The 288,358-nt window shown below is 39.8% G+C and overlaps 4 protein-coding genes and 3 pseudogenes across 11 annotated transcripts; 4 read left to right on the top strand and 3 right to left on the bottom strand.

Moving 5' to 3' along the window:
- Positions 1 to 34,918: 34,918 nt before the first annotated feature.
- Positions 34,919 to 35,799, bottom strand: LOC119523448 (annotated as a pseudogene).
- A 5-nt stretch (positions 35,800 to 35,804) lies between these two features.
- LOC119522302 lies at positions 35,805 to 38,378 on the bottom strand (annotated as a pseudogene).
- Positions 38,379 to 53,952: 15,574 nt separating this feature from the next.
- On the top strand, positions 53,953 to 55,328 carry LOC119523461 (protein AF-10-like). The gene has a single exon (XM_037822248.1). It carries the CDS (start codon positions 54,119 to 54,121, stop codon positions 54,539 to 54,541), a length of 423 nt encoding a protein of 140 aa, XP_037678176.1. The 5' UTR covers positions 53,953 to 54,118; the 3' UTR covers positions 54,542 to 55,328.
- Positions 55,329 to 69,755: 14,427 nt separating this feature from the next.
- On the top strand, positions 69,756 to 156,836 carry SYTL4 (synaptotagmin like 4). Of its 6 annotated transcripts, XM_037821965.1 has the most exons (19): positions 69,756 to 69,876; positions 70,396 to 70,485; positions 70,848 to 70,920; positions 130,448 to 130,627; positions 130,888 to 131,103; positions 131,239 to 131,348; positions 131,605 to 131,707; positions 137,934 to 138,035; positions 138,458 to 138,533; positions 138,878 to 138,968; positions 139,088 to 139,191; positions 140,187 to 140,279; positions 141,388 to 141,566; positions 141,862 to 141,964; positions 142,500 to 142,661; positions 147,449 to 147,557; positions 151,857 to 151,956; positions 152,698 to 152,906; positions 155,220 to 156,836. In XM_037821965.1, exons 4-19 carry the CDS (start codon positions 130,518 to 130,520, stop codon positions 155,366 to 155,368), a joined length of 2,016 nt encoding a protein of 671 aa, XP_037677893.1. In that variant the 5' UTR covers positions 69,756 to 69,876; positions 70,396 to 70,485; positions 70,848 to 70,920; positions 130,448 to 130,517; the 3' UTR covers positions 155,369 to 156,836. The 6 variants fall into 6 exon arrangements, with proteins under 6 accessions (XP_037677893.1, XP_037677895.1, XP_037677896.1 ...); XM_037821967.1 differs by lacking the exon at positions 70,848 to 70,920; XM_037821966.1 differs by lacking the exon at positions 69,756 to 69,876 and having other exon boundaries at positions 70,197 to 70,485.
- Positions 156,837 to 159,661: 2,825 nt separating this feature from the next.
- Positions 159,662 to 190,852, bottom strand: SRPX2 (sushi repeat containing protein X-linked 2). Of its 2 annotated transcripts, XM_037821535.1 has the most exons (11): positions 190,632 to 190,852; positions 188,739 to 188,950; positions 184,003 to 184,083; positions 168,097 to 168,288; positions 165,737 to 165,913; positions 165,308 to 165,434; positions 165,023 to 165,144; positions 163,736 to 163,915; positions 163,257 to 163,390; positions 161,314 to 161,435; positions 159,662 to 160,186 (listed from the first exon to the last, which is right to left on the bottom strand). In XM_037821535.1, exons 2-11 carry the CDS (start codon positions 188,818 to 188,820, stop codon positions 160,006 to 160,008), a joined length of 1,398 nt encoding a protein of 465 aa, XP_037677463.1. In that variant the 5' UTR covers positions 188,821 to 188,950; positions 190,632 to 190,852; the 3' UTR covers positions 159,662 to 160,005. The 2 variants fall into 2 exon arrangements, with proteins under 2 accessions (XP_037677463.1, XP_037677464.1); XM_037821536.1 differs by lacking the exon at positions 165,737 to 165,913.
- Positions 190,853 to 203,116: 12,264 nt separating this feature from the next.
- On the top strand, positions 203,117 to 217,361 carry LOC119523477 (annotated as a pseudogene).
- Positions 217,362 to 217,490: 129 nt separating this feature from the next.
- Positions 217,491 to 223,827, top strand: TSPAN6 (tetraspanin 6). Of its 2 annotated transcripts, none has more exons than XM_037822258.1 (8): positions 217,491 to 217,722; positions 218,623 to 218,811; positions 219,117 to 219,191; positions 220,086 to 220,184; positions 220,787 to 220,921; positions 221,353 to 221,436; positions 222,243 to 222,348; positions 223,009 to 223,827. In XM_037822258.1, the coding sequence occupies exons 1-7, from the start codon at positions 217,636 to 217,638 to the stop codon at positions 222,309 to 222,311; spliced, it is 738 nt and encodes a 245-aa protein (XP_037678186.1). In that variant the 5' UTR covers positions 217,491 to 217,635; the 3' UTR covers positions 222,312 to 222,348; positions 223,009 to 223,827. The 2 variants fall into 2 exon arrangements, with proteins under 2 accessions (XP_037678186.1, XP_037678187.1); XM_037822259.1 differs by lacking the exon at positions 217,491 to 217,722 and adding an exon at positions 217,849 to 218,009.
- Positions 223,828 to 288,358: the final 64,531 nt, after the last annotated feature.

The raw sequence follows: 288,358 nt of genomic DNA, 5'->3' as shown, positions 1-288,358 counted from the left end.
TCTCATCCACTGTTTGGGCTGCTGAAATACCCCAAATAATCAAGCTCAAAACATGTGAAAACATCAAGGAGTTTTATATGTCTTGTAAGTGCTGTCTTTACCCACTTTTGAGGCAATGGCTAAACACTCAGTTCTCCTTCATGGGCAGTTTGCTAAGTCCACACCCCAAACACTTCCTGTATCAGGCTGTAATACTCCTGGGTTACAACACAGATCCAAATGCCAGGGGCCCCAGATGCCAGGCATATAGGGATTATCCCTTCTTCCTCAGACCCGCAAAGTTATTAAAAATATTGAATCCACAGGAAGGCCACAAAAACCTAGCTAACCCCACCACACTGGCCATACATAAACTGCCTTCTTGAGTTCCAGCTTGCTTTCACTCTCTCCCCAGGTGCAGCTCCCTATGTGGCCCTGCATGGCAGCTTTCTCTCGTTTGGAACTATAAGTAATAATGACTTTGGCCTTTCATCTATCCAAGTAATTTTTTATTATATCCTGCCATCCAAAGAACTTATAATCATATTGTTCTAGTTCGCTAATGCTGCCAGAATGCAAAACACCAGAAATGGATCGGCTTTTATAAGGGAGGTTTATTTGGTTACACAGTTACAGTCTTAAGGCCATAAAGTTTCCAAGGTAAAGCATCAACAATTGGGTACCTTCACTGGAAGATGGCCAATGGCATCAGGAAAACCTCTGTTAGCTGGGAAGGCACATGGCTGGTGTCTACTCCAAAGTTCTGGTTTCAAAATGGCTTTCTCCCAGGATGTTCCTCTCTAGGCTTCAGCTCTCAAAAATGTCACTCTTAGTTGCTCTTGGGGCATTTGTCCTCTCTTAGCTTCTCCGAAGCAAAAGGCTGCTTTCAAAGGCCATCTCCAAAATGTCTCTGTAAGCTGAAGCTCCTCTCTCAGTTCCAGTGCATTCTTCAAAGTGTCCCTTTTGGCTGTAGCTCCTCTTCAAAATGTCACTCTCAGCTGCACTGAGTTCCCTCTGTTTGCCAGCTCATTTAAATGGCTCCAGTGATTTAATTTAGACCCACCCTAAATGGGTGGGTAACAGCTCCATGGAAATTATCCAATCAGAGTCATCACCCACAGTTGGGTGGGGCACATCTCCATGGAAACACTTAAAGAATTACAATCTAATCAACACTGATAGGTCTGCCCACACAAGATTACATCAAAGATAATGGCATTTGGGGGGACATAATACATTCAAACCGGCACACATACCTAATGTTTTATAATTATAAACACATGTGTGGGCACTGAAGCATCAGCTGGGTTTCTCAATGGTAAGCTAGTGATTGAAAAGAGATTTCCTTAAACACCTAGAATCAATAAATCTCCCAGACTTTGCCAAGAGGCTATGCATGTGTGTTGGGACACACCTTCAAAATTCAGCCGGGCAGTTGAGATCTTTGCCTTATGCTTCAATTCCTGCTTGTGCAGGGACTCAAAGCTAGCCAGAGGTAAGAAATTGTGGCCCTCTCAAGGCTTCCCTGATCATGTCAATATTGGCCTTCTATATTCCTAGGAATATGTTAAAGATTTTCAGAGCCATTATTTCCCAAGTTATCTCCTTCTCCACTCTTTCCTTCCAGCCTTTTTAGTTAGTCTGTTTATTGCCCCAACTGTTATCGCCTCAGGCATTGGTGACTAAATCATTTGCTTGTAGGACTTCCAGGGAAGATGGCAGAGTAGGGAGCTCCAAGACTCAGTCCTTCTATGAAAACAACTATTAAACAGGCAGAAACTGTCTGAAACAACTATTTTGAAACTCCAGAGGCCAGAAGAACACTGTACAGTATCCAGGGAAGAGTGGGAGTAAGAGGCTGATAAATTATGGTGAAGAACTTTAAATTCCTCTCTCCATGCACCCATCTCCCACTCACAGGGTCCAGTCCCTGGTAAGCTGCTAGTGACAGAAAGGGATGTAAAAATCCTCTTCCCCAAGAACAGGGGTGGGCATGACCAGTCACTGATCATGTCTTTTGATTAGCAAATTTGTATCACAGGATCCCAGCTTGGAGGGCAATTTTTCTTTCAACTACCCTAGACAAGGGTGGGGGCAGCCATTGTTTCAACTCTTTCCTGGACAAAGGTGATGACAGCCATTGTTTCAACCCTCCCTGGACAGGGGCAGAGGCAATGAAGATTTAAAGATGCAGCACTTCCATAGGCTTGTGGGGGAGTTAGCTGAAGGGCCACATTTGCTGGGCAGGCCAGGATGGCTCAGCTTTGGGGAACTGTTGGAGAAGCTTTTGGCACCCTCCCTGATCACCTCCCCAGGGCACTCTGGAGACAGACTGCACTCCTTTCATGGGTCCCTGGCCCTGTTTTGGCTGGGAAAGACTGACTTGGGAAAGTCCTCTCTGTGGTGACCCTTCTTCTGGAATTTGCTCTCTAGGAAAGAGCAATGTGATACAATGAAATGAGTGTAAAAAACTATAGAAGCAGCCAGTCTAGGACAAAGGCTTACCAACTTCAAATACCTGGGAGAGGGAGTTCTATCCCTGCAAAACAGAGGGGACAACCAAACTCCTATAAACAGGGGAACTCCAACACAACTAACAAGCAAAAGCCCAGGACAGGACAGATGCCTAAAAAGACAAGCAAAATCCTGCACAATGCATTCATCTTGGGCAAACCTTCATAATAGGAGGGTTGAAGCTCAATAAAATCTCTGTTTTATCACCAGATGGTTACAAAACCAAGAAACAGACATCCCAGGGAGTAAATTCCTGAGTTAATATTTTAAAATATTAAAATGTACAGTGTGCAAAAAGAGAGTGCAAGACAAAGAAATAGGAAATGATGGCCAATCCAAAGGAATAGGGAAAAAATACAGACAATATCAATGAAGAAGATGAGAAAGTGTACACACTGAGCAAAACCTTTTTAAAAATGACCTTAGATCACAGAAATGTTGCTATATTAGGTTACTTTCTTGGGGTAGAGTAAGAACATGTTGGAAGTAAAGTAGTTGTCTTAGGTTAGTTGTCTTTTTCTTACTCCCTTGTTATGGTCTCTTTGAAATGTTCTTTTATTGTATGTTTTTTTTATTTTTTATTTTTAATTTTTTTATTTTTCATACAGTTGATTTAGGAAAAAAAAGTTAAAAAAAATAAATAAGGAAAAAAATATGCAGAGCCCCCTTGAGGAGCTGGTGGAGAATGCAGGGGTATTGGCCTGCCCTACCTCGATGGTTGTTAACATGCCCACAGACATAGGGGACTGGTGGTTTGATGGACTGAGCTCTCTACCACGGGATTTGCCCTTGGGAAGACTGTTGCTGCAAAGGAGTGGCTAGGCCTCCCTATAATTGTGCCTAAGAGCCTCCTCCCAAATGCCTCTTTGTTGCTCAGATGTGGCCCTCTCTCTCTAGCTAAGCCAACTTGGCAGGTGAAATCACTGCCCTCCCCCCTACATGGGATCAGACACCCAGGGGAGTGAATCTCCCTGGCAAAGTGGAATATGACTCCTGGGGAGGAATGTAGACCCAGCATCATGGGATGGAGAACACCTTCTTGACCAAAAGGGGGATGTGAAAGGAAATGAAATAAGCTTCAGTGGCAGAGAGATTCCAAAAGGAGCCGAGAGGTCACTCTGGTGGGCACTCTTATGCACAATATAGATAACCCTTTTTAGGTTCTAATGAATTGGGGCAGCTGGTGGTAGATACCAGAAACTATCAAACTACAACCCAGAACCCGTGAATCTTGAAGAAAATTGTATAAAAATATGGCTTATGAGGGGGGACAGTGGGATTGGGGGGGCCATGGGGATCACACTCCCCTTTGTCTAGTTTGTGGATGGATGACTGGAAAGGTGGGGGAAGGAAACAAACAAACAGACAAGGGCGCCCAGTGTTCTTTTTTACTTTAGTTGCTCTTTTTCACTTTAATTATTATTCTGGTTATTTTTGTGTCTGTGGTGATGAGGGTGTTGGGGATTGATTTTGGTGATGAATGTACAACTATGTAATGGTACTGTGAACAATCGAATCTACGATTTGTTTTGTATGACTGTGTGGTATGTGAATATATCTCAATAAAATGGATATTAAAAAAATGACCTTAGAAATGCTCAAGATGAAGGAAAGTACAGAGAAAGAACTAAAGGATATTAGGAAAACAACAAATGAACAACATGAGAGTCTAAGTAAAGAGATAGAAAATTTAAAAGGGAATCAAACAGAATTACTGGAGTTGAAGGCCACAATAACTGAAATGAAAATACCCAGGAAGGTTTCAAGAGAAGAATGGAGATGGCAGAAAAAGGAATCTGTGACCTTGAAAACAAGACATTTGAATTGAGTCAGGCTGAGGAGCAGAAAGAGGAAAGAAATACTAAAAGCAAATTAGCCTAAGACAGCTAGGAGACACCATTAAGCTCACCAATATATGCATTATGGGAGTTCCAGAAGGAGAAGAAAGAGAAAAGGGAGCACAAGGAATGGTCACAGAAGTAGTGACAGAGAATTTCCCAAACTTAGCAAAAGACATGAATATGCACATCCAAGAAGCTCAGAGAACATGAAGCAGGATAAACATGAAAAAAAAATACACCCCATCATATACTGATTGCACTTATCAAATGCAAAAGATAAGGAGAAAGTTCTGAAAGCTGCAAGAGAAAAGCAATGTGTTATGTACAGGGGAGTTCTGATTAGATTGAGTGCCAATTTCTCATCAGAAACTATGGGAGGCAAGAAGGTAGTGGGTTGAAATACATAAAGTGCTGAAGGAAAAAAATTGCCAGCCAAGAATTTTATATCTTGCAAAACTCTCTTTCGAAAATGAGGGCCAAATTAAGACATTTTCAGATAAACAAAAGCTAGGGAGTTGATCACAACTAGATCTGGACTACAAACAATGTTAAAGGGAATTCTTAAGACTGAAAGGAAAGGACACTAGTCAGTGGTTCAAAGCAGCATAAAGAAATAAAGACCTGAGGTAAAGGTAATCATTTGGGTAATTATAAATGCCAGTATTGTTAAATTGTAATTGTTTGGTGTGTAACTCCCCTTCATACTTCCTATGGGTGTTAAAATGCAAATGCATAAAAAAGTAATGATAAATCTATATTTTTAGACATACAATGTGTAAAGGTAAAAGTGGTAACAAATACAAAAAATGGTGGGGGGCCAGAGGGGTATAGGAAAAGTATATGAGCATGCTATTGAAGTTAAGTTGGTATCATACCAAATATGATTGTTATATATTTAGGATGTTAAATTTTAACCCTGTGGTAACCACAAGGAAACTAGATGAAAAATATATCCAGATAGAAATGAGAATGCACTCAATATGGTACAACACAAAAAATCAAATAAATATAAATGTGGGCATTAATGGAAGTGAGGGACAAAAAATGTATACGGCCTACAAAGGCTAAATAGCAAAATGATTGAAAAAAGTCCTGTATTATCAGTAGTGATAGTAAGTGTAAATGGATTAAACTTTCCAGTCAAAAGGCAGAGATTGGCAGAATGTTCAATTCAATCCCAATCAAAATTCCAACTACCTTCTTTGCAGAAATGGAAAATCTCATCAAATTTCTATTAAAGGGTTAGGGTCCCTGAATAGCTAAAGCCATCTTGAAAAAGGAGAAATTGGATGAATCACAGTTCCCAATTTAAAAATGTATTACAAAGCCACAGTAATCAAAAGAGCATGGTACTGGCACACAGAAAGACGTATAGACCAATGGAATAGAATTCAGAGCTCAGAAATCAACCCTCACAATTATAGCCAACTGATTTTTGAGAATGAGGCAAAGATGACTCGGAAAAGAGTAGTCTTTTCAACAAATGGTGCTGGGAAAACTGGATCTCCTTTTAAAAAAGAAAAAATAAATAAATAAATAAATAAAGAATGAGGACCCTTACCTCATACCATATACAAAAATCAACTCAAGATGTATCAAAGGCCTTAATATAAGAGCTGGAAATACCAAACTCCTAGAGGAAAATGTAGGGAAAGATTTTCAGGATCTTGTGTTAGGCAATGGTTTCTTAGACTTTACAACCAAAGCACAGGCAACAAGAGAAAAAATAGTTAAATGGGACCTCATCAAAATTAAAAACTTTTGTTCCTCAAAGGATTTTATAATGAAAATAAAATGACAACCTACACAATGGGGAAAATATTTGAAAACCACATAACTGATAAAGGATTTATCTCCAGAATATATTAAGAAATTCTTCAACATAACAACAAAATGACAAACAATCCAATTAACAAATGGACAAACAGAAATCTCTCCAATGAAGATATACAAATGATCAGAAAGCACATGAAAAGATGCTCAACATCATTAGTCATTAGGGAAATGCACATCAAAACCACAATGGGAATCCACTTCATGCCCATTTGAATGTCTTCTATTAAGAAAATGGAAAATAACAAGTGTTGGATAGTATTTGGAAAAATAGGAACACTCATTCATTGCTGGTGGCAATGTGAAATGGCGCAGCCACTCTGGAATACAATTTGATGGTTCCTCAGAAAGCTAATAATCCAACTACCATATGACCCAGCAATACCACTACCAGGTATATACCCCCAAAATTGAAAGGAGGGACTCAAACAGATATTTGTTCACTGATGTCCATAGCAGCATTATTCACAATTTCCAAAAGATGGGAGCAACTCAAGTGTCCATCAACTGATGTATGGATAAATGAAATGTGGTATACACATACAGTGGAATATTATTCAGCCATAAAAAGGAATGAAGTCCTGATGCATGTGACAACATGGATGAACCTTGAGGATATTATGCTGAGTGAAATAAGGCAGATTCAAAAGGACAAATATTGTATGATTTCACTGATAGGGACTAAATATAATAAGCAAATTCATAGAGTTTGAATCTAGAATATAGGTTACCAGGGGATAGACTGGGGTTAGAGAATGGGGAGTTGATATTTAATTTGTACAGGATATCTACTTAAGTTGATTGTAAAGTTTTGAAAATGGATGGTAGCATATTATTGGGAGTGTAATTAATAACACTGAATTATTAGGTGAAAGGTTTTAAAAGGGAAATGTCAGGTCCTGTATGTTACTAATATAAAAATAAAAAAATAAACCATAGGACCATATAATACAGTAAACCCTATTGTAGATGATGGAGTATAGTAATAGTACAAATATAAGAATGTTCTTTCATGAATAATAGCAAATGTATGGCACTAATACAAGGTATTAGTAATAGGGTGGTGTGCTGGTTTGAATGTATTATGTCCCCCCAAAATGCCATTATCTTTGATGTAATCTTGTGTGCACAGATGTATCAGTGTTGATTAGACTGTAATTCTTTGAGTGTTTCCATGGAGATGTGCCCCACCCAACTGTGGGTGATGACTCTGATTAGATAATTTCCATGGAGGTGTGGCCCTGCCCATTCAACATGAGCCTTGATTAGTTTACTAGAGCACTATATAAGCTCAGACAGAAGGAGCCAGCTTACTACAGCCAAGACAGACACTTTGAAGAATGCACAGGAGCTGAGAGAGTAGCTGCAGATGAGAGAAACTTTGAAGATGGCTGTTGAAAGCAGACTCCTGCTCTGAAGTTGCTAAGAGAGAACAAACACCCCAAGAGCAACTGAGAGTGACATTTTTGAGGAACTGCAGCCTAGAGAGGAATGTCTTGGGAGAAAGCTATTTTGAAACCAGAACTTTGGAGCAGACACCAGCCACATGCCTTCCCAGTTAACAGAGGTTTTCCGGACGCCATTGGCCATCCTCCAGTGAAGATACCCGATTGCTGATGCATTACCTTGGACACTTTATGGCCTTAAGACTATAACTGTGTAAACAAATAAACCCCCTTTATAAAAGCCAATCCATTTCTGGTATTTTTGCATCCCAGAAGCATTAGCAAACTAGAACAGGTGGTATATGAGGAAAATACATCTAATGTAAACTATGGACAATAGTTAATGGTACTATTTTAATAATCTTTCATCAATTACAACAAAGGTAACTACTGTTAAAAATAGTACAGTTACAAAAAAGTGCTACCATCAATTGTAACAAATGTTCCACACCAATGCAAGGTGTTTCTGGTGGGGTGGTGAATGGGAGTCCTGTATTTTAAGCATGATTGTTCTGTAAACCCACAACTTCTCTAATAAATATATATATATATATTAAAAACATATTTGTACCTTTTATTACAATCATTGAGCACCCTAGATTTCACTGAGTTATGCAGTCCCAGTCTTTATCTTTCATCTTTCGTTCTGGTGCCCCACATGCTCCTAACCATCCTCTTTCAACCATACTCACAGTCATCTTTGTTCAGTGTACTTATGTGCTACTATCTCCCAAAATTGTTTTCCAAACCTCTCACTCCTGTCTTTTCCTTTCTGTCTGCAGTGCTTCCTTTAGTGTTTCCTGTAGAGCAGGTATCTTGTTCACAAACTCTGTCATTGTCTGTTTGTCAGAGAATATTTTAAGCTCTTCCTCATATTTGAAGGACAGTTTTGCCAGATATAGGATTCTTGGTTGGTGGTTTTTCTCTTTCAGTATCTTAAATATATCACCCCACTTCCTTCTTGCCTCCATGGTTTCTATTGAGAAATCCGCGCAGTCTTATCAAGCTTCCTTTGTATGTGATGGATTGCTTTTCTCTTGCTGCTTTCAGGATTCTCTCTTTATCTTTGACATTTGATAGTCTAATTAGTAAGTGTCTTGGCATAGGCCTATACAGATCTATTCTGTTTGGGGTATGCTGTGCTTCTTGGATCTGTGATTTTATGTCTTTCATAAGAGATGGGAAATTTTCATTGATTATTTCCTCTATTACTTCTTCTGCCGCTTTTCCCTTCTCTTCTCTTTCTGGCACACCGATGACACATACATTCCTGCATTTCATTTTGTCCTTAAGTTCCCAGAGATGTTGCTCATATTTTTCCATTCTTTTCTCTATCTGTTCCTTTGTGTGTAGGCTTTCAGGTACATTGTTCTCCAGTTCCTGAGTGTTTTCTTCTGCCTCTTCAGATCTGCTGTTGTATGTTTCCATTGTGTATTTCATCTCTTTTGTTGTGCCTTTCATTTCCATATATTCTGCCAGTTGTTTTTTTGAACTTTTGATTTCTACCTTATATTTGCCCAGTGTTTTAATCATACACTTCATCTCTTTTGCCATATCTTCCCTAAATTTTTTGAATTGATTTAGTATTGTTTAAATTCCTGTATCTCAGTTGAAGTGTAAGTTTGTTCCTTTGACTGGGCCATAACTTTGTTTTTCTTAGTGTAGGTTGTAGTTTTCTGTTGTCTAGGCATACGGTTTCCTTGGTTACCCCAATCAGGTTTTCCCAGACCAGAATGGGCTCAGGTCTCAGAAGGAGGCAATAGTATCATGTCTTCCTGAGGGTGTATTTTAGAAGATTGGTACACCCTGTGAGGCCTCAAGTCACTGTGCTTTTCCACCCAGCAGGTGGTGCCTGTCAGCCTGTAGTTCCAGACTGGTGTAAGGAGGTGTGACCCATGGCTGTTTTTCCCCAGGCTCTGGGTCTGGTTCTCAATGGATGGTGGGCAGTAGAGCTTGGCACCACCTTCTTCTTCTTAGGGAAAATACACCCCCTAGGGAGAGGTCATTTACATTTGAATGGACTGTCTGCCTGTGCTATCTCCACCCTTGTCTGGGTCAGAGCACTGGGAACTGAAAATGGCTGAGGCTTTCTCCACTGAGCCAAAAAAGGCACAGAAAGCCCCCTTCTGGGCTAGTCCACAGGTACCCTCTGTCTCTCCAAGGTCAGTTGTCACCAAAAGCCTCTGTCTGCTTGTTGGGGATTCACAGCTTGTATTGAGCAATCCACACTTGTTAATTAAAACCCCAGTTGGAGCTGAGCTGAGCTATATTTGCTTGCTGAGAGAGTGCTGCTCTCTAGCACCATGAGGCTTTGCAATTCAAGTAATGTGGAGAGGGGGCTCCCAGCTTGGATCCACAGTTTTTACTTACAGATTTTATGCTGTGATCTCAGGCATTCCTCCCAATTCAATTCAGGTTGGTGTATGATGAGTGGACAGTCACATTTGTCCCCCTGCAGTTATTCCAGATTATATACTAGTTGTTCCTGGTTGTTTATTAGTTGTTCCAGGGGGACTAACTAGATTCCACTCCTCTCTATGCTGCCATCTTCTTCCATCTCTCAAAATATTTTTAAAGAAAGAGGCAGGTTCAGAAAAGATGTAGAGCATCCTAAAATTCACATTTATCTTCTTGATAGGAGGGCTAAACTCTGATGAAGAGCACCAGTCAACATAGCCAATTTGCAAAGACTGTAAAATGTGATTTTTGAATTGGTTGGTTTGTTTTTGTTAACTCCTGCCACTCAAGAAAATCTGCATCATTTCATTAGGTGGATACAAACTTGAGGAACAGACAGCTCATGGACTGAATCCCAGAGTTAATACTTCAAAATAATGAAATGTACAGTGTTCAACAAAAGATTATAAGACAAACAAAAAGGAAATGGCCCATCCAAAGGAACAAGATAGAAATCCAGAAACTATCAATTAAGAAGACCAGAGTTTGGACATACCAGATATGGAGAAACAGGACAGTCATTTATTGTTGGTGTGAAAGTAAAATGATGCAGGCACTGTAGAAGACAGTTTGGCAGTTCCTCAGAAAGTTAATTATAAATTTTTCATATGACCCAGAAATCCCATTTCCAGGTATGAACCCAAAAGATTTGAAACCAGGGACTCACATGTAATTTGCACACTGATGTTCATAGTGGCATTCTTCACAATTGCCAAAAATTTCAACCAACCCAAGTGTCCATCAGCTGATGAATGGATAAATAAAATGTGGTCTATACATACAATGGAATATTATTCAGCCATAAAAAGGAATGAAGTTCTGAAAGATTTGTCAACCAGCTTGAGCCTTGAATACATCATGTTGAGTGAGATTATCCAGACACTAAAGGAAAATATTGTATGATTTCACTGATATGAAATAATTAGACTAAGAAAATCTGTAGAGTCAAAAACTAGAATACACATTACCAAGGGCAAGGGTGGGGTTAAGGATTTGGGAAGTTAATGCTTAATTGGTGTAGAGTTTCCATTTGGAGTGATGGAAAAGTTTTGGTAATTGATGTTGATCATGGTAGCAAAACATTGTGAATTTAATTGTATATTTGAATGTTGTTAAAAGGGTAAGGTTTAGGTGTATATGTTATTAGAATAAAATTTTACAAAAACAATTGGACCATACAACACAAACAGCAATCCCCAATGTAAACTATGTACTATTCTTAATAGTATAATTATAATAATATTTTTCAATGAAATAACAAAGTTACCAACCTAATGCTAAGTGTTAATAATAGGGAATACTGTGTTTGGGGGGTATGGTGACTCTATTTTCTCAATGATTTATTTGTAAACCTGCAACTTCTCTATTAAATAAAAAACACAAAAAAGATAACAGAGTATTATAAGAGGATATTATGAACAACTATACACCAGCAAATTAAAAACCCTAGATGAAATGGACAAATTCCTAGTAACAAACTACCTACACAGACTCAAGAATTAATAGAGGATCTCAACAGACCTATAACAAGTAAAGAGACTAGATCACTGAAACAACCTCCCAACAAAGAAAAGCCATGAAGCAGGTGGCTTCACTGGTGAATTTTACCTAACATTCAAGGAAGAATCAAGACTTGTCAAACTCTTCCAAGAAATCAAATAGGGGGAGGACTTCCAAATTCATTTCATAAAGCCAGCATCACCATAGCACCAAACCATATAGAGACCACAAGAAAAGACAATGTCAGATCAATATCCCTTATGAATATAGTTGCCAAAATCTTCAAGAAAATATTATTAAAATGAATCCAACAGCACATCAAAAGGATTATATACCATGATCAAGTGGGATTTATCCCAGGAATGCAAGGATGGTTCAACATAAGAAAATCAATCATTGTAATACAGCACATTAATAGAATGAAAAGAAGAACCACACAGTCATCTCAATTAATACAGAAAAGGCATTTGCCAAAATCTAGTAATATTTCTTGATTTAAAAAACACAGAATAATATGAATAAGAGGGAACTTCCTCAAATGATAAAGGGCATATATGAAAAACTCATAGCTAACATCATGCTCAATAGTGAAAGACTAAAACCTTTCCCCCTAAGATCATGAACAAGACAAGGATGTCTTCTATTACTACTGCTATTCAGTATTGTACTGGAAATGCAACCAAGAGCAATTAGGCAAGTAAAAGAAATAAAATGCACCCAATCTGGATAGGAAGTAGTACAACTATCCCTATTCACAGATGATAGGAGCCTATATAAAGAAAATTCAGAAGAAACTATAAGAAAACCACTAGAGCTAAGATATGAATTCAGCAGAGTGGCAGAGTACAAGATCAATGCACAAAAATCAGTGGTGGTTTATAGGTCAGCAATGAACAATCTAAAAATAAGATCAAGTGCCCAACCCTGTCCCTGAGGCTGGCTGCTGTGGGTGCCTGGATTTGAGGGGGATGGGAAGCCCTCTCCTTGGGAGGAGAGGGAGACAATGAGCAGTGCTGATCTGACAGTTGGTGGGTGAGGGAAACCCTCTGTGGTTCTGCAACCTTGATCTTTTCTGCATAGAGGACCAGGGCATTCATGTTGTGGCTGCTTACATGAGTGGAGAGGCAGGGTGAGGGAGGGAGCTGTATTGAAACACCAAGTCCCCTTTCCCCACCCCCAAGGCTTATGGCTGTGCACCAGCCTGGGTCTTACCAGCCAGCAAAATGCAGCAAGCTCCTGGGCTGGTTGATGGCCAGTGAAGGTAGCCCTCTAAGTCGCACAGCTTGGGATCTTTTCACACAGAAGTCTGGGAACCACCAGCTCCATTGTACCCACAAGTGAGTCTTCACTGTGGTGCAAAGTGCCCATCTCCCACCACTGGGGCCAGTGGTATCCAGCACACCCAGACCTGGGAGAGACAGGGAGGCCCTCACCTTGGGAAAAGAGAGAGAAGCAGATCAGTCCTGAGCTAACAGTTGGCTGGAGAGGGCAATGCTCTGGGGCCTGCAGCAGGCCAAAGAGCACCATCTGCTGAGAAGACTGGGAAAGTGCAGTCTGGCAAGCTGCTTTTCTGTCCAGCCTCTAAGAGCCTTCTAAAAGGGGTTGCACCCCCTGTATGAGACCCTGGCCCTGGTTTGGCTCAAAATTACTGGCAAACCAAGTGCCAAAGGAGACCTTCAATGCAAACCCAAGCAACATCAAAATCTTAGACAAGAGAGGAAGTGTAACTTTCAAAATAATCTTATCAAGATAATCAGATGCCAAGAAACCAGCAAAAAATCACAAGACACATGAAGAAGCAAGAAGATATGGCCAAGCCAATTGATCAAATTAAAAAGTCAGAGGAGACACAGAATTTGGAACAACTAATCAAAAATGTTCAAACAAATCTCCTAAATGACTTCAATGAGATGGTTAAAGAGATAAATGATATTAAGAATACACTAGAAGAGCATAAATAAGAGTTTGAAAGCCTATATAGAAAAATAGCAGATCTCACAGAAATGAAAGATACTGTAGATGAAATTAAAAATAGAGATATACAATGACATATTTGAAGAAGCAGAAGAAACAATACACAAACTAGAAGACAGAGCAACCAAATTTGAATGCAAAAAAGAACAAATGATGAAAAAATGGAAAAATTTGAAATGAATCTGAGGGAAATGATTCACAACACAAAGTGTAGAAATAAAAGAATCATAGGTGTTCCAGAAGGAGACAAGAAGAGTAAAGGGCCAGGAAGGTTATTTAAGGAGATAATTGCAGAAAATTTCCTAGCCCTTATAAAAGACATAAATATGCAAACCAAAAAAAGCCCAAAATACTCCAAATAGAATAAATCCAAATAAACCCAGTCCAGGACACATACTAATCAGATTGTCAAATGCTAAAGAGGAGAGAATCCTGAAAGCCACAAGAGAAAAATGATTAACCACATACAAGGAAGCCACATAAGGCTAAGTGCTGACTACTCATCAGGAACCAAGGAGGTGAGAAGGCAGTGGTAAGATATATTTAATATTCTGAAGGAGAAAAATTGCCAATCAATAATTCTTTATTCAGCAAAGCTGTCTTTCAAAAGTAGAGTTTAAAATTTTCACAGATAAACAAATGCTTAAAGAATTTGTTAATAAAGACCTGCCCTGCCAGAAATACTAAAGGGAGTTCTGCTGGATGAAAACAAAACAAAACAAAACAAAACAAGAGAGGCTTGGAGGGGAGTATAGAAATTATGATTATCCATAAGGGTAACTAAAAGGATAAAAAGAGAGAAAATACTAGATTGGACAAATAAAAGCCAAGGGATAAAATGGTTGAAGTAAAGATGGCTTTTACAGTAACAACATTGAATGTTAATGGATTAAACTCCCACTCAAAACATGCAGATTGGCAGAATGGATAAAAATATATGATTCATCTATATGCTGTTTACAACAGACTCATTTTAGAACCAAAGATAATAAGGTTGAAAGTGAACAGGTGGAAAAAGATATTCCATGCAAGCAGTAACCAAAAAATAAGTTGGGGTAGCTCTATTAATATCAGATAAAATAGACTTTAAATGCAAAAATGTTAGAAGAGACAATGAAGGACACTAAATATTAATAAAATGTGCAATTCACCAAGAAGAAAATACAATCATAAATATTTATGCACCTAATCTAGGTGCTCCAAAGTACATGAGGCAAACATTGGTAAAACTGAAGGGAGTAATAGATGTTTCTACAATAATAGTGGGAGACTTCAACACACCATTGTCTTCAATGGATAGGACATCTAGACAGAGGATCAATAAAGAAATAGAGAACCTAAATAATATGATAAATGAATTAGACCTAACAGACATATATAGATCATTGAACCCCAAAACAGCAGGATATACATACATCGCAAGTGCTCATGGAACATTCTCCAGGATAGACCAGATGCTGGGGGCACAAAACAAGTCTTAATAAATTTTAAAAAGATTGAAATTATTCAAAGTAGCTTCTCTGATCATAATGGGATGAAGCTGGAAATCAATAACCACTGGAGATCTAGAACTTTAACAAAAATATGGAAGTTAAACAACACACTCTTAAACAATCAGTGGGTCAAAGAAGAAATTGCCATGGAAATCAATAAATATCTTGAGACGAATGAAAATAAGAATACAACATATCAAAACTTACAGGATGCAGCTAAGGTGGGGCTGAGAGGGAAATTTATAGCCCCAAATGCCTACATTAAAAAGGAAGCAAGAGCTAAAACCTAAGATATAATTGAACAACTGAAGAAAATTAAAGAAAGAATAGCAAACAAATCCAAAAGCAAGCAGAAGAAAAGAAATAACAAAGATCAAAGGGGAAATAAATGAAATGGAGCAAAAAGCCCAATAGAATCAATAACATAGAAAAATTGGTTCTTTGAGAAGATCAATAAAACTGACAAACCCTTAGCTAGACTGACAAAGTCAAAATAGAGAAGATGCAAATAAATAAAATCAGAAATGAGAGGGGGGTCATTACCATGGACTCCAAAGAAATAAAAATGGTCATAAGAAGATACTGTGAACAACTGTATGCCAACAAACTAGATAACTTAGGTGAAATGGACAACTTCCTAGAAACACTCACAATCTACACTGACCAAAGAAGAAATAGAAGACCTCAATAAACCAACCACACATAAAGAGATTGAATCAGTTATCAAAAGCCTCCCTAAAAGAAAAGCTCAGGAGTAAATGTCTTCACAGAAGAATTTTACCAAACATTCCAAGAAGAATTAACACCATTCATGCTCAAACTCTTCCAAAAAAATTGAAGAAAAGGGAACACTACCTAACTCATTCTATTAAGCCAACATCATCCTAATACCAAAGCCTGATAATGATACCACAAGAAAGGAAAACTACAGACAAATCTCTCTAATGAATATAGACACAAAATTTCTCAACAAAATACTTGCAAATTATTTTGGTTTGCTAAAGCTGCTGGAATGCAAAATACCAGAAATGGATTGGCTTTTTACAATGGGGATTTATTAGGTTGCAATTTTACAGTTCTAAGGCCAGGAACATGTCCAAATTAAGATATCAAGAGGTAGATGCCTTCTCTGAGGAAAAGCCAATGGCATCTTGGGTTCCTCTGGGTTCCTTTGTCACATGGGAAGGCACATGGCTGGCTCTGCTGAACCTTCTGTCTTGGGTTTAGCTTCTGGTTTCAGTGGCTTTCTCCAACATGTCTCTGGCTTCTGTCTTAACTTCTCTCTTATTTTCTCCCAGGGGCAAACTCTAGATTACATATCTTAACTTCTCTGAACTCTCTCCAAAATGTCTCTGCCTTTTTATCCTCTTATAGAGGACTCCAGCAAGGGGATTAAGACCCACCTTGAATGGGCAGTGTCACATCTCCATGGAAACAACCTAACCAAAAGGTCCCACCCACAATAGGTCTGCCCCCACAAGATTGAATTAAAAGAACATACTCTTTCTGGGGTACATAACAGATCCAAACCAGCATACAAATCAAATCCAATGGCACATTAAAAGAAGTATACACCATGACCAAGTGGGTTTTATTCCAGGTATGCAAGCATGGTTCAGTACAAGAAAATCAATTAATATAATACAACATATTAACAAATTTAAAGGTAAAAATCACATGATCATCTCGATTGACTCAGAAAAGGCATTTGATAAAATTCATCATCCTTTCTTGATAAAAACACTTTGAAATGTTGTCATTGAAGGAAACTTCTTCAACATGATAAAGGGCATATATGAAAAATCCACAACTTAACTTTGTACTCAATGGTGAGAGACTGAAAGCCTTCCCTCTAAAATTGGGAATGAGACAAGGATGCCCAATGTCACCACTGTAATTCAACATTGTGATAGAAGTTCTAGCTAGAGCAACTAGGTAAGAAAGAGAAATAAAAGGCATCCAAATCAGATAGGAAGTAGTAAAACTCTCACAATTTGCAGATGACATGATCCTATATTTGGAAAATCCTGAAAAAAAGTACAACAAAGCTACTTGAGCTAATAAATGAATTCAGCAAAGTGGCAGGATACAAGATCATCACTGACAAATCAATAGTATTTATCTACACTAGTAATGAGCTATCCTAGGAGGTAATTAAGAAAAAAATTCCAGTCATAATGCCAACTAAAAGAATCAAGTATCTAGTAATAAATTTAACCAAGGATGTAAATGACCTATACATAGAAAACTACAAAAAATGGCTAAAAGAAATCAAGGAAGACCTAAATAGGTGGGAAGACATTCTGTGTTCACAGATAGGAAGTCTAAATATTGTTAAGATGTCAGTTCTACCCAAATTGATCTACTGATTCAATGTAACACCAATCAAAATTTCAACAACTATTTTTGCAGAATTTGAAAAGTTAGTTATCAAATTTATTTGGAAGGGAAATGGGCCATGAATAGCCAAAAACATCCTGAAAAAGAAGAATAAAGTGGGAGGACTCACACTTCTTCATTTTAAAGCTTATTATAAGGCCACAGTAGTCCAAACAGTATGGGTAGGCAGTGCTAGCTTGGGAGGGGTCCAACGTGTGGAGGTGAGGGGGCCAGGAAGGAGGAATTAGGTGGGATGACTCATCCCTTGCCCACTTCCTTCTGACCTTTGGTGCAGTTACCCAAGAACAGGGTGTGTGAGAAACCCTTCCCCATACCAGAGTTATCATCTGGTCCTGGCCCTTAACTGCAGAACTGTTGATTTGATGGTGGTGAACCAACTGACCAAACAAACAAAAATCCAACAACAAAAACTTTGAGTCATGTGACATTCTGAGGCAGTGACTTATTTGACATAAATGTAATACATGGCTGCCTTACCAATGAAATGGAATAACTAGATATCCAGAGGGTTCAAATCATAATTTTTAGAGTGTCTGCTTTTCAACAAAATAATTACAAAACATAAAAGGAGACAGAAAGTATGGCTTAGTCACAGGAAAAAAGAAGTTGACGGAAAACATTCCAGAGGAAACACAGTCTCTGGATTTATTAAGCAAAGATCTGAGAACAACTCTCATAAATAGGATTATTGAACTAAAGGAAAACTTGGACAAGGAGCTAAAGGAAATCAGGAAAAAATATATACAAGATGAGAATTTCAATAATGAGATAGAAATTATAAAGAAGAACCAAATGGAAATTCTGGAACTCAAAATTCAATAACTGAAGTGAAAAATTAACTTGAGGGGCTGAAGAGCAGACTGGAGGAGAAAGAAGAAAGGATCAGCAAATTTGAAGATAAAACAATTGGTTTTGTCCAGGTTAAGGAGGATAAAGAGAAAAGAATTTAAAAAAATGAACAGAGTCTGAGAAACCTGTGGGACACCATCCATTGTACCAATATATGCATCATAGGAGCCCAGAAGGAAGAGAGAAAAAGGGCCAGGAAAAATATTTCAAGTAATAATGGCAGAAAACTCCCCAAATCTGAAGAAAGATATTAATATACAAATCCAAGAGCAAAATGAATGCCAAGCAGGATGAACCCAAACAGATCTACACTGAGATACATAATGATAAAACTGCCCAATGTCAAGAACAAAGAGAGAATCTCTCACATTTATGGTCAGCTGATTTTTGACAAGGGGCAAAGACCATTCTTTTGGGAAAGAATAGTCTCTTCAACAAATGGTGCTGGTAAAACTGGATCTCCATATGCAAAAAAAAAAGGAGGACCCCCTACCTCACATCTTATACAAAAATCAATTCAAAATAGACCAAAGACCTAAATATAAGAGCTAAAACTATAAAACTCTTAGAAGATAATATAGGGGCAAATATTCATGAGCTAGGATTCAACAATGGACACCAAAAGCAAGAGCAACAAAAGAAACAGTAGATAAATTTGATTTCATCAAAATTAAAAACTTTTGTGTATTGAATGAAATTATCGAAAAAGTGAAAAGAAAACCTACAGAATGGAAAAAAATAGTATCAAACCATATAACAGATAAGGGGTTAATAACAAGAATATATAAAGAACTCCTACAATTCAACAACAAAAAGACAACACAATTAAAAAATGGACAAAGGACTTGAATAGACATTTCTCCAAAAAAGTATGCAAATGGCCAATAAATACATACAAGGGTGCTCAACAGCATTAGGCATTAAGGAAATACAAATTAAAACCACAATGAGATACCATTCACACTCACAAGGATGGCTGTTGTTAAAAAATGGAAAAAATGGAAAATAACAAGAGTTGGGGAGGATGCAGAGAAACTGGAGCTCTAGTTCATTGTTGATGGGAATTTGAAATGTGGAAAAGCAATATGGCAGTTCCTCTAAAAGTTAAACATAGAATTACCATTTGATCTTGCAATCCCACTTCTAGGTATATACCCAAAGAGAGAGAAAACAGGATCACAGACAGATGTGTACTTGTACATCTGTGTTTATGACATCATTATTCACAATAGCCAAAAGCTGGAAACAACTCAAATGTCCATAAACAAATGAATAGATAAACAATATATGGTATATACAGACAATGGAATGTTATTCAGCCGTAAGAAAAAATGAAGTTATGAGACATGCTACAACATGGAAGAACCTTGAAAACATTATGCACAGTGAAATAATAAGACACATAAGAACAAAAATTGTATGATATCACTTATAAGAGATAATTAGAAATAGCAAATTCACAGAGATAAAAATAGCTTAGAGGTTACTGGGGGAGTGGGAAATGAAGGGGGGAAGTATTTATGAAAATAAAATATATAAAATAATAAAAATTTAAAAATAAACAGCATGTTACTGGCATAGAGATAGATATATTGATCAATGGAATCAACTTGAGATTAAAAAAATAGACCCTCAGACCTATGGTCAATTTATTTTTGACAAGGCCCCTAAATCCACTGAACTGGGACAGAATTGTCTCTTCAATAAATGGTGTTGGGAGAACTGGTTATCCATATCCAAAGGAATGATTGAGGACCCCTACCTCACACCCTATACAAAAATTAACTCAAAGTCTATCAAAGACCTAAGTATAAGAGCCCGTACCATAAAACTCCTAGAAGAAAATATAGGACAACATCTTCAAGACATAGAGATAGGAGGTCGCTTTTTAGATCTTACACCCAAAGCACAAGCCATGAAAGAAAAAAATACATAAATGGAAACTCCTCAAGATCAAATACTTCTGTGCTTAAAGGACTTTGTCAAAAGGGTGAATAGGCAGGCAACTCAATGGGAGAAAATATTTGGTAACCACATATATGATAAGGGTTTAATGTACAGTAGGTATAAAGAAATCCTACAACTCAATAATAAAATGACAACCCAATTATAAAATGAGCAAAAGACATGAATAGACATTTCTCCAAAGAGGAAATGTAAATGGCTAAAAAGCACATAAAAGGATGTTCATATTCATTAGCTATTGGGGAAATGCAAATCAAAACTACAGTGAGATATCTCACACCTATTAGAATGGCCACTATTATTTACAAACAGAAAACTACAAGTGTTGGAGAGTGTTCCAGTTTGCTAATGCTACTGTTATGCAAAATACCAGAAATGGATTGGCTTATATAAAGGGGATTTTATTGTACAAATTTACAGTCTGAAGGTCATGAAAATGTCCAAATTAAGGCATCAACATGAGTATGCCTTCACCAAAGGAAGGCCAATGGCACCCAGAAAACCTCTGTTAGCTGGGAAGGCATGTGGCTGGCATCTGCTGATCCCAGGTTGTGTTCTACTCCTCTCTCAGCTCCTGTGCTTTCTTTAAAATGTTGCTCTTGGGGCATTTTGTCCTCTCTTAGCTTCTCTGGAGCAAACACTGAGCTAGCATCTCCAACGTGCCAGCAGAAGTCTGCTTTCAGAGGCCGTCTCCAAAATGTCTCTCTGAGCTGCTCTCCAAAATGTCACTCAGCTGCTCTTAGTTTCTCCTGTCTGTGAACTCTTCTATAGGACTCCAGCAGTTTAATTAAGACCAACCCTGAATGGGTGGGGTAACACCTCCATGGAAATTATCTAATAAAAGATCTTGCCCACAGCTGATTGAGTCACATCTCCATGGAAACAATCAATAGGTTCCAACCTAATCAACACTAATGCGTCTGACCCCACAAGACTACATTAAGGAATATGGCTTTTGGTGGGACATAATATATCCAAACTAGCACAGAGAGGATGTGAAGAAATAGGAACATTTATTCCTGCTGGTGGGAATGTAAAAGGGTACAGCTGCTGTGGAAGACAGTTTGATGGTTCCCCAAAAAACTAAATATTCAGTTGCTCTATGACCTGGCAATTCCACTACTCAGTGTATACCCAGCAGATCTGAAAGCAGGGACATGAACAGATATTTGCATGCTGATGTTCATAGCAGCATTATTCACAATTGCCAAGAGGTGAAGCAATCCAAGTGTCCATCAACAGATGAGTGGATAAATAAAATGGGTATATACATATGATAGAATATTACTCAGCAGTAAAAAGGAATGAAGTCCTGAAGCATGCAACAAAATGGATGAACTTTGAGAACATAATGCTGAATGAAATAAGTCAGACACAAAAGGACAAATATATCATGTCACTAATATGAACTAACTAGAATACGTAAACTCACAGTCATAAAACTTAGAATATAGGTTAACAAGAGATAGAATGAGGCTAGAGAATGGGGAGTGGTTGCCTAATAGGTATAGAATTTTTAACAAATTTGAACTTAAATATTTGGAAATGGATAGAGGCAAGGCAGCTCATATTGGGATTATAAATAATAGTGCTTAATTGTAGGTGAATTTGGTTGAAAGGGGTTGTTTAGAGTTATGTATGTCACCAGAGGTTAGAATATGGGATTGTATAATACAGTGACTCTTTTGGTGGATGTTGTTTATGATTAACACCACAAATATAAATAAGTGCTTTCATGAACTAGTACAAATGTATGACACTTGTACAAAGAGTTAATAATAGAGTGGTATATGGGGGAAAAGTACCTATTGCAAGCTGTGCACTATAGTTAATAGTAATATCTTACTATTCTTTCATCAACAGTAACAAATGTACCACACCAATACTAGGGGTCAATAATTGGGGGGACAATGAGTATGGGGTATTTGGGGTTTTCTTTTTTATTTCTATTTGTTACTTTTCTTCTTGGAGTAATGAAAATGGTATAAAATTGTCATGATGATTGCACAACTAGGTGATGATTCTGTGAGACATTGATTGTATATTTTAGAAGGATTAAATGGTATGTGAACATATCTCAATAAAATTTGTAGTTGAAAAAATTTCAACAGCCTTCTTTGCAGAAATGGAAAAGCTGATCACCAAATTCATATGGAGGGGCAAGAAACCTTGAATATCCAAAACCATCCTGAAAAAAGAAGAACAAAGTTGGAGGACTCATACTTCATGATTTCAATGCTTATTAAAAATCTACAGTAATCAAAACAGTGTGTACTGGTACAAGGACAGACATATAGAAAAATAGAATAGAATTGTGAGTACAGAAATAAAACCAACCACACAGCTATGGCCAATTGATTTTTGATAAACAAGTCAAAACCACTGAATGGGAAAGGAACAATCTCTTCGACAAATGTGATTGGAAAACTGGATATCCACAGGCCAAAGAATCAAAGCAGACTCCTACATCATACCATAAACCAAAATAGAATAAAATTGGATCAAAGACATATTAAAGCTAAAACTATAAAAACCTTAGAGGAAAATCTGGAAAAATATCTTCAGAACCTTGTATTAGCCAATAATTTCTTAGACTTTACACTGAAAGCACAAGATACCAAAGAAAAAACAGATAAAATGGACTTCACCAAAATTAAAACCTTTTTGCATCAATTAAAACATTTGAGTTGCTTTCATCTTTTGGCTGTTGTGAATATACTGCTATAAAAATGTGTGTATAGACATCTGTTTGAGTCCCTGCTTTCAATTCTTTACTGTATATATCAAGCAAGAAATTTTCAAGACAGTGAAAATATGATCAAGAGGGAAAAATATTTGGAAATCATATGTCTGATAAGAGTTTAATATCCAGAATATATAAAGACTGTCTACAATTCAAAAATAAAAGATAATCCAATCAATTCCAAGACTTGAGACAGTTTACAGACCCATATGCCAATTTCAAAGATTATCTAATTAGCTGTTGTGCAATTCCTCATAGTTTTCTCTTGTAGTCCTTTTTATTTCTGTAGGGTTGTTAGTAATGTTCACACTTTCACTTCAGATTTTAGTTGTGTCATCTCTTTTTATCCTTGTCTTTCTAGCTAAAGGTTTGCAAATTATATCACTGTTCTCATTGATTTGCTATTGTTTTTCTATACTCTGTTTCATTTATCTCTGTTCCAATCTTTATTATTTCCTTCCTTCTGCTAACTTTGGTTTTAGGTTGCTCTTCTTGTTTTAGTACTTCAAGGTGGGATGTAAGGTTATTGGTTTGAGATTTTTTTTTAGTAACAAAAAAAACCTTTTATTGTATAGTAACATCTGTACATCTCAAAATGTTGTATTTTAACCACTTTCAAATGTACCCTTCATTAGTATTAATTACATTCACAATATTTTGCTTCCATCACAAATATCCATTACCCCCAATTTTTCATCACCTCAAATAGAACCTCTCCACACATTAAGCAATAACTCCCACTTCACCACATCTCCTGGCCCCTGGTAATTTATAATCTACTATCTGGCTCTATGAAATTTGTTTATTCTTGTGTCCAGCTTATTTTACTTCACATGATGTCTTTAAAGTTCATCCATGTGTTGCTTCATCAGAACTTCATTCCTTTTTACAGCTGAATAATATTCCATTATGTATATATACCACATTTTGTTTATTCATTCATTGGTTAATGGACACTTGTGCTGCTTCCACCTTTTGGCTGTTGTGAATAGTACTGCTATAAAAATGGGTGTACACAGCCTAGAGGCAGGGGTGCCACATGGAAGTGCCAGGAGCCCTCCACCAATCCCATGGACTTGTCGGCCCACAGCAGAGAGAGACTGGGAGGAATCTGAGCTGAAGGGTTAGACGCATTCCACAGCCCAGGGTATTCCACCTGCAGCCCCAGGAACAGCTGGAAGTACTGTGTCTTAGAGCTGTCTCCCTGCCAAACTGCACAGGGCACCCCCCCCACAGGGCTGGTGGTCCCCCATTGCACATGAAAAATTGGTGCACTGATTGAACCTCCCCATGGTTTGGGCCACTACTTAGTGCATAGACAAATTAGGGGGAGAACTGGTTTGAGGGTAAGAGGTTGTTTGGGAATGCCTTCAGCTGGTAGGTCAGGGGAATTACACTCAACCAAGCTGTAGCTCTAACAAATTATAGATAATTGTTTAAATATGCCTGCATATCCTAAAAGGACCCTATCAAGATAAGCAAATGCCAAGAGGCCAAAAACAACAGAAAATTATAAAGCATATGAAGAAACCAGAAGATATGGATAAACCAAATGCCCAAATTTAAAAATCAGAGGACACACAGAACTTGGAGCAATTAATCAAAGAAGTAATCACAAACACCAGTATCATGGCTCAGGATATAAAGGACATCAAGAAGACCCTAGAAGAGCATAAAGAAGAATTTGCAAGAGTAAATTAAAAAATGGTGAATCTTATGGAAATAAAAGATACTGTTGATCAAATTAAAAAGATTCTTGAGACACATAATACCAGATTTGAAGAAGTAGAGGAACAAATAAGTGAACTCGAAGATAGTGCGTTGGAAAGTGAAAGCACAAAAGAACAAATGGTGAAAAAATAAAAAAATTGGAAATGGATCACAGGGATAAGATGGACAAAATAAAGCACACAAATATAAGAATCATTGGTGTTCCAGAAGGGGAAAAGAAGGGTAAAGGACTAGGAAGAGTATTCAAAGAAATTGTTGGGGAAAATGTCCCAACCCTGCTAAATGATATAGATATGCAAATCAAAGATGCCTAATGAATTTCAAATAGAATGATTCCAAATAAACACACTCTGAGATATATTCTGACCAGACTGTCAAATACTGAAGAGAAGGAGCAAGTTCTGAAAGCAGCAAGAGAAAAGCAATTCACCACATACAAAGGAAACAGCATAAGACTAAGTAGTGACTACTCAGCGGCCACCATGGAGGCGAGAAGGCAGTGGCGTGACATATTTAATACTCTGAGAGAGAAAAATTGGCAGCCAAGGATTCTTTATCCAGCAAAGCTCTCCTTCAAATCTGAGAGAGAGCTAAAAATTTTCACAGACAAACAAATGCTGAGAGAATTTGCTAACAAGAGACCAGCCGAGACTGAAATGGGAAGATGGCAGACTGGTGAGCTGTATGTTTTAGTTACTCCTCCAGGAAAGTAGGTAGAAAGCCAGGAACTGCATGGACTGGACACCACAGAGCAATCTGACTTTGGGCATACTTCATACAACACTCATGAAAACGTGGAACTGCTGAGATCAGCGAAATCTGTAAGTTTTTGCGGCCAGGGGACCTGCGCCCCTCCCTGCCAGGCTCAGTCCCGGGGGAGGAGGGGCTGTCAGCTCCGGGAAGGAGAAGGCAGAACTGCAGTGGCAGCCCTTATCGGAAACTCCAACCATAGATAGACTGAGACCAGACACCAGAGAATCTGAGAGCAGCCAGCCCAGCAGAGAGGAGACAGGCATAGAAAAAAAACAACACGAAAAACTCCAAAATAAAAGCGGAGGATTTTTGGAGTTCTGGTGAACATAGAAAGGGGAAGGGCCCTGAGGCGCATATGCAAATCCCGAAGAAAAGCTGATCTCTCTGCCCTGTGGACCTTTCCTTAATGGCCCTGGTTGCTTTGTCTCTTAGCATTTCAATAACCCATTAGATCTCTGAGGAGGGCCCGCTTTTTTTGTGTTTGTTTTTTTTTTTTTTAATCCTTTTTTCTTTTTCTAAAACAATTACTCTAAGAAGCCCAATACAGAAAGCTTCAAAGACTTGCAATTTGGGCAGGTCAAGTCAAGAGCAGAACTAGGAGAGCTCTGAGACAAAACGCAATAATCCAGTGGCTGAGAAAATTCACTAAACACCACAACTTCCCAAGCAAAGGGGGGTGTCCGCTCACAGCCATCATCCTGGTGGACAGGAAACACTCCTGCCCATCGCCAGCCCCATAGCCCAGAACTGCCCCAGACAACCCAGTGTGACGGAAGTGCTTCAAATAACAGGCACACACCACAAAACTGGGCGTGGACATTAGCCTTCCCTGCAACCTCAGCTGATTGTCCCAGAGTTGGGAAGGTAGAGCAGTGTGAATTAACAAAGCCCCATTCAGCCATCATTTCAGCAGACTGGGAGCCTCCCTACACAGCCCAGCAGCCCAGAACTGCCCTGGGGGGACGGCACTCACCTGTGACATAGCACAGTCATCCCTCAACAGAGGACCCGGGGTGCACGGCCTGGAAGAGGGGCCCACTTGCAAGTCTCAGGAGCCATACGCCAATACCAAGGACTTGTGGGTCAGTGGCAGAGACAAACTGTGGCAGGACTGAACTGAAGGATTAGACTATTGCAGCAGCTTTAAAACTCTAGGATCACCAGGGAGATTTGATTGTTAGAGCCACCCCCCCCCCTCCCTGACTGCCCAGAAACACGCCCCATATACAGGGCAGGCAACACCAACTACACACGCAAGCTTGGTACACCAATTGGACCCCACAAGACTCACTCCCCCACTCACCAAAAAGGCTAAGCAGGGGAGAACTGGCTTGTGGAGAACAGGTGGCTCGTGGACGCCACCTGCTGGTTAGTTAGAGAAAGTGTACTCCACGAAGCTGTAGATCTGATAAATTAGAGATAAGGACTTCAATAGGTCTCCAAACCCTAAAAGAACCCTATCAAGTTAAGCAAATGCCACGAGGCCAAAAACAACAGAAAATTATAAAGCATATGAAAAAACCAGACGATATGGATAACCCAAGCCCAAGCACCCAAATCAAAAGACCAGAAGAGACACAGCACCTAGAGCAGCTACTCAAAGAACTAAAGATGAACAATGAGACCATAGTACGGGAGATAAAGGAAATCGAGAAGACCCTAGAAGAGCATAAAGAAGACATTGCAAGACTAAATAAAAAAATGGATGATCTTATGGAAATTAAAGAAACTGTTGACCAAATTAAAAAGATTCTGGACACTCATAGTACAAGACTAGAGGAAGTTGAACAACGAATCAGTGACCGGGAAGATGACAGAATGGAAAATGAAAGCATAAAAGAAAGAATGGGGAAAAAAATTGAAAAAATCGAAATGGACCTCAGGGATATGATAGATAATATGAAACGTCCAAATATAAGACTCATTGGTGTCCCAGAAGGGGAAGAAAAGGGTAAAGGTCTAGGAAGAGTATTCAAAGAAATTGTTGGGGAAAACTTCCCAAATCTTCTAAACAACATAAATACACAAATCATAAATGCTCAGCGAACTCCAAATAGAATAAATCCAAATAAACCCACTCCGAGACATATACCGATCACACTATCAAACACAGAAGAGAAGGAGCAAGTTCTGAAAGCAGCAAGAGAAAAGCAATTCACCACATACAAAGGAAACAGCATAAGACTAAGTAGTGACTACTCAGCAGCCACCATGGAGGCAAGAAAACAGTGGCACGATATATTTAAAATTCTGAGTGAGAAAAATTTCCAGCCAATAATACTTTATCCAGCAAAGCTCTCCTTCAAATTTGAGGGAGAGCTTAAATTTTTCACAGACAAACAAATGCTGAGAGAATTTGCTAACAAGAGACCTGCCCTACTGGAGATACTCAAGGGAGCCCTACAGACAGAGAAACAAAGAAAGGACAGAGAGACTTGGAGAAAGGTTCAGTACTAAAGAGATTCGGTATGGGTACAATAAAGGATATTAATAGACAGAGGAGAAAAATATGACAAACATAAACCAAAGGATAAGATGGCTGATTCAAGAAATGCCTTCACGGTTATAACGTTGAATGTAAATGGATTAAACTCCCCAATTAAAAGATATAGATTCGCAGAATGGATCAAAAAAAATGAACCATCAATATGTTGCATACAAGAGACTCATCTTAGACACAGGGACACAAAGAAACTGAAAGTGAAAGGATGGAAAAAAATATTTCATGCAAGCTACAGCCAAAAGAAAGCAGGTGTAGCAATATTAATCTCAGATAAAATAGACTTCAAATGCAGGGATGTTTTGAGAGACAAAGAAGGCCACTACGTACTAATAAAAGGGGCAATTCAGCAAGAAGAAATAACAATCGTAAATGTCTATGCACCCAACCAAGGTGCCACAAAATACATGAGAGAAACACTGGCAAAACTAAAGGAAGCAATTGATGTTTCCACAATAATTGTGGGAGACTTCAACACATCACTCTCTCCTATAGATAGATCAACCAGACAGAATACCAATAAGGAAATTGAAAACCTAAACAATCTGATAAATGAATTAGATTTAACAGACATATACAGGACATTACATCCCAAATCACCAGGATACACATACTTTTCTAGTGCTCATGGAACTTTCTCCAGAATAGATCATATGCTGGGACATAAAACAAGCCTCAATAAATTTAAAAAGATTGAAATTATTCAAAGCACATTCTCTGACCACAATGGAATACAATTAGAAGTCAATAACCATCAGAGACTTAGAAAATTCACAAATACCTGGAGGTTAAACAACACACTCCTAAACAATCAGTGGGTTAAAGAAGAAATAGCAAGAGAAATTGCTAAATATATAGAGACGAATGAAAATGAGAACACAACATACCAAAACCTATGGGATGCAGCAAAAGCAGTGCTAAGGGGGAAATTTATAGCACTAAACGCATATATTAAAAAGGAAGAAAGAGCCAAAATCAAAGAACTAATGGATCAACTGAAGAAGCTAGAAAATGAACAGCAAACCAATCCTAAACCAAGTACAAGAAAAGAAATAACAAGGATTAAAGCAGAAATAAATGACATAGAGAACAAAAAAACAATAGAGAGGATAAATATCACCAAAAGTTGGTTCTTTGAGAAGATCAACAAGATTGACAAGCCCCTAGCTAGACTGACAAAATCTAAAAGAGGGAAGACCAATATAAACAAAATAATGAACGAAAAAGGTGACATAACTGCAGATCCTGAAGAAATTAAAAAAATTATAAGAGGATACTATGAACAACTGTATGGCAACAAACTGGATAATGTAGAGGAAATGGACAATTTCCTGGAAACATATGAACAACCTAGACTGACCAGAGAAGAAATAGAAGACCTCAACCAACCCATCACAAGCAAAGAGATCCAATCAGTCATCAAAAATCTTCCCACAAATAAATGCCCAGGGCCAGATGGCTTCACAGGGGAATTCTACCAAACTTTCCAGAAAGAACTGACACCAATCTTACTCAAACTCTTTCAAAACATTGAAGAAAATGGAACACTACCTAACTCATTTTATGAAGCTAACATCAATCTAATACCAAAACCAGGCAAAGATGCTACAAAAAAGGAAAACTACCGGCCAATCTCCCTAATGAATATAGATGCAAAAATCCTCAACAAAATACTTGCAAATCGAATCCAAAGACACATTAAAAAAATCATACACCATGACCAAGTGGGGTTTATTCCAGGCATGCAAGGATGGTTCAACATAAGAAAATCAATCAATGTATTACAACACATTAACAAGTCAAAAGGGAAAAATCAATTGATCATCTCAATAGATGCTGAAAAAGCATTTGACAAAATCCAACATCCCTTTTTGATAAAAACACTTCAAAAGGTAGGAATTGAAGGAAACTTCCTCAACATGATAAAGAGCATATATGAAAAACCCACAGCCAGCATAGTACTCAATGGTGAGAGACTGAAAGCCTTCCCTCTAAGATCAGGAACAAGACAAGGATGCCCGCTATCACCACTGTTATTCAACATTGTGCTGGAAGTGCTATCCAGGGCAATCCGGCAAGACAAAGAAATAAAAGGCATCTAAATTGGAAAAGAAGAAGTAAAACTGTCATTGTTTGCAGATGATATGATCTTATATGTAGAAAACCCTGAGAAATCGACGATACAGCTACTAGAGCTAATAAACAAATTTAGCAAAGTAGCGGGATACAAGGTTAATGCACATAAGTCAGTAATGTTTCTATATCCTAGAAATGAACAAACTGAAGAGACACTCAAGAAAAAGATACCATTTTCAATAGCAACTAAAAAAATCAAGTACCTAGGAATAAACTTAACCAAAGATGTAAAAGACCTATACAAAGAAAACTACTTAACTCTACTAAAAGAAATAGAAGGGGACCTTAAAAGATGGAAAAATATTCCATGTTCATGGATAGGAAGACTAAATGTCATTAAGATGTCAATTCTACCCAAACTCATCTACAGATTCAGTGCAATCCCAATCAAAATTCCAACAACCTACTTTGCAGACTTGGAAAAGCTAGTTATCAAATTTATTTGGAAAGGGAAGATGCCTCGAATTGCTAAAGACACTCTAAAAAAGAAAAACGAAGTGGGAGGACTTACACTCCCTGACTTTGAAGCTTATTATAAAGCCACAGTTGCCAAAACAGCATGGTACTGGCACAAAGATAGACATATAGATCAATGGAATCGAGTTGAGAATTCGGAGATAGACCCTCAGATCTATGGCCGACTGATCTTTGATAAGGCCCCCAAAGTCACTGAACTGAGTCATAATGGTCTTTTCAACAAATGGGGCTGGGAGAGTTGGATATCCATATCCAAAAGAATGAAAGAGGACCCCTACCTCACCCCCTACACAAAAATTAACTCAAAATGGACCAAAGATCTCAATATAAAAGAAAGTACCATAAAACTCCTAGAAGATAATGTAGGAAAACATCTTCAAGACCTTGTATTAGGCGGCCACTTCCTAGACTTTACACCCAAAGCACAAGCAACAAAAGAGAAAATAGATAAATGGGAACTCCTCAAGCTTAGAAGTTTCTGCACCTCAAAGGAATTTCTCAAAAAGGTAAAGAGGCAGCCAACTCAATGGGAAAAATTTTTGGAAACCATGTATCTGACAAAAGACTGATATCTTGCATATATAAAGAAATCCTACAACTCAATGACAATAGTACAGTCGGCCCCAATTATAAAATGGGCAAAAGATATGAAAAGACAGTTCTCTGAAGAGGAAATACAAATGGCCAAGAAACACATGAAAAAATGTTCAGCTTCACTAGCTATTAGAGAGATGCAAATTAAGACCACAGTGAGATACCATCTAACACCGGTTAGAATGGCTGCCATTAAACAAACAGGAAACTACAAATGCTGGAGGGGATGTGGAGAAATTGGAACTCTTATTCACTGTTGGTGGGACTGTATAATGGTTCAGCCACTCTGGAAGTCAGTCTGGCAGTTCCTTAGAAAACTAGATATAGAGTTACCATTCGATCCAGCGATTGCACTTCTCGGTATATACCCGGAAGGTCGGAAAGCAGTGACATGAACAGATATCTGCACGCCAATGTTCATAGCAGCATTATTCACAATTGCCAAAAGATGGAAACAACCCAAATGTCCTTCAACAGATGAGTGGATAAATAAAATGTGGTATATACACACGATGGAATACTACGCGGCAGTAAGAAGGAACGATCTCATGAAACATATGACAACATGGATGAACCTTGAAGACATAATGCTGAGCGAAATAAGCCAGGCACAAAAAGAGAAATATTATATGCTACCACTAATGTGAACTTTGAAAAATGTAAAACAAATGGCTTATAATGTAGAATGTAGGGGAACTAGCAATAGAGAGCAATTAAGGAAGGGGGAACAATAATCCAAGAAGAACAGATAAGCTATTTAACGTTCTGGGGATGCCCAGGAATGACTATGGTCTGTTACTTTCTGATGGATATAGTAGGAGCAAGTTCACAGAAATGTTGCTATATTAGGTAACTTTCTTGGGGTAAAGTAGGAACATGTTGGAAGTTAAGCAGTTATCTTAGGTTAGTTGTCTTTTTCTTACTCCCTTGTTATGGTCTCTTTGAAATGTTCTTTTATTGTATGTTTGTTTTCTTTTTAACTTTTTTTTCATACAGTTGATTTAAAAAAGAAGGGAAAGTTAAAAAAAAAAAAAAAACAAGGAAAAAAAAAAGATGCAGTGCCCCCTTGAGGAGCCTGTGGAGAATGCAGGGGTATTCGCCTACCCCACCTCCCTGGTTGCTAACATGACCACAGACATAGGGGACTGGTGGTTTGATGGGTTGAGCCCTCTACCACAGGTTTTACCCTTGGGAAGACGGTTGCTGCAAAGGAGAGGCTAGGCCTCCCTATGGTTGTGCCTAAGAGCCTCCTCCCGAATGCCTCTTTGTTGCTCAGATGTGGCCCTGTCTCTCTAGCTAAGCCAACTTGAAAGGTGAAATCACTGCCCTCCCCCCTACGTGGGATCAGACACCCAGGGGAGTGAATCTCCCTGGCAACGTGGAATATGACTCCCGGGGAGGAGTGTAGACCTGGCATCGTGGGACGGAGAACATCTTCTTGACCAAAAGGGGGATGTGAAAGGAAATGAAATAAGCTTCAGTGGCAGAGAGAATCGAAAAGGAGCCGAGAGGTCACTCTGGTGGGCACTCTTACGCACACTTTAGACAACCCTTTTTAGGTTCTAAAGAATTGGGGTAGCTGGTGGTGGATACCTGAAACTATCAAGCTACAACCCAGAACCCATGAATCTCGAAGACAGTTGTATAAAAATGTAGCTTATGAGGGGTGACAAGGCGATTGGGAAAGCCATAAGGACCACACTCCACTTTGTCTAGTTTATGGATGGATGAGTAGAAAAATAGGGGAAGGAAACAAACAGACAAAGGTACCCAGTGTTCTTTTTTACTTCAATTGCTCTTTTTCACTCTAATTATTATTCTTGTTATTCTTGTGTGTGTGCTAATGAAGGTGTCAGGGATTGATTTGGGTGATGAATGTACAACTATGTAATGGTACTGTGAACAATCGAAAGTACGATTTGTTTTGTATGACTGCGTGGTATATGAATATATCTCAATAAAATGAAGATTAAAAAAAAAAAAAAAAAAAAGACATAATGCTGAGCAAAATAAGCCAGGCACAAAAAGAGAGATATTGTATGTTACCACTAATGTGAATTCTGTGAAAAATGTACAATGTTTTATACTGTAGAATGTAGGGGACCTAGAGATACCAATTAGTGGAGGGGGAATGATAATCTAATAAGAACAGATAAACTATGGAGGGTAATCTCAATGTTATGGGAATGCTCAGGGATGATTATGGTTTGTAAACTTTATTGGATATAGTAAGATCATGTTGGAAGCAATAGAGTTATTTTAGGTTTTTTTTTCTCTTATTCCTTTGTTTTCTTAGGGGTTGTTAATTTTCTTGGGGTATGGTAGGAACATGTTGGAAGCAATGTAGTTATTTTAGATTATTTGTTTTTCTTACTCCTCTGTTTGGACATGGTTTACTAATTTTCTTGGGGTATGGTAGGAACATATTGGAAGCAAAGTAGTTATTTTAGGTTATTTGTTTTCCTTAATCCATTGCTTTGTTTGAAATGTTGTGGGGTTTTTTGGTTGTTGTTTGCCTGTTTGTTTTTAATTTTTTGATAAACAAAGTTAAAAAATTGAAAAAAAATCAGTAGGAAAATGGGAGTAAAAACTAAATGACAAATAGGGTGGGATGGGGGGATGGTTTGGGTATTCTCTTTTCACTTTTATTTTTTATTCTTATTCTGATTCTTTCTGATGTAAGGAAAATGTTCAGAAATAGATTGTGGTGATGAACGCATAACTATATGATCATACTGTGAACAGTTGATTGTATACCATGGATGACTGTATGGTTTGTGAATATATTTCAATAAAACTGAATTAAAAAAAAAAAAAAAAAAAAAAAAAACAAGAGACCAGCCCTACAGGAAATATTAAAGGGAGCTCTACCAGCTGAAAAAAAGAGAAAGGAGAGAGAGGTCTAGAGAAGGGCACAGAACTGAAGAGCTTTAGTAAGGGTACCTTAAAGGTAATGAAGAGAGAGAGAGGGAGATAAAACATATCTGACAAATAAAACTGAAAGATAAGATGGCTGATTAAAGAACTGCCTTCACAGTAATATCATTGAATCTGAATGGATTAAACTCCCCAATTAAAACATATAGATTGGCAGAATGGATTAAAAAATATGAATCATCAATATGTTGTTTACAAGAGACTCATCTTAGACCCAGAGACACAAAGAAATTGAAAGTGAAAGTATGGGAAAAAAAATTCCATGCAAGCTACAGCCAAAAGAAAGCAGGGGTAGCAATATTTATTTCAGATAAAATGGACTTTAAATGTAAGAATGTCATAAGAGACAAAGAAGGACATTATACGTTATGCCTGAAAAGTACATGTGAAAGTTGGTTTTGGCATACACCTCACAATTTAAAAAGCACACTTAAAATGATTTAGTTTAAGTAGGTTACCAATTTCAGTACCACCTAAATACAATATTGATCCAATATAGAAATTTGGATCAATGTTAGAAATGAAGATTCACAGTTTATCTTCCCAGGCTTGTCATTAGTTTCATACGTATGCTATTAGCTGATTTGTAGGCTTCACAGATCAATTCAAATCTAAACATAATTTCCCTAATGCATATTATTAAGCTGGCAGTTTTCCCAAGTCTGAGAACATCAATGTTAATCTAGTTTTGATGTTTTGAGACTTCACAGCTTAAACTCATTGTAACACTAATGAAGCCATAGCTCACGGTTGTGAAAAAATTCTTCAGAGAAGAGATTATTGCCATAGTAATCCAATTAAGGAAACATTTTAGGAATTGTTGGAATGTTGGTGATTCTGTATTAACTAGGTTTCAGTTGCCATGCCATACACCCAGAAACAACCCATTTGGGGTTCTGAACATTTGGTTTGGAACACTTGTTTGATGAATATTCAGTTAAACACTTGGATATAAGCTCTCAAGAGAAGATCAGATTTCTGCCATTTATCTTGGAAATTATCTGGAGACATTCTACTCCTGTTAATTCTAGACAATTCCATGCTTGGAACTCCAATGCAATGGTAGACAATGCTAACAGAAGGCTTTGCTTTAGAAAATATGATCCTGCAGTGGCATGCCTAAAGTTGAGCTTCTAGTTATTCAAAATTAAGACTTTTTCCTTCCACATGGCATGTTCTCTTGAATGAGTGAATAATAGAGTTGCAGAAATTGAAAGGCAGTAGTAGCTCTGACTTTCCAACACACCTTTTCCAATACAATCTTTTCCATTCTCATCAAGTCTGAAACTGTGAACCTATACTGGCTTATACAGATCAAGCTGGTTGCCAGTGGGACATTTCTTTCCTCTTCAATTGATTTTATGGCCAAATAAAAGCAGCTCAGTCCAACACACTCAAGGTGCTTGGGCTGTACCTTCATTTTAGACAGGAATCTGTCCAGTAAATTCACAGCTAGAAAAAATGTCTCTGTATTGAAGCCAAAGAACTGAGTTAAACTAAGAAGTTCTTTTACTTCAAAGTCCCTTAGCCTTGCAGTCATTCTGAGGCTATTATCATGTGCACACTCAATTAGTCTCAAGCCACAGACCTTTGGGTGACATCTAGACTCTTGTTCCAAAAGGGCATTCAGCTGGTGTAGCAGTTTCTGAGCATCAGTTGTTGTCAGGACCTCTATCATCTTGATCATGATAGCGGCTCCTCAGCAGTAATCACCCTCCCTGGGCCTGCTTGCACCTCACCCCATGATATCAGATCCATCAGATCTGAGAGACCTACAAACAGTGGGGACTCATGAGCAAGAGGGGAGAGGCCTGGGAAGGGGAAGCGTCCTGGGTGGAGGTCTCCACAGCCCTGCTGAGAGAGACCCACCCTCTCCCCGGGTCAGCTTGGAGTCTCCAACTTCATGTTAAGTGACTTCAGATCCAGGGGTATATTCTTCTTCTGAAAATAATGACTGTTGTTTCAGTTGCAGAATCCAGTTTTTCAGTTTCAAGAAAGCATTGAGCTCCCCAGTTTTGTGGCTCCATGGTATATTTGGCTCCAGTCAAACATCAAAGTCTAAACCCTTTTCATTATAGGGCCCAACCCCAGAATCACTAACTATGCCTTTAGAAAAAAACAACAGTGACATCTGTGTGTTTTAGCAGATCATCCAGTATTCTAGTAGTGGATAGGACAGCAGATTTCCACCTTCACCTCGATCACAAAGAGCAGCCATATGCTCCCTCACTTTACAAACCTTTGTAAAGCAGGTGGGATAAAATCAAAGAAACTTTTGGCTACACCAAGGATAAATTCCAGTGCCAACAGTATTCAATGAACTTACCACAGTAGGATAAACCACTGCTTTTGAATGATACTGACAACATGAAAATTCAATACAAAGAAAAGCCTGATAACATCTCTAGCAAGTTAGCCAGTTGACTGTTCCCCGCAAGTGCCAATATACATCTCTCCAAGATTTTAATTCTTCAAAAAGACTATTCAGCCTCTTTGTTGCTCAGATGTGGCCCTCTCTCTCTAGCTAAGCCAACTTGGCAGATGAAATCACTGCCCTCCCCCCATATGGAATATGACTCCCAGGGAGGAATCTAGACCCGGCATTGCGGGATGGAGAACATCTTCTTGACCAAAAGGGGGATGTGAAAGGAAATGAAATAAGCTTCAGTGGCAGAGAGATTCCAAAAGGAGCCGAGAGGTCACTCTGGTGGGCACTCTTACGCACAATATAGACAACCCTTTTTAGGTTCTAATGAATTGGAATAGCTAGCAGTAAATACCTGAAACTATCAAACTACAACCCAGAACCCTTGAATCTTGAAGAGGATTGTATAAAAAGGTAGCTTATGAGGGGTGACAATGCGATTGGGAAAGCCATAAGGACCACACTCCCCTTTGTCCAGTGTATGGATAGTGAGTAGAAAAATGGGGGCAAAAAAGAAAAAAAGGCACCCAGTGTTCTTTTTTACTTTAATTGTTCTTTTTCACTTTAATTTTTATTTTTATTATTTTTGTGTGTTTGGTAATGAAAATGTTCAAAAATTAATTTTGGTGATGAACGCACAACTATATAATGGTACTGTGACCAATTGAATATATGCTTTGTATGACTGCATGGTATGTGAATATATCTCAATAAAATTGAAAAAAAAACAAAAAGACTTCAAATACTCATGAAAATCCCAATTTATGTGAATATAGATAATATTTCCATGTTGATCCACAGTGACTTTTCCAGGAATGCAAGGATTTCTTCTTTCTGTTCCTTTTGTTAAAAGTTTCTTGTGCAAATAGTACCTATATAATGTTGCTGCACTACTCCAAGAATCTGTATTCAAGTACTTGGGATCAAATAGTCTCTTAATATTAAAGAAGAGTTTACTCCTAAATTTACCTTTCTTGTCCTTTAAATCATCAACTTCATTGTGTGTAAACAGATCAGCTATATATTTAAGAAGGTTTGCATTGATCCAGTTCATGTTGCACAGGGTAGCTAATATGACATTCATATTTTTGTGGCAATACTGAAAACATTGTTCAACCAATGAATCTATTTTCAAAAACTTTGAAGAAATGAGAATTGAGATGACATTATCTGGCTCTAAAGTGGGGATTTCACAATCTTTATTCTCCTCAGTGTTCCTTTTAACATATTTTATCAACCAGTTGAAGATGTGAAGTTCACAATGAACTGAAATGTCTACATCTTTCCAGTGCTGGGTATCCATAGATAAATATTCAACAAAGTACTTCATTTCTGAAATCAAAAGACCTCATGGGCAAATAAAATCTTCTTTCAAGTTTTTTGCTTCATCATATACATGGATCATCATATTTGGCCCTTCTGATTCTTCATTCACCATTACAAGTAATACAATTTTCATTTTCAAAAGAACAATTCCTTGTGGAAGCTATACTATGTCTTCCTGTTTTGGGAACTGCATCCTGAACAACCAGAGCCCTGAAATTTCTCCTTGAGTGTCAAAGGTGAGGATTTGATCTACGTGGCTAAAGTTTCAACAGAACACTCTTCAGTAGCCATTATGGGATTATACTTGTTGTCAACAGGTGAGGTTCCACTGTTCTTCAGTTCTTCAAACCTTTTGCACACACTCTTGGTGTTAATCCAGGCATGGGCCTTGCCACAGATTCCCAGTTGCTGGTGTGAGGGATTTTGATAAGTGGATACAGTAACATGTCCAATATCATTTGATCATTATTATTCAGGAAATTGTTTTTTGAATATCTATGACTCATCTTTTGGAGTTCCACAGGGCCATGGTGGCCCTCCTGCACTTCTGTCACCTGCAGCAACTGGCACCGCTCCATGAAATGCCCATGACCAGCCCACAACCATGGCCTTGGTGCCCTTGCAGGCCACCTAACTCCCCCCTACATCAGACCAGCACCAAGGGTCCCTAACATATAAATTTGATGATTGGTTTTTCCATTTCTGCAAAGGAGGGTATTGGAATTTTGATTGGAATTGCATTGAACTGTAAATTGCTTTGAGTGGAATTGACATCTGGACAATATATGGTCTTTAATCCATGATCATGGAATGTCCTTCCATTTATTTAGGTCTTTTTTTAAAAATTTCTTTCAGTAGTATTTTGTAATTTTCTGTTGATAAGTCTTTTATATCCCTGGTTAAATTTATTCCTAGATATGTGATTCTTTTTAGTTGCTATTGTACATGGAATCTTCCTCTTGGTTTCCTCTTCAGGTTGTTCATTACTAGTGTATGGAAACACCGCTGATTTCTGTGTGTTGATCTTGTACCCTGCTCCTTTAGTGAATTAGTTTATTACCTCTAGTAGCTTTGTTGTGGATTTTTCAGGAATTTTTGTATCATGTCATCTGCAAATAAGGAAAGTTTCACTTTTCATTTCCTATTTGGATTCCTTTTATTTCTTTTTATTGCCTAGTTGCTCTGGCTAGAACTTCAAGGACAATGTTGAATAACAGTGGTGACAGTGGGCATCTTTGTCTTATCCCTGATCTTAGGAGTACAGGAGTAGTTTTTGAGTCAAGTGTTTGAAGTTTGTTCTGACCCACAGAGGGCTCTTCTGACTCTCTCCCTGCTTGTCTCTGGTAAATTAGCTGGCCTATAGTTTATACTGTGGATCTCATGGAGTTATCAGTCTTCTCTTAACTGCTTACCACCAAAATATCCATTATTTCAGAGAGCATCTTCAGGCTTGAACTTCCCCACACTGTTTCAAATACATTCAGTTTCTTTGGGGATAGCTTTAGAGCTTTCTGTACTTATGGACTACCTCTACCCGGGAAATATCTGTTAGCCACTCTCTGGGCACTGGGTGGGTGCGGTAGCCTTTGTTCTTCTCACCTTGCCTCTCTGGTGTGGATCCTGCACATTATGAGCACACTGAGGCAAGGGCGATTTGGGCCTTTGTATTCTCAGCCTGCCATGCCTGGTGTAGAGCCTGTGCCCTATGAGTGGGAGCTGGGTGGAGAAAGGGAGTCCAGACTTCTTGGCCACAGTGACCAGGAATTTATCCTCTTCAGCTTGGAGTTGGAGGAGATAGCAAATGCTGGCAGCCTGCCCCTCCCATTGAGATATGGTAACTCTTGATCAGAGTGAAGGGGAAAGGGAAATCTTTCTTCTTGGCCACACTCTTCCAGAATGGAGCTTCTGTTAAACCTAGCAGGGAGGCACAGAGGGAGGGAGTGGGTCCTGGCTGAAGTGCCACAGATTCTTGTTGTTCTTATTGAGTTTTTTAGTGCAATTTTATTGAGATATATTCACAGAACATACAATCCTTCAAAGTGTACAATCAGTTGTTCATAGTATCACCATACAGTTGTGCATTGATCACCACAAACTTTGAACATTTTCATAACTCCAAAAAATAAAATAAAAATTGAAATAAAAAACATTCCACTCCCCACCTCCCCCCATTGTTCATTTACTTTTTTTCACACTCTTTCATTGTTTTTTTAAACTTTATCAAAAAATTAAAAAACAATTTAAAAAAACATTTCAAACAAAACCAAAACAAAGAAATAAGAAAAAACAAATAACCTAAAATAACTACATTGCTTCCAACACGTTCTTATTGAGTTTTATTAAATTTTCCTGAAGAAATATTTCTTCATTTGCTGTGTGCCCTTAGGACAAATTACAGGAAATTTAAATGATTGTTTTTTGGAAAACAATTTTTAACAGTTATGCTTCTTTTGCTGGGAGGGGAGTGGGTGGTGTGCAGCCCATGGAGCTCCTGACACTGCTATCCAGAAGTGGAACTCCTCCACTTCTATTTTTAAAATAATGCTGCTTTGTGTGAACAATTTTATGGTTCGGTGGATCAGATAGCCCTCAGTTCATGAAGACCAGTTTGGCTTGTATAGTGACTTTGTGTCCCATGGTCACATATTCAATCTCTTCCAGGGCCCAGTAGCAAACCAGGAGGTACTTTTTCAAATGGAGAATAATTGTTAATAGAGGAGGGTATGACTTTATTCCCAAATAAGTGGTCTTAACTGTGATTTCCTATTACACTTGCCAGAGGTTTTCTAAAGTATATCTGTATGCCACAGGCATTTTGTATAGCACTGGATCTATTGGGTCATAAGACCCAAGTGGCAGATCAGATTACACCACAACTGGGATCTTCTGCAAAGCCCTTTCTTTTTCTGGGCTTCACTCAAAATTGTAGCCTTACAGGGTGTTTCAGTTTGCTAAAGCTGCCAAAGTGCAATATACCAGAAATAGATTGGCCTTTATAAAGGGGATTTATTATGTTGCAAATTTACAGTTTTAAGGCCATAAAAGCATCCAAACTAAGGCATCAACAAGAGGATACCTTAACTGAAGAAAGGCCGATGACATGTGGAACACCTCTGTCAACTAGGAAGGCACGTGGATGGCGTCTGTTGATCTTTTGCTCCTAGGTTGCATTGCTTTCAGCTTCTGACTCCAGTGGCTTTCTCCTTAAGTGTCTGTGGGTTCTCACTTGGTTTCTCTGGGGCAAACTCTGGGCTTCATCTCTTAGCTTAGCATCTCCAAACGTCTTCCTGTCTGCATATCCAAGCATCTGGGTCTGTGTCGGCTCTGAGCTCATTCTCTCTCCCTGAGCTGTCTTAAGGACTGCAGCAAACTAATTAAGACCCACCTTGAGTGTGCGGGGTCACATCTCCATGGAAATAATCTAATCAAGAGATCCTACCCACAATAGGTCTGCCCCCACAAGATTGGACTAAAAAAACATGGCCTTTTCTGGTGTACATAACAGATCCAAATCAGTACAGAGGGTTTCTGGTAAATGGGTCAGAGCAGCAAAACCTATTGTGGTAAATGTTACCTTCAAACTCTGTACCAGTTTGTATATATTATGTCCCCCAGAAAAAGCCATATTCTTAAAGGCAGTCTTGTGGGGGCAGATGTATTAGTGTTGATAAAGTTGGAGACTTTGGATTAGGTTGTTTCCATGGAGAGGTGACTCGTCCAGCTGTAGGTGATAGCTCTGATTAGACAATTTCCATGGAGGTGTGGCCCCGCCCATTCAGCATGGGCCTTGATTAGTTCACTGGAGCCCTATAAAAGCTCAGACAGAAGGAGCTCATGGCTAGCTGCAGCTGAGAGACACATTTGGAAGATGGCCATTGGAAGCTGATGCTGACATTTTGGAGAACGCCATTTTGAAATGCCACCTGGGCACAAGCAGACACCAGCCACGTGCCTTCCGAGCTAACAGAGGTTTTCCGGACACCAATGGCCATCCTCCAGTGAAGGTACCGATTGTTGATGTGTTACCTTGGACACTTTATGGCCTTAAGACTGTAACTGTGTAACAAATAAACCCCCTTTTATAAAAGCCAATCTATTTCTGGTGTTTTGCAAAAAGGCAGCTTTAGCAAACTGGAACAAACTCCAAAGAGTTCCACCAATTATTGTGCCTCTTTCTTCATGGTGGATAGTGCAAGTTGCTCACTTTCTTGTTTTTCAGAAAGCAGATATGAAGCTTGTATTTGGTGTGGGCATTTCTATGACCATTCTCTGTATAATATATAAAGACGGTGTCATTTGTCTTCACAAAGATACATATTTTATAAGACAGTTTTCCTATCACATACCAAAACATATCAACATTCCATTGACTAGTTAAGGGTGTATTATAAATATCATGAACCACTGATTAAATATAAATACAGAAGTTGAATACATATCCTAGAAAGTTTAAACAATGAAAATTTAAGGCTAAATAGCATGAAAGTTTACATGTATTCTTTACTTTAATTCTAGATATCACATCACAGTGACAACCAATTACAATAAAATCACAACTGTGTTTAAATGATAGTACATTCCGACATCCAATTATTCCCATTTCCACAAAGCAGACCTCCAACTGCAGACCAAATTTCTTGTGTAATAATGAGAATTACTATCTTGATCATGACCACAAGAAACCAAATTTATATGCACTGTACTATATAGAGATGAGATTTACTAAGTATACAATAATACAGAATTCTTCAGTGGTGTTGTTTAAGAGTAATTCAAAGAGTATCTGGAAATGGGTTATAAGCCAGTTTTCCTCACTATATAAGGGATACCTAGACATGCCCCATACCACTTAGAAACTTCACCAATGTGGCAGGTCCCTGCACTTCAACTTCCACTTCCCTTATCCTCTGGGACACATATGTCTTGCTAAGGTATTTAGGGTGCTTGCTATTTCCTGCTCACTTGGTCCACTTAGCATAATGTTATCAATGTAATGGACCAGTGTGATGTTCTTTGGAATATCAAGACAATCAAGTGTCCTCTGGATTATGACAGCAAGCAGATGAATTGACAGTCCTGGGGCAATGGTAAAGTTGTACAGTTATCCTGTTGTTTCTGCCCCTGAAATGTAAATTGTTTCTTATTTTGCTTATTGATTGGAATGTAAAAGAATGCATTTTCCAGTCAATAGCTGCATGCCAATAGAGATACCACATTGGAACCCCAGCTGCAACTGGTATCACTTGATTAAGTTTGTGATCATTTGTTCTAATTTTCCACAACCCATATAGCTTGCAGTTAACAAACAGACAAGTTAAATGGAGATTTGATAGATTTTTATTTTACAGCATCTTTCAATTTTTGGCATGGCATTGATGTTCTGCACCCCTTTAGAGTCACAATATTGCTTTTGGTTTACTATCATGGCAGGGGTGGGGCAGTTTCAGGGGCTTCCACTTGGTGCTTCCTACAATAATAGCCCTCATTCCATGGGTCAGGGAATCAATGTGGGAATTCTTTCAGTTAGTAAGTATATCTATTACTACTATACTTTCTGAATCTTGAGAAATAACCATAGGACAGGTCCTCATTCTACTGTCAGACATTTTCAGGGCAAGACTCTTATCTATAACTTGAACTACATAGTTCCCCTGCTCTCACTAGGGTATCTTGGAGGTATTTCATATGTGTAGGGATCAGCATATTTTTAGAGCCTGTATCTGGCTGGGTCTATCTCTTTTGTCCAGGAAATTACCCTGACAAATTGCCACAAGACCCTTAGGAGAAGATTCATGATAAATGTCTGTGGCTGCATTGCAGGATCCTTCCTCATTCTAGAGGCTGTGTCTGTGACCTGGTTTAGGAATGGAAACTGGGGAAGAGGCCATGAATTTCTTCTCTGGTGACTGTTCTAGTTTGCTAATGCTGCTGGGATGCAAAACACCAGAAATGGATTGGCTTTTATAAAAGGGGGTTTATTTGGTTACACAGTTACAGTCTTAAGGCCATAAAGTGTCCAAGGTAACAATGCATCAACAATCCATACCTTCACTGGAGGGTAGCCAATGGCGCCTGGAAAACCTCTGTTAGCTGGGAAGGCACGTGGCTGGCGTCGGCTCCAAAGTTCTTGTTTCAAAAAGGCTTTCTCCCAGGACATTCCTCTCTAGGCTGCCGTTCCTCAAAAATGTCACTCTTAGTTGCTCTTGGAGTGTTTGTCCTCTCTTAGCTTCTCTGGAACAAGAGTCTACTTTCAACAGCTGTCTTCAAACTGTCTCTCATCTGCAGCTACTCTCTCAGCTTCTGTGCATTCTTCAAAGTGTCCCTGTTGGCTGTAGCAAGCTCACTCCTGTCTGAGCTTATATAGTGCTCCAGTAAACTAATCAAGGCCCAGGCTGAATGGGTGGGGCCACACCTCCATGTAAATTATCCAATCAGAGTTATCACCCCCAGTAGGGTGGAGCGCATTTCCATGGAACAACCTAAACCAAACATTCCAACTTAATCCCTACTAATATGTCTGCCCCACAAGATTGCATCAAAGAATATAGCTTTTTCTGGGGGACATAATACATTCAAACTGGCACAGTGACTGAAGTTAGGTTTCTGCCCAGCGGACCTATAATTTTTCCTCCTATATGTGTTAAAGCACTTTAGTAAATACCATATATTTCATTTCTTAGGACCCTGGGATCAATTAGTCATTGCCACATATCCTTGTGGGTTAAAACACTCAGATTACAATTCTGTCCTTGTGTATTATTGTGGTAATTTTCCTATCTTGTCCTTAATGGTTACATGGTATCACCTGGACTTTACTACTTTATCTATGGCCTTCAGAGTATGAAGGGATGCAGGGGCTCCCTTTACCCATATATTTTTTGTGAATTAAAAAAAATTGAAACCATCACAAACATACAGAAAATTTATAGAAAAGCAGCAAGTGCAAATAACTGTTTTTCCTGAACCATTTAAAAGTAAGTTGCCAATCTGCTGGCCTTTCACCCCCAAACACTTAAGTGTGTTATTTCCTGTAAGCAACAACATTATGCTACATAACCGCAAGTCAACTAACCATATCAAGAAGTTGACATTGATACATTATTACCATCTAATCCTCAGACCTCATTTGAATTTTGCCAGTTGTCTCAATAGTGTCCTTTAGAGCAAAAGGATTCAGGACAGAATTATCCATTGCATTAAGTTGTAATGTCTCTTCAGTCTTGTTTAGTTTGGAATAGTTCTGTAGTCTTTCCTTGACTATCATAATCTTGAAACTTTTGAAGCTTAACAGTTATTTTGTAGACTGCCTCTTGAATTGATTTTTCTGTTTCCTCATGATTAGATTCACATTATGCATCTGTGGTGATTTTGTAATGTGTCAACTGGTAGGCTGAACTACATTTCCCAGAATTCCCTTTCCTGTATTTTTATGGTTAGGGTGAGTAGCAAAAGATGGTGGGAATTTGGAGGATGGAAGTTAAGCAGCAGCCGTTTTGTAGCTCATACACATTGTTGCTTATCTACTGGTTCACCTTGTTGGTATGAGACAATATCTGGGTCTGTAATTGCTCTATCTTCCCCCAGATCCTCCTTCAACTTCTCCAAATTCAGGGCCAGGTATGTGTTCAGCTCCATGATGAAGAGCCAGTTTCTGCAGGATACCCTCACCACTAAGGTCAAGGCAAAAAGAACTTCTTGGACTCATGCTTGTAGGTTCCAGCTTGCCTTTGCTCTCCCCCACTTTACATTTATCTTCCTTTCCCAGCTGCCTGCCCTGTGGACTTCAAGCTCCAGAATCAGACACAAGGACAACTGTCTTGCTTAATCAGCTCCCACAATTGCTTAAAGCCAAATCTCTAACAAATCTATCATCTATCTATCCAACCATCCATCCCCCCAACACACATTCCATATTTTTGAATTCACCTACTTGCCAAAATTTATTTGCAACCCCCAAATGAATACTTTTAAATTCATAAATATTTGCAAAGCAGTGAAAAATTTGAGTCACTTGCTGCACACATTCTCAGCTGAGATTGAATACAGCAAGCTTTATCTTCCTGTTTTAGCTCTCATACTGTTAACAAGTGTTCTTTTCACAGTATAGTTAGTGCCACATTTTCCACATTTTTGTTCTTTTTGTTGGTGATTTTGCTGTTTAAAATTGCCCCCAAGCATAGTGCTGAAGTGATGTCTATTGTTCCTAATGCAAGAAGGCTGTGATGTGCCTTATACTGAACATGTATGTGTTAGATAAGCTTTGTTCAGGCATGCAGTACAGTAGCGTTGATTAAGTTCAGTGTTAATGAATCAATAGCATATATTTAAAAAGATGTATTTAAATAGAAACACACATAAAACAAGGTTATGTATTGATCAGATGGTGAAAATATTATGACCAGAGGTTTGCGAAGGAATATAAGCTGTATTTCTCCTAGTAGCAATGGTTCAGTATTCACTAATTCAGTGTCCACAGCAACTTTATAGAACATAACTACCATGAATAATGATATTATATATATATATATATATATATATATAATGGTTGTGCTTCTTTCATTGAACTCTGGCCTATAGAGCATCTTTGCAGGAGTATCATAGGAGTGATGCTGCATTATTTTCATCTCATCCTATCAGGTGATGAACAATTTCCATTTGTTGCATTACTGATGATGTTCAGTTTGGTCACTTGATAAAGGCAGTGTCTGTCAGGCTTCTCCACTGTGAAGTTACTCTTTGTATCTTTTGTAATTATTAAATATTTTGTGATGATATACTTAGAAACTATGTAAATAAACTAATTCCTCATAAAATTTAAGTTTATTTACTTCTATCAGTATGGACTAATAGTTTTCTAATTTTATTTAATCGTTTTTTACTTTTATTAATTTGATTATCAAATTGTTACTGATTTGGCCAGCAGGAGCCCCTTCAAGCTGGTTTATTTGTCCTTGTGACATGCTCCCATCATTCTTTGAGTACGTCCTTGCTTCCTTGCTTTCTGGCGTAGAAAGATGTTCCAGGCTCATCTTATCCTTTTCCTGGCCCAGCCCTGTAACAGCCATTTCTCCAAGGACCCCTGGTTTCTTTTAGCAGAGAAAGTGATTTAGAAACCAAGATCAGGGCGCTAGGTGTGATTGTTGCTACTGGGATATCATTACTTCAAGGCCCTCTCAGCAGACATAGCTAGGAAATATTCATAGGTATGGGAGTATGTATTTCTTTCTCTGTCTGAATGTGTATATGTATGTATACATATTTACATCCATATTGTTTTTATATTGAAAATCGTGAGTTCTCATTGATACCCCCAATTCCTATCTAATACCACAAGGTTCATTCTAGTTTTTTCCCTTACCATTCTGGTAACTCCCTTTTTGGACATTGCGAAACCTGGCTTCAACTATCCTTAATAATTTGATTAGTCCCCCTGTATGTAACTAATAGGCCATCTCCTCCACCATACTCTCCCTATGGAGATACCTTCCTAAACCCACCCAATGTCATGCCATCCCTCTGTGTGGACAGACTCCTCATTCTATTTAGTCTCTGACATCTCATACCAGGCTACCTTTTTGCGGGGATACCCATTCCACCCATTCCACCCCACTCAGTCTCTGAAGACACAAATGGCCTACCCCCACCCACCCCCACTGTGTGGATGCCCTCTTCACTTCACATGGGCCTGACACTCCATGCCAGGCCACCCCTCTAAAGAGTTGTCCTCCTTACCCTGCCCTGCTCAGGCTCTGACCCCATCACCCCCAATGCCAGGGCCGCCTTTCTTCCCACATGGATTCTTTTCTTATCTGGCTTGGATTTTGACACCCCACTCTAGGCAACCTCTCCCCAGAGACATCCTCTTCACTCTGCTTGGGCACAAACACCCTGCTTTACGGTGCTCCCTCACCTTCTAGGAAGCCTTCCTCATCCCACTTGGGCTCCCATACCCCATACCAGGGAGTCCCACCCCTTCAGGGACACCCCCCCCCCACTCACCCAAGTGCTCTGACACCCCACACTAGGCATTACCCCTGCATGTATGCCTTCCTCACTCTGCTTAGGGTCTGATCCTGTGTGCTAGACCGCCCCCTCACTTCATGGATGCAGTCTTCAACTTTCTAAGGATCTGACACCCTGCTCTACGAGGTGGCTAGTCTTCATGACCACTCTTCTCACTCCATTTGGGCTCTGAAACTCCATCAGACTACCCACTCTGCATGGGTACTCTCCTCTTTCTGCTTAGGCTGTGATCCCCCACACCAGGCAGCCCCCTTCACTCTATGTGGATGCTTTCCTCATCCTCCTCAGGCTCTAACAGCCCATGCCTGGCCACCTCTCCATGACCTTCTCATCCTACTCTGGCTGTGACTTACCATGGTGGTCTGCCCTTTAGTGTGGACACTCTAACCTTTCTTGGTGCCAGTACCCTATGCTAGGCCACCTCTCTGTATGGATTCCCTCCTTTCCCCATTTGGGCTTTGACACTCCATGCCAGCCTGTCCCCCTGTGTGATGCCCTTCATACCTGTGTGAGTGCCCTCCTCACCCTGCTTGTGCTCCATAATCCTGTACCATGCCTTTGTTACTCAGGCTGTAACAAAGAACAGGAATGAAGGAAAAGGACACCTAGGCATTATTTTAATTCCTTAGTGAAGGGAATGTTCTGTGTCTTCCCAGGAGGTATGGTTAGGGGATAGCTTAATAGTTTTGCAAATAGATTTATTACATTATATCCTTTCCTCTGAACCCTTGGACTTCTTCTATAAGATGTCAAAGAAGTTCAGGGATTTTGACTTCAATAAGTGTAAGCTGTCATTGAGTCCAGGCTTTGATGATTATCCAATTTAACAGACGATTACAACACAACCGAGTGCTTGAGCCAACACTAAATTTTAAATTCTGGATAAGTACACCTGTATCAATGAATTCAACCTTATTGAGTCTTGTATGTCTTCCCTCTTGATCTACATCCTTAGAACTCACTTTCACACATGCTTCCTGTGCTCCAGTCGATATGGACTGGTAAGGTCATATAGGCTCTCTCTCCTGCATCAGGCCTTTGTACCTCTTTAATTTGTGCGATTTGGGGATCTAACACTCCTTGAGGACTTAGAGCAGGTGAGAATATACATCCTTAGGAGGTGCCTTTCTTGTCTGGCAGCTGCCCCAGGGGCATTCATTAAAAGGGTTATAAGCAGAGAAAAGCTGTTTCCCTGTGTGGGGGTGGGCGGGTTACTGCCTAGCTTTTCAACAAGTGGGAATTGTAGCAGCTATGCATATTTTATGTTAATCAATTATTTCTTTTTCTCATTCCCCTTTCCTTGCTTCCTTGATGAAGAATACTTGTTGGGAAAGTCAAAGACACACTGAGCAACCATCTACCAGTCCTTGCCTATCCCCTTCCTAGTCCCCTCTTGCTTGTAGGTGTTTGTTATGTTCCACTCTTGCTTGGGTGCAGGTGTTTGTTATGTCCATTTGTGCTTGTTTGCATGCAGGTGTTTGTTATGTTTCTATTTTAGCAGAGACTGCAGGCAGCCAGGAGAGCCATTAAATCTTAATCAGCCTCAGTTGCTTGCCTGAGCACAAATGTTGCTCATTGGCTGAGCCCTGCGTCCCCCCCCCCTCCCCTGGAGTGTATAAAAGCTCAGCATTCAGCCAGTGCAAGGTGTCCTTCAGCTCCAGTGCAGAGAGGTTTGTGGAGCTGCCAAATGGTTGGCCACTTCAGGGGACCAGCCGTAGCCACAGTTGGTCTCTCATCACCGATGTGTGAGAGAAGCGTGCAGAGCTGCCACCCACTGACTCTGACTTGAGGAGGTGGCCTCCCCGGGGGCCAGCCAAGGTTTCCTGTTCTTTTGGACCCTTTGTGCTGTGCAAGCAATAAATCAGTCACTTGCTGGGAGACTCTGTCATACCTGAGCCTGTATTCCCATGACCATATAGCAACTCACTCCACAGTATTAGTGGTGACTAATGTTGTAATTTAGGTAGCAGATAGGAATATAATTGAATCAATATTACCTCTTGATTGATATTGTGGATCATAGAATTTTGCATCTTTTCTGTGTTGGAGATGAGACTTCTATGCAAAAAGAATGGGAATGGCTTTTGAGTGGCAAAGGGGATAAATAGTGCCAGTTATTCTTCTTTGCCTCCTATCTCTATCCATTTCCCACTCTTCCTAGCCCTGCTTTGTGTCTTAGGAGGTTTACCCCTGCAGACTACATATTATTGGCTCCTTTGCCTGCTGGCTTCTAATTAGGTTTGGTCAAGGGGTAGAAATAGTAGGGTATCAGAATGTGGGAGGAGAGAGGAACTAGGATGTTTCTTCCTCACTTTTACTTGCTCTAGCACTGCATCCTTGGCAGTAGCTGCATCCCTGCACAACTATGGTACCCACTAGACAACTCTTCCTCCATAGCCCCAATTTTCTCTGGACTCTGGTAACTCTTCACTCGACCCCTTGGCTCTGAGGGGGTAGGGTGGGAATGATTTCCCACTCTTACCTTACTATCCCTTGTTTGTTTCTGTAACCCTGACACTCCCTGTAAATAGTCTTTGCATAAACTCTCTTCATTTGAACCATCTGGGGTGAATTTTCCTGTGGAAGTCCTGCTGATAAAGCCTGGTCATATCTTCATCCTTTGCCTAATCTCCATGACTTTAAAGAACAATAGTTAGAAGTGGAAAACTCTCCCAGTCGGGTGTTTTTCTGTACACTTTCTGGGCTGTTCTATAGTGCTTGGAGATAGAGCACTAGGGAAATAAAAATGACTCATCTAGGAAGGTTACCTTTTAAAAAAATAGAGAACTTTTAAAAATCTACACAAGTAATACATGGTCATTATAGAAAATACAGGAAACCACAGAGAGGAAAATAAAAATCACCGGTAATCTCACTCCACAGAAATAACCGCTGTTAACATTTTGGTGACTATACTTTTTAATTATGAATCTCTAAATTGTACACTTCTTTAAAAAATCATCTGACACACTGCCAGCTTGAATTCTTGGGTTTTGGAATTTTCACAACTCCCCCCATCTTTGATAGTATGGATGAAGCAAGAGCAATCAAAGAAAAGAGAAACACAGTGAAAGAAGAAGCGAACCTGGGGTTTGGACTGGGGTTTCTGGACTGTCATATTTGATGCACAGGATGGACCCCACCCACACTAAGTCCTGCTGCACTGGGCTGGGCTTGTGTGCTCTTTGGGAGGGGCTGCCTTCTCCTGTTCTTACACTCAGAGGAATCTAAGCCAGAAGCGTGGGTAAATAAGCCACAGTTGCACAGCTGGCTGCCCTGCACAAAGCTCCTTTGAAATGCATGGAAACCTCTAGAGCCTAAGGCAGCCCAGAGAGAGAAGTTAAGAACCAATTAATTCTCCAGCAGCCCTGAAAAGGTTAATCCCAAATTGACTGCAGAACACAAATGTGTTCCCACAGGGCAGAATCTAAGCTTATTGTGGGTAATAACTTCAATCTTGGGAACTGGAGGTTGTTTTCTAGATGCCAAGGTCATTTTGTTTTCCCTCAGAATCTGAAGAGCCAAAAATTCCTGCTATTTGATTCCTGTATCTCCTCAAAAGAAATGACACTATTATGTATTTGTAGAACATCCTGTCCCTATCCCCTGTCTTTGCTTTCCCACTGCCTAGTGTTATGCTGACCCCAAATAATCCACCCTTTTGTCATCAAGTTTATAAATTAGGCTGGGAAAATAGACCCAAGAGAGAGGGAAGATGTACAGAGTAGAGGCTACTCTGATCAAGCTGATTTGTGCCAATATACGGTTTTTCTTTCTGGGGGTCCTTCTACCTGATTATTTGTCTCACTACTTCAAAGCAACTGAAGCATCAACTTTCTAACAATTGCCTTCTCTGGACAGCGATAGAAACAGAAGATGGAATGTTGACATTATCCTTTCTGCATGTCCTTTCTTTCTTGTTCTATTATTCTTCAAGCCCCTACTTTCACCTTAAAAAATTCTGTTTGTGAGTCTACTTTTTTGAAGTTCTAAAGAAGGAAATATCGTGTGAAAAAGTTGCCACAGGCCAAACACAGGACTTAGAGCATAGAGGGGCCCAATCTTCTTATTTTAAAAAGATTCTACTTTCATTTCAATTCTGCCAAGCAAATATCTTTCTTTTGGAAATCTTGTTGGATCTTTTTGGTTCATTCTGAAGTGAGATAGTTGCATTGAGCTTCAAATAAAAAAATATCTGGACCGAGTGGACTTTCAATAAACTTCTTTGCTTAAAATGAGTGCCAGAACTCAATGAATTTGCTGAAGCTTCCTAGTAACTGCCTGTACATCTAATTGCAGTTTATTTTTGTCAAGCATCATTCTCACATACCTTTAGCTATGTAGCAAGACCAGGCTCAAGTAGGAGAGCAAGAAGAATCACAAAGAGAATCTCAGGAGAAGGATGCAAGGATTAAACCTTGGTGATGAGATTTGCCGGTAGCTTCTCCTCATAAGTTGGAAGAGAAAAATTTTGAGCTTATTATCAAAAAGAAATGGCAAAAGTAAGGTAGGTGAAGATGTGGCTTTAAGATCCTGGGAAGAGGAAACTTGTGATATTAAAGTAGGTATAAACAGAGTGGGGGGGAGGAAGGCTAGTAATGCAGGTTGTGGTAAAAAATGATCAGTCCATATACTACAGCATCAGCACAAACTGTCTTCTGTATTGGTGCAACTATTGATGACTAGTAATCGAGTCATTATAAGGCAGTACGTATTACAATGACCACCATTCTAATGAAGTATTATGTATAGTGCCAGAGCAGTTTCCAATGGTGTTCTTAAGAACAATAGAAAAGTTGCACAATCCATATTTTACTCTGATTCTAGTCCTAAACTTATCCTTACCTTAAAAAGAGTCACTATTGCAGAATCAGAGGAAAGATTCTACAATAGTGACTCTTTTTAAGGCAAGGATTAGTTTAGTAGCAGTATAACAGATCATTAACAGAAATCCTGTGATCATTTTCTGGAGGAAGGGGGATAAGAAGAGAATTCCAAGGGAAGAAAGAGGGTGGCAGCATTTCTGGAAACAGGGAAAGGCAGCCTGAATCCTAGGGGATTTTGGCTGGGGAGTAGATATGAGTCTGAGAAGAGACCTTGAAGTGGCACATTAGAAAGTTCTATATATGTGATATCACATCTATCATAGCCTGTGATTATCATAATCAAACCTTGTTTCATGGGTGAGAAACCAAGGAATAGTGAAGTAAATGCAACAGTCATTTATTTGTTCAAGTACACATGATGAATTCAATGGGTTCACATCTCTTGATTCCCACCATGATTTCATTGTACTACAGTGTCACCAAATGTAAATATAGCAAAGAAAGATGGGTCTTACTCAATTGCGAAGAGTCAAACAATGGGTTAATTGGACTTAGAGCTGAAGCAAACTATTTTTTTAACTTTGACAGAAGTAAACAAAATTTTGAAAGTATTAGAAAGTATCTTCTGCCTTGAGAATTTGATTTTAATCTGCTTTGAGCAATGACTCATCCTAATATGTTATAATAGAAAGACATTGGATTCTAGTCCTTATTTCTTCACTTAGCTTTAATGTTTACCAAACTTCTATGAGCCACAGTTTCCTCATCTGTAAAATGGAGATAATAACAGTGCCTAATTTATAGTGCAATTGTGAGGACTAAGAGATAATGCATGTAAAGCACTTTATACAATGTCTGGCATATAGAAATAGCTGAACAAATGGTCTTTCCTTTTCTTCTTGTACAGGAGTTTGTGTCTAGTGTGCTTAGCTTGAGACAAAAATAATGGTTCTATAGAGTTCGCCGAATTTAGTTAGAGCCCTTTGGGGAGAATTTTCCCAAATATGGGTTTTAGCAAACATTCAAATGTATTTTTGCTCATCAGTAAGACCAAGTGAAACACCAGCCCACAAGAATGTTATCTTTATGACCCCTTTTTCCTCCTCACCATTATCTTAGTCCCCAGAAGTCAGGGCTGAATTTCACAGGCACTTCTGTAATTGAGCATGAGAGAAACAGCGCTCAAAATTACACCATAGGAGCCCTCGCCCAGCGCAGCTGCCGGCCTGCGGCCCAGTGCGCCTGTGCGGAGGCCTACTCGGCGATGTGCGCCCTCGCCGGGCTCCGGCGCTAGCGGCCGGGCCGAGGGGGGCGAAGGGCGGGGAGGCGGGGGCGTCGGCAAGGACATGGCTCCTGACTCCTGCGCGGAACGTGAGTGACCGAGCGGCGGAGCCCGAATGGTCTCTAGCGACCGGCCCGTGTCACTGGAGGACGAGGTGTCCCATAGTATGAAGGAGATGATTGGAGGCTGTTGCGTTTGCTCAGACGAGAGAGGCTGGGCCGAGAACCCGCTGGTGTACTGCGACGGGCACGGCTGCAGCGTCGCGATGCATCAAGCTTGCTATGGCATTGTTCAAGTACCCACTGGACCATGGTTTTGCAGGAAATGTGAATCTCAGGAGAGAGCAGCCAGAGTGAGATGTGAGCTGTGTCCCCATAAGGATGGAGCTTTAAAAAGAACCGATAATGGGGGTTGGGCTCATGTGGTTTGTGCCCTGTATATTCCAGAGGTACAGTTTGCCAATGTTTCTACAATGGAACCAATTGTTTTACAGTCTGTTCCACATGATCGTTATAATAAGAAACTGGAGGCCTTATGAAGAGGACCCAGAAGCCAAAGAAGTGACAAAGGAGAGGACGTCATGTGATGAGAGGCAGAGATGCAAGCCAAGGAACCCCAAGGATTGCCGGCAGCCAGTACCAGAATGCCACAGACTCTTGGAAAAAAGCGTAATCTCACAGACACTTTTATTTTGGACTTCTAGCTAATGAAACCATGAGACGATGAATGTTTATTGTTTAAACCACACCAGATGGTTGTATATGTGAGGAATCAGTGCTACAAATCTTGCCATTTAGCTCTTTCTTCATTTTCTTTTGTTCATTCATTCATCCATTCATTGAGTTTCTGCTATTGGGCCAGATGCTGGAGGTACAGAGATTAATAAGATACTATCCCAGCCTTTAAAGAGCTTACTCACTAAGGAGAAGGGGCAGAGAGACATGAAACACTGGGGACATATGAAAGGACTGCTCAGTTCCCCCTGAGAGCAGGAGACTAAAACAAATCAGAAAAGGATTCAGATGTAGTCATGGGTTGGGTCTGAGATATGGGGATAAGAGGTACGTTCCAGACTCAGGAATGCTTCAAAGCTAAAGACAAGAAAGCCACATCAGACACTTGGGAGTCCAGCCTGACATTTGCATTAGAGTGCCGCCTCCCCAGCATGGACAGTTACCTTGCTTGGTGTACCCAGTGCTCATAAGAGCAGACTATTCAAAAAGTTGGGAGGGGAGGTGGTGGGTGGGAGGAAAAATTAATTATTTAGGTATAAATCTCTTATTCACTTCGAATTAATTCTAGAATATGACCAGATATAACGGTTTAATTTTTCTCTCCCACTTGGTTAGTCAGTTTTTTCAATACTATTTTTTTATAAGTCCCACAGTGATTTGAAATACCATTTGAATCATTACTAAATTCTTGAGTATACCTAAGTATGTTTCTGGGCTTTGTTTCTGTTTCATTGATACGCTTGTCTTTTCTTGTCCTAGTACCATATTATTTTAGATTATTTTGGCTTTATACACATTTTAGTACATGGTAGAATATTGTCGTGTATTTATTTTTCCAGATGAACATTAGGACCAACAAAAATGGAATTTATGCAATACAACTAAATCTTATTTGGGGTAGAGTTGATCTTTTTGCAACATTGAGTTTTTTCTTCTAGAAACATGGTCTCTCATTCATCAAGTTTGTTTCTTCTTTCCTTTTTGTCCTTTATTTTTCATAGTTTTTCTTACATATGGTTGCTATATATGTTTCTCGGATTTTGTTATTGTTGATGAATTGTTATGTAGTTAATGTTAGAATGTATCACTTTAAAAAGCTAATAGAAATATTGCTCGTATATATTCATACGGCTAATGCGGGGCATGTAATTCTGAAATGAAATGAATTTTTGAGTTTTTAAAGATAGTCCTTAATGGATGGCAGTAAAGGATACTGTTGGACACATTTATTGATTTATTAATTAACTGGACCTACTTCGTATCATGCATTGTGCTACTTCCCAGGAATTCGGAGATACATCAAATATAGGGTTTGTCTCTGTCAGTACTCTCATTTTAGTAGATAGTCAAGTAAAGAAATAATTGCAATTTATGAAAACAATGCTATAGAATAATAGACTGAATGGAGTGTTGTGGAACATATTGGAAGGAGAGATGACTGGTGCCTAAGGAATTGAATAAAGTGTCAGAAAGAAATGGTCAGTCTTTGTAGAGTAAGTAGGAAGTTGACCTGTTGAGAAAAGGATCAAGTGGTAATTCCAGACAGAGTAAGACAAACTAAGGCAGCAGGTGCAGGTATAAAACGTCATATTCCTACCAAAGCATTGAATATTTTCCTTGTATATGTCTGATAAATCTCTGAATCTCTGGTTTTGCATGACACTTTATATTAATTACTCAGATAAGCATTTAAATGCCTTTTTCTTTTCTGGAGAATAGAATCATTTGGAAAAACCTATTTTATACACACACACACACACACACACACACGAAAGAAAGAAGAAAATATCAGTGATTACTTTCAATAAAAGTTTCATAGAACCTACCAGAACAATTATATTTTAAGATAATGTTGCATTTTATAGTTGGTAGTTTGAAACAAGTCTTGCAGTTATATCTCTTCAAAAATGCTTTTGCCCTTTTTGGTACTCCCCTTATTCTCATTTTGAGCCTCTCTTTTTGACTTCTCTCTCTGCCCCTTTGTGCCCCCCTCCCCCCCCCCACTACCACGTGCACACATTCTGTTGTCCTCTGTATTGTTTCTCTTTTCCTCAGGGAATAGTAAATTCTTTTCATTGTATTTTTTCTTTATGCGTTTTGTGCTTCTGAGTGCAACTTCATTTCTAGTTGCCTTCTTTCTCTTTACAGTTCTGAAGCTTTCTCTTTAGTAAACAGGGTTTACTAAAGGCAATATAATTTCCTTCTCTGTTCCTTTTAGTTCCAAAGGGAACATTCCAATCTAAACTTCTGGAAATGGAAATATGCACTAGTTACTTATAATTGTTCATGGGATTAAAATGCCGTAATCCACCAACATACAAATTGCCAGAATCAGTTTTTTTCGTGTTCATTTGGCTTCTTGGATATTCCTAGATAATAGGTCAGTACATAATATAATCTGCTAAGTGTAACTCTTAGGGGGTAAAATTTCATAAAAACATTTAAAGGGGAGATTAAGTTGCTGGGCAACATGATATCAAAATTAGGCAAGTCAGATTATTGGGACAGGAAAAAATTTGGAATATAGACTGTAAGCTTGTTATCAATGTTAAATTTCTTACTCTTGATAACTGTGCATAAGGTGGTTATGTAGTGAATATCCTCGTTCTTAGGAAATGTACATGGCAGTATAATGTGTTCTAGGAGCATGATGTATACAGCCTGCTGTTAAATGCTTAGAAAAATAGATTGATAGATGGAGGAACAGACAGTAAGATGGAATGACATGTCAAATGTGGCCCAATGTTTAATGGTGATATCTGGGGCAGGAGCTATGTTCTCTTTATGGGGTTTATATTATTTTTGCATTTGTTATAGGAATTTGAAATTATTTCAAAATAAAAAGTAAAAAAAAAAGCAAAAGCAAGGTAAATCAAATTTGACAAGTTTAGTTTTTCTGTAGAAACAGTATTACAACTTGTTTACATTTAAGATCAAAGACTGCTGTAGTTAGAAATTTAAATTGACTAAAACTAGCTAAAGTACAGATGGAGATGGTTAAAAGAAGGAGATGGGCTTCTCACAGCTGCCAAGGAATGGACCTAGAAATAGAGACTTTCCGTCTTTGACGAGTGTCCTCTGGTCCCCTTTCTCTCCTCTGTATAGTCTGTTCCTGCTTATTCGTTTAGTTCCCTGTAAATGCTCATTCTGCTCTCCATTTTAGCCAAATTCCCTACAGGTAACTGACTCGGTGTCTTAGTTCTAAATTTCCAACAGAGCAACCCTGGTCTGGTCATCTGGGCTTCGAAGAAAAACCTGGGTGCCCAGGCACCTTCGTTCCAGCTTTAGAAACTGAGCCTAGAGACAGTTTCTGAGGAAGAGGCTGGGCTGTCCAGATTCTCTGTCCAGATTCTCTGAAGTGTGTCTTCTTTAGCTTTGGGTCCCATAAATGTCATATTTGAACAGCTGTTAAGAGGTCTGCTTTTTGATACACGTATGTACACATATGTACAAATATGTACATATGCTGAGTCTTTAATGATAATACATAATTTTGAATGATTAAAATTCGTCTATTACTGTTTTACAATTTCCTTAACCATTCTATGTTACTGGAAGTTGAGGTTTCATACAGGTATTTTACTATTATAAATAAATGCATGACAAAAAAAAAAAAATTACACCATAGTTGTGGAGCTTTGGATGCCCAGGAAGGGAGTATCTTATGTTTTAGGCTGAATAATTCTTCCTTGTGGGGGCTGTCCTGTACACCATACGATGTTCAGCAGCATCCCTGACCCCTGCCCACCAGATGCCAGTAGCACCTCTCCGGAGATGCGACAACCAAAAATGATTCTAGATGTTGTCAAATGCTGGGGAGGGGAGCGAAATAGTCCCTGGTTAAGAACCACAACCCTGTGAGGAATGAAGGAGCCAGCTGCTTGGCACATGGACACTCTGTAGGGGTAGACTAAATGGAATCTTTAGAAATTATTGGAAATTCTAGAGGACAAGGAAGGAAAGAAGAGTTATACTTGAATTGAAGGATGAGTAAGGATTAGACTGGAGAAGACAAAAGAAGGATAGATGAAGCATTAGAGAACTTCGGGTTTGGAGGGAAATGCAAATCATTTAGGTTGGCTGGGAGAGGAGTGCTCAAGAATAAGGAGTATTGCAAGGCTTATAAGATAGATAGGGAGCAGCTCACATAAAGACTTAATTCTGGGAAAGAATGGAGAGCCATTGATTTTCTCCATGATTTGATTTGGATTTAGGGACGATCACTTTGGCAGCATTGTGGAAAATAGATTGGAAGTAGATTGACCAGTCAGGAGGCCATTGTAGCCTAGGTGAGAGATGATTATGGCCTGACTTAGGGTAGTGACAGTGGAATGGAATTCAAGATCTTTTTAGGTTACAAGAACAACAGGATCTGGGGACTAATTAGGTATTGGGAATTTTTCTGGCATTTACTACTTGGTAGATGGTAGTGCTAGTCACTGTAATGGCAAACTTTGGTAGCAGAAGAGGTTTGGAAAGAAAATGAAATTTAAGTTTGCAAAGTTGAATTTGCGGTGGCTGAGATCATTGATGTGGAGAGATGGCAGGCGTTAAATATGAATTGAAGATCAGAAGAAAATCTATGGTAGAGATAGAGGATTGAGAGTCATCAGGGGAAATTGAAGCCATGGGAATTGTCTCCCAGCTGCTAAAACAAATACCATATAATGGTTGGTTTAACAACAGGAATCTATTGGCACGGTTTCAGAGGCTAGATGGTTTGCTTCCTCACAGGGTTGCTATCTATTGGCTGGCTCGCAATCTTTGGGGTTCCTTGACTTTTCCATCACCTGGCAATGCACACAGAGAAAGGAGAAATGTCATCTTCTTTCTTTTACAGGTTCTGTTGACTTTCAGCTTCTGGCCACTCCCTGCAGCTTCTCTCTCTGTGGCCTTCTCTCTAAGGCCTCCAAGTTATAGGATTAAGGCCCATCCTGATTCAACTGGACCACACCTTAACTGAAGTAGCCTCATTGAAAGTCCTATTTACAAAATTTCCCACCCACAGGACTGTATTAAGTTTAAGAACATATTTTTCTGAGATACATAGTTCCAATCTACCACAAACACCTTTACATCCTCAGTTAAATTTATTCCTATATATTGATTCTTTTAGTTGCTATTGTAAATGGATTTTTTTTCTTGATTTCTGCTTCAGATTGTTCATTACTAGTGTATAGAAACACAACTGATTTCTGCATGTTTATCTTGTATCTCACCACTTTCTTGAATTTGTTTATTAGTTTTAGTAGTTCTGTTGTGGATTCTTCAGAATTTTCTCTATATGGGATCATGTCATCTGCAAATAGGGAAAGTTTTACTTCTTCCTTTCCAATTTGGATGCCTTTTATTATTTCTTTTTCTTGCCCACTTGGCTCTGGTTAAAACTTCCAGTACAGTGTTGAATAACAGTGGTGACAGTGGGCATCTTTGTCTTGTTCCTGATCTTAGAGGGAAAGCTTTCAGTCTCTCACCATTGAGTATGATGTTAACTGTGAGTTTTTCAGATATGCCCTTTATCATGTTGCGGAAGTCTCCTATTCCTAGTTTTTTAAGTGTTTTTATCAAGAAAGGGTGCTGGGTTTTTAAAATGCATTTTCTGCATCAATTGAGATGATCATGTATTTTTTTCCTTCATTCTATTAATTGATTTTCTTATATTGAACCACACATGCATACCTCAGATACATCCCGCTTGATCATGGTATATAGTTCTTTTAATGTGATGTTAGATTCAGTTTGTTGATGATTTTTGCATCTATATTCATAAGAGATATTGATCTGTAATTTTATTTTCTTTTGGTATCTTAATCTGGTTTTGGAATTAGGATAATGTTGGCCTTATAAAGGGAGTAGGTAGTGTTCCCTCCTCTTTGATTTTTTGGGAGTTTGAACAGGATTGGTGCTAATTCTTCTTTCAATGTTTTATACATATCACCAGTTGAGCCATCTGGTCCTAGGCTTTTCTTTTGGGGAGGTTTTTTATTAGTGATTGAATCTCTTTACTTGTTATAGGTCTGTTGTTATCTTCTCTTTCTTTTTGAGTCAGTGTAGGTAGTTTGTGTGTTTCTAGAAAATTTTCCATGTCATCTTCTTTGTTGGCATACAGTGTTCATAGTATCCTCTTAAAATCCTTTTGATTTCTGTGGGGTTGGTAGTGAAGTTTCCCCTTTCATTTCTGATTTTAGTTATTTGCATCCTATTTTGTTCTTTTTCAGTCTAGCTCGAGGTTTGTCAATTTTACTGATCTTTTCAAAGAATCAACTTTTGGTTTTGTTGATTCTCTGTATTGCTTTTTATTCTATATTTCATTTATTTCTCTACTCTAATCTTTATTTCCTTCCTTCTGTTCACTCTGAGTTTAGTTTGCTCTCTTTCTAGACTCTCCAGTTGTGAGGTTAGGTCTCTGATTTGAGAGCTTTTTAAATGTAGTGTCCATAATTATAAATTTCCCTCTGAGTACTGCCTTCACTGCATCCTGTGAGTTTTGGTATATTGTGTTTTTATTTTCATTTGCCTCAAGATATTTCCTAATTTCCCCTGTGATTTCTTCTTTGACTGATTGGACTTTTAAGAGTGCATTGCTTAATTTCCACTATTGGTGAATTTTCCAGTTCTCCCTCTGTTATTGATTTCTAGCTTTGTTCCATTGTGGTTGGAGAAGCTACATTGTGAGTTCAATATTTTTGAATTTGAGGCTTGTTTTGTGACTTATTATATGATCTATGTTCAATAGAGAAGAATGTGTATTCTGCTGCTGTTGGGTGACGTGTTCAATATGTCTGTTAGGTCCAGTTGGTTTAGTCTCATTCAAGTCTTCCCTTATTTATTTTCTGTCTAGATGTATGGATCAATGTTTTGTCCTCTGTGCTTGATGGAATGGCAGCCCCACTCCTTCCAAGTGCTTGCACAGTGGCCATGCTCTCCCCAATTACTGGAGTGAAGGCCCCACCCTGTCCAAGCATCAGGATGGCAGTCAGGCTCTCTGTGAATGACAGGGCACTGGCCCCAGCATCTCAGAGCACTGGGGTGGCAACAATCTCCCTGAACAACAGGGTGTAAGTCCCGCCCTCTCCAAGCACCAGATCAGATGGCTTGCCCTTCCAAGCACAGGGGCAGCCCTGCCCTTTCCATATACATGAGTGGGCATGTTCTGTTGGCCCGAGGAGATCTTTTCAGTCCAGACCTTTGCTTCCATGGTTCTACCCTTGAAGTCATTCTTCATTCAATTTGTCCCTTCTATGTCCCTTTCAGTCAAGGCCAGCAGTGGTTATTTCTGTTCATACAAATTTTGCAAAAACTTTCTTGGCTTTATGTGTGGTTCCAGTGGGTCCAACCATTAGACAAAACTTTCCACAGATCCTTCCCGGATAATGCATTTCTGATCCTAACTTCCACTGAAATGGCTAACTGGATCCATGTTTAGCCAAACCTTCTTTTGCAAAGGTTATTCAATTAAACCCTCACATGGAACCTTGTCCTCAGGGGACTCATCTTCCAAAAGCTCAGGGAGATCCCTGATAGAGCCACTTCTGGCCCTAGTTTCAGAGCACACTATCTGGATAGCCTCAGAATTTTTTAAACCATTACTTTCTGGTTTCTTTGTGCTTAAGAGTAAGTAAGTTCTCAGCTTATCCCTTTCCTCTCACATTTTACTATACTCTACAAGAGGAAAGCAGGCTGCACCTTCCACATTTAGCTTGGAAATTGCCTCAGCTAAATATGCATGTTTATCACTTACAAGTTCCACTTTCAATCTGACATCAATACACAATTTTGTGAAGTTCTCTGCCACTTTATAACAAGGATCACCTTTCTTCAAGTTTTAATAACATTTTCATCATTTCCTTTTAAGGCATCATCAGAGGTACCTTTAGTGTCCATATTTCTATTCAGTCCCTTCAAAGCAATTTAGCCTTTTTGGATCAAGTGCTTCATAATTCTTCCAGCCTCTCTCCATCATCCAATTCCAAAGATGTTTCCACATTTTTAGGTATTTGTCATAGTAACACCACACTTTCCAGTACCAAAACTTGTTTTGCTTTTCTGTGGCTGCTAAATAAATACCATACAATGGGTTGGCTTAACAAGAGGAATTTATTGGCTCATATTTCCAAGGCTAAAAGACTGTCTTCCTTCCAGGGTTGGTATCTTCTGGCTTTCCAGCAGCCTTTGGGGTTACTTGGCTTTTCTGTCACTTGGCAATGCATATTGGTGGTGTCTTCACTCTTTTCCAGGTTCCATTGACTTCTAGCTTCTGGCTACTCCCTGTAGGTTCTCTTTTGGTGGCTTTCTCTATAAGGCTCTAGTAACAGGATTAAGACCCACCCTGATTAAATTGGGCCACACCTTAACTGAAGTAACCTCATCCAAAGGTCCTATTTACAGTGGGTTTGTACCCATAGGAATGGATTAAGATTAAGAACATGTTTTTCTGGGGTACATAACTTCAAGGCACCATAGGAATGGATGAGATCATCCAAGGAGAATCTGAATACTGAATAGAGAAGAGGGCCAAGGATATTCCCATGGCTTGCTTCCTCACTTCATTTTTGTCTCACCCTCCAAGTGGCTTTCCTTGACTAACATATATAAAATATTAACCCTGTCACTCTCTATTCCTTTTTCCATGCTTTCTTTTGTAACACACCACTATCCACGACTATGTTCTATTTGTAACCCATTGGCTTTTTGGTTACTTTCAGATATTTACTATAATATAACTTGTAGGTATTAAAAAGTTCAACCACTCAAAATTAAAATTTCTATCCCACATCCAATTTAAAGCTTCTCCTTCCACCCCCAACCTCCAGAGCAGCCTAACTGGAGATCCCACAGATCTCTAATGAAGAAAAATGACTTGGTCTATTCTTTCACTCTCCTTGTTCTACTTCTTCCCCTATTTGCTGTGCTGTTTCTGTCTCCACCAGGGTTGAGGGGTACAGTGGGTAGGGAGGAGGAGTTTTAAAAGGAAAGAGAGTCTTAATTGACTGGTGGTGTAATCTGGCTCAGTACCCTTTGTGAGGTAGATGCCCAAATACTACCTGTGCCAGTTTGGATGTATTATATCTCCCAAAACACCATGTTCTTTGATGCAATCTTGTGGGGGCAGCCATATTTAGTCTTGACTAGGTTGGAACCTTTGGATTGGGTTGTTTCCATGGAGATGTGACCCACCCAACTGTAGGTGATAACTCTGATTGGATAATTTCCATGGAGGTGTGGCCCCACCCATTCAGCATGGGTCTTAATTAAATCATTAGAGCCCTATAAGAGCTCAGACAGAAGGAGCTCACTGCTACAGCCAAGAGAGACATTTTGAAGATGGCCATTGAAAGCAGGCTTTCGCTGACACTTTGCTCCAGAGAAGCTACGAGAGAACAAAACTCCCCGAGAGGAACATTTTGAAAAACACACAGGAGCTGAAACACAACCCGGGATCAGCAGATGCCAGCCACATGCCTTCCCTGCTAACAGAGGTTTTCCAGATGCCACTGGCCTTCCTTTGGTAAAGGTATACTTGTGTTGATGTCTTAATTTGGACATTTTCATGGCCTCCAGACTGTAACTTTGTAACCAAATAAACCCCCTTTATAAAAGCCAATCCATTGCTGGTATTTTGCACAATGGCAGCATTAGCAAACCAGAACACTGCCTTTTCTTGTCGTGGGCTTCTGTGGTTTCTTTAGAGACCCCCTCACTTCCCATCCCTTCTTCCCTACACCATTCTGATGTGAACACTGCTTGCTCTATCTTCTCCCTTGGCTCTTGCCTATACAACTTTCTTCTCATAGGAACATCATTCTTCTCCTGGAGTTGCCAGCTATACTGTGAGGCAATTACTTGACCCATAGAAAACATGTCCTTTGGAAGTTAGACTTCCGTCTTTGTCCTGCCATGTGGACAAATTCAACTAGCCTTCAGACTTCTTCAGGTACACGTCAAGTACAAGTTTTTATCGTCTCCAAGCTCCATAGGACATATGTAAGGTTCTCCCATAAATTTGTCCTGCTTCAGTGGCAACACAGGGCAGGCCTAAAAATTTCTGTAGTTCAGCAAGCCTCCAGCCTGAGTAAGATGCCAGTCTCTCATAAGTATCTCCAATCTCTCTGAATGGTTTAATTAGGACCTTTTTGATTGACTTGAGCAGGGGATCCATAGTGCCCTCTACTCCCTTTAAAAAATCCATTCCCTTCATTCAATTAATCTCTAGTATTCTCTAATATAGACTGGAGTTGAGTGGTAGGGATTGATAATTGAAGGACCAGTTTGGCTACCTGTTCTAGTTTCAAAATGTCTTTCTCCCAGGATGTTCCTTTCTAGGCCACAGCTCCTCTCCAAAATATCTCTTTCAGTTGCTCTTGGGGTGTTTGTCCTCTCTTAGCTTCTCTGGAGCAAGTCTGCTTTCAACGGCCATCTTCAAATTGTCTTTCATCTGCAGCTACTCTGTCAGCTTCTGTGCATTCTTCAAAGTGTCCCTCTTGGCTGTTGCAAACTTGCTCCTTCTGTCTGAGCTTATACAGTGCTCCAGTAAACTAATTAAGGCCCAGGCTGAATGGGTGGGGCCACACCTCCATGGAAACAACCTAATCCAAATGTTCCAACTTAATCCACACTAATATGTCTGCCCCCAGAAGATTACATCAAAGAACATAGCTTTTTCTGTCAGACATAATATATACAAACCGGTACGCTACCTCTTAGCAAGTCTTATGAGAATGTATCTAGCACCTCTCTTTAGAATGTAAGGTCACCTGTCACCTACTGTCTTCAATCTTGAGGCATCAGTCAAAACTTTGGAAATAACAAAGGCTCATTTATCACCATTTTGCCTATACACACATATGTATATATGTATGTATAAATATATGTATAAATATATGTTTATACAAACATATATATTTATGTGTGTGTATATATGTACATATATATTTGTTTATTAATGAGAGGCAATATAGAGTAGTTAAGGACATGGACTGTGGAGCCATAGTATTTGGCTTCAAATCCTGACTTAGCCATTTGACCTTTCTGTGCCTCAGTTTCCTTATCTGAAAAATGAGGATAATAGTATCTACCTCATAGAATTTTTGTGAGGACTAAATGTGTGTATATATTTTAGAATAGTACCTTAGAACAGCACTTAAAACTGAAGTAGTGTATGTCTTTGCTATTAATGCTATTGTTTTTTTTCCTGACTTAGAATGTAAGCCTCATGAGTAAAGCATCTTTTTTGTTTATTGTTGCATTTCCATCTCCTAAAAACAGTGCATGTAACAGGGATTAGTAAATGTTAGTGTCCTCAGACTTCTTCTGAATAAATTAATGTAATATTTAAGCCTTAAATGTTAACACGTGGGCAGAGAAAATGGGGTCCAAGAAGATTAAGAAAGACAGCCAGAGAGAGGAGAACCAGGAGGCTGTGATGTTCCAGAAGCCATAGGAGAGGAGGCTTAAAAAGGAAAGAGTAGGCAACAGCATCAAACATTGCTAGAGGATCAGAGTAAAATGAAACTAAAAAGCAATCCTTGGATTTTGTAACAAGGAGTCCCTTTCTTTGCTTCTACATCCTGGTAAGTAATGGCTTGGTTTGCTTTCTCCCAAAGAGGCTTTTATAATAATGAATTCCAGCTCAGAAAAAAACTCTGAATAGATCTTAAAAGTTTTCAGCCCTGTATTACTAACCTCCAAAAAACAAACCAGTCCTGAATTTAATTGGTCTTGGCCATAGATACAAAGGACCCAACCTCAGTACAATTAAGCACATTTTCCCCTGACCTGTACTCTCTTCTTGAATCCAGCAACAAAATCTGCTTGTTGACATTTGCATATACAAATTCCATGTTACTTTGCTTCCTTTGAATGTCCTCCCTTTCTACCATACTTTTCAAAAGCACAAGTAGAATATATAAAGAACTCTTACAACTCAATGATAAAAAGACAAGTAAGCCAATTTAACAATAGGCAAAGGATCTGAATAGATATTTCTCCAGAGTTACATACACTAATGGATAATAAGCACATGAGAAGATGCTCAACATCATTTATTAGTCATCGAGGAAATGCAAAGCAAAACCACAATGAGATGCCACTTCATACCCACTAGGATCTATGATAAAAAAGACATATAATAACAAGTGTTGGGGAGGATGTGGAGAAATTAAAACTCCCATACATTCCTGGTGGGAATGCAAAATGGTGCAGCCACTTTAGAAAGCAGTCTGGCAGTTCCTTAAACAGATAAACAGAGCTACCATATGGTCTAGCAATTCATTTCTAGGTATATACCCAAGAGAAATGAAGACATATGTCCATATAAAAACATGTTCACGAATGTTCATGATGGCATTATTTCATAATAGTCCAAAAGTGGAAATAACCCAAATGTCCATCTGTTGATTAATGGATAAATAAAAAGTAATATATCATTATTCAGCAATAAAAAGAAGTACTGATACATGCTACAATGTGCGTGAACCTTGAAAATTTTATGCTAAGTGAAAGAAGCAGTCAAAAAAGGCCATATGTTGTGTGATTCCATTTATATGAAATATCTAGAAATAGGCAAATCTTTATAGCAACAGAAATTAGATTAGTGGTTGTTTAGACGAGGGAGAGGTTGGAAGGAAATGGGGAGTGAATGCTAATGGGTAGGGGGTTTCTATATGGGGTGATGAAAGTGTTCTAAAATTGATCATGGTTATACTTGCTTGCACAACTCTGAATATACTAAAGCCTATTTAAATTATGCACTTTAAATAGGTGAATCATAAGCCATGTGAATTATATCTCAATAAAGTTGTTATTAAAATAAAAGTATAAGTAGAACTCATTTTTTTCTAAGGAGCCATTCGTAGCAACTCCCATTCAGCTTGTGGTCACCACTGGCTTTTCTTTTTTTACCTACATATGCAATTCTGCTCAGCTATATTAGCCTGTACAAGGCCTTTTCTTTGCATGCAGTTTGTGATTATCTATGCATTAGACATTCTAATCCTGGATTAATGCTACAATATGCCTTCTCTACTCCTATGTCTAGAATTTCCAGAGAACATTATACAACCATGTGAATTGTGATGATTACAAGTTGATGGTCTTCAATGTTAGCTGGGCCCTCAGCTCTGTCAGTCCTCTTGTCCTTGTTCAACTTCCTCTTTCATTCCTCCTATTCCTATATTCCAAACTTCAATACTCTTTTCAAGTGCATGATTCAACCCTCACCCTTGATTCTCTTCTATTTTGTTGATAAAATTGAGGCTATAGGTATGTATGACCAATCCCAACTTCTTGCCTTATTAAAACATGTGTACATTCACTTTATTTTACTCTCAGAGGAGGAGGTGTACCTGTCTTTGTTCGTGGCCTCCTCCTCCACATGTACCCTTGGCCAAATCCAGAACTTTAAGTCCTTGATCATCTTCTCTCTTCTTTATGTTCAACATCTTCTTTCTATTGCCTGCTTTTTCTCAGCCTATAAATATGCTTATGTCTCTCCTTAAAATGAAACAAAACAACAACAAAAACCTACTTTGTGTCAAATTACTTCTCCAGGTACGATGCCTTCTACATTCATGGGTTGCCTACGTTCTGTCTCTACCTACTTTCTTTCCTCATCTGCTATAATCTGGCTCATGCACTTGCAACTCTACTAAATCTATTCTCATATTAACAAACCCAATAGACATTGTGGTTCTTATTTTATTGGCATATTAGCAGCATTTGGCACCACCGGTCTCTCCCTCCTTCTTAAAATGCTCGACACTCTTGGCTTCTGTGACATTCTACTTTCTTGGTTTTCTTCTTTCTTCTCTGGCCATTCTTTAAGTCTTTTCTGAACTCCTTGTCCCTTGCTGGCCCCTTAAATGTTGGTGCTTTTCAAGGCTGTCATTGGCTCTGTTCTCTCCTTGTGCTGTTACCATATTTCTAGCCCCATCTATCATCACTTTTCTTTACACTTTATGCTCCAGTAACATCAACCTCCTTGTACTTCCTTTGCATATAACTAGTGCTTCTAGGCTTTTTGCTTTTGTTAATGCTGTTCTTTCTTCATGGAATGCCTTTCCCCTTTTTTGGTCTAGCTAATTCCTTTTTATCCTTTAAGCTTCAGAGAAGCTATTACCTCTTGCAGGGACCCTTCAGACTATGACCCTACCAGGCTGATATAAGTGGCCTTTCTAGATTCTCCTACCTAACCTGTGCTTCTCCCTTGCTTTTCACTTCCCATACTGAAATTTTATGTTTATGTTTTTCTTGCCTGTCCCAATAAACTCTCATGACAGATTCAGAGACACCTGAGCAGGTTTAATGGCTAATGAGAGGGAGGGAGGGAGAGAGGAAAATCTACAGTTGCTGGGTAGATGGGAACATTTTAAAATCGATTAATATATATTGCTCAGGAGCTTTGTAAAAGGGTTTTTACCAGGAGAGCTTGTCTGGTGGCTACTTTGTCATCATTAAGTGTTATAATAATTAGAAAAAAAATCTTTGCTAAACAATCTCAAAGTTCTAATTTGCTTTTTTTTTGATTACTAGTGCGTTGAATATCTTAACCAATTGTGTCCTTGTGTGCGTGCATTTAGTGTGTGTTCTTTACCCACAACGTTTTTATTTGAGACAGAAACTCTTATTTGCCATAAAAGGCCGAAAGCCAAAGGATCAGAATGATATCACAGTTTAGCCTCCCAACTTATGTAGTCCAGAGTCTTCATATTCTTAGAAGTACACGACAACTTGACAACTTTGGGCTCAGCTGAGCGGAAGAGGTAGATTATTTTACCATCTAAGAGAGTGACCAGAGATGGAAGTAAAAGAGGAGCCCCCATCTAGTCTTAGACCCCTGTCTTCAGTCTTCAAGCTCCCTTTCCTAACCCGGGAAGACATTCATTGGTGCCTTAAGGCTCTGGCTTCCAGAACCGGCCTTCTGGGAGCGGCCCCTTACTAAGGAGAGCAGAGTGCTGTGCGGCCCCTTTAAGAGTCCAGCTCCTCCCCGCTCCAGGGAAAGTTGCAGCTTTTTCCGCCTCCCTGGAGGGTGAGAAGGGCCGGTCGCTGGAGCGGGCTTGCGGTCTTGCCGGAGCCGGAGACCCTCCCCTGAATCCGGCACCGGGACGTCTCATCCACTCGCGGCACCTGTTGCAGGTGACAGGTAGGTGCGCGACCAGCGGCCGCCCCTTCGTCCAAGGTCTGGTGTTCCTTCTGGGCCCCCAGCCCCCTTTTCGTTTCCAGAGTGCCCCCTCCCACCCCGTGTCTCAGGGACCTGCGTCCTTCCCCACCCCCTTCCCCCGCTCCCTGTCTTTCCTTCTTCGTCGCTGACCGCCTGCCCCCCTCGCCCCCGTCCGCCTCTCTGGACCGCACCCCCCACGCTTTGCCTCCTGTCTGCTTGGGGCGGTCCCTCTCCGCCGGTTTTCTTTCTCCCGGGCCTCTAGTGGCCTCTTCCCTGGCCCACCCGTCGCTAACGCGGGCCATGCCCCTGTGGGCTCTGCCTCCTCCCGGTCTCCCTCTTGCGGAGTACACCGGCTTTTCCCGCCTGCCAGAGCTGGGGCCCCTCCCGAGAGCTAGCCTTAGGGGCGGGGTGGGGGCGAGCTCCTAGCGGAACTGTGGCGCCCTCCGAGGCGTCGAGTCACCTTTCCGTCGGTTCCTCCCGGTGCGCTCGGCGGTCGTGCAGGGTCTTTGCCGCGCACTGACTCCGGACGTCGGACCTCGGACCTCGGACCTCGCGGCATCGGCTTCCCTGGCCTTAGCGCGTCCGCCACAGGTAAAGGCTGTAGGCCTGTTGGCCCAGAGCCCTGCCTCAGTGGGCACTCGGGCACTCTCTGCGCTTGAGGCTTGGGACCGGGACCGGGCTGTGTGCTCTGGAGCTGAACTGCTTTATCTTGTCATCCTTCAAGCAGGCTGCGTGGGGTTGCTCCTGGAGGAGAGTCCCCAGAGGCCTCAGAAGGGGGGCAAAGAATGCTTCTAGCTTCTGTGATGGTTTGCAAGGGGGCAGAAAAGGTGTCCCTACAGCTCTTAACTTTGAATGAGATGGTTGGGTTTTTTGAAGGTGAAATCTTTTAGTTAGAACCCTAGTGGCTTGAAAAAGTGATTTGTTTCTCATTAACCATCCTTTTCTTCCCCCAGTGCCCTGCTTCTTCGGGACCAGAAGACCTAGCATTCCAGAATACTGCTTTTGGCAGGGTTGGCCCTAGACCTTGTACGTTTGTGGCAGAAATTAGTCTTCAGTACATCCTGGACCTCCAGGTTTTTAATTGGCTTCTTTTCTGCTCTTTCAACTCCCCACCTCTACCCCTCTTAAATTCATTAATATTAAGGCATTAATGACCTAATGTGTTTACCCTGCTGATCTGCAGAGAGAGAACATGTTTAATGCAAAGAGTTGAGGTGCTGATTAAGTTTTTTATTTTTTTAAGCACCTGCTGGATATCCTAGTAGAAAAAGACACCAACTTGGTTTGTGAGGCTTTTCTTGGGCAGGGATGAACATTTCTGATAACCCATTTCAGGTGCCTTACTCCAGGTCAGAGCAGTGGAATGGAGGTTGGAGGCCTGCTTTGGGGTTATTGGTCCATGAGTGTATGTAGCATTCTGGCCTCTCCTTAAAGGGTGCTGCTAATAATGGTTGTTAGAATCCATTGAGCCAGGCATAGTAATAAACTCATTGTGTAGTTATCCTTATGATAACTCTATTTAATAGGTACTACAATTTTGACCATATTATGATGAAAAGGAGGCTCTGAGAGGTTGGGTTATTGGAACAAGTTATTAAGTACCTTGTCCCAATCACCCAACTGATGAGGGGCAGAGCTACCCATCTGACTGCAGAGCTTGTGTTCTTATCTTCTGTCATACCACCTCTACTGTCTTGGATGTTAGGAATGCTAATAGCTCATGGGTGAGGACTATGATTAAAAATATCCCTTCCAAGATGAAGCATAAGTTTTGATCCTTGACTCCACTTTAGATGCACTGCAGAGACTTTGGACAACTTACTTCAGTGGTGTCTTACCCACTTCACTTCTAACATGGGGCTACTCTAAGCACATACCTCTGTGTGTACCCAGATGAATGAAACCTCCCAGGCTCTCAGCTCAGTAGTAATTGTCCCAATGTTAGGAGAGAGTAACCCTGGATTTTAGGGATGTGCACCTTCCTCTTCCTCTTCAGCTTCTTCCTCTTCTTCTGACTAGGGGAGAAATGAAGGTGTGGTGAGTGATAAGGATATATCGACAGCCAAGTCAGAGAGCCTGAGGGCCATTATGTGCTTATTTTGTCATGGCATGCATGGGGCACTTTAGGTAGGGATAATCCAGGATAAATTGTCTCCTTGATCCCATCTCTGGGCCTTTGCTCACACTGCGCCCCCCCCCCCCCCCAAAGCTAACTCACCACCTGCACACACACACACACATACGCACCATTAATTTTTTTTCATCTCTTAAGATTTAGCTCTAAAGTCATCTTCTTTGGGACAAACTCACTAAATACCCACTTCCTTCCCCTAAGCAGAATTACTAGCTCTCCTGTGTCCTAAGGTACTTTGTTCATACCTCAGTAGAGCCCTTAACATCTCTCCTAGTTGTTTTTCCACCCATAAGGTTGTACCCTCTTTAAAGGGCAGGGTCTTGATCTTGGAGTTCCCTTTGTCCTAAGTGCAAGGATTAACAAGTATTTGTGCTATTAACTGGGGGAAATAGTGCCCTCAAAGGCATGAGATCTGGTGATGGTGTGAAGTACAGAAGACACCCACCTAAGGCACTTGAAATCCTGCAGCTCTGTGTTTTTACTTAAATGTCACCTTGTTAATGAGGCCTTCCCCGACCACCCTATTTAAAATTGCAACCCCTTCTCTAAGCATTCTATATGCTCTGACTCTACTTTTTTACTCTAATGTAACATACTGTGTATTTCATTCATTTTTCTTGCCTGTTGTCTGTCTCCCCCCACTATAACATAGGCTCCAGGTGGGCAGGAACTTTATTTTATTCACCAGTAGATTCCAGCACCCAGAACAGAGCCTGGCACGTTGTACATGCTTACTAATATTTGTTAAATGAACTGATGAATGACAGTATCATTCTAGGAACTGGAACTCTTTTTTTTGCTCTTCTGGACCTGAAGATAATCCTACTCAGTTTGTCACCCTATAACTGTAAGGTTGCCCCAGGCCCAATTCTCTCACAGCCTTCCTTCTGCTGAGTTTTACTTTGAGATTACATTCCCGATGACTGCTTCGACCTAGTTGGAAGTGCTTCCTCTCTTATTTTAAAGCATGGATCTCTGCATAGAAACTTCTAAAGTTTAAAAGTGGGAATGTAAAGATGCTCTACTTCTTGTTGGTAGAAAAAGGGGCTGCACTAGGAGGAGGGAGTGTGGATTGTCAGAAATCTTGAGGCCCTCAAGGCATTTGGCAAGCTCAGTAGGAGGTTGGAGAAAGTTACTGTGGGGTCTGGGAAGTGAACAGCTGACGTGTATAAAAGATGCCACAATTCAGGCTGCTGGCCTCTAAGTCAGGTCACCCTTAGCCTTTTAGGCATGAGGTGGTTATTGGGTTATGAACTTTATGGAAAAGTCGTAGTTGAGTGCTATTTACGTAGTACTTGACTAGCTTTTGTACTAGGAGAATTATGTGGTGTGAGGAAGCCACTGTGTAACATAAAAGAGGTACCATTCTGTCAAATGTGTTTTTAAATGTTCAGAAAGAAAAAAGGCCAGAATCTCTTCAAAGACAGCTTAGAAGGAGTTGGGCCTTTGATAAGATGGTAAATATGTGATTCTTCTGTATATGAAGTATGTTATTTTGTGGAAACTCAAATTTGTAAAGAAAACAAAACAAAACAACTGCTCAGCCACCTCTTCAACTAAATTTATCACCCCAACCTCTAAACATTGGAGTGACCTAGGGCTCAGTCTATGAACTTTGCTCTATCTAAAACCTTCCCAGAGGATCTCATCCAACCCCATTACTTTAAATATCATCTGCCTAAACACTGATCCCTCCCAAATTTCTGTCTTTAACCCAGGCCTTTCTTCTGAGCTGCAGACTCATATATCCAATGGCTTATTATTCAACATCTCTACTTGGATCTCAAACAGACATCTCAAACATAACATGGTCAAAACAGAACTCCTGATGCCCCTCACATCCCCAAACCCTTCCCTCAGCTTCTCTTATCTCAGTAAAACAGCTCCATTGTTCATTCAGTTACTCAAACCAAGAACCTGGGAGTCACCCTTGATTCTTCTCTTTCTCTCACTCTCAACATTCAATTCATCAGGAAGTCCTGTTGACCTTATCTTCAAAATATATCATGTATTTTACCATGTCTCCATCCCTTCTGCCTATCACTTTAGTCTAATCCACCACAAGCTGCAATGAACATCCTTGTACAATGCTCGAGGATGTGTGTGTGTGTGTGTGTGTGTGTGTGTGTGTGTGTAAGTATTTCTGTGCAATAGCTCCTAGAAGGAGAATTGTTGGGTGAATATATTTAAAAATTTGAACAGGTACTGCCCATGTGACATCCAGATGGGTTTATACTCTCACTCTTGAGAGTGCATTTTCTTGCTGATGATGGACAATCTTTTAAATTTTTACCAATCTGATAGGTGAACAGTAGTATCTAACCAGTATGACTTGTATTTCCCTGGTCTTTAGTGAGGCTGAGCATCTTTTCACATGCATTGGCTATTTGTTTTTTGCCTGAGACTTGTCCCTTCCTATCCTTTGCACATTTTTCTTTTGAATTATATATTTGATTTATTTGTAAGAACACCAGATTTACTATTTACCCATTGCCTGTTACATAGTGCAAGTTTTTTTCTCTCTATTCTGTCGTATGTCATAACTTTGTTTATGATGTATCCCCCTCTTATAATCAGATGAAACACACTATAAAACATTTAAAAAACATGTTCATTAGATTTGGCAATTAGGAGGTCAATGATGACATCAGTGTAGCAGGAGAGAAGGCAGATTATAGAGGGTTGAGGAGTGAGGAATGAGGAGGACTGATAAATATGGTACATATTTTGAAGAGGCTTGGCTACACTGGGAAGGAGAGAGTGTGTCTTACAGACAGCAGGGTACAGGGGACAAAAAGTGATTGTCTTGTTTTAAATAGAGTAGAGATGAGTCCATTTACGTCTAGATGTCACAGAACTTGATGATGCAAGGTCCCTGAGGAAGCAAGGGGATGGGAGCTCTGGGGTCAAAGAGGTGAAAAGACTTGCCTTGTAGAAAGAGAAATAGTTCTTCTATTGAGCCTGGAGGGAAGTAGGGCAGGATTGGAGAAGGAAGGAGCTGTGGAGGAGTAGGATTTTGAGGGAGGTCCCTCCTGATGAGAATGGTAAAGGGTTGGAATACTATGTGAGAGGAGTAAATAAAAGGAGCTCTTTAGGGACATAGCCAGATTGCCACTTCATATTGAGCCAAGAAAGACCTGGATAACTAGAATTCATCTTGACTCCAAGTCACAGAACCCTGTATCCATTCTCTCCCTCAGCATTCATCAGCCGGTTATAGAAACAGAGTGTCGCCAGTCTAGTTTGTGAGATTTTTCTGTGTGACTGACAGAAATGACAGGGCAGGAGATTGCAGGGTACTGGCAAAGAATAGTTCAAATGGTGGACTACTGTGGCTCTCATATCTGTGACTATCTAAACCTACCTTGAACTTGAATAATTCTCAAGAGATGATGTTTACATGGCAACTATACTGCTTCTTGTTCTTATCTCTATTAATTCAGGTATCAGAATAGCTTTAGTATCAGGGTCTTTAAACTATTGCTTGCAACTTATCAGAAAGCATAGGTTGGTTTACTGACGGTCTACAGTGTGCCAGACTCTGGGCTAGATGCTTGAGATAGAGCAGAGAATAAGGTAGACAATGACCTTTTTTTCATGGAACTTATTTCAGCAGGGGAGACATGTTAAACAATGTATAAAATAATCAGTTATTTAATTGCAATTGTAATAAGTTCTCTGAGGTTCACTTTTTTAGAAATCTAATTGTCACATTGATTTCAAACAGGTTTTGCCAATTTACATTTGCCAACAATGTATATGAGAGTACCATTAACAACACCTCCCTTGTTAATTGAACAGTGCCTCTTTAAATGTTGCTGACTTGATAGGCAAGCAAAAACAAAACAAAACAAAACAAAAACAAAAAACAAAAAACAAGCAAACAAAAAAAATACCACAGCACCTTCATTACCAGTAAGGGTGAAACTTTTTCTTTTTCACATCTATTGGCCATTTGAATTTCCTCCTTCAAGAATTATCTGTTCATTCTCTTTATCTACTGGATGTTTACCTCTTCTTGTTTTTAGTAGATCTCTTTTCTCACACTTGAAACCATTAATCACCTTTTTTTCCCTCCTCCCTGAGCTCTGGGGACACTAAAATATTTTTTCTCTATTCTCTCTGGCCATTCCTTTTTTATCTGATTTGAACTTATTTCTGTACCTACTTTGGAATTGTTGGTGTGCCCAGGGCTCTGACTAGATTTTTATTACTTGACCCCCCCCCAAAAGCAAAATTTACATGTTCTGTTCTTTCCTTATCACCATTCCCCAGAAGTAACAATGTTAAGTTCATGTCTCTTTCCAGACATTTTTGATGCCTATTTAAGACATTTCCTTCCTTCTATCCATCCATCCATCTATCCATCCATCCGTCCATCCATCCAATCTGTCTATACTTATATGTAAAAAATACAAATGGAATCATACCATATAGGTTTTGCATGTGATTTTTTTAACTTACTATGTTATAGCAAGCATTCAGTGTCAGTATATAAAAACTACCTCATTCTTTTTTTAACACAATTTTATTGAGGTATATTCATATACCAGATAATCATCCAAAGTGTACAAACAATGGTTCACAGTATCATCCTATAGTTGTGCATTCATCACCACAGTCAATTTTTGAACATTTTCATTACTCCAAAAAAATAAGAATAAAAATAAAAAGAACACCCAAAACATCCCAAACCCTATATCCCTCCTATTGTTTATTTATTATTTGTCTTTATTTTCTTACTCATTTGTCCATATACTGACTGGATAAAGGGAGTGTCCATCACAAGGTCGTCACAATTATACCGTTACACTGTAAAAGCTATAGTTATACAATCATCTTCAAGAATCAAGGCTATTGGATTACCATTATATATAGGTACCATAATTTATCTAATAAGTTTCTTATTGAATAATATTTAAGTTCTCTAAATTTTTTTTGCTCTTTTAAACATCGAGCAACTTTGTAATGCCTATTTGTACTTTACTTGAATATCAGTAGGAAAAATTTTTTTAAATTTAATTTTTTTGAGATTGTTCACATACCATACAATTATCCAAAGATGCAAAGTGTACAATTGCCCCCAGTGCCATCATACAGCTGTGCATCCATCACCACAATTAATTTTTTTCAATTTTTAGAACATTTTCATTACTCCAGAAAAGAAGTAAAGACAAAAAAAGAAAATTCAAATCCTCCCATACCCATAACCATCCCCCCCTCCATTATTGACTCATAGTATTGGTATAGTACATTTGTTACTGTTGATGAAAGAATGTTAAAATATTATTAACTGTAGTACATAGTTTGCAATAGGTATATTTTTTCCCTATATACCCCTCTATTATCAACTTCTGGTTATAATGTCATACATTTATACTAGTTCATGAAAGAGATTTCTGGTATTTGTATTGTTAATCATGGAGATTGTCTACCACAAGATTCACTGTTTACACATTCCCATCTTTTAACCTCCAACTTCCCTTCTGGTAACATATGTGACTCTAAGCTTCCCCTTCCCACCACATTCACACACCATTCAGCACTGTTAGCTATTCTCACAATAACGTGCTACTGTCACCTCTGTCCATTTCCAAACACTTAAGTTCAACTTAGTTGAACCTTCTGCTAATAATAAGCAACTGCTCACTATTCTTTAGGTCATTCTATATCCTGATAACTTATATTTCATGTCTATGAGTTTACATATTAAAATTAGTTCATATCAGTGAGACCCTGCAATATTTGTCCTTATGTGTCTGACTTATTTCACTCAATATCATGCCCTTAAGGTTTTTTCATCAACCCGTTTTTTTTAGATGGTTTTGTTCACCCACCATACATTCCATCCTAAGTAAACAATCGATGGTTCCCTGTATAGTCATGTATTTATATATTCACCACCCTCACCACTATCTGTATAAGGACATCTCCATTTCTTCCACAAAGAAGGAGGAAGCATCAGAGAAGGTAAAGAGACAAAAGAAAAAGAAAAAGAAAGAAAAAAAAACCATGACAGCTAAAAAGCAACAAAAGAAAAGACAGAATTAGACTAAAGTAGAATAAAAGAATCATACAACATCACCAATGCCAAGAGTCCCATACCCTTCCCTTATGGCCCCCTCTTATAGGCATTTAGCTTTGGTATATTGCCTTTGTTATATTAAAGGATGCATAATACAATGTTTCTGTTAACTATAGTCTCTAGTTTGCATTCATTGTATTTTTTCCCCAATATCACCCTATTTTTAACACATTGCAAGGTTGACATTCATTTGTTCTCCCTCATGTAAAAACATATTTGTACATTTTATCACAATTGTTGAGCACTCTAGGTTTCACTGAGTTATACAGTCCCAGTCTTTATCTTTCCTCTTTCCTTCTGTTGTCACACATGCCCCTAACCTTCCTCTTTCAACCATACAGTCATCTTTGTTCAGTGTACTTACATTGCTGTGCTACTATCTCCCAAAATTGTGTTCCAAACCTCTCACTCTTGTCTTTTCCTATATGTCTGTAGTGCTCCCTTTAGTATTTCCTGTAGTGCAGGTATCTGCGGTCGCAGTTAACTCGTCTGGGGGGGGTGGCGGCCGGTTGCTAAATCCTAGGCTCTCGGGATTGCTCGGAGGGTACCGGCGGCGGGGGCTCTTTCCCGGAGGCGAGGGCGAGGCGGGGGACTGGGCCCGGTCCCCGGCGGAGGCGTGCAAGGTGTGGAGGGCGGCGAGAAGGAACAGGCGGGACACGGTTCTTTTAGGGTGAAGAAGCCAAGAGAGTTTATTAGGGGAGAGTACAAGCTTATATCGGGCAGTATAGAGGGCGGGGTAGCTGTAGAGGTTAAAGGCTTGGATTGGTTCTGAGAGGGCGCGGAGGTTGTTTGAAAAGGGGCGGGAGTTGCTCCGGTAACGAAGAGGGTGGAGGGTGTGGGTAAGGCACGGGGCGGGGGGGGGAGTTTCTCCGGCAAGCCCTCCCCAACGGTTGTACTTTGGGGTGAGGAAATGGGGCCTGCATTCGGCTCCACTTTCTCAGGCCCGGGGGGCCGTGGAGGGTGCTACCACCCGTACCCCACTACCTTTCCTAGGGGCTGATCAGTTCCCCTGGCCCAGGCCCGCCAAGTCAGAACTCGATAACAGTGTCCCGCATTTCCCCCTTCTTTTCTAATTAGAGGAAGAAGCTTACCGGAGAGATCCGCCAAGGGATGAGGGAAAGGGGAGGTGGGGGAAGGGATAGGGGTAGATGGTAGTTAGAGAGGCTGGAGCTCGACGTTGGTGTGGCGCCCGGGCGTTCGAGAGGGGCTTCGCTGCTTGCGGGATGGACGAGGGTGGCGACGCTGCGGAGGGTCAGCTTCTTCAGTGGAGGCAAGTTGTTGATACTGGACTTGCACAAATGATGAAAAGACAGCATTGGCTTGGTTCTTAGCAAGCTGGACAATTCTGCGGATAATGCAGGGCCCTAGGGTGAGAGCTAGAATAATCATTAGTAGGGGGCCGATGAGAGGGAGGAGGTATGGGAGGAGGGGGGTAAAAATGTGGGACCAATAGTTGGTGGTTTCACGGTTTCTTTTGCGTTGTTCTAGTCCCTCTCGGACCTTTTTCAGGCTGTCTTCGGCGAGACCTGTGGAGTTTGCATATACACAGCACTCTTCTCCTAGGGCGGCGCAAAGGCCTCCTTCTTTGAGGAGGAGAAGGTCGAGACCTCGGCGGTTTTGGAGCACGACCTCAGAGAGGGAATTGACAGAATTTTTAAGATGGGCAATAGCGTCTTGTAGGTGACGAATGTCCTCGTCAACAGCCGCCCGGAGGTGAGTTAGGGCGGAGCCTTGACTGGCTAGTGCAGCGATTCCGGTGCCAGCGCCTGCAAGACCTAGGAGGGAGGTAATCGTGAGGGCGGTGATGGGTTCTCGCTTTTGCAGGGGGGCAGAAGCTGCAGTTCTTTCCAGGCGGAGGAAGAAGTCTTCCTCGCTGTGGTATAGGACCCTAGGGATAAGGACAATTAGGAGGCAAGTTTCATGAGTTGTATTGAGGGTCTGCACGTTAAGGCAGGGGGTAAGTCCTGTAGAGGAGCAGAGCCATTGGGAGGAGTTGTGGGGAATAAGAAACTTGGCAGAGCTGCTGGGAGATGAGTAGTTGGCACAGGCTGTGAGGTTGGGAGAGTTACTTGAGCGAGGGCGGATGCACTTTCCTGTAAAGGAGACTGAATGAAAGGTTAGGGGGACGGCAGAGGTATTTCAATTGCATTCCTAGGGGTTGTCTTCTGCATTTTCTGAAAAGGAGAGGTTGGAGGCAACGGGCTCATACAGCGAGGAAGAGGTGGAGAGGCAAAGCCAACAAGAGGAGGTAAGATTGGGGTAGGAGACATTTAGTGAGGTGAAGGTTGCTTGGATAAGGCTGAAGAGGGGAGAGGAGTAATGAGAGGGGGGTAGAAAAGGATGGGGTGGTGGGGTTGGTGATACACTGTTTGTAGCTGAGGTGCGGTTTCCGGATGCGCTGCTTGTACTTGAAGTGCGGCTGGAGGGCTGTGGATTAAGGGGGTTAAGGACTTGGTTGGGACCTATGCCAGAGGGTGTTTTTAATGCAGTATTTTGGCATGGTTGGCTTACAGCCTCCTTTTTTATAAGAATAAGTGATCCTCGGTCGGCTCCTTTCTCATAGATTCTGAAGCCCCAAGTTTGACCGAGTAACCAGGAGGGATCAGTGGGGAGCTGCACTGTAAGATTAAGATGTGTGCAGGATCCCTCGCTTTCTTGGCCGAGCCAGTTAACTGTAGGGAGTTTGCACCCTGTAGGGGCCCACTTTAAGGTAAGGTAATGATTAGGAACAGGAGGCTTCCAATTAGTGGCTAATGTTTCACACCCCCAGTATGCACAGTAGTACTCGTTGGGGGAATTGCAGTACGATTTTCCAGGATTTGAGGACGGGCACATGTAATACTGGGCTTGGGGATCACTTACCTTTCGAGCGCAGGTTTCTTCGACTCTGGAGACAAAGGTGGCAAAAGGCTCACTCGGCTTCTGGAAGAGCTTGGTGAATTTATTAGGCCGACAGGCGGAGCAGTTGGCAAACGCTTGTAAGGCGATTCCCTGAAGGATAGGCCAAAAGGTGGCAGGTGCATTAATATAGGCGGATGCATTTATAAACGCTCCCGTGCCCAAGTAGGCTTCGGGGTGATGATAGACTCCAGTGGCTGCGTCTTGCTCGCTTTGCTTAGCTGCTTCCGCTTGGAAGTGAGCACGCCAATCAACAAACTGGCCGGGGTTGAGAATGGTACGGACAAGCAAGGCCCAGTCTTGGGGGAGGCAAAAGTCCATGGCGATATCCTGTAGTAATTGGGAAGCGTATGGGCTACCTAACCCGTCTTCCTTGACGGCCCTGCGAAGCTGCTTGATAGTATTTGAGTCAATGGGATACCAGTCGTACGGTTTCTGCGGTGTGGGGGTAAGGTTAAGGGGAAAGCAGCGAAAAGCACAAGAGAAAGGAGGACGCGCTTGCAGAGGGCCTGGCACGGGAGTGGGGGTAGGGGCAGCGTTGCCCCAAGGGTTGCCTTGAGGTGTAAAAGGCAGCCAGGGGTTATTTGCCGGCAGGGTGGGAGGGGCGGCGGCAGCTGCCGGCAGTGGCTCCGAGGAGGAGCTCGCGGAAGGGGGAGGCGGAAGTGGGAGGCCCCAAGCGTCGCAAGATGGCGGCGCGGTAGGCGTGGCTAAGACACAAGATGGCGGACTAGCTCCGCCCTGTGAAAGGGCGGGGTCTAAGGCATAAGATGGCGGACTAACTCCGCCCTGTGAAAGGGCGGGGCCTAAGGCATAAGATGGCGGACTAGCTCCGCCCTGTGAAAGGGCGGGGTAAAGCGCATGCGGTTTCCGGCCCGGCTTAGGGCTGATGTCATCACTAGAGCACTTCCTCCCCTCAGTGGAAGAAGAAGGAGGAAGTTCGCCATTTTGGAGAGACTCAGTACCGCCTCGTCCCTGGGGGGCGACCTCGAGCACGCCGCCAATTCGCTCGACCAAGGACCCTGTGCCCGAACCGCGATCCGCATCGGTCCCACCGTCCGAATCTGTCGATTGAGTCGACAGGGCCCCCCCGGATCCAATGGGGCCTCGACCAGGGGGGAGGGAGCCCTGAAGGCAGGAGCGGACGGCCATTAAGGTGGGGAGCAAGCCGGGAGGGAAGCGCCCGCTCCCATGCTCCACGGCGCTGGTGACCCGACCAACAAGGCGATTACAAGTGACGGGGCCCCAAAGATGGCAAGTGGTGAGCCACGGGTCAAAGGGCAGCAGGAGGTCCCAGCACACCCGCAGCTGCCGGACAGACACCCCGCAACGACGTGCGTCCAGAAGACCCGCCAGAGCCCGAACCCGAGGCACCCGGCGCGCAGACAGACGACCACCCACAGTGGAGGGGAAAAGAGGGGGGGGGCCGTCCACCGAGCAAGAATGAGGCAAACCGCGGCCGCGAGGCTGAAGAAGACGATGAGAACAGAAAGCAGGACCCCCCGGCAACGGGAACAGTCCGGGGGGGGCGGCCACGGCGAGGCAGACCGCGCCGAACAGAGAAACGAAGACACAGAGGACCACACCAAGGTAATGAAGGGGTAGAGGGAGAATGTTAGGAGGAATGGGGGTCATAGAAAGAGAAGACGAAAGGTAGTCGGGGGCAATAGCCGGGTTAATTCGGGAAGGGAGGAGCGGCCCGGGCGCGGAGCGGCGAGGGAGAGGCGGCTCCGGACGTGGAGCGGCGAGGGAGAGGCGGCTCCGCGGGGCGGCGAGGGAGAGGCGGCTCCGGACGTGGAGCGGCGAGGGAGAGGCGGCTCTTACCTTGCAGGCGAGGAGAAGGGGAGGTGGAGAGGCGTCCGGGCGAGCGGGTGGTTTTACTGGACCGCTGAGTGGAGAGGACCTGCCCCACGTTGGGCGCCAGTTGCGGTCGCAGTTAACTCGTCTGGGGGGGGGTGGCGGCCGGTTGCTAAATCCTAGGCTCTCGGGATTGCTCGGAGGGTACCGGCGGCGGGGGCTCTTTCCCGGAGGCGAGGGCGAGGCGGGGGACTGGGCCCAGTCCCCGGCGGAGGCGTGCAAGGTGTGGAGGGCGGCGAGAAGGAACAGGCGGGACACGGTTCTTTTAGGGTGAAGAAGCCAAGAGAGTTTATTAGGGGAGAGTACAAGCTTATATCGGGCAGTATAGAGGGCGGGGTAGCTGTAGAGGTTAAAGGCTTGGATTGGTTCTGAGAGGGCGCGGAGGTTGTTTGAAAAGGGGCGGGAGTTGCTCCGGTAACGAAGAGGGTGGAGAGTGTGGGTAAGGCACGGGGCGGGGGGGGGGGGGTTTCTCCGGCAAGCCCTCCCCAACGATTGTACTTTGGGGTGAGGAAATGGGGCCTGCATTCGGCTCCACTTTCTCAGGCCCGGGGGGCCGTGGAGGGCGCTACCACCCGTACCCCACTACCTTTCCTAGGGGCTGATCAGTTCCCCTGGCCCAGGCCCGCCAAGTCAGAACTCGATAACAGTGTCCCGCAGGTATCTTGTTCAGAAACTCTGTCATTGTCTGTTTGTCAGAGAATATTTTAAGTGCTCCCTCATATTTGAAGGATAGTTTTGCCAGATATAGTATTTTTGGTTGGTGATTTTTCTCTTTCAGTATCTTAAATATATGACACCACTGCCTTCTCGCCTCCATGGTTTCTACTGAGAAATCCGCACATAGTCTTATCAATCTTCCTTTGACGTGATGGATTGCTTTTCTCTTGCTGCTTTCAGGATTCTCTCTTTGTCTTTGACATTTGATAATCTGATTATTAAGTGTCTTGGCATAGGCCTATTCAGATCTATTCTGTTTGGGGTATGCTGCGCTTCTTGGATCTGTAATTTCATGTCTTTCATAAGAGATGGGGAATTTTCATTCATTATTTCCTCTATTATTGCTTTTGCCCCTTTTCCCTTCTCTTCTCCTTCTGGGACACCCATGATGAATACATTTATGTGCTTCATATTGTCATTCAATTCCCTGGGACATTGCTCATATTTTTCCATTCTTTTCTCTATCTGTTCTTTTGTCTGTAGGCTTTCAGGTGTTTTGTTCTCCAGTTCCTGAGTGTTTTCTTCTGCCTCTTGAGATCTGCTGTTGTATGTTTCCATTGTGTCTTTCATCTCTTATGTTGTGCCTTTCATTTCCATAGATTCTGCCAGTTGTTTTTTCGAACTTTTGGTTTCTACCTTATGTTCGCCCAGTGTTTTCTTTATAGCCTTCATCTCTTTTTCCATATCTTCCCTGAACTCATTGATTTAGTTTTTGATTTGATTTAGCATATTTCTTTGAAAGTCTTAAATAGATTATTTCATTAAAGTGAAACAGTATCTCAACTTTATCTTAATTGAGGTGTAAGTTTGTTCCTCTAGGCCATATCTTCCTTTTTCCTAGTGTAAATTGTAGTTTTCTATTGTCTAGGCATCTGGTTTCCTTGGTTACCCCAATCAGATTTTCCCAGACCAGAACAGGTTCAGATCTCAGAGTGAGGTTATATTCAGTTTGAAGTACCCCTGCTGGTGTGTCTTAGAGATTGACAGTCTTTCCTGTGAGGTCTCTAGCTGCTGTGCTTTTCCTAACCTGCCCAGCAGGTGGTGCCTGTCAGCCTGTCGCTCCTGACTGATGTAAGGAGGTGTGTGGCACCTTTAGTTTTTGTTTTGGCTGTTTTTCCCCAGGCTCTGGGGTCTGGTTCTGAAGAGAAAGTGAGTAGTAGAGCTGGGCCGCACCTCCTTCATCTTAGGGAAAGTACACCCCCTAGGGAGTTATCAGCTGCATTTAAATAGCTCTTTTGTCTCCCTGACTCTGATATCTCCACCCCTGTCTGGGTCACAGTGGTCTGAATTGAAAATGGTTGTGGCTCTCTCCTCTGAGCCCCTCAGGTTGAGAGACAGAGAAAGGGACAGAAAGCCCCCTTTCAGAGCCAGTCCACGGCCCCCCAATTTCACCTGTTGGCCAAAGGTAATACCTGGTCTTCTGGGCTCCCCCTCCCAGGACAGAGGAGTCTTCTGGATCTTTAAGGTCAGTTTTCACTAAAAGCCTCTGTCTGCTTGTTAGTGGTTTGTAGCTTGTATTCAGCAGTCCACATTTGTTAATTAAAACCCCATTTGGAGCTGGGCTGAGCTATATTCGCTTGCTCAGAGAGTGCTGCTTTCTACCACAGCGAGGTTTTGCAGCTCAGCCTGCCATGGGGAGAGGGGGTTCCTGATGTGGTTCTGCAGTTTTTACTTACAGATTCCATGCTGCAATCTCAGGCATTCCTCCCAGTCCATGTTGGTGTACGATGTGTGGACATTCACAGTTGTCCCCCAGCCATTCTTCCAGATTATTTACTAGTTGTTCCTGGTTGTTTATTAGTTGTTCCAGGGGACTAACTAAGTTCCTCTCCTCTCTATGCCACCGTCTTGGTCCCTCTCCCAGTAGGAAAAAAATTGAGAAATGGAATGACTCCATTGAAAAATTAAGGCCAGTGGTGCTAAAGATTCAGAGAGGTCTAGGATGATAAAGATAGAGAATTGTCCATCAGATTTAGAATTTTTTTTTGCTCTTTTAAACATTGAGCAACTTTATAATACCTATTTGTACTTTACTTGACCTTAATGAGAGCAATTTTGGGGGTGTGGGGAGTGAGAAGCTAGACTATGGTGGGTTGAGAAATGATTGGGGAGATGAGGAAGTGGAGGCGGTGAATATGGACATTTCCTTAGAGAGGCTTGCCTCTGAAGAGCAGAGAGGGTGATAGCAGGGGGAGTGAGATTCTGGGAAGTTTCTTTCTTTCTTTTAATTTTTTTAATTTAGGAGGGACTTAAACATCCTTAAAGGCTGATGGGAAGGAGGGGATAATTGATAGAGCAAAGTCCTTCCAGGACAAAGTCCTCATGCCAGATGGGAGAGGATTCATAACCAGGTGGAGGGAGTATCCTTAAACAAGAGGAGGAACATTACAGTAGGGAAAAACAAAAAGTGAATAGGTACAGATGAAAGTAGGTTTGTGGATTTGATGGTGGGAACTTATCTGAAGGCATTTATATTTCTCTATCATGTAGGAGGTAATTTCATCCTCTCAGAGCAGGGGTTGAGGTGGGGAAAGTTTTGGGTTGGAGATTTGATGTGTTTCAGGAAGGTTTGAAGTAGTAATTGTGGAGAACAGGATAGAAAGCTAGGACCAGGGAAGCATAGTTGGAGTGTCAGGCAGTGTTGAGGTGAGCTTGTGACCAAGAATTCATATTGGTAGTAATCTACCAGATTGTGATTTTTTTTTTTCTGCAGTAGATCTCAGGAGTCCCAGTGCAGGCATAAAGTACAACAGTTTGGTTCTTCCAGGGCTATGGTTTTTTTTTCCAGGTATCTGCAATGAAAGTATGGGTTATTGAGGATAATGGCAAGACTGTAGTTGATACAATAGATGCCAATCTGTCTAGGGAAGGAAGTAAAGACAGGAAGGAGCTGATAGGGTGAAAGTTGAAGAGTCCACAGAAGACCCGGCATCATGAAGTCTGAGAATAGGTGTGAGGGTAGGGGAAAAGTCATTGAATAAAGAGGCTAGAAGGATAGGGGGTTGTAATTAGAGTGGAGTGTTTGAATTAATGATATCAAAGGTGAAGAAGTTCTGAATGATAAGCTCTTGGGTGTGGCAGAATGTGATGTGTGGTATTCTTGATGCCAGCTCATTTATTCAACAAATATTTGTTGAGTGCCTATTATGTGCCAGGCAGCTTTAAAGACACTGAAGGAACAGAGAGGAACAAAACAGAGTCCCTTCTTTCATAGACTTTACAATCTAGTGGGGAAGATAATTCATTGTTGTTTTTTTTTTTTTAGTAAAAGGGCATTCTTACTGATGTGCTGATTCCTGCATGTGTAGTTCTATTTAGAATAATAATAATACTAATACCAAATATTTACATGTATGGAACAAGGAAAGTCCATCTATGTATTTTGAGTGCCTTGCTTTATTGTAACTTGTATTACCTGAATTATGAAAATTCATACCTCCCCTGTCTTTAGAACTTCTTAAGGTTCTTTGTATGTTATATCAATATTGAAGATAAAAATGAACATACACAAATCTAATGTGAACATTTTAGTTGTTTTAATTTTTTATACCTTTTTTTTAATACTAGGGCATTGCTTTTGCTTTTAGCTGTAGACCAGATGTTGATAATACATGTACTAATCTTGCTCTAGGGATTTGATGTAATGTGTAAAGTAATTATGGTTAAGCAATTTAGGAGGGAAAGAGGGCTTGCAGTAAGTTAATATTTTACATTGCTCTGTTTTTTACCTACTATTTTGTATACATATACTCATGTATCTATTTATTAATATTTTATTTGAAAGAAATTAGCATTTATCTTGTTTTATAAGCCTTAATTAAATAACACCTAAAATCATCTACCACATATGCAATTCGATTTAAGTTCAACTATAGGTTATTTGATTGTGTTTAAGGTTTCTGTGGCCATAGCTAGATCACAGCATCCCTAAAATTAAGAGAGACCAAATGCATGAAATCACTGTTATGTGTGAACATGGGCTGGATTAGTCATGAACCATCATGCTTTCTCATTTAAGGGGACTGTGTGGGTGATTTTTAGGTGATGTGGCCTGTAAGAAAATCAGATGGCAGCTAAATTCAGTTTAGAAATGCCCCCCCACCCCCACCCCACCATCTGTGACCCTGGCAGGAGAGGAGGGACTTCCCTGCGGGGTTGCCGGTTTAACAAAGCCTATTGACTAAGGAGAAATAATGGTGTTGTTACACATGGTGATGGGGCCTATTGAAAAATAACAATGTGTTGGCTCTCACTAGACTTTGTAAAAATGTTTTATACATTCAGATGACTTGGATTTTAAAATACTTCGTTCTTTTAGTTGGGGATTTTAGATATTTTTAAACTTTGGGGCTGTTAAGGAAAGGGGTTTTGGTGGAGAAGAAGATGAACTGGCCGTCCTTCTCCCCATCAATCTTTTGGGGCTTATGTGAGAGAAGTTTTAAGTACGGTCTTGAAAGCTGGAAAGCTAAATGTGATTTGTCTTAATATATGCATTTCCCCTGTTGCCAAGTGGGGTGTTGGATGCATGGTCTTGTTTTTATGATGTTGCACTTACTTCTATGTACCATTTTTAAGGAAATCTGCCTTCTGGGATTGGTGGTAGGTTTAAGGTGCCTGGAGTTGCTGAAGAACAGGAAAAAAAAGTGTGAAAGATCATGAAAATAAGACCATATTTCTACATATCCAAACAACTACTTTGTGGGAGAAATGTATATATTAAGATATCCAGCTTCCCTCTGTGACATACGTCAGAGAATTATATATTATTTTAAGCGGGAATGTCTTCAAATCATTTATGAACTGAATTTGGTGGTATTGAAAGGTAACCATGTTGATCCGTCGTGAAGAAAATTTCACCCAGATGTGATTCTAAGAGTTAGAAAAATAAATTATATTTCAGTTATCTCCACCACCCCTGTATGCTTCTACCATCATTTAGAAGGGATGTCCTGGATGGGTCTAATAGATCCCTTCCCATGTGCAGAGTTGCACTGATTCTGTTAGACAGTATTGCCTGGAGAGGTCAGGAGACTGAGAAAAGTAAGCCAGACTGAGGGCCTCTCAAACATTTACCTTGTTATTAACTGAGGATTAAAAAAATGCTTCAAATTTCTTGAGGGTAACATGTCCCCTTTTCCAAATATTACCATGTATGAGAAATATTATTGGAATATGAAGAGACAGTATAGCATAGTGGTTTAAAGCTCAGACTCTGGAACCAGACTTGCCTGGTTTCAAAACCAGTTTGTTCCTTATAGGATGTGTGACTTTGAGCAAGTTATTTGCTCGATTTGTGTCTCACATAGTGTGATTGTGAGGACTCAATGACTCAATGTACCTAAAGCGCTTAGAAAAGTGCTTGGCACATAGTAAGCAGTATTGAAGTGTTGGCTGCTATCATCATCTTCATCAGTTGGTGGATATTTTAAAAGGAACTAAAACTGAAAAATGCCTCAGTACATGCAAAACCCCATATTGAAAAAGATTGTAGGAAGCCAAAAGAACCTTAGTGCAAAACAAAAATCAGAACCTTGTAAAATTGAGAGCAGGTTGTAAATTTCTCATTGTTTGGGGAAAATAAAAGCAACTTTGCTGCCATAAAACTTTTGAGAATGGACTCCAGTCTTAGCTGCCAGTGAGGGTAGGCCCTGGAGCAGAGTTATCTAAGGCATGGATGTGCTCCATGGGTGGGCTTACAGGGGGTTTAGACTCCTGCTGACCACTGGAAACCCTCAATTGCCTTTTGTTTGGGGGCCTTGATTCTGGCTCCTCTACTTTGTCCCCACTCTTGTTGCTCTTCTTTTTTAATCCTATTTTTAATTTACACTGTTCTGTTATGTTTCATGTATCTTTGTAAGCCACTTTAAATCCTGTCTGGAACAGTGTATAAATAAATATCTTTAAACTGATCATATCTAATTACTAACATTTGCTTAATATTTATGCTTATCAGCCTACTTCCATGCAGAGAGGTACAGTGACTTTCCATCTGGGTAAGAATACTGATTAGATTTCTCAAATTTCATAGTAAGATGTCAAAACAGCCATATGCTCATATATTTTCCAGAGCATGTGTTTAATAATGATTAAAACTGAACAGCTGCCAATATTGTGTGCCTGTTCTAGGCGAGGCACCATGCTATGCCTTTTACTCATGATGTATACTTGAATCCTCACAGCCCTAGGTAGGAACTCTTATTATCAATCATCATTTTTACAAATGGGAAAACTTAGGCTAACAGAGGTTAAATACCTTGCCCAAGATCACACAGCTTCAAAGTGATAAAGCTGCGGTTTGAACCCAGGAAGCCTGGTCCCAGATCTGGTATTCTTAGGCACTACGCTGTGTTATACTTTCCTTAGAAACCCAGCACATCAGAATTACAAATCCTAGTAGAAGAGACTGTTTTATGTTATAGAACATTCACAGGTCTGGCATATTATATCTCAGTGTTATAACTTCAATATGCCATTTTTTTCTCCATCTCTCCTACCTCTGCCATCTACTCTTGGCTCTCATCATCTTCCCCCTGGATTTATGCACAGTCTCCTAGTTGGTGGTCTTCATTCAAATCCATATTCTGTGCAGCTATCAGAGTGATCTAGCACGTCCTTGACTTACCTAAAACTCCTTAGTTGCTTCCCGTTGTCAAAGGCTAATTGTCCGTGTTTCTGAGCATAGCATGTTTTCCCCACTTACCTCTTCCACTTTAGAATGCCTTATGGTAGCACAAATCCATATTCATTATACTGTACTCCTTGCATCAGGGCACCTGCATTACAGTCCTGAGAATGATTTACTTTTTTCTTAGTTAACATGCATCATATCTATATGCAAGCAGAATCATAACAACATATGATTTGTAGAATCAGTTTTCTCTTGATTCCCCTTTAAGCAAAGTGTTTCCCAACTCTTTTGGTCACTCACCCTTACCACTAAACATTTTGATAACTCCTAAAATATGTATATTTATATATAAATTATGTATTTTCTACTGTAATAATATTTTATATATATTATAAAATAGTCACAAAATAGAAATAAAAAAGATGAGAGAAATGAACGGTTTAAAATTAATTTTAATATTTATTAATGGTACAATGATCTTTCTTATTTTGATAAGAGTGGTGATATTAAATATCCTTTGTTTAAAAAAATAAATCTTGGTTTATGATACAGCTACTTGAAGGTCTGAACGTAAGTTCTATTTCTATCCTTGATTTTAATGACTGACATAGCTGAAAAATATACGTAAGTCTAAAAATAAAAGAAGTGCGTTGTTTGCACTGACTAAATAGACTAAATAATGCTACTCATATTATAGTCCTAGGCACCAATTATATAAACGTTTTGTTACTATTCCATCTCCCCTGCTCTTAGGCTGTGGTCTTTTTAATATTTTTAACAAATGGTTCAAAAGTCATTGAAATTCTTTATTTGGAAGGACTTAGAACTAAAATCTTTTAGGCAGCAAAAATACTTAGTAATGGAAATATTTTCAAATCTACTCCTGAAAGTAGTATTCTCTATTTTAAAAAGCATCTTTGCTATAAAACAGCATTTTTATAATGTTTCAATTCATTTAAAGCCTCCTTGTGCCTTAAAGGTATTCTGGAATAGTAAAGCTCTGATTAAGAAGAAGGTTTAGTTACATTTCATCTTAAAACATTTTAAAAACAATTTCATTTAGGCATAATTGACATAGAATAAATTGTATATATTTAAAGTATACAATTTGATAAATTTTGACATATGTATGTACCCATGAAACCATCACCAAAATGAACATATCCATCTCTTCCAAAACTTTCCTCATACCCTTTTGTAATCTTCCTTTCCTGTCCCTCCCTGTACCAGGCTACCACTGATCTACTTTCTGTCACTAGAGATTAGTTTGCATTTTTAGTTTTATGTAAATGAGTTCATATGTATTGTTTTGTCTGACTTCTTTCAGTCCACATAATTATTTTGAGATTCACTGTGTAGTATTGTATTCCATTGTACGGCTGTCTGACAATTTGTCCAGTCACCTATTGATGAACATTTAGGTTGTTTTCAATTTTTGGTTATTAGGAATAATGCTGCCAAGGACATACGTGTATTAGTCTTTGTGTGGATATATGTTTTCACTTTTGTTGGCTAAATAGTTAAAAGGGGAAAGGCTGGGTCAAATGGGAGGTGTATGTTTAACTTAAGAAACTACCAAGCTCCCTCCCCCCTACGTGGGATCAGACACCCAGGGGAGTGAATCCCCCTGGCAATGTGGAATATGACTCCCGGGGAGGAATCTAGACCCGGCATCGTGGGATGGAGAACATCTTCTTGACCAAAAGGGGGACGTTGAAAGGAAATGAAATAAGCTTCAGTGGCAGAGAGATTCCAAAACGAGCCGAGAGGTCACTCTGGTGGGCACTCTTATGCACAATATAGGCAACCCTTTTTAGGTTCTAATGAATTGGAATAGCTAGCAGTAAATACCTGAAACTATCAAACTACAACCCAGAACCCATGAATCTCGAAGACAATTGTATAAAAATGTAGCTTATGAGGGGTGACAATGGGATTGGGAAAGCCATAAGGACCACACTCCACTTTGTCTAGTTTATGGATGGATGAGTAGAAAAATAGAGGAAGGAAACAAACAAACAAACAGACAAAGGTACCCAGTGTTCTTTTTTACTTCAATTGCTCTTTTTCACTTTAATTATTATTCTTGTTATTTTTGTGTGTGTGCTAATGAAGGTGTCAGGGATTGATTTAGGTGATGAATGTACAACTATGTAATGGTACTGTGAACAATCGAATGTACGATTTGTTTTGTATGACTGCGTGGTATGTGAATATATCTCAATAAAATGAAGATAAAAAAAAAACTTGGAGGATGGAACACGAGGACGGGGCCTCGGGAACTTGGCAGAGGCTGAGTTTCTGGGAGGAAGACACAGGGTGGAGTCCTCAAAAAAAAAAAAAAAGAAACTATCAAGCTGTTTTCCAATGTCTTCGTACCATTTTACATTCCTACCAACAGTGTGGAAAGTTCCAGTTGCTTCAAATCCTGGCCAACATTTGGTACATTTAAAATTTTAGCCATTCTAATAAGTGTGTAATGGTATCTCACTGTGGTTTTAGTTTGTATTTCTCTAGTGACTGATGATGTTGAGCATCTTCCCATGTGCTTATTTGCTAGTCATATATTTTCTTCGGTGAAGTGTTCGAATCATTTGCCCATTTTAAAAATTGAGTTGTTTTTTAATTATGGAGTTTTGAGAATTTTTTATATATGTTCTGGATACAATTATTTATTGGATATATTATTTGCCAGTATTTTCTCCCAATATTATTTGGCTTGTCTTTTTATTTTCCCATCAGTGTCTCTGAAATTTTAATGGAGTCGAATTTATCAAGCTCTTCTTTTATTGGTCATATTTTAGGTATCATACCTAACAAATCTCTGCCTAATCCAAAGTCACAAAGATTTTTTCTCCTGTGTTTTCTTCTGGAAGTTTTATAGCTTTAGGTTTTCAGCTCTCCCAGATACTCTGTGCTATATACTCTGGCCACCAGGGTCTCCCTGGACTTTTCGATTGTATCACAGCCTGGTTATGGTTCCTCCTCCTTGCACTATGGCCTGGAAAGTCAAGACAATATGCTGGGGAAAATCATAGGGCTCACCTCATTTGTCTCCCGTCTCTCAGGAATCACCATCTTGCCTTGCCTGATATTCGGTGTCTTGAAAACTGTTCTTTCATGTATTTTGTCTGTTATTTTGGTTTTCAGGAAAGGTGGAAATCCATTCTATGTTACTCCATCTTGGCCAGGAGTGAAAGTCCACTGACACTTTATAATTCCAAATTATGACCAGTGATACTCTGTAACCCAGTTTCAATTCTAATCTTTCAAAATCATGGACACCATGCTGTTTATTGTTTGACACAGCTAAACAGTTCTAAACACTTATGTTCGAAAAGTACACAGAATCTGACACACAGCAGTGTTAATCTTCTCATGTCACTAATCAGTTTCCATAAAACATTATCATTTGCTTAATAGTAGCTATTTAATTCAGAGTTTCTTGGTTAAACTTATGTCTTTTGAAAGACTGTTTTGTGTTCACAGAGGTATAAATTTTTCCAAAATTGTCTATTGTTCTTGGTCCAAACAGGAAAACACTTTTATCATGTTACTTTGGTGAGATGTGAGTAATAATCCAATACAATTTGTATGCAAAACCATCATATAAGTAGTGCTTGCAAGTTTAGAGGAATAATTTAATTTGAGTTCAGCTTTTTCACCCTTGAACATGGGTAAATTTTTCTGAAATTCTTTTGTCATCTCTAAAATTGTCAGCATAGTTCCCTACTTAGAAATAAAATGGGTGAAATTTTAAATGATATCTAGACAGTTTATCTTTCAATCATCAGTATTCTTTAAAAGAAAATGAATGTCATTTGACAAAACCCAGTTAAGTCTTAAAGTCCGAAGGTATATATACGAACACGTTCTCTGTTCTCCTTCCCTTAAGTACTTTACATATTTTAACTCATTTAATCCTTCTAACAAGCCCAACAGGGAAGGTACAATTATTATCTTCATTTTACAAATGAGGAAATTAAAGCACTGAGAAGTTCGGTAACTTGCCCAAGGTCACACAGCTAGTCAGTGGTGAAGTTGGGATTTAAATTCAGGCAGCCTGGCTCCAGAGTCCACGCTTTTAACCACAACACCATGCTGCCTCTGGAAAACAAAAACAATTTTCTTTCAGCTCCATAACCGCTCTTCAATCTAAACATAAACAAATAGGACATTTGTCCTATTCTGGGTGAGGACATTTAATAAACATTTATTGAACTTGTATTGCTAAGCTCCTGGGGATACGAGGTCCAGATACAGTGTCTGCCCTCAAGGAGGCCATGTCTGGTAGAAGTTTCTAATTTGAGCACAAGTATTGCCATCTTCATGTTTATATGTGGGCTGCGTGTTTGGGAAACAGAGGGTATCTTAGTTTTCTAGAGCTGCTATAAAAAAGTACCACAAACTGGGTGGCTTAAAACAATAGAAATTTATTGTTTTGCAGTTCTGGAGGCTAGTGGTCTGAAATCAAGGTGTTGGCAGGGCCATGCTTCCTCTGAAGTCTGAAGGCAGAATCTGTTCCATGCCTCTCTCTTGGCTTTTGGCAATGGCTTGCTGTCAAACCTTTGGCTTCAGTCTCTGCTCCGGTTGTCATGGGGCATTCTCCCTTGTACTCTGTCCATTTCTCCCCTTTTTATTGACACCGGTCATATTGGGCTAGGGCCCACCCTAATTCAGTTTGGCTTCATTTTACTAATAAAATCTTCAAAGACCCTATTTACAAATAAGGTCACATTCACAGGAACAGGGGTTAGGACTTGAACATATCTTTTTGGGGGACACAATTCAGCTCATAACAAAGGGGGTACCAATGTGCCCAATAAATGTAACAGCAAAATCTGATTTATTTGCGGTTTCCTCAGGGACTTATATTTGGCGTTTTTCTCATTCACACTAGTTTCCGTTTGAGAACACCAACAATGTTTTTTGATGTTAATTCTATTCTTAAAAGGAATTCTGTATCTTTGATAATCGTTTTTATATTCTAGGCCCTAAAATAGGGCACAGCAGAAGTCTGTGGTTTCCTATTATTTTTTATTTTTTCATCCTAAGGTTTTAAATCTTCAATTACTGAGCTTGTTCATGAAACACAAATGTTATTATACCAACAGATGCATTCCCCACCTTCAAAGTCTTTTTGTTTCAGCAGTTCCTTTGTATTGGAAATTTGAAATATGAAAGGGAAAGGAATGTAGTTATTGAGAACCTACTGTGTGTCTTGTACTGTGCTAGGAGACTTATGGTACTAGGTATTACTGTGTTTAATTCTAATAACCTTTTAATCTTAGTAGTGGTATCTCTGTATTATGGATGAGGAAACTGAGGCTTAGAGAGGTTTAGTAGCTTGTTCAAGGTCATATAACTGATAAATGGAGGGCTAGGATTTGAACTCGAGTCTGTTTTATGCCTCTATTTTCATTTTACCATGTTTCCTGTCAGTTTGGCCCAGTTTTTAATTTTAAAAACTGGTCTTCAGAATTTAAATTAATTTGAGAGAGCCCCCTCCACCTCTTCTTGAAAACTAACCGGTGTTAATCTTCATTTATTGATTATCACAGTATCTCCTAATCTATAATTGCTCAAATAATTTCCTCCTTGTTTTTAAATGAGTTTGCATTAAAATATTATCCTAGATTTTAAGCAATAAGTGTAGATAATTTTCTAACTACTTAAGCCATCTTTTCTAAAATATCTTCTTGTGGACATGAGGTGCCAAAAGGATGCTATATTAAGATAGTTCATCTCAGTCTTGACACCTCAGGACTTAAGGTGGAACAAATTGTCCATCAGAGCTCAGGTTCTGATACTCATGTAATCTGAGTGTGGTCTTCACAGTATATAATCCTCACCCTTTTAACTATATACCTGTGCCTGAATTTCAATGAAAAGCCTTAACAAGTTTTCTTGGGCTTTGGTTTCTACATTAAACCCTAGTATCCATCATTTGGGAGAATATTAAAGGTCAGAGTTTTCTAACTTCAAGTCTGTTTGGTTTTATTATTATAATTATATTTGTGCCTCCATTATTTTTCTGAGTTCTCTTTTTTTAAAATGTGACTTGCCATTTATCATAAAAGATATCAATTAATTGATTGCATTTGAAAGCATTATTTTTATTCCATACTTTCCTGTCTGAATTTCTGGCAAACCTTCTATTGTATGATATGGGGGCAGTGGTGGTGGTGGTGAGGCAGACAGCAGGTCTCTTCTTTAAGTTGTTAATTGTAGATTTAATTCCATTTAGTTTTCTTCCTTGACATATGGGTTCTTTAGAAGTGTCTTTTTAAATTTCAAAGACTATTGGGATTAAAAATTATCTTTTGTTATTGGCTTCTTTAATTGCCTTGAGGTCAGAAAGCATGGTCTGTATGAGAATGATTCTCTTTGAAATTTGCCAAGACTTGCATTATTGCCTAGTACATGGTCATTTTTTGGGTAAATAGTCCATATGTGCTTGAAAAGAATGTGATTCTCCAATTGGATATAGAATTCTACATTTGTCCATTAAATCAAGTTAATTGTGTTGTTCCACTTGTCTACATATTTACTAATTTTTATCTGCTATCAATAAGTGAGAGAGGTATGCTAACCTCCCATTTTGACAGCAGATTTTTCAATTTCTACTTCTATTTAATCTTACATAATATATTTTGAAGGTATTTTATTAATGCATACAGGTTTATTATATCCATATAGTAATCTTTATCCTTTATAATGCTCTTATTGTCTAGAAGTTTTATTTTTCAGATATTAATATAGCTACCTCAACTTCCTTTTTAAAAAACTTTTTTACAGGATAGTTACAAAAAAATGCAAACCCAATACAGAGTACTCTAACATACCTCTAACTCTGCCCCCCCAGATACCCAAAGCCATCAATTTCTAACATTTTGCCACATTTGCTGTATCATTATATATATCCATCTATCTCTATTGTGCTGGTTTCAATGTATTATGTTCCCCAGAAAAAGCCATATTCTTTGATGCAATCTTGTGGGGCAGGCATATTAGTGGGGATTAAGTTGGAGCATTTGGATTAGGTTGTTTGCAAGGAAATCTGCCCCACCCAACTGTAGGTGATAACTCTGATGAGATATTTCCTTGGAGGCATGGCCCCACCCATTCAGGGTGGGCCTTGATCAGTGGAGCCATATAAATGAGCTGGCAAACAGAAGGAGCTCAGTGCAGTTGTGAGTGACATTTTGAAGAGGAGCTACAGCCAAGAGGGACACTTTGAAGAAAGCACAGGAGCTGCAGATGAGAGACAGTTTGAAGACAGCCATTGAAAGCAGACTCTTGCTCTGGAGAAGCTAAGAGAGGGCAAATGCTCCAAGAGCAACTGAGAGTGACATTTTGAAGAGGAGCTGCAGCCTAGAGAGGAATGTCCTGGGAGAAAGCCGTTTTGAAACCAGAACTTGGAGCAGATGCCAGCCATGCACCTTCCCAGCTAAAAGAGGTTTTCTGGACACCATTGGCCATCCTCCAGTGAAGGTACCCAATTGCTGATGTGTTACCTTGGACGCTTTATGACTTTAAGACTGTAACTGTGTAACCAAATAAACCCCCTCTTATAAAAACCAATCCATCTCTGGTGTTTTGCATTTCAGCAGCATTAGCAAACTAGAACATCTGTCAATCCATTTTCTGAACACATGAGTATAGGTTGATTACATCATGCTCTTTGAATACTTAATACTATCATGTACATTTCTTCAGTACATTTTCTAAGAATGAGGATATTCACTTATGTAATCACCTGAAGTGCAGTTATCAAGTTCAAGCTTCAGCTTATAGTCTATATTCCATTTCTTTCATATGTTCCAATAATGTCTCTTTGAGCCTTATCTGCTCCCTTGCTAGATCCCATCTGGGATCATGTATTGCATTTTATTGTCATTGTCTCTTTAGTTGCTCTGTTTTTAAATCACAGGAACATATATACAACATAAACTTTCTCATCTAAACCACTCCCAAGCATATCATTTAACAGGATTAATCACATTCACAGTGTTGTGGTACCTTCATCACCTTCCATTACTAAAACTTTCCCATCTCCCCAAACAGAAACCCTGCACCCATTATGCAGTAGCTCCCCATTCTCCCTACCCCCTGCCCCTGGAAACCTATATTCTAATTTCTATCTCTATGAGCTTGCATATTCTCTGATATTTTCTTTGTAGTTACCACGGGGCTTAAATTTAATGTCCTAAATCTGTAACAGTCTCATTTGCTTTGATTAACTTCAACAGTATACATAAACTATGTTCCTGTACCCTTCTGTCACCCCACCTTTATGTAGTTCTTGTCACACAGTTTATACATTAGGAGTCCAAAACCACTAATTTCTCATTACATTTTATGCATTTGCCTTTTAGATCCTGTAGGAAGAAAAAAGTGGAGTTACAAACCAAAATACAATAGTACTGGCATTTATATTTACCTATGTCTTCACCCCTCACCGGATACCTTTATTTCTTCATGTGACTTCGATCTATTATCTAGTGTCCTCTTCCTTTCAAACTTCAGATCTTTTAGAGCTGGTGTAGTGGTGATGATCTCCCTCAGCTTTTGTTTACCTGGGAATGTCTTAATCTCTCCTTCATATTTGAAAGACACTTTTGCCAGATACAGATTCTTGGTTTGCAATTTTTTTTTTTTTTTGCTTTCAGCATTTTAAATATGTTATCCCACTGCCTTCTTGCCTCCATGGTTTCTGATGCAATATTTGCTCTTAATCTTATTGTGGCTCCCCTTACATGACATGTTGCTTCTCTCTTGTGGCTTTCAAAATTCTCTCATTATCTTTGGCATTAGACAGTTTGATTGTAATATGCCATGACATGGGTCTGTTTGGGTTTATCCTGTTTGGAGTTTGTTGAGAATCTTGGATGTGTGTGTTCATGTCTTTCATTAAATTTAGGAAGTTTTCAGCCATTATTTTTTGGAATATTCTCTTTACTCCTTTCTCCCTTTATCTCCTTCTGGGACTCCTACAAAGTGTATATTGGTATACCTGATGGTATCCCACAGGTTCCTCAGGCTCTGTTTACTTTTCTTTATTCTTTCTGCTTCTCAGAATAAGAGATTTCGATTTATCTTTAAGTTCCCTGATTCTTTTTTTCTGCCAGCTCCAATCTGCTCTTGAAATCCTCATGGAATTTGTAATTTCTGTTACTGTGGTCTTCAGCTCTGTTTGGTTCCTTTGCATAATTTCCATCTCTATATTGATATTTTCTCTGTGTTCATCTGTAGTTTTCCTGATTTCCTTTAGTTCTTTGTCCATGTTTTCTTTTGTAGCTCTTTGAGCATATTTAGGACCATTTTGAAAAAGTCTTTGTCTTGTATGTTCCAGGTCTGGTCTTCCTCATTGATGGTTCTGATGCTTTAATAGTCTCCTTTGCCTGGGCCACAATTCCTGTTTCTTCATATATTTTGTAACTTTTTGTTGAAAAACTGGACATTTTGATTTTTTATTGTATTACCACTGGAATTTAAACTCTGAGGCACCTGTTTCTTAAGCTTGTATCCAGCTAGTGTGTGACAGAGCTTTCCTTGAATGCCAGGCACTAACAAAAAAGAAAAAAAGACAGTACCTTTCCCAGTCTTTGGAGATTGACCTATGCGGATGCTCTCTTTCAGGGCTTATCCATACAATGAGTTTAGAGAATAACTCCAGGCCACAGCATAGGGGCCTCCCTGATCCTTTCTGAACATGTGTCTTGTCTTGGGTATGCAAGTATGGCCCTGGGAATTCCACCATTTACATGGTTCCAAATGTCTCCGCTTCCCTAGGAAACAGGTTTCCTCATGGTCCTGCACACTTTGCTATATATCCTACAGCCAACAATTCCTTGCCCCCAGCAGCATGACTTGACTGCTCTCTCTCTCAACTTTCTGTAGAAGAGCTCTGTGAGCTGCCGTCTACGTGCAGGCCAAGTTCTGGGACAGCAAATTCCTCAGGCCACCACCAGAAAGACTGGGTGAGACATACATGCTCCCAGTATGTGCATGAGAGTTACTCTGCTCCCTGCAGAACTGGAGCCAGAGCTTTGCACTGGGAGCCCTGGACAACTCTGCACCTAGCCAGTGAGGGTTGGGGGGTGGGCAAGCCAGGGGGCTACAAGATCCTACCTCTTTTAACTAGCCTTTTCCTTGACTGTACACTTGCTCTGTTACTGCAGTCATTTAAATGTTTTCTGGAGCTTTGAGAAAGATGTTTCTGCCAGTTCTTGCTGATTGTTGAAAACTTCTGTGGGATCACAGCCCTGAAGCTTCTCACTCTGCCATGTTTGCATGTTTTTATTTACCTACTCAGCTTCCATCCCCCCTCCTGGTAGAATCCCCTTCATTTTCTCTTGGGAACCCTCACTCTTCATTGAGTACATCCTCAGAGAATCTTTTAACTGAGGTGCTCTGTATTCCCTGGCCAAGCATTGGGGAGATGTTGGGTTGGCCCAGCTCTCCTTCATCGAAGCTTCAAAATATATCCAGGATCAGACCATTCCTCATCACCTGCACAGCTACCAGCCTCACAACTTTTTTTGGTTAGTGTTTATCCTGTGTATCTTTTTCCATCTTTTTTACATTCAGTCTTCCCTTGTCCTTTATGTTTTCGATGTGTCTCTTGTAAATGGCACATAGCTGGATTTTTTTATTTTATCCGGTCTCAATCTCTGTGTTTTAACTGATGAGTTTTGCTTAATACATGCCTTGTGTTTATTGATATATTTGAACTTGTTTCGCCGTCTTACATTTGCTTTCCATTTGTCCCTCTTTTTCTATGATTTTCTTTTACTCCTTCCCTTTTTTCCTTTGCCGTTTTTAAAGTAGTTTCATTGAGATGTATTAACGTACCATAAAATCCATACAAAGTGTACAGTCAGTGGCTTTTAGTATAGTCACAGACTTGTGCATTCACCACCACAATCAATTTTAGAACATTTTCATTTTCCAAAAAGTAAAAGCCCATACTTCTTAGCTGTCACTTCTTAATCCCTCTGTTGTTCCAGATCCCTATATAACCTCTAATCTAATCATGTATCTATATATTTATTTAGATTTAAATTTTATATAAATGGAATCATACAATATGTAGTACCTTGCATCTGGTTTCTTTCACTTAGTATAATGTTTTAATTGTTATTTTTTTAAATTAGAGAGTTTGTAGGTTTACATAAAAGTCATATGAAAAATACAGCATTCCCATATACTCCCCTATTGTTGACACTTTGTATTAGTGTAGTGCCTTTTTTACAATTGATGACAATATTAAAATATTACTAACTGTAGTCTATAGTTTGCATTAGGTGAATTTTTCCCATGTACCACCCTATTATTAACACCGTGTAATAGTGTTGTACATTTGTTATAATTCATGAAAAAACATTCTTATATTTGTACTATTAACCACAGACCATCGTCCACATCAAGGTTCACTGTATTATATAGTCCCATGTTTTATCTTCTAACTTTTGTTCTAGTATCATACATGACCCAAAATTTCCCCTTTCAACCACATTCACAAACATAATTCAACGCTGTTAATTACACTCACAATAATGTGCTACTCTCACCACTATCCATTTCCAAATATTTACAATCAGCCTAATTAGAAATTCTTCACAAATTAAGCATCAGCTCCCCTTTCTCTACCCCCATTTTATCCCCTGGTGACCTATGTTCTAGATTCTAACTCTATGAGTTTGCTTATTATAATTAGTTCATATCAGTGAGATCACACAATATTTGTATTTTTGTGTCTAGCTTATTTTACTCAACATGTCCTCATGCATGCATCAGGACTTCATTTCTTTTTACAGCTGAGTAATGTTCCATTATATGTATATGCCACATTTTGTTTATCCATTCATTAGTTGATGGACACTTGGATTACTTCCACCTTTGGCAATTGTGAATAATACCACTAAGAGATCAGTGTGCAAACATCTGTTTGCGTCCCTGCTTTAAGTTCTTCTGAGTATATACCTAATAGTGGTATTGTTGAATCATATGACAATTCTGTACTTAGATTCCTGAGGAACCACCAAACTTTGTTCCACAGCAGCTGTACCATTCCCATGAGTAGTGAATAAGCATTCCTATTTCTCCACATCCTTTACACTTGAAGTTTTCTATTTTTTAAATAGTGGCTATTCTAGTAGGTGTGGAATGATATCTCATTGTGGTTTTGATTTGCATTTCCCTAATAGCTAGTGATGTTGAGCATCTTTTCGTGTGCTTTTTAGCCATTTGTATTTCCTCTTTGGAAAAATGTCTACTCAATTCTTTTGCCCATTTTTTAATTGGGTCATTTGTCTTTTTATTATTGAATTGTGGGCATTCTTCATATATTTTGGATAGTAAAACCTTATTGGATATGTAGTTTCCAAATATTTTCTCCTGTTGAGTAGGTAGGTTGCCTTTTCACTTTCTTGCCAAAGCCTTTGAGGCACAAAATTTTAAAATTTGAGGCAGTTTCATTTATCTACTTCTTCCTTTGTTACTTATGCTTTGGGTGTAAATTCTAAGAAACCATTGCCTACCACAAGATCTTGAAGATGCTTCCCTACATTTTCTTCTAGGAGTTTTAAGGTCCTGGTTCTTATATTTAGGTCTTTGATCCATTTTGAGTTAATTTTTTATAAGGTATGAGACTGGAATCCTCTTGCATTCTTTTGCATAGGTCTATCTAGTTCTCCCAGCACCATTTGTTGAAAGACTATTCTGTCCCAGTTGAGTGGACTTGACAGCCATGTCAATTATCATTTGTCCGAAGATATGAGGGTCTATTTTTGAACTCTCAATTCAATTCCATTGGACAATATATCTATATTTATGCCACTACTATGCTGTTTTGACTACTGTAGCTTTGTAATATGCTTTACAGCTAGGAAGTGTGAGTCTTCCAACTTTGTTCTTTTTAAAGATGTTTCTGACTGTTCAAGGCCTTACCCTTCCAAATAAATTCAATAATTTGCTTTTCCATTTCTGCAAAGTAGGCTGTTGGAATTTTGACTGGAATTGTGTTGAATCTGTAAATCATTTTGGGTAGAATTGACATCTTAACTATGTTTAGTCTTCCAATCCGTGGACATGGAATGTCCTTCCATTTATTTAGGTGTTCTTTGATTTATTTAAGCAATGTTTTTTAGTTTTCTGTGTACAAGTCCTTTGCATCTTTGGTAAAATTTATTCCTAGATATTCGATTCTTTTCGTTGCCCTTGTAAGTGGCATTTTTTCTTCATTTCCTCCTCAGATTGCTCATTACTAGTGTAAAGAAACACTACTGATTTTTGCATGTTGATCTTGTATCCTGCTACTGCGCTGAATTCATTTATTAGCTCTAGTATCTTTGTTGTAGATTTTTTGGGGACTTTTCTGTATTGGGATCCTGTCATCTGCAAATAGTGAAAGTTTTACTGTTCGGTGTTAGGTATGGGTTTTTCATATTTGCCCTTTATCATGTTGAGGAAGTTTACTTCTATTCCTATCTTTCTAAGTATTTTTATCAAGAAAGATGCTGAATTTTGTCAAATGCCTTTTCTGCATCAATGAATATTATCATGTAGTTTTCCCCCTTCAATTTGTTAATGTGGTCTATTACATAAATTGATTTTCTTTTGTTGAACCACCCTTGCATACCTGGGGCAAAACCCCCATGAACATGGTGTATATTTATTTTAATGTGCCATTGGATTCAATTTGCAAGTATTTTGTTGTGTATTTTTGCATCTGTATTTATTAGAGAAATTGGTCTGTAATTTTATTTTCTTGTATCTATCTGGCTCTATTATTAGGGTGATGTTGGCTTCACAGGATGAGTTAGGTAGTGTTCCCTCCTCTTCAATATTTTGGAAGAGTTTGAGAAAGATTCATATTAATTCTTCTTGGAGTGCTTGGTAGAATTCACCTGTGAAGCCATCTGTTCCTGGAATTTTCTTTTTGAGGAGGTTTTTGATGACTGATTCAATTCCTTTATTTGCAATTAGTCTGTTGAAGTCTTCTATTTCTTCCAGAGTCGGTGTAGGCTGTTCATGTGTTTCTGTGAATTTGACCATTTCATCTAGGTTGTTTAATTTGTTGACATACAACTGTTGTTCCTAGTATCCTCTTATGATCCTTTTTTTTTTTATCATTTTATTGAGATATATTCACATACCACGCAGTCATACAAAACAAATCGTACTTTCGATTGTTTACAGTACCATTACATAGTTGTACATTCATCACCTAAATCAATCCCTGACACCTTCATTAGCACACACACAAAAATAACAAGAATAATAATTAGAGTGAAAAAGAGCAATTGAAGTAAAAAAGAACACTGGGTACCTTTGTCTGTTTGTTTCCTTCCCCTATTTTTCTACTCATCCATCCCTAAACTAGACAAAGTGGAGTGTGGTCCTTATGGCTTTCGCAATCCCATTGTCACCCCTCATAAGCTACATTTTTATACATCTGTCTTCGAGATTCATGGGTTCAGGGTTGTAGTTTGATAGTTTCAGGTATCCACCACCAGCTACCCCAATTCTTTAGAACCTAAAAAGGGTTGTCTAAAGTGTGCGTAAGAGTGCCCACCAGAGTGATCTCTCGGCTCGTTTTGGAATCTCTCTGCCACTGAAGCTTATTTCATTTCCTTTCACATCCCCCTTTTGGTCAAGAAGATGTTCTCCGTCCCACGATGCCGGGTCTACATTCCTCCCCGGGAGTCATATTCCACGTTGCCAGGGAGATTCACTCCCCTGGGTGTCTGATCCCACGTAGGGGGGAGGGCAGTGATTTCACCTTTCAAGTTGGCTTAGCCAGAGAGAGAGGGCCACATCTGAGCAACAAAGAGGCATTCAGGAGGAGACTCTTAGGCACAAATATAGGGAGGCCTAGCCTCTCCTTTGCAGCAACCGTCTTCCCAAGGGTAAAACTTATGGTAGAGGGCTCAACCCATCAAACCACCAGTCCCCTATGTCTGTGGTCATGTTAGCAACCATGGAGGTGGGGTAGGCGAATACCCCTGCTTTCTCCACAGGCTCCTCTAGGGGGCACTACATCATTTTTTTTTCCTTGTTTTTCTTTCTTTCTTTTTTTTTTTTTAACTTTCCCTTCTTTTTTAAATCAACTGTATGAAAAAAAAAGTTAAAAAGAAAACAAACATACAATAAAAGAACATTTCAAAGAGACCATAACAAGGGAGTAAGAAAAAGACAACTAACCTAAGATAACTGCTTAACTTCCAACATGTTCCTACTTTACCCCAAGAAAGTTACATAATATAGCAACCTTTCTGTGAACTTGTTCCTACTATATCCATCAGAAATTAACAGACCATAGTCATTTCTGGGCATCCCCAGAACGTTAAAAAGCTTATCTGTTCTTCTTGGATTATTGTTCCCCCTTCCTTAATTACTCTCTACTGATAGTTCCCCTACATTCTACATTATAAACCATTTGTTTTACATTTTTGAAAGTTCACATTAGTGGTAGCATATAATATTTCTCTTTTTGTGCCTGGCTTATTTCGCTCAGCATTATGTCTTCAAGGTTCATCCATGTTGTCATATGTTTCACGAGATCGTTCCTTCTTACTGCCGTGTAGTATTCCATCGTGTGTATATACCACATTTTATTTATCCACTCATCTGTTGAAGGACATTTGGGTTGTTTCCATCTCTTGGCAATTGTGAATAATGCTGCTATGAACATTGGCATGCAGATATCTGTTCGTGTCACTGCTTTCCGATCTTCCGGGTATATACCGAGAAGTGCAATCGCCGGATCGAATGGTAGCTCTATATCTAGTTTTCTAAGGAACTGCCAGACTGACTTCCAGAGTGGCTGAACCATTATATAGTCCCACCAACAGTGAATAAGAGTTCCAATTTCTCCACATCCCCTCCAGCATTTGTAGTTTCCTGTTTGTTTAATGGCAGCCATTCTAACCGGTGTTAGATGGTATCTCATTGTGGTCTTAATTTGCATCTCTCTAATAGCTAGTGAAGCTGAACATTTTTTCATGTGTTTCTTGGCCATTTGTATTTCCTCTTCAGAGAACTGTCTTTTCATATCTTTTGCCCATTTTATAATTGGGGTGTCTGTACTATTGTCATTGAGTTGTAGGATTTCTTTATATATGCAAGATATCAGTCTTTTGTCAGATACATGGTTTCCAAAAATTTTTTCCCATTGAGTTGGCTGCCTCTTTACCTTTTTGAGAAATTCCTTTGAGGTGCAGAAACTTCTAAGCTTGAGGAGTTCCAATTTATCTATTTTCTCTTTTGTTGCTTGTGCTTTGGGTGTAAAGTCTAGGAAGTGGCCGCCTAATACAAGGTCTTGAAGATGTTTTCCTACATTATCTTCTAGGAGTTTTATGGTACTTTCTTTTATATTGAGATCTTTGGTCCATTTTGAGTTAATTTTTGTGTAGGGGGTGAGGTAGGGGTCCTCTTTCATTCTTTTGGATATGGATATCCAACTCTCCCAGCCCCATTTGTTGAAAAGACCATTATGACTCAGTTCAGTGACGTTGGGGGCCTTATCAAAGATCACTCTTCCATAGATCTGGGGGTCTATCTCTGAATTCTCAATTCGATTCCATTGATCTATATGTCTATCTTTGTGCCAGTACCATGCTCTTTTGGCAACTGTGGCTTTATAATAAGCTTCAAAGTCAGGGAGTGTAAGTCCTCCCACTTTGTTTTTCTTTTTTAGAGTGTCTTTAGCAATTCGAGGCATCTTCCCTTTCCAAATAAATTTGATAACTAGCTTTTCCAAGTCTGCAAAGTAGGTTGTTGGAATTTGGATTGGGATTGCATTGAATCTGTAGATGAGTTTGGGTAGAATTGACATCTTAATGACATTTAGCCTTCCTATCCATGAACATGGAATATTTTTCCATCTTTTAAGGTCCCCTTCTATTCCTTTTAGTAGAGTTATGTAGTTTTCTTTGTATAGGTCTTTTACATCTTTGGTTAAGTTTATTCCTAGGTACTTGATTTTTTTAGTTGCTATTGAAAATGGTATCTTTTTCTTGAGTGTCTCTTCAGTTTGTTCATTTCTAGCATATAGAAACATTACTGACTTATGTGCATTAATCTTGTATCCCGCTACTTTGCTAAATTTGTTTATTAGCTCTAGTAGCTGTATCGTCGATTTCTCAGGGTTTTCTAGATATAAGATCATATCGTCTGCAAACAATGACAGTTTTACTTCTTCTTTTCCAATTTGGATGCCTTTTATTTCTTTGTCTTGCCGGATTGCCCTGGCTAGCACTTCCAGCACAATGTTGAATAAGAGTGGTGACAGCGGGCATCCTTGTCTTGTTCCTGATCTTAGAGGGAAGGCTTTCAGTCTCTCACCATTGAGTACTATGCTGGCTGTGGGTTTTTCATATATGCTCTTTATCATGTTGAGGAAGTTTCCTTCAATTCCTACCTTTTGAAGTGTTTTTATCAAAAACGGATGTTGGATTTTGTCAAATGCTTTTTCAGCATCTATTGAGATGATCAATTGATTTTTCCCTTTCGAGTTTTTAATGTGTTGTAATACATTGATTGTTTTTCTTATGTTGAACCATCCTTGCATGCCTGGAATGAACCCCACTTGGTCATGGTGTATGATTTTTTTAATGTGTCTTTGGATTCGAATTGCAAGTATTTTGTTGAGGATTTTTGCGTCTATATTCATTAGGGAGATTGGCTGGTAGTTTTCCTTTTTTGTAGCATCTTTGCCTGGTTTTGGTATTAGATTGATGTTAGCTTCATAGAATGAGTTAGGTAGTGTTCCATTTTCTTCAATGTTTTGAAAGAGTTTGAGTAAGATTGGTGTCAGTTCTTTCTGGAAAGTTTGGTAGAATTCCCCTGTGAAGCCATCTGGCCCTGGGCATTTATTTGTGGGAAGATTTTTGATGACTGATTGGATCTCTTTGCTTGTGATGGGTTGGTTGAGGTCTTCTATTTCTTCTCTGGTCAGTCTAGGTTGTTCATATGTTTCCAGGAAATTGTCCATTTCTTCTACATTGTCCAGTTTATTGCCATACAGTTGTTCATAATATCCTCTTATAATTTTTTTAATTTCTTCAGGATCTGCAGTTATGTCACCTTTTTCATTCATTATTTTGTTTATATGGGTCTTCTCTCTTTTTGATTTTGTCAGTCTAGCTAGGGGCTTGTCAATCTTGTTGATCTTCTCAAAGAACCAACTTTTGGTGATATTTATCCTCTCTATTGTTTTTTTTGTTCTCTATGTCATTTATTTCTGCTTTAATCCTTGTTATTTCTTTTCTTGTACTTGGTTTAGGATTGGTTTGCTGTTCATTTTCTAGCTTCTTCAGTTGATCCATTAGTTCTTTGATTTTGGCTCTTTCTTCCTTTTTAATATATGTGTTTAGTGCTATAAATTTCCCCCTTAGCACTGCTTTTGCTGCATCCCATAGGTTTTGGTATGTTGTGTTCTCATTTTCGTTCGTCTCTATATATTTAGCAATTTCTCTTGCTATTTCTTCTTTAACCCACTGATTGTTTAGGAGTGTGTTGTTTAACCTCCAGGTATTTGTGAATTTTCTAAGTCTCTGATGGTTATTGACTTCTAATTGTATTCCATTGTGGTCAGAGAATGTGCTTTGAATAATTTCAATCTTTTTAAATTTATTGAGGCTTGTTTTATGTCCCAGCATATGATCTATTCTGGAGAAAGTTCCGTGAGCACTAGAAAAGTATGTGTATCCTGGTGTTTTGGGATGTAATGTCCTGTATATGTCTGTTAAATCTAATTCATTTATCAGATTGTTTAGGTTTTCAATTTCCTTATTGGTCTTCTGTCTGGTTGATCTATCTATAGGAGAGAGTGATGTGTTGAAGTCTCCCACAATTATTGTGGAAACATCAATTGCTTCCTTTAGTTTTGCCAGTGTTTCTCTCATGTATTTTGTGGCACCTTGGTTGGGTGCATAGACATTTACGATTGTTATTTCTTCTTGCTGAATTGCCCCTTTTATTAGTATGTAGTGGCCTTCTTTGTCTCTCAAAACATCCCTGCATTTGAAGTCTCTTTTATCTGAGATTAATATTGCTACACCTGCTTTCTTTTGGCTGTAGCTTGCATGAAATATTTTTTTCCATCCTTTCACTTTCAGTTTCTTTGTGTCCCTGTGTCTAAGATGAGTCTCTTGTATGCAACATATTGATGGTTCATTTTTTTTGATCCATTCTGCGAATCTATATCTTTTAATTGGGGAGTTTAATCCATTTACATTCAACGTTATAACCGTGAAGGCATTTCTTGAATCAGCCATCTTATCCTTTGGTTTATGTTTGCCATATTTTTCCCCTCTGTCTATTAATATCCTTTATTGTACCCATACCGAATCTCTTTAGTACTGAACCTTTCTCCAAGTCTCTCTGTCCTTTCTTTGTTTCTCTGTCTGTAGGGCTCCCTTGAGTATCTCCAGTAGGGCAGGTCTCTTGTTAGCAAATTCTCTCAGCATTTGTTTGTCTGTGAAAAATTTAAGCTCTCCCTCAAATTTGAAGGAGAGCTTTGCTGGATAAAGTATTCTTGGCTGGAAATTTTTCTCACTCAGAATTTTAAATATATCGTGCCACTGCCTTCTTGCCTCCATGGTGGCTGCTGAGTAGTCACTACTTAGTCTTATGCTGTTTCCTTTGTATGTGGTGAATTGTTTTTCTCTTGCTGCTTTCAGAACTTGCTCCTTCTCTTCTGTGTTTGACAGTGTGATCAGTATATGTCTTGGAGTGGGTTTATTTGGATTTATTCTATTTGGAGTTCGCTGAGCATTTATGATTTGTGTATTTATGTTGTTTAGAAGATTTGGGAAGTTTTCCCCAACAATTTCTTTGAATACTCTTCCTAGCCCTTTACCCTTTTCTTCCCCTTCTGGGACCCCAATGAGTCTTATATTTGGACGTTTCATATTATCTATCATATCCCTGAGGTCCATTTCGATTTTTTCAATTTTTTTCCCCATTCTTTCTTTTATGCTTTCATTTTCCATTCTGTCATCTTCCAGGTCACTGATTCATTGTTCAACTTCCTCTAGTCTTGTACTATGAGTGTCCAGAATCTTTTTAATTTGGTCAACAGTTTCTTTAATTTCCATAAGATCATCCATTTTTTTATTTAGTCTTGCAATGTCTTCTTTATGCTCTTCTAGGGTCTTCTTGATTTCGTTTATCTCCCGTACTATGGTCTCATTGTTCATCTTTAGTTCTTTGAGTAGCTGCTCTAGGTGCTGTGTCTCTTCTGATCTTTTGATTTGGGTGCTTGGGCTTGGGTTATCCATATCGTCTGGTTTTTTCATATGCTTTATAATTTTCTGTTGTTTTTGGCCTCGTGGCATTTGCTGAACTTGATAGGGTTCTTTTAGGGTTTGTAGACCTATTGAAGTCCTTATCTCTAATTTATCAGATCTACAGCTTCGTGGAGTACACTTTCTCTAACTAACCAGCAGGTGGCGTCCACGAGCCACCTGTTCTCCACAAGCCAGTTCTCCCCTGCTTAGCCTTTTTGGTGTGTCGGGGAGTGAGTCTTGTGGGGCCCAGTTGGTGTAGCAAGCTTGCGTGTGTAGTTGGTGTTGCCTGCCCTGTATGTGGGGCGTGTTTCTGGGCAGTCGGGGAGGGGGGGTGGCCCTAACAATCAAATCTCCCTGGTGATCCTAAAGTTTTAAAGCTGCTGCAATAGTCTAATCCTTCAGTTCAGTCCTGCCACAGTTTGTCTCTGCCACTGACCCACAAGTCCTTGGTATTGGCGTATGGCTCCTGAGACTTGCAAGTGGGCCCCTCTTCCAGGCTGTGCACCCCGGGTCCTCTGTTGAGGGATGACTGTGCTATGTCACAGGTGAGTGCCGTCCCCTCAGGGCAGTTCTGGGCTGCTGGGCTGTGTAGGGAGGCTCCCAGTCTGCTCAAAATCATGATCCTTTTTATTTCTGTTGTTTCAGTAATAGTGTTTCCCCTATCATTTCTGTTTTTATTTATTTACATCTTCTCTCTTTTTTTCTTTGTCACTCTAGCTAAGGTTTTGTCAATTTTATTGATCCTCTGAAAGATCAGCTTCTGGTTTTGTTGATTCTGTCTATTTTTTTTATTATCAATTTCATTTATTTCTGCTCTAATCTTTGTTATTTCTTTCCTGCTGTTTGCTTTGGGGTTAGTTTGCTTTTCCTTTTCCAGTTCCTCTGACTATGCAGTTAGGTCTTTGATTTTAGCTATTTCTTCTTTTTAATATAAGCATTTAGGGATATAAATTTCACTCTCAGCACTGCTTTTGCTGCATCCGATAAGTTTTGATGCATTGTGTTCTCGTTTTCATTCATCTCACAATATTTACTGATTTCTCTTGCAATTTCTTCTTTGACTTACTGATTAAGGGTCGTGTTGTTTAACCTCCAGATATTTGTGAATTTTACAGTTCTTCACCTGTTGTTGATTTCCAGCTCCATTGCATTATGGCAAGAGAAAGTTCCCTGCATCATTTCAATCTTTTAAAAGTTACTGAGACTTGTTCTTTGAGCCAAATGTGGTCTCTCCTGGAGAAAGATCCATGAGCACTTGAGATGAATGTATATACTATTGTTTTGGGGTGCGATATTCTGTATATGTCTGTTGAGTCTAGTTCATTTATCACATTATTCACGATTTCTGTTTCCTTATTGATCCTCTGTCTACATGGTCTATCTGTTGATGAGAGTGGTGTGTTGAAGTCTCCCACTATTATTATGGAGACTTCTATTTCTTCCTTCAGTTTTGCCAGTGTTTGCCTCATGTATTTGGGGGCATCCAGGTTAGGTACATGTATATTATGATTGTTATTTCTTCTTGGTGGACTGACCATTTTATTAATATATAATGTCCTTCTTTGTCTCTTAAAACAGTGTTGCATTTAAAGCCTATTTTGTCCGATATTAGTATAGCTATCCCAGCTCTTTTTTGGTTATTGTTTGCATTGAATACGTTTTTCCAATCTTTCATGTGCAACCTATTTGTGTCCTTGGGCCTAAGGTGAGTCTCCTGTGGTCAGCATATCATAGTTTTTATCCATTTTTATCTATTCTTCCAATCTGTGTCTTTTGATTGTGGAGTTTAATCCATTATCATTCAGTGTTATTACTGCAAAGGCAGTACTTACTTCAACCATTTTATCCTTTGGTTTTTATATGTCATATCTGTTTTTTGTTTCTGTTTTTACACTTTTAGTTACCCTTACTGATAGTCTTCATTTCTACATATTTCTCAACACCTCTGTTTCCTGTCTTTTCCTTTCAACTTGCAGCACACTCTTTAGTATTTCTTGCAGGGCTGGACTCTTGTTAACATACTGTCTCAGTTTTGGTTTATCTGTGAATATTTTCATCTCCCCCTCATTTTTGAAGGACAGTTTTGCCAGAGTTCTTGACTGGCAGTTTTTCTCTTTCAGTGCCTTAAATATATCAGACCACTGCCTTCTAGCTTCCATGTTTTCTGATGAGAAATTGGCACTTAATCTTATTACTGTTCCCTTGTATGTGACAAAATGCTTTTCTCTTACTGTTTTTATGGCTCTCTCTGTATCTTTGGCATTTGACATTCTAATTAGTATGTGTCTCGGAGTAGGGGTCTATTAGGATTTATTCTATTTGCAGTACATTGTGCTTCTTGGCCATGTATATTTATGTCTTTAATAAGAGTTGGGAAATTTTGACCATTGTTTCCTCAAATATTCTTCCCCTTTTCCCTTCTCTTTCTGGGATGCCCATTATGCATATGTTTGTACACTTTGCGCAGTCATTCAATTCCCTGAGACCCTGCACAATTTTCTCCTTTCTTTTCTCTGTTCTTTTGTCTTTGAGGTTTTGATTGTCCTGTCTTCTAATTCGCTGTTTCTTTCTTCTGCCTGATCAAATCTGCTGTTATATGCCTCTAGTGTATTTTAAAAAAATTTTTTTCTAGTGTATTTTTAATCTCTTCTATTGTGCCTTTCATTCCCATAAGTTTTATTTGTCTTTTCATACTTTCAAATTCTTCTTTATGCTCACCCAGAGTTATCTTAATATCCTTTAACTCTTTAGCCATATTTTTCCTTCATCTTCTTGAATTGACTTTAGGAGATTTGTTTGAGCATCTTTGCTTAGTTGTTCCAAATTCTTTGTCTTCTTTGAAGTTTTAATTTGTTCCTTTGACTAGGCCATATCTTCCTGTTTGTTAGCATGTCTTGTAATTTTTTTCCCGATCCCTAGGCATCTGATTATTTTGATGAGTTTACTCTGTAGGTCCTTTTCTGTCTCTTGTCTTGGGTTTCATTGTTGATTGCCTTTGTGTTAAGCTTCTTCTTTGACACTTGGATGAATTTATTCTAGACCTTTATAATTGCTCATGTTTAACTGATCAGAATTTTTCAGTGCTACTTCATCTGGTTCTTGCCCTGGGTATGTGGGACAATTTTTAAGATTGCACTGTTTGTGTGATTGTGATTGTTTCACCCCAGGGGAAAGCTTCCTTTCCTCTGTTCCTTCTCCAGGAATCTTGGTCTCTTCTGTTTGTTTTTGTTTTACTTCTATAGTTTTTTTTTTTTCCCATTGCTTTTAGCTGCTTTTGCCTGGGGGCAAATTCTTCGAGGAGGGTCACCCTGAAGTGGACTTTCCCAAGTCTGTGTTTCCCAGCCAAAACAGGACCATAGATCCACAACGGGGGCAGAGAGCTGTTCCAAAGAGCCTTGGGGAGAAGGTCAGGAAAGACGCCAAAAGCCGTTTTGATGTCTCCCTGAAGCAGTGCTTTCCTTGCCTGCCCAGCAGATGGCACTCTTTAGCAAACTTTTGCCTGCCATCCTAAGGAGGCCCTGCATCTTTGAACTTTCACTGTCTTTGCCCCTGTTAGGGGTCGGTTTGAAACATTGGCTGGACAGTCCCTGTCCAGTGCGTGCTAAAACCACGGCTAAAAACTGGTACCCAGCAATCACAGTTTGCCAATTAAAAGCCGTGATCAGTACTTGGTTAGGTCTCCTCTCTGTTCTTGGGGAAGAGGGCTTCCATGTCCTTCTTCTGCAGTCACTAGCCAGGAACCAGACCAAGGCAGCTAGCCTCCAGAGTGGGGGTTGGGCTCTGGCAGTTGCCATTGAGTGCTTTATTGACAGTTCTTTACCTCAGTTTCTCAACCTTTTCCTCCTGTTCTCCATGGATGCTGTACAATGCTTCCCTGGCTTCTGGAACCCCAGAAAAGTTGTTCCAGGCAGTTTCTGCCTGCCCACTAGCTATTTCTGGAGGAGGATTGAGTACTGCAGCTCCCTACTCATCCATCTTCCTTGGTAGTCTGCTCTAATGAGATTTTATCATTATTTCCCCATCTCCCAGATGTAGATCCTTGTTTCAGCCTTGTGGGAAACCAGTACAGGAATTTTCTCTAGCATTCAGTATCAGAGGAACAGGGATCAATTACTCTTTCCAGTTTTGGGACCAGGTGTGCAGGGTGTGTTGCTGCCTTCTGCCTTCCTCCTTCCTTTCCTTTTACATTTTTTTCTTATACTATTTTCTTCTCCCCACTATTGATTCTCCAAGATACCATCTCAGATGTGCTGGCTAGTAATAGGGTTAGTATTGGAAAGAGCAGCAACCCATGGTCAAAACTGTGGCATGAGTTGGGATATGGCTTTTCTGAAAGAAGTCATATTGGCAAGTGGCAAGGAGGGAGGCTGGGAGCTGATTGAGGTCATGAGTAATGGACTCTAAAATATTTTTTTTTTTGCAATGGTGAGACAAGAATGTCTGATGGAACTAGAGAGAATGGAAATCAGAGTGTGAGATGAATATAGGGTGTAAAATAGTACTTGAAGGGACTAATTATGGGAACTGAACAAGTGTAAGTAAAAGGATTTATGGGTGAGGAGAAACTAAGATGGCAGCTAGGTGAGACAGGGCAAAAAAACACCTCTGTGAAAAACACTAGATAAAAACCAGAAAGTGACCCAGAATACCAGTTACAGCGATGCGCCAGCTGGACGAGGTCTGCTAGTTCCAGAGGGGCCGTATACTTGGTGAAACTGGGAGTCTGCATTCTGAAACGAGTGAGTAAGCTGGCTGGAAGACCCGTAGCTGCGTGGCGGTCTGGGGAAGCCAGGGTCTGGCATTTGGAGACTGACTGGCTCTTTAAAAAAAAAAAAAAGGGAAAAACCCAGGAGCGGCTGCAGTTGTGATAGTGGGAACCACGCAGTAAAACACAGCAAGAGGGGGCTGGGCCAGCCTCTCGGTGTCTGGCCTGGAGGATAGCCTGCTGCAGATACCCTCGGGGCCAGGGGAACGGAGGGGAGAGCCGGAAGCAGAAAGAAACCCCGCGGCTAGCAGCTGGCTCCCCGGAGGGCTGGATAAACTCCTGCCTGGGGCCATGCCCACAGCCCAGAGTCCTGCCAGTTGTCCCAGAGCTGGGAAGGAGGAACTGTGTGAGGAGGCGGGGGTTGAGACGCCCCGTTCGGCCATTTTTGCATCAGGCTGAAAGCTCCCCGGCACGGCCTGGCGGCCCAGGGCTTCCCTTGAGGGATGGCGCGCACTGGTGACGTAGCACGGCATTCCCTCGGCAGAGGTCCTGGAGGATCGCGGCTGGGCGGGGGGACCCGCTCAGAGAACTCAGGGACACTATGCCAAGTCCTGTGGTTTGTGGGACAGCGAGAGAGAGGGTCTGGGGCTGAAATGAAATGAAGGCTTAGACTCTTGCGGTGGCCTTGAATCTCCGGGAACCTGGGGAATTTTAATATTAAAGCTGTCCTTCCTCCCTGGCCACCCATACACACGCCCCACATTCAGGGCGGATGGCTCCAGCAACACACCCAAACTGAGTTCACCAACTGAACTCCACAAGAATCATTTCCCCACACAATGCGGGGACAAGGTGGAGAACTGACTTGAGGGTTATAGGTGACTCACAGACACCGTCTGCTGGTTAGTTAGAGAAAGTGTATGCCACCAAACTGTGTTTCTGAAAAATTAGATAGGTATTTTTTTTTTTACAACTTGAAAGAACCCCATCAAGCAAAGCAAATGCCAAGAGGCCAAAAACAACAGAAAATCATAATGCATATGATAAAACCAGATGATATGGAGACTCCAACTCCAAACACACAAATCAAGACATCTGAAGAGAGACAGTACCTCGCACAATTAATCAAAGAACTACAATCGAGGAATGAAAACATGGCAAAGGATTTAAAGGACATCAAGAAGACCATGGCCCAGGATATAAGCGACATAAAGAAGACCCTAGAAGAGCATAAAGAAGACATTGCAGAGGAGGCGGGGCAAGATGGCAGACTGGTGAGCTGTATGTTTTAGTTACTCCTCCAGGAAAGTAGGTAGAAAGCCAGGAACTGCGTGGACTGGACACCACAGAGCAATCTGACTTTGGGCATACTTCATACAACACTCATGAAAACGTGGAACTGCTGAGATCAGCGAAATCTGTAAGTTTTTGCAGCCAGGGGACCCGCGCCCCTCCCTGCCAGGCTCAGTCCCGTGGTAGGAGGGGCTGTCAGCTCCGGGAAGGAGAAGGGAGAACTGCAGTGGCAGCCCTTATCGGAAACTCATTCTGCTGATCCAAACTCCAACCATAGATAGACGGAGACCAGACACCAGAGAATCTGAGAGCAGCCAGCCCAGCAGAGAGGAGACAGGCATAGAAAAAAAACAACACGAAAAACTCCAAAATAAAAGCGGAGGATTTTTGGAGTTCTGGTGAACATAGAAGGGGGAAGGGCAGAGCCCAAGCCCGAGCTCAGGCCCTGAGGCTCATATGCAAATCCCGAAGAAAAGCTGATCTCTCTGCCCTGTGGACCTTTCCTTAATGGCCCTGGTTGCTTTGTCTCTTAGCAATTCAATAACCCATTAGATCTCTGAGAAGGGCCCTTTTTTTTTTTTTTTTTTTTTAAATCCTTTTTTCTTTTTCTAAAACAATTACTCTAAGAAGCCCAATACAGAAAGCTTCAAAGACCTGCAATTTAGGCAGGTCAAGTCAAGAGCGAAACTAGGAGAGCTCTGAGACAAAAGGCAATAATACAGTGGCTGAGAAAATTCACTAAACACCACAACTTCCCAAGAAAAGGGGGGTGTCCGCTCACAGCCATCATCCTGGTGGACAGGAAACACTCCTGCCCATCGCCAGCCCCATAGCCCAGAACTGCCCCAGACAACCCAGTGTGACGGAAGTGCTTCAAATAACAGGCACACACCACAAAACTGGGCGTGGACATTAGCCTTCCCTGCAACATCAGCTGATTGTCCCAGAGTTGGGAAGGTAGAGCAGTGTGAATTAACAAAGCCCCATTCAGCCATCATTTCAGCAGACTGGGAGCCTCCCTACACAGCCCAGCAGCCCAGAACTGCCCTGGGGGGACGGCACTCACCTGTGACATAGCACAGTCACCCCTCAACGGAGGACCAGGGGGTGCACGGCCTGGAAGAGGGGCCCACTTGCAAGTCTCAGGAGCCATACGCCAATACCAAGGACTTGTGGGTCAGTGGCAGAGACAAACTGTGGCAGGACTGAACTGAAGGATCAGACTATTGCAGCAGCCTTAAAACTCTAGGATCACCAGGGAGATTTGATTGTTAGAGCCACCCCCCCCCGACTGCCCAGAAACACGCCCCATATACAGGGCAGGCAACACCAACTACACACGCAAGCTTGGTACACCAATTGGACCCCACAAGACTCACTCCCCCACTCACCAAAAAGGCTAAGCAGGGGAGAACTGGCTTGTGGAGAACAGGTGGCTCGTGGACGCCACCTGCTGGTTAGTTAGAGAAAGTGTACTCCACGAAGCTGTAGATCTGATAAATTAGAGATAAGGACTTCAATTGGTCTACAAATCCTAAAAGAACCCTATCAAGTTCAGCAAATGCCACGAGGCCAAAAACAACAGAAAATTATAAAGCATATGAAAAAACCAGACGATATGGATAACCCAAGCCCAAGCACCCAAATCAAAAGATCAGAAGAGACACAGCACCTAGAGCAGCTACTCAAAGAACTAAAGATGAACAATGAGACCATAGTACGGGAGACAAAGGAAATCAAGAAGACCCTAGAAGAGCATAAAGAAGACATTGCAAGACTAAATAAAAAAATGGATGATCTTATGGAAATTAAAGAAACTGTTGACCAAATTAAAAAGATTCTGGACACTCATAGTACAAGACTAGAGGAAGTTGAACAACGAATCAGTGACCTCGAAGATGACAGAATGGAAAATGAAAGCATAAAAGAAAGAATGGGGAAAAAAATTGAAAAAATCGAAATGAACCTCAGGGATATGATAGATAATATGAAACGTCCAAATATAAGACTCATTGGTGTCCCAGAAGGGGAAGAAAAGGGTAAAGGTCTAGGAAGAGTATTCAAAGAAATTGTTGGGGAAAACTTCCCAAATCTTCTAAACAACATAAATACACAAATCATAAATGCTCAGCGAACCCCAAATAGAATAAATCCAAATAAACCCACTCCGAGACATACTGATCACACTGTCAAACACAGAAGAGAAGGAGCAAGTTCTGAAAGCAGCAAGAGAAAAGCAATTCACCACATACAAAGGAAACAGCATAAGACTAAGTAGTGACTACTCAGCAGCCACCATGGAGGTGAGAAGGCAGTGGCATGATATATTTAAAATTCTGAGTGAGTAAAATTTCCAGCCAAGAATACTTTATCCAGCAAAGCTCTCCTTCAAATTTGAGGGAGAGCTTAAATTTTTCACAGACAAACAAATGCTGAGAGAATTTGCTAACAAGAGACCTGCCCTACTAGAGATACTCAAGGGAGCCCTACAGACAGAGAAACAAAGAAAGGACAGAGAGACTTGGAGAAAGGTTCAGTACTAAAGAGATTCGGTATGGGTACAATAAAGGATATTAATAGACAGAGGGGAAAAATATGACAAACATAAACCAAAGGATAAGATGGCTGATTCAAGAAATGCCTTCACGGTTATAACGTTGAATGTAAATGGATTAAACTCCCCAATTAAAAGATATAGATTCGCAGAATGGATCAAAAAAAATGAACCCTCAATATGTTGTATACAAGAGACTCATCTTAGACACAGGGACACAAAGAAACTGAAAGTGAAAGGATGGAAAAAAATATTTCATGCAAGCTACAGCCAAAAGAAAGCAGGTGTAGCAATATTAATCTCAGATAAAATAGACTTCAAATGCAGGGATGTTTTGAGAGACAAAGAAGGCCACAACATACTAATAAAAGGGGCAATTCAGCAAGAAGAAATAACAATCGTAAATGTCTATGCACCCAATCAAGGTGCCACAAAATACATGAGAGAAACACTGGCAAAACTAAAGGAAGCAATTGATGTTTCCACAATAATTGTGGGAGACTTCAACACATCACTCTCTCCTATAGATAGATCAACCAGACAGAAGACCAATAAGGAAATTGAAAACCTAAACAATCTGATAAATGAATTAAATTTAACAGACATATACAGGACATTACATCCCAAATCACCAGGATACACATACTTTTCTAGTGCTCATGGAACTTTCTCCAGAATAGATCATATGCTGGGACATAAAACAAGCCTCAATAAATTTAAAAAGATTGAAATTATTCAAAGCACATTCTCTGACCACAATGGAATACAATTAGAAGTCAATAACCATCAGAGACTTAGAAAATTCACAAATACCTGGAGGTTAAACAACACACTCCTAAACAATCAGTGGGTTAAAGAAGAAATAGCAAGAGAAATTGCTAAATATATAGAGACGAATGAAAATGAGAACACAACATACCAAAACCTATGGGATGCAGCAAAAGCAGTGCTAAGGGGGAAATTTATAGCACTAAACGCATATATTAAAAAGGAAGAAAGAGCCAAAATCAAAGAACTAATGGATCAACTGAAGAAGCTAGAAAATGAACAGCAAACCAATCCTAAACCAAGTACAAGAAAAGAAATAACAAGGATTAAAGCAGAAATAAATGACATAGAGAACAAAAAAAACAATAGAGAGGATAAATATCACCAAAAGTTGGTTCTTTGAGAAGATCAACAAGATTGACAAGCCCCTAGCTAGACTGACAAAATCAAAAAGAGAGAAGACCCATATAAACAAAATAATGAATGAAAAAGGTGACATAACTGCAGATCCTGAAGAAATTAAAAAAATTATAAGAGGATACTATGAACAACTGTATGGCAACAAACTGGATAATGTAGAGGAAATGAACAATTTCCTGGAAACTTATGAACAACCTAGACTGACCAGAGAAGAAATAGAAGACCTCAACCAACCCATCAGAAGCAAAGAGATCCAATCAGTCATCAAAAATCTTCCCACAAATAAATGCCCAGGGCCAGATGGCTTCACAGGGGAATTCTACCAAACTTTCCAGAAAGAACTGACACCAATCTTACTCAAACTCTTTCAAAACATTGAAGAAAATGGAACACTACCTAACTCATTTTATGAAGCTAACATCAATCTAATACCAAAACCAGGCAAAGATGCTACAAAAAAGGAAAACTACCAGCCAATCTCCCTAATGAATATAGATGCAAAAATCCTCAACAAAATACTTGCAAATCGAATCCAAAGACACATTAAAAAAATCATACACCATGACCAAGTGGGGTTTATTCCAGGCATGCAAGGATGGTTCAACATAAGAAAATCAATCAATGTATTACAACACATTAACAAGTCAAAAGGGAAAAATCAATTGATCATCTCAATAGATGCTGAAAAAGCATTTGACAAAATCCAACATCCGTTTTTGATAAAAACACTTCAAAAGGTAGGAATTGAAGGAAACTTCCTCAACATGATAAAGAGCATATATGAAAAACCCACAGCCAGCATAGTACTCAATGGTGAGAGACTGAAAGCCTTCCCTCTAAGATCAGGAACAAGACAAGGATGCCCGCTGTCACCACTCTTATTCAACATTGTGCTGGAAGTGCTAGCCAGGGCAATCCGGCAAGACAGAGAAATAAAAGGCATCCAAATTGGAAAAGAAGAAGTAAAACTGTCATTGTTTGCAGATGATATGATCTTATATCTAGAAAACCCTGAGAAATCGACGATACAGCTACTAGAGCTAATAAACAAATTTAGCAAAGTAGCGGGATACAAGATTAATGCACATAAGTCAGTAATGTTTCTATATGCTAGAAATGAACAAACTGAAGAGACACTCAAGAAAAGGATACCATTTTCAATAGCACCTAAACAAATCAAGTACCTAGGAATAAGCTTAACCAAAGATGTAAAAGACCTATACAAAGAAAACTACATAACTCTACTAAAAGAAATAGAAGGGGACCTTAAAAGATGGAAAAATATTCCATGTTCATGGATAGGAAGACTAAATGTCATTAAGATGTCAATTCTACCCAAACTCATCTACAGATTCAATGCAATCCCAATCAAAATTCCAACAACCTACTTTGCAGACTTGGAAAAGCTAGTTATCAAATTTATTTGGAAAGGGAAGATGCCTCGAATTGCTAAAGACACTCTAAAAAAGAAAAACGAAGTGGGAGGACTTATACTCCCTGACTTTGAAGCTTATTATAAAGCCACAGTTGCCAAAAGAGCATGGTACTGGCACAAAGATAGACATATAGATCAATGGAATCGAATTGAGAATTCAGAGATAAACCCTCAGATCTATGGCTGACTGATCTTTGATAAGGCCCCCAAAGTCACTGAACTGAGTCATAATGGTCTTTTCAACAAATGGGGCTGGGAGAGTTGGATATCCATATCCAAAAGAATGAAACAGGACCCCTACCTCACACCCTGCACAAAAATTAACTCAAAATGGACCAAAAATCTCAATATAAAAGAAAGTACCATAAAACTCCTAGAAGATAATGTAGGAAAACATCTTCAAGACCTTGTATTAGGCGGCCACTTCCTAGACTTTACACCCAAAGCACAAGCAACAAAAGAGAAAATAGATAAATGGGAACTCCTCAAGCTTAGAAGTTTCTGCACCTCAAAGGAATTTCTCAAAAAGGTAAAGAGGCAGCCAACTCAATGGGAAAAAATTTTTGGAAACCATGTGTCTGACAAAAGACTGATATCTTGCATATATAAAGAAATCCTACAACTCAATGACAGTAGTACAGTCGGCCCAATTATAAAATGGGCAAAAGATATGAAAAGACAGTTCTCTGAAGAGGAAATACAAATGGCCAAGAAACACATGAAAAAATGTTCAGCTTCACTAGCTATTAGAGAGATGCAAATTAAGACCACAATGAGATACCATTTAACACCGGTTAGAATGGCTGCCATTAAACAAACAGGAAACTACAAATGCTGGAGGGGATGTGGAGAAATTGGAACTCTTATTCATTGTTGGTGGGACTGTATAATTGTTCAGCCACTCTGGAAGTCAGTCTGGCAGTTCCTTAGAAAACTAGATATAGAGTTACCATTCGTCCCAGCGATTGCACTTCTCGGTATATACCCGGAAGATCGGAAAGCAGTGACACGAACAGATATCTGCACGCCAATGTTCATAGCAGCATTATTCACAATTGCCAAGAGATGGAAACAACCCAAATGTCCTTCAACAGATGAGTGGATAAATAAAATGTGGTATATACACACGATGGAATACTACACGGCAGTAAGAAGGAACGATCTCGTGAAACACATGACAACATGGATGAACCTTGAAGACATAATGCTGAGCGAAATAAGCCAGGCACAAAAAGAGAAATATTATATGCTACCACTAATGTGAACTTTGAAAAATGTAAAACAAATGGTTTATAATGTAGAATGTAGGGGAACTAGCAATGGAGAGCAATTAAGGAAAGGGGAACAATAATCCAAGAAGAACAGATAAGCTATTTAACGTTCTGGGGATGCCCAGGAATGACTATGGTCTGTTAATTTCTGATGGATATAGTAGGAGCAAGTTCACAGAAATGTTGCTATATTAGGTAACTTTCTTGGGGTAAAGTAGGAACATGTTGGAAGTTAAGCAGTTATCTTAGGTTAGTTGTTTTTTTCTTACTCCCTTGTTATGGTCTCTTTGAAATGTTCTTTTATTGTATGTTTGTTTTCTTTTTAACTTTTTTTTTCATACAGTTGATTTAAAAAAGAAGGGAAAGTTAAAAAAAAAAAAGAAAAAAGAAAAACAAGGAAAAAAAAAAGATGTAGTGCCCCCTTGAGGAGCCTGTGGAGAATGCAGGGGTATTCGCCTACCCCACCTCCATGGTTGCTAACATGACCACAGACATAGGGGACTGGTGGTTTGATGGGTTGAGCCCTCTACCACAGGTTTTACCCTTGGGAAGACGGTTGCTGCAAAGGAGAGGCTAGGCCTCCCTATGGTTGTGCCTAAGAGCCTCCTCCCGAATGCCTCTTTGTTGCTCAGATGTGGCCCTGTCTCTCTAGCTAAGCCAACTTGAAAGGTGAAATCACTGCCCTCCCCCCTATGTGGGATCAGACACCCAGGGGAGTGAATCTCCCTGGCAACGTGGAATACGACTCCCGGGGAGGAATGTAGACTTGGCATCGTGGGACGGAGAACATCTTCTTGACCAAAAGGGGGATGTGAAAGGAAATGAAATAAGCTTCAGTGGCAGAGAGATTCCAAAAGGAGCCGAGAGGTCACTCTGGTGGGCACTCTTATGCACACTTTAGACAACCCTTTTTAGGTTCTAAAGAATTGGGGTAGCTGGTGGTGGATACCTGAAACTATCAAACTACAACCCAGAACCCATGAATCTCGAAGACAGTTGTATAAAAATGTAGCTTATGAGGGGTGACAATGGGATTGGGAAAGCCATAAGGACCACACTCCACTTTGTCTAGTTTATGAATGGATGAGTAGAAAAACAGGGGAAGGAAACAAACAGACAAAGGTACCCAGTGTTCTTTTTTACTTCAATTGCTCTTTTTCACTCTAATTATTATTCTTGTTATTTTCGTGTGTGTGCTAATGAAGGTGCCAAGGATTGATTTGGGTGATGAATGTACCACTATGTAATGGTACTGTAAACAATCGAAAGTACGATTTGTTTTGTATGACTGCGTGGTATGTGAATATATCTCAATAAAATGAAGATAAAAAAAAAAAAAGAAGACATTGCAAGAGTAAATAAAAAAAATAGAAGATCTTATGGAAAGAAAAGAAACTATTGGCCACATTAAAAAGACTCTGGATATTCACAATACAAGACTAGAGGAAGCTGAACAACGTCTCAGTGTCCTAGAAGTCCACAGAACAGAAAATGAAAGAACAAAAGAAAGAATGGAGAAAAAAATAAAAAAAATCAAAATGGATCTCAGGGATATGATAGATAAAATAAAACGTCCAAAGTTAAGACTCATTGGTGTCCCAGAAGGGGAAGAGAAGGGTAAAGGTCTAGAAAGAGTATTCAAAGAAACTTTTGGGGAAAATTTCCCCAACCTTCTACACAATATAAATACACAAAGCATAAATGCCCAGCGAACTCCAAATAGAATAAATCCAAATAAACCCACCCCGAGACATATTCTGATCAGACTGTCAAATACTGAAGAGAATGAGCAAGTTCTGAAAGCAGCAAGAGAAAAGCAATTCACCACATACAAAGGAAACAACATAAGACTAAGTTGTGACTACTCAGCAGCCACCATGGAGGCAGAAGGAGGTGGCATGACATATTTAAAATTCTGAGAGAGAAAAATTTCCAACCAAGAATACTTTATCCAGCAAAACTCTGCTTCAAATTTGAGGGAGAGCTTAAATTTTTCACAGACAAACAAATGCTGAGAGACTTTGCCAGTAAAAGACCTGCCCTACTTCAGATACTAAAGGAGCCTTACCAACAGAGAAACAAAGAAAGAAGAAAGAGATATAGAGAATTTTAACAGACATATATAGTACCTTACATCCCAAATCACCAGGACACTCATTTTTCTCCAGTGATCACGGATCTTTCTCCCAAAGGGACCATAAGCTGGGACATAAAACAAGCCTCAAGAAATTAAAAAAAAAAAATTGAATATACTCAAAGCACATCCTCCAACCACAATGGAATACAAATAGAAGTCAATAATTTTTGAACTGTAACTCCACTGTTTACTTCCTACATGACATAAAATACACAAACTCTAATGACAAATCAGTGGTTTTGAACTCAATGTAAAATATGTAATTTTAGACAACTATATAAAGGTGGGGGAATGGAGGAGTATAGGAACATAGTTTATGTGTCCTATTGAAGTGAAGGTGGTATCAAAGAAAAACAAGATTGATATGGGTTTAAGAGGTTAATTTTAAGCCCCACAGTAAACACAAAGAAATTATCAGGGAATATGACCATAGAGATGAAAAGTAGAGTTTGGATTAAGAGAAATGGGGGAAAGGGCAATGGGAAGTTAAGAAATGAGTGTAGGGTTGCTGTTTGAGGTGAAGGGAAATTTCTAGTAATGGATGGTGGGAAAGAGCATTACAACATTCTAAATGTGATTATGCTACTAATGGAAGGCTAGGAAGGGGGTGGAATGGGAAGATTTAGGCTGTATATATGTTTCCACAACTGAAAAAAAAAAGACAGTCTAAATAGATGACAATTGAATGCCAAGGATGAACTTGGATGGGATTGGAGGATACAGGACAGGTGGCTCAAAGGGACACAGTTGAGACATAAGGAAAAGGAAATAATAGATTGTAAGCTTTGTATCATTGTTGAATCTCTTGTACTTCTTAGCTGTGCTTGATGGGATTGCATAAAAGAATGTTCTTGTTCAGGGGAAGTGTATATGTGAATTATAGTGTATGTTCAAGGATGTGTGCAGCTAGCTCTCATATGTTCAGAAGACAGAGCATTAGATGATGGATGATAGGGAGGGAGGGAAAGAAATAGCGATGTGACAGCATGTTAAAGTTGGTGGATTGAGCTATTGGGGGAAGGGGGTCAGGGTATGATGGAATTCTGTGTATGGGGTTAGTATTGTTTTTGCAACTTTTCCTATAACTTTGAATTTATTTCAAAATAAAAAAAAAAAGGATTTATGGGTGATAATTGGAGACCTGGAATTATGTAGTACCTGGATATAGGAGCAGAATGGACAGGCTGTAGCAATGATACAAGTCTGAGATTTTATTTTTGTTTTTTAAATGCTTTTTTTAAAAAGAAGTTTTAGTGAGATATATTCACATAGCATAAAATCCATCCAAAAGTTACAACCAGTGGCTCGTAGTAAAATCACAGTCATGCATTCATCACCACAATCACTCTTAGAACATTTTCATTACTCCAAAAAGAACGCCTTACCCTTAGCAGTCACCTCTCAATCCATCTGTCTTTCCCCAACCCAACATTACCACTAATCTAATTGTTGCTATAGATTTGTTTATATTTACATTTAATATAAACGGAATCATACAATATGTAATACTTTGCATTTGGTTCCTTTCACTTAGCATAGTGTTTTTTTATTTATTCTTATTTTTTAAAGTAAGAGATATTGTAGGTTTACATAAAAGTCATATAAAAAATATAACATTACCATCTATTCCCCTATTGTGACACTTTGCATTGGTGTGATACCTTTGTTACAATTGGTGACAGAATATTAAAATATTACTGCTAACTATAGTCTATAATTTACATTAGGTGTATTTTTCCCATATATCACCCTATTAATATCTTGTAATAGTGAGGTATCTTTGTTAAAATTCATGAAAGAACATTCTTAATATTTGTACTATTAACCACAGTCATCGTTCACAACCAGGTTCACTGTGTTATACAGTTTGAGTTTGAGATTTTGATGGGCAGCTGTGGCAGAGGGATGAAGGTACAAGGATAAAGGAACTAGGGCAAGTGGTTCAATTACTGAGCCATCTGGAGTCCAGGATGGGTGGGGAAGGAAAAGAGATCAGCAGGAGGCAAGTGGACCAAGAGAAAATGGAGGGCTCATGAGATTGTGATCTTGATGACATTGAAGAACAGGGTATTGTAGGAGTGAGCTGTGATCAGAAAGCAGGGATTCTTTCGATTTCAGATTTCAGAGGGGAGCAGTTCTGGTTGATCAGATCCAGGAAAGAAAAATAAAGAGAAGATGTATAGTATCAGCTGTTCCATTTTCTTATGGTACTACTTTCCCGGCTTTTGATACTCCTGTTTCCCTGGATTTTGATATTAATTGGTCTCATTGTTGTGCTAGTGTGTCTCTCTCATCACAGAACTTTGCTATGTCTCCACAGGCACCAGTTTTCTTATAAATCCAGTTTTGTTCTCATTTCTGGTGGACTTGTGCCATTCTTGGTTTTTAGCTCCCAGGCAACTGGTGGTACCTTTTTTATCCAGAAGCCACTGAATTTTTGGTCAATGCTTCAGCCATAATCACAAATGGATATTCATTTTCATGATGATTTTGATTGTTCTGCTCAATATTATATAATTACTTTGGCCATGACCCTGCCTGGATGGAGCTAGTAGAGCCCAGCTCTAGAATCAGATTGAATCCTAGCAACCTCATTTACTTGCTCAGTATTCTTGGGTAAGTTAACTTAACCTTTCCTGAGTCATTATTTATAAAATGGGGATAATAATAGTACCTCACTCTAGGGGTTGTTGTGAGGATTAAATAAGTTAATATATAGAGAGTAGTTGTTGCCTGACATATAGAATTTACTATAAATGGAATTGTTGGGGTGATGATGGCAGTGATGATGATCAACAGTAATGGCAATATATGTGCCACTATATGCCAAATATTGTGATGTGTACTTGACCAGATACATAGAAGAATATTGAAAAAGCCCTTCTTCTCAAGGAGAATATATATTCTGCTTGGGCATAAGAACTAGGAAAACTTCCTCATGAGTAAGAATGGGCCTATGAAAGAGGGTTAGATTCTTATAGTTCATTATCAACCAGGAAATAGCCAAGTTAAGAAAATGTTGAGGTTTCAGGAACCTGAATATCTTCACTGTGTTTTGTATGCTTTTTTTTTTTGTCCTGTAGGTAGTTAGCAAAACAGTCAAACAATGTAAAGTGAAAAGGGCTTGTTGTCTAGTTTTAGGGGAGAACCAAGAAGATAAATACCATCCTCATTTATTTTCTCATTCTGTATGTCTGCCCTGGGCTCTTTATGTATATTTTAAGGTACAGTTTCTTTCCTGAGCTCCAGCCCCGTGCCTCCAACTACTTCCTGGGTGGAATTACCTGAATCTCCTGTATGCAGTACAATCTCCTATGGCTAAAACAAAACTTCTTGCTTTACTCCCGAACTTGAGTCTTCTCTTATAGGGCTACCACTAGCCAATCAGTTGTTTAGCTTAGACATGTGACCTAAGCATCTTTGACTTCACATCCTTCATCCTCTTCACTTTCATCCTCTCCACTTAGTCACTCCATTCTGTCAATTCTGCTTCTCAAACCTATCCTCTATTCTTTCTTCTTGCTGCCCTGCTTTTATCATTTTAGCAGATTCGGCAAGTATTCGTACTTTTACTATGTTCCAAACATTATGATTGGCACTTTAACTGACATCATTTAATTTTCTTGACAACCTTGTGAGGTAGGTCATCTTATACCCATTTTCTAGATGAGAAATAAAATGAACTGCCCAATTGGTTAGAGGCACAATTAGTAATTGTAGGTTGTCTTATTTTGCCTGGACTATTGCAGTCATCTCCCTTCCTTCTTTAAATTTCTTCTTTTTTTAAATGTAAAAGTAAGACATGTATAAAAAATTCAAAGCTATATAAAGTAAAAATTGAAAGTTCTCTGTCCCCAGGAGAAACCAATGGTAATGATTTGTGTTATTCTAGACCTTTTTCTTTGCATATACAAATGTATAGATAGATATTTACCAAAGGAATCATTCACTATTTTCCTGCTATTCTACTTTTTTTCACTCAACAATTAATCAGGGACATATTGTCCTGTAAATATGTATAGATGTACCACATTTTTATTGGCTACATAGTATTCCATTATATGGAAGTATTGCTTTGTTTAATGATTCCTCTGTTGAAGAACATTTCTTTTTTTCTGTCTTACAAATAATGTTGCAGCAAACATTCTTGTAAATACACCATTGCATGTATATTTGTGTGACTATTTCTATTAGATAGATTCTTAGATGTGGTATTGCTCATTTAAAGAGTACGCATGTTTTAAAATTTGTTAGCTACCACCAAATTACCCTTCAGTTTGACCATCCATACTATAGCTGGAGTGATATTTGTAAGATGATTTTGGCTATGTGATTCCAATATTAAAAACAAAGCAACACCAAAGATGTTTGATGTGTTTCTATTGTCTATAGAATAACTTTCAAAATTCTCTATTTTAAAGAAAGAGATTTAGAGAGTTATATAATCTGGCTTCAACATATCTTTCCTGCCATTATCTCCCACCAACAAATACACACTCTGTTCTATTAGGCAAAATTTAAATACCCTCTCTTCTGTAAAACCTTCCATGTATACAGCTCTCTCTCTTCCTCCTCTATGCAAGATAGAATTAGTTACTTCCTTTTCTAAGTTCCCATAGCACTTAATTTATAATCCCTCTGATTGCATTTAGTACATTGTACTGTATTTGTATGTATCTTTCTCCCCTGCTACTCTGTGAACTTCTTAAGGGCAGAAACTGTGGCTAACTTATCTCTGTTTCCCCAACACTTTGCACAATGGCTGTCAGAGTGGGTGCTCAACACGTTTGTGAAATGGGTGAAAATATTCTTGAGATAGTGTTGGCAAAAAGAACTCTGCGAGAAAGTAGGTGGTGGAAGTTTTGAAGTGTGGCAAAAAGCTGACTGAATCCTGAGAGCATGGAAGCTGGTCAGGAAGGGAGAAATGGGCTTAAACTGGCAAAGCATCCCCATATGGTTTTTTCCACCACAGAGACCGCTGCTTGATTATTTGGGTTAATAGGCTTCGGCTTCAGAACATTTAAAGTATTAAAAATTAGATGATTGAAGACTCCCTTGGTGGAGTGGGAATTATTTGACTCAGCTGTTCTGTGTTCTCTCCAGACAACGATGGTTATGCTGAATGATCAACCCTTTCCCAGAGTTATGAAAAACTTTTTCTTCTTGAAAAACCAAAGCCTCTTTATTGTCAGGGCGGGATTTGGGTGAGAGTAGGAATGATTAATTGGCTAGATATTTCTACCTAGTCTCTTTAGCCATCCTTAAAAAGAAAGTAGCCTACTGAAAGGTTATAGGGCTGTGGTCCTTTTCTGGAGTAAATTATCTGCGTGAAATTAGGTCTTATCTTATTTCAGGCAACTTTGGGAGCTCTCCTTGTCTGGTATCTTTGAAGAAAGAAGAGGAGAAGAAAAGGTAGAATAAGTCATGTCGGAGATACTTGATCTCTCTTTTCTGTCTGAGGTGGAAAGGGATCTGATCATCAGTGTTCTAAAGCGAGATGAGGAGCTCCGGAAAGCAGATGAGAAAAGGATTAGGTAAGACTCCCAGAGAAAACATGGGTTCCTAGGTCCTAGATCAGTGATATCTGGACTTTTCCTCATACCTCTCTTCTGGCTTTCAGAAGAACTTGTGTATACAACAACATTTACAACTCCTCCTCATTGGGTCAGGTTGGACTCTGAGTTTGTTGCCTTCACAGAACCAAATGGTCTTACTATCTTTACCCCTCAACCTCTTTCCATCCAGCCTATGCAGATCCTGAATCCCCTTGTGCTTCTTTCTTGGATTTTGGCAGGCGACTGAAGAATGAATTGCTGGAAATAAAAAGGAAAGGGGCCAAGAGAGGCAGCCAACACTACAGTGATCGGACTTGTGCCCGGTGCCAGGAGAGCCTGGGTCGTTTGACGCCTAAAGCCAACACTTGTCATGGCTGTAATCACCTGGTGTGTCTGGACTGCTGCATCCAGGAAAGCAATGGTACCTGGAGGTGCAAGGTGTGCGCCAAGGAAATGTGAGTGTCACCTGTGGGTGAGCAGAGAGAGGAAATAAGGCTCCAGCTGTGGTGAGAATTTCTCCCCTCAGTCTTTTTTGATTGAGTGACAAGAGTCATTCTTATCCATCTGTCATTTCTTTTATTCCTTCCCAGAGAGCTGAAGAAGGCAACTGGAGACTGGTTTTATGACCAGAAGGTGAATCGCTTTGCTTACCACACAGGCAGTGAGATAATCAGGATGTCCCTGCGACGCAAACCTGCAGGTATTGGACATGTCTGGAGATAGTTCCTTGAGGTGTTTAAACTCAGTGATAGATCCTCTGTTGTGGAATTTAGTGTGTTCTTACTGATGGTATCTTTAACTCTATAGGCTTAGCTGGTTGGTGGGGAGTATAAGAGATTGTATTGCTATCCATTTTGCAAGCAAGGGGTGTTTCAGGGGAGACTGTATGGGGTTTGTTCCCTTTTTATCCCCTTATCAGTACCCCCACCCCGCCATGCTTTATGTTTGTCTTGAAGTGAATAAAAGAGAGACAGTGGGACAGTCCCTCCTTCATCAGTCACAGATTGGAGATATCTGGCCAGGAAGAAAGATCCTTCAGGAACAACGTAAGGAGCCCGGGTAAGAACTAAGTAGTCATTTAAAGACATGCTTCACATCCCTTAATTTCTTTTATTAATTTTTTACTTTCTTCTGTTTATAAAATAATATATGTTCATAATTGGAAAATTTGGAAAGCACAGAAAAAAAGTAAAGGAGGAGGAAAAAAATCACTCCTAATCCTACTATCCACAGGCAATCAATGTTAACATTTTGGCACATTTACTGTCTCCTTTATAAGAACAATTTGAAGAAGAATAAAAATAACATATACTCTTTACTAAACGTTATTTTTATTAAAATGTATTGGATTTTATTATTTATTTTATTAATTATTAAAATTTTATTTTAATAATGATTCAAATATTTAACCAATACAGGAAACAACGAAGAAAAAACAACAAACCACTCAAATTACTACTACCTCAGTATTCATGTTACGTGAAAATTATTTCAGATATCTTCTCTGCCTATATTCAGATAGAGAGGCGGGTAGATGGAGAGACCGAAAACACTTTATCATATTGGATTATGCTATATTAAATTAAAAGCATTTTGTTTAATTTTCTTGAAATCACCAGAGTAAAACCTTGAAATAAAATGGAAGAATTGTTAATCTTCAGACAAACATTTCTTTACCATGAAAGACATTAGTCATCCCTCTAAGCTTAAGAAAAAATATTATGAAAACCATTGAGCAGTTATTTTTTTTCCTAATGGTGTGGTGTTTTTTTTTTTTTTTTTGACATAATTCACGTCATACAAAGTTTTGGCTTTTTTGCATTTTTTTCTAACTCCCCCCCTCCAATCAAAGGGAAATGTTTTATCATCTTTTATATGCTTGTAGAAAAACAATATAGAAATATATAAAATAAGTTCCCAGTAACCTCCCTCCCTCTGCCCCAGATGGTTAATAGTTATAAATAGTTTTGGTGTATGGACTACTTGACTGTCTAAATGTACAAATATGGGTTGGAGTCTTAAAATTTTATTTTTAAAAATAGTATCATACTATATAAGAGTGAAAAAAAGAAGAAAAGAACTTTTAAATTTAAAAATACAGGCAATCCAATAAAAAATGGTCAAGAAGTTTGAACAGACATTTCACTAAAGACAATATACAGATGGCAAATAAGCACATGAGATGCTCAACTTCGTTAGTCATTAGGGAAATGCAAATTAAAGCCACAATATCATACCACCGTGTACCAACTAGAATGGCAAAAATGTCAAAGACTGACCATACTGATTGTTGGCAAGGATGGATAGCAATTGGAACCCTTATACACCACTGGTGGGAATGTAAAATGTTGCAGCCTCTTTGGAAAACAATTTGGCAGTTTTTTATAAAGTTAAATGTGCACCTACTATATGATCCAGCCATTCCACTTCTAGGCATTTACCCAAGAGAAGCAAAAGCATATATCCATACAAAGACTTGTATGTAAATGTTCTTAGCAGTTTTATTTGTAATAGCCAAAAACTGGAAATAACCCAATGTCCATCAACAGGTGCATAGATAAACTGTGGTTTATTTATACAATGGGATACTACTCAACAATAGAAAGCGATGGACTACAGATACATGCAGTAACACAGATGAATCTGAAAATAATCATACTGAGTGAAAAAAGTCAAACCAAAAAGAGTACATACTGTACTCTTTAATTCCATTTATATAAAATTCTTGTAAATGCATATCAATTTATAGGGACAGAAAGCACATGAGCACTTTCCTGAGTACAGGGACAGAGAGGGAGTGATTGATTACAAAGGCAAAAGAGGAAACTTTTGGGAGTGATAAATGTGTTCATTTTCTTAATTGTGGTGATGGTTTCACAAGTGTATACATATGTCAAAACTCATAAAATTGTACACTTAAATGTGAAGTTTATTTGTGTCAGCTGTAACTCAATTAAGCTGCAAAAGAAAAAATACTGTAGAAAAATATAACATGGACATCTTTCCATGTCAGCACCACGGGTCTACTTCATTCTTTTTGATATCTGTATGGTGTTTCATTGTATGGATGTACTATGATTTTATCCACACAGCTTTTGGTGGGTGACTCATCTGTTCCAGGTGATGAGGACCCCTTTTTCCTATGTAGATAAGGATAAGTATGGCTTTCATTTGCTGAACCTGATTAACACATCTGACATCATCGGTCAGAATGTAATTTCTGAAACCTACTGCTTCTGGCTGTCTATGACCTCTTGTCTCATTGGACCCAGAAGACTATTATTTTTCCTAAATATGGAAACAGATTAAGTGGCCATAAATGATCTTTTCCATAAAATTATGGGGCCTCAAAGATAATCTAATTCAACTCCCTTATTTTTACAGAGAAGAAAGCAGGATAAGTGATTTACCTGAGATCATACTTCTGTATGATCTAACAGATAGAGCCCAGGATGTCCATCTTTTAGTCTGTTTTTTTGCTGCACAGATGTCAAATAATTGCGTTTTTGCCCTGGGGTTGTTTGTATTAGCTCTGAATCAGTACATAGTAATCTTCAGGGAAAACACAACAATCAAAAAAAACAAGCAAAAACACTCTCCATGGGCTATTGTTGTTAAACTACCTCTACAGAGGAATGGTTCCACTTTGGGTTCTTTTTTCTTTGGAGCAAAGGGAGAAAAAGAATTATTCTAAAGTAAAAATAGAATCAAATCCCCTGCTGACTATGGCTTGTGCTATGAAGCCAATATATCTCTCAAGGAATGACTACTCTTTTACTTCCTGCATGTTCTAGGATTTCAATCCCTGCTGTCTTTTCATAGAACTACCTCAAACACCAAGTTCATTCTTTACTGACAAAGATATTATAGATTTTAGATACTTTGTTCATTCAACAAATATCTGTGAATGTCTACTTTGTGCCAGGGACTGTTTTAAGCACTGGGGATACATCAGTGAATACAACAAAGTGCTTTACTTGTGGAGCTTAGATTTGGGGGACAGGGAATACAGGCAATAAATAATCAAGTATATAGTATATAGTATGTGTGTGTGTGTATAGTATATCAAATGTTAGCAAGTGCTATGGAGAAAATTAGGTAGACTAAGGGGAGTGCCAGGAAAGTCTGTGTATACATATGCTGTTTTATTTAGGATAGCCAGGGAAAGTCTTAATTATAAGGGGACATTTGAGCAAAGACATGAAGTAAATTAAGGAGCAAACCCTGAGACTTTCTGGGGAAAGAACATTCCAAACAGAGGGAATAGCAGGAATAAAGAACCTAAGGTGAGATTGTGTTTGGCATGTTTAAGGAATCAGGAATAAAGGAAGAGTGGTAGAAGATGAGGACACAAATGGTGTTCTGGTTTGCTAATGCTGCTGGAATGCAAAACACCAGAGATGGATTGGCTTTTATAAAAGGGGGTTTATTTGGTTACACAGTTACAGTCTTAAGGCCATAAAGTGTCCAAGGTAACACATCAGCAATCGGGTACCTTCACTGGAAGATGGCCAATGGTGTCCGGAAAACCTCTGTTAGCTGAGAAGGCATGTGGCTGGCGTCTGCTCCAAAGTTGTGGTTTCAAAATGGCTTTCTCCCAGGACGTTCCTCTCTAGGCTGCAGTTTCTCAAAAATGTCACTCTTAGTTGCACTTGGGGTATTTGTCCTCTCTTAGCTTCTCCAGAGCAAGAGTCTGCTCTCAATGGCCGTCTCCAAACTGTCTCTCATCTGTAGCTTCTGTGCTTTCTTCAAAGTGTCCCTCTTGGCTGTAGCTCCTCTTCGAAATGTCACTCTCAGCTGCACTGAGTTCCTTCTGTTTGTCAGCTCATTTATATGGCTCCAGTAATTTAATTCAGACCTGCCCAATGGGCGGGCCAACACCTCCATGGAAATTATCCAATCAGAGTCATCACCCACAGTTGAGTGGGGCACATCTCCACGGAAATACTCAAAGAATTACAATCTAATTAACACTGATAGGTCTGCTCACACAAGATTACATCAAAGATAATGGCATTTTGGGGGACATAATACATTCAAACCAGCACAGATGGGGTGAGAAGCAGATCATGTAGAACTTTATTGTCACTTTTAAGGTCTCTGCCTTTTACTCTGAATGAGAAAGAGGGCTCTGCACAGAGCAATGACATGGTCATGATCATCATTTTAACCATTTTAAAGTATGCAATTCAGTATCTTTTAGTATATTCATAGTATTGCGCAACCATCACCACTATCTAATTGCAAAGCATTTTTATCATCCCTAAAAAAAACCCCATATCCATTAAGTAGTTTCTCCCTATTGCCCCTCCCCACCAGTCTCTGGCAACCACCAATGTACTTTCTGTCTCTATGGATTTGCCTATTCTGGATATTTCATATAAATGGAATCATAGAATATTTGACCTTTTGTATCTGGCTTTTACTTAGTATAATATTTTTGAGGATCATCCATGTTGTAGTATGTATCAGAACTTCATTCCTTTTTATAGATGAATAATATTCCATTGTATGGATACACCACATTTTGTTTATCCATTCATCAGTTGATGAATATTTGGGTTGTTTTCACTTTTTGGCTACTATGAATAATGCTGCTATGAACAATCATGAAAAAGTTTTGTTTAACCATCTGTTTTCAGTTCTCCTGGGTATATACTTAGAAGTGGAATTGGGGGGTTGTATGGTAATTCCATGTCTGGTTTATATTTTAAGAGTTTATTTTGGCTGCTGTGTTGAGGATAAATTATATGGAAGCAAGGGAAGAAGCAGGGAGATGAGTTCTGAGGCTACTGCAGTAATCCAGGAGATAGATGATAGTGGCTTGTACCAGACTAATGACAGTGGAGGGTGTGAGAACTGGTAGATTGCAGATATACATTGAAGATAGAGCCAAGAGGATTTGCTGACAGATTGGATTTGGATTGTGAGAGTGAGGAGTCAGGGATGCCTCTTGGGATTTTTGACCTGAGAATTGAAAGGACGGAGTTGCCATTTAATGAGATGGAAAAAATGAAGGGAAGAGCTGGTTTGGTGGAAGATTAGGGGTTCAATTTAGGACTTTCTATGTATAAGATGTCTATTAGACATCTAAGTGGAGATGTCTAATAGGCCATTGGAATTATCACTCTGGCATTTGAGGGAGAGATAAATTTAGGAGTAATTAGTTTATAGAGCCACGAACTAGATTAGATCATTTAGGGATAAATCTAGATATCTAGATAGAGAAGAGAAGTGGTCAAAGCAATAAGCCTGGACACAAACCAAGATTAGAGGTCTGAGAGATGAGGAGGGACCAGCAAAGGAGACTGGAAAAGAGCATCCAGTGAGGTCAGAGGAGAAAACCATGACAGTGTGGGATACTGGAAACCAAGTGAGGTTACTTGAGGAACAATGACCTTTTCCCCCCTTTTCTTATTGATCTCACTAATTCCTTGAGGAAAGGGGCCCAGGAAGAGTGTCCTTCCTTTTAGAGATGAGTACAGCCGTTTTAGATGCCCAGGGTCAACTTTCAATAAGGCGATTAAGCTGAAAAAGAATTCTGGTCTTTTGAACACTGTCCTCAAAACATACTGTTTATTTTTTTATATTCCTTAAGCCCCGCTGAGAGTATTAATTCAAGAATTCAGTTAGCAAATATTTACATGTCTACTCTGTGCTAGTTTCTTTGCAAAACACTATGAGCACAGCAGTAAACAAGATATGTGGTCCCTGATCTCATGGAACTTAGTCTAATGGAAGAGAAGGAGATTAAACAAATAATTACATATATGACAACCACTACCAAGAAATCAGGGTGCTTTGGGAGCACGTAGGTATGTTACTAATCCAGACTTGAGGTTGGGGCATGGTCAGAGAAATCTAGAGGAATTGACATACAAGGAATATGTCACTTGAAGGAGTAGATTCAGCCAGGTGAAGAAAAGTGATGGTTGTGAGGAAAACATCCAAGGCAGAGAAAAGAGGGAAGAGGGAATGCTTTGGGGATATTCAGAGAACCAGAAGAACTTCATCTTTCTGGAATATAAAGTGTGAGTAGGGCTGAGGAGTGAAAGAAGAGGTTGGAGAGGTGAGAAGGCACTAAAGCATAAGGATGTTTTTGCCATGTGTAGGAGTTTGAACTCAATCCCAAAAGCAGTAGGGAACCAATGAAGAGTTTTAAAAGCACACTTGGATATTATTTTAGAAAAATCAGTCAGGCTACAATTGTGAATGGGTTGGAAGGAGGCCCGACTAGATGTAGGCAAGCCCTCTTCAAGTGTTTGGCTCTTGGTTTTTATCCTAGTGTGCCATTCGAAGTGCCAAAGCTGAAAAGTGGAAAGAGTGCACTGGAGGCTGAGAGTGAGAGCCTGGATAGCTACACAGCTGACTCAGATAGCACCTCCAGGTGAGATTCTCCCTTATTCCCCAAACCTCTGTTCAACCTCAGAATTCCCATTTTGTTCTCTAGCAACCAGATGCAGGGCTCCTATGTCTTCAGTATTCCTGATTTCTGTCCTCAGGAAGTTGAAAGAAGTATTTTCTCCAACCTCGCCAAAAGTCTTTCAGTAGCACTTTGATTTGGTTCTAAGCACAGCTGCCTGGAGCATGTTAACTTCCACAGGCATTCTTCCTAGCCCAGCAGCAATTGATGTTGCCGTCCCTTAGGAATGGGAGTGTGAGTCTTAGTGTCAAGTAAATCAGATATGAAGTTTACTTTGGTAAACAATGACCAAATGTCATTGAGCCAGTGGCTCTCCTTCCCTAAAGCTTTTGTTGCAAAAGAAGGGAAGCAGGTGATTTATTTGTAACTTCTGTATCTGCCTCTAGGAGAGACTCTCTGGATAAATCTGGCCTCTTTCCAGAATGGAAGAAAATGTCTGCCCCCAAATCTCAAGTTGGAAAGGTGAGCTTAAATTTGTGTGCGTGTTTTTCTTGTTGTTGTTTGCTCTTTTCTTTTCTTTTCCTTCTTTCCCTCCTCTTCTTTCCCTACCTTCCTTCCCTCTAGAATTTAATTTGGGATTTCAACCAAACAAATTTCAGTTCACAATCACTTGGGAGAATTTTCTAAGGTTTTGGGTGAAACATGTGAGAAAATAGGTTTTGTTCTACTTCCAAGGCATTTAATCTTTCCTTTACATTTGATCCGTAGTTTAGTGAAAACCTGAGCATTATTATCCTTAAGACTGCCTTTCCTTACTCACCCTCTGCCCCCATCTACCCCAACATCCCTGCCCAATTCCTTCCTAGGAAACGCAGCCTGTGGGTCAAAATGTGGTATCTGTCGATGAGGGTGAAATGATATTTAAGAAGAACACCAGAAAAATCTTGAGGCCTTCAGGTAGCTGGTTTCCATTCATGGTCTTTTGGGATTGAAGTTCTGCATACTCTTGATGGGGGGCTCTTGGTATGGGAGAAGAGCAGGACTCTTTTGATCTGGGTTTTTGATTTTCCACTTAGAACACACTAAATCGGTGATAGATCTTCATCCCGAAGATGTGGGGCATGGAAGTGGCTCTTTGGGAGATAGGAGCAAATCTGTCCCAGGCCTGAGTATGGATATGGTGAGTGCCCTTGTATTCTATTTGGTTGCTATATGTGTATGAGTCAGTGTTCTCCAGAGAAACAGAACCAATAGGAGATGTGTGTGTGTGTGTGCGTGTATGTGTATATATTTCCGTGAACCTTAAGAGATTTATTATAAGGAATTGGCTCATGCAACCGTGAGGCTGGCAAATCCAAACTCTGTAGGGCAGGCTGCAAGTTGGCAACTCTGATAAAGGTAATGCTGAAAACCTTAGTCCAGATTCCTCAGGAGAAGCTGGCTGGAAATTCCAGCAAGAGACAATACTGAAGTTGAGGCATAAATTTTTCTGATCTCTGAAGCCCCCAGTTCTGACTTTTAAGACCTCTAACTGACTGGATGAGGAAACTATCTATATTGCTGAGAGCAATCTCCTTTGTTGATTATAGATGCCATCAATTGATTATAGGTACAAATGCCATCTAAGAAATACCCTTACAGTAACAAATAGGCCAGTACCTGACCAAAGAACTGAACAATATAACCTAGCCAAGTTGATACATGAAATTAACCATCACAATATGACATTTTATTTATCTAGAGTTTGCTTGAGTACCTGATGTTCTCAATCAACTTGTTTAATTCTTTAGGAAAAGGCTAGAAGAATCTTGATTCCCCCAAATTTCTAAAGTAAATCTGTTTCCTGATTTGCTTAAAGGAACATCTTCTCTGTCTCTTTTATCTTCTATTATATTTCTGGACGTAGTGTTACACAAGAAGTTATTTTGATTAAAATGTAAAGGGATAGCTGGATTGGGGCAGTCAAACAATAGAATTATAGTTCCTAGGAAAAACGTTAAATATTGTTTTCTTATTCTTTTGAGATTTGAGAAAGATGGTTGGAATATAATTTGGAGTCCTGACACATGACAACTCAGAGCTTTGCAACAATTATAGTTCCCACTAAAGGAAGGATATTAGTCTTTGAAGCTCTTCTCATTTTTGTTAACTCTGAGTCTGTATATTTTGTTCCAGGAAGAGGAAGAAGAAGAAGAAGACATTGACCACCTGGTGAAGTTGCATCGTCAGAAGCTAGCCAGAAGCAGCCTGCGAAGTGGCTCCTCCATGGTATTCTGTTAGTTCTGTAGTTACAGATATATTGAGGTGCCAGGAAGGAAGGAAGGACCTCCCGAGTGAAGAGTCAAGATCTAGAGAAATCATCCTAGCCACTCTTTCTAGGGAAGTGGGACGCATTTTTCTGTTCCTATCCTCAATTTAGACTGTAGTTGCTTAGTGCTTATCTAGGTGACTTCCTGAGCACCCCTGCCCTGGAAATTCTTACCTTAGGTAATTGGGCAAGAGACATTCTTCATCATAGCTTTGTGAAAAGTAGCCCATAGCTTCTCCCCTTAAGAGGTACCCAGGCCATGAAGTAAGAAAGATCATATTTCTTCACTATAGCCCACTCTAAATCCTCTCATTAAAGGACATTGCTTGTCATACGAAGGCCTCTGGTAGAGTTAATTGGCATCAGGGTATGATTAAGAGTCAACAGTACCAATCAGAATCATGAAACACAAGGAACATTTAAGAATTAGGGTCTAATTCTGTCATAAGTAGGAAGTTGATATATAGGGGAAACAGGAAACAGGGTAATTTGACTTTTGTCAAATTCACACACAGAAAAAGAATATAGGGCTTGCAGAGCTGGGTATTGTCAGAGAGGAAGATGCCTTTTCATTTCTGGTGTTGTTTTTTTCCCCCAATTCTGGCCCAATCACTTTTTTCTATAGATCTTGATAGGGAGAAGGTATATAAAAGAAATCCACAGTCAATTAAAGCCACTCATTTTAATTAGTAACTAATGTCTTCTAGCCAACTTTTTAGCATATATAACATACCAAAAATGTATGTAGTTGTACCTTACCTCTACTCCTTGCCCACCTTCTGGGGCATGTAAAAATTAACAATAATATGTGTAAAAAGATGGAAAGAAGAGAAGCTAAGAGCCTAGGTGAGCCATGAGCTGGCTTATTAACCAATAATTGTGAGTATGCTACTTAGCACCAGCTGTCTCTCAAACTCTGGGTAAAGGGCTGTTGGTAGTACTGGATTGTTGTAGGGGCTTCTGAAACTTTTGTTTAGTGGCAGTGGCTTTATCACGAGGGACAACGTGAGCACTTTGGGAGGGGGGGAATATGCCTCCTGCAAATGTTTATGGATATTTTATCTTCAGAGTACAATTGGCAGCATGATGAGCATCTATAGTGAAGCTGGTGATTTCGGGAACATCTTTGTGACTGGCAAGATTGGCTTTTCCCTGAAGTATGAGCAACAAACACAGACTCTGGTTATCCATGTGAAGGAGTGCCATGAGCTGGCCTATGCTGATGAAGCTAAGAAGCGCTCTAACCCGTGAGTGCTTCTGGAACCTGATTGATGCTTTGTGCTGAGAAATAAGACCCTGGCATCTGTCTGGGCACTCTTGAAGTTTTCACTTCCTGGGGGTACAGGGAGGTGTGATTGAGAGTCGTTAGGGGAGATGAGGCAAAGGGACCAGAATTGGGGAAAACAAGAACAGTATGTCTAAAAGGGCTTGAAGTGACACTTTCATTTTCTTATGGTATATATATATATATGGAGAGCAAGGAAGTAAAGAACAATTTTGAGAAAAGACAGAGAATTAGTCAAAACTTTCTCTGGTTTCCAGGTATGTGAAGACTTATCTTCTGCCTGACAAGTCCCGCCAAGGAAAAAGAAAAACTGGCATCAAGCGGGACACCATCAATCCACTGTATGATGAAATCCTCAGGGTAAGTATTTAGGAACCTGAGGGGAGGAAGAGAACTTGGTCCGTCTCATTTCCTAGGCTGTAGCTATTCCTCTGCAACATGGCTGGTTGACATAGGTTTCAATGGGTCATGTCTGTGTCTGGGGACACACTAAGGGCATTTGTTCACATCCTGACTTCTCAGAGGAGAAGAGAACAAAGGTGATCTGGGTTTTCTTGGATTGTTCTGGAGTTGGAGTTTCACGTGGTAATAAAGCATTTTAAAAAGTCATTTGCAATAGAGAGTCTCCTTGGCAGTTCTTTTTGGACGTTCCAGTGTTCTCTCACTCATTCAAGGAAAAACTGATTAATTTTCCAGGTCCTCCCATGGAATGTGGTAGGTTTTTGTGAAATGGGTAAGTTGAAGCTTTGAGTGAGGAAATTCAAAGTGATTAGGGACAAAAGTAGTTTGATATTCATGACTCTGGACTTTGGATGTAGTTGTTGAGGTTTTGGACTAATCATTCTTTTCTGAGGAATTACCACTAACTAATCATCTTGGACTTCTACTTTCACAGTATGAGATCCCAGAATCTCTCCTGGCACAGAGGACCTTGCAGTTCTCAGTTTGGCATCATGGTCGTTTTGGAAGAAACATTTTCCTTGGAGAGGCAGAGGTCCAGATGGATTCCTGGAAGCTTGATAAGAAACTGGATCATTGCCTCCCTTTACATGGAAAGGTAGTCTGCGTTAACTCACACAGTTTAGATCTGAGGTAGAATTGTCTGCAGTGGCCTCTGCTGGTATGTGTTGGTAGCGTCTTGAATGTAATCTGTGTAGTTCTAGCACACCCTGCTGGGTTTCTGAGTATGACAGTAATTTCAGATGCACTTGGATGTCAAGTTTGAGTAATCTCTTCTGTGTAGGTCAGAAAAAGTATGAAGCTGTGGTTTTGCTTTGAAAAGTCTTTCATATGTGTGCCAAGCTTTGCCAAAGTTTGGGCATATCCTAACATCCTAACTTGCTAACCTTCTGGGTGTATCCTAATCTGTACCCCTTTTTGAAGCTAACCTTCTCACTAAAGAAGTGGAAAATAAGACAATTCATGGCATTCTAATTGCTGTTTTCTGTGCTCTTGTTCACACAAGCCAGAGATAATTTTACTTTGGAGATCAGTTCAGGTGAGTGTTTGGCAGTGTGGCATAATGGTGATGGGATTTGAATGCAGACCTAGATTTGAATCCTGGTTCTATTACTTACTTAGCTAGCTAAGTCACCTAACTTATAAAATAACTTCAGCAAGTCACTTAACCTCTGTGAGCCTCAATTTCTTCATCTATATAGTGGAGATAATAATAATATACTTCTTTCATGGGATTGTATGCAAAATATCAATCAATGCCTGGCACATAATGGACATTCAATAGATTACTGTCATTCTGGTTAAGATAAAGTTGCTAAAACAGAGTTAGGACTTGGTCAGGGACTTACTGATTTTCAGAATCTTACAATGTCAGGGTCCTTCTTTAAAAATTTTTACACCAACATTTTAAATGGTAAAAATAGTACATGGCACATAGAATATCTTTGGCATGATATACGGGAAACTAGTAATGGTGGCTGCCTCTAGGAAGGGAGTTTGAGGGGGAAGAGAGATTTAGTTTTCTCTATATCCCCTTTCGTGCTCTTTGAACTTTTTACCATGTCTCTGTGTATTGCTTATTAAGAAAATTAAGAATAAAAGTATTATATGCACATGGTTCAAAATGAAAACCACGTAAAATGTATGAAAAGAAAATTAAGTTCAAATTCCTAGAAATAACCATTGTTAATAGCCATTTGGGTATCCTTCTAGAAATTTTGTATTAAACAGCATGGATATACATCTACGTATTTATACATTTTCCTCTTTTTTACAAAAATGTGCTCATATGATCCACATTGTCTGTATATCTTGAATTTTTTCTTTTAACAATATATCATTTATCATGGGCATCTTTCCATGCCATCACTTACAGATCTAACTCATTGTTTTAATTATTGCATAATATTTCTTTATGTGCCTATATTAAAATTTATTTACCACCCCCACTCATGGGCATTTAGATTGCTTACATTTTTGCTTTTAAAACTATGCTGTAATATAGCTTGGCCTTCTTTCATGAATATAACTGTAGGAGAAATCCCTGGTGGTGAAATTGCTGAATAAAAGGAAACGTACATTTGATGTTTTGATAACTACTGCCCTGCAAAAAAAAATAGCGTTAACATTCAGTCTGTTCCTTTAAATATTAATGAAAACAGGAAAGCAATTATCATCAAACTATAATATGCATTAGAAATTTAGAATTTAGAATTTCTTAAGCATTTGGCACCCAAGTCATTCTCTCAAGAGCCTAGAGTAGAAATAATGATTTTGGAAATGTCACTGTAAGCCATCATGAACTACTGCCAATAAAAACGTCTTACATAGAGAGAAAAAACTGCATTAAAATGGAATTATTTGCTCTTTTGCAAATATTTTGAGCAAGAACAAAAATATGCTACTCAAACAAATATGCCAGTTGCTAGCTGATGTTAAACTTCAGTTTTTAAGAGTACTAAACCAAAGTTTACAGTCTAGAAATTAATTATGTAGACATTTTATAAATAAACAGAAATACCATTCCAGTATCACATACCAACATTAGCTGAAAACATTCTACATTTATGTTTTCTGATCTTTCATTTTTTGCCTGAGTAATCCGCTTGCTCCCATTCAGTTTTCTCTTCCTAGCATACACCTCTCTATTCTTTTGTCTCTCTCCCTTATGCTAAACTATGTGCATTCTGGGTATGTGGTGCATTTCCCCAAACCTGTGGGGATTGTGTCTTCCTAGCATCGGTATGCTCAGCGGTGAGGACCTACATTAGAGACCCAGTGAACGCAGGCAGGTCAAAGGGCACATCTGGTCTGCACTAGCTCGTGCTCCAGAGCAAAGGCATAAAAAGAAGAGTCATGCAGGGAGAGCCAATAGAGTGAAGCAATTCTGCCACCCAAAGCTAAAGATGATAGGCCAGGGAATGCCCAGGAATGACTATGGTCTGTTAATTTCTGATGGGTATAGTAGGAACAAGTTCACAGAAATGTTGCTATATTAGGTTACTTTCTTGGGGTAGAGTAGGAACATGTTGGAAGTAAAGTAGTTAGCTTAGGTTAGTTGTCTTTTTCTTACTCCCTTGTTATGGTCTCTTTGAAATGTTCTTTTATTGTATGTTTTTTTTTTAATCTTTTTTTTTTTTATTTTTCATACAGTTGATTTAAAAAAAAAAAAAAAGAAAAAAATATGCAGAGCCCCCTTGAGGAGCTGGTGGAGAATGCAGGGGTATTGGCCTGCCCCACCGTGATGGTTGCTAACATGCCCACAGACATAGGGGACTCATGGTTTGATGGGCTGATCCCTCTACCACAGGACTTGCCCTTGGGAAGACTGTTGCTGCAAAGGAGAGGCTAGGCCTCCCTATAATTGTCCCTAAGAGCCTCCTCACGAATGCCTCTTTGTTGCTCAGATGTGGCCCTCTCTCTCTAGCTAAGCCAACTTGGCAGGTGAAATCACTGCCCTCCCCTCTACGTGGGATCAGACATCCAGGGGAGTGAATCTCCCTGGCAACGTGGAATATGACTCCCGGGGAGGAATGTAGACCCGACATCGTGGGATGGAGAACATCTTCTTGACCAAAAGGGGGATGTGAAAGGAAATGAAATAAGCTTCAGTGGCAGAGAGATTCCAAAAGGAGCCGAGAGGTCACTCTGGTGGGCACTCTTACGCACAATATAGACAACCCTTTTTAGGTTCTAATGAATTGGGGTAGCTGGTGGTGGATACCTGAAACTATCAAACTACAACCCAGAACCCATGAATCTTGAAGACAATTGTATAAAAATGTAGCTTATGAGGGGTGACAATGGAATTGGGAAAGCCATAAGGACCACACTCCCCTTTGTCTAGTTTATGGATGGATGAGTAGAAAAATAGGGGAAGGAAATAAACAAACAAACAGACAAAGGCACCCAAGTGTTCTTTTTTACTTTAATTGTTCTTTTTCACTTTAATTATTATTCTTGTTATTTTTGTGTGTGTGGTAATGGTGTCAGGGATTGATTTTGGTGATGAACGTACAACTATGTAATGGTACTGTGAACAATCGAATGTACGATTTGTTTTGTATGAAAAAAAAAAGATGATAGGCCACTTGCTGCTCATCCCAGACCTTTATTCATTCACTCATGCATTCGTTGAGGAAATATTTGTGAAGCACCTGCTGTGTGCCTGGAACTTTGCTAAGTGTTGAACATACTAGGATGAACAAAAATAGGCTTGATCCCTGACCTCATGACACCTTTAGTCTAGTGGTAGAGATAGGCATTAATAAAAAAGTAACATAAATGTAAAATTTTAAATTGTGGTATATTCAAATCCTTATAACAGAGTTTCACCTATCCCTCAAATATTTTCAAGCCCTCTATTTAAGAATGCTTTTTATCTTAAAACATAGAAGTAATATGTGCTGTTCTCATTTTAACAAGACACTATGGATGTATATAGAGTAAACAGCAAAAGCCTTCTTTACTTTCCCTGTTCCTCTCCCCTCCCTAGAAGAAACAAATACGTTATATCCTTCTGGGTTTTTTCCTAGTCAGTGTAGTGTATAATGGTTAAAAACAGACTCTAGAACCAGTCTGCCTAAATTTGAATTCTGACTGCCAATTACTGACTGTGTGACCTTGGGCAAGTTACTTGGTCTCTCTGTTCCTCTGTTCCATTATATGTAAAATGGGGTAATAGTACTTTTCTCACAGGCACTATCTTGAGGATTAAATAAAGTGTTATATCTAAAGTACTTACAACAATGTCTACCACATAATAAATGCCATATAAGTGAAAATATAATTATTATTTACATACATATTCACATCTACATATGAGTATATTTTAAGATAAATGGGATACATTTTCTACTTCTTGCCTGTTGACTTAACAGTTCATCTTATGTATCTTTCCACGTCAGCATGTACTGATTCACTGCATTCTTTCTGATGACTGCATGTGCCATATGAGGGCATGACAATCACTCATTTAAACTTTCCTATATTGATTGACATTTAGGTTGTTTCCACTTTCTGGCTATTACTAACAATGCTGGCAGCAGGATTCTTCACCATGGTGTTAGTCCTTTGTGAGTTTGTGTGGCAACCTTGCTGGAAGACCCTAGAGAATATTTGGAATCTAGTAACTGTATCCACAAAGTAGCACAGACAGTAGGTATTGCATAAGACACTCTGTAGGTTTTCCTGCATTTTCCTCTGGAATCTGCCTTAGAAACATGTAGCTGCCATAGCCTAGGGGTGCTGGATTATATTCAGTATATTGAAGGATCTTATGCTGTGAAGCTCTTCTTAAAGGGTAATTTGAGAATCTCTTCAGGGAGAGGTCCCAATAATTACTGAGAAGGCCAGCTTGACCTGTTGGGTGTCCTTGTGTTTCAGATCAGTGCCGAGTCCCTGACTGGCTTGCCACCACACAAGGGCGAGTTGGTGGTTTCATTGAAATACATCCCAGCCTCCAAACTCCCTGTTGGAGGTGACCGGAAAAAGAGTGAGTTTTCTTTGGGGCCCTGGATTTAGTGCTTAGTCTTCTGCATAGAAGCTGTGTAAGGCTGGTGCTGGCTAGTGTTGGAGAGACCAGATTGAGATGTACGCTGGATCTTCCAGGGAAGATTCCTTTACTAAGTAAGATTTTTCTTTTTTTGCATTTTTCAACCAGAAGGGTTGGCATTCTTTTTAAACTGATTTGGTCTTGGTCCAGCTGTGGCAAGCTTCTAAGAGAGCAGAAGAGAAAAGAAACTATGGGGCTGAGAAAGGGTGGTTGGAAGGGATGGTAAAGTATGAGGGATGGGAAGTTGAAGGATGGGGGAGAGTCAGTCAACATAGCCCTGTGCTAGTGGCTATGGATGTGTAGATGAACACAATATGATATTTGCCCTCCATTGAGGAGCTTAGGTTAGGAAGAAAGACAGTCATATGCTACAAGGGTAATGAATTTTCTCTGGTAGCAATGGGGAGAGCTTTAAAGAAGAAGCAATATTAAAAGCAGACCTTGATTAAGATTTTACCAGAAGAAAAAGAGGAGGATGGGATAGAGAAGGGCATTTCTGGAATAGGGGATAGCACAATCAAAGATTTTCAGTAGGCATGGTAAATGTGGGGTTATATGTGAGTATGGGGGAGTGGAAACTTTATTTCAGTGGGGCTGGGTTTATGGTATATATATATATATATGTGGGAGTAAGGCTGGAATTGGAGATGTGGCTGCAGCCTGACCGAGAAGGGCCTTGAACATACTGTTGAGGAATTTAACCTGATCTGCTGGCAATGGGAAGCCAAAGAGGTTCTTAAAAATATAGCTCCAGCGGTGTCTAATCTAGAGTCAATGAGATCCCTAAGGAGGGTGTTGTGCCGGTTTGAGTGTATTGTGTCCCCCAAATGCCATTATCTTTGTGGTCTTGTGTGGGGCAGAAGTTTTGGTGTTGGTTAGATTTGCTTGGAGTGTGCCCCACCCAGCTGTGGGAAATAATTTTGATGAGATGTTCCCATGGAGGCGTGGCCCCACCCATTCGGGGTGGGCCTTGATCGGTGGAGCTATATAAATGAGCTGACTTGGGGGAAAGAAAGAGAGTGCAGCTGGGAGTGATGTTTTGAAGAGAAGCAAGCTTGCTAGAAAGGAACGTCCTGGGAGAAAGCCGTTTTGAGGCCGGAGCTTTGGAGCAGATGCCAGCTGCCTTCCTAGCTAACAGAGGTTTTCCGGACACCGCTGGCCGTCCTCCGGTGAAGGTACCCAATTGCTGAGGTGTTACCTTGGATGCTTTGTGGCCTTAAGACTGTAATTGTTTAGTGAAATAAACCCCCGTTTTATAAAAGCCTATCCATCTCTGGTGTTTTGCATTCTCCAGCATTAGCAAACTAGGACAGATTTTGGTACCAGAGAAGTGGGGTGCTTTTGCTGCTGAGTTTGCAAATACCAAACATGTTGGAACGGCTTTTTAAATGGATAAGGGGGAATTTCTGGAAGAGTTGTGAGGAGCTTGATAGAAAAGGCCAAAACTGCTTTAAAGAGACTGTTTGTGGAAATATGGACTCTAAAGATACTTCTGATGAGGACTTGAACAGAAATGATGAATGTGTTGTAAACTGGAAGAAAGGCGATCCTTGTTTTAAAGTGGCAGAGAATTTGGCAAAATTGAGTCCTGGTGTCAGATGGAAGGACGAATCTGGAAGCAACAACTTGGAATACTTAGCTGAGGAGATCTCCAGACTACGTGTGGAGGACGTATCCTGGCTTCTCCTTGCAGCTTATAGTAAAATGCGAGCAGAGAGAGATAAACTTAGAACTGAACTCTTGGGTTCAAAGAAACCAGAAGTTGATGGCTTGGAAAATTACGGGCTTCCAATGGGTAGAATCCCAGAAGCTACAGCCCAACCTGAGGACAAGCCAAGATTGGATAAGGAGTTAAGCAGAAAGGATTTGTGGAAACTCCTATTGTCTGATGGCTTTGACCCCTGCATGCTTCATGCAAAGCCAACAGAATTTTTGCGAGATCTTTATAGACGGAGCCATTGCCGGTCTGGACTGGAGGAGACAGACAAGGAAAAAATTAAAGGAAAAATCTCTTCAAAGACAGAGCCATGGAGGTTGAGGTCTGGAGTCAAGAGGTTTAGGGCTGGGAGAGCGGAGCAGCCCACATGCATGGAAAGGGTGAGTTTGCCCTGGAGGTCGAGGGCGGGCTTTCCGCCTCGATGCTCTGGAAGAGTTTTGCCACCTCAGGTCCCAAAGAGGGTGGAGCACATTTCCAGGGAATTGGGGAGAGCCTGGCTGCCACCACACTGTTCTGAAGGGGTTGAGCGTGTGACCCGGAGATGGAAGGGAATCCGGGAGCTGCCCCGATGTTTGAGGAGGGTGGGGCCGAGAAGGTGGTCTCCCCAATGTGTGGAAATGTTGGAGCACTCACCTAAGTGTTTGGAGAGGAACGGGCTGCAGAAAAGGCCCTTGGGAAGGGTTAGGCTCCAGCTCTCTCAAGCCCCAAGGATGCAACGTTGTTTTGTTAGTGACTCTCGGACTTTGAAATCTAATGGACTTTGTCCTGTGGGTTTTAGGAACTGTTTTGCTCCTGTTAACCCTGTTTTCCTTACTGTTTCTCCTTATGGCAATGGAAATGTTTATCCTATGAATGTCTCTCCTTTGTATATTGGAAGCACATAACTTGTTCTAGGTTCACAGATCCACAGCTAGAGGGGAATTATGCCTTAGAACTGACCAAGCCTAAACTTATTTTGATGGGATTTTGTACTTAACTTTTGTTACTGAAATGATTTAAGTTTTTGTGATAAATGAATGTATTTTGTATTTGGAAAGATAATGCCATTTTGGGTTCCAGGGGGTGGAATGTGCCGGTTTGAGTGTATTGTGTCCCCCAAATGCCATTATCTTTGTGGTCTTGTGTGGGGCAGAAGTTTTGGTGTTGGTTAGATTTGCTTGGAGTGTGCCCCACCCAGCTGTGGGAAATAATTTTGATGAGATGTTCCCATGGAGGCGTGGCCCCACCCATTCGGGGTGGGCCTTGATCGGTGGAGCTATATAAATGAGCTGACTTGGGGGAAAGAAAGAGAGTGCAGCTGGGAGTGATGTTTTGAAGAGAAGCAAGCTTGCTAGAAAGGAACGTCCTGGGAGAAAGCCGTTTTGAGGCCGGAGCTTTGGAGCAGATGCCAGCTGCCTTCCTAGCTAACAGAGGTTTTCCGGACACCGCTGGCCGTCCTCCGGTGAAGGTACCCAATTGCTGAGGTGTTACCTTGGATGCTTTGTGGCCTTAAGACTGTAATTGTTTAGTGAAATAAACCCCCGTTTTATAAAAGCCTATCCATCTCTGGTGTTTTGCATTCTCCAGCATTAGCAAACTAGGACAGGTGTGTAGAATGACTAGAGAAGGGAGGAAAGGATAGAACCATAGGGAACAGGAACATTTGAAGGATGAAAAGAGGCAGAAAAGCCAGTGGGATAGAGGGTTATCAGGAGAGAGAAATGTCAGGAGAAAGCTTCAAGAAGGGGACAGGAATTGTCAACAGTATTGAAATACTACAGGGAGGTCAGTCCGGATGAGGACTGAGAAGACATGGCTTATGGGTGTTGCATTTTCAGTGGATTAGTAGAGGAAGAAACCCGATTGCACTAGGGACTAGGCTGAGTGTATGAGGCAAAAAAAGTAGAGGTGGTGAGTGTGGACTTTTGTTTTTTAGGATGCTTGCTGGTGAAAGAAAGGACAGACACGGAGAATAGCTTGAAGAGGAGATAAGTTTAAGGGAGACTTTCTTTTAAAAGGATAATTTTTTTTAAAGAAGAGGTGAGGTTAGAGTATATTTAGACTGAGGGGCAGGGAGAAGTGGAGAGATAGATTAGTAAAAATAGAGTTGTGGATTGAAATTGATGAAACCTAGTCCTTTGAAATGGGGGTGGAATCAAGAACTCAAGTAGAAGAGTTCCCTCTTTTTTAATCACTCAGCGAATATTGGGCAGTTTTATTTCTCTAAATCTCAGTTTGTTCGTTGTAAAATGAGGACAATAATAGCATCTATCTCATGGGGCTGTTTTGAGAATTAAATACTTAGCCTAGTACCTGGCCCCTAGTCAGTGGTCAGTAAGCATTTATTGTTATTGTTATCAGTTGAGTGCCTATTCCTTACTGTCAGGCACTATGCTTCGTAGTGAGAATACAGGTCAGATATAGTTTCAGTTGTCATGGAATTTGCTGTATTCAAGAGGAAGGAAAGGAAGTGCTGTGTAGATAAAGCTCAAGATAAATCTGGAGGTGCAGGGCTCACTTGCTATGGCTGACATCCCTTACAGGTAAAGGTGGGGAAGGGGGAGAACTCAAGGTGTGGATCAAAGAAGCCAAGAACCTGACGGCTGCCAAATCAGGAGGGACTTCAGACAGCTTTGTCAAGGGGTGAGTCCCTGGACTAGCACCAAACTAACCAGTTTCAGGTCAAAAGAGCTAAGAAAGAAACCCAATTTAACCTTTCTCTGTGGGTATTATCCTTATGTGTCCTACCACCCCCAGCAGCTGACTGTTTTCCTCAAATTGGGTAATGGCAAAACCACCACCACCTTATGCTGGACTGAGCTCAGTTTGGACTGGGCTGTTGTGTTAATCTCCAACGACAAGGATGGTAGACAGACAGGTTCTAGGTTTTCCTTTGGAATAGACTTATGTTCTTAATTAATCCTGGGTAAAAATCTGTGTCCCCTGCCTGACCAGGTGTGGGAACTCAGGGCTTTTGTTCCTCACAATTTTAAAGCAGTGCCATCTTACTCCAAATTACAGATCACCCCATTGACTTAAGTTCTCTAGCAAATAATGTTTGGCTAAGCCTATAGTTATTTAAAGAGGACTTTGCCCTTTAGAAATGGAACCAAATATTTAAAACTCATTTTTAGTGGAGTATATACAATAGCTCACTAATAACATTATATTGATTTTCTCTCCAGGTTAAAAGAATTGAATCAGGTGAATGATCTAGTGGAGGTGGTAGGAACTCTGCTTCAGCAGATTCCAAAGGAGGGGTGTGTGATCTAGGATTTGTGTTGACTCACCTTCCTGGGCTAGGCCTGTGGTCGTGGAAAGGGGAACTGAGACAGATATTGCCACCTTTGAGTGGGTTATTGATTACTCCCCACCCTCTGCCAGATACCTCCTTCCCATGAGGAACAAGGCCAGTAAGCGTAAAACTCCTGTGATGAAGAAGACCCTGAATCCCCACTACAACCATACATTTGTCTACAATGGTGTGAGGCTGGAAGATCTACAACACATGTGCCTGGAACTGACTGTGTGGGACCGGGAGCCCCTGGCCAGCAATGACTTCCTGGGAGGGGTCAGGCTGGGTGTTGGCACTGGTGAGAGCCTCTCCCCCATCCTCACTTGTACAAAGGCCTCTTGTATATTTCACTTCCAGTACATCCTTCCTGCCCACCCCCCAATGCCCCTTTATGGCTAGAGTTTTCTTCTTTACTTTGAGTTAACATTCAGCAAATGTTTATCAAGTGCCTACTATGTGCCAGGCATAGGGTACAGCTATATCTGACTCTGATTGCCCTTTCTGTATCTTTACCTATAATTTCCATTCTCCATTTGCTTATAATGCAAGAAGTCTTCTTGCTATCAAAGGCCAAGCTCTCTCTGAGTCTCTGCACTGTATCCTCACCTTCTCAGTGACCTCACTTCTGTAATTATCTCCTATCTTGTATGATCTGTTTCTTCCTCTCCACCAGAGGTGAACACAGATATGCTCTGGTATTTCCAATCTTAACAAACAAAAACGAACCTTCCCTTGACCCCATATTCTGCCTTCTAATGTCTGAAAAAGAATTGTCTCCACTTCCTGGTTCTACTTCCTGACCTTTCCTTTAGTCCTCAGTCCACTGTGATCTGGCTTCTGTCCCATTATTCTACTGAACAATTCCTCATGCCAAATTTTTCAGTAAATTCCATATTGCCATGTCCCAGGGACAGTTTTGTTCTCATCTTACTAGAATTTTCAGCATTATTTAACATAGCTGTTCATCCCCTTTTTCTCAAGATCCTTAGCTTCTATTGACACTACATTCTTTTGATTCCCTGTTAACTCACTGCTCACTACATTTCAGTTTTCTTTGTGGGCTCTTCATTTTACACCCACCGTCTAAATGTTGGTACTTCTCAGAGCTTAGCCTTGTATCCTCTACTTTCTCACTCCACACTATCTGCATTCTCATGGCCTTAATTACTACTTGTGTGTTAATAACTTCCACATTTAGAGCTCCAGCCCTGTTTTCCCTCCTGAGCTCTGGAATTATGTCTCAAACTGCTTAGTGATGTTTTGACCTGTTGTCTAAAAGTATCTCTGATCTAGCATGTTTCTAACTAACTCGGTTCCTCTCCCAATTCTGTTTACCTTCCTTGCCACCTCTCCATCCAACAATATCTCTAACCTTTCTAATTTCAGTAAATGATACCACCATCCACATCCAGTCCATCAGCAAATCTTGGCCATTCTATTTTCAAAACCTATTTCAAATACTTTCAGTTCTCTCTCTTCTCTGCTACCGTGCTAATCCAGGCAACACCATCATCTCTCACCTGGGCTATTGCAATAACTTCCCAACTGGTCTCCTCTCTTCTACTCTTGCCCCATTGCAAGGCATGTAACACAAAGCATCTAGCATGATGTTTTTACAAATGTAAGCCAGTTTTTGTCAGTCCCCTGCTTAAAACCCTTCAGTGGCTTCCCAGATAGTTAGAAAACAATCGAAAGTCTTTACATGCCTGCAGACCCCTATATAATATGGACCCCTCTTTTCCTTTATGATTCATCCTGTCTCACTCTGCTGCTTGTTTACTATGCTCCAAACACAATCACTTTCTTTCTTCTCCCCAAATATACCAAGCTCAGTCCCACTTCAGAAGCTTTGCAATTATTGTTCTCTCTGCCTGGAAAGACTGGCTGCTTCCTGTCCTTCACGTCTTGACTCAGATGTTTCTGTCTCAGAGAGGTCCTCAGACCACTCCATCTAAAGTAGGCTCTGATCCAGGCACTACAAATCACCCTGTTAATTTTCTTCATAGTGTTTATCACTCTCTGAAATATCTTGTTGGCTTACTTGTATATTTTCTGTTTTCCCTAGTCAAAAGTAAGCTGAATGAGGCAGAGACCTTTTCTGCTTTGTTCACCAACCAGAGCCTAGAACAGTACCTGGCACACAGTAGGCATTCAATAAATGTTTGTTGAATAAATGAATGAGTGTATGAGTGAAAAGGAATGAAGCTGTATATAATTCTAACTTCTAGCCTGGAGTCTACAGCTAGAGAAAAACGTGTTTAGCTTTTTTTTTTTATCTTAATTTATTTTAAGTCAAGTTGGCAATAACAGAAGGGCAGCAGCCTCTGGCACAAGGTGACAGACCCTAGAACTCTGTAAAACAAGCCTTAGAATAAGAGGTCTCTAGCTACCGTGTACCATTTGGAGTTCCATTTCATCAACCTGAAGTCTCTGGGCATGGTCTCAGGGGCACAGAAATACCTGAGCAGGATCATCAGGGAGTATCTCCCATAAGCTCATCTTCGTGCCACATTATGTTTTGTAGAACTGCTCCCCTTGCTGTGTAACTCATCTTTCCTGGTGGGCTGAGGAGTAGGGCCCCTGTTCAGTCTCCTCTGGTGTTTCTCCTCAGGGATCAGTAATGGGGAAGTGGTGGACTGGATGGACTCGACTGGGGAAGAAGTGAGCCTGTGGCAGAAGATGCGACAGTACCCAGGGTCTTGGGCGGAAGGGACTCTGCAGCTCCGTTCCTCGATGGCCAAGCAGAAATTGGGCTTCTGAGTCCCTGTCCTCTGCAGGCCCAGCCCTGGCCAGGGCAAGTCAGAAGAAGCGAAGAAACCAAGACCAAAGATTTATAATTTAAAGTGTGTGTGTGTGTTGTGTATGTGTGTGTACCAACATGTATTTCTATAAATCTTATGCTAGAGCGAGGCAGACTTGTTCCCCCTTTTAAAGCAGGCTCAAGAAAAAGGGTCTCTTCAAAATGTTTTTATTTGTGCATAATGTGGTATATTTTCAGTGTCCATTCTTTCTTATATCTTTATGAGATTTAACTTTTAACCAATCCTTTTAAAACTACTTTTTATCTTCTCTCTTGCTGTCCCTGTACCCAGTTCCCCAGGAAACCCTGGCTACCTTTGGCATTAGTACCAATTTGTGTTTCGTGTGCCTGATCTGAGGATATGAGAGAGAGAAAAGTATGTCCTCTTTTATCTAGCTCTCTGATTTATGCTTGTAACTCATTTTATGCATTGATAAATTTCTGGAACTTGGCTTTTAACTTTTCTTGTTTTTAAGTGGTATCCACCTTGCTCGGGTCTGATGATTTCCTTTCAGATTTCTGAGAAAAGCCCTCAGCTCCTTCAAGTTCTAGACACTTTTTCTAGACTTTTGGAGGATCCTTATAATAGAGCTGCTTTAGAAAAGCATTTTATTTAGATAATGGCCTTTGACTGAGTCATGAACATGGCCAGAAAGACCTTCTAGCAGATCCCAGAGTGCTGTGAATGAGGGTGAAGTATCTCACAGCCCATGCTGAATTTTCTGCATTTTAAATGGATATACAGCATTTTTCTAGAGAGGTCCATGTTTCTCTAGTGAAAGATGAGACATCTTCACTTTCATTTACCATATTTTTCTTAGTATTTGTTTCTGGAGTATGTTACCATACAGAATATGGTCTACATACAGAAGAGCCGAGTATCATCTAAACTGGTCCATGTTTCTCCAGGTTGGGGATTGTTAACGCTCCAAGATAATGTGTATACAGAATCTCCCAGTTATTCTGACTTCCTTCTCGAAGTGGTTTCAGTTCCTATTGTTTCCTAAACTTGACTAGATGTAGCATGGGTGTGTTGGTCTGAGGCTTTTCTAAGAAGGGTCTGGTGATCTTAAGGTTCACTTTCTGATACTCACTATTCCAAACTCACCTTTTTATTCTTACAAGTGTATCTATACAAAGTTGTTTGTGAAAGGCATCTGTAACAGGGAGGAAATCCTTTTCACTGGGGCCAGCTTCTAACAGCCTTTCCTATAAGGCCACTGGATTGAGGGTGAGCTGTGGTGGGGTCAATTGTATGTGTGAACTGAATGGAGGAATTTTTTTTTAAAAAAGGATTACTTGGTATGGATTGATAATGTAATGGAAGTCATAACTTGGGATCCTGGGCTATTACTTGCTTTTTTGTTTTCTACCTCCTGAAATGTATGTGTGCTTCAATAAAGCTTTCTCACTTGTTGAGTGTTTGCATTTGTTAGTTCTATAGATGCTTTTGTCTCTGATGTCCTGACCTACTGTTGTTGCTTTCCACGTGGCTTGACAGATAAGAACCAAAGTGACAAATGCCATTCCCTAACCACGCTGTGTTGATTCAAAGAAAATTTGCCTTTTCCCACACTCCCGCCTGATACCTTCACTGAGCTCTGATCCCTTTCCCTTTTGTGTTTGGTCCCTAATGAGAGAACTGAGAACCTCTCTTAAAAGTGACACTACTTTTTTCTCTCTCTGTTGTACCAAGGGAGCTCCTCCTTTAACTTTGTAGGCCCTCCTGTGCTGGTAGAAGAAGAGAGATGTCCACATGGGTGGTGAAGGAAAACATTCCCTGCTATTAGCCCTTCTTTCTGGATCCCTCAATTTCTCTAGGAGGTGGGGACATTTTCCTCCACTTCTACTACCATTATTTAGCTTTGAGATATAAATAATACAGATGCTAAGTAACCAATCTCAGAAATAAGGTTCTGGGTTTCTTCGTAGAGTCTGAGTGATTCTAGACCTCTGATGCAAAAGAGCATTAACATATATTGAATGACTTTTTTGTACAAGGCTTTGTTGGACCCTTTATATGTTATCTTCTTAATTTCTCCAACCACCTTATGAAGTAGGGAATATTCCCTTTTCACACACAGGAAACTCAAGCCCACCACCACAGAACAGGTTTAGGATTTGAATCAAGGTCTGATTCTATTGCACCATGCCTCCTGTGAGAATGATGGGTGTGTTATGGGCAGAGATTCAAAGGAAGAGACAACTCATCTCTTCAGATATCGCAATAATTAAAATTTAGTTTACAAAGTAGGACAATCAGAATATCTTGGATATTATCTAGCCAGCTTACTGACTAATACATTGCGGGGGTGGTGAGGGGGCAGAGAGTGATAGAGATATATGTATGGGGTCTGGCCAGCCTGTTAGGGTCTGCCTGTGGGCCTGATTCTGCAGTTTTTTCCCTTACTTTAGGAGTTGGGATTTCTTAAATCATAATCTAAAAAGGACTACAAAGGAGGCTACAATACAACGTTACTTAAAGAAAGCAAGAATACTTGAATACTTAATTCAAGCAAGAAAGCCTTGAATACTTAAAAAAAAAAAAAAAAAAAAAGAAAACAAAAGCTCCTCAAATTTTTAAGCTGGAGGAGAATTTATATGCATGCGTCAGTCAGACTCAGATGGGAACTCTTATCATCTCAACCTTTGACCACTAACTCTTGAAGTGTTAGTGATAAAGACAAAGAAGGGCATTCTTCTTGCCGGGTGTGAAGTCTTTGCTTTGGAATTACAGACTCTGTTTGACTGGAGATTCCCCACAGTAATTCATTGTATTTTGCCTTCTGCCCATAACTTGACTCCTGCCTTTCATAGCTCCTGTATTTCCCTGGATGGAAGAGGGAGAAGGGACCATTTTGCTCCAAGTTTGACAATTTCCTCCATGTCCCATTCTACCCAGCAACTGTGTAACTTTTAATTTCGCATTTTAAAAATGAGATTTTTCACTAAAACCCCGGTGGAAACAGCTTCTCTCTGACTCACTGCTACCCCCATATGTTCTGGGCTCATGATTTATGTCCCATCACTCTGCTTTGGAGAGTGAATTTTCTTGGGTTGAAAGCCTTTCATTTCCCTCTTTCCTCCTGAATGTAACGTGAGTCTTGTGTCTGAGTAGAATTATAAAAGATGAAACCTTTCTCCTCGTTTGAAGCTTTCAGCTGTCTTTAAATGAAAAGTAGAAAGAAAAAGAAAGAGAGGCAGCATAGCATAATGTTTAAGAACATTCACTCTGGAACTGGGCCTGCTGGTGTTTAAATCCTGACTCGGCCACTCCACTTACTAGTTGTCTGATCTTGAGGAGGTTGCCTACCTGACCTCTCGGAGCTTCAGTTCCTTCATGTGCAAAATGGGGCTAATAATAGTATCTACCTTATAGGGTTCTTGTGAGGATTTCAGAGTGTATAGAGTGGTGCCTGGCACAGGGTGAACTTTGGAACATTAGCTCTGCCTCCCCATCCAGCCTACTTCCCTCTCCCCTCTAGTTTTCCACTGATGACCTCCTAGGTAAAGCTGAAGGAGAAGGGCTGCTGAGTCTTAACTATGACACTGGATTCCACAAATGTATAAAAGAAGGCTCTCAGGAACGAGGGAAAGAACACTTTTCTTTCAAACACTGGTGCACCATCGAAAGGGGCTATAGTCTGAGCAGGGATCTGTGTGTGGCTTCACTTTACAGCAGCCCAGCCTCAAATTTGCTTTCAGGCCTGGCTCATAAGGCTTCACTTTGTGCTTCTGTAGCTCCCGCGTACTCTGTCTCCCTTAAGCAGAGCTATCTGATTCTTAAAAGTGGATATCTGTGTAAGGTAATACATGAGGCTGAGTCTGTTTTCCTTTTCCTTCCCCACTATTTCATTTTATAGAGGCCTACACTGGTAGTTTTGAGGTTTCCTAGATCACGGGCTGGGGACTTCTCTGAGGAAGGGACAGCATTGTCTACCTTTTGCTGTGGGAACTGGAGGCCTCAGTAAGAAGAGGTCCTGGCCTGATTTTTCTTCCCAAGCTCCCTCCCATTGCAGCATTCCTAACTGTTAGATGAAGCAATGGTTTATATAACATTTGTAGCCCAACACCCTAGAAGGGGAAATGATAAACAGGTCCAGGTATAAGTTTTGTAGCTATCCTCCACCCTCAATGTTACAGTTGTAAGGAAAATCCAGCTACACTTGCTTCAAGCGTCCTGGCTGTCTGTCGTGGTGGTGCTGCCCTCTGCTGTTACCTCAGGGTAGAGGAACCATTTCAAACACAGCCGGTTAGTGAATGAATTTAGGCTTTACTTCATCCGAAAGACTTTAGAGAACTGGGCAGAGGCCCAGGTTAGGAAAGGAAGACCTTCTACCCTCCAGCTCGCTGTCCTCAGTTCCTACCTAGCTTCTCATGCTCCTCCTGTGCTACCTGAAGCAGACACTTGCTTCAGGGGAACTAGTACATAGCCCTAAAAAGGTGCCTGGAAATGGCCCAGGGTTGGCGAAACTTACCCATCTCAAGAGTCCTGTCCCTATAACTGTGGGAAACCATTTCCTCCTTTATATTAATCCCAAGTTTCAGCCAACGAGGGAAGTGTTTCCCTTGACCTCTCCCTTGCCCTGGCTCAGGTTCACTCGCATACGTCCCTTTGCACCCGGCGCTGGGTCAGCTCCTGGTTGCTCAGTAGGTAATCATCAATGAACGTGAATATTTCTTCAGGGGTGACAGGTTCCATGTAGCGCTCCCGGTCTATACCCTGCTTGTCAATCAATACCATGTTGAAATAGGAGCGGGTGAGGCGCTGAAATTGCCTAGAGAGAGCAGCCCAGGGGAGGTGTGAGACCTTGTCTGGGCACCCATCCCACCAAACTGCTATCTTCTGGCCCTTCACAGCTCTGTTATTGGATTAATTCCTTTCCCACCCTATCCCTTGAGCCCACCACCTCCACTACCAATCGCAAGCCCCTTTGTCTTTCTCTGCTCAGACTCCCTAGTTTTGCTGCATCTAGCTCTGCTAAGCAGCCCCTTCCTCACCCCAGCTGGAGCAGCTTTGTTATTACCTGGCTGCACTTCCATTGTCAGCTCCCTTAAAGCAGAGCTATCACACATGGCTATGCAGGCTGCACGGAATAACTCCAAGGTCACACAGTCACACAGACTAAGAGGTGACTAGTGTTTTCTCAAGTTGAGCTGGGCATAAGCTGCACAGCTGTACAGGCAGCCCTGAGGTTGATCAGTATCACATGGTTTACTCTCCTATCTGTAGCTGCAAATCTGTGATCTCTTCCTCTGAGCCTTTTTTCAGTCACTTGCTCCACTGGGACTGAATCTTTCTGTTCCCCGCTGAGACTGAGCCCTTGAGGCAGGTATTGTTTGTACAATAGAGAGCAGTAATGGCTTTATTGACCCTGAGTATTTGTGGCGGCATTGGAAAGGTGATAATGGATAGATAATGAGAAAAGTCAACTTCCACCACCTGTCACCTATGGTCTTCTCTTCCCTCGGGCCAATCGATAGGTATGATTCAGAGTTCAGTGCCTCAAGATGCCTTTTACTCTTTTGGAGACTGAAGGCAGAGGGTTGGGGCCAAGAGGCAACAGGATCAGAGGCTTATTTGAGTCATATTTGGGTCGAACTGTGTCGCAGCCCTGGCTGTGCTTCAGAGTCACCTGAGGTGCCTTTATAAAAGCACATTCCTGACGTGGTTTGGTGCGGGACCTGGTAATCCATATTTTAACCCCCACTTCCCCCATTTGATTCTGGTGTCCTGCTAGAATTAAGGACCACTCTCTGGAATTACCCAATGCATCCATAAGAGTTCAAAAACAAGGAGTGCCCCAAGAGAACAGTGTCTGCTTGTCCTCCCACAACCCCCTTATCACCAGCATCCTGCCTAAGGTTTCTGTCCACCCCTTCCCTGCCACCTCGCAGCCTGGACCTGAGCTCCTCGATGATGTTGGCTGACAGCTGTTGCTCCCTGATGCGTCCCACCTCCTGAGGTGGCTGCCCCACCAGTTCGATGATGGTCACGTGACGCAGGTCCAGCCCACAGGTGGATTGCTGAGAGGGGAGAGAACATTTGATGAAACAGGCCCTCACAGTCAAACCTAAGACTACTTGGCTGATTCCTCCTGGGAACACATGAGGTAGTGTGTGGGCAAGGAGAGGCTTCTCCCCCAAGGACAATGCCATGGGGTCTACAACCTTTCCCCTCTGTCATTTCTGAAATACTTGCCCCAACAGTATTTTTCTCATTCTACAGAAGAGTATGGAACGGTTACACCATGAGGCGTAGACAAGAGAAATGTAATTGACAAATGGCCACATAATATCTCATTGCTTCATTTGCATAAGCTTTAATGAAAGGCTATTTTGATATGATAATAATAGCTACTATTTACTGAATACACATACCTAATGCTTTGTAAGCATAAACTAATATAATCCTCTCAATACCCCTAAGGAGGTAGGTAGTATCATCCTTATTCTGTAGAGGAGGAAGTAACTTGTCCAAGTTTGCATGACAATAACATACTGAGTCAAGATTCAAACTGAGGTCCAATGTTTCCTGCCCAAGTATGGGGTCCTTACCACTAGACTATGTCGCCAGGGCCTCTTCTTGGTCTCCAGGGTTTCTCCAAAACAGTGCTAATGCTCTTTTCATTACCATTTGTTGCCTTCCTGGCACTGGACAGCACACCCTGTAACACTACCCTGGCTCTTTGTCCTGCCTTGTCTTGCAGGATAGCCTATCAACCTTGGCTGAGGTTTAAATAAGCATTGAACAATCCCTGGTGCCCCATCCTGTTTAATCTTTGGGCTCCTCTTCTAGTCCAGACCCTCAAAGTCACTGGACCCACTGACTAGTTCATAGTCTTGTTCTTGCTTCCTGTTCAAGCTGAGCTCTTGCCTCTGTTTGCCTTTTTAGGATCCCTGGAAGAACCAGGGCCCTTTTGGTCCAAACCCCCCAGTTCATCCTTTTGGAGAAACTGCTTCCATCATGGGACCCTGAGTCTTGACTTGGAAACTTTTAAGAGTCAACCTTTAGAAATCTCCTAAATAGTTTCTTCTCTTACCTGGGCACTCAGCCCCTTGCAGTTCCCCAGACCTTAGCCTTGTCAGCATACCCTGACAGCAACCTAGTCTCTTATGTGTATAAGTTCCAGTGGTCATATTTATACTGTTCTATCTACCACTCCCCCTCCGGTGGCTTTGGCTATGTTAAAAATTGTCATGCAACTCCTTCATTTTACCTTCAGATATCACAATACCTTTTCCTTCTCTTCTGCTTCTGGTAGTGGTTTAGAACACAGATCCTGGAACCAGACTGACTGGGTAAAATCCCAGCTTTGTCACTTACTAGCTAACGACCTTAGGCAAATCACTTAACCTCCCTCTGTTTCAGTGTCTTCACCCAGGAAATGGGGGTAATAATAGTACCTACTTCTTAAGGGTTGTTGTGAGGATTAAATGAATTAACATGTAAACATATAGATCAGTACCTGGTACTTATATAGCACTTACCCTATAAGTGTTTGTTAGTACCATCATTCCTTGGAAGCATAAACATAGTTAATTCCCAACATTTACATTTGATCATACCTTTCCTACAAATTGATTCAGAGTGCTTTGCCACACACTCCCTTCCTATTCTAGCCCCCATGCAAGTCACATCCACCATTCCAATGGCCATATTGCCTTTTCAGTAAAAAACATAGTTTGTAAAATGCGCTAAAGTTTTCAACAGTAAAACAGATCAAATACTATCCACAGAAAAGTTTGAAGAAGTAGGGTTTGTGCTGCAGAGAGAAATGCTCGGATTGGGAAAAGGTAAGGAGGTAATGTGTTGGAGTTAGGGGGTTATGAGGGGAGTGGGCTAACCTGTAGCATAGAGATCTGCATTTTATAATATCGGTTGGAAGGATCAGGAGCTGAGATGATGAGGAGTCGCTGTTTCTCATAGAACTGATCCAGAAGGCCAGCAGCTGAGTTAACATTGACATTAATCCTCATAGCTGGGGCAGAAGCAGATGGTCAGTCAGAGAATGGCCTTCGCCTTCATCCCAGCATGGGTAACTTAACATCTTGATGGGTTCCATTCTTTCAGGTTAACCCTTTCTGGTAGTTTCTCCTTTCTCATGGGGGGAAATCCTAAAAGAACACTTGTAGATTTTAAATTCTTCTTCTTGGGCTAGGAATATGATATGGGGGAACATTGGCTCTTAAAATATACACATCTCAGAACCACCCCCCCCCCCCCGCATTCTCACATCGTACACATTGCCATTGGATCCCTGTGCCATCCTCCAAAGTACCCTTGATCACTGTGTCCACTCTCTGCATCCCCTGGTTTCACTCACGAGCGCAGATGGGTGGTGATCCTGACCACTGGCGGCTGGACTGGCAGACCCGGGAAGAGGTCCCTTGGCGGTCATAACCACCATCACAGTGGTATTCACAGGTGGCACCATAGTTGTCCCCCGCTGAGGAGCAGGTGAGATAGCCATGCTGTGGCGGTTTCAGAGTTGGGCAGCGCCTTACTGTCAGAGAGGGGCTCAGGTCAGGGGCTATGGTGTTTCTCTTAGGAAAGAAAGTCTAAGGAAGATACCTATGCAGGGCTTTCTAGACCAGGAGACCTAGGATGATCAGAATGAATGGCTTTTCTCTCTTTCCAATAGCCAGTGATGGAACTAGAATTTTCCTTTCTTAAGAAATTAAATCTGAATTGTAGACAAAGGTGTCCATAAAGTCTGGAACACAGGTTAATATAAATAATGTCATCAAAAAACCTTATCAATCTGGAAAAAATATATTGTCATCTATGTCTACAGACTTTATGGACACCCTCTATAAAGAAGACCATCATTCAGAATAACTTATAATAGCAAAAATAAATAGGAAACAACCTAAATGTCCATCAGTGGGAAAAGGGTTAAGCACATTGTGATATATCCTTAGAGTAGAATATTATGTAAAAATATTTCTGGGAACTTTATAAAGCACATAGGAAAGTTACTTGTGTTGTAATGAAAAGCAGGAAAAGGGTTATATAAGACTGGTTACACAATATAATCTCAACTATATATTTTTTAAAAAAGAAAAGTCTGCATAGAAAAAAGAAAAAGGAAAATACCAAAAGATTAATAGCAATTCCTCTGGACAATGGGACGATAGGATTTTTTTCCTCTTTATATTTCTTTACTTTCCAAATGTTCTATAGTGAGCAGGGTATGAAATATTTTCATAATGAGAAAAGAAAAACAAAACAATATAACACAAAATAAAGAGAAAGTATCAGGTAACCAACACCACCAATTTCAGCAAAGGTGAAAGAATGAGAAGGAAGACTGATTAGATTTGATAATTAGAAGGCTAAGAAATGAAATGGATACAGAGGCTCTTTGTCATTTTTATCTAGATGTAGGGGACTGAGAAAGTCTCGTTGGGGAGTCAGGGTTTCTGAACCATGCAATGTAAGTACAGTGTAGGCTTCCTGGAAAAGCCTGTTTGGGTGGACTAGTTTTGTCCCCTCCCAGTATAAACGAGGCATGTCTCGTTCAGGCATACAGAGGAGAGGGTTGTGGTGGGCCTCTACAAGGATAGAGCAGGAATAGTGAACAATGTGAAACTGGAGAGTTTTTTCTGACCTTGTACTTTCACAATGAACTTGCAACTGGCCCGGTTGTAGGCTCGGTCATAAGCAGTGTAACGAATCACGTGCTCTCCTTCGGGAAAGTGAGAGCCAGGCTCAGGGCCTCGAAGTGTCACCCTGCATGAGACAGGGTGAAAGAGTTACTGAGGAGAGACCCTTAGAAGCAGGGTTGGGTGCACACCATCACTGTAGCCTCAGCCTGTGCAGCGCAGCATGAGCAGCCTGAGGTACTAGGAGAAGCTGCTAGAAGGAATAAGGGGCATTCATTACTTGGGCTCACCTGGTGATGGTACCATCAGCAGAATCTTTCACCAAGGGTGGGTCCCAGTATACTCGAGCAGTCAGTTTCTCTGGCTCTGCCATCTTCTCACGTGAGTGGGGACAACGGATCTTGGGGGGATCTATATCTGCCAAGGTCAGAAATAAAATGCTGACTCGTGGGTCCCCTACCTTCCCTGGAGGAGACCCATGGAAGAAATTCCATACCACCGGGTAGGTAAAAAGATGCACTCGCCATTCAAGATGCTCAGAGAAACTGGGAAAAGAAGCCCCACTCCAGGGAAAATGACCACTTTGTTAAGCATGGACCCAGAGTGCTACCTTCATATAGAACAGGAATGCCTTCTGTGATGAGAATTCCACATCCTTTGTGGATACAATGCCATGGTGGTTCTTTCCAGCAGGACAGCTGGGAGGGACCAGCATTTACCTACACACACAGGCTCGCCTCCACTCCATCGCCCATCTTCCATGCATATTCGGCTGTGGTCACCTTCCAGGTGGTAGCCACTGGAACAGCTGTAGTCACAGCGGGAGTCAAGAAGCACCCCATTTGTGCAGGTGTAGGTGCCACTAGTGATGAATGGCAGTGCGTGGCATCTCAACTCTAAGAGAGAACCAAGTGGCAAGCTCAGTGGCCTGTGGGGCTATCTGGAGGTGATGCCTGGTCTTCTAGCACAGGGAGAATCATATCAGAGACAGCAGAAAGTAAAGAAACCCTACCCAAACTGCCCTTACATTTTTGTGCCTAATTGCCTTTTGATTTTCATATTACAAAGTACAGCAGCACTCTTGGGGGGTCTCAAAGAAGCAAATTACTTACCCAAGTGCATGAACTTTGGAATCAGACCTCCTCTTACTAGCTCTGTGACTTGAGCAAGTTACCTCATCTCTCTCAGTCTCCGTGTTTTCATTTGTAAAATGTGGATACCTCATAGGAGTGTTGTTCAGATTAAATGAGACAACACATATAAACCTCTGGGCTCATCTAGGAACTCAGCCACTATTAGTTCTCTTCTTCCTCCAATGACAGTAAATTCAAAGCTCCTTTTTTTACTAAAAAAAATATTTTATTCGCAGTAAGCTTTGTCTAACATTAGGGTTTGAACAGAGAATGGTGTAGGGGTATCTGAGAAGCCTAACACCCACTCATAAAGTCCATTCAGACAAAAGTGAAGATACAGGGGTATGAGCCAGCAGCTCACAGAGAACTTGAAGGATGCAATTGCAAAGCTCCTTTTTTGAGTATAATTTTGGCACCAGCACAGACACTCCTCAGCTGAAGCGCCCTTACATGTGGAAGTGTGTTCGGGTGACAATACAAGTCAGGCCAGGTTTAGTGGTGTTTGATTGATTAAAGAGCAAGCCATGTGCCTTAGACACCACAAGTACCAGAAGCAGACACTGCCACCATGAGCCTGTGCTTCCAAAGTCTTGTTTGAGAGACCAGATACTTGAGAGGAGGAGATAAGCCGTATATTCCTCTAGGTGGTCTAAATTCTATAGCCCTGCATACCTTCAATTGTTGGAGCTATAGAATTAAGATTCTACATAAGCTATGTTCCTTTGCTTGTTGGCCAAACCAGATGACAGTTATTGCCTATTATGCTTTCCAGTATCCCTTAGGTATATAGACCCATGTAAAAATGATCCCCTTGAAATCAGGGCCAAGAAAAAAGGTTTGACTCTTCAGAAGAATTTTGTTTACCTAGTATTAAATGACAGTGAAAATGATAGCTCTAAAATGTTCACCCTTTTGTCTCTTATGAGGAAGGTCAAAGCTAGAATCAGTGCTCAAATGCAGTAATTAACTCATTCTAGGCACCTGGAAGTATCTGGTCCTCCCTTCTTTAAACTGGTTTATTTCTATTTTCAATTTATAGTATTATCATTTTCTAAAGCCAATTCAAATTCATTTTGGAAATGAGGGATATCTAAATCCTAAACAAATTAATTATAGTCACCCAGAGGTGTGTAGTAGCTTCCTTCTCTCCTCCCAAATATCTTCTCTGACCAACCCCATTTCTCTCTGAGTGCTCAGCACTTCTGTGTCCAGGTACAATATGTTCATATACACATATTCAAGTTTCCACCCCATTAGTCCCTAAGCAACCTGGGGGCAACTGAGGAACTGAGTAAACTCCTGAAGTGACCAATACAGGGTCCTGCAGATGTGGGTTTCCTAAAAATATTATTCAGCAATAGACAGATGGACAAACAAAGCCCAGCTGCTAAAAGGGGATAGGCTGTACAGCTTGAATAAGAGGCAGGGATTTGGGAGCTTAAGGGGGACATGAATTGGAATGTGGGTGTATTAGCATCCTCACATTCTAGCCTTTGGGATTCTTCTTGATTGTCAGAAGAAAATGAAGAATAGCAGATGTCTCACAGTTCCAATGCCATGGCATTCTAAGAAAGTAAGCAGTTTACTCCAAGTGGGAAGGAGCCTGGGACCGTACATCCTTGGGAGCTCCAGAGGAAGGCCTAGGTCCACATCAGGCCTCAGGCCCAAGGCTGAGCTCCTCCCTATGTGCCCTCCTGGACTCTCTGGGTCAGCGGGGCTGGCTGCTATTTAAATGCTCTTATTGTTTGGGTAGTTGACCCCAAGGAGAGAAAATGAGCTAGAATGTTAGGATGGGGAAAGACCCTGTTAGGGGACCAAGGGAAAATTCCCAATTTGCCCTGGAGAGAAGGGCATGGTAACATCCCCAGGCACATACTCTCAGTGGCTAACTGGTTGGCTTCTCTCATATATATACATGTCAGCATATGTACACATACACAACTTACGTCTGCAGTAGGCAGTTCCAGACCAACGGCGGCTTGGCAGGCATTGCACTGACTTCCGTCCAATCAGTCGGAAGCCCCAATCACAGGAGAGCTCACAACGAGTGCCCAGGCTGCTGTGATAATTTCCTCCCCTTGGTGAGTAGCATGTGGCTTCTCCATCCTGGATATTTAATGTATAACACCATTGGGGGACTGTAGCAATAGAAGAGAAGTAAGCTAGATGTACAGTAATCAAGAAAGTATAGTGTTGGCAAAAGGATAGACACATAGATCAATGGTACAGAATAGAAAGCCCAGAAATACATCCACACAAGTATGCCCAATTGGTTTTTGACAAAAGTTCAAAAGCAATTCAATGGAGGAAAGATAGCCTTTTGAACAAATGGTGCTGGAGCAATTGGACATCCATAGGCAAACAAATGAACCTTCACCTAAGTTGCACTGTTTACAAAAATTAACTCAAAATGGATCACAAACTTAAATGTGAAATGTAAAACTACAAAACATTTAGAGAAAACATAGGAGAAAATCTTTGGGATCTAGGGCTAGGTGAGGAGGTCTTAGATATGACACCAGAAGCACAATCCATAAAAGGAAAAAAATTAATAAACTGGACTTCATCAAAATTAGAAACTTTTGCTTTGTGCAAGACACAAGCAAGAGATGAAAATACAAGCCATAAAGTGGGAGAAAATATTTGCAAACTACATATGCAACAAAGGACCAGTATCTAGAATACATAAAGAACTCTGAAAACTCGACATAAAAAGGGAAACAATCCAGTTACAACATGTGCAAAAGACATAAACAGACATTTCACTGAAGAAGATATTCCAATGGCAAATAAGCACTTGAAGAGATGTTCAGCATCATTAGAGAAAAGCAAATTAAAACCACAATGAGATACCATTATATTCTTATATCTAAACTTAAAAAACAAAAACAAGAACTGGCAACACCAAGTGCTGGTAAGGGTATAGAGAAACTGGAACTCTCACACATTGCTGGTGGGAGTGCAAAATGATACAGCCACTTTGGAAAATATTTTGGTAGTTGTTTTTTTTTTATAAAGGTAAACATACACTTACCATATGGCTCTCCACTCCCACTACTAGGTATTTACTCAAGTGAAATAAAAACCCATATTCACAAAAAAGCCTGCACACAAATGTTTCAAGTAGCTCTATTCATAATTGCCAAAAGCTGGAAATAACTTAGATGTCCTTCTATGGCTGAATGGTTAAACAAACTGTGGTTCATTCATACAAAGGAATGAACTATTGATACACAAAGCAACATGGATAAATCTTAAGTGCATTTTGCAAAGTGAAAGAAGCCAGACTCCAATGATTACACAGTGTAAGATTCCATTTGTGTGACAATCTGGAAAAGGCAAAAATATAGAGGTGGAGTACAGATAAGTAGTTGGCAGAGATTGGAGAACACATAGGGAATATCCTCAAAGGGGCAGTACCAGGCACGCTTGTGAGGTTATGGAACTTGTGTTGGGAACTCTGGAGGTGGTTACCTGACTCTATGCATATGTCAAAACTCATAGGGAGGAGGCGGGGCAAGATGGCAGACTGGTGAGCTGTATGTTTTAGTTACTCCTCCACGAAACTAGGTAGAAAGCCAGGAACTGCGTGGACTGGACACCACAGAGCAATCTGACTTTGGGCATACTTCATACAACACTCATGAAAATGTGGAACTGCTGAGATCAGCGAAATCTGTAAGTTTTTGCGGCCAGGGGACCCGCGCCCCTCCCTGCCAGGCTCAGTCCCGGGGGAGGAGGGGCTGTCAGCTCCGGGAAGGAGAAGGGAGAACTGCAGTGGCAGCCCTTATCGGAAACTCATTCTACTGATTCAAACTCCAACCATAGATAGACTGAGACCAGACACCAGAGAATCTGAGAGCAGCCAGCCCAGCAGAGAGGAGACAGGCATAGAAAAAAAACAACACGAAAAACTCCAAAACAAAAGCGGAGGATTTTTGCAGTTCTGGTGAACATAGAAAGGGGAAGGGCCCTGAGGCGCATATGCAAATCCCGAAGAAAAGCTGATCTCTCTGCCCTGTGGACCTTTCCTTAATGGCCCTGGTTGCTTTGTCTCTTAGCATTTCAATAACCCATTAGATCTCTGAGGAGGGCCCTTTTTTTTTTTTTTTTTAATCCTTTTTTCTTTTTCTAAAACAATTACTCTAAGAAGCCCAATACAGAAAGCTTCAAAGACTTGCAATTTGGGCAGGTCAAGTCAAGAGCAGAACTAGGAGAGCTCTGAGACAAAACGCAATAATCCAGTGGCTGAGAAAATTCACTAAACACCACAACTTCCCAAGAAAACGGGGGTGTCCGCTCACAACAATCATCCTGGTGGACAGGAAACACTCCTGCCCATCGCCAGCCCCATAGCCGAGAACTGCCCCAGACAACCCAGTGTGACGGAAGTGCTTCAAATAACAGGCACACACCACAAAACTGGGCGTGGACATTAGCCTTCCCTGCAACATCAGCTGATTGTCCCAGAGTTGGGAAGGTAGAGCAGTGTGAATTAACAAAGCCCCATTCAGCCATCATTTCAGCAGACTGGGAGCCTCCCTACACAGCCCAGCAGCCCAGAACTGCCCTGGGGGGACGGCACTCACCTGTGACATAGCACAGTCATCCCTCAACAGAGGACCCGGGGTGCACAGCCTGGAAGAGGGGCCCACTTGCAAGTCTCAGGAGCCATACGCCAATACCAAGGACTTGTGGGTCAGTGGCAGAGACAAACTGTGGCAGGACTGAACTGAAGGATTAGACTATTGCAGCAGCTTTAAAACTCTAGGATCACCAGGGAGATTTGATAGTTAGAGCCACCCCCCCCCCAACTGCCCAGAAACACGCCCCATATACAGGGCAGGCAACACCAACTACACACGCAAGCTTGGTACACCAATTGGACCCCACAAGACTCACTCCCCCACTCACCAAAAAGGCTAAGCAGGGGAGAACTGGCTTGTGGAGAACAGGTGGCTCGTGGACGCCACCTGCTGGTTAGTTAGAGAAATTGTACTCCACGAAGCTGTAGATCTGATAAATTAGAGATAAGGACTTCAATTGGTCTACAAATCCTAAAAGAACCCTATCAAGTTCAGCAAATGCCACGAGGCCAAAAACAACAGAAAATTATAAAGCATATGAAAAAACCAGACGATATGGATAACCCAAGCCCAAGCACCCAAATCAAAAGACCAGAGGAGACACAGCACCTAGAGCAGCTACTCAAAGAACTAAAGATGAACAATGAGACCATAGTACGGGAGATAAAGGAAATCAAGAAGACCCTAGAAGAGCATAAAGAAGACATTGCAAGACTAAATAAAAAAATGGATGATCTTATGGAAATTAAAGAAACTGTTGACCAAATTAAAAAGATTCTGGACACTCATAGTACAAGACTAGAGGAAGTTGAACAACGAATCAGTGACCTCGAAGATGACAGAACGGAAAATGAAAGCATAAAAGAAAGAATGGGGAAAAAAATTGAAAAAATCGAAATGGACCTCAGGGATATGATAGATAATATGAAACGTCCAAATATAAGACTCATTGGTGTCCCAGAAGGGGAAGAAAAGGGTAAAGGTCTAGGAAGAGTATTCAAAGAAATTGTTGGGGAAAACTTCCCAAATCTTCTAAACAACATAAATACACAAATCATAAATGCTCAGCGAACTGCAAATAGAATAAATCCAAATAAACCCACTCCGAGACATATACTGATCACACTATCAAACACAGAAGAGAAGGAGCAAGTTCTGAAAGCAGCAAGAGAAAAGCAATTCACCACATACAAAGGAAACAGCATAAGACTAAGTAGTGACTACTCAGCAGCCACCATGGAGGCAAGAAGGCAGTGGCACGATATATTTAAAATTCTGAGTGAGAAAAATTTCCAGCCAAGAATACTTTATCCAGCAAAGCTCTCCTTCAAATTTGAGGGAGAGCTTAAATTTTTCACAGACAAACAAATGCTGAGAGAATTTGCTAACAATAGACCTGCCCTACTGGAGATACTCAAGGGAGCCCTACAGACAGAGAAACAAAGAAAGGACAGAGAGACTTGGAGAAAGGTTCAGTACTAAAGAGATTCGGTATGGGTACAATAAAGGATATTAATAGACAGAGGGGAAAAATATGACAAACATAAACCAAAGGATAAGATGGCTGATTCAAGAAATGCCTTCAAGGTTATAACGTTGAATGTAAATGGATTAAACTCCCCAATTAAAAGATATAGATTCGCAGAATGGATAAAAAAAAATGAACCCTCAATATGTTGCATACAAGAGACTCATCTTAGACACAGGGACACAGAGAAACTGAAAGTGAAAGGATGGAAAAAAATATTTCATGCAAGCTACAGCCAAAAGAAAGCAGGTGTAGCAATATTAATCTCAGATAAAATAGACTTCAAATGCAGGGATGTTTTGAGAGACAAAGAAGGCCACTACATACTAATAAAAGGGGCAATTCAACAAGAAGAAATAACAATCGTAAATGTCTACGCACCCAATCAAGGTGCCACAAAATACATGAGAGAAACACTGGCAAAACTAAAGGAAGCAATTGATGTTTCCACAATAATTGTGGGAGACTTCAACACATCACTCTCTCCTATAGATAGATCAACCAAACAGAAGACCAATAAGGAAATTGAAAACCTAAACAATCTGATAAATGAATTAGATTTAACAGACATATACAGGACATTACATCACAAATCACAAGGATACAGATACTTTTCTAGTGCTCATGGAACTTTCTCCAGAATAGATCATATGCTGGGACATAAAACAAGCCTCAATAAATTTAAAAAGTTTGAAATTATTCAAAGCACATTCTCTGACCACAATGGAATACAATTAGAAGTCAATAACCATCAGAGACTTAGAAAATTCACAAATACCTGGAGGTTAAACAACACACTCCTAAACAATCAGTGGGTTAAAGAAGAAATAGCAAGAGAAATTGCTAAATATATAGAGACGAATGAAAATGAGAACACAACATACCAAAACCTATGGGATGCAGCAAAAGCAGTGCTAAGGGGGAAATTTATAGCACTAAACGCATATATTAAAAAGGAAGAAAGAGCCAAAATCAAAGAACTAATGGATCAACTGAAGAAGCTAGAAAATGAACAGCAAACCAATCCTAAACCAAGTAGAAGAAAAGAAATAACAAGGATTAAAGCAGAAATAAATGACATAGAGAACAAAAAAACAATAGAGAAGATAAATATCACCAAAAGTTGGTTCTTTGAGAAGATCAACAAGATTGACAAGCCCCTAGCTAGACTGACAAAATCAAAAAGAGAGAAGACCCATATAAACAAAATAATGAATGAAAAAGGTGACATAACTGCAGATCCTGAAGAAATTAAAAAAATTATAAGAGGATACTATGAACAACTGTATGGCAACAAACTGGAGAATGTAGAGGAAATGGACAATTTCCTGGAAACATATGAACAACCTAGACTGACCAGAGAAGAAATAGAAGACCTCAACCAACCCATCACAAGCAAAGAGATCCAATCAGTCATCAAAAATCTTCCCACAAATAAATGCCCAGGGCCAGATGACTTCACAGGGGAATTCTACCAAACTTTACAGAAAGAACTGACACCAATCTTACTCAAACTCTTTCAAAACATTGAAGAAAATGGAACACTTCCTAACTCATTTTATGAAGCTAACATCAATCTAATACCAAAACCAGGCAAAGATGTTACAAAAAAGGAAAACTACCGGCCAATCTCCCTAATGAATATAGATGCAAAAATCCTCAACAAAATACTTGCAAATCGAATCCAAAGACACATTAAAAAAATCATACACCATGACCAAGTGGGGTTTATTCCAGGCATGCAAGGATGGTTCAACATAAGAAAATCAATCAATGTATTACAACACATTAACAAGTCAAAAGGGAAAAATCAATTGATCATCTCAATAGATGCTGAAAAAGCATTTGACAAAATCCAACATCCCTTTTTGATAAAAACACTTCAAAAGGTAGGAATTGAAGGAAACTTCCTCAACATGATAAAGAGCATATATGAAAAACCCACAGCCAGCATAGTACTCAATGGAGAGAGACTGAAAGCCTTCCCTCTAAGATCAGGAACAAGACAAGGATGCCCACTATCACCACTGTTATTCAACATTGTGCTGGAAGTGCTAGCCAGGGCAATCCGGCAAGAAAAAGAAATAAAAGGCATCCAAATTGGAAAAGAAGAAGTAAAACTGTCATTGTTTGCAGATGATATGATCTTATGTCTAGAAAACCCTGAGAAATCGACGATACAGCTACTAGAGCTAATAAACAAATTTAGCAAAGTAGCGGGATACAAGGTTAATGCACATAAGTCAGTAATGTTTCTATATGCTAGAAATGAACAAACTGAAGAGACACTCAAGAAAAAGATACCATTTTTAATAGCAACTAAAAAAATCAAGTACCTAGGAATAAACTTAACCAAAAATGTAAAAGACCTATACAAAGAAAACTACATAACTCTACTAAAAGAAATAGAAGGGGACCTTAAAAGATGGAAAAATATTCCATGTTCATGGATAGGAAGACTAAATGTCATTAAGATGTCAATTCTACCCAAACTCATCTACAGATTCAATGCAATCCCAATCAAAATTCCAACAACCTACTTTGCAGACTTGGAAAAGCTAGTTATCAAATTTATTTGGAAAGGGAAGATGCCTCGAATTGCTAAAGACACTCTAAAAAAGAAAAACGAAGTGGGAGGACTTACACTCCCTGACTTTGAAGCTTATTATAAAGCCACAGTTGCCAAAACAGCATGGTACTGGCACAAAGATAGACATATAGATCAATGGAATCGAATTGAGAATTCAGAGATAGACCCTCAGATCTATGGCCGACTGATCTTTGATAAGGCCCCCAACGTCACTGAACTGAGTCATAATGGTCTTTTCAACAAATGGGGCTGGGAGAGTTGGATATCCATATCCAAAAGAATGAAAGAGGACCCCTACCTCACCCCCTACACAAAAATTAACTCAAAATGGACCAAAGATCTCAATATAAAAGAAAGTACCATAAAACTCCTAGAAGATAATGTAGGAAAACATCTTCAAGACCTTGTATTAGGCGGCCACTTCCTAGACTTTACACCCAAAGCACAAGCAACAAAAGAGAAAATAGATAAATGGGAACTCCTCAAGCTTAGAAGTTTCTGCAGCTCAAAGGAATTTCTCAAAAAGGTAAAGAGGCAGCCAACTCAATGGGAAAAAATTTTTGGAAACCATGTATCTGACAAAAGACTGATATCTTGCATATATAAAGAAATCCTACAACTCAATGACAATAGTACAGTCGGCCCAATTATAAAATGGGCAAAAGATATGAAAAGACAGTTCTCTGAAGAGGAAATACAAATGGCCAAGAAACACATGAAAAAATGTTCAGCTTCACTAGCTATTAGAGAGATGCAAATTAAGACCACAATGAGATACCATCTAACACCGGTTAGAATGGCTGCCATTAAACAAACAGGAAACTACAAATGCTGGAGGGGATGTGGAGAAATTGGAACTCTTATTCACTGTTGGTGGGACTGTATAATGGTTCAGCCACTCTGGAAGTCAGTCTGGCAGTTCCTTAGAAAACTAGATATAGAGTTACCATTCGACCCAGCGATTGCACTTCTCGGTATATACCCGGAAGATCGGAAAGCAGTGACACGAACAGATATCTGCACGCCAATGTTCATAGCAGCATTATTCACAATTGCCAAAAGATGGAAACAACCCAAATGTCCTTCAACAGATGAGTGGATAAATGAAATGTGGTATATACACACGATGGAATACTACGCGGCAGTAAGAAGGAACGATCTCGTGAAACATATGACAACATGGATGAACCTTGAAGACATAAGGCTAAGCGAAATAAGCCAGGCACAAAAAGAGAAATATTATATGCTACCACTAATGTGAACTTTGAAAAATATAAAACAAATGGCTTATAATGTAGAATGTAGGGGAACTAGCAATAGAGAGCAATTAAGGAAGGGGGAACAATAATCCAAGAAGAACAGATAAGCTATTTAACGTTCTGGGGATGCCCAGGAATGACTATGGTCTGTTAATTTCTGATGGATATAGTAGGAGCAAGTTCACAGAAATGTTGTTATATTAGGTAACTTTCTTGGGGTAAAGTAGGAACATGTTGGAAGTTAAGCAGTTATCTTAGGTTAGTTGTCTTTTTCTTACTCCCTTGTTATGGTCTCTTTGAAATGTTCTTTTATTGTATGTTTGTTTTCTTTTTAACTTTTTTTTCATACAGTTGATTTAAAAAAGAAGGGAAAGTTAAAAAAAAAAAAAAAAAAAAAAAAACAAGGAAAAAAAAAAAGATGCAGTGCCCCCTTGAGGAGCCTGTGGAGAATGCAGGGGTATTCGCCTACCCCACCTCCATGGTTGCTAACATGACCACAGACATAGGGGACTGGTGGTTTGATGGGTTCAGCCCTCTACCACAGGTTTTACCCTTGGGAAGACGGTTGCTGCAAAGGAGAGGCTAGGCCTCCCTATGGTTGTGCCTAAGAGCCTCCTCCCGAATGCCTCTTTGTTGCTCAGATGTGGCCCTGTCTCTCTAGCTAAGCCAACTTGAAAGGTGAAATCACTGCCCTCCCCACTACGTGGGATCAGACACCCAGGGGAGTGAATCTCCCTGGCAACGTGGAATATGACTCCCGGGGAGAATGTAGACCTGGCATCGTGGGACGGAGAACATCTTCTTGACCAAAAGGGGGATGTGAAAGGAAATGAAATAAGCTTCAGTGGCAGAGAGAATCCAAAAGGAGCCAAGAGGTCACTCTGGTGGGCACTCTTACGCACACTTTAGACAACCCTTTTTAGGTTCTAAAGAACTGGGGTAGCTGGTGGTGGATACCTGAAACTATCAAACTACAACCCAGAACCCATGAATCTCGAAGACAGTTGTATAAAAATGTAGCTTATGAGGGGTGACAAGGGGATTGAGTAAGCCATAAGGACCACACTCCACTTTGTCTAGTTTATGGATGGATGAGTAGAAAAATAGGGGAAGGAAACAAACAGACAAAGGTACCCAGTGTTCTTTTTTACTTCAATTGCTCTTTTTCACTCTAATTATTATTCTTGTTATTCTTGTGTGTGTGCTAATGAAGGTGTCAGGATTGATTTGGGTGATGAATGTACAACTATGTAATGGTACTGTGAACAATCGAAAGTACGATTTGTTTTGTATGACTGCGTGGTATATGAATATATCTCAATAAAATGAAGATAAAAAAAAAAAAAAAAAAGACATAATGCTGAGCAAAATAAGCCAGGCACAAAAAGAGAGATATTGTATGTTACCACTAATGTGAATTCTGTGAAAAATGTACAATGTTTTATACTGTAGAATGTAGGGGACCTAGAGATACCAATTAGTGGAGGGGGAATGATAATCTAATAAGAACAGATAAACTATGGAGGGTAATCTCAATGTTATGGGAATGCTCAGGAATGATTATGGTTTGTAAACTTTCTTGGATATAGTAAGATCATGTTGGAAGCAGTAGAGTTATTTTAGGTTTTTTTTTTCTCTTATTCCTTTGTTTTCTTAGGGGTTGTTAATTTTCTTGGGGTATGGTAGGAACATGTTGGAAGCAATGTAGTTATTTTAGATTATTTGTTTTTCTTACTCCTCTGTTTGGACATGTTTTATTAATTTTCTTGGGGTATGGTAGGAACATATTGGAAGCAAAGTAGTTATTTTAGGTTATTTGTTTTCCTTAATCCATTGCTTTGTTTGAAATGTTGTGGGGTTTTTTTGGTTGTTGTTTGCCTGTTTGTTTTTAATTTTTTGATAAACAAAGTTAAAAAATTGAAAAAAAATCAGTAGAAAAATGGGAGTAAAAACTAAATGACAAATAGGGTGGGATGGGGGGGATGGTTTGGGTATTCTCTTTTCACTTTTATTTTTTATTCTTATTCTGATTCTTTCTGATGTAAGGAAAATGTTCAGAAATAGATTGTGGTGATGAACGCATAACTATATGATCATACTGTGAACAGTTGATTGTATACCATGGATGACTGTATGGTTTGTGAATATATTTCAATAAAACTGAATTTAAAAAAAAAAAACAAAAAACTCATAGGACTGGACATCAAAAGGAGTGAATTTTACTGGATGTAAAATTAAAAATAAATTTTAAAAATTAACATGAAGATATAAGTTGGAGAGAGGAAGGGAATGTGACATCAAAGAAAGCTTCTTAGGAATGAAAGTCCAATCCCAGTTCAGACCTGAGCACAAAAGGTTATAGGGCTGTTAAATCATAAAGGCATCATAAAAATGCCTCCTTGGCTATACAAAATAAACAACTCTTTAGTGGGTTCAGATTTTAAAGGGACATATAAAGAAGAGGAGGGCCTCCTGTCCAAGATGCATACACAAGGATGGTACAGATCTGTTAGCCTAGGGTTGTAAAGGTTAAACCCCAAATGAGCCGATGCAGTTCACAAAAAAAAGAAAAGAAGGTTTTGAAAAAAGCACTTCAGGAGCTAAAAGAACAATAAAGGCTAGAGTCTCTGCTTAAGGACAATTGGAGAATGATGATAGATGACAGTGAGAAAACTATGCTGCAAGCAACAATACACTTGTGGCTTCCAGTGCTAGTTTTGAGCCTGTGGCAGTGACATCTGGCTGCCATCTGGAGATACCATCGCCAAATTACAGAAAGTCTCTGAAGCAGTAGAGTTTCAGAACTGTTGATTATAAGGTCACAACACACATCTCAAAATTCTTATAAGGGATGCTGGGACCTCAACAATTATTCCCATCCTATTTCTCTCCCATATTCTATCAAGGCAAATAAACATCAGTTTAGAATGAGTAGAATAAATATGCATGGTTTAGGAGAAATATACTCAGGATAAATGCTGAGGCAGTAAGAGAGTGCCCAGCTATTGGAAAGAAGTTCAAATTTGCTGACACGGAGGAATCCTGGCATAAAGAAAATGTGTTGGAAGGCTGGAGATGGGCAAACACTATGCCAATTTTCAAATAGGGAAGAATGTAGCCTCTGGAAACTGTAGCCTGGTAAGACTGAGAGCACTAATAGTATAGTGTTCTAGAATTTTTAAAGCTAAGGCTTATGAGCCGTTAGAAAGAGAAGTGATCTCTAGGAGCCCTCAAGAACAAATAATTCCAGACTGACCTCATTTCTTTTTTGGGTAGGGTCACCATACTGGTAGAGCAGGGGAAATGGTAGGTACAGTATGTGGTAGTGAGGCATGTGACAATGCCATTCATGCATTGAAGAAATACAGCAAAGACAACAGTAAATTAAGGAGATTCATAACTGGCTTAACAACTGTTCCTGAAGAGTGCTGAAGGGAAACTGAACCTAAGAATGTGGCTAAATACTGCATGGAGAAAATATCTGGTAAGAAATGTGTAAGTCTTTATTGAGTATCTACTATGTGTTGGGCACCATGCTACAGATTTTCACTTTCACATACATCATCTCACGTAATTCTACAAACAGTTCCATCAGGTAGGTAGGCATTTATCCCAATTTTGAAGATGAGGAAGTAACTTGGCCAGGGTCCCTCAGCAAGTAAATGGCAGAGCTGGGATGTGAACCCAAGCTTTGTCCAGCTCTAAAGCCCATATTCTTTCTCACCATGATATCTGCCACTGAAGCATGTTAGGCTGCTGTTTTGAAGTACAAATTTACATTTTTTAAAGAGGAAAGATGTCCACATGATTCAAAATTACAAAAGTAAAAAGGATACACAATTAAAAAGTCTACCAGCCCTGCTCCCACCCCCACTTAAGCCTCCTTCAAAGAACCACTATTAATAATTTCTTCCTGCATATAAAGCAAATATTGGCATAGATTCTTATTTTTCCCTCTTTTTTTAAACACATAGAGCCAGCATATTATGCCCACTGTTCTCCCCATTTCTTTAAAATGTCAATGTATTTTAGAGATCTTGCCACATCACTACATAGCAAGCATACAATTTAAGGGCAATAACACTTATAAAAATACACAGCATGGTGCCTGGCACATAAGAAGTGTTTGCTCAGGGTCAAAGAACAGGAAGGTGGAAGAAACTGGGATTTGAACTCTGGCCCATGGTCTCTGCTCTCTGTAGCTACTCACCCAGCTCTTTTCAGGGCTTATAAAGAAAAGGAAATACTGAAAACAGTGTTGAAAGGTCCTTCTCTGTCATTATCTTCAGCTAACCCGGGCAGAGTGACTAGCTTGCCTGGGGCTAAGGCAAGCTGCCAGTAAAGCAGTGGCCCAGAGGGCTGAGAGCACACCTCAGAGAAGAATCTCTGACTATAAGCTAAAAGTCAAGATAAAGGAATAAAAGAAAGTTCAAGATTAGCCAAATTCTAAGTGGGAAAAATAAGCAAATTTTATTGTTCTAAAATAGTTATCTGGTTTTTACAGGTTAGCTCTTTTTCTTCTCTATCCTTTTTGAAATAAGAAGTTGCATTTTTGATGAAAAAGATGGAATGAACTTGGCTTTGGGGTCAAATAGACCTGGGTTTACATTCTGCTGCATACCTCCAAGCTCTGTGACTCTCCAAATTTAACTTCCCTGAGCTTCAGTTTCCTGATATGCAAAATGGGGGATAATAAACCCGGTTTATAAGGGCTGTCGTGAGAATCACATGAAATTGAATATATAAAATATCTAGCCTTGGGGATAATATTCTTTAAATCGGTGTCTAGGTTTGAGCCCACATGGAGCAACAACACATTGTGGCTTCCAGCAATAGTTTCGAGCCTGTGGCAGTGACACGCCACTGCCATCTGGAGACACCATTTTCAAATTACAGAAAGTCTCTTAGGCACAACAGTTGCAAAGCTGTTGATTACGAGCTCACAAAGGACCTTACAAGGTAGGCTGAGACCTCACATTGTACTTTTTCCTGTCACCCCTCCCCACTCATCTTTGATAACTTCACTCAATTCATTTTATGCCCTGAGACTAAGTCTTGCAGAGAGCTGTGAGACACTAGATCTCAAGGCAAAAGGCTTATGTTTCTAAAGGGCTTTGTACTAATTCAAAAATAACCAGAGGCAGGTTGATATTAATCATACAGTTGCCAGATCCCTTGAAAGTACCTTCTGCATCTATTGCTTTTCCCTATCCATTTCTCCCATTTACAGACTCCTACAATCTGGCTTCTGCTTTTAGGATGCCATTCAGTCAGTAAACAGTTCTTGAGCATCTACTTTTTACATGGCTTTGTGGGAGTGTCATGCATGGCTCCTTCTGTTAAAGAGATAACAATTTTGTTGAGGGTAATAAAAAGGAAACCAAAAAGGCAGTACAATTCAGAAGAGGTACACAGTAGGCACTCAAGAAATGTTCATTGAATAAATGAATGAAAAAAATGAATGGATGAGGGAAAGCTCAGTGTGGGCTAAAGTAGTCAGGGAACAGAGGAGAGCAGCCTGACTGAAGCATAGATTTCTTTTGGGGGGAAGGAATAGTAGATTGTCAGGTTAGGAAGCTAGGCTGAAGCCGGATTCTGATAAAAATGGTCATATTGGGCTACCAGGTTTGGGAAAGGGAGAAACTTGAATCAGAGAATCCAGTTAGGAGGCAATTTCTATTATACATGCATGAGGTAATAAAATTATTAATTCCATGAATTAATAAGGAAATGAAGGAAATGACAGATCTTGGTGAATGACTGGTAAGAGGGGGTAAGAAAAAAGGTTAAAGGTGACAAGAGCTATTAAAAGTGACACTAAGGTATTTTTAAGTCCAGCTTACTAATAGAATGATGGTACCATTATCAGAAATAAGAAAGTCAGCTGGTAAAGTCTTTTTCAGGGAAGATGAAAGAATTTAGTTTTAGACATCTCCAAATGGAAGTGTCCAGCATCAGTTGGAGGTGTAGCCCAGGAGCTCAGGAGACAGATCAGGGTTGCCCAAAGTTCAGATCCCAGTCTCATGCTCTCTATTGTCGCCATCATCAGAGAGCTCATCCACATTCCTGGCTACAGCTATTATCAGAATAGTGAAATATCATGGAACCCAATGAAGAGGGGTTAAGAAGAAAGGTGCTGCTGAGAGACTGAGGAGACAGACTCTCAAGAAAGGGCAGTGCGATTTATTCATTGGGAGCGAATTGTGATCTTCAAGAGGTTTCGTTTCAGTACGGAGATCTGTGGGTGGATAACAGACTCTAGGGAGTTTAGGAGTTAATGGGTGCTGAGGCAGGGAGGCAACGGGTGTGGACAAGTTGGCAATGAAAAGAGGCTAGGTAGAAGGTAGCTACAATGGAGTATAGAGGAGCCCAAAGTTCTGACCGTTTCTCTATTGCAACTGTTTCCTCAAAGGTCACCATTTACCTCTTTCATGCCAAATATGTTTGCACTATCCTCAATTTCTTTTTGCTATATTTGACACAGGTAATCTCTTACCCCTTCCCCTTCCTCAAAACTCTCTTCTCCTGTGGCTTCTATAATATGATAGATACTACTCTGATCTTCTCCTACCTGGCTGACCACTGCTTTGCTGGCTCCTCTTCTACTCATATCAGTAGATGTCTTCTAAGGCTCTGACCTTCAGATAGCTCATCCATCTTAGCTGATGACTCACAAAGCTCCATCTTTCTATTTCCAACTGCCTATAGGACATCTTTACCAAACCAATTTTCTTCTTATAATCTAATCTTTCTGAGAGGGGTCTTAGAATTCTCCCAAGACTCCAGACTAGATGCATTCCACATCTGTGCCAAGTCTTGTCATCTTTTTCTTTGAAACATCTCTATGGTTCGTCCTTACCCTCCATTTCTTTGCCACTACCCTCAATCATCTCTAGCCAACATTTCTATGACAGATTTCTGGAGTCTACCTTACTTACACTCTACCCGTCCCAAAACCCTCCTTTCTGTACATGACTATGTTAATGTTCTGAAATTACCATTTACCATGCCACTCCACTGTGCAAGAACATATGATGACTCCTTATAGCTTCTAATCCCAATAGCTAAACTTGTCTGCATGGCTTGCAAAATAAAGAAACAAAGAATCTTAGAATTTGAAGGGATATTAGCTATCACCTTGTCTAACCTCCTTTCCAATACAGGAATCGCTGTCCAGCATTTTCCACAGATAGTCCTCCTGTGTCTCTTAAAGGGTCCCTAGACTACAGATCCTTTCTTAATTTGGTCTTCCTCTTTACATTCAATTTTATTTTCTGTACTCCCTCCACATTCCATCTCCTCTAGGCAGGCTTGTTTCTTCCCAGCTCCCTCCTCTGCTAGGTTTGTTCTTGTCTCTGTGTCTTTGGCCATGCTGCTTTGTAGGAATGCCCTCCCCATGTCTTTCCAGTTCTCTCCATCCCATCCATCATTCAATGCCTAGTCTAAATGTCATCTTTCATAACCCCTTCCCTGATTTCATTTTCTTAATTCCTATAGAATTTATTGCTACCATATCATTTCACACTTACTTGCCCTGAATGTGCTAGTTTTATCACCCCCTCATTCCAATAGAATGTAAGCTCCTTGAGGGGGGGAACCATATCTTAGACTTTGTATCACTCACACGATTACCTAGCACAAGATTAGGCATAGAAAGGTACTCAGTCAACACTTAATAATTAATAATAGGTGGTCAACCTTAGGGCTAGAGAGGTGAAGTCACACAGCAAGTCAGTAACCAAGTTCATGATCAGAAATCACAGCCTCTGATGTCCTGAGCTACAGTTTGGCACATACAAGCCAAGCCTGGGTGAGGGATACTTCAGGGAAGGGCCTAAGCCTTAGGCCAGGAAAAATGCTTCCCGAGCTTATAGAGCAGTGAAGATTACCTCGATAGTCTAGGGCAGGGGCCTGTGGGACCTCTTCTGCATATACTTCATTGTAGCTTTCATCTGGATAGTAGCCTGAACCTAGAATGAAGAAGACAATATCAGGATGATGTAGTGATTTCTCACTCAAGTGCTTCCCAAACTTCTTCCCTCCCCAAATTTGTCCCTTCCATGGGCACTCCATGGGTGAGGAGGTTCATGGGTGAACCTCAGCTGCTGAGATGCATAGAGGGTGAGCTCATGGTCAGGGGGCTCACTGGTAGCACTAGGACCCTCCACTCAAAGGAAAAAAAAATGAAACTTCTTGACCATCCATCAATCCCATCAATCTGGACCATAACTGGCCCTGTTCCTTGATGCAACACACGTGTCTTGGTGAGACACTGATGACTGAGTTCTGAGGATAGACTGTTGTCTGAGGTAGGAAGGGAAAATAGAGCCTGAGTAAGGATCTTCCCATTAGTGACAGGCCTGCTCACAGTCTTCAGAGGGGAACAATTCCTCAAGCACCCACTGGTCCTCAGGGCAAGGGCTGAGCCTTTTGCCCACCCCCCCTACTCCCACCCGAATTGCTGTTGCTGGGGTTGGCATGCCAAGGCAGAGAGAGATATCTTAAAAGGCAAGGGAGAAAGAGAATAGTCTCATGAGCAGTTTTTCCTGGCTTTAAGAAGAGAGAAGGCAGTCCTTTGGAAAAACTTCCAGTTCCTCTAATCAGCAGGTGACTTAGGGAGCTGCTGAGCTAGAGAACATTCCCAGTCTACCCCCATCCATTTATAAATGGCCTAGGCCCTGGTGGGGAGGCAGGTATGCCGCAGCCTGGGAGACTAAACAGTGTGTTCCACCAGACTGCAGGAAATCGGTCATGAATAAGAACTAATAAGAAAACAACTTTGTCCTTTACAGAACGCAGTTTCCGGAAGCCCTCCTTCCAGCTTCCTGGAGCCCTAATGCACGCACAGGAATAGGGCGGCCAGCCATGCTTGAGTCAGAAGATAATTCCGCATTCCCAGAACAGGGCAGGGTTTTAGTGCGGGAGACCTTTGGCCTGTATAAACAAACACTCAGACCACAAACTCGCCTGCCTTTTCTCTGGGAAGAGGCACAGGGCCGCCTGCACTGAAGGGTGGAGCAGAGGGCTAGATGATGAAGTTCCTCCATTCCCCACAAGTCCAGATGGGGTTAGGGGTGGGGGGCTGTTGGGAAACCAGTCCAACTTGGTGAACAAGGGAATGAATCAAATTGAAAGTCTGAGTTATGAAATCATGTCCTTGTTGGTTTGCCCACATTCCAGAGGAAAGAGTTCATTTTTTCTCTCTCCCTTTCTTTCTTTTTTTTCTTGTTTTCCCATTCCAGTTTTTCTCTGGCTTCCCTTTCTTTTTTTCTCCCTGGGCCTCATCTCCTTTGCTCTCTCATTTCCCACAAGGGAGGTTTCTTTGTGGGGGGGGGGGGGTGTGGAACTTTTTTCAGCTGTCTCAGTTTAGTATTAGCCTTACAGCTCCTGTAAACAAGAGGCCAGATGTGTGTGATTCCCTAAAGCATTAGGTCTCCCCTCTGCTCAGAGGAAGCTTGTGAAGAATTGCTCAAGAGAGAGCAGGCCTCTGTTTACTAGAAGAGAAAACAGCGTTGCTAGAGGCCCATGGCTGGATAACAACTGTAACAACAACAATGACGACTGTTAATATTATTCAGGACATACTCTGTGCACATTGCATATATTACCTGTTTATGCTATCACTTCATTTTGAGGAGGTAGAAACCATTATTACTATCCATCGTACAGATGAGAAAATGGTCTGGGGCTGGGGCTGGGGTGGTGGGGCAGCTAAGGGAGTTGTCCAAGGTCTCCAAGCTAGTAAGTAGCAGAATAGGCATTCCAGTCCAGTTCTCTGTGACCCTTAGATACAAAATTCAGGCACTCCACTGAAGATAGTAGTAGGGGAGAGCTTTTGACAATTTCCAGCAGGGATAAAAGTCCAAAATCTTTCTTGCAATCAGCCTTTTCACTGCGTGTGTGTGTGATCTCAAAGGCTTTTTATGTCATCCTAGAGTTACAAAGGATGTGGGAAAGCAGAGGGGAAGACTCAATCAGAGAATTACAGTCTCCACCAGGATGTGGAGGTAGCTGGATCAGTGCCAAGTTTGCTTTGCGATAGGAAGGGGCTTGGTCCACCTTACCACTTTAAGCCTCTACATTTCCCCTCTTTCCTGTCTTTGAGGATTCTTTGCAAATGATGGAATTCTGAGATGGGGTGTAAGGATGAAACCAGAGGGGCACCCTCCCCAAATTATTCTGCCTGTCCCTCTTCAGCCCTGGGGGGAGGGTTTGGGCAACATTCCTCAGTTCCCTTTACATTAGTTAGTGGTTACTCTTTGGTCTGTTACTGGGTTCCAACAACTTCCATAAGTCAGACCCTCTAGCACTGCCCTTTACAAATACATGGTTAGAAATTTAATTAATAGTCAAAGACTATTTTAAGATCCACACTAATGCTTGGCTTATGATGACAAGTACAGTCTGACTTCCTGAACTGTTCAAATATGCAAATATACACCTTTACTCCCACTTCTTGCTTTATTTATGTTTTTAACCCTTCCCAACCCTTGCTGATTAGTCCTGGACCCTTTTTATGATTATCTCTAAATCCACACTTGGCTGACTTCCTTGAGCCATTTCCCTTTGAGGGCATGGCTATAGAAGTTAACAAAACAGTGCTGGATGCAAGTGGAGAGTGCTTGATAAATACTGTTGAGTGGATGAATGAATAAATGAACGAATGAACAAATGAACTGGGGCAAGCTCAGACAGCTGAGCTACAAAGTGGGGGAGCAGGAGTGGGGGAGGATTATTGGAACTCCAAATTTCTCTCAAGAGCTTCCTAAGAATAAAGAGGGTAGAATAAGTGGGTTGGTGGGGCTATCAGAGACCTCATCAGCCTGTGGTCCTCAGAAGGAGTAGTGACCCTGAGGGTCCATGCAAAAGTGGGGAGTGCCGTCTTTGCAAACAGTCCTTTGAGAACCTCAAAAGAATCTAGGTTTTTAAGAACTGTCCCCTCCTCAAGACTCCAGCAACTCAGGCTTCCATCATGGAAAGGTAAAGGCCTTTGCATGCCATGAAGTTTCATACAGGTGTTCAAAATTGGGCTTTGAGCCATCTAATCTCCAATCCCCAGCTCTGTGGTCTCTGGACGGTTTTTGGTCTTATTTATTTGGGGAGATAGAAGAGGACAGCTGCAGCTATTATTTCGTGAAAACATGGGGCTCCTTTAACTCTAAACAGTGTGTACTCTGTCAAGGGCTTAACTTGAATTTCTTCCCCTCAAAATCAATCCTTGTGCTTCCCCCACTACTAAGCCAGGTTAAGCCAGGGAGGGGAAGAACTTTGCATATTTGTTTGAAAGCTTGGTGCAGCTTTTCCAGACAAACAGAGCTACTGCCAAAGGCCTCCACCAGGAGCTAAGGGCAAGTGGAAAATTTTAGCTGCAATGACTGTGGCTGTGATGGGAGCAGTTTGTTATTTACTCATCTCTGGATATTTTCCTAGCCTCAATGATTGGGTCTGTCTCCTTCCTCTACTTCCCCCACCCCCGCAGCCCCCATAAAGGCAGACAGTGCAGGCCACAAAATATTCTTAGCACTTGGAATGCCAGCTGAGCTGGGCCTCCTCTGTCTGCCACCTCATTTTTCCCTCATCTCTCTGTCTTTCCCTTTCCCTCTCTTCACTGAGCCTGTTCTCTTCAGCATCCTGTTTCCAGGGGCGAAGGGTAAAAGGTTCAGGAATCCAGAAATCTCTACCCTTCTGAAGCAAGGAACAAACCAGAAGAAACAGGGGAATTCCTGTTTAAGAGAATGTGATCTGTGTTGCCATTAACATCTTTGGCAGAAAGGGCTATACAAATCTCAACCTAAAAATAAGGGTGGTCTGAGAGAGAGAGAGAGGAAGGAAGGAAGGGAGATTGATTGGTTATTGTTTCCCTTGAAAAGACTGCCTTTCTCCCTTATTTTTTCCAAATGAGCTATGTAAGTCCTATTTTTGTTGTCTTGGCATGGTTATTAAGTTTTTTTTTAATATATTCATATAATATTTTATTTGCTGACCTCTTTGAAACATTCCAAAATTCATAATGGCCAATGGAACTTTCCATGCTAAAATATTGCTCAACAAGACAAATTTCTATCAAAAAATATTTTACTATATAGCGCCTTCATTTTACTCTTGAGGAATCAACACGTGAAAATTACATTTAGGTAGTAAAACTCAGGTTACGAATACAAATTAAATATCAACTAACATCATATTTCTGGTTTACTGGAAAACAACAGTTTTGAGTCATGCTGAACACCTTGCTTAAATAAAGAGAAAATGGGCAGGGTTTTATTTTATATTCATGTAATATTTTATTAGGGGTATTAAGTTTTGATCCATAAAGGAATTAATATTAGAAAATGGTTTGGGGGAAGCTAAGTGCAGAAGCAGGTGTGACAATAACTTCAAAGGCCCTTTTGTCCAACCTTCTCATTTTTGTGCTTGGTCCAGTTTATTTTCAAATATATCCTCGGGGTGCCTCAAAATCCTCCCTTAGTTAGCTTGTTGCAATGTGTAACTATACTTATTTTCAAGAATAGTTCTACTCTGTATCTAATTTGTCTCATATTGCAGACTAACTCTTCCCTCCTTCACATCTTGGTCTAGGCCCTGCCCTCCTTGGAAATAATGAACAGCTACTCCAAGAACTTACCTGCATACCATGTTGGTGTCACTGTTGGGGTTAGGAAGAGCAGCAGAGAGAGAGCTCCTCTTTGAGTTAATTGACAGACCATCCTTGAAAGGAGAGGTTAGGGAGGCAGGAATAGAGGTATGTGACCAGAAATACCAGCACAAAGGAAAATGACTTTCAGAAATCAGCCATCAATGAGCTTCCAAAAGACAGAGGAAGCATAAATGTGGGACCTACAAGGAAAAAGAGACATTTTTACATTAACAAAATTATATTATACTATCCACCCCATAAGGATCTTCCACCTTGTAGAATAACAGGACTCTATCTGTTTTTTATGGTCCCTTTTACTACCAGGAGGAGGACATAAGACAATCGATCCCCACCTGACCCTGGTGAGATGGAATGCAAATGTTACAAGGAGCATTTTATAGAGAGGGATATGGAGGTACTGACACTAGGAAAGACCAACATAAAATCACATAGAACAAAGAGGGAGTCCAGCTACCTTAAGGCTCCCAGTTGATGTCTACATCCATTCAACTAATATTTCCTAAGCACTTATCTAGGAAAACATTAGCATGTATGAACCAAGTATAGTGCAGGCCACAAATATTCTGGATTTGAATACAACTGTGACAACTATTAGCTACAAGGCCTTGGACAAATTCCTTTAGTTATCTGAGGATCAGTTTCCTTGTCTATTAAATGGGAATAATAATAGTAACTACCTTATAGAATAGATTATTGCCTGGCACATAGGGAAAAATAAATATGTATTAGATATTATTATTATCAACTTCAAATTGAACAGGGTCAGATATTTCCTTTCCCTAGTCTCCTAGGCAGTAACTATACCCTGGCTCTTTTCTTAGCTTTGGGTTCTGAGGCTTAGTGGTTTGGTAGTGGCTTCTGGCTTTCACGTCCAGCCTAACCTCCCAGTTTTAGTCTGCTGAGCCACCAGGAGGTCAGTGAGGTTAGGAAGGACTTATTGAGGTACATGAGGAAAGGGTGACTAGGCATCAATTGCCCTTTCTCTTCCTGTCCTGTCCTCACTCTAATGGGATGAGAGCTTTGTGGTTCCCAGTGGGCAAATAATTCAGTAAATGGCAGTATTAATCTTGCTGCCCATTGGGATAAACTGGCCACTGGGCCCATCAGCAAACACCCGTTTGCCCACATGCTTTCAATGAAATGACATACTCAGGGGAGGAGTCAACCACAGAAACAGAGAAATGAAAATATGTCAGATTCTGACCTGAGTCCCTAATAGATATATGTAGTCCAAGAATGGCAAAAATTCACTTTCTAATTCATTGATACCTGGATTCAGAGTTTGTTTAGAGGAAGCAGAGTAGAGAAAGGAAGAGAACAATAGAGGAAGGCAAGGAAAGTGGTAAGAAGTGAGAAGGAAACTAGAAAGAAAAGAAAATCTAACAGAGCTGAAGGAAAGAGACAGGAAAATGCAGAAAGAGGGAACACAAGGAGGAGTAAGAGGAGGTTAAAGAGAGATACAGGACAATGAACAGCTAGATAACTAATCACTGACTCCTCTCCCACATCCAGTCTTAGTCCTTTGTTCTGGAGCAGGGACTTAACTTTTTCAGACCCAGTACTGAGTCTGAGCCCACCACCCCCTGTCCACCTCCTCCCCAATCTCAGGATGAAATTAGACTTGTCTCAGGGGACTCATCCATCCCTCTGCTGTGGTCTGAGGAGGTAGTGAGGGCATGTATCTGCTGCAAATCATGGCATAAATGAAAAGCAGTTTATGATCCAGTTTCATAAAAGAACTTCTTCCTTTCCCCATTCCTCCAGCGATTTCACCCAAGTCCAGGGTCTCTCTTGCCAACCCTGCCCCACGGTAGTGAAATGGGGTAGTATAGTATAGAGGGGTGAAGTAGTAGATCTTACCTGTTTTGGGGTTTTTGTGGTCTTTTTCTTTCTCCTTTTCCTCCTTCTCCTTCTTCCCTGCTCCTCTCATCAATTAGAAGAAATTTCTACTTTAACATTCCTAGAACGAGTGGCTCCTGGGCTGTCTGGGCCTCTGGGATTCTGTTAATACTGCCCAGATGTTAGCACGTCTGCATCTGCCAAAAGTTTCCTTAAAGCTATACTATCCCCAAAGCTATAACTGTTTCTCCCTCAGAGAAGGTTTTAGAGAAATGTGGAAGGAACACAGGGATTAGAGGAACTTGGTCCCGCCTGCTGCAGAACAGAGGGGAGTGGAATGGCACTGGCTCTAAGCCCATGAGTATAGTAATAACTAACAGAGGCTGGCTAAAGGACTTCCAGAGATGTGATGCACCGAAGAACACTTATTTTTATGACTCAGCATGACATCAGGATTGAATGAAAAAAGAATTTCACAAACTACAAGGAGAGGGGAAGAATGTAGCTGACTTTGGTGTTCCCTGGAGATTTCTCCTGTTACTCCCTGACTCCAAGTTGCCATGCCATCTATATGGTAGGTTAGATACACTATGAACCCTTCTCACTGATAACCTAAGTTCTCTGGACTTCAGTTTCTGATAAGATTCTGTTATTTACTTAAAAAAAAATACCATGAGCTTCTTCCCTAAAGAGTCAAGACTGGTTTCCTGTAATAAGAGTAGAGGGAAAGCATGCCTACTGAGGCTTAAGTGGGAGACTGTTTGAGTGAATCTAAATGATATGTGCATGGCAAGATTATAGCCATTGCTAAGCTGTTTCCCAGTGGCCTCTGATGGAGGGATATGATTCTCCTCACTAAGCAAGCTTTCTTCATTTAAGCATCTGGTAATAAGACTATTCTACCATAGTGTAGCCCAGCTCCTTACATTCTCCTTTCCCTCAGAGTTGACATTTTCATCCCTTGAATATCAGTGATTGTAGAAGAATTTTTTTTTAGCTGCTGTAAAAAGAATTTCTCCCTTGTGTGTATAAGCAAATTGGCAACCCCTTTTCTTTTAAGAAGGGAAGAATTGTACTCATGATAATAAAAAGTTCAGCAACGAACCTGAATCTGCTCCATTTCTAATCCACGAATCACAAATATGTATTGAGAATTGACTATATATTCAACAGTGTGATAGGGATATATTTTTTATATTATGATTTCAGCCTCATTCATTCAATAAATTTATCAAGCATCCACCATGTCAAGGACGGTGGGCATAATGGTGAATAAGACAGACAAAATCCCTGATATCTTAATCCATAATTAATTCACCAAATATTTGTTGAGCATCTATTATGTGCTATGTACTGTTCTAGGTACTTGAGAGACATTTATGAGACATTCCATTCCTCATGGAATGGAGGAGACAGACATTCAACAAAAATATTTCTAATTACAATTGTGTGTTTAGGGAACTAACCTTTATCGAATAAGCTATACATGGGGATACAGTGGTGAGCAAAACATGTGTGATCCTTGATCTCATGGAGCTTACTCTACAGCCCCCAGAGAGGTTATATTTAGTAGGAGAGAGAAGGGGAGCACAAGTAATTAGAAAACAATGAAAGACCATATGATAATAAAGTGACAAAAGTTAAGGTAAAGACTGTGAGGACTCTAGGAGGAGGTCAGAGGAGGGGGGCATGTGTGAAGAGGTGGGCCTTAGTCTGCTCTCAGGCAAGAGGGATGACATAAACAGGAGCTCAATGTTAGGTCAGAGGGGGATGGGCTAACTGGTAAGAGGGTTCAGGGAAGTGGTAGGAAATAAAGTTGAATAAATGGGGTAGGGCCAGATTGTGGGGCCTTTGAAAAAAGTCACATATAAAAGCTTAGAGTTCATGTGTTAAGAGACAGTGAATCCATTTACTGGGTGTGTTGTGTGTGTGTGTGTGTGTGTGTGTGTGTGTATGTGTATGTGTATGTATGCATGTGAGAGAGAGAGAGAGAGAGAGGGAGAGAGGGAGAGAGGGAGAGAGAAAGTATGGTGACTATGGAATACACTATGTTAGATCCTGTGGGGATATAAAGTTAAATAAGACACCTCTCTGTGTGGTTTGCTTGGGAAGATAACACAAAAACACACAAAAAGACTGACAGCATCCATACTTACTAAATTTCTTAAATTTCCTAAAGTTCATCACCATTTCAACTTCAAAACTTTTAATATGAAGCCCCTAGGCAGTCCACAAGATATTGTCTTAAGAAAAATTAGATATGGAAACTGACTTGCCTAACTGATATCTCAGCAAAGCTTAGCAAGGCTAGACTAACAACAACCTTCTTAGAAACTAAACTAAGGCAAATTGACATGGAATTGTGGATTTCAATACCATTCAAACTGTACCAAACTGTATGTTATGATCTTTCTGAAGAAGGAGAGATAAGAGCTGGAAAGGAAGGAAAGGATTCATGGAAGATCTGAAAAGAGTGGTAAAAAAAGGGAATGAAAAATAGATACAGAAGAGAATTTCAGAGAAGGAATAATAGCAATACCCAAGATCCAATAGGAATAAAAAGATATTCAGGAAACCAATTTTTAAAACTGTAGATATAAATTATATGTTTAAATGACGAGGGCGTAATCTGACGGCTGTAATGTACAATATGAGGTATTAATAAGTAGGAGGTGTGTTTTAGTTCGCTGAAGCTGCTAAAATGCAGATACCATAAAATGGGTTGGCTTTTACAATGGGGATTTATTAACTTACAAGCTTACAGTTCTGAGGCCATGAAAAAAAGTCCAAATCAAGGCATCACAGGCCATGCTTTTTTCCCCTAAGACTAGCTGCTGGCTATCTTGGACTCCTCTGTCAGATGGCAAGGCACTTGGCACATCTGCTGGTCTCTCCCTTCTCTCCTGGGTCTTGGGGCTTCCATCCTCTGGCTTCAGTGGCTTCCTCTCTGTTTCTGTGGCTTTCTCTCTCAGCTTCTGTTCTTTCTCTCTATTTCATTCTCTTATAAAGGACCCCAGTAAGAGGATTAAGACACAACTGCGGGAGTGGCGGGGCAAGATGGCAGACTGGTGAGCTGTATGTTTTAGTTACTCCTCCAGGAAAGTAGGTAGAAAGCCAGGAACTGCGTGGACTGGACACCACAGAGCAATCTGACTTTGGGCATACTTCATACAACACTCATGAAAACGTGGAACTGCTGAGATCAGCGAAATCTGTAAGTTTTTGCGGCCAGGGGACCCGCGCCCCTCCCTGCCAGGCTCAGTCCCGTGGGAGGAGGGGCTGTCAGCTCCGGGAAGGAGAAGGGAGAACTGCAGTGGCAGCTCTTATTGGAAACTCATTCTACTGATTCAAACTCCAACCATAGATAGACTGAGACCAGACACCAGAGAATCTGAGAGCAGCCAGCCCAGCAGAGAGGAGACAGGCATAGAAAAAAACAACACGAAAAACTCCAAAATAAAAGCGGAGGATTTTTGGAGTTCTGGTGAACATAGAAAGGGGAAGGGCCCTGAGGCGCATATGCAAATCCCGAAGAAAAGCTGATCTCTCTGCCCTGTGGACCTTTCCTTAATGGCCCTGGTTGCTTTGTCTCTTAGCATTTCAATAACCCATTAGATCTCTGAGGAGGGCCCGTATTTTTTTTTTTTTTTTTAATCCTTTTTTCTTTTTCTAAAACAATTACTCTAAGAAGCCCAATACAGAAAGCTTCAAAGACTTGCTATTTGGGCAGGTCAAGTCAAGAGCAGAACTAGGAGAGCTCTGAGACAAAACGCAATAATCCAGTGGCTGAGAAAATTCACTAAACACCACAACTTCCCAAGAAAAGGGGGGTGTCCGCTCACAGCCATCATCCTGGTGGACAGGAAACACTCCTGCCCATCGCCAGCCCCATAGCCCAGAGCTGCCCCAGACAACCCAGTGTGACGGAAGTGCTTCAAATAACAGGCACACACCACAAAACTGGGCGTGGACATTAGCCTTCCCTGCAACCTCAGCTGATTGTACCAGAGTTGGGAAGGTAGAGCAGTGTGAATTAACAAAGCCCCATTCAGCCATCATTTCAGCAGACTTAGAGCCTCCCTACACAGACCAGCATCCCAGAACTGCCCTGGGGGGAAGGCACTCACCTGTGACATAGCACAGTCATCCTTCAACAGAGGACCCGGGGTGCACGGCCTGGAAGAGGGGCCCACTTGCAAGTCTCAGGAGCCATACGCCAATACCAAGGACTTGTGGGTCAGTGGCAGAGACAAACTGTGGCAGGACTGAACTGAAGGATTAGACTATTGCAGCAGCTTTAAAACTCTAGGATCACCAGGGAGATTTGATTGTTAGAGCCACCCCCCCCTTCCCTGACTGCCCAGAAACACGCCCCATATACAGGGCAGGCAACACCAACTACACACGCAAGCTTGGTACACCAATTGGACCCGACAAGACTCACTCCCCCACTCACCAAAAAGGCTAAGCAGGGGAGAACTGGCTTGTGGAGAACAGGTGGCTCGTGGACGCCACCTGCTGGTTAGTTACAGAAAGTGTACTCCACGAAGCTGTAGATCTGATAAATTAGAGATAAGGACTTCAATTGGTCTACAAATCCTAAAAGAACCCTATCAAGTTCAGCAAATGCCACGAGGCCAAAAACAACAGAAAACTTATAAAGCATATGAAAAAACCAGACGATATGGATAACCCAAGCCCAAGCACCCAAATCAAAAGACCAGAAGAGACACAGCACCTAGAGCAGCTACTCAAAGAACTAAAGATGAACAATGAGACCATAGTATGGGAGATAAAGGAAATCAAGAAGACCCTAGAAGAGCATAAAGAAGACATTGCAAGACTAAATAAAAAAATGGATGGTCTTATGGAAATTAAAGAAACTGTTGACCAAATTAAAAAGATTCTGGACACTCATAGTACAAGACTAGAGGAAGTTGAACAATGAATCAGTGACCTCGAAGATGACAGAATGGAAAATGAAAGCATAAAAGAAAGAATGGGGAAAAAAATTGAAAAAATTGAAATGGACCTCAGGGATATGATAGATAATATGAAACGTCCAAATATAAGACTCATTGGTGTCCCAGAAGGGGAAGAAAAGGGTAAAGGTCTAGGAAGAGTATTCAAAGAAATTGTTGGGGAAAACTTCCCAAATCTTCTAAACAACATAAATACACAAATCATAAATGCTCAGCGAACTCCAAATAGAATAAATCCAAATAAACCCACTCCGAGACACATTCTGATCACACTGTCAAACACAGAAGAGAAGGAGCAAGTTCTGAAAGCAGCAAGAGAAAAGCAATTCACCACATACAAAGGAAACAGCATAAGACTAAGTAGTGACTACTCAGCAGCCACCATGGAGGCAAGAAGGCAGTGGCATGATATATTTAAAATTCTGAGTGAGAAAAATTTCCAGCCAAGAACACTTTATCCAGCAAAGCTCTCCTTCAAATTTGAGGGAGAGCTTAAATTTTTCACAGACAAACAAATGCTGAGAGAATTTGCTAACAAGAGCCCTGCCCTACTGGAGATACTCAAGGGAGCCCTACAGACAGAGAAACAAAGAAAGGACAGAGAGACTTGGAGAAAGGTTCAGTACTAAAGAGATTCGGTATGGGTACAATAAAGGATATTAATAGACAGAGGGGAAAAATATGACAAACATAAACCAAAGGATAAGATGGCTGATTCAAGAAATGCCTTCAAGGTTATAACGTTGAATGTAAATGGATTAAACTCCCCAATTAAAAGATATAGATTCGCAGAATGGATCAAAAAAAATGAACCATCAATATGTTGCATACAAGAGACTCATCTTAGACACAGGGACACAAAGAAACTGAAAGTGAAAGGATGGAAAAAAATATTTCATGCAAGCTACAGCCAAAAGAAAGCAGGTGTAGCAATATTAATCTCAGATAAAATAGACTTCAAATGCAGGGATGTTTTGAGAGACAAAGAAGGCCACTACGTACTAATAAAAGGGGCAATTCAGCAAGAAGAAATAACAATCGTAAATGTCTATGCACCCAATCAAGGTGCCACAAAATACATGAGAGAAACACTGGCAAAACTAAAGGAAGCAATTGATGTTTCCACAATAATTGTGGGAGACTTCAACACATCACTCTCTCCTATAGATAGATCAACCAGACAGAAGACCAATAAGGAAATTGAAAACCTAAACAATCTGATAAATGAATTAGATTTAACAGACATATACAGGACATTACATCCCAAATCACCAGGATACACATACTTTTCTAGTGCTCATGGAACTTTCTCCAGAATAGATCATATGCTGGGACATAAAACAAGCCTCAATAAATTTAAAAAGATTGAAATTATTCAAAGCACATTCTCTGACCACAATGGAATACAATTAGAAGTCAATAACCATCAGAGACTTAGAAAATTCACAAATACCTGGAGGTTAAACAACACACTCCTAAACAATCAGTGGGTTAAAGAAGAAATAGCAAGAGAAATTGCTAAATATATAGAGACGAATGAAAATGAGAACACAACATACCAAAACCTATGGGATGCAGCAAAAGCAGTGCTAAGGGGGAAATTTATAGCACTAAACGCATATATTAAAAAGGAAGAAAGAGCCAAAATCAACGAACTAATGGATCAACTGAAGAAGCTAGAAAATGAACAGCAAACCAATCCTAAACCAAGTACAAGAAAAGAAATAACAAGGATTAAAGCAGAAATAAATGACATAGAGAACAAAAAAACAATAGAGAGGATAAATATCACCAAAAGTTGGTTCTTTGAGAAGATCAACAAGATTGACAAGCCCCTAGCTAGACTGACAAAATCAAAAAGAGAGAAGACCCATATAAACAAAATAATGAATGAAAAAGGTGACATAACTGCAGATCCTGAAAAAATTAAAAAAATTATAAGAGGATACTATGAACAACTGTATGGCAACAAACTGGATAATGTAGAGGAAATGGACAATTTCCTGGAAACATATGAACAACCTAGACTGACCAGAGAAGAAATAGAAGACCTCAACCAACCCATCACAAGCAAAGAGATCCAATCAGTCATCAAAAATCTTCCCACAAATAAATGCCCAGGGCCAGATGGCTTCACAGGGGAATTCTACCAAACTTTCCAGAAAGAACTGACACCAATCTTACTCAAACTCTTTCAAAACATTGAAGAAAATGGAATACTACCTAACTCATTTTATGAAGCTAACATCAATCTAATACCAAAACCAGGCAAAGATGTTACAAAAAAGGAAAACTACCGGCCAATCTCCCTAATGAATATAGATGCAAAAATCCTCAACAAAATACTTGCAAATCGAATCCAAAGACACATTAAAAAAATCATACACCATGACCAAGTGGGGTTTATTCCAGGCATGCAAGGATGGTTCAACATAAGAAAATCAATCAATGTACTACAACACATTAACAAGTCAAAAGGGAAAAATCAATTGATCATCTCAATAGATGCTGAAAAAGCATTTGACAAAATCCAACATCCGTTTTTGATAAAAACACTTCAAAAGGTAGGAATTGAAGGAAACTTCCTCAACATGATAAAGAGCATATATGAAAAACCCACAGCCAGCATAGTACTCAATGGAGAGAGACTGAAAGCCTTCCCTCTAAGATCAGGAACAAGACAAGGATGCCCGCTATCACCACTGTTATTCAACATTGTGCTGGAAGTGCTAGCCAGGGCAATCCGGCAAGACAAAGAAATAAAAGGCATCCAAATTGGAAAAGAAGAAGTAAAACTGTCATTGTTTGCAGATGATATGATCTTATGTCTAGAAAACCCTGAGAAATCGACGATACAGCTACTAGAGCTAATAAACAAATTTAGCAAAGTAGCGGGATACAAGGTTAATGCACATAAGTCAGTAATGTTTCTATATGCTAGAAATGAACAAACTGAAGAGACACTCAAGAAAAAGATACCATTTTCAATAGCAACTAAAAAAATCAAGTACCTAGGAATAAACTTAACCAAAGATGTAAAAGACCTATACAAAGAAAACTACATAACTCTACTAAAAGAAATAGAAGGGGACCTTAAAAGATGGAAAAATATTCCATGTTCATGGATAGGAAGACTAAATGTCATTAAGATGTCAATTCTACCCAAACTCATCTACAGATTCAATGCAATCCCAATCAAAATTCCAACAACCTACTTTGCAGACTTGGAAAAGCTAGTTATTAAATTTATTTGGAAAGGGAAGATGCCTCGAATTGCTAAAGACACTCTAAAAAAGAAAAACGAAGTGGGAGGACTTACACTCCCTGACTTTGAAGCTTATTATAAAGCCACAGTTGCCAAAAGAGCATGGTACTGGCACAAAGATAGACATATAGATCAATGGAATTGAGTTGAGAATTCAGAGATAGACCCTCATATCTATGGCCGACTGATCTTTGATAAGGCCCCCAAAGTCACTGAACTGAGTCATAATGGTCTTTTCAACAAATGGGGCTGGGAGAGTTGGATATCCATATCCAAAAGAATGAAAGAGGACCCCTACCTCACCCCCTACACAAAAATTAACTCAAAATGGACCAAAGATCTCAATATAAAAGAAAGTACCATAAAACTCCTAGAAGATAATGTAGGAAAACATCTTCAAGACCTTGTATTAGGCGGCCACTTCCTAGACTTTACACCCAAAGCACAAGCAACAAAAGAGAAAATAGATAAATGGGAACTCCTCAAGCTTAGAAGTTTCTGCAGCTCAAAGGAATTTCTCAAAAAGGTAAAGAGGCAGCCAACTCAATGGGAAAAAATTTTTGGAAACCATGTATCTGACAAAAGACTGATATCTTGCATATATAAAGAAATCCTACAACTCAATGACAATAGTACAGTCGGCCCAATTATAAAATGGGCAAAAGATATGAAAAGACAGTTCTCTGAAGAGGAAATACAAATGGCCAAGAAACACATGAAAAAATGTTCAGCTTCACTAGCTATTAGAGAGATGCAAATTAAGACCACAATGAGATACCATCTCACACCGGTTAGAATGGCTGCCATTAAACAAACAGGAAACTACAAATGCTGGAGGGGATGTGGAGAAATTGGAACTCTTATTCACTGTTGGTGGGACTGTATAATGGTTCAGCCACTCTGGAAGTCAGTCTGGCAGTTCCTTAGAAAACTAGATATAGAGTTACCATTCGACCCAGCGATTGCACTTCTCGGTATATACCCGGAAGATCGGAAAGCAGTGACACGAACAGATATCTGCACGCCAATGTTCATAGCAGCATTATTCACAATTGCCAAGAGATGGAAACAACCCAAATGTCTTTCAACAGATGAGTGGATAAATAAAATGTGGTATATACACACGATGGAATACTACGTGGCAGTAAGAAGGAACGATCTCGTGAAGCATATGACAACATGGATGAACCTTGAAGACATAATGCTGAGTGAAATAAGCCAGGCACAAAAAGAGAAATATTATATGCTACCACTAATGTGAACTTTGAAAAATATAAAACAAATGGCTTATAATGTAGAATGTAGGGGAACTAGCAATAGAGAGCAATTAAGGAAGGGGGAACAATAATCCAAGAAGAACAGATAAGCTATTTAACGTTCTGGGGATGCCCAGGAATGACTATGGTCTGTTAATTTCTGATGGATATAGTAGGAGCAAGTTCACAGAAATGTTGCTATATTAGGTAACTTTCTTGGGGTAAAGTAGGAACATGTTGGAAGTTAAGCAGTTATCTTAGGTTAGTTGTCTTTTTCTTACTCCCTTGTTATGGTCTCTTTAAAATGTTCTTTTATTGTATGTTTGTTTTCTTTTTAACTTTTTTTCATACAGTTGATTTAAAAAAGGAGGGAAAGTTAAAAAAAACAAAAAAAAAAAACAAGGAAAAAAAAAAGATGCAGTGCCCCCTTGAGGAGCCTGTGGAGAATGCAGGGGTATTCGCCTACCCCACCTCCATGGTTGCTAACATGACCACAGACATAGGGGACTGGTGGTTTGATGGGTTGAGCCCTCTACCACAGGTTTTACCCTTGGGAAGACGGTTGCTGCAAAGGAGAGGCTAGGCCTCCCTATGGTTGTGCCTAAGAGCCTCCTCCCGAATGCCTCTTTGTTGCTCAGATGTGGCCCTGTCTCTCTAGCTAAGCCAACTTGAAAGGTGAAATCACTGCCCTCCCCCCTACGTGGGATCAGACTCCCGGGGAGGAATGTAGACCTGGCATCGTGGGACGGAGAACATCTTCTTGACCAAAAGGGGGATGTGAAAGGAAATGAAATAAGCTTCAGTGGCAGAGAGAATCCAAAAGGAGCCGAGAGGTCACTCTGGTGGGCACTCTTACGCACACTTTAGACAACCCTTTTTAGGTTCTAAAGAATTGGGGTAGCTGGTGGTGGATACCTGAATCTATCAAACTACTACCCAGAACCCATGAATTTCGAAGACAGTCGTATAATAATGTAGCTTATGAGGGGTGACAAGGGGATTGGGAAAGCCATAAGGACCACACTCCACTTTGTCTAGTTTATGGATGGATGAGTAGAAAAATAGGGGAAGGAAACAAACAGACAAAGGTACCCAGTGTTCTTTTTTACTTCAATTGCTCTTTTTCACTCTAATTATTATTCTTGTTATTCTTGTGTGTGTGCTAATGAAGGTGTCAGGGATTGATTTGGGTGATGAATGTACAACTATGTAATGGTACTGTGAACAATCGAAAGTACGATTTGTTTTGTATGACTGCGTGGTATATGAATATATCTCAATAAAATGAAGATTAAAAAAAAAAAAAAAAAGACATAATGCTGAGCAAAATAAGCCAGGCACAAAAAGAGAGATATTGTATGTTACCACTAATGTGAATTCTGTGAAAAATGTACAATGTTTTATACTGTAGAATGTAGGGGACCTAGAGATACCAATTAGTGGAGGGGGAATGATAATCTAATAAGAACAGATAAACTATGGAGGGTAATCTCAATGTTATGGGAATGCTCAGGAATGATTATGGTTTGTAAACTTTCTTGGATATAGTAAGATCATGTTGGAAGCAATAGAGTTATTTTAGGTTTTTTTTTTCTCTTATTCCTTTGTTTTCTTAGGGGTTGTTAATTTTCTTGGGGTATGGTAGGAACATGTTGGAAGCAATGTAGTTATTTTAGATTATTTGTTTTTCTTACTCCTCTGTTTGGATATGGTTTATTAATTTTCTTGGGGTATGGTAGGAACATATTGGAAGCAAAGTAGGTATTTTAGGTTATTTGTTTTCCTTAATCCATTGCTTTGTTTGAAATGTTGTGGGGTTTTTTTGGTTGTTGTTTGCCTGTTTGTTTTTAATTTTTTGATAAACAAAGTTAAAAAATTGAAAAAAAATCAGTAGAAAAATGGGAGTAAAAACTAAATGACAAATAGGGTGGGATGGGGGGAGGTTTGGGTATTCTCTTTTCACTTTTATTTTTTATTCTTATTCTGATTCTTTCTGATGTAAGGAAAATGTTCAGAAATAGATTGTGGTGATGAACGCATAACTATATGATCATACTGTGAACAGTTGATTGTATACCATCTATGACTGTATGGTTTGTGAATATATTTCAATAAAACTGAATTTAAAAAAAAAAAAAAAAAAAAACCCACTAGTTTGGCAAACTAAAAAAAAAAAAAAAAAAAGACCCAACTGCGGCCCGCCTCAACTGAAATAACTTAATTAAACGGTCCCACCCACAATAGCTCTACACCCACAAGAATGGGATAGCTTTAAGAACAAGATCTTCTGGGATCCGTAAAGCCTCCAAACCATCACAAGGTGTTTTCAAATTTTATGATATGCAGTTAGCCAAAGGAAATTGAAGGTATGCTAGAAAAGAGGTTAAAAAATGAAAATGGTAGGGTTATAATGTGCATAAGAGATAAGTTGTATTATGAGTACAATGGTTGATGTTTTTTACTCGTTTCTAAGACAGAGAGTAGTAATATCCCAAGTCATGATCCAGGAGCTCACTTTAATTTTTCTGTTTTATGACAGTGTAGTACTGGGGTGGCCTAGACATTTATTTTTTAATTAGTTTACGTAATAAAACCTTGAGTAACTATTATATAGTTGGTTTCAAAGACCCACTATGGCCAATGTGCTCAACATGGATTGGCCGATCACACCTGTGAGCTTATCAATTGAGCATTATGTCCTAGAGTGTTGGGAGAGTATAAAAGGGAGCACAGGAGCCCTGCCACCCACACACACTGGCTTTTGAACATCTAGACAGCAGGATGTGAAACTGGCAAGTAGAAATGCAAAGCAGGGAAGCCTGAGTGAGCAAAGACAGCAGAACTTAGAAGGATATCTATGAAGACAGAGCTACTATCTCTAGACTGAAGTGCATTTGGTTTCCTCAGTAAGAAGGAATGATAGAGGACAAATGACTCAGAAGGAAGTTTTATGAATTTCCAGGGTTTGTAGAAAACCCAGCTCATTTTTCCTGGAAAGAAAGTTACTACTAATCCACCATGGCCGAGAGCACACAGACAAGTGAATTCCTCAGTCCAGAGGTTTTCCAGCATATCTGGGATTTTTTTTGAACAACCTATATGTTCAGTTCAGCCCACTGGTTTGAACTTTGTGGATCAGCCATCAGAAAATGGTATGACAAACAAGATGGAGATTAGCATGGACTGTATCTGCATGTAGGACTTGGACCTGAATGATCCCATGTGGTCACAGTACACAAACCTGGGGCTCCTCAACAGCATGGGCCAGCAGATTTGGAACGGCTCCTCATCCACCAGCTCCTACACACAGACCACGCACGGAACAATGTCACTGTGCCCTTGCCCTATGCGCAATCCAGCTCCACCCTCAATGCCCTCTTGCTGTCACCTGCCATCCCCTCCAACACTGACTACCCAGGTCTGCACAGCTTTGATGTGTCCTTCCAACACGGCTAAGTCGGCCACCTGGATGTATTCTACTGAACTGAAGAAACTGTACTGCCAAATTGCAAAGACATGTCCCATCCAGATCAAGGTGATGACTCCACTGCTTCAAGGTGCTGTCATCCATGCACCTGTCTACAAGAAAGCTGAGCATGTCACCGAGGTGGTGAAATGGTGACATGAGCTGAGCCATGAATTCAATGAGGGACAGATTGACCCTCCTAGCCATTTGATTCGGGTAGAAGGGAATAGCCATGCCTGATATGTAGAAGACCCCATCACAGGAAGACAGAGTGTGCTGGTGCCTTATGACCCACCCCAGGTTGGCACTGAACTCACAACAGTCTTGTACAAGTTCACATAACAGCAGTTGTGTTGGAGGGATGAACCACCGTACAATTTTAATCATTGTTACTCTGGAAACTAGAGATGTTCAAGTCCTGGACTAACACTGCTTTGAGGCCCGGATCTGTGCTTGCCCAGGAAGAGACAGGAAGGCAGATGAAGGCAGCATCAGAAAGCAGCAAGTCTCAGACAGTACAAAAAACGGTGATGGGGGGGCGGGGCAAGATGGCAGACTGGTGAGCTGTATGTTTTAGTTACTCCTCCAAGAAAGTAGGTAGAAAGCCAGGAACTGCGTGGACTGGACACCACAGAGCAATCTGACTTTGGGCATACTTCATACAACACTCATGAAAACGTGGAACTGCTGAGATCAGCGAAATCTGTAAGTTTTTGCGGCCAGGGGACCCGCGCCCCTCCCTGCCAGGCTCAGTCCCGGGGGAGGAGGGGCTGTCAGCTCCGGGAAGGAGAAGGGAGAACTGCAGTGGCTGCTCTTATCGGAAACTCATTCTACTGATACAGACTCCAACCATAGATAGACTGAGACCAGACACCAGAGAATCTGAGAGCAGCCAGCCCAGCAGAGAGGAGACGGGCATAGAAAAAAAACAACACGAAAAACTCCAAAATAAAAGCGGAGGATTTTTGGAGTTCTGGTGAACATAGAAAGGGGAAGGGCCCTGAGGCGCATATGCAAATCCCGAAGAAAAGCTGATCTCTCTGCCCTGTGGACCTTTCCTTAATGGCCCTGGTTGCTTTGTCTCTTAGCATTTCAATAACCCATTAGATCTCTGAGGAGGGCCCGTTTTTTTTTTTGTTTGTTTGTTTGTTTTTTTAATCCTTTTTTCTTTTTCTAAAACAATTACTCTAAGAAGCCCAATACAGAAAGCTTCAAAGACTTACTATTTGGGCAGGTCAAATCAAGAGCAGAACTAGGAGAGCTCTGAGACAAAACGCAATAATCCAGTGGCTGAGAAAATTCACTAAACACCACAACTTCCCAAGAAAAGGGGGGTGTCCGCCCACAACCATCATCCTGGTGGACAGGAAACACTCCTGCCCATCGCCAGCCCCATAGCCCAGAACTGCCCCAGACAACCCAGTGTGATGGAAGTGCTTCAAATAACAGGCACACACCACAAAACTGGGTGTGGACATTAGCCTTCCCTGCAACCTCAGCTGATAGTCCCAGAGTTGGGAAGGTAGAGCAGTGTGAATTAACAAAGCCCCATTCAGCCATCATTTCAGCAGACTGGGAGCCTCCCTACACAGCCCAGCAGCCCAGAACTGCCCTGGGGGGACGGCACTCACCTGTGACATAGCACAGTCATCCCTCAACAGAGGACCCGGGGTGCACGGCCTGGAAGAGGGGCCCACTTGCAAGTCTCAGGAGCCATACGCCAATACCAAGGACTTGTGAGTCAGTGGCAGAGACAAACTGTGGCAGGACTGAACTGAAGGATTAGACTATTGCAGCAGCTTTAAAACTCTAGGATCACCAGGGAGATTTGATTGTTAGAGCCACCCCCCCCTCCCTGACTGCCCAGAAACACGCCCCATATACAGGGCAGGCAACACCAACTACACACGCAAGCTTGGTACACCAATTGGACCCCACAAGACTCACTCCCCAACTCACCAAAAAGGCTAAGCAGGGGAGAACTGGCTTGTGGAGAACAAGTGGCTCGTGGACGCCACCTGCTGGTTAGTTAGAGAAAGTGTACTCCACGAAGCTGTAGATCTGATAAATTAGAGATAAGGACTTCAATTGGTCTACAAATCCTAAAAGAACCCTATCAAGTTCAGCAAATGCCACGAGGCCAAAAACAACAGAAAATTATAAAGCATATGAAAAAACCAGACGATATGGATAACCCAAGCCCAAGCACCCAAATCAAAAGATCAGAAGAGACACAGCACCTAGAGCAGCTACTCAAAGAACTAAAGATGAACAATGAGACCATAGTACGGGAGATAAAGGAAATCAAGAAGACCCTAGAAGAGCATAAAGAAGACATTGCAAGACTAAATAAAAAAATGGATGATCTTATGGAAATTAAAGAAACTGTTGACCAAATTAAAAAGATTCTGGACACTCATATTACAAGACTAGAGGAAGTTGAACAACGAATCAGTGACCTCGAAGATGACAGAATGGAAAATGAAAACATAAAAGAAAGAATGGGGAAAAAAATTGAAAAAATCGAAATGGACCTCAGGGATATGATAGATTATATGAAACGTCCAAATATAAGACTCATTGGTGTCCCAGAAGGGGAAGAAAAGGGTAAAGGTCTAGGAAGAGTATTCAAAGAAATTGTTGGGGAAAACTTCCCAAATCTTGTAAACAACATAAATACACAAATCATAAATGCTCAGCGAACTCCAAATAGAATAAATCCAAATAAACCCACTCCGAGACATATACTGATCACACTATCAAACACAGAAGAGAAGGAGCAAGTTCTGAAAGCAGCAAGAGAAAAGCAATTCACCACATACAAAGGAAACAGCATAAGACTAAGTAGTGACTACTCAGCAGCCACCATGGAGGCAAGAAGGCAGTGGCACGATATATTTAAAATTCTGAGTGAGAAAAATTTCCAGCCAAGAATACTTTATCCAGCAAAGCTCTCCTTCAAATTTGAGGGAGAGCTTAAATTTTTCACAGACAAACAAATGCTGAGAGAATTTGCTAACAAGAGACCTGCCCTACTGGAGATACTAAAGGGAGCCCTACAGACAGAGAAACAAAGACAGGACAGAGAGACTTGGAGAAAGGTTCAGTACTAAAGAGATTTGGTATGGGTACAATAAAGGATATTAATAGACAGAGGGGAAAAATTATGACAAACATAAACCAAAGGATAAGATGGCTGATTCAAGAAATGCCTTCACGGTTATAACGTTGAATGTAAATGGATTAAACTCCCCAATTAAAAGATATAGATTCGCAGAATGGATCAAAAAAATGAACCATCAATATGTTGCATACAAGAGACTCATCTTAGACACAGGGACACAAAGAAACTGAAAGTGAAAGGATGGAAAAAAATATTTCATGCAAGCTACAGCCAAAAGAAAGCAGGTGTAGCAATATTAATCTCAGATAAAATAGACTTCAAATGCAGGGATGTTTTGAGAGACAAAGAAGGCCACTACGTACTAATAAAAGGGGCAATTCAGCAAGAAGAAATAACAAGCATAAATGTCTATTCACCCAACCAAGGTGCCACAAAATACATGAGAGAAACACTGGCAAAACTAAAGGAAGCAATTGATGTTTCCACAATAATTGTGGGAGACTTCAACACATCACTCTCTCCTATAGATAGATCAACCAGACAGAAAACCAATAAGGAAATTGAAAACCTAAACAATCTGATAAATGAATTAGATTTAACAGACATATACAGGACATTACATCCCAAATCACCAGGATACACATACTTTTCTAGTGCTCATGGAACTTTCTCCAGAATAGATCATATGCTGGGACATAAAACAAGCCTCAATAAATTTAAAAAGATTGAAATTATTCAAAGCACATTCTCTGACCACAATGGAATACAATTAGAAGTCAATAACCATCAGAGACTTAGAAAATTCACAAATACCTGGAGGTTAAACAACACACTCCTAAACAATCAGTGGGTTAAAGAAGAAATAGCAAGAGAAATTGCTAAATATATAGAGACGAATGAAAATGAGAACACAACATACCAAAACCTATGGGATGCAGCAAAAGCAGTGCTAAGGGGGAAATTTATAGCACTAAACGCATATATTAAAAAGGAAGAAAGAGCCAAAATCAACGAACTAATGGATCAACTGAAGAAGCTAGAAAATGAACAGCAAACCAATCCTAAACCAAGTACAAGAAAAGAAATAACAAGGATTAAAGCAGAAATAAATGACATAGAGAACAAAAAAAACAAAAGAGAGGATAAATATCACCAAAAGTTGGTTCTTTGAGAAGATCAACAAGATTGACAAGCCCCTAGCTAGACTGACAAAATCAAAAAGAGAGAAGACCCATATAAACAAAATAATGAATGAAAAAGGTGACATAACTGCAGATCCTGAAGAAATTAAAAAAATTATAAGAGGATACTATGAACAACTGTATGGCAACAAACTGGATAATGTAGAGGAAATGGACATTTTCCTGGAATCATATGAACAACCTAGACTGACCAGAGAAGAAATAGAAGACCTCAACCAACCCATCACAAGCAAAGAGATCCAATCAGTCATCAAAAATCTTCCCACAAATAAATGCCCAGGGCCAGATGGCTTCACAGGGGAATTCTACCAAACTTTCCAGAAAGAACTGACACCAATCTTACTCAAACTCTTTCAAAACATTGAAGAAAATGGAACACTACCTAACTCATTTTATGAAGCTAACATCAGTCTAATACCAAAACCAGGCAAAGATGTTACAAAAAAGGAAAACTACCGGCCAATCTCCCTAATGAATATAGATGCAAAAATCCTCAACAAAATACTTGCAAATCGAATCCAAAGACACATTAAAAAAATCATACACCATGACCAAGTGGGGTTCATTCCAGGCATGCAAGGATGGTTCAACATAAGAAAATCAATCAATGTATTACAACACATTAACAAGTCAAAAGGGAAAAATCAATTGATCATCTCAATAGATGCTGAAAAAGCATTTGACAAAATCCAACATCCCTTTTTGATAAAAACACTTCAAAAGGTAGGAATTGAGGGAAACTTCCTCAACATGATAAAGAGCATATATGAAAAACCCACAGCCAGCATAGTACACAATGGTGAGAGACTGAAAGCCTTCCCTCTAAGATCAGGAACAAGACAAGGATGCCCACTGTCACCACTGTTATTCAACATTGTGCTGGAAGTGCTAGCCAGGGCAATCCGGCAAGACAAAGAAATAAAAGGCATCCAAATTGGAAAAGAAGAAGTAAAACTGTCATTGTTTGCAGATGATATGATCTTATATCTAGAAAACCCTGAGAAATCGACGATACAGCTACTAGAGCTAATAAACAAATTTAGCAAAGTAGCGGGATACAAGGTTAATGCACATAAGTCCGTAATGTTTCTATATGCTAGAAATGAACAAACTGAAGAGACACTCAGGAAAAAGATACCATTTTCAATAGCAACTAAAAAAATCAAGTACCTAGGTATAAACTTAACCAAAGATGTAAAAGACCTATACAAAGAAAACTACATAACTCTACTAAAAGAAATAGAAGGGGACCTTAAAAGATGGAAAAATATTCCATGTTCATGGATAGGAAGACTAAATGTCATTAAGATGTTAATTCTACCCAAACTCATCTACAGATTCAATGCAATCCCAATCAAAATTCCAACAACCTACTTTGCAGACTTGGAAAAGCTAGTTATTAAATTTATTTGGAAAGGGAAGATGCCTCGAATTGCTAAAGACACTCTAAAAAAGAAAAACGAAGTGGGAGGGCTTACACTCCCTGACTTTGAAGCTTATTATAAAGCCACAGTTGCCAAAACAGCATGGTACTGGCACAAAGATAGACATATAGATCAATGGAATCGAATTGAGAATTCGGAGATAGACCCTCAGATCTATGGCCGACTGATCTTTGATAAGGCCCCCAAAGCCAGTGAACTGAGTCATAATGGTCTTTTCAACAAATGGGGCTGGGAGAGTTGGATATCCATATCCAAAAGAATGAAAGAGGACCCCTACCTCACCCCCTACACAAAAATTAACTCAAAATGGACCAAAGATCTCAATATAAAAGAAAGTACCATAAAACTCCTAGAAGATAATGTAGGAAAACATCTTCAAGACCTTGTATTAGGAGGCCACTTCCTAGACTTTACACCCAAAGCACAAGCAACAAAAGAGAAAATAGATAAATGGGAACTCCTCAAGCTTAGAAGTTTCTGCACCTCAAAGGAATTTCTCAAAAAGGTAAAGAGGCGGCCAACTCAATGGGAAAAAATTTTTGGAAACCATGTATCTGACAAAAGACTGATATCTTGCATATATAAAGAAATCCTACAACTCAATGACAATAGTACAGTCGGCCCAATTATAAAATGGGCAAAAGATATGAAAAGACAGTTCTCTGAAGAGGAAATACAAATGGCCAAGAAACACATGAAAAAATGTTCAGCTTCACTAGCTATTAGAGAGATGCAAATTAAGACCACAATGAGATACCATCTAACACCGGTTAGAATGGCTGCCATTAAACAAACAGGAAACTACAAATGCTGGAGGGGATGTGGAGAAATTGGAACTCTTATTCACTGTTGGTGGGACTGTATAATGGTTCAGCCACTCTGGAAGTCAGTCTGGCAGTTCCTTAGAAAACTAGATATAGAGTTACCATTCGATCCAGCGATTGCACTTCTCGGTATATACCCGGAAGATTGGAAAGCAGTGACACGAACAGATATCTGCAAGCCAATGTTCATAGCAGCATTATTCACAATTGCCAAAAGATGGAAACAACCCAAATGTCCTTCAACAGATGAGTGGATAAATAAAATGTGGTAGATACACACGATGGAATACTACGCAGCAGTAAAAAGGAACGATCTCGTGAAACATATGACAACATGGATGAACCTTCAAGACATAATGCTAAGCGAAATAAGCCAGGCACAAAAAGAGAAATATTATATGATACCACTAATGTGAACTTTGAAAAATGTAAAACAAATGGCTTATAATGTAGAATGTAGGGGAACTAGCAGTAGAGAGCAATTAAGGAAGGGGGAACAATAATCCAAGAAGAACAGATAAGCTATTTAACGTTCTGGGGATGCCCAGGAATGACTATGGTCTGTGAATTTCTGATGGATATAGTAGGAGCAAGTTCACAGAAATGTTGCTATATTAGGTAACTTTCTTGGGGTAAAGTAGGAACATGTTGGAAGTTAAGCAGTTATCTTAGGTTAGTTGTCTTTTTCTTACTCCCTTGTTATGGTCTCTTTGAATTGTTCTTTTATTGTATGTTTGTTTTCTTTTTAACTTTTTTTTCATACAGTTGATTTAAAAAAGAAGGGAAAGTTAAAAAAAAAAAAAAAACAAGGAAAAAAAAAAAGGTGTAGTGCCCCCTTGAGGAGCCTGTGGAGAATGCAGGGGTATTCACCTACCCCACCTCCATGGCTGCTAACATGACCACAGACATAGGGGACTGGTGGTTTGATGGGTTCAGCCCTCTACCACAGGTTTTACCCTTGGGAAGACGGTTGCTGCAAAGGAGAGGCTAGGCCTCCCTATGGTTGTGCCTAAGAGCCTCCTCCCGAATGCCTCTTTGTTGCTCAGATGTGGCCCTGTCTCTCTAGCTAAGCCAACTTGAAAGGTGAAATCACTGCCCTCCCCCCTACGTGGGATCAGACACCCAGGGGAGTGAATCTCCCTGGCAACATGGAATATGACTCCCGGGGAGGAATGTAGACCCGGCATCGTGGGACGGAGAACATCTTCTTGACCAAAAGGGGGATGTGAAAGGAAATGAAATAAGCTTCAGTGGCAGAGAGAATCCAAAAGGAGCTGAGAGGTCACTCTGGTGGGTACTCTTACGCACACTTTAGACAACCCTTTTTAGGTTCTAAAGAATTGGGGTAGCTGGTGGTGGATACCTGAAACTATCAAACTACAACCCAGAACCCATGAATCTCGAAGACAGTTGTATACAAATGTAGCTTATGAGGGGTGACAAGGGGATTGGGAAAGCCATAAGGACCACACTCCACTTTGTCTAGTTTATGGATGGATGAGTAGAGAAATAGGGGAAGGAAACAAACAGACAAAGGTACCCAGTGTTCTTTTTTACTTCAATTGCTCTTTCTCACTCTAATTATTATTCTTGTTATTCTTGTGTGTGTGCTAATGAAGGTGTCAGGGATTGATTTGGGTGATGAATGTACAACTATGTAATGGTACTGTGAACAATCGAAAGTATGATTTGTTTTGTATGACTGCATGGTATATGAATATATGTCAATAAAATGAAGATAAAAAAAAAAAAAAACGGTGATGGTATGAAGCGCCCTTTTTGTCAAAACAGACATGGCATCCAGATGACATCCATGAAGAAATGATGATCCCCAGATGATGAACTTTTTTACTTACCAATGAGGGGCTGTGAGACTTATGAAATGCTGTTGAAGACCAAATTGTCCCTGGAACTCATGCGGTACCTTCCTCAGCACACTATTGAAGCATACAGGAAGCAGCAGCAGCAGCACCAGCACTTACATCATCTCTGGAGAGAAACTTCAAAGCAATCTGTAAGTCTTCTTTTTAGACATTCCAACCCCTCAGACCAATCAGTGTACCCATAGAACCCCATCTCTGTTTATTTTGAGCATTTGTGTTTGTTTTGTTTCCATGTGTTATGGGTGTGTTGTGTGTGTGTGTGTGTGTATCCAGCCCTCATAAGCAGAACTTGAAAAAAACTGGCTCAGAGACCCAACTACTCAAAGGCACACAGCCACTAGTGAGGAAATCTTTTAAAGGGACTCAAAACTTTACAAGAAAGGACTTTTTTTCTGCAGATTTTGTATCCTGTACCTTTTTCTGCAGATTTCGTATCTGTGGATCTAGCATTGGATACAATCAGGAACCACTGTGTTTGTGAGCTTTTCTGTTGTTTCTTGGGAGGGAGAGGTCAGTGTGGAGAGGGACACTAAGATGTTTATTGGAACCATTTTCTCTTAGCCTCTGTTGTGTTTCTAAAACTTATAAATAGGCTTTTGAGCAGATCTCTAATTGAAGGTGTTTTTTTAAGAAAATGAGAAAAAAGTTCTTATTGTCTGTGCATCAGGCCTGTCAGGCCTGTTTAATGCTAGTCATGCAGTAATATTGCATTAGGAACAAACGAAGACATCAAGGATACTGCTGGGCAGAGAGAGGTGACAATTACTAAAAATGGCCAGTTTGGAGGCTGTTCTTTTCTTCTTCTGAGAACTTGCATTGTTAGTATCCTTCCCTCAGATGTAGGTAGACTGTTCATTGATGCTGTGTCAGATTCTACCTCTGTACCGTAGGTCAGCACCTGATATGATACACAGTCTTCCTTGCACATCAAAAACCTGGAGACCTACCCCCAAAGCTATTGTTTAGACTCCAAGGCAGGGAGATATGTTTCATGGTTTTAATAGGGAGGGAAAAGTCACCCCAGCAATATTGCCCCAGGCAGTTATATTCTAATATTCAATGCTCCAAGTGAAGTTTAAACTCCTCTCCCCAGATCTATGATTAATTTGTTTGATTGGAGCTCCTATCCCTTAATCCTACCATATTACTGATACTACTTAAATTCTGTTTTCTGGGAGGTTAAGATTTTAGTTAATTGATGTCCAAGCAGACATAATGTTAAAGTCAACCTTCCTGGCCTAGAAAGTAAAGATAGAAAGAGTAAAGAGCTTCCTCTCTTGATTCAAAGAGTTTAGAGAATCTGTTTCTTTTGATTTTAAATACATATTTTAAAATAATAAAGACTTAAGAAATCCCCTTTCTCCCCATTCTCACCACACAGATCACAGCCCTTTACTCTGTGTCCCCAGGGCAATGATTTCTTGTCATTGAGGCTGTTATTTTATGGAAGTGTGATTTTAATTTTCAATAAAATTTTGCATCTTGGTTCTTTTTTTTTAAAAAAAAAAGAAATGCAAAGCAGGTGCCACAGTAATTGACTAAGGGTCTGAGTTAATGTGAATGAGTGTGTGGTCAGACTGAGTGCTAATGTCAGAGAAAGAGGTGTCTGGGGGTGATGTTCTCACTGAGCTGGGGTTGAGCTGGACCTTGTGTAGGGGGCAGGAACGTTGAGTGAGTTTGGAGGGTGGGGAGAGAGTAGAGAATAGGTCTTGCTTATTGGGGAGGTAACCCTACTGGACTGGTGTGGAGCCGAAAATTCATGTTGGAAAAACAGTAGAAAATAAGTTGAGATTGTATTTGTTGTTTTACTTTTGCTTTCTCTCCAACAGCCCAGTCACCTGGGAAGTAATCCTGCCAGTCCTAGACTGGTGAGGCAGAGAGTTCAATACTTTGCTTCTGGTTCAGCCTCTTAGTTTCCCTCTTTCTGATCACAAAAATACATGTTTGATGCAGAAAACGTGGGAAAAAAGGAAAACTTTCCTTAAGCATTGTTTTTGCTTGTTTTACATTCAACAGTCACTAGGGAGTCGTATCCCTTCCCAATTAATTTCCTGTCACCTTCAAGATTAGGTTTAACTGTCTTTCTTTGGTATTTGTTGAACATAAATGTTGAATGTAAAACAGGCAGCAACAATACTTAAGAAAAGTATTCCCCCCCCCCCCCCCCCCCCCAGTTTTCTTCATCAATCATGTGATCAGAAAGAGGGAAAAATTAAGAGGTTGAACCAGAAACAAAGTTTTAAACTCTGCCTCCCTAGTCTGGGCCCAACAGGATAACTTATTAGATGATCAGGCTATTGGAGATAAGGCAAAAGTAATGCTCAACAGAAACCCCAAGTGCAAGGCACAAATAGAGGTCCTCGTGCTTTAGGGGCTCCAAAGAGCCCTTCTCCATAGCTAAATGCCTGAGTATAGCAGTCTTTGGTTATTGTTCTGAGCTGAAGCAGCTGTTTGTACAACAGCAGTCATGTCTCTTCAGAAAGCCAGCCCATTTCTGATGAGGGAAACAGGAAAGTTGGCAGGGCATAGTCCTAGGCAAATTATTTAGCCTCTCTGAACCTGTTTTTTCAACTGTAAAATGAGGATGACAGTAGTCACAACCTCATAATAGGGCTTTTGTGATGTAATCATGAGGTAACATGTATCATGCACTAAACAGTGCTGGGATATAGTCAGTGCTTAATATTACAGTTATTATTAATACTTTACAGAAAACTTTTATCTTATGGCCTAGGGATACACTTCTTAAATTGCCTTAGGTGGGATTACCCAGGCCTAGGTTTGAACTAGACTGAACTTCTGGGTTTGGGGACCTGTCAGAGAGGATGGAGGCATAGCAGGATGGGAGGCAGTGGTGTAAGGTGCTGTGGCCATAGGAATATTAATTTCCATGCCAGCCTTTGGTTTAATTTGGCACTGACTGTTGTTCGAACAGAGCAGCGTTGTGAGTGGCAGAGGAAGGGAGCAGAGAAAAATCAACACATTCTTGGAAATAAGATGTGGCTTTTCTTTCACTATTTTATTTTTTTCTTTAGCTGCAGACATATATCTTTGCTCTCGGGCTTGCAGAAAAAATCCCTTCCAGGGCATGGTACAGAGGAAACTTCCATTAAGATGAGAAGAAGTTAGAAAGACTGCTCTTGATATGTGTTTGTTTTAGTACTAGGTAGGGTCATTTAAACTAGGGAGAAAGCTTTGCATATACTTAGAGCCCCCATCAACTTCAACTCTTGTAGCTGAGGCCCACATGATACTTTAGAAGTCAAATGTTTGCTATATTTCCTTATAACTTTGCTTCAAAGTGTTTATAGATATATTATTTATCCATTCTCTCTGTGTATTGGGCCTTTCTAATCTGAGGATAAAATTTTAATATAAAGCCTGGCAGTGCAATAATTTATTCTCTAGTAGTTGTTCCTTTGGACCTCAGAAGTCTGGCATGATGTTGTAGGAACTGGTCCTAGGTCAATATTCAAAGCACAGGGAAGCTCTGTGTAACCAAGTCGATGGAACTTTCTTATTTTCTGGTTCTGAGGTATATGTTTAATGGGAGGTTTTAAGCAAAAACTTTTGGGCTTCCAGCTCTTCCCTACCAATGCAGGCCTTTTTGCAATAGCAAAACAATAAATGAGCACTTGTGACATTAAGCTTATGTCAATGATGATGGGATGAACTGGATATTGCCTTCTAACCACTTTTCTCTAGAAATACCACTCATCCACTTGACACTCAGTCCCTGCCCTCAAAGATCTTACAATTTAAATGAGAAATCTGACCTTAATTCACATTCTATGCTATAACAAAATAGACCAATATATTCATGATACACATAATTGAAACATGGAGCTTCTTACATACATGATTTAATTAGGAAAATAAAAATGCAATTCACTTTCATACTCAAAATGCCATCTATAATTTACCAGGGATGTCCCTTAAAAGGTTACAATGTCTTATGTCTCACCATATGGATAAAGGAACATACAAATACATAATATTGTTGGTGTTGCAATTCAGATTTCTTAGAGGTAACTATTTTTTTTCCATAAAAAGATATATTGTTATGGAGGTTGCAGGAAGAAGGCCCAGAGAAAATTTCACAAAGTGTGTATTTTCTACTAAACTGAAAATTGAGTCTTGACACCAAAGAGTAGTCTTTCTTTTCTCTTTGATTACACCTCTGCTGCATTTCTAGAAATACAAATGCTAGGGATGAACGAATGACCCTGAGTAAAGGATGACTATACCTCTTTGTTAATTCATTTGTATTTAATTCATTTTGTAAATGTGTTTTGAACCTGGCTAGATGACATCCCTATCCTGAGGTTCCCATGAGAAGTAAAAGACCTATTTAAATTGAGGGCAATTTGAATGGATCATTTTGTCACTCTTGAAGCCTAAAAGATTCCAGAAAGCAGGAAGCAGTGGGGATCTATAATGTCTATTCTCACTTCTTTTTTTTCCCTCTCTAATGTTAGACACAGAATTAACCTGTATATCCATAGCTCAGTAAATATGTGCACTTGAACGTACATCTCTTATGAAATAAAACACCCGTTTCACAGAAGTATCAAAGAACTTTATATCCCTAGTAAGGTTCTTGCTGATTTGCACAACCCAAGTTTCTAATTCTTTTAAACTCTCTGGAGACGTGCTTTGTTTATATTTAACCTTTCCTAAAGTGAAGTTAAAAAAAAAATTTTTTTTTAAATTAAAAAAATTAAAAAGTGAAGTTAAAAACAGAGCCTCTGCTTTTTGTCTTTAACACCGGTGTTTAGGAGACCGTAAAGGGGGCTATTTTATTCCACTTCACCCCAAGGTTGACTCTGGGCCGCCTCCGGACATATGGACTAATAGCTAAACTTACATTTTAGTATTAATTACTTTAAAACACTTTTCCTCAACTTTCCAATTCCAACCCCCATAAAACAATGTTCAAAAATTAAAAAGCACAAAACAAGTGAGGGAAAAAAAGCCCAATTCCACCCTCAAAGATTAAGTTTCACTTTTCCTTTGTTTTTGTCTGAACACATTTGACGATACTTAATTGACTTCGAATCTGCTTTTTTTCTCTTTGGAAATATATTTCTTGTGGGTATTTTCTTACGTAATAAAATAGTCTTAGGCCACTTTTAACAAATTCTTTTCATTTCTTTGTTTCTCTCTAGGGCACCAGGGGCCGGCGAGGCCGAATCTCTGAGCGCTGCTGGCGCTGCTGGCGACAGAAACAAATATGATTAAGTTATAAGGGAGGGGGAGGGGTGGGGGGCGGGAAAGATTCTTTGAAAGAGAAAAGAAAAATGAAGAAAGTTTCACTTGAAGATCTATGGAAATTCCAACCCTAGAACCTTTGTATATAGTTTTCTGTAACCTTCGACGGGGCTTTCGGAAATTCTCGCCACTTTCCGGAGGGCCTCCCGGACTTTACTCTCTAGAAAAATTGTACAGTGCTTCCGGCTCTTAGTTTTAGACGCTCGTAAGTTTTCGGCAGTTTCCGGAGAGACTCGGAGACTCCGCGTCTCCCTTGCTCGGTCTGTTCTGATCGCCTAGTTCGGTGGTGCGGGGTTTTGGGTTAGTCATGGCGTCCCCGTCTCGGAGATTGCAGACTAAACCAGTCATTACTTGTTTCAAGAGCGTCCTCTTGATCTACACTTTCATCTTTTGGGTGAGAGATGCAGGATCCTGGGGACTGGAGAGGGTTGCCGGGCTTAGGTGGGAGGTGTGACCTCGAACGGAGGGAGCTAAGGCTCAGGTCTAGGGTGGGGAGGGACGTGCGGGTGGGGTTTGGGCTGGTGTAGTTCCAGGGACCCCGGCGCGGACGACGAGTTGCTGGGGCCGGAGCTAGGGTATCTCGCCGACGCCGGGATCCGGGGTACTGGCCGACAGCAGCAGGCAGGCTAAGCTGGGACCCAGACGTGCCTATCATTCGAGTTCGATGCGAGGTGCGAGGAAGTGAGTAAACCCCCAAGAGTACAGAAAGGGTGTCCGGGACCATTGGAGAGGCAAGGTTTGCCCGACCCGTCTGAGGGCTTGCTCACATAATAGTCTCTTTCTTTTCACTGCTTCACAGGAGGGGAGTATTTCGCAGTAAGTATGGTATCGCTCCACTCCCGTTTCCTTTGTGTGCCATCCCTTTGTACCCTAAACTTGGAGGAAGAATTTCTGGAACTCATAGACACGCTATTTTTTTTTTCCTCCAGGAAGGTTTTCGTCCTATAGGGGACTAAAACAATTTAAGGAAGTTTTGATCCCTAGGACAAATATACAAGGGTCTTGTGTTTACGTAAACAGATGAAGTTTAAAAATTTTGATAAGATGCCCCCCCAGTTGCTCCCTGATTTTGCTCTGGGCTGCATAGTGGGTTTATCAAAGCCCACCCTTACGTGCAGCTCACCTCCTTACGCTCCTCCACCCGTCTGCCATATCCCAACCACAGCTCTATGGCCACCAGACTGCTAAATCAATTCTTCACACCTATTGTATCTTAAATACCTCGTGGTTTGTGGTTTGAAGATGCTGATGTATACCGTACATAACTGTTTCTATTTTCTGATTTCCCACATAGATCACTGGTGTTATTCTGCTTGCCGTAGGCATTTGGGGCAAGGTGAGCCTGGAGAATTATTTTTCTCTTTTAAATGAGAAGGCCACAAATGTCCCCTTCGTGCTCATAGGCACTGGCACTGTCATTATTCTTTTGGGCACCTTTGGCTGTTTTGCTACCTGCCGAGCTTCTGCATGGATGCTAAAACTGGTGAGTCCTTGTTTTCCTTAGACTTGATTCTTGGTTTTAGACAAGTCTTGTGTATTGTAGCCTTTGCAATTGGCCATGGCCCTTTACAATTTTTCCTGTTCCTTATGAAAACTTACTGACCAACAATTTAGCTGTGAATTTCCACTTTGAAAATAGACATTTTGTTATTGTGTTTACCCTGACCTTTTCAATCAAAATATGCTGAACTGGTTGAGCAGAAGACCCTTTTTGTTCTTTTGACTCCCTTTGCAGCTGTGATATGTCTGATTTATGCTGACTTGGACTTTTCTTTTTTAATCTCCCAGTATGCAATGTTTCTGACTCTCATTTTTTTGGTCGAACTGGTCGCTGCCATTGTAGGATTTGTTTTCAGACATGAGGTAAGCCTTAATTTGGGAACTTTAATATATTAAAATTTATCCTCTAAGAGAGAAAAAATGAATTAATTTAAGTAACAAAGTTAAAGCCAACTTTTAATAGTTTAAAAGTCACTTATAGCTATATTTAAAAGTCTAGCTAACTGTTAAAATAGAAAATTTGGAAAAAACAAAATTAAATGCATCCATAATTACATGTTTTTTCAGTCATTTTTCTGTGTTATATGTACTTATCAGCATGGAGATAGTACCATCTATAACTTTACTGATAGGAAAAGAATTGAACACAAAATTGAGACCCTCTCTATGTATGCTACACATTTTGAATAGACTAGATATGCTTAATGCAAGTCATCAAAACATGAATATTGAATTAGAAATCAGAGTTCCACTCTGTGTTAAACCTGGGATTGTTAGAAAAACCTTCAGTGAGTAGTGAAGGCTCATCAATGAGAGTGTTTTACAAAGTTGTATTGCAGTGGAGAGGGAGGGGATTAGCCCAATAGTAAAGTTTTGTAGCTTCAAAAATTCCATACACATCAACTGTGTACTTAGTTTAAAGTGGAGAAAGATGGGGGGGGTGTAGTTTAAAGTACAGAAAGATTCGGTTGGGGGGTGGGGGGGCAGGGATGGGGGGATACTATAGTGCACACCTGCCACTCAAATAAATACATGCACCAGTAGCACTTTGAACTTGCAGGACTTGTATTGTTTTGCTTAGTAGTTCCCTCAGCTAAACTGTATTCCTTAGAGGGAAGGATTGGACCATGGAATTTAATTACCATAGGTATTGCTGCTGCCAAAGATAGGTCAGATGCAGGAATTTCTTATTTGACCTAGAAACCAATAGAACTTTCTAGAACCTTTGTTTATTGGTACTATGTTTCTTTCCTGTAGATTAAGAACAGCTTTAAGAATAATTATGAGAAGGCTTTGAAGCAATATAATGCTACAAGAGATTATAGAAGCGATGCAGTAGACAATATCCAAAGTACCGTAAGTGCTTATACATGGTAGCTTAAGAGGGGAACACATTCCCTATCCCTCCAGAGAGGAGGATATTCTGGATACTAGACATTGTCCACTTGTACTATATCTTCACTATAATCTTAGTGGTGTTAATCAAGAGTGCAGAAAGTACAGAGTGTAAATCAGCTCTCACCAATTTAGGTTGATAGGAATATAATTTCTAGAAGAGTTTTATAATGGCTCACAATAACATTAACTTAATAGGTTGCAACATTTATATCTGCTAGTAGGCTCAAAATGTTAGTAGTCCACACTTCCCTTCCAGTGATGTATCTGCATTTCTTCCTAATCATTCTCCTGTTCCTCTAACTTCCAACTTACATCACAGACCAAATACTGTTAGTACCAACTATAGCAGGAAAGTAAGATCAGTCCAAAAATGTCACAGTTGGTTTTAAAATCAAGTGCTAATCTCCTGAATTATAATGCCATTTGAAGACAGCCACTTTAAAATACCAGGATGAAGGTCATTATTTTGAGCACAAATTGTAATCCAAGATGAAGTTCAGTTAAATGTTTGACTACAAAGTTGTAATATGTACTATAAATGCTTTTGTTGGATTTTTCAGTTGCACTGTTGTGGTGTCACCAGTTATAAGGATTGGGAAGATACTAATTATTATTCAGAAAAAGGATTTCCAAAGAGCTGCTGTAAACTCGAAGGTTGTTCTCCGTGGACAGACGTAAATAAAGTAAACAATGAAGTAAGGAAACTTTTAAAACTTTTTATTCAAAAATACTAGAGTAAACAACTGAATACAGAGTTGACTCAATTTTTAACTTTACTCACATTAAAACCCGTAACAATTGAAGCAGGCAGGGCAGGTATTGTTCCCATTGAATAAATTAGGGTGTAAGACTTAGAAAATTTTGTGACTTGAGTTCACATGACTAGCAAGTAACATTTTTTATAAATGCTTCTGGTGGAAATAGTTGGGAATAGCAATGTGTGCCTTTAAAAAAAAAAACTTCTGTTGAGAACATTGTGCTTGAAAGGAGAGAGGACTTTTTTTATATGAAAGGGAATAGACAAAGGCAGTGGTAGCTAAGACTCACTTTGCTGAGGAGGTGTATGATCGAAGTATTTATTTACTGTGAAGAAATGACTTAATGTCTTTTTTTCCCCTCCCTTTAGGGTTGTTTTATAAAGGTAATGACCGTTATAGAGTCAAAAATGGGAATCGTTGCAGGAATTTCCTTTGGAGTTGCTTGCTTCCAGGTGAGTCCTTGAGATACTTAGGAAATGCTTAGTCCCTCCTGTAGGTATAAACTAGTTTTCCACTCTTAGGTTTAAAAGTTTTGCTTCAGGGGCCTGGATAGCAAGGGCATTTTCAGAGAAGTCACATTTTCTCTTGGCATACAAGAGATCAAACCAAACAAGTCTCTATTACTGGTTACAGTATAGAAATGCTTTATTTTTCTTATGGTGGAATCTTGGTTGGACTTAATTTGTATACATCAAACTTATATGCAGTCAGTACTTGGTGATTGGGTGGGTCTTTATTTGGGTTTGTTTGCTGGGGGCGGGGGGTGGTACGGGAGGAGATAGAAAATGTCTTGCCTGGATCCTGTGTTTTCCCACACTGGCATTCTCTAAAGTTTTATTCCCATTTAACTGCTCTTTTTACCATGACCAATCATGCCTTGAAATGACAAAATGCAAGAATTAGAATTAACTTCTAGCAGTACATATATTATAAAAACAGTTAACTGTGCAAAGAGCCAGTGCCCTCTTAGTTATGGCAACTTTCCAGCATCATAGTTCATTAACTGAAAACTCGAGATAGATGGGAACCTTGTTTTTCTCTATAGTTGGATGTCATATCCTATTTTTTTTCCTGATAAGCGAGAGTAAGAGTAAGAAAAGTTTCCCCAAAACTTATGACTTCTGAATTTTCCTTGAGTGATTCTTGTCAGTAACAGTTGTGAAATTATAAGTGAACTAGAAGTGAAAGGAGAATATACCTATATCCTGAGTGCTTTAAGCTCTTTCTTATGTGCATTTAATTTTTCTCATATTTCCAGCTGATTGGAATCTTTCTAGCCTACTGCCTCTCTCGTGTCATAACAAATAACCAATATGAGATAGTGTAACCAGCGTTTCTGCAGTCTTACTCCTCTCTACTTTAAGGTACGTTCATTTTGGTCCTCAGCTCTGTTAGTGTTGGTGTTTACTCTAACCCATGCATGTGATGGACGGAGTTTGCCAGGGTCTTGTTAAGTAGTGTTTTTAAACCCTGGTGCTATGTTAGCCCTCCCTAGGCAGATTAGGTCTCTACAAGGCATGACAAAAAACCAATGACCTCTTAGCTACAGATTGTCTGTGCATGATCTGTCTATGTGACCGAAGAGCCCCCTCTGAGTATACAAATACCCGTCAGCCTAAAAATCATAGATGGCTCCTTTCTAACAAATTAGGACCTAGAGCAAAGAGAAATGAGAAATTCTGTAGTGACCTTATTCATGTGGTTCCTTGGTAAGCACATGCTGCTTTTGACCAGTATTGGCATTTTCCCTTGTGTTGCTTTCTTGGTGAAAAGATGTTTTGGTGGACTATTAGAGATTTGGGGGGAAATAAGTGTTTCAGTAACTTCAGTATTGTATGGTAAAATATTGTGAGAATTATTACTGACTGAATTAATCCCTAAGGCAACCTTCACATTTTAATTGAGCCACTGACTAGGAACACATGAAGCTCTTTCTTAACAGGAATAGATTAGAATTTGTGCAGGAGAATACAGATATTGAAATTTGGGTGGCAAGTAAATTAACTCTTTTTCCTTGATTTTAGGACACTTAAGTTCTCCCTAGTGAAATGTAAGATTGCTTGGATGGAAGACTGCTGAAACTACTTACCAATAGACTGAAAAACTGCTGAGACTACTTACCGATAGACTGATTCAATCAAGACCTTAGTTTAATATGTTCTACATCCACCTTATGTTCCATTCATGTTAGAACATTGAGGCCCTGTATCAATCTGAAATACTGGAAGAGCTAGTAAATTGTAAATGAAGTTATCTCTGTCTCTTGACTTTTATTTTTCTCTTAATGTAGTGCTATAAGATGGAATATTGATCCCTCTGAATTTGCTATTGATGTAGTGTGATAGATTGAGCCCTCTGAATTGGCCCCTTCCCAACCAAATTATCTGGTTTGATTGTAATTTGTATCAAGAAGTTGAACTGCTTTCATTAGTCTCCGGTCTGCTTATAGGCAGAGAATCACATTGTTTAATTTAATTCCAGTCAGTAGATAGATGGTAGTAATGGTCTTTGAACTAATGCACCCAAGACTAAGAAATAGTACCAATATTCTGTGATACATCAGGTTTCAACACACTTACATTTTACATTTTTTGGCCTCCAAATTAAGGTGTTTATACTGATGTTTGTATTTTCCCTATTGTTCTAAAGGTTCTAATTATTACTTAATGGTGTCAGAATTATGGTATTTTTCTTAGGAATTTAAAGGAAGTAATTGTCATTAGCCTTAGCTGGTATTTCCTTAGCAAGTTGATAAGACTTAATTGTCAATATTATGGTCAACTTTAATAGACTTAGTTTTGGTTTGTGCTTGCAATTAATAAATATAAATTTTTTACAATAAATATTGTTTTCCTCTAAAATAATTGTGTTTAACTTAGAAAATCTGCTGGAATGGTTGTTTTGCACTGAGAAAGCTGACACATTTCTACTTGGAGTACAGTTTTAGATATGAAATGTGAGGCTGAGGTCATGACTCTTTGTGTCATGTAACGTTTTGTTTACAAAAACAATCCTCTGTGAAAGGATTACATTCCATGTTAAAACAAATAGCATTATGCTCCTAGGGAATTCGAAATACAGAATGGAATTGATACAGAAGGTTGTGGTAGGCTTCTAATTTACCCCCAGTGGTCCTTTTTTCCTTCTTTTAAAGAAATGGAGTTTTTAGAACATGGTCACCTAGAATAAAGTCTGTATTTCCCATCCTCTCTTGCAGCAGCTTGAAGCCATAGAACTAGGTTCTGGCCAATGGAATGTAAACAGAAGTGTCCTGTGGCAGCTTCCAGTGATCTACCCAAACAACAGTTGGTGCACACCTTTGCTTGTTCTTTTTCTTTGCTCTTGGAGCATAAGGCTGAAAGCAATATCCTAAAGGAGGGTAACGACTTGGTAGAGAAGAACCACTATGCTAGCCTGTACTGCATAGTTCCTGAATTTTGTATGGGAGAAAAATAAACTTCTACCTTGTTTAAGCCAAAAAAAAAAAAAGCATATGCTTAGAATTTTCCTATCAATCATTTTTTAATGCATTTTTATTGTGAATTTAACATATATACGTAACAGTGACAACTTTCAAGGTACAATTTAACAAGTAGTTAGAGAACAAACTTCAAAGAATGACATGGTCACAGTTCCACAACCTCATCTATTTCCATTATTATAAAATGTAACATACATACAGAAAGGTGTTAACTTTCAATGTACAGCTCAACAAACAGTTACATAGGTAATTTCAAAAATTGTTATGGGTTACATTTCCATAGTTTAAAGTCTTTCCTTATTATGCAATATAGGGTATATACAGAAAGGTGAAGACTTCCAAAGCACAATTCAGCGAGTAATTATAGAGCGAATTTCAAAGGATGTTATAGGGTACAGTTCCACCATGTCCTTTACCTCCTTCCAGCTCTTCCAACCTCCCAGCATCTAAAATATATATATTTATAGAAAGTTTCAGTATTCATAGACCTTTGTTAAATCTTATCTTGTTTGTTACTATCCCTTCCTCTCGCTTAATCTTTTTCTCCGTCTTAAGGGGTGTCTAGGCTGTGAGCATCCTAACTTATTCATAATCACTTTTTGATGTATAGTTTGTATTAAGAGGTTGGATCAGAGGGGTGTGAACTGTGTCTTCAGGGTAGTAAGGAAATTAACAATTATTAAAAATTTGAGTTGAAAGGGGGAAGTCATTAGTTTTGGGTTTCTTTATATCTTATCTCTGATTGCCACACAGTCCCCACAGTCCTTGAATTGATGGTAAGAGGGAATCAATTAGTTATAAAGTAGGCAAAAACTACTAGTTAAGATTAATGATGACTTAATGGGTATATGTTTTAAAATGCTTGGATTTACTGCAAAAAGAGGATAGTCTCTGTTAGAACATTTGACAGGGGTGACTTTTGACACAAGAAGGTAGAGTGATAAAACCAAGTTGAGAGGCGGGGCAAGACGGCGGACTGGTGAGCTGTATGTTTTAGTTACTCCTCCAGGAAAGTAGGTAGAAAGCCAGGAACTGCGTGGACTGGACACCACAGAGCAATCTGACTTTGGGCATACTTCATACAACACTCATGAAAACGTGGAACTGCTGAGATCAGCGAAATCTGTAAGTTTTTGTGGCGAGGGGACCCGCGCCCCTCCCTGCCAGGCTCAGTCCCGTGGGAGGAGGGGCTGTCAGCTCTGGGAAGGAGAAGGGAGAACTGCAGTGGCAGCCCTTATCGGAAACTCATTCTACTGATCCAAACTCCAACCATAGATAGACTGAGACCAGACACCAGAGAATCTGAGAAGCAGCCAGCCCAGCAGAGAGGAGACAGGCATAGAAAAAAAAACAACACGAAAAACTCCAAAATAAAAGCGGAGGATTTTTGGAGTTCTGGTGAACATAGAAAGGGGAAGGGCAGAGCTCAGGCCCTGAGGTGCATATGCAAATCCCGAAGAAAAGCTGATCTCTCTGCCCTGTGGACCTTTCCTTAATGGCCCTGGTTGCTTTGTCTCTTAGCATTTCAATAACCCATTAGATCTCTGAGGAGGGCCTTTTTTTTTTTTTTTTTTGTAATCCTTTTTTCTTTTTCTAAAACAAGTACTCTAAGAAGCCCAATACAGAAAGCTTCAAAGACTTGCAATTTGGGCAGGTCAAGTCAAGAGCAGAACTAAGAGCGCTCTCAGACAAAAGGCAATAATCCAGTGGCTGAGAAAATTCACTAAACACCACAACTTCCCAAGAAAAGGGGGGTGTCCGCTCACAGCCATCATCCTGGTGGACAGGAAACACTCCTGGCCATTGCCAGCCCCATAGCCCAGAGCTGCCCCAGACAACCCAGGGTGATGGAAGTGCTTCAAATAACAGGCACACACCACAAAACTGGGCGTGGACATTAGCCTTCCCTGCAACCTCAGCTGATTGTCCCAGAGTTGGGAAGGTGGAGCAGTGTGAATTAACAAAGCCCCATTCAGCCATCATTTCAGCAGACTGGGAGCCTCCCTACACAGCCCAGCAGCCCAGAACTGCCCTGGGGGGACGGCACTCACCTGTGACATAGCACAGCCATCCCTCAACAGAGGACCCGGGGTGCACGGCCTGGAAGAGGGGCCCACTTGCAAGTCTCAGGAGCCATATGCCAAAACCAAGGACTTGTGGGTCAGTGGCAGAGACAAACTGTGGCAGGACTGAACTGAAGGATTAGACTATTGCAGCAGCTTTAAAACTCTAGGATCACCAGGGAGATTGGATTGTTAGGGCCACCCCCCCCTCCCTGACTGCCCAGAAACACGCCCCATATACAGGGCAGGCAACACCAAGTACACACGCAAACTTGGTACACCAATTGGACCCCACAAGACTCACTCCCCCACTCACCAAAAAGGCTAAGCAGGGGAGAACTGGCTTGTGGAGAACAGGTGGCTCGTGGACGCCACCTGCTGGTTAGTTAGAGAAAGTGTACTCCACGAAGCTGTAGATCTGATAAATTAGAGATAAGGACTTCAATTGGTCTACAAATCCTAAAAGAACCCTATCAAGTTCAGCAAATGCCACGAGGCCAAAAACAACAGAAAATTATAAAGCATATGAAAAAACAAGACGATATGGATAACCCAAGCCCAAGCACCCAAATCAAAAGATCAGAAGAGACACAGCACCTAGAGCAGCTACTCAAAGAACTAAAGATGAACAGTGAGACCATAGTACAAAATACAAAGGAAATCAAGAAGACCCTAGAAGAGCATAAAGAAGACATTGCAAGACTAAATAAAAAAATGGATGATCTTATGGAAATTAAAGAAACTGTTGACCAAATTAAAAAGATTCTGGACACTCATAGTACAAGACTAGAGGAAGTTGAACAACGAATCAGTGACCTGGAAGATGACAGAATGGAAAATGAAACCATAAAAGAAAGAATGGGGAAAAAAATTGAAAAAATTGAAATGGACCTCAGGGATATGATAGATAATATGAAACGTCCAAATATAAGACTCATTGGTGTCCCAGAAGGGGAAGAAAAGGGTAAAGGTCTAGGAAGAGTATTCAAAGAAATTGTTGGGGAAAACTTCCCAAATCTTCTAAACAACATAAATACACAAATCATAAATGCTCAGCGAACTCCAAATAGAATAAATCCAAATAAACCCACTCCGAGACATATACTGATCACACTGTCAAACACGGAAGAGAAGGAGCAAGTTGTGAAAGCAGCAAGAGAAAAGCAATTCACCACATACAAAGGAAACAGCATAAGACTAAGTAGTGACTACTCAGCAGCCACCATGGAGGCAAGAAGGCAGTGGCACGATATATTTAAAATTCTGAATGAGAAAAATTTCCAGCCAAGAATACTTTATCCAGCAAAGCTCTCCTTCAAATTTGAGGGAGAGCTTAAATTTTTCACAGACAAACAAATGCTGAGAGAATTTGCTAACAAGAGACCTGCCCTACTGGAGATACTAAAGGGAGCCCTACAGACAGAGAAACAAAGAAAGGACAGAGAGACTTGGAGAAAGGTTCAGTACTAAAGAGATTTGGTATGGGTACAATAAAGGATATTAATAGAGAGAGGGGAAAAATATGACAAACATAAACCAAAGGATAAGATGGCTGATTCAAGAAATGCCTTCATGGTTATAACGCTGAATGTAAATGGATTAAACTCCCCAATTAAAAGATATAGATTCGCAGAATGGATCAAAAAAAATGAACCATCAATATGTTGCATACAAGAGACTCATCTTAGACACAGGGACACAAAGAAACTGAAAGTGAAAGGATGGATAAAAATATTTCATGCAAACTACAGCCAAAAGAAAGCAGGTGTAGCAATATTAATCTCAGATAAAATAGACTTCAAATGCAGGGATGTTTTGAGAGACAAAGAAGGCCACTACATACTAATAAAAGGGGCAATTCAGCAAGAAGAAATAACAATCGTAAATGTCTATGCACCCAATCAAGGTGCCACAAAATACATGAGAGAAACACTGGCAAAACTAAAGGAAGCAATTGATGTTTCCACAATAATTGTGGGAGACTTCAACACATCACTCTCTCCTATAGATAGATCAACCAGACAGAAGACCAATAAGGAAATTGAAAACCTAAACAATCTGATAAATGAATTAGATTTAACAGACATATACAGGACATTACATCCCAAATCACCAGGATACACATACTTTTCTAGTGCTCATGGAACTTTCTCCAGAATAGATCATATGCTGGGACATAAAACAAGCCTCAATAAATTTAAAAAGATTGAAATTATTCAAAGCACATTCTCTGACCACAATGGAATACAATTAGAAGTCAATAACCATCAGAGACTTAGAAAATTCACAAATACCTGGAGGTTAAACAACACACTCCTAAACAATCAGTGGGTTAAAGAAGAAATAGCAAGAGAAATTGCTAAATATATAGAGACGAATGAAAATGAGAACACAACATACCAAAACCTATGGGATGCAGCAAAAGCAGTGCTAAGGGGGAAATTTATAGCACTAAACGCATATATTAAAAAGGAAGAAAGAGCCAAAATCAAAGAACTAATGGATCAACTGAAGAAGCTAGAAAATGAACAGCAAACCAATCCTAAACCAAGTACAAGAAAAGAAATAACAAGGATTAAAGCAGAAATAAATGACATCAAGAACAAAAAAACAATAGAGAGGATAAATATCACCAAAAGTTGGTTCTTTGAGAAGATCAACAAGATTGACAAGCCCCTAGCTAGACTGACAAAATCAAAAAGAGAGAAGACCCATATAAACAAAATAATGAATGAAAAAGGTGACATAACTGCAGATCCTGAAGAAATTAAAAAAACTATAAGAGGATATTATGAACAACTGTATGGCAACAAACTGGATAATGCAGAAGAAATGGACAATTTCCTGGAAACATATGAACAACCTAGACTGACCAGAGAAGAAATAGAAGACCTCTACCAACCCATCACAAGCAAAGAGATCCAATCAGTCATCAAAAATCTTCCCACAAATAAATGCCCAGGGCCAGATGGCTTCACAGGGGAATTCTACCAAACTTTCCAGAAAGAACTGACACCAATCTTACTCAAACTCTTTCAAAACATTGAAGAAAATGGAACACTACCTAACTCATTTTATGAAGCTAACATCAATCTAATACCAAAACCAGGCAAAGACGTTACAAAAAAGGAAAACTACCGGCCAATCTCCCTAATGAATATAGATGCAAAAATCCTCAACAAAATACTTGCAAATCGAATCCAAAGACACATTAAAAAAATCATACACCATGACCAAGTGGGGTTCATTTCAGGCGTGCAAGGATGGTTCAACATAAGAAAATCAATCAATGTATTACAACACATTAACAAGTCAAAAGGGAAAAATCAATTGATCATCTCAATAGATGCTGAAAAAGCATTTGACAAAATCCAACATCCGTTTTTGATAAAAACACTTCAAAAGGTAGGAATTGAAGGAAACTTCCTCAACATGATAAAGAGCATATATGAAAAACCCACAGCCAGCATAGTACTCAATGGTGAGAGACTGAAAGCCTTCCCTCTAAGATCAGGAACAAGACAAGGATGCCCGCTGTCACCGCTGTTATTCAACATTGTGCTGGAAGTGCTAGCCAGGGCAATCCGGCAAGACAAAGAAATAAAAGGCATCCAAATTGGAAAAGAAGAAGTAAAACTCTCATTGTTTGCAGATGATATGATCTTATATCTAGAAAACCCTGAGAAATCGACGATACAGCTACTAGAGCTAATAAACAAATTTAGCAAAGTAGCGGGATACAAGATTAATGCACATAAGTCCGTAATGTTTCTATATGCTAGAAATGAACAAACTGAAGAGACACTCAAGAAAAAGATACCATTTTCAATAGCAACTAAAAAAATCAAGTACCTAGGAATAAACTTAACCAAAGATGTAAAAGAACTATACAAAGAAAACTACATAACTCTACTAAAAGAAATAGAAGGGGACCTTAAAAGATGGAAAAATATTCCATGTTCATGGATAGGAAGGCTAAATGTCATTAAGATGTCAATTCTACCCAAACTCATCTACAGATTCAATGCAATCCCAATCAAAATTCCAACAACCTACTTTGCAGACTTGGAAAAGCTAGTTATCAAATTTATTTGGAAAGGGAAGATGCCTCGAATTGCTAAAGACACTCTAAAAAAGAAAAACGAAGTGGGAGGACTTACACTCCCTGACTTTGAAGCTTATTATAAAGCCACAGTTGCCAAAAGAGCATGGTACTGGCACAAAGATAGACATATAGATCAATGGAATCGAATTGAGAATTCAGAGATAGACCCTCAGATCTATGGCCGAGTGATCTTTGATAAGGCCCCCAAAGTCACTGAACTGAGTCATAATGGTCTTTTCAACAAATGGGGCTGGGAGAGTAGGATATCCATATCCAAAAGAATGAAAGAGGACCCCTACCTCACCCCCTACACAAAAATTAACTCAAAATGGACCAAAGATCTCAATATAAAAGAAAGTACCATAAAACTCCTAGAATATAATGTAGGAAAACATCTTCAAGACCTTGTATTAGGCGGCCACTTCCTAGACTTTACACCCAAAGCACAAGCAACAAAAGAGAAAATAGATAAATGGGAACTCCTCAAGCTTAGAAGTTTCTGCACCTCAAAGGAATTTCTCAAAAAGTTAAAGAGGCAGCCAACTCAATGGGAAAAAATTTTTGGAAACCATGTATCTGACAAAAGACTGATATCTTGCATATATAAAGAAATCCTACAACTCAATGACAATAGTACAGTCGGCCCAATTATAAAATGGGCAAAAGATATGAAAAGACAGTTCTCTGAAGAGGAAATACAAATGGCCAAGAAACACATGAATAAACGTTCAGTTTCACTAGCTATTAGAGAGATGCAAATTAAGACCACAATGAGATACCATCTAACACCAGTTAGAATGGCTGCCATTAAACAAACAGGAAACTACAAATGCTGGAGGGGATGTGGAGAAATTGGAACTCTTATTCACTGTTGGTGGGACTGTATAATGGTTCAGCCACTCTGGAAGTCAGTCTGGCAGTTCCTTAGAAAACTAGATATAGAGTTACCATTCGATCCAGCGATTGCACTTCTCGGTATATACCCGGAAGGTCGGAAAGCAGTGACACGAACAGATATCTGCACGCCAATGTTCATAGCAGCATTATTCACAATTGCCAAGAGATGGAAACAACCCAAATGTCCTTCAACAGATGAATGGATAAATAAAATGTGGTATATACACACGATGGAATACTACGCGGCAGTAAGAAGGAACGATCTCGTGAAACATATGACAACATGGATGAACCTTGAAGACATAATGCTGAGCGAAATAAGCCAGGCACAAAAAGAGAAATATTATATGCTACCACTAATGTGAACTTTGAAAAATGTAAAACAAATGGTTTATAATGTAGAATGTAGGGGAACTAGCAATAGAGAGCAATTAAGGAAGGGGGAACAATAATCCAAGAAGAACAGATAAGCTATTTAACGTTCTGGGGATGCCCAGGAATGACTATGGTCTGTTAATTTCTGATGGATATAGTAGGAACAAGTTCACAGAAATGTTGCTATATTATGTAACTTTCTTGGGGTAAAGTAGGAACATGTTGGAAGTTAAGCAGTTATCTTAGGTTAGTTGTCTTTTTCTTACTCCCTTGTTATGGTCTCTTTGAAATGTTCTTTTATTGTATGTTTGTTTTCTTTTTAAGTTTTTTTTCATACAGTTGATTTAAAAAAGAAGGGAAAGTTAAAAAAAAAAAAAAGAAAAACAAGAAAAAAAAAAAAGATGTAGTGCCCTCTTGAGGAGCCTGTGGAGAATGCAGAGGTATTGGCCTACCCCACCTCGATGGTTGCTAACATGACCACAGACATAGGGGACTGGTGGTTTGATGGGTTGAGCCCTCTACCATAAGTTTTACCCTTGGGAACACGGTTGCTGCAAAGGAGAGGCTGGGCCTCCCTATGGTTGTGCCTAAGAGCCTCCTCCCGAATGCCTCTTTGTTGCTCAGATGTGGCCCTGTCTCTCTAGCTAAGCCAACTTGAAAGGTGAAATCACTGCCCTCCCCCCTAGGTGGGATCAGACACCCAGGGGAGTGAATCTCCCTGGCAGCGTGGAATATGACTCCCGGGGAGGAATGTAGACCTGGCATCGTGGGACGGAGAACATCTTCTTGACCAAAAGGGGGATGTGAAAGGAAATGAAATAAGCTTCAGTGGCAGAGAGATTCCAAAAGGAGCTGAGAGGTCACTCTGGTGGGCACTCTTATGCACACTTTAGACAACTCTTTTTAGGTTCCAAAGAATTGGGGTAGCTCGTGGTGGATACCTGAAACTATCAAACTACAACCCAGAACCCATGAATCTTGAAGACAGTTGTATAAAAATGTAGCTTATGAGGGGTGACAATGGGATTGGGAAAGTCATAAGGACCACACTCCACTTTGTCTAGTTTATGGATGGATGAGTAGAAAAATAGGGGAAGGAAACAAACAGACAAAGGTACCCAGTGTTCTTTTTTACTTCAATTGTTCTTTTTCACTTTAATTATTATTCTTGTTATTTTTGTGTGTGTGCTAATGAAGGTGTCAAGGATTGATTTAGGTGAAGAATGTACAACTATGTAATGGTACTGTAAACAATCGAAAGTACGATTTGTTTTGTATGACTGTGTGGTATGTGAATATATCTCAATAAAATGAAGATAAAAAAAACTCAGTGAAATATAATAAGAAATTTGGTTACTTTAAAAAGTTGGGTTATATGTAATTTTTACTTTTTCTCATTGAAACTTTTATATGTTTTCCAAATTTTATTCAAGGAGCATATATTTGTGTTGTAATCAGAAAATAAACAATAAACATTATTTTTACTGTTATCTCTAAAAAAAAAAAATTAGTATTGTTGATATTCTGCCTTTGCATCATGCTCTTAAATGGCTTGGCATGGCACCATTACCAATGTTATCTGTATTTGAAATTTTGATATTTTGTTCACCATGGACTTTTTGCATTACTTTTGATTTTTTAAAACCTTGCATTCGAATACTATTTCCTGAGCTTTTTGGTGCCCCTTAAATTTGGGGCCCAAGGCAAATGCCTCACTATCCTTCCCTGCTTTAAAACCTGAAGCACACTTTTTCACTTTAATTATTATTCTGGTTATTTTTGTGCGTGTGGTAATGAGGGTGTTGGGGATTGATTTTGGTGATGAATGTACAACTATGTAACAGTACTGTGAACAATCGAATGTATGATTTGTTTTATATGACTGTGTGGTATGTGAATATATCTCAATAAAATGAATATTAAAAAAATAAAAAATAAAAACCAAGTTGAAAAACGGGGTTCTCCAAATGCAGTAAGCAGACATTTTTGGCTGTTGGAATTAGTGATGCTAAAGAAGCAGCTATTTAAAGGATAATCAACAATTTTTATATAGACTTTTTAACTAAGATGGCCTTGAGGAGCCTATGAGGTTTTTCTTTAAATAGTAGGGTTTTTTTAATGTTAAAAGTTTTCTTTCATTATTAAGAAAAGCCTATAGAAAAAAATTAAAATATGAAAAGTAGAGCAGAGAAAAAAAAACAACACACATCAAACTTAAGCTGGGTTTGTTTGTTTTTAAGGTGGGTGTAGTTTGGATGGCCAGGTATAGAAGTCCAGTTTTGTATACATGAATAGCTAATGTGTGCACGTGCATACTGGATTGTAAGCCTTAATTTTGAAAGTAATGAGAATCCTGGTTTCACCTGACTATAACTGGTGGTGAGAAAACTTCACGTGTCTTCAGTAGTTTGCTAATGAGAATAGCTGGTCATAGAGAGGAGATCCAGTAATGTAAATCAAGCATAACGAGTTTCCTCTGGACACAGTAGCACCTTCTCATGGAGACACTCCAATGGCAGAGGGCGTCAATGCACTCAGTGGCATGTGGCTTGAACTCTGGTCTCCATAAGAAAATTGCTTTGAAGTTTTGCTTTATCATAAAAATCAGGTGATTTTTACATACAGCTCCACAATATAGCCGTGTTTAAGTTTAATATAATTCTCCATCTTTGATGTGCCAATTGTATCCCATGGGTTATCTTACCTCCAGGCACTGTGCTGCTTACTCCCAGGCAGCCCTGAGCTCCACTTTAAGAAGCAGAGCTATGTAGGCATATTTTGTGAAAATGTGGAAAGCTTGGTGGCTTTGATCTCTTCTGTGTGGGTTTAATTGCATCAAAGGTTTGTGGAAATAAATACCTAATACAAGGTATAAATATCATTTCTGGTTTTCTTCAGAGCTTACACAAGTTTCTTCGGGACTTGCAGTTTTAACCTCCTGTCAGAATCCAAGTTGGTACTTTGCCAGTGATGTGGCCCAACCAAACCTGTTAAGTTGGGAGATGCAAGGTAATGTATACATTTTTTGTGAAACTTAGGAAATTTTGGTTCTTTTGGACTATCCCGGTGTGGGCTTTTGTTTGTGCTTATAGGAAAAAATCTAACACAACATATAAATATTCTGCTTTCCCCTACAGCATACATAAGATATGTTGAGACTTGATTTGTTGTAGCTTGCTGACCTTCTAGGTTGACATTTTGCCTGTGATGTGCAAACCAAACCCGTTTTAACCAAAGGAAAATACAAGGCTATTGCATCAGGAAAGAATATATAAACTAAACAGCCACAGGGAAATGAGACTTTCATTTTTAAATCATAAGTTTAAAACTTAGCCCAGATTGCTTGTGAGAGAGAAGCCATTATAATTTGATTATGGCTTATCTATTAGGTATCCTTACCCCATGGAGCTTAGTAGAGTCTGGCACTTGTGGGAGCATAATAAATACTAATGGAATAAATGAATAAATAATGGATCTTTAATGTTTCGTGTGAAATTAGTTGTTGATCTGAACATCTCATTCCAAATAAGGCACAGTTTATATGATAGAAATCACCTGCCCAGCCTGAAAACAACCTCTTGCAATTGGATTCCTGTCCTTATCACACCATAGAAACTGCTCTTGAAACCATTGCTAACTTCCTCCAGACCAAATCACTTTTGCTGCTTCTGTTTCTTGAATTCTTTTGCCACCAAAAATTTTTGGTTTGTTTTTTGTTTTGATTTTGTAATAACTTGATTTTCTTTACTTTTACTGCTCTTTCTAGTTTACTTTGTTGTTTTAATTTCCTCCTACTTTTCAGGTGTAGCTGCTCCCAAGGGCTTGCTTTGGGCTTCCTGCTCTTAGATTATGCATATCTTACTTTCAGGAATTAAACATAGATGGTTTTGCCCTTTAGTTGTGTCTTGGTTATAGCAGCTTGCTTGTATCTCCCCTCCTCAAACACCTAAAATCTTAGCATACTGAATTCAAAAAACACTCCTCCTATAAAATATAATACATAGATAGTAGGCACTCATTTGAAGTGACTCCATCTCCAGAGATGACATGGCTTTTGGAGATCAGGGGAAATGAGTTCATTATCGTTGTTGGCTCTGCCACATTCATCAGGTGAACATGAGTTCTTTGGGTAATCTGTCATACTTTATCTGGCACCACATCTTCAATTATTAAACAAAACAAAAGTAAAACAACAAAAAAAATGGTGGGTTATAAAGGCTTTCCTGTTTGTGTTTTTGTTTTTGTTTTCACAATGTTGTATTGCTTTCTAGACATGTTTCAGTTTCTCCTGACCAACCTTGATTTTATTTCAGAATTTTGGTAGCACAGTTATGCTTGGGAAAAATTTTATATCATTTTTAGATTTAACAAAAATGTATGAAACTGTAAGTTTTTCCAAGAAGATAGCTAACAACGTAACATCATTAGTGTCCCCTCTACCTTAATTTTCTTGAATAATGCATTCCTAAACATGTTTTATAGCAATACTATTTAAACAGCAAAACTAAGTTTAGTCAGCAAAGTATTTTGCTACAGGAACTGTGCAGGAAAATGGCGCAATTGTTATCAAAAAAAAAAAAAAGGAAAAGCGTTGTGTCTGTGCAGTGAAATGCTAGACCCATGTGAATCCATAATTTCTTATTTTAACTCAAAGCTAACCTGATTTATTCATAGGTTAGCTGAAAATGGGCTCCATTCTATTTTGTTGGTGACACAGAGGAGGGAAACTGGAAAAATAGGAAAGGTAAACATGAAAGAACTTACATGCAAAATGCCAAGGTATTTTGGGAGAGAATATTCCAAATCTCCAGGAATTCCATATCACTTAGACTGTTTTAAACAAGATTAGACATGAAAACATTTATTCCCTGAGGACTTACTTTCTAAATCTATTTTATCTGAATTCTGTAATCAACAAATAAGTTTGCCAGGTATGAAGGAAATACCACAATTCTTTTATTATTACATGTTTTTCTCTGGCTATATGTCTTCCCTGAAGATTAGTTATCTACACCATGGTTTCAGGGCTGCTTTTATCTATATGACAAAGGTCTTGTATGCACATAATTTTAAAAGCACTAAAATATCCAGTCTTATGAGTTTGCAAGGATATATCCATGAGGTCATCCATGTAGCATAGCCTTAAAATACTGTTTCTTCTGAAAACCCTGTTGGAAATTAGAATCACCTACTTTTTGAGTAATATTCAATCTGAGTATGGACATATAATCAAAATTCTGCAAGTACTTTTTGTAATATCGAGAGTCTGAAATCAAATAGGTTAAGAATTTTTTAATACTTAACAGTTGGCATACAGAAAATTTGCCATTTGTGTTTTTTCATAAGTTCAGGTGTGAAGGACACACGTATATTGTACATGTGCTTAATTATGTATTTTCTTTCTGTTAGAAATAAATGCCCACTGATATGCTCATTTGATTATGGAAAAATGCCTACATAATATCCTAGAGTAGTTCTCAAAAATGTCCTATTAATAAAATGCTGAATTCATCAATGAATTCTGATAAAATACAAAGTCTTCCATTTTTGCTATATGTTTATCAAATGAAATAGATTTGATGTAATTTAATTAAACATTAAGGTCATGTAGATTAAAATTTTTCAATCTTTTTCTAATTAAAATACAAATTAAATCAATTAATACAAACATTCCCATATCTTTCTGATAATATCTAATAGATTAATTGCAATCAAGAAAGGAAACATATCCTGACAGGTTTACCTACATAGTGATAGAAGATCACTCATTTTATCATTCACTTCATAGATATTCATTTTATCATTATAGAACATTATTAAATAGAAATGCTGGAATTACTATTCTTTTTTACTCTCCCTTTGCTCCATTCTCAGGTAAACTCATCAGGAAGACAGATTTCAACTTATTCTAGATTCACCAATATTTGTATTGTGATTAACAGGTTGACAGTGAAAGCTACAATACATTTATTCAGTTCTAGCTGTTTTGAGGATCATTAATAGATGTTTGATATCTGAAGATAACTGAGAGAGTAGTTACCAGGCATGATAAAATGAAAAGCGAAACACAGATAGGATTATGATGTTTATGGCACAGTATTAGTATTTTTAATAAGATATAGCCAAGGCTGTAACTGTTATTCCACTCACAGAATTGTTGCTTTCAAATAGTTTCACCATTAGAAATATTTATATAGTCTAACTCATTGGGAAGAGAGATGCATTCAGTAAAATTTTATGCACCAAGTATACTCCCACACCGTTTAGGAGACAGATAATATTCCTAGAGCACATTCCCTGATATTATTAACCTTATAATATAGTGAGGTAGGGGTAAATACCTCCTCCTGTGTTTTACAGTATGATATATCAAATATTCGTTCTCCTAAAGAAAATTCTTATTTGATGTTTATTCTCCTTAGAGACTAAACTTTGATGTAAATTTTGCCATATTTTATCAATTATCATTATAATTGTCTAAGTCCTTCATTTAGAAATGTTCTATATTCTCTTCACACTCAGTGCCACTTATCAATTTATTGTCTGTCAGCTAAAATTCAATCTTTCCTACCTGCTTTGAAGCAATGGACCACTGCCACATGCATATACACTAAATCTGCCACCAATCCTTCCCAAAGGGCAGTGGTCATTTACTAGAGTGAATAGGGTAAATGAAAAACCCAGACCTTTTGGAGATTACTATGCACTCACTCTTAATTGATTCTAATTGCTGGGGATGCAAAATGCCACCGTGGTCTACCAAAGTGGGGACCTAACAGTGGTCAGGTGATAGGTGGAGCCTGAAGTCAGACCCACACTAAGCCCAGTGGGTTCATGGGCCCACTCTGTGTGGTTTCCTCCCACTCACCCAGTTCCTGAATTTATAATTGGAATAGGCATACATAGTAACTGGAAGAAACCCCACATTGGCCTCCTGACTAATGGGGTGAGGGCCATTCTAAATATAAGGGCTAAGTAAGAGCCCCTGGAACTTCTCTACCAAGACTGTAAATCAGAAGGAATATCACAGATGTTAATGCTACATAAAAGATTTAAGAAGAATGGTGATGATAGCTGTCATATCTCCATTTAACCCATCTGTTTGGCTTTTGTTGAAGTCATGTGTATCTTGGAAGATGACTGTGGACTATTGAAAACATTATTTGGTGGTGACTCCAATTGTGGCTGCTGTTCCAGAGGTAGTCTCTTTATTATATAAAATATACCCATCCTCTGGTGCTTGGTCTCCAGCTGTTTACCTGGCTACTGCCTTTTTCTCCATACCAGTTTGTAAGGACTACCCGAAGCAGTTTCCTTTTATCTAGGAAGGAATGATAAATTTTCACATTGTTGCCCAATACTATGTAAATTCTCCTGCTCTCTGCCATAATGTAGTACCCAAAGATATTTATCATCTTGACACTCTGTAAAACATCACACTGGTCCACTATATTGATGATATTCTGCTGATTAGATGTGATGAGCATGAAATACAAGTATGTTAGTGCCTTAGTAAGACATAGGAAAACTAGAGGGTGGGAGATAAAATCCAGAAAAATTTGGAGGCTATCACCTCAGTGAAGTTTCTGTGGGATCAATGATCTGGAACATTTAATGATATCCCCTCCAATGTGAAAGACAAGTTGCCTGCAGGTTGCACCATCTATCATGAAAACACAGGCACAACATTTGGTAGATGTTTTATGATTTTGGAGGCAATATTTACTCCATTTGAGTACACTATTTTGATCTAAATGGGTATCAAGAAAAGAGGTTTTAGAGTAATTTCAGGCTATAGAACAAGTTGAATGGCCACTTGGACCTATGATTCAGCAGATCCAGTGATACCCGAAAGACCTGTCATAAATAGGGGCACTCTATGGAGACTCTGGCAAGCATCAATAGGAAGTTCTAGGATTTGGGGGCATACTTATACCCTCTTTGTAGAAAACTATTCTCTTGAAAAGCAGCTACTAGTTTACTATTAGGCCTTGTTAAGTACTGAAGGCCTAACCATTCAACATGAAGTGACCATGCAGCCTGAGTTTCCCAACATGAAACTGGTATTGTCTGACTACCTAGTCACAATGTTGAGTGTGCATAATAGCAACCTATCATCAAATGAAGATGGCATATAAGAGACTAAGCTTAGGTAGGTCCAGAAGATAGAAGCACATTGTATAAGCAGCTGGCTGAGATTCCTTGGACACCAACTCCTGTTGCATTGCCTTCTCTTTTCAGTCCATGCCTATAGACTCCTTACAATCACTTTGCTGAGGAAGAACAAACCTGAGCCCAGTTTGCAGATAGGAGGTCAAATGTGTAGGGTACATATGAAAGCTGCATAGCCAAAGAAGATATTATTCCATTCATCATTGTATTGACCCTCAGCTGCAATTTAAATTTCAGAACCTCCTTTGCAATAATGAACTGAAATTTTTCACCTTTCCATTGAGGATGATGTCAAGCTTTGCCAGTAAATGGCACAAGAGAGAAGTTGCTGGAGGTAGGAGTCTTGTCTTCCTGGTTCTGGCTGCTGTGGTTTTGCTCTTTTCTGGCTCCTGTTGTACGGTCGATCAACCTTACGATTGTGTGAAGACATCTGGTGGTGCTCTGCTGCAACCATGCACTCAGAGCATTTGGTCCCTTGGTGACTTCACAGGCCCAACCTGGACCTGGTGACCAACTTGCCATGGCCCTGTGTCATGGACACCATGTACTCCCAGCCTTGTGCCTGCAATCATGCCCCAACATCCTCTGCAGGCCTCTCTACCCACCAGCTATACCATTCTTGCATTCCAGAATTTCTTTCCTGTGTCCTTCCCAATGTGGAGCCTTGAGCTCACCTGGACAGTGCACTGGCTTCCTCTGTGTGCTCATTCATCAGCCCAGGAACCGTGAATCAGCTTTTTCCCAGGAAACCCAGTGGACTTATCCTTACAATCACTTCTCGTGGGCTGCAACCATACCTTCTCCAACAAGGCCTGCCTAGGAGATGAGGCCTCCCTTCCAAGTAGTTCTTCCTTAGGAACTTTCCCTCAGCCCTACCATACCTTGTAGAGTTCTTATTACATCTTTATAGATAACTTCCCTATCATAGTGTAATAATTCTTTATATTAATTTCCCCTGTTACCTTACTGTGTGGTTTCTATCTCTTGATTGGATCTTTTTTAATGCATTTTTAAATTGTGAACTTTAACATATATACATAACAGTGATAACTTTCAAGGTAAGATTTAACTAGTTAGAGAGCAAACTTCAAAGAATGCCATGGGTCACAGTTCCACAACTTCAGCTGTTTCCATTATTGTAAAATATAACATACATACAGAAAGGTGTTAACTTTCAATATACAGCTCAACAAGCAGTTATATAGGTAATTTCAAAAATTGTTATTTTTTGAAATACAGTTTCAATTCTTTCCTTATTATGCAATATAGCATATATACAGAAAGGTGAAGACTTCCAAAGCACAATTCAATGAGTAGCTATAGAGCAAATTTCAAAGGATGTTATAGGGTACAGTTCCACCATGTCATTTACCTCCTTCCAGTTATTCCAACAGCCCAGAATCTAAATATATATATATAAAGTTTCAGTATTCATAGACCTTTGTTAAATCTTATCTTGTTTGTTACTACCCCTTCCTCTCACTTAATCTTTTTCTTCATCTTCGGGGGTGTGTAGGCCATGAGCACACTAACTTGTTTGTATTGAAAGGGGGTGTTCTAGTTTGCTAATGCTGCTGGAATGCAAAACACCAGAAATGGATTGGCTTTTATAAAAGGGGGCTTATTTGGTTACACAGTTACACTCTTAAAGCCATAAAGTATCCAAGGTAAGTCATCAACAATTGGGTACCTTTGCTGGAGGATGGCCTGTGGTGTCCGGAAAACCTCTGTTAGCTGGGAAGGCATGTGGCTGGTGTCTGCTCCAGAGTTCTGTTTTCAAAATGGCTTCCTCCCAGGACGTTCCTCTCTAGGCTGCAACTTCTCTCCAAAATGTCACTCTCAGTTGCTCTTGGGGTGTTTGTCCTCTCTTAGCTTCTCTGGAGCAAAAGTCTGCTTTCAAAGGCCATCTCCAAAATGTGTCTGTAAACTGCAGTTCCTCTCTCAGCTCCTGTGCATTCTTCAAAGTGTCCCTCTTGGCTGTAGCAAGCTCGCTCCTGTCTGAGCTTATGTAGTGCTCTAGTAAACTAATCAAGACCCATGCTAAATGGGCAGGGCCACACCTCCACAGAAACTATCCAATCAGAGTCCTCCCCACAGTTGGGTGGGTCACATCTCCATGGAAACACTCAAAGAATTACAATCTAATCAACACTGATATGTCTGCCCACGCAAGATTACATCAAAGATAATGTATTATGGGGGAACATAATACATTCAAACCGGCACGGGGGTGTCAACTAAGTATGGGGAAGGGGGATGCATCTGACTGTTGTTCTTAAAGAGGCTACTGCCTTTGGGTTTTGGGACTTGCCTGGCATAGGAACACTCGGGTGGATTTAAGTTTCTGAGAGATAAAACTTAGTGAATCACTCTTTTATAGAGTCACAGGTAGGGACCTAGGTATTCGGGGACTACTTTTGGTAAGGGCATGGCATACTGTGGCCATTTGGGATGTCTAGCTGAAGCTTGCATAAGAGAAACATCCAGGATAGCCTCTTGACTCTATTTAGGGTCTCTCAGCAACTATGACCTCAGCAGGTTACCTTTCTTTTCCCCCCTTTTGGTCAAGTAGGCATTTTCAATCCCTAGCTGCTAGGGCCAGGCTCATTCCTAGGAACCATGTCCCACGTCACCAGGGAGATTCATTCCCCTAGGAGTCATGTCCCTCGTTGGGGGGAGGTAAATGAATTTATTTGCCAAGTTGGGCTTAGAGAGAGGCCACATCTGAGCAACAGAAGAGGCTCCCTGGAGGTGCCTCTCAGGCATAATTATAGGAGAGCTCAGTCTCCCATTTACAACCCTAAATTTCACAAGAGCAAGCCTCAAGTCAAGGGTTTGATTTATTAATAGTGGGTTCCTAATTTCACTTAATACATATTCTATCTCAAGATAAATGGTCAGTTTCTTACATTATCTTCACTTAGTTGTAGAATCATCAACACTCTCAACTTTAAACAATTATCATAACATAAAACGTCGCAGAGCTTTTATCAGCTGCTAATTATTCATCCCTAGTATTAGTGTAGTGTTGGTCAGATATTCCTATTAAATAAATACTTTAATCTGTAATGGGCATTTTTTTCCATATACCACTCTGTTGTTAACCTCTGCACCAGTGTCATACCTTATAAATATATCATGCTAACACTTACTGAGGTTTGTGGTGCTACCCTGTGGGTTACATGCCTTTAAACAACCATTTACAAACATTTTTGCCTTCAGTGCATCACTGATACTTATAATTCTATTAACAAAACATAGTCACATCTGACCATTCCCATACCATTAAGTTCACCCTCATTATCATAACTGTACATATTAGATTATCATTTCCCTTCACTAACTTCTCTATCTCTAGGTCCCCTATATATTACATTATAAGACAATTATTTTACATTTTTCATGGAGTTCACATTAGTGGTAACACAATATATCTCCTTTTGTGTCTGGCTTATTTTGCTCAGTATTATGTCCTTAAGGTTCATCTGTGTTGTCATGTGTTTCACGACCTCGTTCCTTCTTATTGCTGCATGGTATTCCATCAAATGTATATACCACATTTTGTTTATCCACTCTTCTGTTGAAGGACATTTGGATTGTTTCCATCTCTTGGCAATTGTGAACAATGCAGCTATGAACATCAGTGTGCAAATGTCTGTTCATATCACTGCTTTCAGATAGTCTTGGTATATCCCAAGAAGTGGAATTGCTGGATTGTAGGGTAACTAGATTTCTAGTTTTCTGAGGAACTGCCAAACTGTCTTCCACAGTGGCTGTAATAGTATGCAATCCCACCAACAATGAATAAGAGTTCCATTTTCTCCACATCCTCTCCAGCATTGGTAATTTCCTGTTTGTTTAATGACAGCCATTCTTATTGGTGTAAGAGGATATCTCATTGTGGTTTTGATTTGCATTTCTGTAATAGCTAGTGAAGGTGAACATGTTTTCATGGGTTTTTCAGCCATTTTTATTTCCTCTTCAGAAAAATGTCTTTTCATATTTTATGCCCATTTTATAATTGGGCTGTTTGTACTATTGTAGTTGAGTTGTAGGATTTCTTTATATATGTAATATATCAGTCTCTTATCAGATACGTGGTTTCCAAATATTTTCTCCCATTGTGTTGGCTGCCTCTTCAACTTTTTGAAAAATTCCTTTGAGGTACAGTAGCTTTCGATTTTGAGTTCCCATTTATGTATTTTTTCTTTCGTTGCTTGTGTTTTGGGTATGAATTCTAAGAAGCGACCTCCTAATATTAGGTCTTGAAGATGTTTCCCTACATTATTTTCTAGGAGTTTTGTGGTACTGTCTCTTATATTGAGGTCTTCACCCCACTTTGAGTTAGTTTTTGTATAGGGTGTGACGTAGGGGTCCTCTGTCATTCTTTTGGATATGGATATCCAGTTCTCCCAGCCCCATTTGTTGAAGAGACTATTCTGTCCCAGTTCAGTGGATTTGGGGGCCTTATAAAAAAAGTCAACTGTAGATCTGGGGGTCTGTTTATGAATTCTCAATTCAATTCCATTGATCAATATGTCTATCTTTGTGCTAATACCATGCTGTTTTGACTACTGTGGCTTTATAGTAGACTCCAAAGTCAGGAAGTGTAAGTCTTTGCACTTAGTTTTTCTTCTTTCAGATGTTTTTAGCAATTCAAAGCCCCTTTTCCTTCCAAATAAATTTGATAAATAGTTTTTCTAACTCTGCAAAGTAGGTTGTTGGAATTTTGATTGAATTGCATTGAATCTGTAGATCAGTTTGGGTAGGATTGACATCTTAACAATGTTTAGCCTTCCTATCCATGAACACAGAACATATTTCCATATCTTTAGGTCCCCTTTTATTTCTTTTAGTAAAGTTATGTAATTTTCTGTGTAGAGGCCTTTTACATCCTTAGTTAAGTTTACTCCTAGGTACTTGATTTTTTTAGTTGCTATTGTGAATGGAATCTTTTTCTTGAGTGTCTCTTCAGTTAGGTCATTTCTAGTGTGTAGGAACGTTACTGACTTATTTGCATTAATCTTGTATCCTGCCACTTTGAAGAATTTGTTTATTAGCTCAAGTAGCTCTGTCATTGATTTCTCAGGGTTTTCCAAATATAAGATCGTATCGTCTGCAATAATGACAGTTTTACTTCTTCCTTTCCAATTTGGATACCTTTTATTTCTTTGTCTTGCCGGATTGCCCTGGCTAGCACTTCTAGCACAATGTTGAATAACAGTGGTGACAGCGGGCATCCTTGTCTTGTTCCTGATCTTAGAGGGAAGGCTTTCAGTCTCTCACCATTGAGTACTATACTGGCTGTGGGTTTTTCATATATGCTGTATATCATATTGAGATAGTTTCCTTCAATTCCTATCTTTTGAAGTGTTTTTATATAAAAAAAGGATGCTGAAGTTTATCAAATGCTTTTTCAGCATCTATTGAGATGATCATTTGATTTTTCTGTTTTGATTTGTTAATGTGTTGTATTACATTGATTGATTTTCTTATGTTGAACCACCCTTCCATGCCTGGGGTAAGCCCTACTTTGTCATGGTGTATGATTTTTTTAATGTGCATTTGGGTTCGATTTGCAAGTATTTTGTTGAGAATTGTTTTTGCATTTCTTGTAGCATCGTTATCTGGTTTTGGTATTAGAATGATGTTGGCTTCATAAAATGAGTTAGGTAGTGTTCCATTTTCTTCAATTCTTTGAAAGAGTTTGAGCAGGAATGGTGTCAATTCTTTTTGGAAATTTTGGTAAAATTTCCCTGTGAAGCCATCTCACCCTGGGCTTTTATTTGTGGGAAGCTTTTTAATGACTGATTGGATCTCTTTGCTTGTGATTGGTTTGTTGAGGTCTTCTATTTCTTCTTTGGTCAGTGTAGATTGTTCATATGTTTCCAGGAAATTGTCCATTTCCTCTAAATTATCTAATTTGTTGGTGCACAGTTGTTCATAGCAATGTTTCTTTTTTTTTTTTTTTTAATTTCTTCAGGATCCATGGTGATGTCCCCTCTCTCATTTATTATTTTATTTGGGTCTTCTCTCATTTTGATTTTGTCAGGCTAGCTAAGGGCTTGGTTTTATTTATTCTCTCTATTGTTTTTTATTCTTTATATCATTTATTTCTGCTTTAATCCTTGTTATTTCTTTTCTTCTACTTGGTTCAGGATTAGTTTGATGTACATTTTCTAGCTTCTTCAGTTGATCCATTAGTTCTTTGATTTTAGCTCTTTCTTCCTTTTTAATGTATGCATTTAGTGCTATAAATTTCCCCCTCAATACTGCCTTTGCTGCATCCCATAAGTTTTGATATGTTGTGCTCTTGTTTTCATTCATCTCTAGATATTTAGCAATTTCTCTTGCTATTTTTTCTTTAACCCACTAATTGTTTAGGAGTGTGTTGTTTAACCTCCAGATATTTGTGAATGTTCTAGATCTTTGATGATTATTGATTCTAGTCGTATTCCATTGTGATCAGAGAATGCATTTTGAATGATTTCAGTCTTTTTAAATTTATTGAGGCTTGTTTTATGCCTCAGCATATGAGCTATCCTGGAGAAGGTTCCATAAGCACTAGAGAAGAATGTGTATCATGGTAATTTGGGATTTAATGCTCTGTATATGTCTCTTAAGTCTAATTCATTTATCACACTGTTTAGGTTCTCAATTTCCTTATTGGTTCTCTATTTGGTTGATGTATCTATAGGAGAGAGTGGTGTATTGAAGTCTTCCATGATTTTTGTGGAAACATTTATTGCTTCCTTCAGTTTTGCCAATGTTTGTCTCATGTACTTTGGAGAACCTTGACTGGGTGCATAAACATTTATGATTGTTATTTCTTTTTGGTGAATTGTCCCTTTTATTAGTATATAGTGTCCTTCTTTGTCTCTTATGACATCCTTGCATTTAAAGTCTATTTTATCTTAGATTAATATTGCTACCCCTGCTTTCTTTTGGCTGTAGCTTGTGTGGAATATTTTTTTCCATCCTTTCACTTTCAGTCTATTTGTACCACTGGATCTAAGATGAGTCTCTTGTAAACAACATATTGATTGTTCATATTTTTAATCCAGTCTGCCAATCTGTATCCTTTAATTGGGGTGTTTAATCCATTCACATTCAATGTTATTACTGTGAAGGCAGTTCTTGAAACAGATATCTTATCCTCTGGTTTTTGTCTGATCTCTTTTTCACCCCCTTTCTCTTTATTTCCTTTAAGTTACCCTTACTAATAGTCTTCAGTTCTCTGCCCTTCTCCAGGCCTCCGTGTACTGTCTTTGTTTCTCAGCTGGTTGAGCTCCCTTTAGTATTTCTTGTAGGGCAGGTCTCTTGTTTACAAAGCCTCTCAGCATTTGTTCTTCTGTGAAAATTTAAGCTCTCCCTCAAATTTGAAGGAGAGATTTGCTGGATAAAGAATTCTTGGCTGGTATTTTTTCTCTTTCAGAATTTTAAATGTCATACCATTGCCTTCTTGCCTCCACAGTGCCCACTTAGTCAGTACTTAGTCTTGTGTTGTTTCCCTCATATGTGGTGAATTGCTTCTCTCTTGCTGCTTTCATAACCTTCTCCTTCTCTTCAGCATTTGACAATCTGATCAGAATGTGTCTCAGAGTGGTTTTATTTGGATTTATTCTATTTGGAGTTCATTGGGCATCTTTGATTTGCATATTTATGTTGTTTAGAAGGATTGGGAAGTTTTTCCCCAACAATGTTTTCAAATACTCTTCTTAGCCCTTTACTCTTCTCTTCTCCTTCTGTAACACCAATGATTCTTATATTTGTGCAGTTCATGTTGTCCATCATTTCCCTGAGATCCATTTCAAGTTTTTCAATTTTTTTTGCCATTTGTTCTTTTATCCTTTCACGTTCCATTGTCCTGTGTTCAAGGTCGCTGACTCATTCCTCTACCTTTTCAAATCTGTTGTTGTGTATTTCAAGAATATTTTTAATTTGATCAACAGTATATTTTATTTCCATAAGATCCACTATTTTTTAAAATTTACTCTTGCAAATTCTTCTTTATGCTCTTCTAGGGTCTTCTTCATGTCCTTTATATGCTGAGCCATGACATTGGTGTTTGCATATACTTCTTTGATTAATTTCTCCAAGTTCTGTGTCTCCTCTGGTTTTTTAATTTGGGCATTTGGGTTATCGATATCTTCTGGTTTCTTCATATGCTTTAAAATTTTCTGTTGTTTTTGGCCTCTTGGCATTTGCTTATCTTGATAGGGTTCTTTTATGATATGCAGGATTATTTGAACATTTATCTGTAATTTGGCAGAGCTATAGCTTGGTGGAGTGCACTTTTCCTGACCTACCAGCAGATGGTGCTCTTAAGCCACCTCTTACCCTCAAGCCAGTTCACCTCAACTTCATCTGTGCACTGAGAGGGGGTCCAAAACATGTGGAAGTCCAACCAGTGCACAAATTTTCCAGGTGCACTGGGGTCACCAGTCCTGTGCATGGGGGGCATACCATGTATAGTTTGGTAGGTAGTCTGCTCCAGGATACAGTAGTCCTGGCTGTTCCCTGGGCTGTGGGTGGAGTACTCTGGGGCTGCAGAGCTGTGTGTCTCACCTTCCAGCTCACATGCCCCATAGTCCCTGTCTGCTGTGTGCCCAAGAATCCCTGGGATTGGTGGTGGGCTCCTGGCACTTCCATGCCACGCCCTCACCTCTAGGCTGTGCACACTGTGGGCTTCTGTGGAGGAAGAGTGGATGCTGTCACAAGCTCATTGAATCCCAAATTCTCTCAAGGAAGCTCTCCAGTTTGGTGCTGTGAAGGGTTATCTCCCAGCCAACTGGAAAGGTGGCTCCATGGGGCATGGAAATCTGCCCCCTTATGCACTCATCTGCCTGCTCCAACCACCAGTCCCTGGCACAGGGGATCTTGGCCATGGGTCTGTGAAGGGATATTACCTGAGCCAAGTGCTGAGGAGGGTGCCTGGGGTGTGGAAGCCTGCTACCCTCTGCGCTTATCTGCTGGCTCCAACCACCCATTCCCCAGCGGCGTTCCAGGCCGAACACTCACCAGTCTTAAATGCAGTCTCTCAATTTCTCCATCTACATACTCCCTATGGGTGTAAAAGTCTCTGCCCACCAGTGGAACCCTGGAACTGCTATTCTGGAGTACTTTCTGTCCTTTATCTAGTGTTTTTCCTGGAGGAGAGTTTTGCACTATCTCTCCTAATCTGCCATCTTCCTGGAATTACAAAGGCATTTTTTTTTCTCTTTCAACAGAAGTTTCTCACCACCTTTTCTGTAAAAAGACTAGGAGCAACATCCACAAAACAAATGAAATGGACATGGTGCTTGACTGGATATAGACAATTTTCAATTGGGTGTATACAGTGTACAGTAGGCAATATGACTACTCAGAATCCTCACTAGAAATGTAGAGTAGTATGCCTGGTGTACAATATAAGAAATTCTGACAGGTGAATGATGGCACACATACATTTTCATTCTGTCCAGAAAGGTCATGCAGTTTCTTTTTCTTTTTTTTTTCTTTCTTAAAAATGGGAATTTATTGGCTCATGGTTTTAAGGCTAGGAGAAGTCCAAAATCAAGTTGTCATCAAGGCAATGCTTTATCACCAAAGACTGTGGCATTTTGGAGTGAGTTTTGGTCTTTGGATTTTCTGTCACATGGCAGTGAACATGGAAGCCTCTCATGGCTTTTCCCTTGTCTTCCAAGTTCTGTTGTACTTCCAGCTTCTAGCTGCTCCCTGTGTCTTTCTCTTTTTCTATGACCTTCCCTATAAGGCCTTCAGTAATAGGATTATGACCCATCCTGAGTCAACTGGGCAACACCCTAAATGAAGTAACCTCATCAAAAGGTCCCATTTACAATGGGTTCACACCCACAGGAATGGATTAGGTTTAACAACATGCTTTTTCTGGTGTACCTAGGTCCAAACTACCACACACACTGAAAGAGGTGAGAGAGAACAGAGTTGGCCTAAGTCATTGTTTCTTTGGAAACAATGTTTGACAAAAATTGTAAGGCTAAAAGATAAAAAGAAAGGTACAAGAACATTGTGCTACAGTTGGTAAACCCATGTACTTTCTTGGCAGGAAAATGGCATATAAGAGAAGGTAAATTCTTTGCACAAGGACTATTTTTTTCCTACTCAGTTTCTTCTGTCCCAGAGGGGGAGGTAAGAAAACTATTTATTGAATATTTACTAATCACTGGACATCGTGCAAGGTACTTCAATCAGACTACCCCGTGGGGGTGAGATAGTGTTATCCCCATTTTTTTCAGAACAACAAAAAAGCTGAGACTTAGGTCAAATAACTTGCCCAAGGCCACACAGCTAGTAAGTGACAGATCTGAGATTTGAACTTAAATCTGTCTGGCTCCAAAGCCCATGCTTTGATCTTGTATTTTGCTGCATCTTAGTAGCAAAAAGGTACTGGGTAGTATTTAGCACTACCCAGTAGCCAGAGAACAGAAGTAAAGGAAAAAAAGATTATTTTCAAAATGTGTTGGCTTTAACTATGGAAATTTATTAGCATACAAGCTTACAGTTTTGAAACCATCAAAATGTCCAAATCTAGGCAACATCAAGACAATGCTTTCTTCCCAAAGATTCTCTGCCGGCAATCCTGGACTCCTCTGTCACAGGGCACGGCACATGGCGATGTCTGCTTGTCTCTTCCTTCTCTTCCGAGTTTTGTTGCTTTCAGCTTCTTGCTTCCATGGCTTTCTTTCTCTCTCTGTGTATTCATCGTGGTTATAAAGGACTTCGGTAAGAAGATTACGACCTACCCTGAATAAGGTGGGTCACATCTCAAGGTAAGATCCTGCTCACCAAAAGATCCTACTTACAGTGGGTCCACAGGAAGGAATGGATTAACTTTAAGAACATACTTTTCTGGGGTATATACAGTTTCAAACCTACATAGGTGGGAAGTCTTCCTGCCTAGAGGAGGCATGAAATGTCCCAAACACCCAGTCTTTTTGGTGAGGCATTTTTATTTTAGTTTTCTGGTGTTGAATGTTTTTGAGCTGACAACCGTAAAAGAGTGATAGAGGGCAAGAGCTTCCAGAATTCTGATCGTAGATGCATAGGGATTTCGATTTTGGTTTCAAACTCAATCTTGAGTTCTCTCTATTTTTTATCTTTGGATGTCAAACTGTAGTATCTTTTATATGAGACATCCTAAGGGGTGGGTATGTGCTATGCTATGGCCCCTCATGCAGCAGTTTAATAAGTGGCAGTGTAGTAGCAGTGGAAGAATCTGCAGAGCAAAGATGTGTGTTGCAGACCAAATTGAATGCTTCCAAATATACTGCAGAAAGTATGAATGTTTGGCCAACTTAGTGAAAATAATAAAATAAAACATTAGCTAGGCTTCTAAAGAAAAATAAAAAGAAATAACTCAGCATGCTTTGGATCCTAAAACACAGTTTTAAAGTTAAGGATTTGCAGTGATTTGAGTGGGCTTAGAAAGTAGAAAACTAGTAAAAGTATCCACAAACCTATCAGGTAGCAGGTTTAGAAATCACTAGAAAATTAATATGTGTGATGAAGCTGGTTTGGATAGCAAGGTGATAGCAAATCATCATTCCCAATTTAAAAAAGCAAACCAACCAACCCGTCTGTGAGTGGTTTTCAATTTTTAGTTTGCTTATTACGACAGGGGCTTGGAATCATATGACTCTTATCCAAAGTGTCAAACGTAACCATCAGTGTTCGGAAAGAAGCACTGGAAAACTGTGCAGGCCACATCTTTTCAAGCATGCTCACTCCAGTTTTTTTTGAAAATCACAGGGATCCATTTCTATCAGCAGACATTCTAGGGCCACCTATTGCCCATATTGTATCTTATGGGCCGGTCTCCTATCTAGCAGAGGCAGCACATTTCCCAGCAGGGATCCACTTGCAAGATGTGTTCCAGAATAAACTGTTCCTCTGTCGTCTCCATGCAACTGCCACAGAGCTGAGTTAGTTTACATTAGTATTTGCTAATTTATTATTATCATTCCTTATTGGCAATTAACTGGTTACCTTAGAGATCACCTCTCTCCCCATACACCTTCACTAAAGTTGAGCTCAGCCAGAGCACTTGCTAATGATCTTGAGATTTCTCTCCCTGGGGAACTGGAGGCAGGACATTTTCCATAGAGGCTTTGGAATTCCTCTTATCAGAAGACCACTTATTTTGGTTCCTGGTGGCCCCATCTGGTTTTTCTTTGTCAGTCTCATTTAAAGGGTGGGAGAAGCTGCAGACTTCTCCCTCTCTGACCTTGGCCCAGTCTGTGCTGTGGTTTTGGTATGTTATGCCCAGAGGCTGAAGCTAGGGGTTTGGGGCAGGGGTTGCTTGTTAGGATGTAGAGGACTAAGAGAGGATGAAGTCACCTCCTGGCAAAGCTCGAGTCTTTCAATTATGGTGCTGCATTGGAGCAGAGGTGACTGCTTGGAGTTTCAGATGTTGACCTCTCTGCATGTGTATCTCAGCATGCAGGGCTTAGGGGAGACCAGGTTTGGCTGGATGAGTGTCTCAGATGTGGGTAAATGAAGTCATTTGTATGAGAGGCTTGTGTGTGAGAGGCAGGAGACTGGCTCTGGAGCAGCCATTTTCTCCCACTTAGAGGAGACTTGCTTTCTTGATGTGTAACTGGCTGGCCTTTAATATGAGCCTCATTTACTTTGAACAATTGAGAGGTTTGAAGTGAAAGTCCCAGAGGATCAGTTGTTTGTAGAGGGAAATGCTCTTCAAGTTACATTTCCTTTTCAGCTATTGTGAAGTACCAGTGGTTTTTGCGTGGGCTGCATGGTGAGGGTGACTGTGCATCCAGTGGATGGACCCAGGCTGCTAGCGCCTCCCTGTGTTCCTCAGAGGGATGGTGAGGAAAATGTTGCAGCTATGTGGCGAACAGCTTTGCCAGCTGGAGAAGCTTGGGGTCCCACACAGAAATCTCATTTGCTATCATTCAGCATTTTGATTAAAAATATTGGCCAGGAACACATAGCTCCACAGCATTCCTGGAAGAAGTGTCAGAAAGGACCAGTATTTCTACTCTACAGTCATGAAAATGGAGTTGTAGAAGAGGTAAATGACTTGCCCAAGCACACAACATTTGCGGCCAAAGTAGAATCCATATCTCTTAACAGTAGTTCCTCTTGTGCAGCTTCAAACTGCTTTCTGTTACGTAATATAAAACCTGATGAGTCTAGAGGAGGACCTTTGGGTATACCTTTGAAGGGTACTTGTGTTCCTGAAAAGCTGTGCATCAAGAGAGTGTTTGTTTTGTAAATTAGACCTTGTGTCAACCACAGTGGTGGCATTCCATATTTAAAGAAAACCTGATGCTAATTCTTTTATAAAAGAAAGAGTCCTTGTATAATGTGAATAATCAACTCCTGACTGATTTCCTTTGAAATTCTGGAGTTTTCACGTTATCTTGTCACTTAAAGTGAGATTCCTCACATTGGCAGGATTTAGGAAACCTTTGAAAGGTGGACTAATTCATCATTCCCTTGACTAATAGCTGGTCCTTGAATTCCCACTGTTTAGCCTTCCTGGTTGAATTTCACTTAATTAAAAAAAGATTGTAATCATGTAATATTTCAAATATTCAGGGTCCAGAAAAGACATATCACCCAGATTTAACAAATGTTAACATTTCATATTTGGCTTCAGATTTTAAAAAATAAACAAAATGTTATAGTTACCCCTTCTTATTCTATTCCTCTCCCTCCATTCTTCATAGGCCTCTGACTGAAAGAACAAAAACCCACTGAGAATTCTCTTTGCCTCTTCAGCTCACTTTTGAAAAGAGTGGCTCCCAGTTTGCTGTCACAGGTTCTGAAAGCTCCCCAAATCAATAAGGGTTTCCTGGATTGGGTAGAGCCTGGGAATTACTTTTGAACATGAAAGGACTCTCTTGAACTTTCCTTTAAATTTAGCCTTTCGGGGCCAGGGGAGAAAAATGACTTTTCAGAAAGAAAAAAATGACAGTGAGGGTGAGACAGATTGACAGACAAACAGGTGTTGGGGCAGCTATCTTGAGAGTTTTTAGCAGACTATGTGGGATTGAAGCAGGCAAGAAATTTGGTGTCAAGAATGAGTTTTCCTTGAGCTCAGTGTTCATGGATTAGCACTAGGGCTTCTTAATGTCATATGCTTAAGCATTGCCTTGATGTGCGTAGTCTTCTGATGCTCCATTAAGTCTTTGAGTGCCAGAGTGGCCAGTTTTCAGCTTCTCCCACTGGGCCCCATCTGGCCGCTGTTCTGTGGCAAGCTGCTCTCTCTCACTGCCACCAGCACTGGCTTTGGCAGTCTCTGCTTTCTGAATTATATTTTCTCCTAAATCTGATTTCCAGAGCATGAAGGGCACCTCTTCTCAGATCGTTTAGTTTGCTTTTCTGAACAAAATGGATTCCCCATGTAAGCTGTCAGGAAGAAAAGTTCAATCCAAAGGCTAAACCCCCTTTTAGGGGAATGTGCGTGTGTATGTGTATGTGTGTGTGTATGTGGATAGATAGATAGATAGATAGATATAGGGAGAGAGAGAGAGAGAGGGAGAGCGAGCGAGAGAGAGAGCATTATAATATGCTTCTCTCACCCACTTATTCTGCTTCTGTTTATGGGCTGGGCTGATGGTACAGATATCTATAAGGTTTGGTCTGTCTATGAGGTTTGGTCTTCAGATCTCCCTCCTTTGACTCTCTGCTGGATGCCTTCCTAAGGCATGCTCATTCCCTGAGATAATGCTCATAAACCTAGACATCAGGGTAAGATCCTACCAAATGTGAGGACAGGGTATCCCTCTTTGATATATCCCAAGGACTAATCTCCCAGTGACTACTTTTAATTGAGATCTCTGAGTAGGAAGCAACCAAATAACCATTGCTGTGCATACAAGACAGTTTAAAAATACCTATAGTAAATTTCAATTCCTTGGAAGTTTGTTTCTGAGGCTCAATTTATTTTTGTCTCTTTTGGGCATAATTCTGTTTCTAGCTTCCCTCTTTAATTCACTTGGCTTGAGAAAATCTGGTTTGGGCTGCCTATGTGTACAAGGTACTGTGCTATAAAACCATATATTTTCTAAGTGAGATGCATAAGGAGATACAGAGAGACTATATCAGACTGCACTCAGATTGGCTTAAATGTTAAGCAACATTTTTAAACTAAAAATGCCTGAAACATAATCTAGGATTCATATTTGAAACCTGATGTGCTTGAGGATAGCAGGGTTCTGGAAGTGCAGGGATGAGCAGAGACATCTGACTGTAGGTAATGGCGAGTGGCTTGTTGGAAGACTAATTTCCTCCTCTGTGCTGCCAGGGTGGTTTAAACTCAGTGAGGACGTGGGCACAATGCTCTCAGAAGACTGGGTTTGACTATGATCTTGCTGTACCAATCACTTCTTTAATTAGCATGTTTCCGTTTTCTCAAGTATAGACTTTCAAGTGATGGAGTACACTAATGGCAATGTTTGTTCTTAAGAGCTTGGGGGAGAGAACACAATGGCATTAGTATTAAATAATGGCTTTTTCATAGTACAATTTTGGCTGATTGTTTAATTGCAAAACAATTTATAATAGTTATGGCTCTAGAAACAAATCACAAATGCCACATATGAAGCACCAATTTTCTGTGTGGCTTGTGAGCTTGTTAATGGGATGTGTGTCCTTACTCCTCTAGGTCACTCTTTCTAATTTTGCCTTTACTGGTAATTCTTTAGAAATGGAAAAAGAAGTGTGCTTTGTTGCAGTAAGAAATACAATAAGAAAATGCCTGAAATGGAACGAAAGCTAAACTGCCTTTGCACAATCTATACATTGTGTAGTGGCCTGATAGAACAAAGCCTTCTAATACTGGTAAGCCTTGTGCCACACTGTAAATGCCATGGCACTGGGCATTGTTGGAATGACATCCGGAGAATTGGTCTTCATACATCTGATCATCAGGTGACCTCAAGAAGAGATCATGGAAGGTGGAGAAAAATCTGGATCTGCAAAGTTCTGTAGCTCTGCATGGTTATCTTATTTAGGGACATGGGATTGAAAAATGTGTGTGATGCTTGCAACACCTTGCTCTCCCCACTCTACGAGGCTAGCAAGTCACTATCAGGAAAATTATCTCTAATGTATGAATCACTCTGAGTCACTTTATCTCCAAAGATAACTATAATTTTGTGATAGGGGATGTAACTAGCAAAACAGATGAAACAAAAACCCCATAAAAGAGGAGTTTTTTTAGTTTATCAAAACCTGTTACAAAGGAATCCAGAATCCAAGATATGGAGAATTCTGAAAAACCCAAACAAATGCCAAACTGCACCAAATCTGGAACAATATGTGAGGAGGTTGGATCAGGTGATCCCCAAGTTCTCTGCTAGCTCTCAAAGTAATTCTCTGAATTTTTGCAGCATTAGTTTGAAGGGCTCCATATAGCTGACTGCATTAAAAATTGAGTCCGTGTGATGACAATGGCTTCTCTGTAGGTGGTTTTGAGGGCAATGGCATGTGACATGATATGACAGGTGACATGATAGGTACAGCCCTTAACCATTTTAATGAGGGCAACATATGGTGGGTAATCTGAATTGCGAGTATGTACATCAAAAGTCAGTAGCCTCCCCATTCAAATATGTCTCCTTGTCCAATATGAACTCTGTAGTTACAGAACTGGGGTGGAGGGGTTGGTTGTGAAGGGCAGCAATAAGTGCACTAACCTTGCTTCAGTTGGTTTGTACTTGTTCTGGTGATGAGTAAGAGGTGCACCCCTCTTGCCTGGCAAACTAGACCTTTCAAGAGAACACAAATTCACTTAAATATAAATTATGTTATCACACTACCCAGAAATTCACAGAGCTGGAAGTCACTGAGATACACTTTTGAAGTTAGGAATTCTTGAGAACTGTTTTGTGGATCATGATAAATTATCTAACCTTTTATACTGTTGAAGGCAAACATTATGGAAATAAGCAGCATTTTATTCCGTTCTAAGGTCAGTCTAACCAAATTATGCAACTTCTAATGCAATTGCTTGAAGCTTCTACTTTGAAAGTTTTCTCGTTTAATACCTTGCAACAGAGATAAATATTTTAACTAGAATTCATGCTTAACAGTATATTTCACTGATTGTCATTTTCTCTGTGGCATTTGTTGGCATGAGAAGTGGCTCACCACGGCTTTGCTCATTTTGCTCTTTGCTGTAGAGTAACAGCAAAATGCTTGAATTCCATAAAAATGTATTTTGTTTTTATTTTTAATTTCAGACGATAGGAGGCTAACTGAGCCCTACAGAATCAATATTTATAGGGCACTTGTGGTTTTGCTGGAGAGCCAAAAATGAGGTAGATTTTCTTTTAAATTAGATTTGATTGCAGAATTATTAAACCCAATGCATGTTAGAGGCTGGTGGATTTCGTTCAGCAGGATTGAGGGCAGTGTGTGTTACAAGTTAATCTGTTTCTTTCAGGGAGTCTACTACTACTTCAGGAGAAGAGGAGGTCAGGAGGGAGCTGTTCAGGAGCTCTTTCTACTTTAAGCCCCTAAAGAATAATTATCAGTAGCTCCTTGAGGGCAGGGCCAAATCTATGCAATTCCTTTTGTACAGTTTCAAGCATTTATTAAATATATTTTGGTATCGATGAGCTAGTTTTACAGGGAATATAGTGCCCTGCTCTTAAAGGATATTCATTTATTCTAGGTAAAGATGGCCCTCCACGATGATTTGCCTCCAGACTTTAGTGAATAGACTATTTAGTAGCTGGGCTCAGTTTTCAAAAATGATGTTGAGTTGAAAATATCCACCCATTTATCCACCCACCAAATATTTATAGATCACTCTTTACTCACGTGCCCTGTGCTCAGCCCTGGGGGATATATGGAAAGTATACACAGTACCTACCCTCATAGCTTGTATTGTTACTGAGGAGACAAGCTATAAACACATGAGAAGTTAAAGAAAACACCTTTTCTTTAAATCAGTGGGGAAAGCAAGGATTATGCACTAAATGGTGCCACATAATTTGTTAATAATTGGGAAAAATATGATTTTATTCCCGAATATATGAGAAAATAAATTCCACATGACTTAAAATGTTAAAGATGAAACATCAAATAATAAAATTATTAGAAGAAAACATTCATAAATATTCATTTGATCTTGAAATTGAAAAGGACTTCAGAAGCATAAAAGCAGAGGAAATGAACACAAAGAAAACTACCAGCAGCTCTGACTACGTAAAATTTAGAAATATCCACATATCCAAGAATGTAAGCTAAATTAAAATATTAACCGTAAACTGGGAAAATATTTTAAATTTATATAGCATACAAATAACCTATATTAATTAATTAATCAACTCTACAAATATTTATGGAGTGCTTACTATATACTAGTCATTATTCAAGGTACTGGGGATACAACAGTGAAAAGAACAAAGACCCTGTTTCTATTGAGTTTACTTTTGTGTGGGCAAAGACGAACAAAAAACAAATATACAAATAAATATGTATCAGGTAGTGAATATGGAGAAAAATAAGGAAGGGTAAAGTGTATATGTTGTGTCAGGAATGGAGGATTGATCTAGGAAGGTCAGGGAAGAAGTCTCTGATAAGGGGACATTTAAACAATGCTATTAGTATATAAAGAGCTCTTACAAATCAACAAAAAGACAAAAACAAAGTGTAAAGGACACATAGATAATTCATAATGAAGGTGTACAAATGACTAATACACATGCAAATATTTCAATGTTAATAATCAAATAAAAGCAATGAAATGCCATTATTAATTTTTAATTGCAAAAGCTATATATGCTTGTCAAAAATTCAAGCAAAACTGGAGTGTATAAAATAAGACTTAAGGCCTCTGCAGTGCCCTCTTATCACCAATGCATTGCCTCGGAAGAACCGCAGACAACAATTTGATGTGCAAGATACCATTTTTTACTTACCAAATTGGCAGGGATTTTTAAAAAAACCCGGTGCTGGCAAGGTTCTGGTTATCATACACCGGTAGTTGGAGTATAATGACATAATTTAAGTAATCTGTCTTGGGGACAATTCGGCATTACACATTAAAAACCCTAAAATACCTAGTATATCTAATTGTGGAATTTATCCTAAGGAAATATTTTTAGATCTCTATAGAAATTTATCTATAAGGGTGTTACTCTCAGCAAAATTTATAGAAATAAAACATTGAACTATCCTGAATATTGTCAATATGTGAATGACTAAATATATTATGGTATATACATATGCTGGAATATTATGAAGTCATTAAAATAGATTGAAGAATATTTAATGACATGGGGAAATGCTCATGGTACAACATACGTTAATTGAAAAAACTTGGAAAACAAAATAGCATGTATAGATTGATTCCAATTGTTTAAAAATATACATGCATAGAAAAAAAGACGAGAAGGAAAATTACTAAAACATTAACAGTCATATCATGTATGAAATTGGTTGATTTTTACTTTTTTAAATATACTTTTCTAATTTCCACAAATTTTTACATTGAGCATGAGTTATTTTTGAGCTCAGAAAAGCAATTACTTTAAAATGTTTGCTATTATACTGCACCATTAATATTAAAGGCCAAAGAGATGGCATGGACAAGACGCATAAGCTGTTCTGAGGAGGGACAGACGAAATATGTTCCTTATTTTCCTTTTTTCATTTTTCAGTCAGGCCATACCTTTTAAGTTTTTCTGATTATTATCCCTTTTTTGTGTGTCTTGGATGATAACAGGCATGTAGTTTAACATTTAAAAATAACCCTTTCCTTTACAGTTTACCTTTTAAAAGTGAGAAATGATGTGAAAAATATTTTTCTTCCTCCTTCACAGTCTTCTTGCCCATATATATGCTCTGGTAAAAGTAGATTTTTCTCTCCCGTGTTATACATCTAGTTCACAAGTTTTATTTTTAGAATGCGGGTTCTAAAATAGTAACTTTTATCTGTAACCCATACAGATTTTTATTACTATAAATATGGTATAGGCTTTATTAAGGTCCATTTCTGGCAATATATATATTTGTTTCAGTGACCTTTTCAGTACCAAAGAGCCAATTTGATGGGAGAGCTTTTTAATATTCCCCGTTATTTGGTTTCATGTTCTTGTTCCTTGACTCTGAGGCATACTCCCTGAACACGACACCCCGACAATTTGAAATGATAAAGGAAGGGAGTTGGTAATTTAGTGGTCATTGAGATGCTCAGGATTTCAAATTCAGCCTTGACTAAATGTACTGTATTTTTTTTTATTTCTTTATTCAACAAACTGGAATGGGTTCAGTCTTTTAAGAAAGGCAAAGATATTTGACTGCCTCCTCACCTAGTAGTCTTGTTCTGTATAGTATAAATACAATAACCGGTATATACCTGTGGGGCACCTTCATTTTAATTGTTTGCTATATAAACTTCTCACATACTAAGTACTGCATTTAAGTGCAAAACGTTTAATTCAGTGGCCCCCATAGGTACCAGAACTATTTAGATGTTGTAAAGAAAAATCTCATGGAAAAAAAAAAAAAAACAGATGCTTCACTGCTTCCACCCCATAGCTAGTAGATATATGAGAACCCTGTACAATGTCACTCTGACTGTAGATGAAATGTTTGCCTGCTATTAGGAAAACATCTGTGGTCTAATTCTGTAGACTGTTCTTTGGATAAATGGGGGATTTGGACTGCAGTAGGTCTGTATTTCTTACAAGTGCAATTTTTTAACTAGACGAATTTAGATTGGAATTATATGTTTTTCATGTTATAACATGAAGTATCTGATAGAAATAAAGATCTGTTGCCTTTTTTTGTGTGTGGGTGGAGGGCATGGGAAGATGGGACTAAAAACTGAGGTGAGGGACCCCTGGTCCCTTTCCTATCTCTGTTCTTTAATGTAAAAATCCTCATTTAAACAAATACTGAGAATGTTTGAGAGTTGATTATGAAGGAATTTAAGAAAAGATTCACATTTTCTCTTTGTTTGGCTTTAAGATGAGATCGTTTGGATTAGAAGAGAATTTACAGGAAATTATAATATTTAATTGATTTTAAGCCAGGATTTGGAAGAAGTTAATGTGATAAAGCAGAATGGCCTGGATGAAAAAAATCATGTAACAGTGTAAATTCATATTACCAGTTAACTGAGTATAAAACTTCAGAAGGTGATATGAAGATAGAAAGCAAGGAATTGTGTTTATTGAGTCCTGATCCTATTTACAGTTGTCAGTCAGGGGTATTGGGTTCTGTCTCTGAGGAAGGCCCAACTAAACACACACTGTTGTATAAGATGTGTGTGAAAGCCTGATTCTGAACTTGCTTTTGGGTCCTGGATAGGCCTAAAGGTTTTCTTTGAAGTACCCCCCAGCCCCCATGGCTGTGGTTGCCTAGGACCCGTGACAGGATTGGTTGGATGTTGTGGCTGAGATGTTCTTGTTTACCTGTGCCAATATGAGGGAGATTAAACCACCTAGGGAGATAAAGATACACAAAAGCCCCCTGAAACAAATGTACTCCCAACAACTCGGTATCTTTGAAGATATATCTGTTAATGTCACGACCGAGTGACTTTTACTTGACAATTATTAAGAAACCTTTTGCTCTCTGGCGGAAAAATAAGCTGGGTCCTAGTGTTTTTTATTATTGTTTTTATTGGATGCTTATTATAAAATCAATTCATGTCCATTGTGAAAAAAATGGGAAAGCACAGAAATATTTGAAGAAGTAGAAAAATCATCCATAATTCTACTGCTCAGGGGCAACCACTATTAACTTTTGATTCAGTGCCTGGCACTAAATATATGCTAAAAAAGGTATGTCGAATTGATGAAAAATAAACCACATTTTTAATGTTTTAAAGTTTTAGTTTTGATAATTCTATATCCTTTCCCTTCACCCACACACAAAAAAGGCAACAGATCTTTATTTCTATCAGATACTTCATGTTATAACATGAAAATCTATCTTATGCTATATCATGAGATTTTTTTCTATGACATTAGAGAATATTTATAAGCCAGATATTTTTAATGGCTGAATTGTATTCTGTTCTATAGATAGGATTTAGTTTTTACTTAACCCTTAATGTTGAACTTTAAGGTTATTTAGATTTTTGTCTTATTATAAATAACACCATGATGATATTCTTATACATAAATCTTGTGTATTTGTGTTTGTTTCCTTAGAATCAATTCTCTAGAAATTGTTTTATCAAGTGTTTATGTATTTTTAAAACTTCTTTTATATATTTTCTCCAGAAAAGTTACAACATACACTCCCACCAACAATGTGTAAGAGCTCATTTCACTGTACTCAGAAGGCATTATTATAATTTTAAATATCATTGCTAATCTGCTGAAGCTGTAGGGAAATAGGCAGTCTCATACATTATTGGAATGTATGGAAGGCAATTTGACAATATTTCTTAAAATTACAAATGCATATACCCTTCGACCCAGCAATTTCACTTTTAGGGAATTTATCCTACGGATATGTTTGACAATATGCAAAATGTATTTTATATATATTTATATATATATGATTGTTTATTGCAGTATGATTTGAAATAGCAAAAAAATGGAAACGTGTATGCCCAGCAATAAGGAACTTTAAAGAAAGTTTTTACATGTTGATATGGTAAGATTTCCAAATATATTGTTAGTTAAAAAAAAGATAACAGAAAAATTTGTAAAGCATACTATCATTTCTGTGAAAAATGGGGGGAGAAAAGAATATGTTTTTTTGTTGGTTTATATATACATAAAATGTGAAAAGATAAACAGGAAATTAATTAGAACAGGTACTTGGGAAAATACAAATGAAAGTTCAGAGGACGGGTGCGAGGGAGAATTGTCAGTTTCAGAGATGAAAATTGGAATCTCATTTTAGTTTTAATTTATATTTATTTGATTAATAGGGAGGTTGAACATGTTTTTATTATTTGTATTTCTTCTTCTGTGAATTAATATTTATGTCCTTTGCCTGTACATATATTAAGGTTAATCTATTATTTCATTTGTTGCATATACTTTTTTTCAGTTTGTTGTGTGACTTTTAATTGCTTATGCTTAATTTTGACTTACAAATATTTTGGAATGTTTACATAGAAGAATTCATCAGTCTTTTAATCTCTGATTTCTTTATTGCTTTAAAGCCATGAAACGCTGTCCCTATCCAGAGGTCAGATACATGTATATACTACAATTCTTCCAGTATTTCTATGAATTCATTTTTTTCGTTAAATATTTAATTCATTAAGAATTTATTTTGGCATATGATTGGAGGTGACAACCTAAAAATATTTTTTCTAGATGGTTAATTGGTTAGCTTTGTACCATTTATTGTTTATTTTTCCTCCACCACTGCTTTCTGGTACCTCTTAAAAACACCATGTATTCAGTTTTTATATAGACTAAGGTCTTTTTCTGAGCTGTTCATTTTGTTCAACTGATCTGTTTGTTTACTCTTGTACCAATACTACCCTGATTTAATCATTGATGCTTTACAATAGATTTTAATGGATGGTAGGATTATTTTCTCCTTATTTTTTTATCTTCAAAAATGTTTTAATTTTTTCCTGTTTATTCTTTCATATGAACTTTGGAATCATTTTAAATTTCAAAAATTATTATGTTGGGATTTTTATTGGAAATGTGCCAAAATGATAAATAAATTTTATAATGTTTAATCTAGCTATATGCCATCTCTGCATTTAGTCACATTCCATTCTAATGTCACCCAGTAAAGTTATATAGTTCTCCTTAAATTTCTTGTTAAGTTTATTTCTGGTTATTTTATAGTTTTGCTGTTATTTTGATTGAGCTCTTTTTTCCTTGTTATTTTCTAACTGGTTGTAGCTGGTAGAGTATATAGGAGAGCTCTTGACTTTTGCATCTGTCTTTTGTATTCAGTCTTCCCTGTTTTCTTAGACATGGTTTGTCACTTGGGTGTAGATGTAATCATTATTTTGATTTATTGTGTTTTGTTTTTAGAAGTTAAAGTCAGTAAGACTCCATAGGGTAAGTCCAAGAAAAGGATGGCTGATGGGTTTTGTAGGACCGAAAGCAGCAGGTGGGGACCTCTTCCTTCAGGACTGTAGGGAGAAGAAGAGGTAGACTCATAGTTTTACATCTGGGCATAGAAAGGTTAGGATAGTGGTACGAGCTTGGGTTCTAGATTCAGACTCTTCTTGAACTCTACACTAGTCTTTAGCCAAGTGAACTTATGAAAATTACTTTCTCTTAGCCTCAGCTTCTTCATTTGTAAAATGAGAATAGTAGTACCTACTTCAAAGATGCTTGTGAGGATTAAATATGTGTTTTCAAGCCCTTGGCATGTAGTAAGCCTTCAATAAATACTAAATAGCCATTATTATTATCATCTTTTTATGCCTAGGAAAAGATCCTATTTGTACTTCTCAAACTGGAAGGAGGCAATCAGATTCTCATCTCCCTTAACAACATACCATAAAGGGTAACAAAATCCAGTTTTGAAGTTAAGGAAAATTTCATCATTTCCCTCTATTAAATTATTGAAAATAAATTCCACCCCAGCATACTTTTCTGCTTTTAGTTTCATGAAGCCCTTTTTACATGATTATATTTATTCTTTTCATTAGTGGCTTCTTCAAGGTTTCCTTCCCATTTTTCTTTTCTATGACATCCATCTCTAATTCAACTGTAAAGTTGGAAGAGGTCCTTCATGAATCCAAGTTAGCTATATGTGCTGGCAGGAGAGTAAAAAGCCCTTCTCTGATATTATACCCTTGTATTTTCTTTCCAGAGTCAGTGGATATCAATTTAGGCCTTAATCTGACATTTTTCAACCTTTCTCCTGTGTGACTCTGTGCTGGGCATCTCCATTAGCTAGGAAGCTCTAGAGATGGCAATTTCATGGACCACTGGCTTGGGGTTGTGACCTGCACTTTAATAAATACTGCCTAAAGCCTTTCTTCTCCCATGGCCTGCTGCTTCTGCAGACCTGGGCTCTGTTTCAGGGCCACTGCTTTTTTCTTCTTTCTTTCATGCAAGTGACTTACAAATGAATTTTAAATAGCAAGTTCATGGTGAGGAACTTCTGAGCTTTTGTTCCCAGGTCTGTGCTCTGTCTCAGACATGCCTTCTTTCCACCCATGAAATCAGCTCTTGGTGTCTCCTTTATAGGGATACACTCTCTTCTCAATTTTGAGATGAAATATGGTGGCCTAAGGCAGGGGCCCCAATTCCACTTTGGCCACTTGGGGCCCAATTTATACTTTTTGAGGTTTTAGGGAAATGCCAGGAGGCTGGGTGGGGAGACATGCAGAACAAAAGCTGGATTCTCTAATATAATATTTAACCTGAATGAAATGTGTGAACTCTGGTAAGCATGGTCTTACTGCAAGTGAATCATTGCCAACAAAATAATGGGTAGCTGGGTGCGACTATTTCCTAATCAGGTTGTACATAGCTCTTATACACTGGTTTGCTTTTTAAAATGAATATATATTACTCCCCATAGTCAGCTGTTGAGTTACAATCTCTTTTTGTTCATTTAAATACAGGCTGATCTTTTTTTTCTTTCTCTAGCTTATAGAGTTATAGAGTAATCCATGCACACATAATTAAAATGATATCCAAATACAGCTCATGGTTTCTTTTGAATTTGTAGTGGCTTTTGTGCATAGGGAAGGTTGTTGCTTTGCTATAAACCACAGACCCAGAGTAAACCTCAGCTGTGCTGTAGCTATTTTGGATGACAACTTTCTAGTTGCTTGTGTGTAATTGCCCGTATTACATCATCCTAACCATGGTGAAATGTGCAAAATACGAGGCTTATCTAATGATTCATTTCAGGTGGATAATTTCTTTTGAAGTAATTTCAGAAGCAGTTCCCTGCACTAAACAGATTTTCCCCTTTGTTTTTTCTTTCTTGTTCAGACTGAAGATAATTCAGTAATTGATAATGATGCAACAGAAAGAATTGTATCATATACATTGTGTCCCATAACCTTGACAACCTACTTAAAACTTTCCATGGGATGTATTTTCTTGTGTTGCAAATAAAGAATCAATGGGAGAAAAAAATTCCATCTACATAAAATCATGTAAGCACTAAACAGAAATGAAATTTAATTTCCCTAGCATTGAGCAGCATAGAGAAAAAAAATATTTTCAATGACCACAAGAGGCTTGGTTACAAATCGCTCGCTGGTATTACGGGGGTTTCAGTTTGTTGGATTATGCTGTCTTTTGTGATGGCAGGTGTATGCCATAGGGAAGACTTTGAAATATCTCTGTTGGTGGATTGTATTAACCCATCCTTAGGTAAGGTATGTGAAATTTCATTAAGCTAAGACCTTCTGGCCTTTTCTCACCAATGTTAGACATTTGCAGGAGAAGTAATATTACATGTTTATTCATCCATCTATTGGTAGAAAGAGGAGTTTTAAAATAATAGCATTTATCTTTGGCTGTGAACCTTAAGTATTGCACACAGAGTACAGTTTGGCAAAAGGCTTTATAGATAGTATTTCAAAGTGGGCAACAAAAAAGATTACTTAAAAACTGAAAGGTCGGAAATAGATCAAATAATTCTAGGGTTTTTATTGCTGAATAATGGACTTCGTAAATACCATATGTGACTCTTAGACCAAATGACAATACATGGAGCTCAATATTAATTGGTTCAGTATCATCTGATGGCCTGTTTGTAGGATACAATGAAATTATGTTATCAATATAATGTTTTATCGATTCCTCAGTTTGCAAAATTAAATAAACACAGTGTAAGCACTTTCAGTGGTTAAGTTGTAGCAGGGAAAAGGGCTTTGATTTGGATATTTGATGACAGAATTAAAGGTGATTGAAGCAGAAATCAGACTGTGGAATAAGATTCCTGCCAGCTTTTCTTGAAATAACTAAGTATATTTTGGTGTTTTAGAGGAATAAGAACCAGAAAACAGAGACTTTGGGGAAGTGTTTCAAAATGATTTCTTAAGGGTTATGTCAATATTAACAAATCCTTTTGTTTATTAGTTAAGCTTGCTTTTGTGTGTATATACCTATCTTATTTAATTCTACTTTTTTCCCAGTGTCTACCTGATTCTTGGTATTGTTTTAGATACTGGTTAAACAGTGGTGAACAAAGCTGACCTGACTCCTGCTGTCATGGCTCTTAGAGTCTAGTAGGGAAACAAGAAACCCACCAATATAATATTATAGTGCTATGAAAGAACAGATCATATTATTATGAAAGAGAAAAATGGGGGAACTCAACCTAGTCCGGGAGATTAGGGAAGTGATATTTGAGCTAACACTTGAAGGGTGAGCAGGAGTTCACTATGCAAAAAGGTGTGCGGAGGGGGAGATGGTCAAAATCTGAGAGGGAGTAGTATGTATGAAGACCCTTAGGGTGGGAAAAGACTTGGTGGGATAGGAGAAAGAGTCTAGTGAAATAGGAGCAGACAGGTGAGTGGGAAAAATGCATAATGTGGCTGGTGATATATGGATCTCTAATTAAACTCTTGACCTAATCTCAGGGAGCAGTTTTTCCCCTAAGGTGGTTTGAATTTGAGTGCTGAAGTCCAGACTGCAACACACAGCCATTGATTTAAAAAGTGGAAAGGGGATGAGGACAGTGGGTGGTGGCGGTATGCACAGAGTCTACTGTGAATTCTGTAAAAACCAAATTCATTTCAGAAAAGCAGTCATGGAAAGAATCTGTTGCAAAGTAAAGAAAGTAGCAGCCTGCAGCCAGCTTCAGATGGATGACTTGTGGCTCAAATCCATTCTTACCAGTCTCTGCTAGATGGCCTTTTGTATCAATATAGCCCCCACACACTTTAGTGGGTGGCTTGCAGGCTGCAGCTCTGTAAGGTGGTGTTTGCAGCACATGCAAGGCTTATCTAGTTACATTCACATTAGGGAATCAGAGTAGCGTCAAGACAAGCTATGATTTTTCCTTTTTCTTGGTTCGTCTTGATAGGAAAACAAGGAATTCCTCCTCTTAAGCTTCCTTCTGAATAAACAGACAGCAGACATCAGAGAGAAAGGCTCTTTATTTCCTTATTCCCTGCTTCCAATTTCTGCTTCTCTTAGCCTAGTCCCTTTCTGCTTTCACTTCTTTTTCCATGTACTGCCTGACAGTCAGCAGAGGGCGCACGAATGCACCAAAATCCAGCCTTTATTCTTCTGGCTATGGTAATTTCATTGTCTTTATCTCTTCATCTTTACACTCCTCAGAGATAGGAAGGCACCTTATTCTTTTCTTTTTATAATATTTCCATCAAGGGCAATCATCCCCAAACTGTTTTATAAAGGTAGCCAAAAGCTACTTTCACTTTCTAGATATAAAAGAGAAAAGGATTTTGTTCCTGAGATATGGAAGAAAATTTTGTATGTGTGTGTGAGACAGATCTCAGAGTTGTTGGCACCCTACGTGACTCGTTTGGGAAGGACTTATTTTGCCAATGGCAAGGCAGACAGTCTGGTCTCCTCTTTGCTTTCTTCTGGCTGTTGTCCTGATAGCAGATGCCCCATTTCCTGACATGTCCTAATAACGAGGATGATGTGGCCAGGGGGAGATTCATCTTCTTCCCCAGTCTGACTTTTTCGTTGAATTTGCTCCTTCTTGAAGTCCAAAGAGGATTGTCTTCTCTTCACTGTGTGCTCTGTTCACTCTGCCCAAGGACAGAGAATCCAGCTGTGGCCTGTCAGCCTCCAACATCACTGGCTGTAGAGAGAGATCAGGGTATATCTGTGACAGTTCTGTGGATGATGTGTGAGAGGCAGAGGAAAGCTAGTTTAAGCTCTTCCAGAGATGCCTTGGCATGGCAGTGTTGACGAAAGTGGAGACTCGGTTGTTTCAATGACATAATCAGAGAAGACACCCAGGTCCTGGCTGCAGGGAGTGAGGAGGTGTGCAGCTTAGTACACTCTTGTGACAAAAGCCCACACACTTCATGTTCATATTCTCCCAGTGCCAATCTCTCTCTGATGTCTTAACCTGACTTTTGTTCTAGTGTGTTCAAATGATTCTGGTACTACAAAAATTGCTTGGCTGCTGGTGGTTGTACTGGCTAGCATGTAAAGTACAGGGTGCTTTATAACCAACTAGCCTTATGATAACTACACATGAGGAACAGTCAGGGTTGTTTAGTATATTCTGCCTACTGTAAAGCATCAGGCACAGTTATAGCTCCTCATAAATAATAGTGATGGCTACAAAAGGCCATTTTTCATGTAAATTTCCTTACTGTTAGCGAGCTTGGATAAGAGCTGTATTGAAGAACAGGTTATTTTAAAAGTGGAATGATTTCCCAATAAAATGCTTTTCAGCTTTTCCCTGTGGGACTCTGGGGTGCCTTCCTTACCTCGAAGATCCACGTGGGCAGATTGCACGTTAGCTTGCTAACTCAGTGGAAGCATTCTTACTTTCCATGCCAAGAAAATGCTAATACTCAAAACACAAAGGGCATTTAACACAGTAACTGTTTCTGGTGGAGCAAGTGGCGCCGTCAGCTTGCTCTCTCTTGGATGGCTTCTATACGATGGGAACAGTGTTGGGAATGGGCCCAGGCAACTCCTTGGTTTGTGTGGTGTAAATGAACAACTTAAAAAAAAAGTGTTTGTATGGTCAAGGTCATTCCTGCCCTTTCTCGATAGACTTGCAACCCTGGACTGAATACTTATCCGGCTTGGTTTTGTTTTTTGGAACAAAGGAAACTTCCAGTGGCCAGTCTGATTAATCACCAATGCTCATTCACTCTTCCCTACTATTCCGTATCGGCTTTCCTTCCACTCCAGCACATTGGATTTCCAGTCACATGAAACCCTATTAGACTGCCTTCCATTCATAGCAGATTAGATTCCCTTACACCTCACCGCCTGACAGGATTTTCCTCTCCACAATGTGAAGAATATTAGGTTCCCTTACATGGGTTGCTGCTTGTTAAGTTGTGTATGGTGCTGCATAGTATCAAATTCTCTTTCTCATCAGCAGCCACTGGTAGTTAATTACACACTTGCAAATTCACTTCCCTTGCACATTCGAACACACAGCTCTCCACAAGCTCTGACCTTACTCTTCGGTGCCTCAGTCAGCCATATCTGATCATATATTCAGTTCAATTCAGCTGTGCTGTATTGAGCACCTGTGTGCCAGAGTCTGTGCTAGGTACTGCAAGGTTTACAAAATAGAGTGGGCAACAATCCTTGCCCTCGAGTTTAGTCTACTGGCGTGGGGGCAGGACAGGGCAGTGCGTAAGATGAAAACTACCTGTGTGCATGTAGGTCAAGTTTTTATTTTCCTCCTTTCCAAAAACCAGTTTATCTTTTGGTATATTCAAAACATCTTGGAAGGCAACTTGTTAGTTATAATCCCATTGTTGCTGCTACTCTGTTTCATAAAGAAAAAAATTATGAAGCACACTTCAGTGAAGAGACTTTTTATCAGGTTTCACTGCAACTATTAGCAGAGTCGCAATAAAACTCTTAGGTCTCTCAATACACACAGTCCTGCTTTCATATGTACGCATGGTATTAGAAATTATGTGATTCCAAAAGATATCCATTAAGCATAGAGCAATAAAATTCATATGTAGACTACCCTCTAACATTACATATAGACCAGGGTCTATCTCTGTTTTTCTTTTGACATCAAGATATTGTGCCATTTCATTGGTCCCCGGAAGGAAGGGAACCAAAAGCAATGCAAAGTGGAGCGAGCCATGGTTGCCCACAGCAGCAGAAAGTGGGGGAGGCATTACACTTGTGATCTTAACGCTCAAAATTCTCAGTTTGATGGAAAGTTCACAATCTTGTGTCTCCCATTAGTGTAAATATTGGCTAATTACTTCTTCATTTAACTCCTTGAACACTTACCATGTGTCAGGCATTGCTCCTGATGTTTTACCATATCGTCTCAGTAATTACCACAAATGCCAAATATCCATGAACCCTCTCTGCCTTTGCTGTAGATTTTAAAAGTTACAAATTTATTGGCAACAAAAAGCTGTGTTTTGTATCTTTTTCTGCCAACCCAATTGGATAGCTTCATTAATGCCAAATTTCTAATGTGATGTGAATAGTACTTATAGCATAGTCTCAAGCTTGAAGTGACAAATAGAAAAAGAAATGTAGTTTAGGAAAAGGCCTAGCTAATCAATACAATTATTTGATATAGGAATTAATTAAAAAACAATATTTTGTTTTTTTTTCCTTGACAGCAAAATATTGTGCCCTCCCCCTTTTTTATTCCTCAGAGGAGGGGAACCAAACATAATGCAAGGTTGAAAGAGGTGATGGGACCAATGCTTTTGCATTTCACTCCATTTTTTTTCCTAACTAGTCAAATGTATAGTGTGTCAAAAACCTGGAGTGTGATATCGATGTTTCCAAATCATATGGTGTAGTGCAAAGAGATTTCATCAGTACGAAAAGGTAGCAGCAATATACAGGACTTAACATTCAGGGTTTTTCAAAGGTATGTTACTGTTCAAAGCATTTGGACCATAGCACGGTTCTGTTAGAATAATAACATTGATCTTCAACTGAAAGCCCTTCTTACTTACTTACCCATGGTCATAACCGGTGATCAGGAGGGCATTTTCTTTTCTTTTCTGAGGCTTGATCTTATTGCATAGGGTTTAACATGCACATCTGATGCAAGCTTTATTGTTCCTTAATCTGTCCCCAAACCTTTACTGACCTCTTACCCTACCGTGCATGATGCAGCATCCTTCTGCCGGCACAAGACGCTTTTGCCAGGACATACTTCTGTAATGCAAATATTTCATATTCATCCTCTTTTGAGTCCAAGATGTGTAACCGTAATTTATGGACTATGGCTTCAGAGAAACAGTTACAATGTACCCTACTATTTTTGGGCATGTCTTATTTAATAGTAAAGATCCCCCTTGGCCCCTGTTGCTCATTTTTAGCTATAAAGACCATAAAATCAGTCACTGCCTCAAATCTAACCACTTCCGTTTCCATTAATAGCTTAATGGTCAACATTCTGTACATTGCCTGTGACTCACATGATCACCATGCAAAATGTATAATTCATAAATTGTTTAGTGTGACCTTTTGCACAGTAGCACTAATTATTAGTATCACAGAAGCCCAGTAAACTAGACTGGTAATTATCTGAGATTTATTTGAATGGACAGCTAAGCTATTCTTGGCAAGTTATTCCAAGCAGTTGTTATGACAGCCATACAAATACATCTTATGAATTGGTTTAATTAGGGTAATCAATAACTGTTATTTGTCCCCCCTTTCCCAAGGTATTGCCTAAGCGTTATCAAAGGGGGGAAAGGGAAGTTTTAAAAAGTTTGAAAACCTTTTTTAAGGAAGCTACTTTCTAAATCAATGAAAGCAACCCATACTTCAGAGGTAGTTCCTCTAGAGAAATCCTTATTTTTATGGGATCTTCTGCTTTTGGAGGTTTCAGAGTCAGCAAGCACAGGTCACACTGAGAAAAAGCATAGTTAAAAAGAGGAGCTAAATAGTTCCCTGAGGCTGCTGCTTTCTTTTTAGTCACCTGTGAGAGCTCCCATGGGACCATCTCTCTGACTTCCACTTTTGGCAGATCCCTGCTTTGTTTTTACTCATCCAGAACTTTCTTTCCTCACTCTCCAGCTTTTTCATTGTATCAATTTTCTTTTCTTATTTTTCTCTTTTATAGAAGTTGTAAGTTTTCCTCACCTGGGTTTCTGCCCCTCTGAGGTTTTAAGTTTTAATTCTGTTGGAGGCCTTTTTTTATTTAATGCCTTGGGGATCATCTACAATTGCCTGATGGTGGTTTTGCTCTTTTTTAAAAGAAAGGAAAAGGGGCTAGCTCTGAAGAGTTGCTTCTCTTCCTCTTCCCTAGAAAAGGTAAAGGATAAAAGTCCAAATTTCTCTTCTCTGCATCTCAGCATATTAAGTTGCTTTGTTTATTCTAGTGCAAAGAGGAGAGAAAGGGAGAGGTTAAAAATGAAACAGGTTTTCCCCAATGAGATCATCCTTTCAGAGGCTATTGTTGTTCACAAAAGGCATTCAAGACTTTACATAATGGTTTTGAATAGCAAATCAATTTACTCCTGTATCTTCCATAAAACAAAGAGAAAGGATACAAGGAGGGAAGGAAACTGAGAATGTTAATTGAACATCTAATCTCTGTCAGTTCCTGGGCTCAATGCTTTTCATATAGTAACTAATTTAATCCTGTCAACCACCTTATGAAACTGGAAGCATTATTATCCTAGTTTCAACAGATGAGGAAACCAAATTATGTAAAGGTTAAGTAATTTTTCTGAGGTCATTTGAACCTAGATATCTCTGATCCAGAGTCCTTTTTTCTACACCAATGAGAACAGAATTTCCTGGAAAAGTGAGAGGCTTCTAGGACTTGACAAATTGCTTTTTTCGCATCGCAATCTGCCACTGTTTAGAAAGGCACATTCTTTCTTGCTTCTCTTCCTCTTTGGTAAGTGAGGCTTCTAAGTCAGGTGACAGCACTGTGGCAGACTGATAAAATTCAAGTTTTGGGACATGTCTAGTAGAAAGCTTTTAGTGGAGGCCATTGGGCTAATACCTAGAGCCAAGCCAAAGCACTTTCATCACATGTCATGCTAGAGTCTCATGATCAGGAAAAGCCACCTTGTTTCTCTATTTTTCATTCATTTGACTTGTTAAGGAAAAAGGCACTACGTTGCCCAAAATGACTTGGTGGTACTCAGAGCTTGCACAGGATACATGGGAGATGGAGCAAGATGGTTGGGGTCCTCAGGGTGTCCCTGTCTTAATAAGTCAGAGATCAGGATCTTAGGAAGTTGAAAACTGAAAAAGGAGCTATTCTAGGCCCATTTCTCTGATATGCCCTTACCAAATTTAGAATGGGCAATTGTGGTGGTTAGTGTATATCTTAGTATTTTTTTTAAGTACAGTTTTTTTTTGTGTGTGTAGCCATTTGCCTATCCCATAAAGAATATTCAGTCTTTCAACAAATATTTTTTAAATACCCACTATGTACTTTCACTGCTTTCAGGGTTCCAGAAACAGCAGTGAACAAAACATACAAAAATTCCTAACATTATGGAGTGACTATTCTAGTAGGGGAGAAAGATGATAAATGAAATAATAAGTAAAATATATGGTATTTTCGAAGATAAGTGCTATGGAGAAAAATAATAAGGCAGAAAAGGGGAACTGTGGGTATTGGAAAGTTTGTAAATTTAAATAGGGTAGTTAAGCAAGGCATCAGTGAGACTTAATTTTCTTATCACTTCACAGACTCTATTCTTCATTCATTCATTAGTGCTTAACCTACCTTCCTTTGAAACCCTACCAGGCATGGCATACACATTTAAAGCAAAGCAAACAATGTTCCTATGCTTATGGAGTCCAGAGTATAGTACAGGAGACAGACATTAAAAAATGATAACACAGATGATTACTTGCAATCATAAGTGTGATGAAAAGAAGTACAAGTTACCAAAATGTGCCACATTTGGAGGCCAGTACACAGCTACTAATTCCATTAGGCTAAAGGCCACAAACAGACCACCTGGTATTTGTTCTCACTAGACTCCAGTAGGAAGGACAATGATGACATGATTAGAAAACAACAAGTCTCATTTGGTTTAGATCCTGTCTAGGGATACATGAATTTGTGATTTCAAATGTCTGGTTGCCATAATTGCATATAGATACCTTCAGCCTCTAACCTAGCTAATTACTGGCACTTGATATTAAGAGCACACACATACACACACACATGACTATATTTTTCTGGAAAACATGCAAATGCCCTTTTGATGTGGTGACTTGGGGGACTGGTAAAAAAACAAAACAAAACAGATCTAGAAGGAAGAAAAGCGTTAATGAAGGTAGTGGATGATTTTCATATCCAAGTGCCTATTTGTTTATTCTTTCATTGTGCCTCCAAAGCTTCAAAACCCCCTAAAATGAAATATTGAAGGATAACACGCATCTTTTCTGTTTTTAAACTGCAGAGAGAGAAGTATTTTAATGAGGAAATATATTATACTATTCGCCTACAAACTAGGGACTAATAGCCTGGTGTTTTAGTTTGCTAATGCTGCAGAATGCAAAACACCAGAGATGGACTGGCTTTTATAAAAAGGGGGTTTATTTGGCTATACAGTTACAGTCTTAAGGCCATAAAGTGTCCAAGGTAACACATCAGTAATCAGGTACCTTCACTGGAGGATGGCAAATGGCGTCCGGAAAACCTCTGTTAGCTGGGAAGGCATGTGGCTGGCGTCTGCTCCAAAGTTCTGGTTTCAAAATGGCTTTCTCCCAGGACATTCCTCTCTAGCAAGCTTGCTCTTCTTCAAAACGTCACTCACAGCTGTACTCCGTTCCGTCTCTTTGAGTCAGCATGTTTTATATGGCTCCACTGATCAAGGCCCACCCTGAATGGGTGGGGTCACACCTCCATAGGAGTATCCCACCAAAGTCACCACCCACAGCTGGGTGGGGCACATTCCAAGCAAATCTAACCAGCACCAAAACGTCTGTCCCACAAGACCACAATGATAATGGCATTTGGGGGACACAATACATTCAAACCGGCACATTCCACCCCCTGGACCCCAAAATGACATTATCTTTCCAAATACAAAATACATTCATTTCATCACAATATCACAAAAACTTAAACCATTTCAGTAACAAAAGTTAAGTACAAAATCCCATCAAAATCAAATATAGGCGTGGTCAGTCCTAAGGCATACTTTTCCTTTAGCTTGGATCTGTGGACTTAGAACAAGTTATATGCTTCCAATATACAAAGGAGGGACATTCATAGGATAAACATTTCCATTGCCATAAGGAGAAAGAGTAAGGAAAACAGGGTTAACAGGACCAAAACAGTTCCTAAAACCTGCAGGACAAACTCCATTAGATTTCAAAGTCTGAGAGTCATTAACAGAATGACGTTGCATCCTTGGGGCTTGAGAGAGCGGGAGCCTAACCCTTCCTAAGGGCCTTTTCGGCAGCCCTTTCCTCTCCAAATGCTTAGGTGAGTGCTCCAACATACCCACACATTGGGGAGACCACCTTCTCGGCCCCACCCTCCTCAAACATTGGGGCTGCTCCCGGATTCCCTTCCATCTCCGGGGCACATGCTCAACCCCTTCAGAACAGTGTGGTGGCAGCCAGGCTCTCCCCAATTCCCTGGGAATGTGCTCCACCCTCTTTGGGACCTCGGGTGGCAACTCTTCCAGAGCATCGAGGTGGAAGGCCCACCCTCAACCTCCGGGGCAAACTCACCCTTTCCATGCGTGTGGGCTGCTCCACTCTCCCAGCCCAAGGCCTCTTGACTTCATACCTCAACCTCCATGGCTCTGTCTTTGAAGAAATTTTTCCTTCAATTTGTTCCTTGTCTTTCTCCTCCAGTCCCGACTGGCAGCAGCTCTGTCTGTAAAGATCTCGCAAAAATTCTGTTGGCTTTGCATGAAGCACACAGGGGTCAAAGCCATTAGACAATAGGACTTTCCACAAATCCTTTCTGGATAATTCCATCTCCAATCTTGGCTTGTACTGAAATGGTGGCTGGGTTCCATGTTTGGTAACATCCTCACATTGGGCTGTAGCTTCTGGGATTCCACCCCCTGGAAGCTCATAATTTTCCAAGCCATCAGCTTCTGGTTTCTTTGAACCCAAGAGTTCAGTTCTAAGTTTATCTCTTTCTGCTCGCATTTTACTATAAGCTGCAAGGAGAAGCCAGGATACATCCTCCACATGTAGTCTGGAGATCTCCTCAGCTAAGTATTCCAGGTTGTTGCTTCCAGATTCTTCCTTCCATCTGACACCAGGACTCAATTTTGCCAAATTCTCTGCCACTTTAAAACAAGGATCACCTTTCTTCCAGTTTGCAACAACACATTCATCATTTCTGCTCAAGTCCTCATCAGAAGTATCTTTAGAGTCCATATTTCCATAAACAGTCTCTTTAAAGCAGTTTTGGCCTTTTCTATCAAGCTTGTCACAATTCTTCCAGAAACTCCCCATTATCCATTTAAAAAGCCGTTCCAACATGTTTGGTATTTGCAAACTCAGCAGCAAAAGCACCCCACTTCTCTCGGTACCAAAATCTGTCCTAGTTTGCTAATGCTATGGAATGCAAAACACCAGAGATGGATTGGCTTTTATAAAAAGGGGGTTTATTTGGCTACACAGTTACAGTCTTAAGGCCATAAAGTGTCCAAGGTAACACATCAGTAATCAGGTACCTTCACTGGAGGATGGCCAATGGCATCCGGAAAACCTCTGTTAGCTGGGAAGGCACGTGGCTGGCGTCTGCTCCAAAGTTCTGGTTTCAAAATGGCTTTCTCCCAGGACATTCCTCTCTAGCAAGCTTGCTCTTCTTCAAAACGTCACTCACAGCTGTACTCCGTTCCGTCTCTTTGAGTCAGCATGTTTTATATGGCTCCACTGATCAAGGCCCACCCTGAATGGGTGGGGTCACACCTCCATAGGAGTATCCCACCAAAGTCACCACCCACAGCTGGGTGGGGCACATTCCAAGCAAATCTAACCAGCACCAAAACGTCTGTCCCACAAGACCACAATGATAATGGCATTTGGGGGACACAATACATTCAAACCGGCACACCTGGAACTGGTACTTCCGCTCCCTAAAAAGTCCAACAAGACAAGCCAATTATAGACTCTGAAACATTTTTATTTTTAGTTCCTTGTAATAGCGATTCATTCTCTGCTATGGTACATTAACTTGGAAACAAGTTGAAATGAGGGTTTTTGGCACCTTTAGAAAAATTGATTACATTTACCAAATTCTTAATAGTGAAGAGAGGTTAGTGGGGTGATAGAGGAGGAAAAGGGTAGGCAAGGGGAAAGTATATCCAAGAGCATATGACTTTCAAATTGACATCTGTGGAAAACAGTTTAGTTAACTATTTTTTTTTCTTTCAGTTTATTCTTCAAATAGACAACAGTTTGGTTGTTTATGCTGATTTCTGCCTTTATGTGTGATGTGGTGTTACTTTGGTGAGCAAGAACAATTAGTTGTTTGCAAATGAAGAATATAGTAGGCACAGCAGGGACATTCTCCATGGCACAATACCAGGCCATCTCTAATTATCCCCTATGTCTTCGTTCATTATTGGTAACACGGTTAGCTGGCCTCTTCTTCCTTTTTAGTTCAATTCCTTTTGTTTGGGAGGCCTGTTACTTTCCCTTTTGGCCCACTTTTCCTTGGGTGGTTGTGCTTGCTTATCTGGTGGTCCTTTTGGAAATTCCAACCAGATGCCAATAGATGTGTAGCTGATAATGTCAAAATGGAAGGAGTCTTTTGGAAGGGTAGAATGTTATGAGGGAAGGAAGTTGAGGTTACATTGGCTGCCAAAACAAATATAATCTTAGGCCTCATTAATGAAATAAAGTTTCCAACTATGGAAGGTATTAGTTCCTCTGAACACCAGAGACTTGTAAAGGACCTGGAGGTGATGTCATTTGTGGAACTGTATTTATATTGCTCAACTAAAAAAGAGTCAATTGCATGAAGCCTATGTTAGCATTGGTTTGCACTGGGCAAATATGTTGAAATGAAAAGACTAAAACAAAAATGCCACACAAGTATAAAATATTCTTCTTCTAATTGTTTGAATTGTGAATTAGTTGAGTAAAAATATATACTGCATTTGAACGTAGGACCACCTAACAGTTTCACCAGCACAATAACTTTCAGGTACTCTGGATGGGAAATCAGTTCTCAGGTGTAAGGGCAGAAAATGATTGTTGAGTGATCGGAGGATTCTGCTTACACTTGTAGAGGCTCTGTGTTTATTCTCATCATTAAAAACCGAGTTAGGTGATCGCCACTGAGAGAGGCAAGGTCCTAGAAAGAGGAACTGATGGCTAGGATGCAGTCTTCCACCTCTTGACACCCTTCACAGTTTTGTAGTGGTGTGCTTTTATTGGAGTTAGAAAGGAGTTCATATCTTGAAAAAACTTTGGATGTGGCTTATTTTCCTCTTAGGGATATTGAGAAGATGAGATATGTTGGGGAATTTTGAGATTTTCTGATACTATAATATCTTTCTCCAAAAGGCACTTTAATGATAATAATAGTAGTAGCAACAATAAATGATGATGATGATGATGATGGTAGGCCCAAACAACAGAAGAAATATTAACTTATGAAAATGAAGTATTAAAAGGCAAATTTTATGAAAAGTTTGTCCCCCACAGGAATCTTATTATTTTTAGAACCCCCAGGGAGAGGTCATTCAATAATTCATTCCCTATCTTTGCATGCCTTTTTAATTTATTTTTTAAAGCAGAAGGAGAGAACTTTGTGTGGGAAGAAATAAAAGTAATCCTTGTTTGTGCAGAAACACAATGTGTGCATTGTTGGCTTAAGACCATTAGTAGACAGAAAAAGAGTCTGGCTTCAGAGACATTCATGCTCTGTTATCCAGGAATTGAAGATATAGAAACACCATCCTCAGAGCGAGACCATGTTTCTAAACACGTCAAGATTTCCCTTGCTGTTTCTTGTGACCATCCTTGCTTTGGTGTCTAGGCACTGAATGGAATCGGGCTGCAAAGGATGGCACACAGTTAGCTGGTGAGTGATAGGGAGAGACTAGGGATCGAGCAGCACCTGAAAGGAGCCAGGATGGTGACTCAATAACTTTCAGATTCTTCTGGAGAAAAGACACAGTGTCAGATGATCAGGAGAGAAAGAGAACAAGCATAAAATCCACATCCTTAAAATCCGTGAAAGGAGGAAGGAAAGGATTCTCTCTGTTCCCCACCAAGTGTGCAAGTTCTGTGGTAAACTCTTTTTCAAGGGCTGAGAGTGAGTTTTGATGCTCTGAGGACAGTGAAGGTCTCCACCTACAGGCTGCTTCAGTAAAGAGCTGGATCTTCCTTTCTTAGACCTTTGACACGATGACTAGAGGAAGTTGTAGGAGGCAACACAAGCTAGGGTGACTTGCCTCGGGGACTCATCCTTATGCAAAGGCTGCAAAAAGAATTTGAAAGTCATGAAAATCTGACCACTGGAGAAAACATTTACTGGCTCAAAAATAAGTCTCCGTGGTTTAATTAGCTACCGCTTCACACACTGATTTTTCCAGCACTTGTACTGACTGTAAACTTGTATCTTGTATTCCAAACTTTACAGAAATGCCAACTCAAAATCCAGCTGGATTTGTGGCTATAGGGAATTTGCTTGATTTTATTAAGTGTGGCTTATGTTCTCTTCTCTCTCTCCCCTGACACTCATAGGTAACTTGCAAAATCAAGAATTAGAGCTATAGAGAAACAAAATCTTCCCCCAAACTAAAGGTATTCCCTAGTTCCTGTCCCTCCTAGATCAAAGATGTCTGAAGGAAGTTCTGATTGCAAATGTTACCTAAAGGGGACATTCTTCTCTGTTTCTCTGTGTTCTGTGGTCCCACAGCACACTATGTAAGCCATTGTCATAGCGCGCAACACTGCATTATAACTGTCTCTTCAACTTAACTGTTTCCAACACTAGAAATGAGAACTCCTTGAGGGCAGGAGTGGAATCTGATTCATTTCCATATCCCTAACATCTACCACCGGACCTGGCACATAGTCTTAACAGTGTCTGTTAAATTGAATTAAATTATTTCAGCCCTGAGCTGTACTAGTTGCCATTTGTTCTGCAACAGACAGTCGAGGACGGCCAGGGAGCCTGAGGCCAACCTTTATAATTGTGGGGAAGGCTCTCAATAATCTCCTTTTGCTTTTTTTTTCTGCCTGTCTCAATGCTTCCATCTATCCTTTTACTTCTGCTTGCCTACAGTTTGTGCAAAGAAAGGTCTTACACATAGTGCAGGATTTTCTGTGACTTTTATAGTGTCATGCCATCTGGGGCTGATGGCTTTGTCATCTTATTTAGCCTTTATATCATACAGTCAAATTTGATTAATTGATACTAACTTGGGAGAAGGCCAGTCAGAATTATAGATAGAAAAGAAATGCAATTTTATTATTTTCAAGTTCATAGAATAATAAGTAGACTAATAAAGCCCTTGCCATGATGTTTTGCTAAGTAGAAGTCCTTGGACCTGCTTTAATGAATAAATAAGAATGACGTGTAATTAACATATTTATTGTTTGTAAATTGCTTCTAAAGTGCTTAAAAACAATTTATTTTCTTAAGTAGTTTAAACACTTCTCTTGTAATCTTGTTTACACTATAATTTGCCCAGCAAATCTTTAAAATATAGAACAGCAGCCTAGCTCTGTCTGAATGATCACCAAATATGAATTAGTAAAGTCTAAACTGGGACTCCAACACAGCAGAGCAAGTAAGCCTGAGACTGAAGCTTTTAGGAAGTGGGCAGAGCAGATACTTCCTTTCCTACTTAGTTGTTGTTAGTCACAGAGGCAGGGGCTTAGAGTTAGCTGTTCACTACTATTTAGAGAAGAAAAGAGCTCCCTCACCTGGAAGTAATGCTTGCCCTCATTCCAGCCCCCTCAGTAGTCTAATGCCAGAGGGTTTCCATTGAGGCAGTAAAAATGAGAAAATTTACCTTTTGGGTAATTTCACTATGATCAAACAATCCCCAGTGGGCAAAACTAATAGAAGAACTGTATTTTGATTGCAGTTTATCTCTAGCAATTATAGATGAGCAATTTAAGTGGCAACAAAGCAAGTCATTTGCTAGAATGAGGCCGTATTTCACAAAGCTTTATCATTATTATACATTCTCTGGATCACTCAACTAAAAGCAATCTGCTTCCTTGGGTGGATCATGCATCCTCTTTCTACCAATTTTCCTAGGACCAATCGACAAGAAGTGATTTACAAACATCATTTGCACTAAATTTCACTTTTCTGCCCATGAGAAATTTAGTTGACAACTTGTAACATTTAGGTTTTACTCTTCAGGGACGTCTTAGGAGAACAGACAAGAAAGAGCAGGTCAAGTAGAGAGAGATGAGCCAGGGTATCTGGGTATCTGGGTGTCAGAAGAGCTGAGTTCTAAACCCATGTCTGCTACAAATAACCAGCTGTGTTGTTTTGGGGTGCTCTTGAGGTTCTCTGAGTCCATTTCCTTTTCTTCAAAATTTTAGGGGTGTGAGCATGTGGGAGATGTGATTAGATAATCTCTAAGTTCTTTGGGGGTGTAAATGCTCTATGGGTCTATGATTCTGTGATAGTTACAAGCCTAAAAGAGGATTTTCCAAAGCCTGCCATGGAAATCATAGCATTGTCAGGTTGCACTAATTAGTGCAAGAAACTTTTCAAATGATCACATTTGGCAGTAAAGCAACTGAAGTCTCTGTCATGACTGAAGAAATAATTAATATTGCATAAAAGAATGCATTTTAAAATGTATAAAAGATAGACCTCAGAAGGGACTGTAGACTGAAAGCAAAAGCAATAAATTAGCAAATTGGGGCTTCCATTTCTTACTGTCTATAAAGTTAGACTGGGTGGAAGGTGCCCTGGTCTGGGAAGCAGGAGTCTTAGGTTCTTGCTGTGGTTCTTCTAATAGTTTGCCTATTTGATCTTGGATTAAAAAACTCTGTGCCTCAGTTTTCCATCCGCTAAAAAGGGACAATAATACCTTGCTTATGTACATCTTAAGACTGTTGTGGTAATTGAAAGAGAGCATAGGTTAGGGCTCTGTGAAAAACAACTGCCATGCCAATACAATATGCTATTCAAGAAAAGAATTTTAAAAATTAGGCCATTAAAATATGCAGCCCTATAGGTGTTTCTCAGTGCGTTAGATTGTAAAACACCCTCTTTGAAGATATGGATTGTGTTATGTACATATAATGTTATCACACACTGGTATCTTGATATTAATCAATATGGGATTTTAACTTTTTAGGTATTTAAGTGATACTTTGGGTGAATGAAAGAGATGGGAAAAGAGGGGTGGGTAGGCAGAGAGTTAGGTTGTTTTTGATATAAGCCAGTCCTCCCTACTGTATAAATTCTTGAGAAATGTTGAAACAAATACAAGTCTAGGAAGCTCAGCAGCCTTTTTTCAAAGAGCTTTGAAACTTTACATTTCTGAATAAATCTATGATAGAGACAGGTGAGATACCCTTATCTCATAGAAGGCTCTAACCTCAGCTATTATTCAGTTTACAAGCAGTGGGTGAGCACTTGCTCTGTGCAAGGCACAGTGATTTATGCTGAAGATACATGCACCAAAGTTGTGGGTCCTTGCCCTTAAGGAGTTCCCAGCCTAGAGGAGTGACAGCTAAATAAGCAATACAATGTATTATGTGATGTGATAGAGATAAATACACTCCCTGTATTTCCTTAGGTCACTAAGTGCATGGCATTTCAGAACTGTGGAATCCTGAGTCACAGTCTGGTTCTAAGGTAGTGCTATCCAATAATACTTTATGGGATGATGGGAATGTTCTATACCTGTGCTGTCCAGTAGGGTAGGCACTAGCCGTGTGATCTATTGAACACTTGAAATGCTCCTACTGTGATTGAGGACCTGACTTTTTAATCTAATTTTATTTTTGTCAATTTAAATCTTTACATGAGGCTAGTGGCTATGGTATAGGGCAGTGCAGCTCTAAAGAATGGCTCCAAGGAAGCCTTGTATTGAAATCTCTATGGTTGCTTGGGATCTTAGAAGGCCCTAGTCAAGCTGCCCGAGTCCTTTAACCCTGTTTTGCTGTCTGTTTACTACACTAGCCTTTGAATGGTAACAATCATCGGGGTGGATTTTGGCCCTAACCAAAGCTGGGTCTACCAAGAACAAGCATTTTTTAATATCTGGACACAAAGATATATCACTCTTCCCCTCACACAAGTTTATATATAATGTATGTGTGTATCTGTAGATCAGTATGTATAGATATAAATACATATGAATTAAGATATGACTTCCCATACCTTTTTATCCTTTTCTAACCCCATACAAAATGTTTCTTTGTTACCAAGTAGACACAAGTACCAAGTAGACCAAGATGAGGAATGGTTGTATGAGAGAAGGGTGTGTTCATTTGAAAGAGTTAATGAAAAAAGAGGTGTCCAAGAATTTCTGAAAGACTGACTAGGAGAGAGCTGGGGAGGGAGGAAGCTGAGAACAGCATAGGGAAAGGAAGGTAGAAATGAACTGCATAGTTTGAGGGGTATGACTGCCTGACACAGTATGGTATTATGCTTCTGACAGTGTTAATTTTTTTTTTTTTTGACAGTCAAGTTTGGAATTGTTCCTGGCCTTAGCTGCTGGGAGTGTGATGGTAGAGGGAGAGTGAGTTGTTCCCCCTCATTATTTCTTTATCTTCCTGCAGAAGGAAATTGCTCTAGTTGTGTTCACTGCCCTTGAACCTGTCATGTTTAAGCAGGCTAGGGTATTTTTTCCCTCCCAAATAGTGCACCCAGTCAGCCAGTCCTAATTACTTCCATTTCATTGCATTTTCCAGAATCCTAATGAGGTGTGGCCTAGTGGTGTGAGCGCAGACCTGGAGTGTGGGATCTCAAATTCCAGTTGCAGATGCGACACCTCTTCTCTCTAGCAGAGGGCATCTCTTAACCTGTTCTGTACTGTGGCTAATGGGGCTAATCATATTTATTTAGTTCATAATGGTAGCAGGAGGATTAACTAGTAATGTTGGTTAAAAGGCTTTGAGGAAAGGAAGTGGCACATTTTTATGTATTGTGTCTATTTTCAAATGCAAATTCTTTTTTCAGGATATTATTAACAGGAGGCACCTGCTCCATTACAGTCTATAAGCACCTCAGGAAATCTTGCTGGGTGGATGAGAAGTAAAATTTGTCACTTTTGTGCTCTGAACTGTGTAGAAAACATAGCTACCTTCAACCCCAGCTTCCAACTTGGGTGTTGGTTTATGCCCATCTAAAAATCTTCCTTTCCCTTATGGTTCCTCTAAGGTTTAGTAATTCTCTCTCCTGAAACCCTCTTTGTTTACTGTTACTGGTGCAAAATGACTGCATTGTTTCAGCTGTGGCAGAGGTGGGGTGAAGAAGGGGTCCCTAACTTATAATGGCCTGTTAAACATTCTGGAATTCTTTGTGATAAAAAGTGCCACAAGGTGCTTTAGTAATTGTTGTTCTATTGGTGCATTGCATAACCACATTACATATTTCTACTACTCCAACAATTTCAAGCTGCTGATAATATTAGCCACTTTGTGAGGTGTAATCATGGCTTTACTGTGCATGGTTGCTAGCATTCTTAGTCAGATAGCAGCCTTTTGATTAATCTCTTATTTTTCAATCGGGACAAATCCTGACCTACTCCCCTCTCTACCTTTCCAGGCATAAAATGAGAGGGTTTTTTAAGATTTGGGAGAAGGAAAGGTAGGGGATTTTAGAGAATGAGTAACATTTCCATTACTTCCTCAAATTCTTCCTCCTATTGCTTCTTCTTCTTCTTTTTTTTTTGTGCCCGTTTTTCTACTCATCCCTTCATACACTGGACAAAGGGGAGTGTGATCCACATGGCTTTCCCAATCACATTGTCACCCCTCGTAAGCTACATTTTTATACAATTGTCTTCAAGATTCGTGGGTTCTGGGTTGTAGTTTGATAGTTTCAGGTATCTACTGCTAGCTATTCCAATTCATTAGAACCTAAAAAGGGTTGTCTATATTGTGCGTAAGAGTGCCCACCAGAGTGACCTCTCGGCTCCTTTTGGAATCTCTCAGCCGCTGAAACTTATTTCATTTCCTTTCACATCCCCCTTTTGGTCAAGAAGATGTTCTCCATCCCACGATGCGGGGTCTAGATTCATCCCCGGGAGTCATATTCCATGTTGCCAGGGAGATTCACTCCCCTGGGTGTCTGATCCCACGTAGGGGGGAGGGCAGTGAGTTCACCTTTCAAGTTGGCTTAGGTAGAGAGAGAGGGCCACATCTGAGCAACAAAGAGGCATTCGGGAGGAGGCTCTTAGGCACAATTATAACTATTGCTTCTTATTTATGGTTCACGAGGTGATGCTGAAGTGTAAACTCTCTCTTGCCTCCAACACTGATTTGCTGCCATGCCTGTTGAAATCACTAGAAACTGGAGGCAACTGTGGATTTCCTTCAGTGCCTAATAATTTCAGCAGAACAAAATGCCCTTTATTTAAACTGCAGTCATAATTAGAGGGTTGCCAATGTTAAGCAACCATGGAGTCTGATTTTGAGAAATGTTTATTGTGCCTCATTAAGTTTGAAATTAGCACTTAAAAGGTCAAGGACAAATAATCTGTTTATATTTTTTGTGACAGTAAATATAAGTGGATGTTGTGTGTGCACATCCTTGACTCTGCTCATTCCTGTGAACTGAGTCATCACTCTCTTTGCCATGGCAGCATTCAAAATATCTGCACCAAGAGAGAACTATGCAGGGTTTCATTGACCAAAACAAGAAAATGATCTGTTGGATTGTGTCTAATTAGGAAACATCAGTATTAGAGACTAATGTGTTCAGTATTTCTAAGATGGTATCTTACTCTACTGTTTTTTTGTCTTCATGAAACAAGCTAGTACAAGGGAAATGAATTTAGAAAGATGTGCCATAGGCTGTTACTCCTTCACTCTTTTTTTTTTTTTTTTAATCATCATTTTATTGAGATATATTCACATACCACGCAGTCATACAAAACAAATTGTACTTTCGATTGTTTACAGTACCATTACATAGTTGTACATTCATCACCTAAATCAATCCCTGACACCTTCATTAGCACACACACAAAAATAACAAGAATAATAATTAGAGTGAAAAAGAGCAATTGAAGTAAAAAAGAACACTGGGTACCTTTGTCTGTTTGTTTCCTTCCCCTACTTTTCTACACATCCATCCATAAACTAGACAAAGTGGAGTTTGGTCCTTATGGCATTCCCAATCCCACTGTCACCCCTCATAAGCTACATTTTTATACAACTGTCTTCGAGATTCATGGGTTCTGGGTTGTAGTTTAATAGTTTCAGGTATCCACCACCTGCTACCCCCAATTCTTTAGAACCTAAAAAAGGTTGTCTAAAGTGTGCGTAAGAGTGCCCACCAGAGTGATCTCTCGGCTCGTTTTGGAATCTCTCTGCCACTGAAGCTTATTTCATTTCCTTTCACATCCCCCTTTTGGTCAAGAAGATGTTCTCCGTCCCACGATGCCGGGTCTACATTCCTCCCCGGGAGTCATATTCCACGTTGCCAGGGAGATTCACTTCCCTGGGTGTCTGATCCCACGTAGGGGGGAGGGCAGTGATTTCACCTTTCAAGTTGGCTTAGCCAGAGAGAGAGGGGCCACATCTGAGCAACAAAGAGGCATTCAGGAGGAGACTCTTAGGCACAAATACAGGGAGGCCTAGCCTCTCCTTTGCAGCAACCGTCTTCCCAAGGGTAAAACTTATGGTAGAGGGCTCAACCCATCAAACCACCAGTCCCCTATGTCTGTGGTCATGTTAGCAACCATGGAGGTGGGGTAGGCGAATACCCCTGCATTCTCCACAGGCTCCTCAAGGGGGCACTACATCTTTTTTTTTTTTTTTTCCTTGTTTGTCTTTTTTCTTTTTTTTTTTTTTTTTTAACTTTCCCTTCTTTTTTAAATCAACTGTATGAAAAAAAAAGTTAAAAAGAAAACAAACATACAATAAAAGAACATTTCAAAGAGACCATAACAAGGGAGTAAGAAAAAGACAACTAACCTAAGATAACTGCTTAACTTCCAACATGTTCCTACTTTACCCCAAGAAAGTTACATAATATAGCAACATTTCAGTGAACTTGTTCCTACTACATCCATCAGAAATTAACAGACCATAGTCATTTCTGGGCATCCCCAGAACGTTAAATAGCTTATCTGTTCTTCTTGGATTATTGTTCCCCCTTCCTTAATTGCTCTCTATTGCTAGTTCCCCTACATTCTACATTATAAACCATTTGTTTTACATTTTTCAGAGTTCACATTAGTGGTAGCATATAATATTTCTCTTTTTGTGCCTGGCTTATTTCGCTCAGCATTATGTCTTCAAGGTTCATCCATGTTGTCATATGTTTCACCAGATCGTTCCTTCTTACTGCCGCGTAGTATTCCATCGTGTGTATATACCACATTTTATTTATCCACTCATCTGTTGAAGGACATTTGGGTTGTTTCCATCTCTTGGCAATTGTGAATAATGCTGCTATGAACATTGGCGTGCAGATATCTGTTCGTGTCACTGCTTTCCGATCTTCCGGGTATATACCGAGAAGTGCAATCGCTGGATCGAATGGTAGCTCTATATCTAGTTTTCTAAGGAACTGCCAGACTGACTTCCACAGTGGCTGAACCATTATACAGTCCCACCAACAATGAATAAGAGTTCCAATTTCTCCAC

The sequence above is a fragment of the Choloepus didactylus genome, chromosome X, assembly GCF_015220235.1.
Source record: "Choloepus didactylus isolate mChoDid1 chromosome X, mChoDid1.pri, whole genome shotgun sequence".
In the NCBI taxonomy this organism is placed as follows: domain Eukaryota; kingdom Metazoa; phylum Chordata; class Mammalia; order Pilosa; family Megalonychidae; genus Choloepus; species Choloepus didactylus.
Note: the sequence above shows the minus strand (reverse complement) of the source record. Positions and strands in the feature narration are given on the sequence as shown.

Excerpts from the sequence above, each read along its gene's own strand:
- SRPX2 (XM_037821535.1), bottom strand. The coding sequence starts at position 188,820 with ATGGTCTGTCAATTAACTCAAAGAGGAGCTCTCTCTCTGCTGCTCTTC. Across the intron at positions 184,084-188,738 it reads GACACCAACATGGTATGCAG|GTTCAGGCTACTATCCAGAT; the intron begins GTAAGTTCTTGG and ends TCTTCATTCTAG. Across the intron at positions 165,145-165,307 it reads GCTGATGGTACCATCACCAG|GGTGACACTTCGAGGCCCTG; the intron begins GTGAGCCCAAGT and ends TGTCTCATGCAG.
- LOC119523461 (XM_037822248.1), top strand. The coding sequence starts at position 54,119 with ATGGTCTCTAGCGACCGGCCCGTGTCACTGGAGGACGAGGTGTCCCAT.
- TSPAN6 (XM_037822258.1), top strand. The coding sequence starts at position 217,636 with ATGGCGTCCCCGTCTCGGAGATTGCAGACTAAACCAGTCATTACTTGT. Across the intron at positions 218,812-219,116 it reads CTGCATGGATGCTAAAACTG|TATGCAATGTTTCTGACTCT; the intron begins GTGAGTCCTTGT and ends TTAATCTCCCAG. Across the intron at positions 220,922-221,352 it reads TAAATAAAGTAAACAATGAA|GGTTGTTTTATAAAGGTAAT; the intron begins GTAAGGAAACTT and ends CCCTCCCTTTAG.
- SYTL4 (XM_037821967.1), top strand. The coding sequence starts at position 130,518 with ATGTCGGAGATACTTGATCTCTCTTTTCTGTCTGAGGTGGAAAGGGAT. Across the intron at positions 131,708-137,933 it reads GAACAACGTAAGGAGCCCGG|TGTGCCATTCGAAGTGCCAA; the intron begins GTAAGAACTAAG and ends TTTTTATCCTAG. Across the intron at positions 138,969-139,087 it reads AAAAATCTTGAGGCCTTCAG|AACACACTAAATCGGTGATA; the intron begins GTAGCTGGTTTC and ends TTTTCCACTTAG.